Genomic DNA, 234,715 nt, shown 5'->3' on the forward strand with positions numbered 1-234,715 from the left:
ACTTGTCTTTAACAGTACATATTATTTCTTTGCTTCAACTTTGCATGTCAGCAAGGCAAAGGTATTTCAAAAGAAGAATGCCGCGTTCCCCCTCCATTCTATTGTCAACATTGTTTTCGGTGAGCTATGTATTTGCTTTTCTCAGATAACTACAGTTTTTCTCAGTCGCTTTGGTGTATTTCTCAAATCATTATTAACATTTGCACAACAGTTAGTGTATTTCTCAAAACAATTAGAGCTAACTGCACCACATATAGTGATATACCTGCAAAAGTGCATAATCTTGCTCAGAATGCTTTGTGTATGCCTCAAAAGCATCTTCTGAGAAATTATCTGGGAAATGTGCCAAAGCAACTGAAAAAAACTGTAACATGTATCCTATGTATAACATGTTTCATATTGTCTATTTTCCATGGGCTACCACACAATTCTCAAATGAGAGTTGGTCTGGACTCTTGCACATGAAGGTTCTAAGGTTTTAACCAGAACAGCCATTGCTAGTGTACAAAAGTGCCAACTGTCCTCCTCTGTCTATCAGAAGGGGGGGGGGGTCGGGTGTGCGTACCATAGCATTAATTCCTGCAGGCGCCCCTGCTAACGGAGAAATCCGCGGTGATTTTTCACATCTCTGTTTCTCGAGGTCACAGAGTACCGTCAGTACACTCCCCCACCCACCAAAAAAACAAACAAACAATCGGCCTCAACTCACATAGGAACCCTCAATGATAATGGCATACACTACTTACAGCGGGGAAAATAAGTACTTCCATTTTTTTCAGTAAGTATACTTCCAATGAAGCTATTTGCATGAAATTTTCACCAGACATTAGTATTAACTCAGATAATCCACCCATATAAAAAAATCCAAACATTAAAGTCCATAGGTAGAGTTATGTGTAATAAATTGTGGAATGACACAGGAAAAAAGTATTGAACACGCCTGCTGAAATTTCTTACTTTTTGTAATACTTTGTGGAAAAGCCTTTATTCGTAATGACAGCTTCAAGGCATTTCCTGTATGACAAAACTAATCAGTCACAGTATTCTGGTGTGAGTTTGGCCCATTCTTTTAAACAGATAGTCCTTTAATATTGAAGATTCCAGGGGTCCCTCTTGTGAATCCTGATCTCCTGATCGACATGATTTTCTTCAGCAATAGAGTCATGCAGGATGAGCGTGCATATGCCATGGTGGTGGAGTGCATTAGCTATGATTTTCTCTGTAACAATTGTACCTGCTGCCTCCCAGTCTTTCTGGAGCTTTCTCCGAGTGGTCCTTGGCTGTTGGGCTACTCTTCTGACTATTCTTCTGACTTCCTGGTCAGAAAATCTTGCAAGGAGATCCTGTGCATGGCCAGTTGATGATGCAGTGAGTTTCCTTCCACTTGCAGATAATGGATCCAATACTGCTTACTGGATGATTCTGAAGTTTTGAAGTGCATCTGTAACCAGTTCCATTGATATGTTTTGCAACAATAAGGTTGCAAAGATCTTGGGAGAGCTCTTTGCTTTTACCCATCATGAAATGTTTCTTGTGTGACACCATGGTAACAAAAAAACTTTATAGCCCACCAGTATGTACTAACCCAGCTTATATCAATTTGCACAGATAGGAGGGATAATTTCTCTAACTACTTATAGATTCCAGTTTGTTCCTTGCCATTCCTTGCCCTTGTGTACTGCTTTTTCTTAGCGTGTTCAATACTTTTTCCCTGTGCCATTCCACTTTTTTACTCATAGCTCTACTTTTAGACTTAAATGTTTGGATTTTTATATATGTGTGGATTACCTAAATTAATACTAACTTCCGGTGAAAATTTCATGTGAATAGCTTCACTGGAAGTATACTTACTGAAAAAAATGTTGACGTGTTCAATACTTATTTTCCCCGCTGTACATACATAGCCTACTCAATGACTTGTGGTCAGAGTTGAAGGTATAGTTCGCTCCAGGGCATACAAGGTTAAAGTGGGCAGAGGCTTTAACATGAATATATAATACAATATTTCATTACTACCTGACATGCCATCCATTTTGGTGAATGTTCTAAATGCTGTCAGTAGCCTATAAGGCAACAATTAGGATTACAGTTAAATAAACTTTATTTATCCATAATTCAAAATCCATAATTGAATTAAGCAGTTACAGAATGCTTTCAGTCTATTACTTTCAGGAATAATGAATCTGAGTCTCATATCTGTATTCCAGGCAATGTATGGATCTATCCTCCCAACTACAACGACACTGACTACAACAATGCTGACTATGATCAGACAGTCAAGGGGGAACCCTACTGTAACAGGTCCCTGTATTTCTATGCCTTCATGAACACTACAATGGTTAATATTGTCATTTTCCTCTATCTCTGTTTCCTCTGTGTAGGTATGTGTGTAGCTATGAGTTACGTGTACTGCTTCCTGTAATAGTGTGTAATAGTGTGTAAGTTCCTGAGATTGTGAGATTGTGTTTTTTTTTTTGTGCCTGGAATGTTCATTTCACATCTAGATCAATAAATTTGTTCTGACAACATCAACATCATTTTGAGGAAACAAAGAAAAAGGAAACACTGTACACGCTTACAGTAATCTATTTGTTTAGATCTAGGCGACGTTAATGCTTACAGTAATCTATTTGTTTAGATCTAGGCGACTTTTCTGCTTACAGTAATCTATTTGTTTAGATCTAGGTGACTTTACTGCTTTAAATGTGTGTCATCCCAGACTCATGCTTTCACAAAGAGAGATGGGCAGGGATCGGGAAATGTCCCAGGACAGACTCCAACCCGAGTCCCTCTGGGCATGTGGACCCGGATATTGTACCAGTGCTGTAACCAGTTGCACCACAGCGCCCCCGTGTGACAATAAATGTATGCAACACACACATGCAACACACACACACACACACACACACACAGTCACCCATATAGGTGGGATCTACCTTCATAAGTGTCCCCAGCAGAAAGCAGGAAGCAGAGCAACATCCATGTTGACTACTATACAACATTCTATCATGGGAACTCTATTACTGCATAGCTACAAGAGAGGATACAGAGAGGAGGGACAGGCAGACACAATGGAGATCACAGAAGAAGGATACAGGAAATGCAGTGACTTCAACGTAGACTCATGCATCACCACTCACCTGGCCGAATGGTTAAGTGACTGGGATTACTATTAACTGATTGAATGATTTTGTTACGTGATATTTTATTTAATCACAGTGGATTATTGTTTTTTTTAAACCTGTTTATGTAGGCTAGTGGTTTTTACATGCTGTCACAGATGCACTCACGATTTTATATTCAAAATGGAATGAAACGGTGAGGCCAAAAAATTAATGAAACAAATTTAAAAATGCAGAAAATGTTTTAAAACAAATGATGACATATTGTTCATTAAGTATCCTGTCATCCAATCACATACATTCTGTTACTAAAGACTGAAAGAAAGTCAGATCAAACTATGATCTCTTTGCTTTTCAATCTCCTGTTAGTGAAATGCCTGTGTGGCTCTAAGCTAGACCTTTTCCATCAGGGAGTGAATATTAAATGTAACTGAATTGCTAAATCAGAAGAGAACTGACCTTTTGGCCTGAGGTGAGGAGTAACAGTCCGTCTAACCAGAAGACGGGGAATGCATGGACCTCAGAGACAGTCCTGATCAACTTGCACTGACCCCTGAGGACCATGGCTTTCAAATGATCATTTGAAAATGTTTATTGTGAAAATTATTATTGTTAAAATGTTGATAATGCAACATACCACTTCTACCAACAACCAAGTCTGTCAGAAAAGCCACTTCACTGTAGCCGAATCAGGATTCTTCAGATTTTTGTCTTACCATGAGAGAAAATGTGTGAGACTGATGGAGTGATTAAATCTGTCTTCAAGGTCAAGATTTACATTTACATGTATTACACAGGGTTCTCTAGTCTCACGCAATTCAACAAGTTCACACGCTCACACACCACACCAGAGAGGGTTAAAGCGGATCTTTGACCACACCTTGCATTTCTCACACAGAAATATTACTAGGGATGTCAAGGTATCTGCATAATTATTAGAGGCGCAAGGATAGAAGCTACCAGAGGATTTCTCGCAGGGTTCAGAACTAGCGCACCACTCACCAGCCAAATAAAATAAAAATAAAAAATAGCTACCGACATCCAATCCAAAAATAGTGTTCGCATACTTACAACCGGACCCGCGTCACACAGAGCAGGTTGTTTGCGCCATGCCCCTTTTGAGGGGAAAACATTCCCTCAGAACAAGCCAGAGTGAACCGGTAGACATGTACCAACCACACAGCTAAGAACCCCTCCCTGAGTTTCTTTTGCCTACCATGTCCTCAAAAAAAATCCTGACAGAAGAAAATTATGGCTACAAGCCATAAGAAGAGAAGACCGTATGACACTTCTGGTCACTGAGTGGGGTTGTTGCACCACTTCGTAGGCTACTTGGGATACTGAAGAGACGTGTTTTTATATTAATTGAATTAACCTTTTGTAGGTATCTTTCACGGTCAACGACCGGCAAAGTGGTTATGTATTGAGTGGTCATATTGATTTGTGGTATTTTTTGTTATTATTTATTCCTGCGATTTCTGTACGAATTACGTTTATTGACCCTAATTTGCGTTGGAGTTAATGAGAGGGGTTGTTTGTTTTCCCCCCGAAAGGGGCGGGAACGTTTGTCACGAGTCAAGTTCCCGGATGTGCCGGTCTAACGTATAGGTGCCAACTCTCACGCATTGGCCGTGAGACACACGCATTTGATTGGTTTCACACACTCACACGCCACACCCCCGATTTCTCACGCTGAAGTGTCAACCCGGTCGGTCAGATGCCTGAAAAATGAGTTTAGCCTATCTATAGATCTACCTGTTGAGCCACGGTTATGCTTTCAGAGACGGTGAGAGCGTTCAAGAGCACCCCCTGTCTGTGGAATTTTATACATTTTCTCTCATTTGCGATGCTACTTCAGAAACCGTCCCAGGCGCATTCCCCCCGCATTTCCCCGGCTTTCAGGTATGCTTTGAGTATTATTGAGTATTTTTCACGCTGAAGTGTCAACCTGGTAGGTCAAATACCTGGCAGATGAGGTTCAACTAAACTAAACCTATACATATTGTAACCCACTCAAAGAAATAGCATTCATACAGGATTAGGTTATTTTTAGTACTACATCCAACTTCTTGATTTCTTTTGGTTAAGTTTTCCCTGCACATCATATTTGTCCAGTAGGTGGCAGTGGTGGCGCTGCATAGAGGGGAAACTGCTATACTTTGTTAGAGAAGAAGACCCAAACAACGTGAACAGCAGAACGCTAGTAAGCTGAAGCTGAATTAGAGATTCCACACTGGTTAATAATCGCATTTAAGAGATAGTTACGAGTTTTCCCATCAAGCTTACGTCTAAGTAAGAGACAACAGAGGAAAATATTCTAAGTTACTGAAAGGAATTTACTTTCTTTCATTCCTTTTCTCCGGTGAGTTTTACATGTGTTTCTCATGTGTTATTAGCAGACAGCGTGTTTAATGAGTTAAGCATGTAAAGTTATCCCTTGTATGTATTTTTGCTGATAACTCAGTTGTTCGATATATTGAGTGAAAATGTATTGATGAGATGTGTGTAAGCTAAAAACCAATCGGAGATTTAACATTAGTTTGAATGATTTGAAGTACCATGCTATGTGAAAGTGTAACGTGTAACTGCGTGGTATGCTAGTTTCCTGTATGTAGTGAATGCAAATGTTCAAAAAATGAGAATAGCTACTACAGTTCATGAATGAGTTTTATTTCCAGATCTGGTAGAGAGTATAAAGAGAGTAATTGAATGTTGCCCTGCTATGCAGGTTGGTTTTTCTTGGATGCATGATTTAAGAAAAAGATTTCCTTTGGAAAATTCGCCATTTGGACACGAGGCAGCAGAGCGGAGGGCGGGGAAGGATCATCTTGCCAGCATTACGAACTGCTACTACTCACCAATTCATTCCATCAGTCAGATAAGCTTGAGATTTCGACCTACTTTAAGAAAAAAACATACTACCCGGGTAGATGGACTTGGATTTATTATTTTGGGGTTAAACAGAGCTCTGTGGTCATTTTATTTTCTATTTCTGTTTGATAACTGATGTAAATAAATGCCGGCAATATGTTCTGAGTTTTTATATTTCTCTCCTCTTTTGAAAAGTTCCTTAGAAAGGCAGCACTTCACTTTTATTACAATAAGTGCCCCTTACATAATTTGGCGAGCCAGTGGCCAAGAGGAGAAATTAGTTTGAATTAGTATTTGGTTACATTGCCGGTTAAACCTGATTATTGACACACTGTAATATTGTTTCTTGTTAGCGTTTTCAGTTGCTTTTGTGAATTGTGTCATCTTATATACTCATGGATACTGAACAAGAGTATGGTGTAAATTTGAAAATGGCTGTGTACGTTGAGGGTATTACCTCAACTGATACTGATGAACAGATAACCGAATTCTGTTCAGCTTTTGGGCCTGTGAACAAAGTTCTTAGGGTTAGACAGACAGGACAAGAGAATGGAGTTAAAGCTCTAGTTGAGTTTGAATCTGAGGAATCAGTCATAGACCTAGCTCCTAACCTCCCACAATATCTCCCTAGTGTTGGAGATCCAAACATTATGTGGCGTGTAGATAGGGCTTATAAAGTAGCTTCAACCCCTGAGAATTCCCTACCCCCAGTGAGATCGAGGCTCTTGGACTCAAGTAACAGCTCAAACTCTGATAGTGAGCCAGATTCTGATGACAGTAGAACCCCTTTAGTCCCTAAAGCACACACTAAATATCAACCAACCCACCATGCTTCCCCTACATTCACCACTAAAACAAGAAAACTGACAACACAGTCAGCTCAAATCAACCAAAAAACCTCAGATAATGACATATTCAATCCACCTGAAGTTCAGAGGATCATTGTAGAGCACGTTATTAAAAATGACAACTCCAATGCCTTAAACCAGGGATCTAAGCGACTTCGTCCTTTTTCAGGCAAACTTCCTAAACCTACAAATGAAGCTGACTTTCAGACATGGTCTCTTCATGTGGAGCTTATGATTCAGGACAAAACCCCTGTTGACATACAGCGACGTAAAATCCTAGAAAGCCTGCTTCCACCAGCCTCTGATTTAATCAGGCAGCTAGGCCCAGATGCAGCCCCTCGTAATTATGTGAAGCTCCTTGACTCAGCATATGGGTTAGTCGAGGATGGGGAAGAAATCTTTGCAAGGTTCCTTAGCACTCATCAAAACGCAGGAGAGAAAGCCTCAGAATATCTGCAGCGATTGCAGGTGCTAATCACTACAGCTATAAAGAGGGGTGGCATTGTGAAAGCAGATGCCAATAGACAGCTGTTGCGACAGTTTCGCCGTGGGTGTTGGGATCAGTCCCTTATTCTGGCACTGCAATTAGGCCTTAAAACAGAAAACCCACCCAATTTCTCTGATTTCCTACTTCAAGTTAGAACAGAGGAAGACAGGATAACTGCAAAGCAAGATCGCATGCAACGTCATTTAGGGAATACAAAGCCCAAATCCTCTTTGAATATGCAACTCGTGCATGAACCGCCTTTTTCTGATGATGCAAGCGCAGATGTCCTCCAGGCATACATTACAGAAACTGAAGCTTTACGGAAACAAGTCGCTGAACTAAAAATGCAACTTACCAAAAAGAAAGATCAAAGGAGGCAAAAGTATGCTAACAAAATCCAGAATTCAGCTCAAGAAACCCCCTCAGCTAGAGTAGCCGAAATTCAAGCTCAACAAACATCGCCAAAACCCAGGCCAAGGGCTTGGTTCTGTTTCAAATGTGGCAATGATGGTCATCTAGCAAGACAGTGTGAAAATCCCCCAAATAAGCCGTTGGTGGATCAGAAATATAAGGAACTCAAAACAAGACAAACCGAATGGGATACCAGACATGGCCATTTAAACTGGACAGGGTCGCAGTAGAGGGACTGACTGCACCCAGAAGTAAAATGAAACGTCCCACACAAAACAAAGACACAGTCATCTGTGAAACACATTCTCCAGCTCAGTCATTGGATGTTGCTCTCCCAAGAGGGTTGATAGGACCAAAATGTACATCAACTGTTGTAGTTGAAGGAGTTCAGTGTGATTGCCTTCTAGATTCAGGTTCCCAGGTTAGCACTATTTCAAAGTCTTTCCATGAGAGTCATCTTTCACATCAGCCCATTTTCCCCATTCAAGACCTATTAGACATAGAAGGTGCTGGTGGTCAGGAAGTACCTTATCTAGGCTATATCCAAGCCATCATAAACTTTCCAGAGAACATCATGGGAAAGTCTGTGAAGATTCAAACCCTAGCACTTGTCGTGCCTGACCACAGAACAAACATGGACGTTCCTTTGTTGATAGGCACTAACACATTGGACCCCCTGTATGAAAAGTGTGCACTTATTCAGGATGACCGGACCAACAGTCACTGCTCCCCACTTGTGAAACATTTATATCACAGATTCAAAATAAATCAACAAAATGGCAGAGTTGGGACTGTGAAGCTGCAAAGCAAAAAGAGTGTCATCATTCCTGCAGGTGAAAGAGTGGCTTTACCTGGATACGCAAGACATGTCCCAGTAGCAACCGATACACCCCTTGTAGTAGAGCCCCCTCAATCCAACTTACCTGCTGGACTCTTGTTCTGTAGCTACGTCATGACAAGCCCCCCATTTCCATCCTTCAAGATGCCTGTTTTGGTGAAAAATGAGACCGCACATGACATCAAAGTATCCGCAGGTCATAGCATTGCTGAGCTCTCTTTTCCTAAAGCTGTGTCATCCTTACCAGCTCATGACAACAAAGACACATTGAGTGAACCATCCCACCTTACTCCATCTTCCGCAACGTACAACTCCATGCATGTGTCTGATTCCGGTAAACTCACCTTTGACTTTGCAGACTCTCCTCTGTCTGAAGAGTGGAAGGAGAGAATCACCAGGAAGTTAAATTCAATGTCAGATGTCTTTGTATTCAACGACCTTGATTTTGGTCATACCACTGAAATCAAACACAGGATACGCTTGTCAGATCCATCTCCATTTAAACAGAGACCTAGACCGATCCATCCATCTGACTATGAGGCCGTCAGACGTCATTTAAAAGAGCTTCAAGATGCTAACATCATACGTGAATCAGAAAGCCCCTTCGCTTCTCCAATTGTTGTGGTGAAGAAAAAGAACGGTGATATTAGGTTATGCGTCGATTATCGAAAACTGAATAGACAAACCATCAAGGACGCATATGCTTTACCCAACATAGAAGAAGCCTTTTCAGCCTTGAACGGGTCCAAGTGGTTCTCTATTATGGATCTCAAGTCTGGCTACTATCAAGTAGAAATGGAGGAGGAGGACAAGTGCAAAACCGCTTTCGTGACACCTATGGGGTTCTGGGAGTTTAACAGGATGCCACAGGGAGTTACGAATGCCCCCAGTACTTTTCAGAGAGTAATGGAGAAGTGCATGGGTGGAATGAATTTGAGAGAAGTCTTAGTCTTTCTTGACGATGTTATTGTTTTCTCGGCTACACTTGAAGAACATGAGGATCGATTACTCCGTGTTCTCCAGAGATTGAAGGAATTTGGCTTAAAGCTTTCACCTGAGAAATGTCAATTCTTCAGAACATCTGTGAAATACCTCGGTCATGTTGTGTCTGCTAATGGGGTGGAGACCGACCCAGCCAAGATAGCTGCTCTGACGACATGGCCTAGGCCTAATAACATCAAAGAGCTTAAGTCTTTCCTTGGATTTTCCGGATATTATAGGAGGTTTATAAAGGACTACTCCAAAATTGCAAGGCCTCTGAACGACTTAACAGCTGGCTATTTGCCACCAAAAAGGAAATCGGCCTCCTCACACAGCAGTTCAACACGTCTTTCAAGTGTAGATTTCAGAAGACCGTTTAATGAGAAATGGACATCAGCCTGCGAAGACGCATTCAAGACGCTCATTCAAAAGCTCACAACAGCTCCGATTCTTGGGTTTGCCGACCCGAAAAAGCCTTACGTTGTACATACAGACGCAAGCACTCATGGCCTTGGTGCGGCCTTATATCAAGAGCAGGAAGGCAAATTGAGAGTAATAGCCTATGCGAGCAGGGGACTCAACCGCTGTGAACGAAGATACCCTGCACACAAGCTCGAATATCTCTCTTTAAAGTGGGCTGTCACAGAGAAATTTTTTGATTATCTCTACGGCGCGAAATTCACTGTGGTGACAGACAACAACCCACTGACATATGTACTGACGTCTGCCAAGCTTGATGCTGCAGGCCACCGCTGGCTAGCTGCCCTTTCCAGCTTTGATTTTAACATCCAGTATAGAGCTGGGAGGAAAAACCAAGACGCAGACGGTCTCTCAAGGCGTCCACATCATCAGGAGGAATACCAACCTGACTTCACTTCTCAGGATGAAGATAATCGCATCCAACGATTTCTTGCCCAGTTCCTACAAGATGGCAGAGGAACAGATTTCCCATCTGAGGCAGTGAAGGCAGTGTGTCAGAGGCACCAGTGCCTCTCAGCAGCCAGTACAGAGCCAGACTTCCAGACACCTGTACCAGTGGAATGTTTGGCAATTGAGGCCTCTGCCATACCTGTAGGATTCTGTCAAGCTGATGTACTTGGGTCATGTACGTTGCCGCAAATGTCACTTCAAGATTGGGCACGTGAGCAAAGACAAGATCCAGTCATCAGTAGAGTAATAGAGCTTGTCAAAGCAGGAAAGCGACTCTCATACAGATTGAGGCGTCAGGAAGACAGAGAGGTCCAGTTGATGTTGAGAATAATGGAACAGCTGGTCTTCTCTGATGAAGTCCTGTACCGAAAACGCATAAGCCAAGGTGAGCCTTTCCAACAGCTTGTCCTTCCAGCGAAATACAGACAGACAGCTCTAGAGAACCTTCATGATGCTGTCGGACACCTGGGTACTGACAGGACTTTGGACTTGGTTCGTGGCCGATTCTATTGGCCTCGTATGGCCATGGATGTGACTGAGAAAATCAGGACCTGTGAGAGATGTATACGGAGAAAGGCACGGGCTGAGAGAAGCGCTCCCTTGGTGAATATAAAAACAAGCCGTCCTTTAGAATTGGTCTGTATGGACTATCTTTCACTGGAGCCTGATGGAAAAGGAACAACGAACATCCTGGTCATTACAGACCATTTCACTAAATATGCAGTAGCAGTTCCAACAGCAGATCAAAAGTCAAGAACAGTGGCGAAAGCTCTATGGAATAACTTTTTCATTCATTATGGATTCCCCGAGCGGTTGCACAGCGACCAAGGTCGCGACTTTGAATCAGCCCTGATCAAAGACCTGTGTGCGCTACTTGGCATAAAGAAAACAAGGACAACACCTTACCACCCGCGTGGAAATCCCGTGGAGCGTTTTAACAGAACACTTCTTGAGATGCTGGGTACTCTGGAAGAAGGAGACAAAGTGAGGTGGAGGGATTTTGTGCAGCCCCTTGTCCATGCATATAATTGCACTAAAAATGATACTACTGGCTATTCCCCTTATCAACTGATGTTTGGTCGCCAGCCAAGACTCCCAGTAGACATAGCTTTTGGTCTGAGCCCTGAGGGAAGCAGTAAACTATCCCACTCTGAATACGTCAAGAAGCTGACTGAGAGTCTAACTGAAAGCTATCGACTGGCCGCCGAACACAGTTTGAAGAATGCTTTGCAGAACAAACAGAGGTTTGACAGCAAAGTGAGAGAGTCCACACTGGCAGCAGGAGACAGAGTCCTTGTGCGGAACGTCGGCATCAGAGGGAAGCATAAAATCGCTGATCGATGGAGTGAAACCATATACACTGTTGTTAAACAGATCCAAGACTCCCCTGTCTATGTCGTTGTCCCGGAACACACAAGAGGACCTGAAAGGGTTTTACATAGAGACCTGCTTTTGCCATGTGGATTTCTCCCATCCGCTGTCAAGGAAGTACATCGCAATGAGCCAAAGTCTAGACAGAACCGTAATCACTCACCTCTTCCTGATGTTGATGGAGCTGAAGACGACGAAGAGCTGTCGGAAGAAGAGGATGAGGTTGAGTATTACTCCCTTTATGACCAACCTTCGACTTTGACTATTGCTGAACAGGACAGAGGGATTCTACAAGAAGAAACCAAACTCGCTGTAGAATCAGCTGAAAAGGACGCCCAGGTGGAAAATGAGTCTGTCCCTGCAAGTCCGGAAGCTAACCTGAGTTTGGATGTGTCAGCACTGAACCCTGCAGCTCCAGCATTTGAACCTGAGGCAAGTCAATTTCAATACTTACCTGCACCTGAGATTGCACAAGCTGAAGGAAATCCTCCTAATGTTCCTGCAACGGACCTGAGTGAGCATTGTAGTCCCAGACCTGAGCCAGAAAATGGATTGGAGATGACTGAGGACAGTGGAAATGTGGAAGAACACACAGAAATAGAAAAGGCTGAGGTTATCTCTGAAGATGAGGTGGCGTTGAGAAGATCCTCTAGGGACAAAATAGCTCCCAAAAAGCTGACCTACCCAACTTTAGGGAACCCGTTAGTCACTGTTATGCACTCCATTTTAACTGGGTTAGACCAAGCTTTCTCCCAAACCCTTTCCCTTGACACTGTACCTTACATATGTCATCTAACACCCTTAGCATCTGAAATAGTGTAGTTTGTAACATGCAAGGATGCATGCAGATTAAGGAGGGGAGGATGTAACCCACTCAAAGAAATAGCATTCATACAGGATTAGGTTATTTTTAGTACTACATCCAACTTCTTGATTTCTTTTGGTTAAGTTTTCCCTGCACATCATATTTGTCCAGTAGGTGGCAGTGGTGGCGCTGCATAGAGGGGAAACTGCTATACTTTGTTAGAGAAGAAGACCCAAACAACGTGAACAGCAGAACGCTAGTAAGCTGAAGCTGAATTAGAGATTCCACACTGGTTAATAATCGCATTTAAGAGATAGTTACGAGTTTTCCCATCAAGCTTACGTCTAAGTAAGAGACAACAGAGGAAAATATTCTAAGTTACTGAAAGGAATTTACTTTCTTTCATTCCTTTTCTCCGGTGAGTTTTACATGTGTTTCTCATGTGTTATTAGCAGACAGCGTGTTTAATGAGTTAAGCATGTAAAGTTATCCCTTGTATGTATTTTTGCTGATAACTCAGTTGTTCGATATATTGAGTGAAAATGTATTGATGAGATGTGTGTAAGCTAAAAACCAATCGGAGATTTAACATTAGTTTGAATGATTTGAAGTACCATGCTATGTGAAAGTGTAACGTGTAACTGCGTGGTATGCTAGTTTCCTGTATGTAGTGAATGCAAATGTTCAAAAAATGAGAATAGCTACTACAGTTCATGAATGAGTTTTATTTCCAGATCTGGTAGAGAGTATAAAGAGAGTAATTGAATGTTGCCCTGCTATGCAGGTTGGTTTTTCTTGGATGCATGATTTAAGAAAAAGATTTCCTTTGGAAAATTCGCCATTTGGACACGAGGCAGCAGAGCGGAGGGCGGGGAAGGATCATCTTGCCAGCATTACGAACTGCTACTACTCACCAATTCATTCCATCAGTCAGATAAGCTTGAGATTTCGACCTACTTTAAGAAAAAAACATACTACCCGGGTAGATGGACTTGGATTTATTATTTTGGGGTTAAACAGAGCTCTGTGGTCATTTTATTTTCTATTTCTGTTTGATAACTGATGTAAATAAATGCCGGCAATATGTTCTGAGTTTTTATATTTCTCTCCTCTTTTGAAAAGTTCCTTAGAAAGGCAGCACTTCACTTTTATTACAATAAGTGCCCCTTACACATATGATATCACACATCAGGTGAACGTGCGGAATCTAAGCTATTATTAACGCCAAGTTGCTGTGATATATGGTTCGCGAGAAAATTAACATTGAACCTACGTGCAATTTAGGCTAATCATATTTGCATTTTGCACACAGTGCACACCCATTACTCTCGGTTTAATATTTCACTAACCCTTCACACAACACGTGGCAAACCCAATATCACAATAAACAGCAAACCGTACCGAATACGAGGATATAAAGCATGCCTTTGTGCAATAAGTGGTTCCTGAGTAATCCGGTTTGCAATTGCAACACATTTCTACATAGCCTCATTGGGGCGAAATTCTAATGTATTCTAATGTAAACTATTTGTCAGTAGGCCTACATACATTTTTGTAAATTGCTCAGCCATAGATTATCCCACTATCATGGTTCTTATATTGTCAGGTTCCAGCCAATCCCATTACAGATAAATGAATATATTTATATTGCCATGCTTCCTAGTGACATTAATGCAAAAATATGAAGAAAATCAAATAACGAGACACAAATATTGATATAAAGCCTGACATAAGCCATATGCAAACATTCACATCATGCAGATATGGGTACATCCTGAAAAACGAATAGCATGTAGGCTATAGGCTATGGCCATTACAATGACCAATATATTATCTTAAATAAACTAGCTGAATAACACAGGTGACCACTTCTGCATAATTTCATGGGTGCTGAAATGTCAACACATTTTTTTACATTTCTGAACTGTGAAATGTAGCATATGTTTTTGTGGTTGTGAACATATTGCAATATCACCTAACTATTCCACCTGTGTGTGCATGGTTATAATTCTGAAGTGCAAAATAGCTTAGGCTACAGCACAAATATTTCCATAAAAATAATCAAGTCTGACCTCTGAATTTATTTTGAAAGTGCACCTGATTGATGCATTTAAAAGTTAAAATATACAAACATTTCTTAAATTCTTACAAAACACCCACCCAGTTTTTAAAATTGTTAGTTTGGACCCCCTCACTTTTGCCGTGCGAAATACCAGTGCTGTTTTCAGCATCTGTTTAGCGCTTCATTGTCATTTTCATTGGATTCACGGTTTAGTTTGATATTTAATTTACTTTTGGACTGTTTGATTATATTGTTAAATGTTGGGACTGATGGGCACTGAAATCTGGGGAGGTATTTGATAATCACTATTACGTTCCATGTAGTTGAAAGAGTGTCGGGATTTCAAACAAACCATCTGCTTTCATGCATTCATTGAACGTCTGCGGTGCTGTATTGGAAACCTTATTGCGTAGCCAAGTAGCCTATTGAGTTATTTTTAAATTATGCATGATTTACTTTTTATTAATTTCGTAGGCTGGCTTTATTTTGTTATATAGAAGTATCTAAATAACCTGTTAAAATGTACCAGAATTCAGGAAATTGCATCTAGTCCAAAAAAAAATTTCTGGGGGAGGACCCCCATACCCACTCTCTGAAATGTCCCACCCACTTTCACAATGCCTCCGACGCCCATGGTCCTAGTAGTAGGCTAGATCCCTTTGATACCAATGTTCATTTAACTCTGAGACCCTGGTCCCAGGGATGGATTACTGCACAGGCCTTCCGGGCTCAGACCCAGGGGCCCAAGGTGTCAGGGGGCCTTGAAGCCCAAGCCTTTGCATAGAATCATTGCCTCAATATCAACACATCAGGATGTAGGCTATGAATCTGATTGAATTTAGTATTGGCCATCCCCAAAATGCTAGCCTGACGAGCCAGACCCACATTAAAACGTTCGCAGTGCTCAGTCCGAGGGGCGGGATAATCGGTTGTCTTTTAAATTCCCTCGGCACGCAATAGGACAGCACTGAGTCCCATGCGTTTTCCCACCAGCGGAGCTAGTTGGCTAGTTCAAACTTTTGCCATCTCAAAACAAGCTTAACTCGTGTCACACTGTTGGCCAACAGCAATATCCATCTTCTTTGTTTTCAAGTAGCAGGGAATTCAAGCCAAACCGTTGGAACTCTGCCATCAATCATTATGTTATGCCCCCCTAACGACTCTATAGACGATTTGATTGGCCTGATAGAAGTTTAATTTTTCGAGCTCACAAGCCAACGGAGAGTTGCTAGACTAGCCCTGGAAGCAAATGTAATTTGCTGCCGCTAGGGTGTGTCTAGTAGATTTCTAAGCTACCAAAATGCACCAGAAATCACATCAAACAAATGAAAACAATTCTGGGGGAGGACCCCCAAACCTTCCACATATGCGACAATTAGTGGGGAGCCCTTCATACATGTGGGCCCAGGGCCCCGAAAGTTCATAATCCATCCATGCCTGGTCCCTACACCTGAGAACCACTGATGTACGTTTTTTTTACTGTACGGTATAATGCTGAATGAGCCAAACAAAAATTTCCGCCGCAAAATGTTGGTTGGCCCCACCAAATCTCACTCCAAGGTTTTTTGAAAAGTTGGCAGCCCTGTGTTCGTTGTATCCGTGTACAATTCCAAAATAGGACATCCCCTCCCTGCTACCAACCACGTAAAAAAAAATTCCATTTGTACCGCTGTTTGTATCCAGTTCTCGGCTACTTCCTTTTCAACACTAACGTTCGACTGAGAGCAGTGCGTGCAGACGGCCTAGTGGACTAGGCCGACGATACTTTATCTTCTTGAATGTAAGTGGATTCCTTTGTGCAAGCTGGGTTTTCATTTAGCCTAACATAAACACGTGGAGGCAGTGAAATCCAACTAGCATTCAACTTGAAACGGCATCGACAGCTTAGCCAGCCTTCTTCAAGCTCTACTCTAGTAGAAACTAGCTCTGCAGCTAGTTTCTTCCATTGACTGTTCTAATCAGACTAAGAGTCATTCACACATAGAACGATAACTATAACTATAACGATAAAAGCGTTTACACTGAACAACGATAAACAAAGCATGTGCTTGTGTTAATGAATGTGACGGCTAAAATGTGATGGGTTCTGATTACCGCCGCCGAAATAATCTTTGGGCACCGCTATTTACCGATTTCCTGCTCCCATTGACTTCAATTCAACACATGTAAACAAAACGCCCAACGCCGCTGACTTATGCCAGAGATTTTCTAATGTGGAGACACAGCACTTAAAAGATACTCATTAAACGACCACACATTTAGGTAATGAGCACAGTCTTAGGGGCTGTGCCCATAAACTTTCTCCTCACTGCTTAAGCCAAATTCTGTTATTCCTGCTCTATATACAGTTAAGAACAAAATTATTCATACCCCTGGCAAATATTGATTTAATGTTGATTTTCTCTTTATCAATATGTTTGTTCTGACTGAAAATGACACTACCACATGTCAAAACGTTGCAAGACAATGTGGTAGAAACATGGAATAAAAAAAAGAAGCATTTTATTTTTATTAACATTTTTATGAAAAATGACGTGTCCAAAATTATTCATACCCTTTTTAAATAATCAATGGAAACATCTTTATTTGCATTCACAGCTCTCTATGGTTCTTATAATACCTACCAAGCCTCTCCATGTCGCCACAATGATTCTAGACTGCACCTTTTTAACAGCAATCTGGGTTTTGAGGCCAAGAGCGATTATTTGCCATCCCAGCCTTGTGCTCACTTTTTGATGGATTGATGGAAATGTTGGTATTGTTCTCGGTTAACTATTTCTTGCCTTGTTTAGCTGTATGTTTTGGATCATTGTGTAGTTTAATGGTCCAATGCTGCCTATTGGTAGCCTAGAAATCTAGACGCACCCTAGCGGCGGCAAATTAATTTGCTCAGCCTGTACATTTCAATGATATAGGATGGCCCGCCAGGCTAGCCTATTGGGGCAGGTCTCTCGGTAGACAGAGACGGATTGACAGCCTGATCTTCTCCTCCAAAATTCTCAATTTGCCCCTTGTTTTAGTGTTACCGTTTACTTTGAGAAGTTCACCAGGTCCCATTGTCTGAAAAACACCCAAACTAATACATTTCTATAGCTATTCTCCACATTGTGAATGGTGTTTTGGTGGTTGAAATGTTCACTCCATCTCAAAATGGATCACTTGGTCATCTTGGATGCTGATCATGGATCACTCTTCAACATGCACAACTCAACTAAACCTTTATAAGGGCACACCTGGACAAAGAATTTAGCTTTCGCTGAATTTAATTTGACCCAGGGACATGGCTTGAGATTGGCATAAAAAAAGAAGCATTACATTCCAATGACACCATGTCCATTTCAATTGTGGCCAGGGGGCCTGGTGACCTTCTCAAAGTAAACGGTAACACTAAAGCAAGAGGCTACACTGAGATTCTGGAGGAAACCATCAGGCAGTGTGCAAAGAGACCTGATAGGCATCATTGGACCATTAAACCATACAATGATCCAAAACATACAGCCAACAAGTCAAAAAATGGTTAACAGAGAACAATGTCATATTTTAGAGTGGCCCAGCCAGAGTCCAGACCTCAATCCGTCAAAAAAGTGAGTACAAGGCCAGAGTGATGGCAAATAATCGTTCCTGCCTCAAAACCCGGATTGCAGCTAAAAAGGTGCGGTCTAAAATTATTGTGGAGACATGGAGCGGCTTGGTACATATTATAAGACCATTTTGAGAGCTTTGATTGCAAATAAAGATGTTTCCAGTGATTATTTTAAAAGGGTATGAATAATTGTGGATACGCCATGTTTCAAAAATAATTTTAAAAAGATAAAAAGGCTTATTTTTTTGATTCTATGTTTCTACCACATTATCTTACAACCTATTGGCATGTGTCAGTGTTATTTTCAGTCAGAACAAACATATTGGTCAAGAGAAAATCAACATTAAATCAATATTTGCCAGGGGTATGAATAATTTTGTTCTTAACTGTATATAGAGTAGGAATAACAGAATTTGGCTTAAGCAGTGAGGAGAAAGTTTATGGGCACAGCCTTTATGTCATCTTTAATCATCTTTATGTTCTTCCATTTCTTCTGCTTCTACTTTACTCAGCCTAGGCTATATGAAAACGTGATCTGTGCACCAAAGCCTTCTCACAATGATTGGTCCAGGTATGTTCATGTTTAATTAAGAAGTAGCCATAAGGGTGAAGTTTTCACTGCTTTACACAGTGTCTGTTCCTCCTCAGAGAGATTTCAGATCATAGTTGCCCTTGTCCCCTTTCTTCTCTTAACTCTGGGTAAGTAGCCTATATGGGTTTTTGTCTTTGTCTTGACTGTTTGACTGTTTGTTCATAAAATCAAACCCTCCCGTTGTTGCATTGCAGCACCAACAGCAACCACTTGGTTTACAAAGTTTAACCATTCACAAAGAAATCATTCATTCAATCATTAATAAGTTTGCTCATTTAGATAAGATCTTTTTACATTGTTTTTCCTGACCTTCTCTGAAAAGGGGCTTTACACCTGCACAACTGTCCCAAGGAGCCCATGGTCCCCATCTCTGTCATTGTGGGATCAGTATTCCTCATGGTCATACAGCTTGTTGCAGTGTGTGGTTGTCTTGAACTGTGTTTCATCCCAGTTTTTCTGATCCTCATCTTTCTGTTCTGCTGGTTGATTGCAGGTAAGGTGGAGAGAGAGAGAGAGAGATGATTTGATAAAAAATTATCCGCACATGAAAAAGACAAGCAAAAGCAGAAGAGAAAGAAAATGAATAGAAGTAATTGATAGAACAGAATACCAACACAGTCTATGGTAGCTGACTACTTCCTTTGAGGAGCTACTGTATTACTTGTTTGTCACAAGATTCTAAATCACGCCATCATACCTCTTAAAGGTACAGTGTGTGGTTAAGGCAAATTTGTTGTGATATTTGAGCTCAAGAGCCAATCAAATCACACTTCCCTTATAAAGCACACACACACACTATATCTAATTAATAGAAAAAATGGATAAAAAAGAAAGTGTGATAAACTGATTATTACAGTTATTAAATGTAGTGCACCTAAGGACTGTATGTTATTAAGTTATTATATTAGTAACAAAATCACACCTGTTGTTGTTGTTGTTGTTATAGTTGTCCTGTTATTGTAAATAATTCATATGTATAACAAGGCCAGACCCCTAATATCTCTTATTTATTTATGTATTTATGCTACATGCCCATGTCTGACATGTGGCAGGTAGTGTGTTCATCTACAGAGCATTTCAACCCAACTTTGAGTCCAGACACTCCTTGGAATATTGTGAGAAGATTCTCTACCAGTCCGCATTCTGGTGCACCAACCTAGCGTGGGTATTCATAGTGGTTTTGGGGATTTCTGGGCTGTGCAGACTCGTATGGAGATGGAGAGGTGCCTTTCAAAGAGCAGGTGACATTGAATGTGAAGGTGACACTGAAAAGGGAGGAGACGATGAAAAAGAAGGTGCCTTTCAAAGGGGAGGAGATGATGAAAAAGAAGGTGCCTTTCAAAGGGGAGGAGAAAAAGGAGGTGACTTTGAAGAGAGAGGTGACACTGAAAAGGGAGGTGACGCCGAAAAAGGAGGTGAAATTGAAATTACTCAATCACTCAATTTTAATCCAAACCAACACCTAACCTGAAAACACAAACACTCACATCTTAAAAACAGCATTAGAGCAACATCATCATATCATGTTTGCTCGTGTTTGTTTTTTTCTCTCATAATATGTTTTATTTGTGTTCAAAATCACTATGTTGCCTTTATAACTGGAATAGGTTCAAAAGCAAAGGGCACTGCCTTGAAGTATGCTCATTGTCAGCACTGTGCTTATATTATTCCACTGGTCTCACAGACCTACTGCCTCCAAAGACAGTTTTTACCTCTTAATATTCCTCTTGCACTACAAACTGTAGCCTAACATGTGCTTCCATGCACATGGGCTATGGGACATGCTGCATCTCTATAAGAGCATAAAGGTTCCCTATTAGTACACTCAAAACATAGTATTTTAGAATTTCAGAACAAAATCACAATGGAAAAGCGTTGTGTTACAATTACAGACTTACAGCCACTGCACTGCACAGGGGTGTGTTTCCCAAAACCATAGTTGCTAACCTGTTAGGGGTGCTGAGCGAGCAGCCCATCCTGCTTGTGTTATTTCAACGGCATTATCAGATCAGGGGCGCAGGAAATGTAGTGCATCACCCATTTGGACACACAGTGGGTCAGCTCCCCTGCCCTGTCCCATTAATGTCACCCCTTGCCTTCTGTCCAAAACAGAAAGAGCCTTTCACGTCAGGCCAGTGCGAAATTCGCTGGCTGGTATATTGGCCTTGCGCAAATTGTCAACTGTTGAGGGAGGCCTTGAAGTCCTGCCTATTCCTCCTACATGGTCCAAGTAATGCTGTCAGTGTGACACACCTCCCACTCCCACATCCCTTTATGAAACCCGTTTCCTGGCATGACTGCGCACAGTAATAGGCTAAAACATTTCCTACTCTCAGTAGCAACATGTAAAAGACACCGGGCTTATTGTACAGTAAAAATACAGTAAACCAATGTACAATTTAACCACAGGATTGTGCCTCAGTTTTACTGCTGATATTATCTTTGCTTCTCATATGCATGTACTTTTGGACATATACGTTTGGGGTTTTTTTGTTTTGTTTTTTACAGTCAGTGACCTTTATAATGCAATGATACTGTGCAATCTAATATCACATTTCTTGTCCTTATGAAGTTCCTGCTTCATTGTTCTCGTTACTGCAATTTGTACTGCCTGTTGTCAGTAATAACCAAATACACTCATGTGTGCCAATGAAACCACTGGTGTACTGGTGTACAAATAAATCTGACTTGGAACCACATCCCTTACTGGAAGTAGTTTCCCATCTGTTCTTGTCTCTCTATAACTGACTTTCATAGTAAGATTAAAACGTTTGTAATCAGTGACACCCAGCTTAAATGATTTGTAGTGAACATCTGAAATGTACAAGTACAAGTGTACATCTGAAATGTACCTAGAAATTCAAAACTGGTATACCATATTGCCATGTCCAGTTTCTGGTGATATTGAAAAAGAATAAATCAACCTAGATAGCCATTAAATGGATTCCATGGATGCCTCTACCTGACCATATATGGCAAATTAGTTTCACTTTGTTGCCCTCTATACTGTAGGTCATGGGTAAGTTAAATATAGGTTATATCATCTACAACATCCTCACTCACTGTTGGTAGGCTACAAGACATTATATCATATTCAAATGTTAAGATGCTGTAATATTTTGTTGTGGAAAGCCCTTTTAGGCATGTGACTAGCTCATTAAATGACCCCTATTACTGCCTCGGACAAAATGCAGTTATGAGTAGGGGAGACCGGGGCTGGTTGGAACACTTTTCACTCTCGGCTATATTTCTCCGTCTTACAGTGCGTTGAAATGGTCAAATTGTGATTAACTGAAAGCTTGGGATCTCAGCTACAAAATGTATACATTAAATGTCAACAAATGATCCCTTGTTTTGAGTTATATATGATTAAAGTGGTGTTGTGCACGTGTGCCAACTTGCCCCATGCACAGGGGTTGGTTGGCACATGTAGTTGGAACACCTATGTTATAGTCCTTTCCAGTACTACTTTTGCTTTTGTTTGAAGTGCTCATCTATATCACTGCCTGTAGGGCTTTGCTGATGTCTTTCCTGTGTGTTTTTCTTCAGTAGGGCCCACCGTCAAGACCAATTTGGTCCCTATACCGATATTTTTTTACTTCAAATGTTTAAAAATGTCTGAAATGCTTCCAAATGTAAAACTATGTTCAGTAATTACAATAACAATGTTAAAATAAAGATTGATTATGTTTTTTTTTTATGTGCAAAATACAAAGTTTATAGATTTGTCACAAAATAAGCCATAGGGAATGTACAGTATGTGCCAACCAACCCCAAAATCAGTGTGCCAACCTGCCCCGCCCACATTAGGTCAAACTTTTTTGCACAAATGCTGTTAGCCTGCTAATATCAGTCACCTAAGGTTTTCAAACTTCATTCATTTTATATCCCTAACTATTACCCTTCTAGGATGTATTTAGTGGGAGGTGCATATTCTAAGTTTTGACACTACAAAATTAAAAAGTTGTTCTCACCTAAAGGGTTAATGACCTGGAGACCAGTTACATACGTGAGTTTACTCTACTCAATTAGGCCGTCAGTTTAGTGTTGGAATTTTGTTGCAGCTCCCTCTAGTACAGTGTTTCTCAAAGTGTGGTCCGCAAGCTATCTCAAGTGGTCCGCGAGCAGACGTGGTAAAATATGATATAGATGAGTTGTCTGCAATATTGAACCAACTTGTATGTAAATCCAAACAGTTCTGCAACACTGTCTATGTAAGATATGCCAGTTTAAATCATATGAATCCTCTGACACAATAAGCAAAGTGAAAATACAATAAGCAAGGTGGTTCAGTGAGTAGGCCTATTGTGCTGATATACTGTTGAAGTAGGTCTAATCTATTTTTTTTAGCTAGGTGGTCCATGCATTTTTTATTGGTTAAGTGGTCCTCCATCTGAAAAAGTTTGAGAAACACTGCTCTAGTAGCCTAGCCTGCATGTTCCCATGCTGCCTTGCGCGCGATTTGATTCACGCTGGTAAGGCAGCCTGGAAACTACCGCCCTAATTTTTGCCTCAGATAGGGAACCAATCACAGAACGGGGGAAAGCAAGACGATGATGAGCTATGCACAGACGCATTTGATAGACATCCGTGGCACCCAATAAACGGATCTGGGTATTTCTTTCAAATACGAGAAAATGAACGTTTGGTTCCTAGACCACGTCTCATTGAGAAGTGGTGGCGCTAGCCAGGCTACTAGTAGCCTGGATATTAACAGTGTTTCAACCTGCCCCTGTTCCAACCAGCCCCGGTCTCCAGCTATACTTAATGATCAGGATCCCATTTCAATTTCAATTTATAGGGACAGTGTGCAATTAAAACATAAATGTAAACATTTGATGCATTGCACCAGAGTTAGCCTTGGGCTAATTTACATCTGTAGTCCCACAGGAATCACAAACACAATACAAGCACAAATACAACTCCTTGATTTCTCCATCCTCTTCCCTGGAGAAAGGGGAGAGGGAAGATGGACAAATAGAGAAATGAGACGCATCTCTTATGATTGTCCCTGGTGTTTCCTAGTTGGTGGAATGAGCCTATTCTGCGTGTGGATCTTTCAAGTTTACACCTAATTAATTAATTTGATATTACATTTATATTATTGTTATTATTACTAATTCACTTAATGCAGGCTTAACAACTTAAAAAAAAAACTTTAACGTTCATATTCTGTAAGTAAAGTCGCTTTGGACAAAAGCGTCAGCTAAATTTCATAATAGAGAAATTCTCTGCCATGAGGATTTTGTTTCGTCGAGTGATAATGACGTAGTAGTTGTGTTCAGAAGAGCAAAGATGGCCACGGCGGGTTGGCTGCATGGCTCCGCCAGTATGCGGCTGACCGAGGGGTTGGTGTCAGTTTTGAAAGAAGAACGACCCGAATATTTGCCCTCACTTTTGGCAAATTATCGGGAGCATGGCGTGATCCCGACGCAGGTAAAATAGCTTCACGAGTGTGCTCTCAGTGACCCCGCTGTTAACATAACGTCAGCTAACGTTAGCTATGATAGCAAACTGTATTTAACAAAACGTTAGCTATCCTTGCTTGCGGAAAGGTAGACCCCACTCTTGGGTTCCTGGATCTTTTGTTAAGTTACTATGAGCCTGGAGTAGCCATGTAAAGATGTTTTGAATAATTGATTGTATCAATGTGTTCTTGGTCCTCCGCAGTTTGATCTGTCATCATACTCACAAGGATGGACGCAGTTAACGTTAGCCGTATATTGTCGTGGCTAGTTAACAAGCCCGCACAACACATTACATTTTATCAGACACTTCTTAACCAAAGTGACTTGCATATGTCAGCTATATTACAGTGGGGGATCACATTGTCCCCGGAGCAACTTGGGGTTAAGTGCCTTGCTCAAGGGCACAACGGTGGAAGCTGGGAATTGAACCGACAACTTTCAAGCTACTGCACGCTAGCCCAGCTCCTTAACCACTACACTACCACCGCCCCTACTGATGTTGAAATTGTATAATTAGGTTAAATAGAGTACCATTATGTTCCATTGTTCGATGCAATTGGTCGTCAGTGCTGTCTCTTTTCTGATGAATGTTATTGGGGTAAACGGTCCATGTATGCTTACAGAATAGTGCAGCGGTTGGTGGTCTCGTGGGACTCAGCAACGCACGTCTAGGCTCAAGCAAAACCAGGTGAGCTCCTCCGAAAGGTGAACTCTGCATTATATGATGTGGAAGTAAGACGATCACTGCACTGTCCAGATGGTCTGATATAATATAGCATGCAGTTTGTAAATATCCAACTGTTTATTTTACTTGATAATGGCACATTAAATACACCCCTTTGTGTTTGTGTGTACGATAGATTTGAGGGTCTCTGCCTCCTATCGGTGCTGGTGAAGGATGGCTCCAGCGAGCTGTTCCAGCAGCATTGCCTGTCATGGTTACGTTCTGTGCAGCAGGTTATTCAGGTGAGCAGACGCACTGAGATGATCAGGTGTTATGCAAACCTAGGAGTGCCTATAGAGTTTAATGAACACATGTTTGATTGGTATTCAAATTAATTGGAATTTGTGTAGTCAGATTATCTTCTGTCTCTTCACTCTAGTCACAGGCCCCACAACCCTCAGTTCAACTGGCAGTTATGGTACTAAAGGACCTACTGCAGTACTCCTCTCAGATCCCAGAACTGTCCAGGGAGATCGGACTGAACTGCATACTGGGCATCCTGACCTCCTTGCTTAGTCTGAAGGCAGAGGTATGTCTGGAAACGTTCTGACATTTTTGTAAATAAGTGTGCTCAAGTAGATTTCTTTTTTTTTTTTTTGTCTAGATTTTGAGTTTAGTGACCTTTTTCTAGCCTGGCGAGCCAGACCCACATTAAAATGTAGGGTCTGGGCACTCACCGTTCACAGTGCTCAGTCCGAGGGGCGGGATAATCGGTTGTCTTTCAAATTCCCTCTGCACGCAATAGGACAGCGGCAGTGCTATGAGTCCCATGCGTTTCCCACCAGCGGAGTTAGTTGGCTAGTTCAAACGTTTGCCAACATAATAAAAGCTTAACTCGTGTCACACTGTTCGCCAGCAGCAACATCCATCTTATTTGTTTTCAAGTAGCAGGGAATTCAAGCCAAACCGTTGCAACTCTGCCATCAATCATTATGTTAAGCCCACCTAACGACTCTATACACGATTTCAATGGCCTGATTTAGTTTCGATTTCTGGAGCTCACAAGCCAACGGAGAGTTGCTAGACTAGCCCTGCCACTAGGGGCGCGTCTAGATTTCTAGGCTAACCTTTTTCAGTATTGAGGAGACATTTGGAGATGGCAATAGGGTCATTCCAGGTCAAATCAGATAAAGTAGTTGCTGCACCGTCTCATATTTTGTTCAAACCTTGTCAACATCAAAAATATTCAAATACTCTCTTCATATTATTTTCAGCCCTTTAAGTTACCTCCGTTTTACAGCCTGAAAATCAAATTGTCTGATAAGCAATGTTTGGGCATTAATATAATGAAAAGTATTTTTCGTAGGCAGCCCAAACTTTGTAGGGTGGAAGACAAACATGTTCTCAGTATGAATGAATATGACTGGCACTTTATACACAAAATGACTATAAACGGAGCAATTCCCACGTTGATCTTTGGTCATTTTGTGTCAAATCAGACAAAATCCATGAAAATGTTTGCTGCACCGTCTTAGATTTTGCACAAAGTTTGTCTACCTAATACCTATCCTGGTGATATTGAGGGTCTTGTAAACTAATTTTTTTATCCACATGGCACCAATCATTTATTTGTCCGGTAATATACTTTATTAACACTGAGACAAAATTTCAGGTCAACAAATGCACATGAAGATATTAGGGTCATTCCGTGTCAAATTAGATAAGGTTGTTGCTGCACCGTCTCAGATTTTGTTCAAACCTTGACTATTTCAAGAATGCTGGGTGTTTAGCAGAGGACCTGTAGAAACCACAATGTTTGAAGGCCTAGGACTAATATTGTATATGCAGCCTCCCATATAGAAGATGTAATGTATTATGTATTATTACCATGTTGCTATTAAGGCTCAAAATGGGGTTGGAAGGGAAATCATTTTTTCCAGGTATGACAGTGACACCCTATATCAAATCCAACTTGAGAAAGTTTCTCTTAATATTATATCCAACATTTGTGAAAATGTCAATTTCCGAAATATTACACTGTGAAACAAGTTAAGAAATGTTGTGGATTACCTGTATGGCTCAACTGCCACTTTGAAATTTGAAGTGTTTTTTTTCTGTCATCCATTTTTACTTACTTTATCTACCTGTGTCTGATAGTCCCACCTGGTGGCGATGGAGGGTATGATGGCATGTATGACTTACTACCCTCGTGCCTGTGGGTCTTTGAGGGTGAGTGATTAGAAACTTTGTGTCACTTCAGATAATCTTTTCTGATTAAAAAAAATATCCATGTGGTGTTATGTATGGTCTGGATTTTATTTGTAACTGCATGTGTTTTACTGTAACAGGAAAAATTGGGAGCCTATTTCTTGTCTAAAATGGATTCTGACAATCCCAAAGTGCAAGAGGTTTGTTGGTCACCATAATTTCATTCAGCTGCATGAAACGTCTGAATATTTACTCAGCTAATTATTTTTTCTTAAACTGTAAACTCTGTCTTAATCCAAAGGTGGCGTGTGAATGTTATGGTCGCTTGCCTTGCCTGGGTGGTGTTCTGGAGAGAGGTGGGGGCGGGCGCAGGGCAGAGAGCTGGACCAATCAGACTCACTGCCTCCTAGCTACCGCTAACAGCATTCTTGCACAGCTCTACCAAGGAGCAGAGACTGGTAAGCATGCTTTATGCACTTTCTAAGGTGTATCTATGAATATATGGACACAAAGACAGGATTTCTCTTTAGATTCATTATAACAGATTGAAGAAATGTAGAAAGATTGTACTGTAACTGTCCTTTTCTGGCATATATTTGAGCTTTAAGCCCTAAGAGGCCGTAATATTGATAATAGTGCAGTGATTTTTAGAGCAGCCCAGGTGCATTCCAACCCCCCCTTTAGCTGTTCTAAAATGAAATTTACAGTCTCTGGAATTATTGCTTTTTCTAAAAAGTTTACTATACCTGGAAAGGTTTCATAAAATATAGACACCACAACAAGAAACATAATAATTTGTTTATCAGATTCAGATTTTATTTGTCACATACATTCAATGCTGTGAAATGTTAGTCGGCTCCAAAACACACAAACTACACACAAAAATACAATGGATTCCTGGACCTGAATTAAGTCTAATCCTTTACTGAACTGTTATCTGACGGTAAGTGTGTCTCTGACAGAAGCTCATGTAATGTTTCCTCATAGAGGGAGTAGTGCAGTATGAGGGCCCAGGCCTGGAGTTGCCTTTTCCTTCTCTTGATGACATCGACCCCCTCCTGATGCTCCAGCTCAGCCACCGATACAGGGCTCTGTGCCTGGCTCTTAAACACACACTCAGGTACTGATTCAGGGCTCTGTGCCTGGCTCTTAAACACACACTCAGGTACTGATTCAGGGCTCTGTGCCTGGCTCTTAAACACACACTCAGGTACTGATTCAGGGCTCTGTGCCTGGCTCTTAAACACACACTCAGGTACTGATTCAGGGCTCTGTGCCTGGCTCTTAAACACACACTCAGGTACTGATTCAGGGCTCTGTGCCTGGCTCTTAAACACACACTCAGGTACTGATTCAGGGCTGTGTGCCTGGCTCTTAAACACACACACTCAGGTACCTACAGTATAGTACAGATAAACTCAGCTGGTCATACTGAAGAAGAATGAGAAGATTACTGTAAAATGTGGTGTTTACTTTGTTTGTTTGTTGTCTGCTAGTGTGGACTCTGGCTCTCCCGTCCGACTACCTGTTCAGCACATCCTTAACTTTGTGTGTCGAGCGCTGGGCGTGAGCAACAAGAGCATTGTGAGTGTCTCTCATTCAGTATACATTCTCTACTCACAGCGGTGGCCATTTAGCTTACAGGTTTCCGCTTATTATGGATGAAGGATTTCTCATGTTTGTTTTCCTTGTCAGAACCTCACAGGTGATGGCTGCCTGAAACTGCTGGTCTTGCCTTCTGTACATAGTGACACTGTGGACGTCCTGTCTACGCTTATCAATGTGTGAGTAACATAATTACTTTAAATATAGTTTTTAAATTAAAGTAGTCAACTCTTATAATAGACAAGCTAGTAGTAGTCAGGGGTGTGGACTCGACTCGCATGACTTGGACTCGAGTCGGACTTAATTTTGATGACTTCGGACTCGACTTGACAAAATTAGAAATGACTTGCAATTCGACTTGGACTTCCATGGTATTGAGACTTGACTCAGACTTTGCCCCTTTGACTTGTGATGACTTGTAATGACTTGCGGCATTGGGTAAAATGATTTCTTTCTTATAAAAACATTTGTTTTCTGCCCATATAAAGTTCATCGTTAACGTAACACCTGCAACTCAGTAGCCTGGGTGTTCCCATGCTGCCTTCCGCGCGATTTGATTCACGCTGCTAAGGCCTGGAGACCATGGAGCAAATTTTCACCTGAGATAGGGAACCAATCAGAGAACAGGGGGGAAAGCAAGACGATGATGAGCTATGCACAGACGCATTTGATAGACATCCGTGGCACCCAATAAACGGATCTGGGCATTTTTTTCAAATACGAGAAAATGAACGTTTGGTTCCCAGACCACGTCTCATTGAGAAGTGGTGGCGCTAGCCAGGCTAGCAACTCAGCGTTATTTTGCATGGAATGCAGGGTTTCCTATCTAGTATGAGAAAGGAAAAGGGATGAACATCACTCACTGATCATCCTCCCATTGTCGTCTGACTAAGTGGATCCTCTGATATTGTGATGGATCCTCTGATCTTGTGATGTGGTTCGATAGCCTAAACAATTTAATTCGTTCCACGGAGCTAATCGAAACTATCACAGAATCATCATCAATGACTGATGGCGTTTAAAATTTACACCCATATCAGCGTTTTGCAAAATAAATAGTAAGGAAGGTGAAGGTAAATAAATGTTTATTCATCTGGTATTGACTAGACTATGGCCTTGATGACAGTATGAGCTCGCAGAGGGTAAACGGAGTATTTGTTAGCTTTCGTTTACTCCAGCCGGTTTTCCATCGCTCATTTGTACGTCAAGTCAATCACATGTTACTGTGTGGGGAGTGGGGGCCCAATATTATACAGTGTGCTTGCTGCAGAGAAGGTCTCACTCACAGAGGTTAGAAGGAGGGGGGGCAGGGGATAGCTGCACGTCGCCCTGCTGGAGCGGGTGAGTGTGGGGAATAGCGCACAACTAACGCAATTAATGGGCTAAAGTCAATCACACCACGGATTGCCTCCAAAATGCATATTTCATTCATAATATTCGTAAGAGGCCATACGTTTCACATAGATGTTATTTATGCACTCACACAGCCACACATGCACTATTCTGTTTTATTGTCTGTTAGACAAGTGTCTTATGTAGGCCTGTAAGTTTAGAGCAGGAAGGATGACTGTTAATTTGATCTTAATGATGGGAAATTTAACATGACAGTTCCCCTGTTACTCCTCTCCCTGCTCATTTGTGTTGTGTGGCCTACTGTTTTCCATTGCCAAATTTGCCAACATTAAACATGTTTTTTATTATTATTATTTTTTAAATATTAGTTCTTAATATGATTAACGGAAACATTATGACACACTGTAAAAGCTATTCACTCACCAAAATAGTCATCCACACACACACACCTCACAGCCTACCTCACCCCTCACTCAATTAAAGTTGTAGCGTGACTGTTTGAACATTGGACATGGAATTGCCAGTTAGCAAACTCGTTAAATTCAAAACCAGTATTCACTTTTCTTTTTCCTCAGTAAGAGAACAAAGAATACTTTGTTTGTCTTTGGGCTTGTGATTTTTTTTAAGTGCTTTAAAAACTTTTTCAATTTGTAAAGATGATATATTCATAAGAATGATATTGAAAGTATACAGACTTGTTTAGGACTCGGAAAAAAATAAGGACTTGGACTCGACTTGGCTTTGGTGAGACTCCACTTGGACTTACTTGAGACATCTCTCTTGACTTGGGACTTGACTTGGACTTCAGCGTTAAGACTTGAGACTTACTTGTGACTTGCCAAACAGTGACTTTGTCCCACCTCTGGTAGTATATGTTGGGGATTCAGATTTGATCCGGGTGCCTGTGAGCACTTGGACCCGAATGTGGTATGGACGCTGTAGCCAGCTGCACCACAGCTCACCCAAGAAGGGGAGATCTTTAATGATTGAAATAACTGCCAGCAGGCATTGCCAAAATGTCTTCTGAGCGCATTAGCTGCTTAAAAGGCATTTAGTAATTTAAATCGCTAAATAATTGCCATTGAATTTAGCATTGACGTTGTCCTTCTGTGTGTGTGGTAATGGCAGTGTTGGAGGGGGCCTGGCACAGTACAGCAGTGTGCTGACCAGACTGTTTTCTCAGTCGTTGTCATCATGGACTCCACCACCAGAGGCCAGTATTGGCCAACAGAGAGCATACAGGTAACAGACCATAAAATGAACATGTTTAATAACCATTTGGCCAGTTCACAGAAAGCACACTCTTGTCTTTTCATTTTTCACTGAATGTATTAAATCAGTGTTCCATCCATCAAGGAACTCGTGTCTGATAGGAAATGGAAATAAAAGTGTATTTATTAGGAAATGTGTGTTTGCTATGCTAGTTAATGAGATGGTACAGGGCTATGATTCTATACCCAGTCTGAAATAAATCCAGAGAAAAACTGGACTCAAGTCATTTAAATGAACTTGTTTTGCAAGGCTACGTTCAGACTAGGCTTCCTTTTTGAAGCTACCAGTGTCCGTTTTACATTATCATCATATGGAGTAAAAAGTCCTCTTTTTTTTATTTTATTTTTTAAAATGCTGTCGCTGGCGTTTCTTTCTGAAGCTCAGAGTGTCTTTTTGAAGTTGACAGTGGTTCAGCTTCTCAGAAAAAGGCATCCCACATCAAACGTTTTTATTTTGACAGCTGACCAATTACAAGCTGAGTAATGAGACATTCGTAACCAGAAAAGGAGACCGTAACGGTGGAGAAACTTATTACGATCGGCTTTAAGCACAATGAGCTATACGAGATTTAAAATGTATCACCATATTAATTTATGGAGTTAAACTGGACGTGTCCCAAATTTTCTAGTCAGCGCATGTTTTTATTGCAGTCGCTTGAAAAAACGAGCATCTTAGCTACCATTTACTCTTGTTTGGTACACATTGTTATGGCAGCAAAAGACCCCTTTAACTTTGTTGCCAGTGTTTTTTCAGAATCAAAAAAGTGCCTTGGCCAACAGAAGCCTAGTCTGAACATAACCTTATGGGATATTGTGTGGTTGCACTCCAACACTACTGTTTTTGTTCTTGCGCATAGTGCTGTGCGTGTGTGCCTCTACCGCACATTAGAGCTGTGGGTACGAGTGGGAGGGGCATCAGCATGTGTTCTACAAGGAAGTCCCACCCACTCAGAGCTCATTTTCACCCATCTGATGGGTGACCTCACACCAGGGGCAGAGGCCATCAAGGTGAGCCTAATTAATTTATGTTTGTTACTTGACAGTCCAAAACGATTTACAACAGTATCAATAATCATTTCATTAACATTAAAAAAATAAGTCTAAAACAAAGTCAAAACTAAAAGACTACATTGAACATGATGATGATAATAATGTCAAGACTTTGTAATAACAATAACCAAACATGTACACAACATTACTCTGTACAGACTATGTGCAAGGTAAACAGAAGAGTCTTTAAATGTTTATAATGTCATGTATGTGTTGAAATGCTGTTTACTGTTTTTTTTTTTTTTTTTGTTTTTTTTATTTATTTATTTATTTTTTTTAAAGTGCATCTTCAGTGATGTGTGTTTGTGTTTGTCCTTATGCCACAACCAGCTTAAGGTCGGGCCTTCAGTAGGATCTGACATGGTCGCCCCTGCTAAAGCAGGGCCTCGACGGACGAAGGGTTTAGGTCTGGGAGACACAGGGACGATGACCACACAGCGGAAGGGAGATTCGTTGGCCAATCAAGACACCTGCCTATCTGCACTGAGAGGTTTGGCCCTTGCTATGTCAGAGGACAAATTGAGTGTTACATATATTGCTTCAGAAGAATTGTAACCAATTAAATTAATATTTATAAATTACTTCCTTGCAGTTCTGAGACATATTATTCTCAACAGTGGGACTCTTCTGAAAGATGAGCTACATAAGGTTTGTTATGTGAATATTTGTCCATGGGTGTGGGGCTAAAATAAATTTTCTGAAGTTTGCTAACCCTCTGCCTGCTGGAGATACTGAGCTTTTGAAATGCTGCAGAGCAGAGAACAGCCAACTCCTGAGCCATCATGCATTTTTCTGAACGATAGTGTACCATTTTTTAAAGTGGAGGTGAAGTGGTTGCACAGTGCTTGCATTGCATCCAGGCAGTTAACTGATAAAGATCTCTGCTAGACCCAACCAGTACTTCTTAGGCTATGGACAAGCATTTTTTCTTTAATAGGTGTTTTCAGATTAGTATGCCATCAAGGAGCTACAAAAATGGTTTCTGCAGTAGCAGTGAAGAACTTGAACCTGTGAAAATGGGCCTTTTCATTTAGCACTTAGGAGTGTGGTTCAACTGTCCTTATATTTTTGTGCAAAGAAATGGTGCAGATATTAATATTTCCCCAATTAAGTTTTATCTAGCACTTGGTTCTGTGCAGTAGTTTTCCTACAGTCACTCTGGAGACAGACAATGGAAGTTGGTTAATTAGTTAACTATTAATTAACCAGTTAATCAGTTAACATTTTAAGCTTCCTCTTCATGTCACTGTGTCTCCGGTGGAAGGATTGGGTAATGGTTATGTGCTATGTGTTCATCTTTTTTCCCCTTCTTTGTCATACTCAGAGATTGCAGGACATAGTAGTCCCCCTGTGTGTTCGGCTACAGCAGCAGCAACAGTTGTGTGACGTGGAGTTGAATGGTCAGTATGGAAGTCCTGCCCCACGCCGTGAGCTCTACCGCCTCCTGCTGGCCCTGCTGCTGGTGCCCTGTCCGCGCTGGCCACCCCCACTCGCCTGTGCTGTGTCCTTATTCAGCCATGGACGCCGAGACCGCAGTTTGAAGGTCAGGCTCGCCTCGTGTCACTTCATTGGCCCTTGTATTCTCGTAACCTGGGTCTTATGTGTGGGTGTTTTCATCGTCAGTTTTGCCTCTGTATGATGGAAACTTCTGAGTTTTGAAGTTATGTTTGACTGGTGTAAGAGCTGGGTTTGACAGCCTACATAATTCACTGGTAAACTAAAGGTAAACAATCATTAAGAATCTCACAATTTAATTTAATTAGGATTTCCTAGGTCATGATGTACTATTATCATAAATCTTACAATGATTATTCTGGCACCTTTTATATAATTTTGAGGATCAGCCCCACCCATCATCTTACAGTTGTATCTTACATCTTACCATGTAGCCTACTTTATTACTCAAAATTTGAGCTATAAAGATCAACCCACTGCATCTGGAGGTTAGGTTGATAATGATCAGATTGGTTATTTTTAGACATCCGTAGTTTTCATGCGACCACACTAATGTAGCTTAAAGACTTGCTTGGTTGTTTGGAGTGAATATCTGTTCAGTGAGACACATTCGTTTTTCAGCCAGTGCACTCAATGCTAGACAGAGACTGACACATCTACATTGGCAGACACACCTATGCATATAGTACGGCTATCCTACAAACAGAAAAGGCAACTTGTGGGTAAAGATATTTCATAAATAGAGCTGACTTGCTGTAACTTGTGGGTTGTTGCCTCATGTGCAGTAGGTTTTTCTGGTTTCGCTGGTTTTGCAGGTGTCCTCGTTCTGTGCGGAGGCTTTGACCATATGCAACTGCTTGCTCCACCCTCGCACCCCCTCCATCTCTCTCCCGCTGCCGCCCCTCGCCCTCAAGCCTACCTCAGCCGCGCCGGTCCTTCCGCCCTCCCAGAATCCCGTCTTGGCCCTTCCGAACCTCCTGGCCGGCTCCGCTCCAGGCCCTCCATTCCCCCCACGCCACCCCCTCTCCCTGGGTCCAGCTACCTTGCTGGGGTCCTTGGAGAACCACCTGTCCCTCGCTGCTCCGGTGCTGCCTCCGACCATCCCCAGTATGCCGGGCGATCTGCTGTTGTCACCCTCGCAGCCGGCTGACCTGGCGGGTCTGGGAGCTCCTGAGGCCCAGCGTCACATCTTCATTCGCTACGACAAAGAGGAGCCCGAGGACGTGGAGATCTCTCTGGAGAGCGACTCGGACGACAGTGTCGTTATTGTGCCCCCAGGCATGCTTGAGCAGATGAGGCAAGATGGCGCCGTGTCTAACGCTCCAACCATGACCACCAACTCTGGCCCACCTGCCCAGGCTCCCACAGCGGGACCGTGCCCCCCCACAGTTCCAACAGTGACCGGGACCGAGGCTGTCAGTTCTGGAGATACTCCGCTAGCCAGTGAGCTCCCCACACCTACATCTCTCCCCCACCAGGTCTTGCCTGCCACCCCCAGCACAAGCAGTTCCTTCCCTGGTGGCCAGGCCAACCCGCTGGTGCCTTTGGTGCCTCCTCTGAGCTCGTCCACCCCCCTCGTACCAGCGCCCCCTGTGAGCCTGGGGGAGTCACTGCCCGGAGCTCAGCTGCAGCAGATGCTGATGCAGCCCTCGCCGTCACCATCCCAGCTGGGAGTGTCTCTGGGCGTTCACATGCACAACCACATGAACCCGTTGGCCGTCAGGCAGCAGCAGCAAAACCTAGCCAGCGAAGAAGAGCAGACGGTCATCAATATTAACAGCACCGATGAGGAAGACGAGGAGGATGAGGAGATAGAGGATGAAGATGAGCTGGGAGAGGAGGAAGAGGAGGAGGGACTAGATGAGGAAGAGGAGGAAGGCAGTGATTTCCCTGAGGAAGAGGAGGAGGAGTACTTCGACGGCGAAGACTATGGAGATTATGATGAGGAGGAGGAGGATGGAGAAGATATTGAGGAAGAGGAGGAAGAGGGAGTGGAAGACATCCCACCACTGGAGGGCGAGGGTGAGCAGGGTATGATGGAGAGGGAGGAAGGAGAGGTGATCAGACCCGAGGAAGAGCGGAGGATGGAGTTATTTAGCTTGGACAGAGACGGACTCCAAGGTGAAGGAGGAGACCGCGTGGAGGAGAAGACTGGCGTCTGCGAAGAGGAGGATGGAGGCAACGTTAAGGAAGGAGGGAGCTTGGAGGAGAAGGACCAGAGAGGAGCGACAGAGAGGGTGGAAGGCGTCTCGTCCTCCTCTGCGCCACAGAGCGAGCGGGATGGAGGCCAGACCATGGGGCCTGAGATGGAAGGGCCGGCCCAGGGTGAGGGGACCATCGGATTGGAGATGGACACTCAGGAGATCAGGTCATGGGATCAGAAAGAAGCCCTACAGGAGGCTGTGTCATCCCAGGAAGCAGGTGCCGTAGAGCAGATCCAGGGGGTCGTGTCCGAGGTCAGGGATCGAGAAGGGCTTCAGCAGCAGCAGCAGCAGTCCGGACCAGAACAGGAAGAGCTGGCCAGTTGTAGTGATGTCGGAGCCCCTGGACCGGAAATGAGATTGCAAGACCTGGAAGAAGCACCCAAAAAAGAGGATGCAGAGGAGGGCGAGGAAAAGGAGGGAGAGGAGTCGAGAGGAACCAAGCGGAAGTTGGATGACCTGGAGGAAGAGGTCGTGGAACAAAGCGGCGAGAAGAAAAAGGTAGAGTGCCACTGCCAAGTCACTTTTACTTTCATAGCACATTTATAATCCACAAGCTAAAAGGAAGCTATAGGCTAACTGGTCATGAGTTCCATCTCGTCATTGCATATATCCAGTGTATGTACTTTTCACATATTTAAGTGTCATGTAAATAGAGTTTGGTGTTCATAGCCTGAACACATTTCTCTCTTTAGGGTCGTTACAATATTTCGTCTCTGTGATCTCTCCGCAGCTGGATGATGAGGCCATGGCGTCGATGCTGGCAGATTTTGTGGACTGCCCTCCCGACGATGAGGAACACCACCGTTCCTCTCCACCCAACTCTTAGGCTCGGATGAACCAGGATCTCCGTAGGACGCCAGAAATGTGTAATACTTTCATCAGGATCGAAAGGTGTCTGTCTACTCTCATTCTGTTCCAGTGTCAGTGGAATAAAACGTCCTTTCTCTTCACCCCATCCAAAGTGAAAGTGCTGGATGAATCAGTGATATTTATGAGAAGCGCTTGTTACATCTACTGTCTGTTATGGAAATGATGACACTATCATGTACATTGATGATAGGGGGGGGGGGGGGGGGGGTCTGTTGCAGTGATGACATGTAATGCTTTCCCAAAATCAGGCTGAATCAGAAAAAGCACAATGTGAAAAGTTAGACCTAACGAACGCTGACCATCTAAAGAAATACTGAGACACTGGTAGACGACAAAAATAACAAAGGGATATTGCAGCCATCAATGGGCAGTGGGACAAGAAGGCGTATGGAGAGGGTCTCACATGTATCTTACATGGATAGTTGAAAGGCCAAACAGATGTTTGCTTTAACGGCCGATGTCATGCATGCTCTGATGGAGCCTATGTGTAATGTTTTCCTCCAGCTTTATCAATATTCTGTATTGTCTGTTTTTTATTCTTATTTTGTTACGCAAAATAAACATTGTAGGCTCATGATTCAGTAGTTGTTGTTTTGTTTTTTTTCTTGGCACAGTTCAGTTTCTTTAAAAAAAAAAAAAACTTTTCAGTCTGTTCATCCACGGTTTTCTTTTCATACTTAACTCCGTAACACTGAAACAACATGTGCAAGTGTGTGTCTGTCTTTTCCTGGTCACATCGGGGGCAAGGGCCTTTTTGCTTTCAATTGCTTTTTGCTGTATTGCAGTCATGTAAGGCATTACCAATACAATTTCAGTACCGGTAATATTTTACTCGGTACAATTCTCAGTAACTGAAGTTACTTTGCTTTTTAATCCAAAATGGAGAAATGCTCAATTGGCACCAGAGAAGATTATCCAAGAATTAAAAAAAGTCATCTATGCTGGTCCTGGAATTTGATTGCCTTGTTTAGATGACTGTAGAAAGGGAATTTGAGTTATCTCTGCCATTCATGCAACAGATCTAACATGGTTAGACTATACTTCTCATTTCAAGCAGTGAGAATAACTAAAATGTTGCTTTTACAGACAAAGATCGTAGCCATTATTCTCAAACTATTTGCATTAAGTTTATACCACTGTAAGTGGAATCATATAACCTGACCCTAGCCAGATGAGTGTCGTTCCGCTTAGCTCCGCCTAGCTTCACTCACATCCATCTGGGACCTCTTCCATTGAGAGTGATTTCTCCAACCAACTTTATGATTTAGCCAATCAGGACGCAGGGCGGGAGTTTCATAGATGTGACATAGCGTAGAAGCGACTGTGAGTCTGTTATTAGCGTCACAGGTTGGCTTCGATGTGAGTGGTTGAAGTAGCACGTCAATAGATGACGGACAAGTGGCTTATTCAATCATATGCAAGCATTTTTTGATTAGGCCCAGCCTTCTGAAGCAACACTTCAATGGATCGGTTCCAGATGGATGAGTGGAGCTAGGCGGAGCGAAATTCATCTGGGTATTGCCAGGTTAGGAATGTTACGCAACCAGCAATGATGAGAACCATTTAAAGTCAACATACAATTTCACTATGGCTATATTTTACAATATTAAATTGTGAGTGACCTTTGGCCTTTGGGGCCTACATTGTCCCATGAGCCATAACTGCAACGATTATATTGTTCTTTTGTTAGCCTTAAGCCTAGCTCAGTCATAATGTCATACCACATCACCTCCTGCCGTGTAATGAGCTGCATTGAACACATGAAGATCTATTGAGAACACCAAATCCATATTTCCTGTTATTTTGGTGAAAGTAATGTAAACATAGTGTAATGCCTTACAATCCAAAGACAGTAATATTGTAATGTAACAAATTACTTTGAGATGACAGTAACAAGTAATAAATAATGCATTACGCTTTTGAAGTAACTTGCCCAACACTGCATTTAAGGAACATTTCAAAGATAAGGAAGTCTTTATCGTTACCAGACGCTGAGAAATTAATCCATGCTTTTGTCACCTCAAGGATTGATTATTGCAATGCTCTATGCGCTGGCTGCAATAACACCTGTCTAAAGAGCTTACAGCTTATACAAAATGCAGAACTAAAAAATATGAACATATTTCCCCTATCCTGACATCCCTACACTGGCTGCCTGTTAAAAGTCGCATTGACTTCAAAATATTACTTCTAACATACAAAGCCATTAATGGCTAGGCACCAGAATATATTAAAGATCTCCTATAGTCCATATAACCCACCCAGACCGCTACGATCACCGAATACTGGCCTTCTTGTAATTCCAAGAATCTCAAAGACTACAGTAGAAGGCAGAGTCCCCCTACCTGGATTCCTGGCCCGTACAGCCTAGCGACCCATCACCCGCCTATGACAACTCTGCCCGGATTCCTGGCCCGTACTGCAGACCCACCACATGCCCTGACAACTCCTTTCCCCTGGACAATCCAACGCTGGACTATTTGAACTTTCTGACACTAAATCAGGATTATATGTAATCATCCTACCTCTTGTAACTTTCACCTCAGGTGGCTTTAAACACCATGTCCTATTCTCTACACCTGACTATCATATATGCATTTGTCATGTATACAGACCTTACTGTCCTGTATTTAACCCTAGGCAGATGGGTCAGGCCCTTGAGTCGTGGATCTGCTCGAGGTTTCTTCCTATATGTATCTCCAATTCTAGGGAGTTTTTCCTCGCCCCTGTTACCCATGGGCCTTCTTTTCTTTTTTCTCTCTGATTGTCTACACTCTGTAAAGCGCCATGATACATGTTTTGGCGCTCTATAAGCACAATTAAATTGAATTGAAATTAGAGGTCGTAAGTCAATTAACCTTTCCCAAACTCACTCTGAATTCCAATTAAGAAGGGTCTGGTGTCAACCAGGCTAGGGGGTTGGTGGTGAGGGAGGAGCAATTTTAGTGATTAACTATGCTAGGTTTAAACAAAAATGGACTTTGGACTGCCACTGTCTAGTGCAGTCATTTGAAAGCTTGGACTCTTGGGAATCAATACATGACAATCGTGTTCATGTAAAATATGTGTAGTAGAATAACATTGTCAGATTAATCTAACTATGTCTCACTTAGATTTAATCAAAAATGCCCTCCTCCCCCTTTTCCCTACCCTCTAGCTGCAGTGTATATCCTCCTTAGCAATATGCTATATAGCATACTGGGTCTTGAAATATTCACAGGAATCCATAGAAATTGAATAATGATGTTATTTTATCCAATATTAGTTTATGTAAATTGTAAAGGCTAGTCCGAGGTGGCTGGAGTACACAATCTCCATATATAAGCACTTGTCAAAGAGGAGGCTCTGCTAGAAGAACCTAAAGTAGGCCTATAGGCTACACTGTAGCAATAAGTCACCAATTAGCACTCTGGAAAAAATTCGATCCAAGAAGACACCTTGAGACTGAAGAGAGCTGCCATTGACCACAAAGTTTAATTCACAAGTACTGACAATGGACAAAGTCTGACAAAGTACCACTAAGCAGTAGAGTGAATCAAGGTATCTGCAGATAACCAGATAACCAATCTTTCAGGGCCTCCTAGTTTCCATACGTCACACGTCCAATCAGAAGTCAAGGTTATTCCCCCTTATTCCATAGTGGAATTTCTTCCTTTTACAGTTTGCTTTAAAACATAATATGTGTGTGAGTTTTTGTACGGCCTTGGGTTCTTGGTACTTCCCTGTCATCAGTTCTGATCAATGGTGTTCTTTGAGTAGGCCTACGTCTCTAACGTTGGTCATGTTTTCCTCTTTTGCATGTTTAGGCTACCTGTTTGTTTTTAACTGTCCAGTGGCCTTACTTTTTGGCGTGCATGCAAATGCATAAGCTTAGGGGAACAGGACAATGCTTCTACAGAGTGGTACACAGGCCTTTTCAATGGAAATTTACCAACTCTCCGTGAGCTCATTTCAAATTGATGTCTCTCAGTGTTTTATGTAAATCTTTCAGTTGCCTTTTGCATGAAGATGACTTAAAATATTGTATTTTCCCTCATCTTTAGTAATAATTTCAATATTATGTTATATGATAGCCAATGACATGGTGGTCCTAGCCAATGTATTTTTTTTTTTTTTTTTTTTTTTTTTAAACGTCATGTTTATATGGACGGTTCAGCTGGAAATGTGACCACGTTAAGGAGCAATGTTAGCAATACAAACAATGTTAAAGTAACATATGCTGTGCCATTTGACTGGTGTGTCAAATTACTCTGTGAGCCCGTTAATTATGTTTGCGCGCTATACAATCTCCTGATCACTGTCCCTCTGCCATGTAATACTATGTTTGCTTAGGCCTACCTCTGAAGTTCAAACTGTTGCTGACAACCTGAATGCATTTTATAAATCCATTTTGGCGTGCGTACTGCTCACTGAGTTTTGGCTCTGAGCCAATGTGGGAGAGGTGGAGCGTGATAACAGTTGTTATTGGGCCAGTCTAGTGTCAGTATATAAATTGAACCAATAGGCCGCTGACTGTATTTGATTTGGGCCGATTGTTGCCAATGCGTGTTTTAAAATAACATTAACAAATAAGAATTTAATTCTATCGGCCCAAAAGGTAAGCCGGCCCACCGAGAAAATGCCCGGTATGCCAGATGGTAAGCAGATCTCTTATCCTATCTCATGATCATTTCGTTTTTGGGTAGGCCTATGTATGGTGCTGTTTTTTTTTTTTTCCAACTTGCTCAATGGCAATGATATAGTAATAATACTATAGTATTATTACTATAGTAATAATAATAATAATAATAATAATAATAATAATAAAGACACACCAACACAACAACTGCAGTGGCCTGGATACGGCATTCCAGAATATATTTTCCCCGGTGCCTTGGACTAGGACATTGCATGTGATGTAGACAAAATTTTGAGAGAGACGACCCGATGTAGACTGATTTGTTTTGTCTCAGTGAAATGCTATTTTGTGTTTTGACTTGGAAAAACACACTTGTGTTTGTTTTGATGTGTGTAAATACTGTAAACACTAGTACTTGAAGTTGGGATCCCTGTATGTTTACAGAACTATGACAAAAGTATGACCTCAAACTGACATAGTCTACCTTGTGCACAGAGAAAGCAAAAGCCAGATGTGTTTTTTATTCATACCATCAGTGTGTTGTTGGCACATTGTGTGCTTACTATTGTGATGGCTTGTGTTTACTGTTAGATACGAAAACACCATTTTTACAAAGTTGTGAAGAGTTAAGCAAGGTGTGTTAGCTTTTGCAAGAGAACTACAATGTTTTGCTGATTGGGTGAGAGGTTTTGCCATTTGTGTGTAGAGTTTTGCAAAAAAAGCCATAGTTACAAAAAATGTGCTTAAGCAATCAGAAAAAACTGTAAATGAGTAATGATGTGTCTAAACACATCTGTGTCAACTCTGCAAGGCTTTCAGTGTCAGAGGCCTATACAAGTGGAACAGGATATCATAGCTCAGGTTGTATTAGCATGTGGAGCAGGAAGTGTTATGGTGAAAGAATGAACTTGTTTTATAAGCACATTTTCATACTGTTTATTAGTCCTGAACACCTGAATAGAGTAGGCCTGTCATAAGCCCAATAGAGCAGTACCGCCTGAGGTAAAGGGATTCCCCTGACAAAGGGGTAAGTAAGAACACAAATGTATGTACCAGCATTCAAAATTTGAGCCTCCTACATGGTTTAGTTCTTGCGCTGTGGGCTTGTGAACTTTGACAAAAAAAAGAGGCCGAACAAAATCGACACCCCCTCCCCCTGTGAAACTGGCTGTATCTTGGAAAGTATGTATCTTACATAAGAGTAATTTTACAGTGTGTCTCCTGGGTAACATAGGTACACCTGGTCATTTTTTCAAAATTTTTTGAGACCTAAGTGCGTGGGCCCTGGTTGAACTGACGTGGAATGACCCCTCTGATTTTAGTTACAGGTCACAAATGTGTGATAGTTAGGCTATATCATATACAAACAAAAACACACACAAACGAGCTTGTGTATCCTTAACAATATATGATTTAAATGGTTACTGGAAATCTGAAGGAATTTGAACAGCTGCCACCAGCTTTTTTTTTTTCTGGTATTGTTTGTAAATGAGCATTCATAAGTTATTTAAATCATTAAAACAAGTGTTTCTGGGCAGAGAGTGAAATGATAAAACTCACTCCGAATGGTGAAGCATTGAGGCTTGTTGTATAAATAAATACAATTGAATTTATAAATAAATTATAAATGTTCCAAGAATGCTAAGGGCTAACTGAGCCATTAGCTTCAAAAGTGTGATGTCAACCATATAAGTGAGAGCTGGGCTGGTGCGTAGCTGCCTCACTTCCTCTCTCACAGGGAGGGGACTTAAGTAAACACGCTTCACCGAGAGAGAGGGAGAACACTCGGAGGAGCCTGTTTTGCGGAGAGCAGATAACCTGAGAGGGAAGTGTGTGAGGCAAAGTTGTAGTTTTGGAAACATACGAGACATCTGAGACAGATTATAGGGCAAAGTATATTTGCAAAAGCAAATACGTGAGAGAAAGTGGAAGCAAGAAAAACAGACCCAGAAGGCAAGTAAGTTATGTGTAACTTTTCAGACAGTTTTGTCTGTATGTTGATGAATTATCCATTTCATAAGGAAATGAAGGGAAGAAAGTCAAACAAGAATAGTTTTAATAGTGAATAGTGCTAGTATACTGTGTTTCAATGTGTTATTGACATGCACAAATATGAACATGTTTTTGTGTAGATGTTGGAAGTCTTATGTATAGCAGATTTGCATGGACAGAACTCTACATCACCCTTGGCAAACACATTTGCATTTTTTTTTCATCTCATCTGTAACTAATGACATCCACAGACACACAAACACACAGACACGCAAAGCAGTGAATAGCCTACATGACATGAACCGGCTTCTCTGAGCACACATATTTGTGTGTGTGCATGTTTACAAAGAGAAAAGAGAGAAAGAATCACGTTTCCATAAAATGCCAGCTTTCCATGGCAAATAGCTTTGAAACTGAAATGATGATCTCTGTAAAAGTTTCAATTTCTTTCTTAGGGTAATTCCATTGCAGTTTGACAATTACAAGGTTACTGTGAGGGAGAGGTCACCTTTTCATCGTGTTTCCCAGAGATATGTCTTTGTCTATGCCTATGTCTAAAACACTTAACTGGAGATCCTTTTTCAAGAATGAGTATATGATGTAATGGAAGTTATTTTGTGTGTATGAATGTATCATGTCATGGAAGTTAGAACTTTCGATACTTCTTCACTTGGTGTGTGTATGTGTGTGTGTGTGTGTGTGTGTGTGTGTGTGTGCGTGTGTGTGCGTGTGTGTGTGTGTGTGTTTGGGGGAGGGTTCAGGTGAGGGACAGGCCCTCCCCTGCAGGTATATAGATACTTTCATCTACCAGCGGATTTGACGGACATTCACTTACTGTCCAAATACTTTCTATGCAGTCAATGTATCAGATAACATTGTTTGTTATTTGTGGACAATTCCTTTTTGTCAATGTTGCGTTGTTGAACAGTGTCACGTTGCTGTAGTTTGGCTTTCACCAGAAACTTGGTGTGTGTGTGTGTGCGTGTGTGTGTGTGTGTGTGCATGTGTGTGTGTGTGAGTGTGTGTGTGTGTGCGTGTGTGTTTGGGGGAGGGTTCAGGTGAGGGACAGGCCCTCCCCTGCAGGTATATAGATACTTTCATCTACCAGCGGATTTGACGGACATTCACTTACTGTCCAAATACTTTCCATGCAGTCAATGTATCAGATAACATTGTTTGTTATTTGTGGACAATTCCTTTTTGTCAATGTTGCGTTGTTGAACAGTGTCATGTTGCTGTAGTTTGGCTTTCACCAGACCAAGCTCAATCTTTTAAGATTGAGCCGCAGGGCGAAAAAGAAGTCGCCGGCAGATCAGGCTGGGTTCACCCAGCCTAATGTTGCTGTGGGAGAGGTTACCTTTTCACTGAGATAGGAATGTCTGATAACTTGTGTGCTTATTTGTGGACAAGTCAGGAGACATTTCTTTCATGTGCAGATGGATTACAAAGTGACTGTGGCAACAGGTACCTCTGAGTACTCTGGGACCAACAACTACATATACATCACTCTGGTGGGAGAAAAAGGAGAGAGTGAGAAGACTGTTCTCGATAACCCCGGGTTGGACTTCTGTCGTGGTGCTGTAAGTGCTTGAGTGAGCTCACCCTATACTCATGTGTGTCAACAAGTCAATGTGCTAAGAGTGCCGCTCAGTTGCAGACATTATTTTTTTCTTCTCGAAGTGAAGGAAACCGCATTCTCTCTCTAACCGCATGTTACTTATAAAAGGATTTATTGCACCATGCCCTTGACTACAGATGCGTTTCGGCGTCAAGCCGTCTTCAGTGTAACAAGACCACTTACCACTTTTTTTCCCCTTCTCCTCACCTCTAACTTAGGTGGATCAGTACACCGTCACGACTTCAGCCTCACTGGGGCAGTTGCTCCTGGTGCGTCTAGAGAAGCAGCGGTATTTCATCGAGGATAATTGGTTCTGTCGTTACGTAACAGTAGAGGCACCGGCGGGGGGAGATGTGCTGATCTTCCCCTGCTACCGCTGGCTAGTGGGGGATGTGAAAGTGGAGCTCCGTGAAGGCACAGGTCAGAGCTGAAGTAGTTTCCCCTTCACAAACATTCTGGTCATAATGCAACCCAGAAAGGGGTTTTCATTTCCTGTGCCTTCTAACCACTCACTGCTTGCCTATCTCTCCTCCCTTTTTCTCACTCATTAGTCTGCACGTACACTTTCTCCAAACTCTCTTAATTCCTCTTACAGCTAAGAGGCTGACAGACGACTCTTTGCCTCAAATGTTGACTCACAGAAAAGCGGAACTTCAGGAGAGACAGAAGGCATACAGGTCATCCCTCATCTTGCCCCACCTTGTTCTACAAATAAATCAAAATACATTTCTGTACAAATGTAATCTGATTGAAAACAAGTTCTGAAAGTTTGGTCACTTTTTACTGTTTACTTTTTTAGACACATTGGATGTGCGTGTTTGTATTTTTATCTGTATCTGTGCATGTCTGACTACATTTCAGATGGCAGATGTGGGCCTCAGGGATTCCGAAATGCATCGATGCAAAATCAGAGGCTGATCTTCCACAGGATGTTCGATTTGACAACGAGAAGCGTAGTGACTTTGAGGGATCACTGCATTATGCGTAAGGGGGAGTCCTTCTGTGGACTCAAATGCTGAAACTGCCTAAACTGTTCTTCCATTGTTGACATGCCGTAAATGAAATGTGAATTCTGCACACTTGCTTTAATTTACGCCTCTAGCTTTACCCTTCATTCTCTTTTGTAGGCTTCTTGAACTGTCACTGAAGAAGCTGGCTATTAAATTTGGAAAGTCTTGGAATGACCTTGATGATTTCAAGCGCATATTTTGGAAGCTGAGGAGTCCCATAGCTGGTATGTCATACAACATCTTGAACCTTTTGTACTGAGTAAGGTATGGAAGCTGTTTAGCCTTTTCCTGCAAGTACATGAGATTGCCTCTTCCATGTTCTATTTGCTTTCCCTTCCCAGAGTACACCATGGATCACTGGAGGGAGGACTGGTTTTTTGGGTATCAGTTCTTGAATGGATGCAATCCAAGAATGATAACGCAGATCCGGGAGTTACCCTCTAACTTCCGTGTCACTGGAGATATGGTGCAGGCCTCTCTGAAACCCAACACCACACTGGAGAAAGAGATGAAGGTGCTGCTTATTATCTGGCTTTGCTTGTGCTGCAGGCCCTAGAGTTTGGCAGCAAAATTCCTCTCAAATATAGGTTATGTATTGGCAGGTATAAGATTAAACGTTCTGCTATGCTTTGAATTTTGGCAGGGGGTACATTTGAATGACAATAACAATCTGTAACGGCTTAAGTCAGATTTACTTATCTGTCAAAAAATACCAAATTCCCTGTATTGGTAGAAGTGCATTATATTTCTGTATTGAGAAGGCCCTTGTACAAAAGTATGTCTCCTTCCATTTCCGCAAGATATTTTTGCCCTGAATGTTTAATTGTTTCTCCTTTTCAATGTGCTGCTGAAGACAACCAAACAGGAAGTTTAGTCTCAGTGTCTGAGAATGGCCAAATTAAGGGATCAGACCTTGAGCGCTGGTGCCAAATAACCAGTGGGCTCATTTTTTAGCAACATTGTACATGGTGCTCAATAGGAAGAAAAGATTTATTACACATTAAACATTATCTGGAGGCCAAGTAAATTAGGAAAGATTTATTACACATTAAACATTATCTGGAGGCCAAGTCAATTAGGAAAGATTTATTACACATTAAACATTATCTGGAGGCCAAGTAAATTAGGAAAGATTTATTACACATTAAACATTATCTGGAGGCCAAGTAAATTAGGAAACCTTGGAGTAAGCACTAAGAACTAATTTGATTCAGTGACTAGGTAGCATGAGTAAAGACGGGCATGACAAGTGGAAGTTATCCATGTTAGGGTGCTTAGAGTTGTTAGAGCTGTGCTCTTGAAGAGATGTATCAAGAGATCCTTGGATCAAGAGATGTAGAGCTGTTCCAGCTTGGGTAGCATTTGGTTGCTCTTTCCATCAACATTTCATCAATAACAGTACAATAATTTACAATAGCTGCCAATAACTTACAGTACAGTTTTCATAGGAGATGTTACATTTAGCCTTTTCAGTAGCTCAGTTGACTCGCAGTGGGAGACTCGTTGGTCTTTACATGAGCAGGTCTGCAGGTCTACACAAGGATTAGCAGCATAAAAAAGTTTGTTTTGGGGGTCTGTCAGCTTGGTCACGTGTCCCCACTAAACACATTAATTATTTCTGAATTGCATTAAGAAGTAGCACTTATCATGCACTCATTCATCCATTTGTGATTTCTCTCAATTGCAGGCAGGTAATGTCTATCTGGTGGACTATGCCATAATGGACGGCATCCCTACAAACGTTATCCGGAACCAACGGCAGCACATAGCTGCCCCTCTGTGTCTGGTGTATGAACATCCGGAGCACCGTCTCATCCCCATCGCCATCCAGGTCAGACCCCACAACAATCTCTAACACGGCGTCATACTCTGATGGCACAGCTGAGCAGTATGAGGCCTGTATGCAAGTAGAGCATGAGCAAACAAAGACTATTTAGGCAAGTCCCCCCACTGGGCAGCCATCTTGCTACGCACTTTGGGCAGGCCTTGGGCAGCTATTTTGTGCACACTGCGTGTGTGCAAGGCTTCGCGACACCAAGCTGCGAGATCACAACACATGATTGGCACGATCTGTTCACATTTCGACTTTTGGCAGTGGAAGCGATGAGATAAGTGTGGACAACTGCCATATTGCTGTTACGAACTAACCCCATACATTTCTATGGAGGATTGTTTGAGTGCTGTGTCTCCTCATTAGATAGTGTCTGGATCAAATATCTGATACACAGGTAGAGGCCTCTTAAAACCCACCAACATCTCCAGACATCACAGCACATATGCATGTCATATACACTTCAAAAACAATAATAACAACAACCACCTCCCAATTACCAACATCCAGAGATAGACCCAAGATATATAAAGATTCAAACTTATCCATAACAGACCATCAGACTCTGATATCCTTCCTTGTATAGTGTTTGACAAAATGTGTGCATTGGGCAGCATCTATTATTTGCTATATGCCACAACATGTGTGACTGAAACCAACTCCAAGTTACTTTCTCTCTTCTTCACCCAAGCTTGAGCAGAAGCCACGCAGACACACTCCTGTCTTCCTGCCCAGCGACCCTCCGCTGGCCTGGCTGTTGGCTAAGATGTGGGTCCGCCATGCAGAGTTCCAGATTTTCCAGGTGTTGTCCCATTTGCTCCGGACTCACCTGGTGGTGGAGGTCTTTTCTATTGCTACACTGAGGCAACTTCCTGCTGTCCACCCCCTGTTCAAGGTAAGTCATCTTCTGCATTAATCTGCAATCTTTAAAGATTGTGGTAATATAAATGTGTATAAACTCCAATATTGTGGTAATATAAACTCCAAAGGCATATTATATTCAGGAGTCTTTTATCTATAGCGGGTGAATGAGGTGGTGAAATATCAGAAAAACAGATTTAAAACAAGAGCAAATTTGTGATACGACTTGCAGGCAAAGACCCAAATGCAAACCAGATATATGCAGTTATTCAGGTTTTATTTTGAAGTTCTCAAGCAATCAAAGAAAATGAATCAAAGCACAAAAGATACCATCCAAACAAGAGGCTCAAACATCGACAGTTTAAAAGGGTCAAAAGCACAAAAGATTTCACAACCAGAAATTCAGGAACAATCTGACAAAGAACGTCAAAAACACTGAACTTAAATACCAGGGGATCTAGACATTGGGCAAGAGCTAACAACATACAGGGGAACTCAGACGACATGTAGATGCAGGTGTGTACAAAAAGTGGTGGAAAAACCAGGGAGTGGCACAAGACAGGTGGAGGCGGGGTTCAGACCACAACAAGCACATGCATCAGAACAACACGACATGACAGACAATAGATCTGAAGTTCGCCCACAAAAAGGACCCACAGCTGCCATCTTTTCAGTGGTTCATCAACTCGTAGGGTGAACGGCAATTCTGCATTCGCATTGCGGCCCTCTATCGACTAAATCCGCACTATATGTAGGCTAAGTTTGCCAGATCGGTGGGGTGTACTACGAATCTCGATTAGTGGGTTAGCAAGGTATGTTGCGCTCAAAGCCAGGCTATGCTGTGACACGAAAGTGGATCTGTTTTAGTGTCGCTATATCACCATGGTATCTTATGCTGTCAACCAAACCTGGTTGGGAGGAGGTTATGCGCTAAGAGCAAGTTATAGCTGAAATCGTGTAATCTACTGCACACTGACCAATCGTCTTAAAAATAGGGGTGTGACTTTCGAAACCGCAAGCATAGTCGGCCCGATTCTGGCTGAGTGCTGGCAATGTCGGCTGAGGTCCGAGTCAGCTGAAGCACAGTAAACACAGTCGGCCCGATCCTGGCTGAGTGCTGCCACTGTCGGCGGAGTTTCAAGTCGGCTGAGGCACTGTCCCCTTGAAGTGGCCGATACTGACAAGCAGTAGTTGGGCTGGTTGTGTTTCTTATTTGGCCCGATTGTGGTTCGACGGGCTACTGCCAGTGTTCGAATCAGTGTCAAGGCTTCGAAGCACAAGTGTTTCGAAACACTTGTGACACTTGTGCTTCGAAACCTGGTTCAAATCCCCATGTCATGTGACCAAAGTTAAGCGAACCTTCGATGCATTTCACCGGTGTCGGCAGGCGTGCCCGCGCGTTCAATTAACAGTGTAGCTTTCACTTAAGCAATAACCATGATGGTGTAGTGGTTCGTGAGGGTGTTTTTTGCACGGTAGCCCAGGCTGCTCAAATGTGGCTCGATCCCCGTTTGATTTGTAAGGTATTGTTTCAGATCGTATCTGTTTAGGTTTTCTTACTTCACCATAACCACACAGTTTCAACTAAACTCTCAGAATGGTAAACAATCTAGAGTTTTTATAAGAAGAAAGTGATTTAGAGAACACATATTGGCAGCAATAAGATTCTCTTTATTGTGACTTCATGTGGTCTCCCATCCAGTAATTGACCAAGGGCATGACTGCTTAGTTTTTGACAAAGACTGAACACAGGTAACACAGCGAGCCACGAACTTTAAAGACTACATCTCCAATACGAAGCATTTGACAGATTTGTTCTAAACAGCTCTGAGGTGTCGGAATTGTTTCAAAGCTTCGGAACAATTCGGCACAATTGCTTCGAACGTTTCAGTGTTTCATAAAGCCTCGCTTTGCCCACCCCTACTTCAAAACGAAGTTCTCTCACGTGTAGGATTCTGTCATATAGGCCTATCTTACAGGTGGAGCTCCTGGTGGAACAGGTGGAACATTTTGGATCTCGAATGTGCTTTAATAGTGCTGTGCGTGCAAATATCCCACTATGGACGTGCATACCATACAACAACTGATGACGATTGATTTATTTGATGTTATAGGTTAGACACAAAAAATGACCGCAGTGTAGATTAAGCTATCGCTCATGAATGCGGAAGTAATTGTTTTTAAATAGAGGCGGTCTTGTGCGTTACACGATTGGCCAAAGTCATCCCAACACCGAGAACGCGCACAGATCTGAACTGAAAGCCTAGTTTGACAAATATATCACATACCTGCAATCGTAGTATCACTTAACGTATACCCCTGAGTCAAGGCTTTGTCAAGCCTCGATATGTCTACATAGCCTAGATATGTCTAACGTGCTTCGTAGTATAGCTACCCCACGGGTAGCGGATCTGTAGTTCGATGGAATGAGACATAAGGAACTACAGAGTCGACTTGCATCTGATGTCGCAATACATCATACTTATTTAAGTCATGCAAAATAGCCTATTCTACCGTCTGTGGACATTGTTATTTGCAAAGCCGGTGCTGGATAAACAAATAGCGTGCGTGCGACAGAGGGAAAGTTCTTTGGTGTTGCTTTAAGGAGATCCAAGTGTTAACCAAACCAAAATGTGGCTACCGGGTACGCTGGCTATATCATTAATACATTTTCGCCACCTACTGGCAAATGCATAGAACAAAACAATCCTATGGTTTGTGTACCCATGTAGTCTCATTTTGTTTTACAATGATCGCCGCATTAATAAGGCAAATAGAGAGAGATGTGCAGTTCTGCCCGAAATAGATGCCCGATAAGTGCCCAAAAAGCGTTGCAATATGGCCGCCGAGTGGAGGGACTTGCCTAAAAGGACTTTGATTAGATTGGTACTCGCCTTTCTGTGGTAGCCATATGTCCCAGGGATGTGTCGTGTGATGAAATTGCAAAAATATGACCTTTATAGTGAACATCGGCCTCCTGAAGCCCAGATGTCAAACTATCTATCCATACTATTTGAAAATTATATAACCAATCATCATTTCTATGAAATCTATTTTCACATTTTAAAGATATTGTGTGGTATGAAGTAACACTTACAGTAATTACACATGCCCTGTTAGCTTGTCCAATTAATAGCGAGGACTTGAAAGCATGAAAAAACAATGAAGTAATCCAGGAAGACAAAATTAATTTGTTAATTAGACACTAAATTAACTAAATTAATAATCTTTTGTTTTATTTGGTTGAATTTATTATCAGAATGTTCTTTCTCTTGGGTGTATATGTTGTTTCCTTTATGCTATTCATGTGTTTATCTTTGATAATTATGGTAATTATGATATTTATGGACTTCCAAAATTACAGTAGAATGTTGTGGTTTTGGCAGCTGCTGACACCTCATTTGAGATATACTTTGGAAATCAACTGCCGAGGCCGCACCCAACTTATCTCAGCAGATGGGATCTTCAAGCGGGTGAGTCAAAATCACACCATGAACACTCACTACCAAGCTAGTGTGTGACAATATATGAAAACGATGATAAAATATGTGAAAAGATTATTACTCTGATTAATATGATAATAAAAATATGTGAAATGTGTGAAATACAAAACAGATTAGACCTAGTATTAGTATTATTTGCAAATGATACAATGTTCCAGTTATCCATGTGTAGGTGGTGTCAACTGGGGGAGATGGCCTACTGGTATTGGCCCAGCGAGAATACAAAGTTCTCACCTACCGCTCCCTACAGCCTCCGTGTGACTTTGAGGACCGAGGTGTGACCAAGCTGAAAGGCTACTTCTACAGAGACAACAGCCTGATGATCTGGGACGCTATTCAAAAGTACGGTCATCATTTCCGTGAAGGAACCAAATTAATGCAATGTAATGTTTCAACCCTGTATCAAAAGTGTGAAATTGTGAAATGTTCTTTATCTCTTTTCATGATCTTGTTATCTTTTGAATATAATAACTTTCTCTATCTCTCTTTCTCTCTCTCTTCTGGTTATCCTATCTTAAGTTATGTCACAGGGATGATTTCTTTATACTACCCAAATGACCATGATGTAGTAGAGGATGCAGAACTGCAGGCCTGGGTAAAGGATGTGGCTGAGGAGGGCTTTGTAAACGTCCCTCAGTTTGGTCAGTCGATGTCACCGTTATACAGTAGCTCATGGCAGTTGTTCAGCAGCATTGATGAGATACAAATCTGGAAGCATCTTAGACTTCTGAGATGTTGTGTTATGTGTTCATCCTTCAGGGTTATCCTCTGAGCTCAAGACTAAAAAAGAGTTAGTCACTCTGGTCTCAGTGGTCATCTTCATCAGCACAGCACAGCATGCAGCCACCAACAATGGCCAGGTAGGCGCTCTTCCCTTACTGCATACATTTCTGACATAAATGGCGCCAGTTTCATTGGTGTCTGTTGAAGCACACAAAGACCAACTACAAGCAGCATACATGAAGTTCATACTTTGGCAATTTGGTTATGCAAACAACAGTATGCCTATAACAGTGAATCCTCTAAAATGTGTAGTATGACTTTGGACACAACTGTCATGTGGAAATAGACAGCAGGAAGCAGGGACTTTAAGTTAATGTTTAGTAGAAAAATTTCCATGATAAGTGGGTGGGGAAGCACTGCAGGAAACTGTGTCTGCAAGATACCATAACCATATGGGAATATTTGAGGGTATTAGTCAACAGACTGCTGCAACACACCACAGTGGAGAGTGCAGTGAGGTGGGAAGAGAAAGACACAATAAAAGAATGAAACTGGATATCCAAGATTGCCTCATAAACACGCATATACACGGAAGTTATAATGGTGGAAAGAATGGCCACACCACCAGTGTTGTGAGCAATGCTCGAACTATAGGGACACGGAAGAGGGAGACAAGTTTTGTTTAACAAATGAAAAATTACATGTGTCATGATCAGTGGCAGCCATCAGATGTTTACAAAAGTGCCCCAATAATGCTAAACTGTCTGTTATCTTTTAATCCTACCCCATATCAGACAAATGATTTTGATTGGCCGGTAAATATACAGACTGGTGGAAATCTGTTTGAATGGAAGAGGGCCCAGGTGGATATGTCAGAGCAAATGAAATGAGTTCACAAAGCCACCTGATATCCCTGTGAAAAGCTGAAGAGCTTTAAGGCTCTTAATTGATTGATTCATTATTAATTCATATCATGTGGTTGTGGGGTCCTCCTATGTGTCATTGTTCATTGTTTAGGTACTGTAGGCCTATGGTTACATGTGAAAAGTCTAGTCATCATGTGAGGTCCCTAACCACTAGCACAAGGAATTTGACATCTAAATCTTACTAAGGCTGCACACTTGCTGACTGTTCCCGCAAGTTACTGGCCTGGCCTACTATTTTAGGGTGACATCAATCAATGTGCTTGTGTGTGTATTTCATCTTATTGTTCATTGACATCTTTCAATTCACTTATCATGACTGTGGTGAATATGGTGAATAAACTCTTTTGAGAAGTGGATAAACTGTAATAAGAGGTGGATAAACTGAATTATGAAATTTCAGAGGTGGATAAACTGTGTTTACTTGCGTTTATCCTCCACTACAGCCCTGATTGATCATAATCAGGGCATCAGATAGCAATCAAGGCCAAATTTCGCATGGCCAAATTTCCACCAATGATTCCCGGGACACTGAAAGACCGGGGTACACGAAACTTGGTGGGCATATAGCCCCGCATGGAACCATCGTTTTTTGTTTTTCATCTGTAGCCCCCCCGCTGGACTGGACCCCCGAAAGGAGGGTAGGGCAGACACAGTTTTCTGTGAATATCTCGGGAACCGTAGGGTTTAGGAGGACCACCTTTTTTTTGTATGTTGATCTTAAGGGGCCATGTCAACCCATTCCATAACCACTCATTTCATGTATAGTGCCACCTAGTTAAAAACAAAAAAGTAAAAATTAGGTGTTGTAATCGCAGGTATCTGTGACCTAACATGGTCAGAACTGCACGAAATTGGAAGTGTAGGATCATTATGACACCCTCCGAATGCATGCCAAGTTTTGTGAACCTTCGTTCATGGGGGGCCATACAATAAAGTAATTTATGTGTACATTTAGTGACCATACACCAACTGTGTATTTTTTTTCTGTGAATATCTTGAGAACCGTAGGGCCTAGGATGACCAATTTTTTGCGTATGTTTGCCTCCAGGGGTCATGTTAACCCATTCCATATGCACACATGTGCATAAACAGATACACACGCACACACATACATTCACAGTAATCATACGTATGACACATACTCACACAGTAGACATATGTACGCATGCATGCACATGCACACACACAGGCACATACGCAGGCACACACACAAGCACATGCACACACACACACACACACATAAACGTAACATAAAAGTACACACACACATGCACACAATTCAAGAATTTCTCAGAATTATGAACAGGCAAGATGGGGGTGGGGTTGTATAAAATGTATTTTACATGTGAAATCTATGAACTAATCATGTTTTGGTACTTGTTGTCTAGCAGATACCAGTGAGAATTGAGTGTGCATAATGCAATTCAGTGAGACAGTTAGAATCATATATGCCTTTCAGCGTGACTTCTTTTTGTGGAAAAAATGTGCTGGACTGGGCGGCGGTCATATTTTGTATCGCTCTGTGGTACATCTAGTTTGTAATATTATAATTTGTTTTTTTGTGTGAGTAGACCTTGCCCTGGGTCTGGAGGATAATGACCGGGTGACTCTGTGTGTTTGTGTATGCTCCGGGTGATACTGACTGGATGACACATTGAGTATTACTTGACTCTCTAATTAATTGGTTTTCTCTTTCTGACTCTTTTCGAGTGTAGTTTGACTGGTGTGCCTGGGTCCCTAACACTCCCTGTACCATGCGAAGCCCCGCCCCAGAGGACAAGGATGCCGTTACCATGGAGTTGATCATGGACACCCTGCCAGACATCAGTCAATCTTGTGTGGAAATGGCTATCACATGGCACCTTGGTCGTGCACAGCCTGATGCAGTGAGTGATGTCACAATGCCATAACTTATTTGTTGTTCCCTTACGTGTTGTGCTCCTCTCATCAAATTAATCTCCTCAGATTCCAATGGGTCAGTATGTGGAAGAGTACTTCACCGAACCCAAAGCCAAGAAACTCATCAAAAACTTTCAGGAAGATCTTAAAATCATTGAGAAGAAGATCATTGAACAAAACGAAGGGGTGGAACTGCCATATCTCTACCTCTGCCCTAGCCGTATTGAGAACAGCATCACAATATAGACATAGGGTGCATTCAGGGCACCTCGGAATGACAAGGACCGCCCCCCATGGCTACTTTGTTTTTCCGACAGCAAGTGTTCATGTGCTTTGCCATCGGAATGTGTGACAAACACGGATGCCACAACAAAGGTTAAAACATACTCACTAATCCTAAACAAACAACTGTATTTGCTTAAAATATAGTGTAAGATGCTTGTGAAAGAAAGATATGCAGCTTTCAAGTGACAAAAACGGCAAATTCCCAAGTTCACATGAAAACTGTTGGACATGAAAGGCCACATGGGCTACAAACGAACTACAACTTGACGACAAAAGTGATGACGAGCCCCTAACTGGGCAACTCTGTTAGCAAAATCTAGCCCCAGTTTCCGACCTCTGACTCACACATTAAGTGACGTGAATGACGCGGAATGATGTTTTCACTCGGAGAAAGATTTTTCCGAAGCCCATGAACGCTAGGATAGGGCACATAGCTGTCAGATGACATGGTGTCTTCCACTCTCATGGAAAAAGACAAATATCTCTTGAGGATGTAGCCTCTAGTGGCGAGAATGCTGAATTGCAGCTAACTGAATACCATGCCATCTCCAAAACCTGTCTGTAATATCGTTGTCCCTCGAGTGGCGCAAAAACATTTCAACTACAATTTATATTTACAGGAAATTGAACACACACATTGAAACCATAGTTTTGAATACCAATACTATATTCCAGTTCCGCGAATAGATTGCCTTTGCTGTCTTAGTAGGTCCTACTCTGTAGCCTTAACATTCAGGAATATTAAACACCAAGTGCATCTTTTTAGTTTTAGAACACAACTACGAAATACTCACTAATAATACCAGAAAATTAAATTGATGTATATTCTTAGTTTTAGGTGATGAGGGGAGGTCGGTGGTTATTAATGACCTCTTCATTCTCTCACAGAGCCTGGTAAATTGACTTTCAACTTTTTTTGTGCTGGATTATTGTAACAAGATCCAATAGGCACGGAGATTGCATTTACATACAGATTGAATTAATATATAAGTCAGCCAGTTTAAGGGCATATTATACAATTCTGTTCAATGGTTCTGTCTAGGCTCTATATATTTTGCTTTCCTTAACTTCTTTGCAGATGTTTTTATTTGTTTTGTAGTCATCATTTTATATTTATTTAATCTCAAACATGTTTGTTATGTTTTTGTCTTAATTGCTTTCTCTGTTTTATGAATTTACCATAATATCTTTTGCTGAATCCATGCCCATGTATTTACTCAGGGTATTGCTGTAAATTTAGCTGAAAGCTCAGTCAATTGAATAAACAATGACAGTGATCTCTTCCTGTAACAACAGTCAAACAACATTATGTTTCTTCTCTGTCTCACACAATGAAGAAGTTACTATAACTGAAGTTAACTGTAGACAACCCTTGAGAGTGCTACCATAGGAAACAGTAATCCATTTATCAATTATATTTGTTGTATATTTGAGAGTGTGTTTTGCTTTGTATTAAAAACGTTGCTAAATATCGGTCACCTGTACCTTTATAACAGTCCTGGTCTGCAAAACAGTGACATTAATAAGTTAAAGAGTGGAAGAATAATAATAAGAGTTTTTACTTTTATTTTATTACATGGCATACATGTAATAAACCAGTTTGTCAAGGCAAGAATAGTTACAAGTGTCTGGTCCAGTGATGAGGCATTTCAGTACAGTAAGGCACTATTAAAAGGCACATTTCCAAATGAGCAGCTCACTCTTTGTGTAAAGCAAACTCTTCCAAAAATGAGAAACCCATCACCAAATGCTGTAAGAGTGTCGGGCAACGTGACAAAAACAAATGAGAATGCAATGATATTTACAGACTAAAGTATTTCTGTGAGGTCAAATCCGTGACGGCCGGTGGGGTGGATTCTGTGGCCGCTAGGAGTGTTAGTGCACCAAGTACTCCCTCCGCTTGTTCATCCGGATCTGGCAAAAAGACAGGAGACCCACGACGACATACATGCCTGCTGCGATGAAGCAGTTGTAGCCCACTTGGTCAAACAAAGCGTAAACAGTTTGCAGGGGATTCTGCCTGTTGAGTGGGAAATTATCAAGTTAATCAATGGCTTCAAATAAGAAACTCAACCTTAGAACGACACTCTTGCTGACAACTCTGTACTTAAAAACCAAATGAAGCTAAGAAAATCTACTTCCACAACGGTTTACCAAACAATACAGGTTTTTTTCCCCCATTTCAATTTCAGTGTCAGACACAGACCACTTTGATTTCCAGTAATTGTTAGCAAATTCAGTTAATTGGTCCTATCAATATTTCAATGGCAGTACAAGGTTCAGCAGCTGCAACACAACAAAATAAAATCAATGAAACAAGAGAACACCCCCCTGTCTATTAGTATGTCAAGCTCAATGTTTCATTTTAAAATATATTAGATAACATATTATAGGCCTATCTTTAACATGCTATATGCTTATAATAGCTTTGTTTTACTGACATTCAATGAAAAGTATGTTCTTTAAAAGCACATAGGCCTACACTTTGAGCACATACACCGTCTACGTGATGAAAAGTGTATGCCTACATGTAATTAAAATTACGTAATTGTGCCTCCTTCAGTTTGACTTGTATTGTATGTTGAGATGTGTTGTGTTACTATTGAGTTTATCATCAATGAACATTTCCATGTGATGCACAATAAAACACTCAGACCTAGCCAGCTCCCTGTGACAGTTACTAATGTCCTATGGTGACCCTTAGTCATAATATGAGTTGTCATATGACACATGTGGTGTAACATTGTTCCTCTTTGGAAACTTACTCGTTGTGCATATCTTCCTCACGGATAGGTACATCCTCTATTAACACTGCCGAGTGAGTTGAGAAGAAAATCCCCAGCATTGACTAATCAGGAGAAAAAACGATCAATAAAAATTCAGTACTTCAAAATTCAGTACAAGACTACCAATACCAATACAAGACTACAGGAGAAAAAACAATCAGTAGCCTACAAATTCAGTAGCCTACTTGACAAGACTACCAATACATTGTGTTGCGTGCCATTTTCTCATCAGATATTCTAATTTTAATCTTTTAGGTGGTTGATGATAATAACTACATAAAACTACCTAAAAGTACACACATGTACCGTAGACTACGACAAAAATGTAGGAATGACAAACCGACATGATTAAAGTTTGAAAGGTAATTTAACGTTAAGCATCCAGGTTCTTACCAGCATTATGACTCCCCAAATACTTAATACAATTCCGCAAGCTGCAAGCTTTGGACCACAACACACACAAGACACCATTATGCTTATATATTTCCTGACCAGTTCCCGGCGTTAAATAATTACATTTGCTGTCTCTAAAAACTCTGTCGACAAACTCTGGAAAGTCTTCTCTGACTACAGTCAGCTGACAATCAGGAACCGGAAATTGATTTCGCCAGACGGAATGACGTGTACATTCTGCGACACAAAGTGTGCCATGCTTATTTTCCAGACCAACACAACTCTTCTGAGATAATATTGGATTGTGTCAACATCTAATATATATATAATGTCTACAAAACCACAGAGGAAAGTTAAACATGTTAGCAACGACCCGGTTGGTAACTTCGAGAAATGGAAGAAAAAATACAACAGGACGAAAAAACGAGTGAAGCAAGTCAGACAACCTACGAAGAAGAAACGGGTGTGGGAGACCGAACAAGACGGCATCAAAAAACTTGTGGCTAAATATGCTCAGGTGGGCATGTTTTATATGGTGAAAATAGGTCAAGTACTGTAAAAAATGTTTAGGATTCTGTAAGCACGCTATCACTAACGTTAGTACGTAGAAAGTAAACAGTCCAACAAACTCCCAGTTTTCTTTTTCAGCTGTAAAGCAGATGTATTTTATATTCCCTAATGTTATCGTTATAGAAGTACACTTTCCCTGTTGTACGACCTGAATGAATCGTGCTATTCTTTAATCCAAATGCAGATTAATCCCAAGGATGCAGTGAACTTTTCAGATTTCCCACTATCAAAGAAAACCCTCAAAGGTAGGGTTAAATTTAAAGGAATAAAAATCAACTCAGCTGTGAATTATTAAGTATAACAAAAAATGGAGTGTTGTTAACATTGCGCCAAACACACAAACTGCATGAACTTTATTTTTTGTGTGTGGAACATGTCAGCTTTGGTAGAGTCGCAGTATCGGCAGCCCACAGAGATTCAGCGGCAGACCATAGGCTTCGCCCTGCAGGGAAAGGATGTACTGGGGGCAGCCAAAACGGGCTCAGGCAAAACATTGGCCTTCCTGATCCCTGTAAGTCTCATATCTGTCAATACAATACAATACAACATCATTCATACTGGGTTTGTGACATGGCCATGCATTGCATGAGGGTGTACTTGGCAAGTTGTGAATTGGACAATTACTGGAGTTTTAGATAGATAGATAGATAGATACTTTATTGATCCCCAGGGGAAATTCAAGGTCTTTTACATGATGATGTGCGATGAATTTATGAAGGAATAGGATGGTACATTCAGAGGGGTTATCTAGAGTTAGTTTGCTGATTAGCTTCATGTTTTGCTTCAACAATCAGACATAAAATATATGTTGTGTGGGATGTATGCAGAATTCTTTTCAGCTACATGACACAGATTTAGCATTCCAGAAATCATGTAGGCTATTGCTGGCAGTATCAAACGATCCTGCCTCACTCTAGAATGAAGGAGACAGGATGGTTTGTGTTTGGATGTGAGTGTAGAGTAACTATGTGACTGATACTGTTTGTATTGTGTCAGGTGCTGGAATGTTTGTATCGAAACCAGTGGACGGCACTAGATGGCCTTGGCGCCCTTATAATTTCCCCAACTAGAGAATTGGCCTACCAGACATTCCAGGTTTTGCGTAAAGTGGGTAAAAACCATGAATTCTCTGCTGGGCTGATCATAGGCGGCAAGGTGAGAGAATTGAACTACTCATCAATCTTCAGAAACATCTCTTATTTTAATTGAATCAATGTGTGGATGTGTTTCTATGACATAGTCACTAATAAAAAAAAAAGTTTATTTCAGATAAATAATAACAAATGTATTTAGTGTCATCCTATCACATACACAGGGCTCTAATTTGTATATGTTGATTGGTTGTATTTATTAGTGTGATGTAGAATTGTTTAATTTTTTTCATTCTGTTTTCCTGCTATGTTCTCTGATACCAATGCATTGCTGTTGTGTTTGTCTTGCTGATGCATCGGTGGAATGCGTGCAGGACTTGAAGGATGAGGCCGAGAAGATCCATCGCACCAATATCATCATCTGTACTCCAGGTCGCCTGCTGCAGCACATGGACCAGACCTCTGCTTTCCATGTCTCTGACCTCCTCATGCTAGGTAGGTTTATGTGATTGGTTGGCTACTTGTGTTTGTTTGTGACTCACACCCGGGCTACACCGGGGCCACAGCTGAAGCGCTTCATCTTGAAGACTGGTCTAATTTTTTCCGAACGTATGTGCCACTATCTCATCCCGTGTAGCCAATTCCAATTCAATTCAATTCAATTCAAATGTATTAGTCACATACAATTATACAGAGTATATGTAGTGAAATGCTTTGTCCACTGTCTCCATGGCTGCAATGTGTAAATAATAAGGAAATTAATAGAAAAAGAGAAAGAAATGTCTAAAGTGCATGAGGTGTTTCCAACATGCTTGTGCTCCTGCTACAGTCCTCATTCAGTATCCGGATGGCTAAATTGCCTAAGCCTAAATTGCTTCAGGCGTCTGAGGCGTGACTTTCTCACCAGTGAATCGACATGTTTGGTCCAAGTCAGATTTTCAGAAATATGAACACCAAGATATTTAAAACTCTCTACCCTTTCCGCCTGAGAGTCGCTGATCTGGAGTGGTTGGTAAATACAATTGTTCAAATTCAACAATGCAAATACAACATATTCAAATTCGGTTTAAGGTGACACAAGTTTTACTCCATACTTTCTGCTGATAACGCCTGAAATCTATAAACATCTCCTTAGTGTTGGTAACATTTAGCAGTAGGATGTTGTCTTGGCACCAGTTTGAAAGTCTATCTACCTCATTCAAGTAAGCCTGCTCATTGTTCTTAGAAATGAGGCCAACTACTGCTGTGTCATCAGCAAACTTGACAATGATGTTGGAGTTATGTCATGCTCCATTGATGATGGGTGAAGTGAATTGTTGCAGTAGACGTGTTCACCAAACGGAACGTAATGCTTCGGTTACGTGCCCGGTGTAGGCTCCCTGTTAGAGATCAAGAAGAAGAAGTCCTGTCTCTACCGCTTCATCTCCTTGTCTTTTGCTTCCCTGCTGCTCCAGTCTTGGACGAGGCTGACCGTATCCTGGACCTGGGTTTCTCGGAGACACTGAACGCCATTGTAGAGCATCTCCCCACCCAGCGGCAGACCCTGCTGTTCTCGGCCACACAGACCAAATCTGTCAAAGACCTCGCTCGCCTCAGTCTAAATGAGCCAGAGTATGTGTGGGTGCATGAGCAGGCCAAATTCAGGTGGGTCCCCCAGCAAGCAGTCTGTCTCATTTGCCAGTGATTTAGTCTGATATTGGTGTCGGTGATTTAGATACAGAATTGTCTGACAAAATTTGTATTGTAAGTAAGGGTGTCACGATTCCGATTTTAAATCGAAATCGATCGAATTCATATCTCAATGTCGAATTTCAAACTCAAAAGGTAGAATCAACGATGTAGCCACACCCCCCAATGTAACATCCAGCATGTATGCCAGACGCAAAAACACACACACATACACTTATTAAACTGTGGCGTCAACACTCCTCCAACTCCTTCAACAGCCAGTTAAAAAAAAACATCAACCGACCGAAATTGAAGCCCCTCTTGCTACTCTGAAATCACGGGTGTGGAAGTATTTTGTCGTTCTTTCACGTCAATTAACTATAAGGCTTAAAATGCATATTGATAAGTGCATATTCCATAAATAGTAACCTTGGGTCTCTTCGGAGTGTGATGAAACAATCAAATATTCATTCTGTGTTGTTTCATTTCACTATGTTCACGTCTATGTTTAATGTTTGTTCTGTTTACAACCTTGCCATTGGAACGGTTTTAAAATAAAAAGCGGTTTCAAAATAAAAGCCTCCGAAACAGAATAGGAAAAGGCCAACAACATAAGGAATGCATTAATAGTAATATTAATCGAAAGTAAAAAAAAGTAAAAAAATCGAAAGTAAAAAAAAGATCGAAAATTGAATCTTGACTTTTTAAAATCGAAAATTAAATTGAATCGAGAATTTGGAGAATCGTGACACCCCTAATTGTAAGTAATTATTCTCTGTTCCTCGGAATCTAAGAGAGTTCCTACTTAACTTTTTCTTTCTTACAATTTTTCCATTAGTACCCCCGCAACACTAGAGCAAAGCTATGTGGTGTGTGAGCTCCATCAGAAGGTGGATATGCTGTTCTCCTTCCTCAGGAGTCATATACACAAGAAAATCATTGTCTTCTTTGCATGCTGCAAAGAGGTATGGACACTCACACCTGCCCACAATACACAAGCATAAACACACACACAAAAATAGTCCATAGTGCTAACTCGGGTAGCTTGTGTTTACAAGTATGTTGGCTAGATAGCTCACCATTTTTAGATAAAGACTCCTTACTGCTGTGTCAAAAGTTTTTGAAAAACTAATTTAAGATATTTTCTCTGCTTCAGGTGCAGTATCTCTTCCGAGTGTTCTGCCGTTTAAGGCCGGGCATCTCAGTTTTAGCGCTTCATGGGAAACAGCAACAGATGAAAAGAGTGGAGGCCTACAATGATTTTGTTGGGAAGAAGTCAGCAGTTCTATTTGCTACCGATATTGCTGCAAGAGGACTGGGTATGTTACTTTTTTGTGTGTGCGCACGCACAAGCACCTGTGTGTGTGTGTGTGTGTGTGAATTTTTCATAGACTTTTCTTTTCTGCCTTTCTTCCGGTTAATCCATTCCACTCTTTTGTCTGTTCCTGTCCATTTTTAGACTTTCCAGCAGTGAACTGGGTTCTGCAGTTTGATTGCCCTGAGGATGCCAATACCTACATCCACCGAGTTGGGAGAACAGCCAGGTAACTTGAATGAGGGGTCTCTTTGGGTCACTTTGTCAACTACTACAAGGGGGTCTCTCTGTCGGCATGTTTTTTTTTTCTGAACAATTTGGATTGGGTGAGATGATCAGACTCCCTCCGTCTCCAGGTACCAACAGGGAGGTGAAGCGTTGCTGGTCCTGCTACCCTCCGAGGAGAATGCCATGGTCGCTGCCCTCCAGGAGCGTCGAGTGCCCATCAACAAGATCCAGTAAGGAGCGCCGCCGCATACTCATGCAGACACACACAATGCCATCACTAACTCTTCTGACAGACTTCAACCAGAGTGATAACAAATATGATTCAAACTTTTTTTTTCTATGTGTGTCTTTTTCCCCCAGAATAAATCCGGAGAAACTAGTCTCAGTACAACAGAAGTTGGAAGCATTTTTGGCCCAAGAGAAAGAGCAAAAAGAACGTGCACAAAGGGTTGGTACAGGCGTGTGTGTGGGTGTGTGTGTGTGTATGTGCACGTGTGTTCACTTGCATTCATGCATGTGTGTATGCATGTGTGAATTTATTAACCACAAATATGCAAGACGTACTACTGGTCATTGTTTCATCCACCCTCTCCTCGTTCTCTAGTGCTTTATCTCTTACCTGCGCTCCATTTTCCTGATGAAGAACAAACAAGTTTTTGATGTTACTCAGATAAAACTGTCTGAATACGCAGCGTGAGTACACCACCCTACCGACAGTTTGGACAAGCCCAAAATGATTCCTACCCATGCCAACCAAGTTTGATTTGTAGTGTATACATATTTCACCAATATAGACTTCCTCTGCCAGGATATTACATAAACCAGAGATGAAGGAGGATACATTGTGCTAGAGAAATACTGATTATAAAACAGAACTATTTTTGGTGAAATTAGAAATAATGTATAAATAACGAAAATAATGCACACCCTCCGAGGTGCTGGCAAGGGAAAATAAACTAAGAAAAACTTGGTCACTGCACACTCTACCTCTTTTTCCTTTTATTTTTATCTCAACGTTTCGGCCTCTCAGCCTTTGTCAAGGTTCCTAAAGCAAAAGAAAAATAATTTTAAAAGAAATTAGAAATAATACAATCAAAATTTAGCAAGGTTATAAATAGTTATGGTCTTAACTGTACCTCTTGGCATGTGACTTCTGTTGCATATGTCACCCTCCTCCCTCATTCCCCCCCCCTAGATCACTGGGATTAGCCGTGGCTCCTCGAGTGCGTTTCCTCAGCAAGGCTCAGAAACCTGGACACAAGGAACAAGAAGATGAGGACCATGGGAAGAGAGGGGAGGAGGAAGAGGATGAGGATGGGGATGAGGGAGAAAGCGATAAAAAGGCAGAGAGGAGCTCAGAGGAAGAAGAGAATAGTGAAACGGAAGGTAATGGAGCAAGTCTGTACTGTTATCTTGCAGTTAAAATTTGATTTGTGTTTTTGTTTTTAATCTACTAATGCAGTGTTTCCCAAACTTTTTTTCTGGGGCGTATTCCAAATACGTGATTTAGTGACAAACCTGGGTAAGTTAACTCAGAGTAAAGGGTAAACCTCCTAATAGAAGAGCTGCATGGCTTCATTCCTCTTACAAACCAATGCCATAGGGCTGTTGTTGTAGGAGGTTTACCATTTACCCTGAGTTAACTTACCCAGGTTTATCACTAAACCACATACTTGGAATACCCCCCAGGGGACCCACTTTTTAAAAATAACAGACCATCGCGACCCAATTCACTTCAGATCTAACATGCAACCACCAATATTGTTTTAGGCCACAGGTTCTCAAACATTTCTTGGGGATATTCTTGCATGCTACACAGGCATCGTCACTTTTCAGCATAGTAAGCTGTTCCTGTATTTCTAAAGAGAGATGTTGTAGGCTACGTTGCGTTGCAGACAAATGGATGGAAACACCGTCAATTCCTATGTAAACATGTAGCAAATAACTCAAGTCTGTAGCCTATTTGTGGAGGTTTCTTTATTTGGAAAGTTGAATCCGCATTTCCCTCTGGAGTTAAACGTTTGTTTGTAGGCCGTATACCAAGGCTGTGTATTGATGTTGTGACAAGCTATGTTGTAAGAATGTGAAATGAATACATATCAGAACAATGGCTTTTGCGCGATAGTCAAAAGATAATGCGCCTTTACTGCCTAGTAGAGTTTGCGAGGTGGGAAACGAGAGGAAATAATAGCATTTCAAATGTTCATTTAAATTGTAGCCTACCTAATATAATGCACTGTTGAGCGTTTTAAATCCGAAATAATAAGGAATGTGATGAGGTTGCTATTAACTTTAAAGAGTGAATCTACAATCGAAACTATGACGCAAATTGAATTGCAATGTCCGGTATACGGATGTCCGCTTTAGTTGACTAGATTTTAATCGGTGAAGTTGTAGAGCTGGTGTCTGTTAATGTTTGTGAAAATAGGCTGATTCATGTCCCTTGCATTTTGCAACTGCGAGGTCCATGGTAGGCGCCCCACAGAAATGTTTAATTTTGCAAGTGAGATGCGTGTTCGCCCCCCCCCCCCCCCCCCCATTTCAGAGCTATTATAAATGCAAAATTGCATTTTGAGGGCTGTGACTGTGGTAAACAAACTATATCCTAATAGAAAACTGATAGCCTAGGCCTATTAGACCACATACATTGTGCTGGTGACCCAAATAAAATCTCCTGCGACCCAGTCTTTGGGAAACTCTGTACTAGTGAGTTCTTTGTTTTCTAATATCATTTCCTGTCTATATTGATTAGCTGGAAAAATGTATTTGTATGTAACTGTAAATCTTTACATGTTTACTCTAAGATGTTAATTCTGAATGGACCTTTGCATTCAGTTTCAATTAAAATGCAATGAGCAATTGCATAGGAACCCAGTTCAGGGTAAGGGAAGGGGTGAGACCCCCACCCATTTTGCAGTAATCTCATGACGCAATTTTATAGAGCATCAGAGAGGTTCTGTGGCTGTAATATAAAACACTACTTCACCCTGTGATTGACCTCAGATCCTGCAGCCAAGCTCAAAGGCCTGCTGTGCAATTCTGATGATGATGACAATGACGAGGATGATCTAAAAGATCTGGACCTTCTCACGGTCAAGAGAAAGGACGTATTTAATGTAAATATGAGCCAAGATGAAGAGGTACGTATATTCATGTTTTATCTCTGTGTGTGCATGAGTCGATTACATATATGCAGATGATTTGTGAATGGCTGTTCATTTTCACTGTCTAACGTATGTATGCTGTATGTGTATTTATATGATCTCTGTAGGATGATGACAGTGAATCAGAAAAGCCTAAAGGTCGTCAAGTCAGAGCATCAAAGGTTAAAGAGGCTAAGCGAGTTCGGAAGAAGAACTTCAAGGTTAACACGAAGATTGTTTTCACCGATGGTGGAGAGGTATGTGCACGGCTGTATTGTCCCACTTTTTTTTTTTTTAAGTATATTTTTGGGGGCTTTTATGCCTTTAATGTGACAGGATGGTGGAGAATGACAGGAAGCGAGTGGGGGGAGAGAGTCTGGGTGGGATCCGGAAAGGACCACGGGGCGGGAATCGAACCCGGGTTGCCGGCGAACGGTGCAGGTGCCCCAGCCAGTTGCGCCACGGCCGGGGCCTTGTCCCACATTTTTACACAAGTCAATTACATTTACAAAAATAATGGGTGTGTGATGTGTCATTTGGGAGACAAAATCAATAAATCTGTTGTAGTACAGGCTGCTGTGGCAACAGAATGACCAGCTCACTTCTTCATCTCACTTAGAAAATGAACTATGCCTATTTTTGAAGAAATAGAAATGGAGTTCATGCTTTCAACCTGTGAGATTAATGTAGAATTAGAGCTAATAATGTATCCCCTAACCCCAACGTTCCACTGTCCTGTAGGTGGTGCAACAGTGGCCTGTCATCCAGAGGCCCGTTGTCAGCGACAACCAGGAGGAACAGGAAGAAGAGTCTGGCATCAATTTCGAGAAAGCCAAAGAGAGGCTGAGACTTGAGGATCAGGAATATGACAAAAATGAATATCGCAGAAGGATCCACGAGAAACATCGGGTTAGTGACCACACACCCCTCCCACACACACACATACAACGTTTTTATCTCTGTCGCCTAGCTTAGTAACAGTCTTGTTGTTTTGTTTTTGTTTTCCACAGGAGAAGAGACTGAAGGACAAGGCCGCTAGGAGAGAGGCCTATAAGCAGCAGAAGGAGGTAAGGGGTTCATCTTTTGCCCTTGACGGTCTGTAGGAATAGGGTGTTTAGGCATGTGTTTGTTTGTTTGTTTGTTTGTTTGTTTGTTTATTTATATGGTTATGTGTTTAATATGCAAATTGTGTTTTGATGTGTGATATTCGTTTGCTGTTTGTATGGTTATGTGTTTAATATGCAAATTGTGTTTTGATGTGTGATATTCGTTTGCTGTTTGTATGGTTATGTGTTAAATGTGCATATGGTGTTTCAGGAGAAGGAGAAGAGGAAAAAGCAAGAGGCTGAGGGTGATGAGGATGATGATGATGATGAGAGTGACGGTGATGAGCCGGTCGCCTATCTGGCTGGTGCAGATGATTTTGACATCAGTGCACTCCCAGACCCAGATAAATACAGAGACTCCGACAGTGAGGGCAGGTGAGTACTGCTGGGTGATATAGGTGTCTTTAGGTTTAGACATCATGTGGGGGCGAGTACATTTACAACGAAACCCCACCATTTTACTACAACTTGGGTCATTCTTGTTCAGTCATTGAGAACCAAACAAAGGCAACCACAGTATGTTGGAACAAAACTGACAGTTGCTGCTAGTACAAAGACTTCAAGTACATTGTATGGTATTTGATTCTGTATTTTGTGTTTGTGTGAAGTGACCATGAAAGAGGATCACGGAAGAGGAGAGCCAGTGACAGTGAAGACGAGGAGCCAGGTGTGTAGAACTATCCTGATGATCTAGCGATTTAGACAAAATTATATAAATAACTATCTAATTACACGCCATAAAATGTAATATCTTTAAGATTCTAACTCTAATTAAACCTACCACAATGTAATGTAACAGTCATAACTTGTATAAAATGGCCCAACTTACCTTCTTTGTTCTGTGCAGTGATGAAGAATAAGGGGAAGAAGAGGTCCAAGCCGGAGGTTGAGCCTGACATAGAATCCAATCCTCTGGACACTGGGCTGTCTCTTGGAGAGGATGAGGAGCTGGTCCTACATTTACTTGGGCAGAGGAGTTAACAGTATATTTGTGAAAATACATCTCAGACAGAGACTTGTAATACTCACTCTCACACATACCACCATCCCCCAGATTGTGTACTGCACATTTTTAAATGCTATATCAAAACAGCAAGCCTGCTTTCAGTGAGTGGTCCTCCAAGGTTTTTCTAAATGTTCAGAGTGTGTTATGGAGAACTAGCTATAAAATACTAGCTACCAATGCTATCTGACCTCAGTGCTTGATTTTCACATTAAATCATTACGAAAGTGTATTTGTAAGTAAAGTCATCGGAAAATATAGTTTACCATGTAAATAGTAGCTAAGTGTTTCAAACAAATTATGCTGATCTAAATTTGAATAGCTACAGTCAGTGTTACAGACGTGAATGTTCAGAGAAAACAGACTATATACACAATGAGAATTAAATGTCATCGATAAATATAAATACGAGTGGAACCACACAAAATCAGAAATGGACAAAAAAATAAAAAATCCTGAAACAAACTACCAAGACACAGTAATGACACTTTTTGAAATCACTCTTGTTTACTCATTATCACTCATAACCACCTTATTGTTTGTTTTGGATGGGAAGAACTACATGGCCCCTTTTTTTTTAATGCAGAAAGGAGACCCTTAGGATAACAATACTAACCTGACCCTCGCCAGATGAATTTCGCTCCGCCTAGATCCACTCATCCATCTGGAACCGATCCATTGGAATGGTGTTTCAGAAGGCTGGGCCTAATCAAAAAATGCTTGCATATGATTGAATAAGCCACTTGTCCGTCATCTATTGACGTGTTACTTCAACCACTCACATCGAAGCCAACCCGTGACGCTGATAACAGTCTCACGGTCGCTTCGCCACTACGTCACATCTATGAAACTCCCGCCCTGCGTCCTGATTGGCTGAACCATAAAGTCGGTTGCAGAAATAACTCTCAATGGAAGAGGTCCCAGATGGATGGGAGTGAAGCTAGGCGGAGCTAAGCGGAACGAAATTCATCTGGCAAGGGTCCGGTTATAACAATACTGCCTTTACAATAAATACAAGATAACTGGACGATGGTAGCACAGTTTCTTCAGTTTGTCAATTCTGGGCTGGATAGGTAAAACTAGACGATAGTGATACAGTTTCTTGAGTTTATCAACTGCTGGCTGGATGAGTAAAACGAAAATTCCTCATGGGAGTCGACACAATACAGAGGATATGAAAAAAGCATACAGTGCAACCGGAAAGTTTTCAGGCCCTTTCAAGTTTTCCACATTTTTTTTATTTTTCAGACTCCTCTTAAAATGGATTCAATTCATTTTTTTCTCATCAATCTACAGACAATATTCCAACACTCAACAAAAAAGCAGGTGCTAGCAGTGTTTCATAGATTTATAAAAAAATAAAAGACTGAAATATTCCATTTACATAAGTATTCAGACCCTTTGTTATGTCGTTTGCAATTGAGCTCTGGTGCCTCCTACTTCGATCAATGGTCTTTGAGATGCTTCTACAACTTGATTGGAGTCCACCTGTGCCTAAATGAATTCACTGGACATTAGGAGAGACACACATCTCCTTATATTAGGTCTCACAGTTGATGGTGTATGTCAGAGTGAAAACCAAGCCCCAAGAAGATTGTCTGTAGACCTGCGGGACAGAGTTGTGTGAAGACAGATCTGGGGAAGGATAAAAGAACAATTTTGCAGCATTGTAAGTGTACGTTCTATATAGATCGTATTATTAATAATACTAGGGAAGAATCGTGGATAGAAATTGAAAATGAACAGTTACAAAGTAACAGTTTATTAGTTGCTCTCTTTTCAAGGGATAGAGTTAAGTCTACAAACTGTTATTAATAGCATGTTAAATGCTTGGAGAAAAATTAAAAAAAACATCTTGGCCAATGTTTAGGGCTCCCAGGGAATATACAGATTTGGAATAACCCTTCAATTAACATTCAGAAATCTCAATTGTATTGGGATACATGGATAAAAGCTGGAATTAGGAAAATATCAGATATTATAAGATGCAACTCAGTCCTGCTATTCCAGGAGTTGAAAGATAAATATAAGTTAAAAAAGACACTGAAGCGTTTAGGTATATACAAATAAAAAATTGGATTAATAAACTTGACTTAATAAACTTGATAATAAACTAGAGAACACAAGTTCCTCAGATATTATGAAAATATTTTCAAAAATGAAAAAAATAGTCTGACCGGATACATGTATAAAATTTTGATTAAAGCTGAAGAATTACTGAAAAATATATATAACCAGTGGACAACAGATTTGGGGTTTGAGGCAAAAGAAAGATGGAAGGAATGCTTGGACCTCCCAGTTAGACTCACCTGTAACGAGAGTTTACATCTAATCCAGTTTAAGGTAATGACGAGAATATAGTACAGTAGAAATAAAATTCATAAATTTGATGTTAGACTATCTGATAGGTGTATAAAATGTAACCAACATGAGGATTCACTTATGCATTCCTTCTGGCATTGCATGAGGGTTAAAAAGATATGGAAGGATATTGAGCAGTGGTTATCATCAAAAATAATAATGGAAATTATTTTCACACCAAGGCTATGCATTTTTCAAGATACAGAGGGAATAAGGTACCCAACTGGTTGGGAAATTCTGTTCTCTTCTTTAATTTTCAAAAAGTTAATTCTTAAATATTGGAAAAATAAAGATGTACCTTCACTTCAAGAGTGGAGGGCATTAATTAAATATTATTTAAATATTGAAAAAACACTGTCAGAGGATCGAAATAAAAATAAACAATTTGATAACTTATGGAAATCCATTTATGATGCCTTATAATATGTAATTTATTAAATAATATATGTATAACTTCCTACATTAGCTATACTCGAGCCCTTTTTTTTGTGCGTGTGTGACTGAAGTTGAAGGGGGCTGGGGAAGTGGGGAATGGGTGCAGGGAGGGGGTGGGTGGGACTGGGAGGTTGTTAGAATGAGGGAGGAGTGGGAGGTTTTGGGGTTGGTGTTATGAGGGAAGCATGAAATGTTGGAGGGAAATCAACTTTTGGAGTTCTCTCTTTTTCTCTCTCTTTTTATTGAACGTGTTTAGAGAGAAATGTAATTTAAAAACTGCTGTTATTTCCCCTCTGCAAGTATTTAGTTTGAATGGTATCTTCATTTGTAAGGTGCTGACCCTAATAACTTCATACAATAAAAAATAATTACAAAAAAAGGGAATACAGTAGCTTCACCACTGTTGTCAGAGAAGCAAGGATTTCAATGTAACATACTTTCTTAATCTCTGATGATGTTTCATTTTATGATTTATTAGAATACATTACTTACATATAGAACCTTAATTAAGCACCACCAGATAAAAGCTGATGGATAGCATTTATCTGTAGATCCTAGTGCAAATCTTGAGATCTACTGTGCATCAAGCATCAAGCTGATCAGGTTGTTTGTGCAATGCCTGTTATATCCTCCTACTCCTAAAATTATTAACAGACACACTTTTTATTGATGACCCCCACCATAATTGTCTATGACATCCCTGTTGATTTACTTGTATGAATGAGGCCATGTGGCAAAACAATAATATTTGTTTGTCAAATGTGATACCTTGACTGGCATGGTATTATGAAACAGTTTTATGATAATTGTGTGTGTGTGTGTCGGAAGAAAGTCCAGGGTCTTTTTTAGTCCCAGTCCATCCCTGTTTGTCCAGGTAGTGTTTTATGAAGAGATGTTGACATTAGCACATTGGTGCATGAAGAAATGAAGCTGAATGGATAAACAAAGATATTTATTTTTTATTGGAAAATTCAGCCATACAGTAGCTTGTATAATTATATCAGTGTGGAAATAACAGTCTGTTTGTATGATTTTTTTTGCAAGGAAATTGCAAAAGGCATTTTTGTAACCAATAAAGAACAAGAGAACCAATAAAAAGTCTTAACATCATCACGCTATACACAATGTAAATGTAAACAAATTCAGCAAATAAACATTTACCCTTGGTGCCCAAAACATGTTTGGGCATTTGCACTGCTGTTCACTTGGCTGTACCTTAGTTTAACAGTTTTAATCCTGCATGTAGGCTATCAGAACAAGTTACGTGGCTTGTTAGGACCCTCTGCTGTGTCATCCACACTTGCAGTTTCATTTCAGTTGCACTGCAAGAAACCTTTACCCGAGGTAACTTTTTCTGAATATTAACGGAAACTCCCAGAATTTCCAGAATCACAACTATAGGGTCTATTGCAGTGGTTCTCAAACTGGTGCACCATGAGGCAGAGTGAGTGTGCCATGGAATTTTGAGAAACACGATGCACTTTTATATGTCTCATAAAATGAACACCCCTGTTACAGCCTATAATAATGTGTGTGATACTTCATAATGAGTAACGGTCGGTGTGCCTTGCCGTTTAGTTTGACCTTTGGAACTTGAGAACCTCTGGTCTATTGTATCCACTACACAGATTGTACTATATTATCATTGCTTTCCCCATATCATCACTTGCGCATACTTTGATTATGTGAATAGAATGCTAAGCCATATCAATTTACATTAGGGCTAAACTAAACTATTTTCATAACCAATTATTCTGTTGATTATTTTCTGAAGTTGTTTAATAACATGTCAGAAAATGGTGAAAAAATTACAATTTCTGATCAGTATTCCATAAAGCCCGCAAATTTGTCCCCAAAGGCCTTGTTTCGTCTACACATCAAATATATTTAGTTTATGGTCATAGAGGAGTGTAGCATAAAAACGTTTTAAGAAGCTTCAGTCAGCAAATTTTTAGGTATTTTCCTTTTTAAAATGACCCTGGGTATTGTTATTCTGGTTTCCAGATGATGTAACAGTTATGCTAGTTTTACACAGCATTCACATTCAACTGCGTCTTGCAATTCATTTAGTTGTAGTATTCTAAAGCACTGCTTACAAAACACTGACAGTGCAAATGCCTTTTAACGTACCACACCAGAGTTAACTTTAAGAAAATCAAAATTAGATACAAGCAAACACAAATCAGAGATTGTGTGACAGAACAGTACAATGTCTAATGTAAGCCCATTAAGTGAATGGTGGCACACAATGTCAAAAGTCTTTAAGAAAAAGTAGCTTTGAAATTAGAAAGTGAACTGCAGTTTCTTATTTTAGCGCACAGTGAATCCTATTGCTAAGTCTTGGATAGACTACATATAATCAGTACCTGTCCAATAACACGGACAGTTCTCCTCACAAATGGCTTCTTATACAGAGAGGATGTTTGAAACTTTATCTGTCTGACTCGGACAGATGCATTGAGCAGACCGTTAGCTGGGTCCAGGATGCAGGATGTGTGTATTCTGCTGCTCTGGCTCTGACACGGCAGTGGCCATTTGGAAGCCCACCTCTTGGCTAAGTACTGGTGGGGTGGAATGGGTGGTGGCAACAACAGCTGAGGGGAAGAAGTGCACCGCCACAGTAGTCACTCCCAAAGAGACACAGTTTGAGAGGAGAAGAGAGGAGGAAGAGGAGGAGGCGTGAGAGATGTTGATGCTGTGGTGAACAGGCGTAGCAGAGGGCTGAGGGGTCTGTAGTGTCAGGGAAGAGTAGTATAGAGACAGTCACAAAAATTGTATTCTGGTAAACAGAAGAGAGAATCCTGGTACTGCCCAATCATGTGACCTTCAATGAAAATGACTTCTGAGTAATATTGTTTTTCATTTTTTACATATAAAATACAGGTCTAACTCCCATTCATTCTGCCCTAAAGGGTTGATGAAACATTTAGAATTGGAGAAAATTTGGTTTACCCCTAAAGAACTTCACCGCTGGTTATGTCCCTTCTAAAGAGAACGGAAAGGGTCCAGACCAATGCACTGTGTGTGTCAACAAACTCGAGCCCATTGTACAATAGGACATTTATTCTTCTTAAATAGCTTGATATTTTTATTCATTCATGTATTATGTGTGAAAATAACTGTTGCTTTGAACTTCGTCTTCACTACAGTATCATTTACAATTATTCCACAATTATTCAAAATTAATATTTAAAAAAAATATATAAATATATATATATATATATATATATATATATATATATATATATATATATATATATATATATATATATAGAGAGAGAGGGGGGTGGGTCTAGGATGCCAGACACTGCTGTCGGCACCACTGTTGTCATGGGCCAAATTCAGCGAAACAGATGAAGGAAGCTGCCTGCTTGATAACCCCAGTGAAATGTTCATGAAGGCTATCAATGGGCACTTTTTTTGCTTACAAAGGTTGCTTTGTTGGTGATTTTTTGAATGTTAAATAGGCTTGCACAAGGAATTTAACACATCTAATGTGTATAACTGAAATTAGAAACATCACTTTTGCTTCCCTATTGCTGTTTTACACTATTCCTATATGGTGTACAAAAAACAACAGAATACGTGTCAGGACAACAGAAATAAAACAAATTAAATGTTTTTAAAAAATGGAATCTGAGGGAAATCATTATCTTCATTTGTTCAGAAGCTACATTGAGATTATGATATATACACAAACAGTCGCCGTTATTAGTGACCACAACACTGAAACAGTATTTATGCCTTTTTTTAGTTATTTAACTTATTTTCATGACCGACCTGCTCCTCTGAGATTGACTCTTGTTGACTCTGATGAGTTTCTACAATGACTGGCAAATCTTTGTGGGCAGAGACCTCATCTAAGATGTTGCATATTGGCTTCATCATCAGGGTGGAGGTACTGTGGGTGGAGTCACGGGGTCTGGTGTTGGAAGTGTTTGGACTTTGCTCAATAACAGCCACAAGGTTATCATCTTCAAAAGCCCTTCAGAATGGTCAACAAAAGATGGATTAGAAGGCAGATTGGATTATGAGGGACTAGGGTGCGCTATAGTTGAATGGAGGGTTGAATAGAGGGGTAAGTGTTAGGCACGTTAAGCATACAGTTAAGCATACAGGTGCAAGAGTTTGCATCCCCCTACATACCATCACTTTGTTTTTATACATTCTGCCTTCTGCCTTTTTTACATTTATAAAAACTTTGCACACAATTATAAAAACCTTGCCTGTTGTCATAGGTCCTTCCTGTAACCAAACGTTCTCCGTGTCTGGGAGGGACTCCAAAATTCCTCTGAGCTGTTGTGTATTGATGAATATAAAACAAAAAATGGAAAACATTAAATTAAACAGGTGTTGAACCCTAAATTGTGTTTCTTTACGCTAAAACTAGTTAGCAGTATGTTACTTGGACTATATAACTTGACTGTGATTAAAAGTCAATCCTGGTTTTAACATTTAAATATTGTTATTGACTTATCGCAAGAATGACATTTATATTTAAAAGAATGTTAATGCCCTCCCTTATTGTAACCACTTCTCTTTAACCCCCCCCCCCCCCCCCCCCCCCCCCCCTCCCCCTCTGCCTCTTGAACACTTTTAGCAAGAGGCAGAGAGTTGTGTTAATGGGATGCAGTCATGGGAACAGGATTGGTCTGAATATAAATTCTACCGTAATGACCTCTGCAAAAATGGACACAGTGAAAGAAGTCTTTCCAACCTCCTCGGCTTGTAGGGGCAGTAGAATCATTCTTCTGCACCAAAGAGTAGAATGCCATAGTAATGAATATAAAAGCAAGGGAGACCCCAACTCCAACTACAATGGGGATGTCATGTTTTTCTAGAAGGGGGTGTGAAGGTGGAGCTGGTGGAAATTCTGTAGATGGATTTGTTATCTGAGAACTGTTAAAGAAAAACGAGAGAGAAACAGGAATATTACTGGTTTCATTTGACAAGATTTGCAGTAAACCTTTTCAGATTTCAATAGTGCTCTATAGATTATCATCAAGTATGCTATACTTACAGAGTCTGGGTTGGCGACTCAACCGGAAGCAAGCACAAGCTTGGTGTCTGGGTGTTTAGGAAAGAAGGCTTAGTATTCAAGTAATTGTTTGAAACTTGGGCTCCAGTGTTGTGTGGGGTGATTGTAGGCAAATGTGTGAGCTGATCACTTGATATGGATACCGTCACATGAAGTGTTGGTGGCTGTGTCTGTGTATGTATTAGGTTGGGCTCTAGGGGCTGAGGAGATGGAGTTATCCTATCTGTGTTTTGAAAAATAGAATCGGATAACTTTGACGTATCACTAAAATCGGATAACTTTGACGTATCACTTTTTGGTTGCCCAATGTAATGCTCAAGTTTCTCATATCCTGAACTTTCTGAATTAGGTAATAATGTGAATGAAGTTACAATATCAGATGTTGAAACCGTTTCAGAATTGATTGGTGAGTCTTTCAGGAGAGCGCCTGAAATAAAATTAAAAAAAATGCATCCATATGTAAATGGTCTATAATCTCAAAAGTCTCAAACAAATATAAAGATATATAACATTTCTATTTCTAGATATAATACAAAATAGGCTATCAGTACGCAAATATTTTATCTTGTGAAAAATTGAAGTACCTGATTTTCTTATGTAATTATCATACTGTTGATCACTTCTTGTGTCTGAATCAGTTGATAAGTTCAGGTTAGTAGTATTCTGTTGACTTATATTTGTGAGCTGTAAGATAGAGGATATTTCAACTTACCAACATTGAAACTTATTAAAGTAGACCCAGTTGTACACTGAAGACTGTAATTAGAGGGAAGGACACATACATCTTGTCCATAAAGCACTATGGGATGAATGAGAGTGGCATTTGAAAGGGATATCCACAGGGCAGTGATTTAGCCGCAGGCCCGAGGCCAGAGCTGTGAGAATATCCTTTATCAATGCCACGGTCAATCAATGTCTGGTGTTCACTGTTGAACTGTTGTTTACAGCATAGCTTTCCATAAAATGTTTCTGTTTGTTTTGTTTTCTTCCATTTAAAATATTTTTTAAAGGACAACTCCGGCCTAAGGTACGGTCTATTTTTGATAGCTTAAAGTAGCAATTTAGCCTACTTTGACTTAACCAGCTTGCTCCCAAGGCTATTACTGTACGCTATTTTATTGTAGATGCATACTCCCCAACAAAAGTTTGCAATTGTTATCATCCAAAAATAGACCCTAGGTTGTTCTTAAACCAGATTTGTCCTTCAAAGGTAGGGAAAGTTCTGACATATTCAAATCACAATCAGACGTAACAGAATACTCACTGAAGTAAATGTCACAATGTCTTCATCTGGAGGATTCTCCTCTACTAAAAATAAAGGGATTAGATCACTCAGATCACTCAACTATTGTTTTCAATTAAAAAAAAAAAACACCAGCATGTCAGAGTCGCTGTAATTGTCAGAGAATGTTTTTCCTCCTACCTGCAGAAATGGAAAGGATGGTGCTCAGCTGATCTCGCCCTGCCAGGTTCTCAGCGATACAATGATACTCTCCTGCTGCATCCCACTGGATGTCTAACAGGTGTAATGTGCCATTATCTGAAAAGAAAAAAGATCAATAACACATACCAATTGGTGATTCCATGTGGATTTACCTGGAGCTTCTCAGTTGACCATCTAGACCACTCACTGTTGTAGCAGCTGCAAGGCTAATATAACAATGTTCTGACTGGTGATGTAGGGTCACGTTTTCACTGATAAGTAATCATATAGACTTGAGGACAAGGAGGAGCACATAATGGAGGAGAGGCTTAGGAGGCAACGATGTAGGACCAAGACAAACAAGGCTGTCTTATAGTTACATGTATTTATGTTACGTGTTAATCTGTGCAACAAAGCATTCAGCAACCTTCTCCAAGATGCTTTCACAAACTGCAATTTTTTTACAAAAAGAAATCACCAACCCCCAAACCCTTTCATTACCCAAATCTTAGTTTGTACCCTGACCCCAGTCTTATCCCATTTTTACCCCTACCCTAACCCAGGTTTTATTTGATTAGCATATATGTCAAAATTATTATGAATTCAGGCATCAGAACTATTTCAATAATAAATCTCAAGTGGATCATCGTTATCATTGTTTGGGTTCAACTTACTGTCTATGTGTCCTGGTAGTGAGGAAGAGAGGGACCCCTGATAACCCCTGGTCCAGGTGTATGTGATGGGAAGATCTCCTATGGCTCGACATGGCAAGGTCACAGTGCTACCCACCACACTGCTCACTGACTTCTGAAATAACATGATGACTGGGCTCACTGCACACAAAAGATGGAGGGAATGAAACACATCTCTACATTACAGTGAATTAGAATAATGCAGCTATGCCTACCCAGAAACACATTACTCCCAACTGCCTCTAGGTTCCCCTGTTTGTACACTCGAATGAATGTGTTGAAAACAACACAACTTCTCTGTGTCCAGATAGGGACAACACAGTTTATGTTGTTTCCTTTTTTATTTGTAACACAATATGTGTTGAAAATAACACAACTTGTGTTAAAAACAACACAACTTGTGTTGTTTTTTTAACGCACACGTTCGTTTTAAGAGTGTAGCAGTATACTCATTCAAAGTGACTTATGGGGTGACTTGTGTGAGGGCTGCAATCCGGACTGTAGCCCGGAGCAGAGACATTATTTTTTTTGGGGGGGGGGTTAAGCAGTTTAAGGTTAATTTAGTAAGGAGCGCCAACAGTTCTCAGTTTAACTCAGGACAACAGAATGCAAGTTTGACTACAGTTTCCTGAGGAGGTTAAGATGGCCTGCCTCAATCTTGGTTATAACTAAACTCACTTCTTCAATGATGATGATGATGAGTATTCCTGAGTATTTTTTGGTGCGCACCAGACTTTATGATAGCCTAGGTTTCCTAAGATTTCATGTACAGTCTCTTAATAAAGGCAGCAGTTCACCCCAGATCATACCACAGACTTACCTGCAACACGTAAAGTAGCCACTCTCTCATCCTGACCCATGGTGTTAAAAGCCTTGCATGTGTATGTGCCCTCATCATACCTTCTCACAGAGGAGATGAAGAGAGTAGCATTTCTCACTCTGTACATGGGGTAAAGTACAACTGGAATCACTTATTATATTAGAACACAGATGTAAACAAGACTGCAGTTGTTTGGTTCAGTAAGTTCAAACAGACAGTAAATGCATTTGTTTGGTTCAGTAAATTCATACAGTAAATCTAGGATCTAAATGTATATACAGTATACTGTAACCTTTTCATTTCATTTTTTTCTTTGGTGTTATTCTGGCTTCACATCCTTTCACTGTTACTCACCCAATAGTGATTTTCCCACCTGTCATCACCGAATGCCCCTGTTTGGACCACACAATGAGTGGGGCAGGATGCCCAGACACGCGGCATCTTATTACCACCTCTGCCCCAATAGGGGCCGTCAACATGGATGGCCAGACAGACACAGATGGAGGAGCTACAAGACAACAGTTAGCAGATTAGGCATATCACTCACCTTGGGATCTGTCTTGATGATTAGTTATGCTTTGGAGTGAATATAGATAGCCTTTAATTACAAAAAATGTTTTAATTTCAGGATTTATCTTCTCGATGTGTCATGATTTGAAAATTGATGTTGATTATTCGCAGACTATAACTTGCAGCATAGGATATGAAATAAAAAAGGTTTTCACTTGATTTCACATGTCTGTGTGTCATTGAAAATGCAAAGGGAAAATTACAGTTTTTAAAAAATGTTCACTGTCGTGAGGACAACCCCATAATCATTATTCAAGTTTTTCTAACTTACCCAGCACTTCGAGATAAACCTTTCTGGATGTGACATCTCTAGGGAGGTAACTATTTGTTGCTCTACAGAAGTACATCCCTCTGTCTGAATCCTTCACGCTACAAAGGAAAAGTTACTGATTGTTACATATTATATTGAGCGTATGCATAGTATATTCGGAAGACGTGAATAGAGACAGGTGACATTACTGTGCACGTTTACATTATACCTGTGGAAGAAGAGATCCCCATTTGGCTCAATACTGAAATGTGATGCAGGACTGAGTAACCAGTTGTTTTTGAACCAGTTCACTGTAGCAGAAGGCCTGCTAGCCGGTGGCCTGCAAACCAGAGTTGCCTCGCCTCCCCTCTTCACTGTAGCATTGGCTGGCTCTCTCTGAAAGGTCCACTCCATCACTACACACATACAAGTGTTTACATACAAAAGTGTTAATCACGATAAAGTCATGCATGTATATTAGAGTTTATGTGACAGATTGGTGGCCTTCATTGATGGGTTAAGTAATATAGAAGTATCATTATAGTTGTATATATTTTGCCCAAACCTGCTGGAAGGAGATAGGCTGGCTTGGATATCACCAGGTCATTTTCATTTTTTACCTCACAATGATAGAATCCCTCATCTTCCTCCAACACATTCCTGAGGAAGATGTGTATAACATTTCAAAACTCATCTTCCCAGTGGGCTGAAATAGCGTATGTGCTCTCTAGGCTTGAAACATTTTAGAGCATAACTAAGAAGTGTTCCTGGAGGAGGAGGACTCAGAAGCCTTCAGGCTTTTTATGCCTTTAATTTGACAGGACAGTGGAGAGAGTGCCCCCCCCCCCCCCCCCCCCCCAGAGCAAAACCCTTTCACTAACCTTATAATAAGGAGCTGTCCATGGTGCTGAAGGCTTTGGCGAGATTCATTACCCAAAGACTTGCCATCTTTAAACCAGTGCACGATGGGATCATGGAATCCTCGTACAGAGCAGTGAAATGCTGCCTCTGTCTCTGTAGCTACAGTTATGTTTTCAGGGCCTCGTACAATCTCCAAATCAATATCAGAGTCTAATGAATTATACAAAATAAGACATATCTAAGTCCCACTATATAGTTTGATATACCACACTGTAAACCAGAACAGTCAAATAACTCAAAATGTAACATAACTTATATACTTGAAACACAATGGTTGGGTTACTCACTACTCTTAGTTTCTCGAAACTCAAAAATATTGTTTAAATAATAACTAAATTTTTGAGTTATAGCTATATATCCTTTTGAAGATTGGAGTCATCAAACTAAAGTATTAAAGGAGAATTCTGGATATTTTTCACATCGACCTCTGTTTCTCGAAGTCAGTACTGTTGGTACGAAAAAAATGATCGGTTATACCGAGCTTGAGTTGTTGCTGCTGCCAACAACTAGAGCTGCCAGGCATCTACAGTCCTACACTCTGGGGGCATGAACATGTCGGTAAAACCGATTGTTTTCAGGGTTTTTGTATCTACAGTACTCAGTGACTTTGAGAATTCTCCTTTAACGTTTTCATAGGTTTTTACATGTGTTTGTTATAACGCTAGACACCTGTAGATGTCACACAGTTTTGACCTCATGGCCGAACTCTCTGTTATTGATCAGCGTCTTACCCTGCTGATGGCAGTTCAATAAGCTGCTATCTGTTACTGTCCATTAATCAGTTAATCAGGGAGAATGTGAGACCGTATAAAACTCACCAGACAAGGTTAAAGTTGCCATGTTGCTCTCTCTGCTGATATTTAAAAGAGGATTATGAGTAACACAGACATAGACCCCCTCGTCTTCCTGTGAGACGTGCTCTATTTTGAGTGTCCCTGAGGTCTTCTTGTCATTCCCACCACCATACTGACCCTGCCAAAACAAGACAAATTAGTCCTTTAACAGCAAACATATTTTTGTTTATTTTCTGAAAGTAAATAAAGATGGGTGTTTGGTACCAATATTATTAATAAATGTGCAGTTTCATGGTAAGAGTGAGCAACATCATGCATCATAACACAAATAATACAAGCTGACAAATTACTTTATAATTTCCATTATTATTTATCTGATATGGTCCCACCAAATAATAGGATGGGGCAGCCACACATATATCCACTTACTGCACAGCTCTGTAATATCTAGCTCTTACGAGTCATACCATACGCCTCCATAAGCACCCGACCTGAATCTGAGTTCCTCTGCTGAGTGGTTTTCCATCCTTCAGCCAGGTGATGTGAGCAGCAGGTGAGCTGTCTCCAGACACACACTGAAGAAACACCAGCTGACCCTCCTGCGCCGTCTGAGAGAGTGGACTGAAGAAAACATCTTCTAAATCTGCATAAAAGCACATCTTAAAAGTTTTTGCAGTATGTTCAAATTTATTTATTTTTTTGACTTTTAAAGATGTATTTTGTACTCTTTTCCCCGTCCCCTAAACAATTAAATAAATAACTTAAAATCGTCACAATACATACCAGCTTTATAGATGCTGACTGTGGTCCTGATGTTGCTGAAGCCTGTGCTAGCACTGCATGTATATGTTCCCAGGTCTTCTTCCTGAAGCTGGATGAAGAGCAGAGACCCATTGGCCATTTGATGCATCTTTGAACCAAGAGCAACTGGAGTTCCACGCAAGTCCTTCTCCCAGGCAACAGGCAGCACTTTCTGCAGGCTTGAATCATATGCCGCACAGTGCAGCATCAGTGGCTGATTTAACACGCCAATGCTGTCCTCTGGCACAGCTGAGAACACTGTAAGAGAGAGGAGACTTCAAAAAACGAAATAGTTCTTGCACATAACCAATGCGAACAAATAGATATTCATACAAATACCTATTCACAAACATCAATGTTCAAGAGTTTGGAACCACTCAGAAATGGTCATGTTCTCCTTATCATGATCACATTAAAATGTTCAAGTTGGAGTGTAGAGCAGCCAGTGTGGCAGATACAATGCCACACTCTGGGAGCATCTTTAACATCATGCCCATCAGAGGGTAGCACTCTAGCCTACCTGGCTGCTATAGCTGTCGGATGCAGCAACTTGAGCTAGATAGCACTGATTTGTTTTGTTTTATTTCATATTGACAGTGCTCGGTGACCTCGAAAAACGGAGAACTATGTGAAAAATCGCTGTTTTTCTGTAAGTGTAGTGTTGGGCTTGGTACGAGCCATTTTGCTTTTCATTTACAGAGCTAGAATGGTGTGTGAACATAAAATGTTAAAATTACTGAAAATATAGCCATCATGTATGGGTCTTGCATATTTTTGGGGCATTGTTTTGAGTCATTGTCAGATGAAATTGGTTTCAATGAATTCACCACACACAGGGTATGTAGAAGTTCAATGTAGTATAGACTTCCTTGTTTAAGATTCTCTTTACTTTCCCAACACTGAAACACCCCCAAACAGTCACATTTTCTCTATTCTATTGTGCTAGACAGGTCGCATCAAGTAGTACTCCTTCATTTGTTGGGTGCCTCTAACATTTTCTTGAGCACTTTACACAGCACAGCCTGTCAAACATGACAGAAGTTAAAGTAAATTATGTCTTCACGTCTTACTCACCCAATTTGCTTAATGTTGAATGCACACCCAAGAAGACACACAGGCCCAGGAGGCCGATAGAGCAGGGTATGTGGGGTGGATCTGAAGGTGAAGGAGACATTCTGCTACCCTGTTCCTGTCTGGTATTTTAAAAAATAAGTAAAAAATCAACAACTAATTGAATAAACAGTCATTCAGACATCATTTTATACCAACTCAGCTTGCTCCATCTTTTTTTTTGACTGTTGATGGCTAACATTACGATTGATGTGATAGCTTTTGCATTTCTATCTGAGCGAATCAAAAAAGCAAAAAAAAAAAAAAACAACAAAAAACCCTTCTGACACATTGCCTTTTTCATGGACATACTGTATCTGATGATGACTGAGTTGGCACTTGTTGGATATGTACAGCAATGAAATGATACTTCATAGGCTTCACAGTTTCATCTTGGATAACACAAGTTACCCTTTTGGAAGTTTTCATTCTGCATGATGTTTGAAATACTGAGGCTTGTTCATGGCTATCCCAAGTGTACGTAGTATCATCCTCAGCAAACATATCTCCCAGCTCAACAAAACTGCCCTGAGCTGCCAGGGCCTTCATTGTGTCCTCTCAATAACAGTCATCAGTATACAGCAGTTACTCATGTGCTTCTTTAAACTAGGCTAATGCTAACAAAAAGCCTCAGTTTAACAGCACAATCTTTGTGACTTCTTGATTTACCTACACCACTCAGTACAATGACATGTATGTATACCCATACTTTTCTAAATTGGTATTGGCCTTTGAATCTGTTGGTCTCTTTTTTACAGTGTTTAGTTTAATTTTTTTTTTTTTTCCGGCTATACCTTCCTTGCCTTGTTTTAAGTTGTGCTGTGGAGTCGTGTTACCTTGTTTCCAGGTTAAACAAACTACATAAAACATGCATGCTGCTGCATCCATTTTAAGATTTTCATGGATAATTGTCTTCTGACAGCAAAATGTGGTTGTCCTTCAGTGGGATCATAATGACAGCTCAGTTTTGTGTGCTGGCCACTGGCCTCTTCAGGCCTTACAATGAGCCGGCCACTTAAGCAGGCGGGCGGCAAATCACCAATCCCATACCCCCTCTCAGTGATTGAAACATGAAAAGAACTGAAGGGAGCTTTGTACTACTAAGATCAGTTATGAGGATTTAAAAGAAAGATGCCCGTTATCGCAAGCACTTTGATGGTGATGGTATCCATCTAGGGTTGTATCTCCTAGCGCTAGTGGCACAACCCTCAGCGGCTCCCATTTATGGAAGCGTGAGCCTGACTGGGGCATTGTGTACTGTGTGTGTGTGCGTGGTGGAGTAGGGTTTGAAATGGCCTCTATCCCCAAAATACATAGACATGTATTCCAAGGACATGCTAGTGTATTCTACCCCCATGAAGCATAAAACCAATTAAGGTCATCACCATTTTTTCATACCCCATATACAGTATAAGGATTAATGAATATACTTTGATGCAGTGTTGTTTTTCACATGGGCTACCCAAAGGCAATGGTGCTGATTCTGCTCATCATGTAATTGATGAATGGGGAAATGCCACAAAATAAAGTTTGCTACAATACCTTTTCTTTTCAAGGTTAAATAGAATGCATCCATTTGTCGGATTTTTGTTTAAACATGATTTTAAAAGCAACTAGTATCACCCTCAATTTAATTTTTATTGCATTGTATTTGGTCATGTAAAGGGCAGATGAGTACACCTGTGGCTCCAACTAGCTTTCATAGTGACAACTGTGCTGTTGTTGCTGTTTGTATGGTTTTACGGAGACCTTTCAGTAGATTGACTGGTTTTGACCAAGACTAAGACTCCCTATGATGAAGGGACTTTTTTTGCAAGGATCCCTTAAAATCACGCAACATTTTGGAATCTTAGCTAATAATGGAATAAGAAATTAAACAGTTACTAAAAGAGACAAAGGAGAATTTGTCTGAAATTGGTGAGTAAACTTCCGCATTTACTGTGTAGGAACATATTACATGTAGAGTACATCAGCTTGCGCCAATGTGCCCACGTGGTCCTGTGTGTGTGTGAGGGGCCTGAACTGAATCATAAATTCTGAGCAGGAAACCATGGGCACAAATACATGAAATCATGCACACAAATCACCATTTCATGCCCACCGATTAAAGGAATTGTGTGGATGAATACCTATTTAATTTACACAGTGCTAATGTTTTTTTTATATGTTGGCCACATCCCCTGGTTCAGAACGAGAAAAAAAAAAGTTTTTTTTTCAATAAACAAACAAGCCAGCACAGCAAACATAGGAATATAAATTGGCATCAGAGAAGAAAACACTAAGAAAACCATTTGAAGAAGCTAGTGGGCAGGAAGAAATCTCTCAAAGCATGATGGTGAGTTATCACCTCACCAATTAAATGCTTTTGGTGTGAAGGAGTACATTTGGCCAATAACATATTTGAAAATAGTATCCTCAAAAAGGGTTATTTGGCAAAGTCTGGAATGCTCCAACATAGAGCTACTGTATCTTCTAATTACAGCAGATGACTTCAAGCACTAAACAAATGTGTCTTTTTATTTGCACACAGAGGGCCAAAGCACTCTATTTCTGGCGTCAGCTGAAACAGAGAGGTTGGCAGCAAATGTGTTAAGAGTGCTTCAGCGTTCTGACTCATCAGGTACAACGGGTGGCTGTGCAAACAGACGCAGCCCCACTAATCAGAGTGCACAAAACGAGGAGTTAATTAGAGAGATAAACATTACACTACCTGATTATGTTGAGGTGTAAAATGCTATATGGTGCTATATGGTGCTATATACATACAAATCAAAGTCTGCTTTATTGTCAATTTCTTCACATGCCAAGACATACAATTTCGAAGAGATCGAAATTACGTTTCTCACTATCCCACGGTGAAGACAAGACATATTTTACCAATTTAGTCCACAGACAAACATAACATATGAGTGATACAAATGTGTCACTCATTTGTATCCGTTTGCATAAGAAAATGTAGTGGCAGCACATTACACACAGAAACAATATCCAAAATCAGCAAAGACAAAAACAAAAACACTCACCTTGTCACCAGAATAATGCTAAAGCTGAATAGAAACAGTCCATCCACCTAGAAAAATTAACCGATTTCCACTCATTTGATTTTTCAAAAAAGTCAGATTTGAAAAGCAGGAAAACAATGCAGAGATAGAACATGTTAGAATAAGGTCTCTAAGAGATAGAACAGTATCATGTTAGAATAAGGTCTCTAAGAGATAGAACAGTACCATGTTAGAATAAGGTCTCTAAGCGCTCTTCAGTTGGACTCCTGCTCAGCCATTGCATCTATGGGTCTGATGGTGGGAGGAGCTCGATACTGACTGATATCACACACACACACACACACACACACACACACACACAACAAACAAACATCAACACCTATATGGTATGCATATACACAAGCAATACTCACATGCTCATGGACTTATTTTAAAACAGTAAAACAGTGTGTGAGTGCACACACACATACACACACACACACACACACACACACATTCAAAAGCATACCCACTTTAATCATGAATATGAAGATACATCATTTCAAATTTCATAAAAGTATCAGAAATTATGTTTTCTATCTATCTATCTATCTATCTAGCTATCTATCTATCTATCTAGGGTTAGGGCATGATATGACACCACCATAGCCTCAATTCAGGCCACACATAGTAATTCTTTCTTCAAATGTAAATTGACTTCTTTGGCCTGATGAATTCACCACAATCAAATGGAAATGAGGCCCCAAATAGCCTGATTTCTAATGTATGCACGAGGGTGCTTTTAATTAACTGAACAAAAGGAGATTCTACAGGCCTGTGAGTGTCTGTGCTGTTGGAACAAAACATGAAACAAAAACCCAACACATTTCAAGTAAAGCGGACCTCATTTTAGGCTGTATTTGCATGGTTGAATCTGCTAAGTGAATGCAGTAAGCACAGGACGAAACCATTTCTATACAACAGTCTGGACGAGTGCACAAATTCTGGACACGCACAGTATTTTGATTGGTAGTGGTGTGATTTTATCCGTTTCATCTACACACACAGGCACAGCTGAGAATCACACAACAGGTGTCCAAACTGGCATTTTACAAGGTGACAGTAAACAGTAGATCTTACAAAGGTGACAGTAAACAGTAGATCTTACAAAGGTGACAGTAAACAGCAGATCTTACAAAGGTGACAGTAAACTCACCATCTCTCATTTTATTTCCATTTCCCTGTTCACTGATGCACCAGATAGTTAGATAACAGCTTTCTGTGATGTCTGTGAATCAGGGAGATAGACATTTGAGTGAGCAAAATGAAAAAGAAAATACTATCAGATGTGATGAAAGGCTTTGGATTTGCATAAGTCCGAAAATAGAAGGAAAATGTCATATTGACTGATATGATGTTTAATTTTGCCCAATAAACATAAAGTCCATGTTGAAGTTGCACATGAATAGAAATACCTGGGCATTGTTGACAAACTGCGTTTGATGACAAACTGCGTTTTTGACTCTAACACAGAGGTGATTCAGGGCTAGACCCCAGAACACAAGATCAACACACTTACGATAAGTGGAAGTATAAACACTGGTGATGACTACCCAGTACTTCTGAGGCTACCCAATTAAATGGATGCAACCAAAAGGCTGTTACAATCAATAAATATTTTATTTCAGTCGGTGCGTCTTGGTTGGTTAGGCTTGTGACAGAGGCAAGGGTACAATACATGGATGAGATAACACAAAGAAAAGAAACAAACATACATGAAGCTATAGCAACACTGCTAGAGTCCCAAATACCCAACTACCCAAATACCCAACCATACGTGATCATATCCTGTACACTCGCACACCAAATACCCAAATACCCAACCATACGTGATCATATCCTGTACACTCGCACACCAAATACCCAAATACCCAACCATACGTGATCATATCCTGTACACTCGCACACCAAATACCCAAATACCCAACCATACGTGATCATATCCTGTACACTCGCACACCAAATACCCAAATACCCAACCATACGTGATCATATACTGTACACTCGCACACCAAATACCCAAATACCCAACCATACGTGATCATATCCTGTACACTCGCACACCAAATACCCAAATACCCAACCATACGTGATCATATCCTGTACACTCGCACACCAAATACCCAAATACCCAACCATACGTGATCATATCCTGTACACTCGCACACCAAATACCCATGGCAAATACCCAACCATACGTGATCATATACTGTACACTCGCACACCAAATACCCAAATACCCAAATACCCAACCATACGTGATCATATCCTGTACACTCGCACACCAAATACCCAAATACCCAACCATACGTGATCATATCATGTACACTCGCACACCAAATACCCAAATACCCAACCATACGTGATCATATCCTGTACACTCGCACACCAAATACCCATGACAAATACCCAACCATACGTGATCATATACTGTACACTCGCACACCAAATACCCAAATACCCAACCATACGTGATCATATACTGTACACTCGCACACAAAATACCCAAATACCCAACCATACGTGATCATATACTGTACACACGCACACCAAATACCCAAATACCCAACCATACGTGATCATATCCTGTACACTCGCACACCAAATACCCATGGCAAATACCCAACCATACGTGATCATATACTGTACACTCGCACACCAAATACCCAAATACCCAACCATACGTGATCATATACTGTACACTCGCACACCAAATACCCAAATACCCAACCATACGTGATCATATACTGTACACTCGCACACCAAATACCCATGGCAAATACCCAACCATACGTGATCATATACTGTACACTCGCACACCAAATACCCAAATACCCAACCATACGTGATCATATACTGTACACTCGCACACCAAATACCCATGGCAAATACCCAACCATACGTGATGATATACTGTACACTCGCACACCAAATACCCATGGCAAATACCCAACCATACGTGATCATATACTGTACACTCGCACACCAAATACCCAAATACCCAACCAAACGTGATCATATACTGTACACTCGCACACCAAATACCCAAATACCCAACCATACGTGATCATATACTGTACACTCGCACACCAAATACCCAAATACCCAACCATACGTGATCATATACTGTACACTCGCACACCAAATACCCAAATACCCAACCATACGTGATCATATACTATACACTCGCACACCAAATACCCAAATACCCAACCATACGTGATGATATACTGTACACTCGCACACCAAATACCCATGGCAAATACCCAACCATACGTGATGATATACTGTACACTCGCACACCAAATACCCATGGCAAATACCCAACCATACGTGATGATATACTGTACACTCGCACACCAAATACCCATGGCAAATACCCAACCATACGTGATCATATACTGTACACTCGCACACCAGTGTAACACTGCAAATGTCTCAAGGACAGGATAAATCACACAGAGAACACAGTTCTCATACAGTTTATGAGTAAATGTGTTCAAGGCTACACTCAGCCACTAGGGCGTGTTCACACTGTAAGCTAGGGGCAGAATACTACCATTAGGCTACTAACACAGCATAGCACAGACTTGAGAAACGGCCCTAGGGTAAGCACTCAAGCCAAAGGAAGAAAATAAAAAATATAACAAACAGGGGAAGAGTAGAAATAAAAAGGAGGATTGATGTGTGTGATTTATTATTTAATGAATGCCATTAATTGATTATAAACTCTAATGCCAATCATAGCTGGAATTATTGGAAAGAGCATAGTCTAAGCTTTATTTTGGTGTGTAACTTCGCTATAGGAATGGAGAGCAGGCAAAAAGGGAATTGGAGGCACTTTTTAAAATGACAATAGAAAGACTTCCGAAAGGGATTTACTGTATCTATCAGCCATATTAAAGGGATATGCCACCATTTGGGGAAAAACGCTCATTTTCCACCTCCCCTAGAGTTAAACTGTTGTAGAGTTTTACCTTTCTCCAGTTCATCCAGCCGTTCTCTGAGTCTGGCGATACCACTTTTAGTTCCGGCCTAGATCATTGAATCGGATTAGACCATTAGCATCTTGCCCGTTAGCATCACGTTTAAAAGTGACTAAGATTTCCGGTAATTTTCCTGTTTAAAACTTGTCTCTTCTCAAGTTAGAAAGTGTAATAAGACCAACAGAAGATGAAACGTGGCGATTTTCTAGGCTGATTTGACATGGAACTATAATTGAGAATGAGGAGAAATGTGACGAGAATGAGGAGACACGTAATGATTTGGGCCGGGTCTGAGCCCGTCGGCCATGTTGTCAGGTTGTAATGCCATGTTGCTATTGGTTACCATGTGCAACACTGTCAGAGCGATACAGAGACGGAGCAGGAAAGACGACTGGAATAACAGCATTCAAACAGAAAAATTACGAGAAAATTGAGTAGAAATGGAGAAGAACAAAGCAAAAGAACAGGGTCTTTACAGGGAGAAACTTACTACCAGCGCCAAGCAGAGGTATTTAACGAAGCTGGCAGACATTGACAACGTCGACCCATACGAAAATGGAAACGGAACCTAAAATGTTTATCACCTTGCACCTATATGGAGATTGTTAATTACTTGGTTTTTGAAATAAATGAAGAGGAAATTGAGTTGGAATGGAAGTGGACTTATCTTTTCTCCCCATAGATATTGAGGAGTTAACTTAGAAAATGTGCTTAGGTGGTTGCTGTTGTAAATATCAGGCTAGTAATCCTCACGGTTTCCTTATGAAAGTAGCTTCTAGAAGCTAGCCAGACACAGATGAACTCAGCTGGACACGGATGAACAATGCTCTTCTTAGTTTATTACAATGTAATGTAGATGCCATAGACTCACACAGGCGTGACAAGTTCAGCATTGTCAGTAAGTAAAATAAATAGAAGGGAGAAACTTACTACCAGCGCCAAGCAGAGGTATTTAGCGAAGCTGGCAGACATTGACAACGTCGACCCATACGAAAATGGAACAGAGACCTAGACTCTTTACCACCTTGCACCTACAGTATATGGAGATTGTTAATTACTTGGTTTCTGAAATAAATTAAGAGGAAATTGACTTGGAATGGAGGAGAGAAACACGTCAGCTTGACATTCCGTGTGCACTCTAGTAGCCACTAGGAGACTGGAGTAGAACACTCGTCCACTGGTCATCAATCAGACTCGGTAGTGCCGAGGTGCTTAGTAGAAAATGGAACAGAGACCTAGACTCTTTACCACCTTGCACCTACAGTATATGGAGATTGTTAATTACTTGGTTTCTGAAATAAATTAAGAGGAAATTGACTTGGAATGGAGGAGAGAAACACGTCAGCTTGACATTCCGTGTGCACTCTAGTAGCCACTAGGAGACTGGAGTAGAACACTCGTCCACTGGTCATCAATCAGACTCGGTAGTGCCGAGGTGCTTAGTAGAAAGGATGGCGCTTAAGACTGGCGTGGGCTGGAGCCATACGCCTCAAGAGCGATTTACTTTTAAAGCAATGCCCAGCGTGAAGTTCTGGCACAACCTCCACACAAAGATGAATTGAACGGCTATAGTACTACTTCCGACCAGCGACGGCAACGTGCATTACAAAAAAATTGTGAGAGCATCCCTTAATTTATCTGGGAGGAAATTACGTAGCCATTACTTCACACCACACCCACAGGTGTATGTAATCAATCATGCACTGAACTGCGCCAGCCTGACTACATGAGCTTTATTTTTGTGTGTACCATGTGTACCATATATAAAACAAGTAACAACTTGACCTGGATGTCACCTCCCACCCCTTCAACCTTAATAATGAACTTCATAAACTTAACTTAAAGCTAAAACAAATATCTGTCTCTGTGATTCATTTTTTTTAGACTTTATAATCAATAAATGATATTCGTTTAAAAAAAAATCACATTTTTGTGGGGGATGTAAACGCATAGGCTGATATTCCACATAAGTGAGTTGTGATTTATTATTTAATGAATGTCATTAATTGATTATAAACTCTAATGCCAATAGCTGGAATGGAAAGAGCATAGTCTAAGCTTTATTTTGGTGTGTAACTTCACTTTGGGGGGTGTCAGTGCATATGTGCTTTTACAGTAATCAATGACCTATTTGCATGTGACTGAGAGAGGTGATAATGGAGCAATTAACTGAGTTTCACTGTTTATGACTATTTGACTCATATCCTGTAAACAAATGTGGGTGGGGCTGTAAGGATGATGGAACAATTAGCTGAGTTTCACTGTAATTATGACTATATTGCTCATATGCTGTAAACACACCCTAGGAAATGTGGGCGGGGCTGTAAAGTACCACTTATAAGTAGGCATAAACTGCTCACTCACCCTTCTATTCTCAGAGACAAAACTCAGCAGAGAAGTCTTCTCTCCAAAGCATCAGAGGTCTTCAGAGCTCCAGAAGGCTGCTATCAACCAGAAAACCACATTTCATTGCTACTAAGAAGCTTTTATTCCTTAGGCTTTTACCCAAAGCTACAAAAGCAATTTTAATTGCTAAGAAGCGTTTATTCATAGAAGACATAAGAAAATCCTCACCAGAATTCTTCAGAAGCCAGCCCTCTTACAACAAGCAAAACAAAGACATTTTCATTGCTACTGAAAAAGGAACAAAGAAAAAAGGACAAGAAAAGACAGACCCTCATCACACAGAAGCCTGCTATCAGGATTTTATTCATAGAAGCCTGACCTAGGAACCCAAACAAGAAGACACAGAAGGAATTTTAAAAAAAGAAGATATGGCAGAAGAAAAGGCAGTCACTAAAGCCCTTGCCAAATCCTTTAAAATATATCTTAAGGTACATCAGCACCTTGATTACTGCTTAAAATTCAACAACAAAATTTTGGAAGATAGAAACTTTGCAGATGCTTACAACCGTCTTAGGCTGGCTGTGCAAACCAAACCAACCGATGGGCAAGTGCACACACAAGTTAACACAGCTTGTAGCAATTGGACTGAGGATACAGTCGCAGTCATCACTAGACATTTTGAAGGTGTATTGGCAGATTTCAACTTCAATACAGATACCACAAACTGGGAGGAGGCATGGGCTATGGCAGTAAACTGGGCCAAGAAAGAACTGGTTGATTTTAATATGGATGTGGCAGTGAGAGCTGAAGTACAGCTGAAGGAAAAATTGGATCAATTGGCAGAGGACAAAGCCTTGTTTACAATACGCCAGCATTTCAAAGACAAATGTACAAATGGGAAGCTAATCCAGAGACCAATCCTGATATTTGGTGATTCAAATACTTCACGGCTACCAAAATGCAATGCCAAGAGAGTACGGGTAGACTCATATCCAGGAGAACGATTTTACGATGCCCTTTTGAAGAAGACAATGAATCATGTCTTCTTGAATCATGAAGTCAATTTTCCATTTCGAATTAAGGACATAAATGCCAGGAATGGAGAGCAGGCAGAAAGGGAATTGGGGGCACTTTTTAAAGTGACCACAGAAAGACTTCCGAAAGGGATTTACTGTATCTATCAGCCATATTAAAGGGATATGCCACCATTTGGGGAAATACGCTCATTTGAAGAGCCCTAGAGTTAACTGTTGTAGAGTTTTACCTTTCTCCAGTTCATCCAGCCGTTCTCTGGGTCTGGCAATGCCACTTTTAGTTCCGGCCTACATCATTGAATCGGATTAGACCATTAGCATCTCGCCCGTTAGCATCACGCTTAAAAGTGACTAAGATTTCCGGTAATTTTCCTGTTTAAAACGTGTCTCTTCTCAAGTTAGAAAGTGTAATAAGACCAACAGAACCTTGCACCTATATGGAGATTGTTAATTACTTGGTTTTTGAAATAAATGAAGAGGAAATTGAGTTGGAATGGAAGTTGACTTGTCTTTTCTCCCCATAGATATTGAGGAGTTAACTTAGAAAATGTGCTTAGGTGGTTGCTGTTGTAAATATCAGGCTAGTAATCCTCACGGTTTCCTTATGAAAGTAGCTTCTAGAAGCTAGCCAGACACAGATGAACTCAGCTGGACACGGATGAACAATGCTCTTCTTAGTTTATTACAAAGTAATGTAGATGCCATAGCTTTCTGCTAACTGTGCCGAGTTACAAATTCTGAATCTGCCTCGATAATTATTCTACTTTGTCTTTTATTACTTTTTTTACTACTTTTGCCTTTGTTTTTGCTTACTAATTATTCTTTATTTTTAAATGATTTTACCTTGTGTTTTATGTTTTCCTTTTATTATGATCTTTACCTTTTAACTATTCTTTGACTATATTGCCCTTCTATGCTTTTATTTGCTATTATCGTTTGGTTTTGTTTATGTAAAGCACATTGAATGACCTCTGTGTATGAAATGTGCTATATAAATAAACTTGACTTGACTTGACTTGACTAGACTCACACAGGCGTGACAAGTTCAGCATTGTCAGTAAGTAAAATAAATAGAAGGGAGAAACTTACTACCAGCGCCAAGCAGAGGTATTTAGCGAAGCTGGCAGACATTGACAACGTCGACCCATACGAAAATGGAACAGAGACCTAGACTCTGAACCACCTTGCACATACAGTATATGGAGATTGTTAATTACTTGGTTTCTGAAATAAATTAAGAGGAAATTGACTTGGAATGGAGGAGAGAAACACGTCAGCTTGACATTCCGTGTGCACTCTAGTAGCCACTAGGAGACTGGAGTAGAACACTCGTCCACTGGTCATCAATCAGACTCGGTAGTGCCAAGGTGCTTAGTAGAAAGGATGGCGCTTAAGACTGGCGTGGGCTGGAGCCATACGCCTCAAGAGCGATTTACTTTTAAAGCAATGCCCAGCGTGAAGTTCTGGCACAACCTCCACACAAAGATGAATTGAACGGCTATAGTACTACTTCCGACCAGCGACGGCAACGTGCATTACAAAAAAATTGTGAGAGCATCCCTTAATTTATCTGGGAGGAAATTACGTAGCCATTACTTCACACCACACCCACAGGTGTATGTAATCAATCATGCACTGAACTGCGCCAGCCTGACTACATGAGCTTTATTTTTGTGTGTACCATGTGTACCATATATAAAACAAGTAACAACTTGACCTGGATGTCACCTCCCACCCCTTCAACCTTAATAATGAACTTCATAAACTTAACTTAAAGCTAAAACAAATATCTGTCTCTGTGATTCATTTTTTTTAGACTTTATAATCAATAAATGATATTCGTTTAAAAAAAAATCACATTTTTGTGGGGGATGTAAACGCATAGGCTGATATTCCACATAAGTGAGTTGTGATTTATTATTTAATGAATGTCATTAATTGATTATAAACTCTAATGCCAATAGCTGGAATGGAAAGAGCATAGTCTAAGCTTTATTTTGGTGTGTAACTTCACTTTGGGGGGTGTCAGTGCATATGTGCTTTTACAGTAATCAATGACCTATTTGCATGTGACTGAGAGAGGTGATAATGGAGCAATTAACTGAGTTTCACTGTTTATGACTATTTGACTCATATCCTGTAAACAAATGTGGGTGGGGCTGTAAGGATGATGGAACAATTAGCTGAGTTTCACTGTAATTATGACTATATTGCTCATATGCTGTAAACACACCCTAGGAAATGTGGGCGGGGCTGTAAAGTACCACTTATAAGTAGGCATAAACTGCTCACTCACCCTTCTATTCTCAGAGACAAAACTCAGCAGAGAAGTCTTCTCTCCAAAGCATCAGAGGTCTTCAGAGCTCCAGAAGGCTGCTATCAACCAGAAAACCACATTTCATTGCTACTAAGAAGCTTTTATTCCTTAGGCTTTTACCCAAAGCTACAAAAGCAATTTTAATTGCTAAGAAGCGTTTATTCATAGAAGACATAAGAAAATCCTCACCAGAATTCTTCAGAAGCCAGCCCTCTTACAACAAGCAAAACAAAGACATTTTCATTGCTACTGAAAAAGGAACAAAGAAAAAAGGACAAGAAAAGACAGACCCTCATCACACAGAAGCCTGCTATCAGGATTTTATTCATAGAAGCCTGACCTAGGAACCCAAACAAGAAGACACAGAAGGAATTTAAAAAAAGAAGATATGGCAGAAGAAAAGGCAGTCACTAAAGCCCTTGCCAAATCCTTTAAAATATATCTTAAGGTACATCAGCACCTTGATTACTGCTTAAAATTCAACAACAACATTTTGGAAGATAGAAACTTTGCAGATGCTTACAACCGTCTTAGGCTGGCTGTGCAAACCAAACCAACCGATGGGCAAGTGCACACACAAGTTAACACAGCTTGTAGCAATTGGACTGAGGATACAGTCGCAGTCATCACTAGACATTTTGAAGGTGTATTGGCAGATTTCAACTTCAATACAGATACCACAAACTGGGAGGAGGCATGGGCTATGGCAGTAAACTGGGCCAAGAAAGAACTGGTTGATTTTAATATGGATGTGGCAGTGAGAGCTGAAGTACAGCTGAAGGAAAAATTGGATCAATTGGCAGAGGACAAAGCCTTGTTTACAATACGCCAGCATTTCAAAGACAAATGTACAAATGGGAAGCTAATCCAGAGACCAATCCTGATATTTGGTGATTCAAATACTTCACGGCTACCAAAATGCAATGCCAAGAGAGTACGGGTAGACTCATATCCAGGAGAACGATTTTACGATGCCCTTTTGAAGAAGACAATGAATCATGTCTTCTTGAATCATGAAGTCAATTTTCCATTTCGAATTAAGGACATAAATGCCAGGAATGGAGAGCAGGCAGAAAGGGAATTGGGGGCACTTTTTAAAGTGACCACAGAAAGACTTCCGAAAGGGATTTACTGTATCTATCAGCCATATTAAAGGGATATGCCACCATTTGGGGAAATACGCTCATTTGAAGAGCCCTAGAGTTAACTGTTGTAGAGTTTTACCTTTCTCCAGTTCATCCAGCCGTTCTCTGGGTCTGGCAATGCCACTTTTAGTTCCGGCCTACATCATTGAATCGGATTAGACCATTAGCATCTCGCCCGTTAGCATCACGCTTAAAAGTGACTAAGATTTCCGGTAATTTTCCTGTTTAAAACGTGTCTCTTCTCAAGTTAGAAAGTGTAATAAGACCAACAGAACCTTGCACCTATATGGAGATTGTTAATTACTTGGTTTTTGAAATAAATGAAGAGGAAATTGAGTTGGAATGGAAGTTGACTTGTCTTTTCTCCCCATAGATATTGAGGAGTTAACTTAGAAAATGTGCTTAGGTGGTTGCTGTTGTAAATATCAGGCTAGTAATCCTCACGGTTTCCTTATGAAAGTAGCTTCTAGAAGCTAGCCAGACACAGATGAACTCAGCTGGACACGGATGAACAATGCTCTTCTTAGTTTATTACAATGTAATGTAGATGCCATAGCTTTCTGCTAACTGTGCCGAGTTACAAATTCTGAATCTGCCTCGATAATTATTCTACTTTGTCTTTTATTACTTTTTTTACTACTTTTGCCTTTGTTTTTGCTTACTAATTATTCTTTATTTTTAAATGATTTTACCTTGTGTTTTATGTTTTCCTTTTATTATGATCTTTACCTTTTAACTATTCTTTGACTATATTGCCCTTCTATGCTTTTATTTGCTATTATCGTTTGGTTTTGTTTATGTAAAGCACATTGAATGACCTCTGTGTATGAAATGTGCTATATAAATAAACTTGACTTGACTTGACTTGACTAGACTCACACAGGCGTGACAAGTTCAGCATTGTCAGTAAGTAAAATAAATAGAAGGGAGAAACTTACTACCAGCGCCAAGCAGAGGTATTTAGCGAAGCTGGCAGACATTGACAACGTCGACCCATACGAAAATGGAACAGAGACCTAGACTCTGAACCACCTTGCACATACAGTATATGGAGATTGTTAATTACTTGGTTTCTGAAATAAATTAAGAGGAAATTGACTTGGAATGGAGGAGAGAAACACGTCAGCTTGACATTCCGTGTGCACTCTAGTAGCCACTAGGAGACTGGAGTAGAACACTCGTCCACTGGTCATCAATCAGACTCGGTAGTGCCAAGGTGCTTAGTAGAAAGGATGGCGCTTAAGACTGGCGTGGGCTGGAGCCATACGCCTCAAGAGCGATTTACTTTTAAAGCAATGCCCAGCGTGAAGTTCTGGCACAACCTCCACACAAAGATGAATTGAACGGCTATAGTACTACTTCCGACCAGCGACGGCAACGTGCATTACAAAAAAATTGTGAGAGCATCCCTTAATTTATCTGGGAGGAAATTACGTAGCCATTACTTCACACCACACCCACAGGTGTATGTAATCAATCATGCACTGAACTGCGCCAGCCTGACTACATGAGCTTTATTTTTGTGTGTACCATGTGTACCATATATAAAACAAGTAACAACTTGACCTGGATGTCACCTCCCACCCCTTCAACCTTAATAATGAACTTCATAAACTTAACTTAAAGCTAAAACAAATATCTGTCTCTGTGATTAATTTTTTTTAGACTTTATAATCAATAAATGATATTCGTTTAAAAAAAAATCACATTTTTGTGGGGGATGTAAACGCATAGGCTGATATTCCACATAAGTGAGTTGTGATTTATTATTTAATGAATGTCATTAATTGATTATAAACTCTAATGCCAATAGCTGGAATGGAAAGAGCATAGTCTAAGCTTTATTTTGGTGTGTAACTTCACTTTGGGGGGTGTCAGTGCATATGTGCTTTTACAGTAATCAATGACCTATTTGCATGTGACTGAGAGAGGTGATAATGGAGCAATTAACTGAGTTTCACTGTTTATGACTATTTGACTCATATCCTGTAAACAAATGTGGGTGGGGCTGTAAGGATGATGGAACAATTAGCTGAGTTTCACTGTAATTATGACTATATTGCTCATATGCTGTAAACACACCCTAGGAAATGTGGGCGGGGCTGTAAAGTACCACTTATAAGTAGGCATAAACTGCTCACTCACCCTTCTATTCTCAGAGACAAAACTCAGCAGAGAAGTCTTCTCTCCAAAGCATCAGAGGTCTTCAGAGCTCCAGAAGGCTGCTATCAACCAGAAAACCACATTTCATTGCTACTAAGAAGCTTTTATTCCTTAGGCTTTTACCCAAAGCTACAAAAGCAATTTTAATTGCTAAGAAGCGTTTATTCATAGAAGACATAAGAAAATCCTCACCAGAATTCTTCAGAAGCCAGCCCTCTTACAACAAGCAAAACAAAGACATTTTCATTGCTACTGAAAAAGGAACAAAGAAAAAAGGACAAGAAAAGACAGACCCTCATCACACAGAAGCCTGCTATCAGGATTTTATTCATAGAAGCCTGACCTAGGAACCCAAACAAGAAGACACAGAAGGAATTTAAAAAAAGAAGATATGGCAGAAGAAAAGGCAGTCACTAAAGCCCTTGCCAAATCCTTTAAAATATATCTTAAGGTACATCAGCACCTTGATTACTGCTTAAAATTCAACAACAACATTTTGGAAGATAGAAACTTTGCAGATGCTTACAACCGTCTTAGGCTGGCTGTGCAAACCAAACCAACCGATGGGCAAGTGCACACACAAGTTAACACAGCTTGTAGCAATTGGACTGAGGATACAGTTGCAGTCATCACTAGACATTTTGAAGGTGTATTGGCAGATTTCAACTTCAATACAGATACCACAAACTGGGAGGAGGCATGGGCTATGGCAGTAAACTGGGCCAAGAAAGAACTGGTTGATTTTAATATGGATGTGGCAGTGAGAGCTGAAGTACAGCTGAAGGAAAAATTGGATCAATTGGCAGAGGACAAAGCCTTGTTTACAATACGCCAGCATTTCAAAGACAAATGTACAAATGGGAAGCTAATCCAGAGACCAATCCTGATATTTGGTGATTCAAATACTTCACGGCTACCAAAATGCAATGCCAAGAGAGTACGGGTAGACTCATATCCAGGAGAAGGATTTTACGATGCCCTTTTGAAGAAGACAATGAATCATGTCTTCTTGAATCATGAAGTCAATTTTCCATTTCGAATTAAGGACATAAATGCCAGGAATGGAGAGCAGGCAGAAAGGGAATTGGGGGCACTTTTTAAAGTGACCACAGAAAGACTTCCGAAAGGGATTTACTGTATCTATCAGCCATATTAAAGGGATATGCCACCATTTGGGGAAATACGCTCATTTGAAGAGCCCTAGAGTTAAACTGTTGTAGAGTTTTACCTTTCTCCAGTTCATCCAGCCGTTCTCTGGGTCTGGCGATGCCACTTTTAGTTCCGGCCTAGATCATTGAATCAGATTAGACCATTAGCATCTCGCCCGTTAGCATCTCGCCTGTTAGCATCACGCTTAAAAGTGACTAAGATTTCCGGTAAGTTTCCTGTTTAAAACTTGTCTCTTCTCAAGTTAGAAAGTGTAATAAGACCAACAGAACCTTGCACCTATATGGAGATTGTTAATTACTTGGTTTTTGAAATAAATGAAGAGGAAATTGAGTTGGAATAGAAGTTGACTTGTCTTTTCTCCCCATAGATATTGAGGAGTTAACTTAGAAAATGTGCTTAGGTGGTTGCTGTTGTAAATATCAGGCTAGTAATCCTCACGGTTTCCTTATGAAAGTAGCTTCTAGAAGCTAGCCAGACACAGATGAACTCAGCTGGACACGGATGAACAATGCTCTTCTTAGTTTATTACAATGTAATGTAGATGCCATAGACTCACACAGGCGTGACAAGTTCAGCATTGTCAGTAAGTAAAATAAATAGAAGGGAGAAACTTACTACCAGCGCCAAGCAGAGGTATTTAGCGAAGCTGGCAGACATTGACAACGTCGACCCATACGAAAATGGAACAGAGACCTAGACTCTTTACCACCTTGCACCTACAGTATATGGAGATTGTTAATTACTTGGTTTCTGAAATAAATTAAGAGGAAATTGACTTGGAATGGAGGAGAGAAACACGTCAGCTTGACATTCCGTGTGCACTCTAGTAGCCACTAGGAGACTGGAGTAGAACACTCGTCCACTGGTCATCAATCAGACTCGGTAGTGCCGAGGTGCTTAGTAGAAAGGATGGCGCTTAAGACTGGCGTGGGCTGGAGCCATACGCCTCAAGAGCGATTTACTTTTAAAGCAATGCCCAGCGTGAAGTTCTGGCACAACCTCCACACAAAGATGAATTGAACGGCTATAGTACTACTTCCGACCAGCGACGGCAACGTGCATTACAAAAAAATTGTGAGAGCATCCCTTAATTTATCTGGGAGGAAATTACGTAGCCATTACTTCACACCACACCCACAGGTGTATGTAATCAATCATGCACTGAACTGCGCCAGCCTGACTACATGAGCTTTATTTTTGTGTGTACCATGTGTACCATATATAAAACAAGTAACAACTTGACCTGGATGTCACCTCCCACCCCTTCAACCTTAATAATGAACTTCATAAACTTAACATAAAGCTAAAACAAATATCTGTCTCTGTGATTCATTTTTTTAGACTTTATAATCAATAAATGATATTCGTTTAAAAAAAATCACATTTTTGTGGGGGATGTAAACGCATAGGCTGATATTCCACATAAGTGAGTTGTGATTTATTATGTAATGAATGTCATTAATTGATTATAAACTCTAATGCCAATAGCTGGAATGGAAAGAGCATAGTCTAAGCTTTATTTTGGTGTGTAACTTCACTTTGGGGGGTGTCAGTGCATATGTGCTTTTACAGTAATCAATGACCTATTTGCATGTGACTGAGAGAGGTGATAATGGAGCAATTAACTGAGTTTCACTGTACTTATGACTATTTGACTCATATCCTGTAAACAAATGTGGGTGGGGCTGTAAGGATGATGGAACAATTAGCTGAGTTTCACTGTAATTATGACTATATTGCTCATATGCTGTAAACACACCCTAGGAAATGTGGGTGGGGTTGTAAAGTACCACTTATAAGTAGGCATAAACTGCTCACTCACCCTTCCATTCTCAGAGACAAAACTCAACAGAGAAGTCTTCTCTCCAAAGCATCAGAGGTCTTCAGAGCTCCAGAAGGCTGCTATCAACCAGAAAACCACATTTCATTGCTACTAAGAAGCTTTTATTCCTTAGGCTTTTACCCAAAGCTACAAAAGCCATTTTAATTGCTAAGAAGCGTTTATTCATAGAAGACATAAGAAAATCCTCACCAGAATTCTTCAGAAGCCAGCCCTCTTACAACAAGCAACACAAAGACATTTTCATTGCTACTGAAAAAAGAACAAAGAAAAAAGGACAAGAAAAGACAGACCCTCATCACACAGAAGCCTGCTATCAGGATTTTATTCATAGAAGCCTGACCTAGGAACCCAAACAAGAAGACACAGAAGGAATTTAAAAAAAGAAGATATGGCAGAAGAAAAGGCAGTCACTAAAGCCCTTGCCAAATCCTTTAAAATATATCTTAAGGTACATCAGCACCTTGATTACTGCTTAAAATTCAACAACAAAATTTTGGAAGATAGAAACTTTGCAGATGCTTACAACCGTCTTAGGCTGGCTGTGCAAACCAAACCAACCGATGGGCAAGTGCACACACAAGTTAACACAGCTTGTAGCAATTGGACTGAGGATACAGTTGCAGTCATCACTAGACATTTTGAAGGTGTATTGGCAGATTTCAACTTCAATACAGATACCACAAACTGGGAGGAGGCATGGGCTATGGCAGTAAACTGGGCCAAGAAAGAACTGGTTGATTTTAATATGGATGTGGCAGTGAGAGCTGAAGTACAGCTGAAGGAAAAATTGGATCAATTGGCAGAGGACAAAGCCTTGTTTACAATACGCCAGCATTTCAAAGACAAATGTACAAATGGGAAGCTAATCCAGAGACCAATCCTGATATTTGGTGATTCAAATACTTCACGGCTACCAAAATGCAATGCCAAGAGAGTACGGGTAGACTCATATCCAGGAGAAGGATTTTACGATGCCCTTTTGAAGAAGACAATGAATCATGTCTTCTTGAATCATGAAGTCAATTTTCCATTTCGAATTAAGGACATAAATGCCAGGAATGGAGAGCAGGCAGAAAGGGAATTGGGGGCACTTTTTAAAGTGACCACAGAAAGACTTCCGAAAGGGATTTACTGTATCTATCAGCCATATTAAAGGGATATGCCACCATTTGGGGAAATACGCTCATTTGAAGAGCCCTAGAGTTAAACTGTTGTAGAGTTTTACCTTTCTCCAGTTCATCCAGCCGTTCTCTGGGTCTGGCGATGCCACTTTTAGTTCCGGCCTAGATCATTGAATCAGATTAGACCATTAGCATCTCGCCCGTTAGCATCTCGCCTGTTAGCATCACGCTTAAAAGTGACTAAGATTTCCGGTAAGTTTCCTGTTTAAAACTTGTCTCTTCTCAAGTTAGAAAGTGTAATAAGACCAACAGAACCTTGCACCTATATGGAGATTGTTAATTACTTGGTTTTTGAAATAAATGAAGAGGAAATTGAGTTGGAATGGAAGTTGACTTGTCTTTTCTCCCCATAGATATTGAGGAGTTAACTTAGAAAATGTGCTTAGGTGGTTGCTGTTGTAAATATCAGGCTAGTAATCCTCACGGTTTCCTTATGAAAGTAGCTTCTAGAAGCTAGCCAGACACAGATGAACTCAGCTGGACACGGATGAACAATGCTCTTCTTAGTTTATTACAATGTAATGTAGATGCCATAGACTCACACAGGCGTGACAAGTTCAGCATTGTCAGTAAGTAAAATAAATACAAGGGAGAAACTTACTACCAGCGCCAAGCAGAGGTATTTAGCGAAGCTGGCAGACATTGACAACGTCGACCCATACGAAAATGGAACAGAGACCTAGACTCTTTACCACCTTGCACCTACAGTATATGGAGATTGTTAATTACTTGGTTTCTGAAATAAATTAAGAGGAAATTGACTTGGAAGAGAGAAACACGTCAGCTTGACATTCCGTGTGCACTCTAGTAGCCACTAGGAGACTGGAGTAGAACACTCGTCCACTGGTCATCAATCAGACTCGGTAGTGCCGAGGTGCTTAGTAGAAAGGATGGCGCTTAAGACTGGCGTGGGCTGGAGCCATACGCCTCAAGAGCGATTTACTTTTAAAGCAATGCCCAGCGTGAAGTTCTGGCACAACCTCCACACAAAGATGAATTGAACGGCTATAGTACTATTTCCGACCAGCGACGGCAACGTGCATTACAAAAAAATTGTGAGAGCATCCCTTAATTTATCTGGGAGGAAATTACGTAGCCATTACTTCACACCACACCCACAGGTGTATGTAATCAATCATGCACTGAACTGCGCCAGCCTGACTACATGAGCTTTATTTTTGTGTGTACCATGTGTACCATATATAAAACAAGTAACAACTTGACCTGGATGTCACCTCCCACCCCTTCAACCTTAATAATGAACTTCATAAACTTAACATAAAGCTAAAACAAATATCTGTCTCTGTGATTCATTTTTTTAGACTTTATAATCAATAAATGATATTCGTTTAAAAAAATCACATTTTTGTGGGGGATGTAAACGCATAGGCTGATATTCCACATAAGTGAGTTGTGATTTATTATGTAATGAATGTCATTAATTGATTATAAACTCTAATGCCAATAGCTGGAATGGAAAGAGCATAGTCTAAGCTTTATTTTGGTGTGTAACTTCACTTTGGGGGGTGTCAGTGCATATGTGCTTTTACAGTAATCAATGACCTATTTGCATGTGACTGAGAGAGGTGATAATGGAGCAATTAACTGAGTTTCACTGTACTTATGACTATTTGACTCATATCCTGTAAACAAATGTGGGTGGGGCTGTAAGGATGATGGAACAATTAGCTGAGTTTCACTGTAATTATGACTATATTGCTCATATGCTGTAAACACACCCTAGGAAATGTGGGTGGGGTTGTAAAGTACCACTTATAAGTAGGCATAAACTGCTCACTCACCCTTCCATTCTCAGAGACAAAACTCAGCAGAGAAGTCTTCTCTCCAAAGCATCAGAGGTCTTCAGAGCTCCAGAAGGCTGCTATCAACCAGAAAACCACATTTCATATCTACTAAGAAGCTTTTATTCCTTAGGCTTTTACCCAAAGCTACAAAAGCAATTTTAATTGCTAAGAAGCGTTTATTCATAGAAGACATAAGAAAATCCTCACCAGAATTCTTCAGAAGCCAGCCCTCTTACAACAAGCAACACAAAGACATTTTCATTGCTACTGAAAAAAGAACAAAGAAAAAAGGACAAGAAAAGACAGACCCTCATCACACAGAAGCCTGCTATCAGGATTTTATTCATAGAAGCCTGACCTAGGAACCCAAACAAGAAGACACAGAAGGAATTTAAAAAAAGAAGATATGGCAGAAGAAAAGGCAGTCACTAAAGCCCTTGCCAAATCCTTTAAAATATATCTTAAGGTACATCAGCACCTTGATTACTGCTTAAAATTCAACAACAACATTTTGGAAGATAGAAACTTTGCAGATGCTTACAACCGTCTTAGGCTGGCTGTGCAAACCAAACCAACCGATGGGCAAGTGCACACACAAGTTAACACAGCTTGTAGCAATTGGACTGAGGATACAGTTGCAGTCATCACTAGACATTTTGAAGGTGTATTGGCAGATTTCAACTTCAATACAGATACCACAAACTGGGAGGAGGCATGGGCTATGGCAGTAAACTGGGCCAAGAAAGAACTGGTTGATTTTAATATGGATGTGGCAGTGAGAGCTGAAGTACAGCTGAAGGAAAAATTGGATCAATTGGCAGAGGACAAAGCCTTGTTTACAATACGCCAGCATTTCAAAGACAAATGTACAAATGGGAAGCTAATCCAGAGACCAATCCTGATATTTGGTGATTAAAATACTTCACGGCTACCAAAATGCAATGCCAAGAGAGTACGGGTAGACTCATATCCAGGAGAAGGATTTTACGATGCCCTTTTGAAGAAGACAATGAATCATGTCTTCTTGAATCATGAAGTCAATTTTCCATTTCGAATTAAGGACATAAATGCCAGGAATGGAGAGCAGGCAGAAAGGGAATTGGGGGCACTTTTTAAAGTGACCACAGAAAGACTTCCGAAAGGGATTTACTGTATCTATCAGCCATATTAAAGGGATATGCCACCATTTGGGGAAATACGCTCATTTGAAGAGCCCTAGAGTTAAACTGTTGTAGAGTTTTACCTTTCTCCAGTTCATCCAGCCGTTCTCTGGGTCTGGCGATGCCACTTTTAGTTCCGGCCTAGATCATTGAATCAGATTAGACCATTAGCATCTCGCCCGTTAGCATCTCGCCTGTTAGCATCACGCTTAAAAGTGACTAAGATTTCCGGTAAGTTTCCTGTTTAAAACTTGTCTCTTCTCAAGTTAGAAAGTGTAATAAGACCAACAGAACCTTGCACCTATATGGAGATTGTTAATTACTTGGTTTTTGAAATAAATGAAGAGGAAATTGAGTTGGAATGGAAGTTGACTTGTCTTTTCTCCCCATAGATATTGAGGAGTTAACTTAGAAAATGTGCTTAGGTGGTTGCTGTTGTAAATATCAGGCTAGTAATCCTCACGGTTTCCTTATGAAAGTAGCTTCTAGAAGCTAGCCAGACACAGATGAACTCAGCTGGACACGGATGAACAATGCTCTTCTTAGTTTATTACAATGTAATGTAGATGCCATAGACTCACACAGGCGTGACAAGTTCAGCATTGTCAGTAAGTAAAATAAATAGAAGGGAGAAACTTACTACCAGCGCCAAGCAGAGGTATTTAGCGAAGCTGGCAGACATTGACAACGTCGACCCATACGAAAATGGAACAGAGACCTAGACTCTTTACCACCTTGCACCTACAGTATATGGAGATTGTTAATTACTTGGTTTCTGAAATAAATTAAGAGGAAATTGACTTGGAATGGAGGAGAGAAACACGTCAGCTTGACATTCCGTGTGCACTCTAGTAGCCACTAGGAGACTGGAGTAGAACACTCGTCCACTGGTCATCAATCAGACTCGGTAGTGCCGAGGTGCTTAGTAGAAAGGATGGCGCTTAAGACTGGCGTGGGTTGGAGCCATACGCCTCAAGAGCGATTTACTTTTAAAGCAATGCCCAGCGTGAAGTTCTGGCACAACCTCCACACAAAGATGAATTGAACGGCTATAGTACTACTTCCGACCAGCGACGGCAACGTGCATTACAAAAAAATTGTGAGAGCATCCCTTAATTTATCTGGGAGGAAATTACGTAGCCATTACTTCACACCACACCCACAGGTGTATGTAATCAATCATGCACTGAACTGCGCCAGCCTGACTACATGAGCTTTATTTTTGTGTGTACCATGTGTACCATATATAAAACAAGTAACAACTTGACCTGGATGTCACCTCCCACCCCTTCAACCTTAATAATGAACTTCATAAACTTAACTTAAAGCTAAAACAAATATCTGTCTCTGTGATTCATTTTTTTTAGACTTTATAATCAATAAATGATATTCGTTTAAAAAAATCACATTTTTGTGGGGGATGTAAACGCATAGGCTGATATTCCACATAAGTGAGTTGTGATTTATTATTTAATGAATGTCATTAATTGATTATAAACTCTAATGCCAATAGCTGGAATGGAAAGAGCATAGTCTAAGCTTTATTTTGGTGTGTAACTTCACTTTGGGGGGTGTCAGTGCATATGTGCTTTTACAGTAATCAATGACCTATTTGCATGTGACTGAGAGAGGTGATAATGGAGCAATTAACTGAGTTTCACTGTACTTATGACTATTTGACTCATATCCTGTAAACAAATGTGGGTGGGGCTGTAAGGATGATGGAACAATTAGCTGAGTTTCACTGTAATTATGACTATATTGCTCATATGCTGTAAACACACCCTAGGAAATGTGGGTGGGGCTGTAAAGTACCACTTATAAGTAGGCATAAACTGCTCACTCACCCTTCCATTCTCAGAGACAAAACTCAACAGAGAAGTCTTCTCTCCAAAGCATCAGAGGTCTTCAGAGCTCAAGAAGGCTGCTATCAACCAGAAAACCACATTTCATTGCTACTAAGAAGCTTTTATTCCTTAGGCTTTTACCCAAAGCTACAAAAGCAATTTTAATTGCTAAGAAGCGTTTATTCATAGAAGACATAAGAAAATCCTCACCAGAATTCTTCAGAAGCCAGCCCTCTTACAACAAGCAAAACAAAGACATTTTCATTGCTACTGAAAAAAGAACAAAGAAAAAAGGACAAGAAAAGACAGACCCTCATCACACAGAAGCCTGCTATCAGGATTTTATTCATAGAAGCCTGACCTAGGAACCCAAACAAGAAGACACAGAAGGAATTTAAAAAAAGAAGATATGGCAGAAGAAAAGGCAGTCACTAAAGCCCTTGCCAAATCCTTTAAAATATATCTTAAGGTACATCAGCACCTTGATTACTGCTTAAAATTCAACAACAAAATTTTGGAAGATAGAAACTTTGCAGATGCTTACAACCGTCTTAGGCTGGCTGTGCAAACCAAACCAACCGATGGGCAAGTGCACACACAAGTTAACACAGCTTGTAGCAATTGGACTGAGGATACAGTTGCAGTCATCACTAGACATTTTGAAGGTGTATTGGCAGATTTCAACTTCAATACAGATACCACAAACTGGGAGGAGGCATGGGCTATGGCAGTAAACTGGGCCAAGAAAGAACTGGTTGATTTTAATATGGATGTGGCAGTGAGAGCTGAAGTACAGCTGAAGGAAAAATTGGATCAATTGGCAGAGGACAAAGCCTTGTTTACAATACGCCAGCATTTCAAAGACAAATGTACAAATGGGAAGCTAATCCAGAGACCAATCCTGATATTTGGTGATTCAAATACTTCACGGCTACCAAAATGCAATGCCAAGAGAGTACGGGTAGACTCATATCCAGGAGAAGGATTTTACGATGCCCTTTTGAAGAAGACAATGAATCATGTCTTCTTGAATCATGAAGTCAATTTTCCATTTCGAATTAAGGACATAAATGCCAGGAATGGAGAGCAGGCAGAAAGGGAATTGGGGGCACTTTTTAAAGTGACCACAGAAAGACTTCCGAAAGGGATTTACTGTATCTATCAGCCATATTAAAGGGATATGCCACCATTTGGGGAAATACGCTCATTTGAAGAGCCCTAGAGTTAAACTGTTGTAGAGTTTTACCTTTCTCCAGTTCATCCAGCCGTTCTCTGGGTCTGGCGATGCCACTTTTAGTTCCGGCCTAGATCATTGAATCAGATTAGACCATTAGCATCTCGCCCGTTAGCATCTCGCCTGTTAGCATCACGCTTAAAAGTGACTAAGATTTCCGGTAAGTTTCCTGTTTAAAACTTGTCTCTTCTCAAGTTAGAAAGTGTAATAAGACCAACAGAACCTTGCACCTATATGGAGATTGTTAATTACTTGGTTTTTGAAATAAATGAAGAGGAAATTGAGTTGGAATGGAAGTTGACTTGTCTTTTCTCCCCATAGATATTGAGGAGTTAACTTAGAAAATGTGCTTAGGTGGTTGCTGTTGTAAATATCAGGCTAGTAATCCTCACGGTTTCCTTATGAAAGTAGCTTCTAGAAGCTAGCCAGACACAGATGAACTCAGCTGGACACGGATGAACAATGCTCTTCTTAGTTTATTACAATGTAATGTAGATGCCATAGACTCACACAGGCGTGACAAGTTCAGCATTGTCAGTAAGTAAAATAAATAGAAGGGAGAAACTTACTACCAGCGCCAAGCAGAGGTATTTAGCGAAGCTGGCAGACATTGACAACGTCGACCCATACGAAAATGGAACAGAGACCTAGACTCTTTACCACCTTGCACCTACAGTATATGGAGATTGTTAATTACTTGGTTTCTGAAATAAATTAAGAGGAAATTGACTTGGAATGGAGGAGAGAAACACGTCAGCTTGACATTCCGTGTGCACTCTAGTAGCCACTAGGAGACTGGAGTAGAACACTCGTCCACTGGTCATCAATCAGACTCGGTAGTGCCGAGGTGCTTAGTAGAAAGGATGGCGCTTAAGACTGGCGTGGGTTGGAGCCATACGCCTCAAGAGCGATTTACTTTTAAAGCAATGCCCAGCGTGAAGTTCTGGCACAACCTCCACACAAAGATGAATTGAACGGCTATAGTACTACTTCCGACCAGCGACGGCAACGTGCATTACAAAAAAATTGTGAGAGCATCCCTTAATTTATCTGGGAGGAAATTACGTAGCCATTACTTCACACCACACCCACAGGTGTATGTAATCAATCATGCACTGAACTGCGCCAGCCTGACTACATGAGCTTTATTTTTGTGTGTACCATGTGTACCATATATAAAACAAGTAACAACTTGACCTGGATGTCACCTCCCACCCCTTCAACCTTAATAATGAACTTCATAAACTTAACTTAAAGCTAAAACAAATATCTGTCTCTGTGATTCATTTTTTTTAGACTTTATAATCAATAAATGATATTCGTTTAAAAAAAATCACATTTTTGTGGGGGATGTAAACGCATAGGCTGATATTCCACATAAGTGAGTTGTGATTTATTATTTAATGAATGTCATTAATTGATTATAAACTCTAATGCCAATAGCTGGAATGGAAAGAGCATAGTCTAAGCTTTATTTTGGTGTGTAACTTCACTTTGGGGGGTGTCAGTGCATATGTGCTTTCACAGTAATCAATGACCTATTTGCATGTGACTGAGAGAGGTGATAATGGAGCAATTAACTGAGTTGCACTGTACTTATGACTATTTGACTCATATCCTGTAAACAAATGTGGGTGGGGCTGTAAGGATGATGGAACAATTAGCTGAGTTTCACTGTAATTATGACTATATTGCTCATATGCTGTAAACACACCCTAGGAAATGTGGGTGGGGCTGTAAAGTACCACTTATAAGTAGGCATAACCTGCTCACTCACCCTTCCATTCTCAGAGACAAAACTCAGCAGAGAAGTCTTCTCTCCAAAGCATCAGAGGTCTTCAGAGCTCCAGAAGGCTGCTATCAACCAGAAAACCACATTTCATTGCTACTAAGAAGCTTTTATTCCTTAGGCTTTTACCCAAAGCTACAAAAGCCATTTTAATTGCTAAGAAGCGTTTATTCATAGAAGACATAAGAAAATCCTCACCAGAATTCTTCAGAAGCCAGCCCTCTTACAACAAGCAAAACAAAGACATTTTCATTGCTACTGAAAAAAGAACAAAGAAAAAAGGACAAGAAAAGACAGACCCTCATCACACAGAAGCCTGCTATCAGGATTTTATTCATAGAAGCCTGACCTAGGAACCCAAACAAGAAGACACAGAAGGAATTTAAAAAAAGAAGATATGGCAGAAGAAAAGGCAGTCACTAAAGCCCTTGCCAAATCCTTTAAAATATATCTTAAGGTACATCAGCACCTTGATTACTGCTTAAAATTCAACAACAAAATTTTGGAAGATAGAAACTTTGCAGATGCTTACAACCGTCTTAGGCTGGCTGTGCAAACCAAACCAACCGATGGGCAAGTGCACACACAAGTTAACACAGCTTGTAGCAATTGGACTGAGGATACAGTTGCAGTCATCACTAGACATTTTGAAGGTGTATTGGCAGATTTCAACTTCAATACAGATACCACAAACTGGGAGGAGGCATGGGCTATGGCAGTAAACTGGGCCAAGAAAGAACTGGTTGATTTTAATATGGATGTGGCAGTGAGAGCTGAAGTACAGCTGAAGGAAAAATTGGATCAATTGGCAGAGGACAAAGCCTTGTTTACAATACGCCAGCATTTCAAAGACAAATGTACAAATGGGAAGCTAATCCAGAGACCAATCCTGATATTTGGTGATTCAAATACTTCACGGCTACCAAAATGCAATGCCAAGAGAGTACGGGTAGACTCATATCCAGGAGAACGATTTTACGATGCCCTTTTGAAGAAGACAATGAATCATGTCTTCTTGAATCATGAAGTCAATTTTCCATTTCGAATTAAGGACATAAATGCCAGGAATGGAGAGCAGGCAGAAAGGGAATTGGGGGCACTTTTTAAAGTGACCACAGAAAGACTTCCGAAAGGGATTTACTGTATCTATCAGCCATATTAAAGGGATATGCCACCATTTGGGGAAATACGCTCATTTGAAGAGCCCTAGAGTTAAACTGTTGTAGAGTTTTACCTTTCTCCAGTTCATCCAGCCGTTCTCTGGGTCTGGCGATGCCACTTTTAGTTCCGGCCTAGATCATTGAATCGGATTAGACCATTAGCATCTCGCCCGTTAGCATCTCGCCTGTTAGCATCACGCTTAAAAGTGACTAAGATTTCCGGTAATTTTCCTGTTTAAAACTTGTCTCTTCTCAAGTTAGAAAGTGTAATAAGACCAACAGAACCTTGCACCTATATGGAGATTGTTAATTACTTGGTTTTTGAAATAAATGAAGAGGAAATTGAGTTGGAATGGAAGTTGACTTGTCTTTTCTCCCCATAGATATTGAGGAGTTAACTTAGAAAATGTGCTTAGGTGGTTGCTGTTGTAAATATCAGGCTAGTAATCCTCACGGTTTCCTTATGAAAGTAGCTTCTAGAAGCTAGCCAGACACAGATGAACTCAGCTGGACACGGATGAACAATGCTCTTCTTAGTTTATTACAATGTAATGTAGATGCCATAGACTCACACAGGCGTGACAAGTTCAGCATTGTCAGTAAGTAAAATAAATAGAAGGGAGAAACTTACTACCAGCGCCAAGCAGAGGTATTTAGCGAAGCTGGCAGACATTGACAACGTCGACCCATACGAAAATGGAACAGAGACCTAGACTCTTTACCACCTTGCACCTACAGTATATGGAGATTGTTAATTACTTGGTTTCTGAAATAAATTAAGAGGAAATTGACTTGGAATGGAGGAGAGAAACACGTCAGCTTGACATTCCGTGTGCACTCTAGTAGCCACTAGGAGACTGGAGTAGAACACTCGTCCACTGGTCATCAATCAGACTCGGTAGTGCCGAGGTGCTTAGTAGAAAGGATGGCGCTTAAGACTGGCGTGGGTTGGAGCCATACGCCTCAAGAGCGATTTACTTTTAAAGCAATGCCCAGCGTGAAGTTCTGGCACAACCTCCACACAAAGATGAATTGAACGGCTATAGTACTACTTCCGACCAGCGACGGCAACGTGCATTACAAAAAAATTGTGAGAGCATCCCTTAATTTATCTGGGAGGAAATTACGTAGCCATTACTTCACACCACACCCACAGGTGTATGTAATCAATCATGCACTGAACTGCGCCAGCCTGACTACATGAGCTTTATTTTTGTGTGTACCATGTGTACCATATATAAAACAAGTAACAACTTGACCTGGATGTCACCTCCCACCCCTTCAACCTTAATAATGAACTTCATAAACTTAACTTAAAGCTAAAACAAATATCTGTCTCTGTGATTCATTTTTTTTAGACTTTATAATCAATAAATGATATTCGTTTAAAAAAAATCACATTTTTGTGGGGGATGTAAACGCATAGGCTGATATTCCACATAAGTGAGTTGTGATTTATTATTTAATGAATGTCATTAATTGATTATAAACTCTAATGCCAATAGCTGGAATGGAAAGAGCATAGTCTAAGCTTTATTTTGGTGTGTAACTTCACTTTGGGTGGTGTCAGTGCATATGTGCTTTCACAGTAATCAATGACCTATTTGCATGTGACTGAGAGAGGTGATAATGGAGCAATTAACTGAGTTGCACTGTACTTATGACTATTTGACTCATATCCTGTAAACAAATGTGGGTGGGGCTGTAAGGATGATGGAACAATTAGCTGAGTTTCACTGTAATTATGACTATATTGCTCATATGCTGTAAACACACCCTAGGAAATGTGGGTGGGGCTGTAAAGTACCACTTATAAGTAGGCATAACCTGCTCACTCACCCTTCCATTCTCAGAGACAAAACTCAGCAGAGAAGTCTTCTCTCCAAAGCATCAGAGGTCTTCAGAGCTCCAGAAGGCTGCTATCAACCAGAAAACCACATTTCATTGCTACTAAGAAGCTTTTATTCCTTAGGCTTTTACCCAAAGCTACAAAAGCCATTTTAATTGCTAAGAAGCGTTTATTCATAGAAGACATAAGAAAATCCTCACCAGAATTCTTCAGAAGCCAGCCCTCTTACAACAAGCAAAACAAAGACATTTTCATTGCTACTGAAAAAAGAACAAAGAAAAAAGGACAAGAAAAGACAGACCCTCATCACACAGAAGCCTGCTATCAGGATTTTATTCATAGAAGCCTGACCTAGGAACCCAAACAAGAAGACACAGAAGGAATTTAAAAAAAGAAGATATGGCAGAAGAAAAGGCAGTCACTAAAGCCCTTGCCAAATCCTTTAAAATATATCTTAAGGTACATCAGCACCTTGATTACTGCTTAAAATTCAACAACAAAATTTTGGAAGATAGAAACTTTGCAGATGCTTACAACCGTCTTAGGCTGGCTGTGCAAACCAAACCAACCGATGGGCAAGTGCACACACAAGTTAACACAGCTTGTAGCAATTGGACTGAGGATACAGTTGCAGTCATCACTAGACATTTTGAAGGTGTATTGGCAGATTTCAACTTCAATACAGATACCACAAACTGGGAGGAGGCATGGGCTATGGCAGTAAACTGGGCCAAGAAAGAACTGGTTGATTTTAATATGGATGTGGCAGTGAGAGCTGAAGTACAGCTGAAGGAAAAATTGGATCAATTGGCAGAGGACAAAGCCTTGTTTACAATACGCCAGCATTTCAAAGACAAATGTACAAATGGGAAGCTAATCCAGAGACCAATCCTGATATTTGGTGATTCAAATACTTCACGGCTACCAAAATGCAATGCCAAGAGAGTACGGGTAGACTCATATCCAGGAGAACGATTTTACGATGCCCTTTTGAAGAAGACAATGAATCATGTCTTCTTGAATCATGAAGTCAATTTTCCATTTCGAATTAAGGACATAAATGCCAGGAATGGAGAGCAGGCAGAAAGGGAATTGGGGGCACTTTTTAAAGTGACCACAGAAAGACTTCCGAAAGGGATTTACTGTATCTATCAGCCATATTAAAGGGATATGCCACCATTTGGGGAAATACGCTCATTTGAAGAGCCCTAGAGTTAAACTGTTGTAGAGTTTTACCTTTCTCCAGTTCATCCAGCCGTTCTCTGGGTCTGGCGATGCCACTTTTAGTTCCGGCCTACATCATTGAATCGGATTAGACCATTAGCATCTCGCCCGTTAGCATCTCGCCCGTTAGCATCACGCTTAAAAGTGACTAAGATTTCCGGTAATTTTCCTGTTTAAAACTTGTCTCTTCTCAAGTTAGAAAGTGTAATAAGACCAACAGAACCTTGCACCTATATGGAGATTGTTAATTACTTGGTTTTTGAAATAAATGAAGAGGAAATTGAGTTGGAATGGAAGTTGACTTGTCTTTTCTCCCCATAGATATTGAGGAGTTAACTTAGAAAATGTGCTTAGGTGGTTGCTGTTGTAAATATCAGGCTAGTAATCCTCACGGTTTCCTTATGAAAGTAGCTTCTAGAAGCTAGCCAGACACAGATGAACTCAGCTGGACACGGATGAACAATGCTCTTCTTAGTTTATTACAATGTAATGTAGATGCCATAGACTCACACAGGCGTGACAAGTTCAGCATTGTCAGTAAGTAAAATAAATAGAAGGGAGAAACTTACTACCAGCGCCAAGCAGAGGTATTTAGCGAAGCTGGCAGACATTGACAACGTCGACCCATACGAAAATGGAACAGAGACCTAGACTCTTTACCACCTTGCACCTACAGTATATGGAGATTGTTAATTACTTGGTTTCTGAAATAAATTAAGAGGAAATTGACTTGGAATGGAGGAGAGAAACACGTCAGCTTGACATTCCGTGTGCACTCTAGTAGCCACTAGGAGACTGGAGTAGAACACTCGTCCACTGGTCATCAATCAGACTCGGTAGTGCCGAGGTGCTTAGTAGAAAATGGAACAGAGACCTAGACTCTTTACCACCTTGCACCTACAGTATATGGAGATTGTTAATTACTTGGTTTCTGAAATAAATTAAGAGGAAATTGACTTGGAATGGAGGAGAGAAACACGTCAGCTTGACATTCCGTGTGCACTCTAGTAGCCACTAGGAGACTGGAGTAGAACACTCGTCCACTGGTCATCAATCAGACTCGGTAGTGCCGAGGTGCTTAGTAGAAAGGATGGCGCTTAAGACTGGCGTGGGCTGGAGCCATACGCCTCAAGAGCGATTTACTTTTAAAGCAATGCCCAGCGTGAAGTTCTGGCACAACCTCCACACAAAGATGAATTGAACGGCTATAGTACTACTTCCGACCAGCGACGGCAACGTGCATTACAAAAAAATTGTGAGAGCATCCCTTAATTTATCTGGGAGGAAATTACGTAGCCATTACTTCACACCACACCCACAGGTGTATGTAATCAATCATGCACTGAACTGCGCCAGCCTGACTACATGAGCTTTATTTTTGTGTGTACCATGTGTACCATATATAAAACAAGTAACAACTTGACCTGGATGTCACCTCCCACCCCTTCAACCTTAATAATGAACTTCATAAACTTAACTTAAAGCTAAAACAAATATCTGTCTCTGTGATTCATTTTTTTTAGACTTCATAATCAATAAATGATATTCGTTTAAAAAAAATCACATTTTTGTGGGGGATGTAAACGCATAGGCTGATATTCCACACATAAGTGAGTTGTGATGTATTATTTAATGAATGTCATTAATTGATTATAAACTCTAATGCCAATAGCTGGAATGGAAAGAGCATAGTCTAAGCTTTATTTTGGTGTGTAACTTCACTTTGGGGGGTGTCAGTGCATATGTGCTTTCACAGTAATCAATGACCTATTTGCATGTGACTGAGAGAGGTGATAATGGAGCAATTAACTGAGTTGCACTGTACTTATGACTATTTGACTCATATCCTGTAAACAAATGTGGGTGGGGCTGTAAGGATGATGGAACAATTAGCTGAGTTTCACTGTAATTATGACTATATTGCTCATATGCTGTAAACACACCCTAGGAAATGTGGGTGGGGCTGTAAAGTACCACTTATAAGTAGGCATAACCTGCTCACTCACCCTTCCATTCTCAGAGACAAAACTCAGCAGAGAAGTCTTCTCTCCAAAGCATCAGAGGTCTTCAGAGCTCCAGAAGGCTGCTATCAACCAGAAAACCACATTTCATTGCTACTAAGAAGCTTTTATTCCTTAGGCTTTTACCCAAAGCTACAAAAGCCATTTTAATTGCTAAGAAGCGTTTATTCATAGAAGACATAAGAAAATCCTCACCAGAATTCTTCAGAAGCCAGCCCTCTTACAACAAGCAAAACAAAGACATTTTCATTGCTACTGAAAAAAGAACAAAGAAAAAAGGACAAGAAAAGACAGACCCTCATCACACAGAAGCCTGCTATCAGGATTTTATTCATAGAAGCCTGACCTAGGAACCCAAACAAGAAGACACAGAAGGAATTTAAAAAAAGAAGATATGGCAGAAGAAAAGGCAGTCACTAAAGCCCTTGCCAAATCCTTTAAAATATATCTTAAGGTACATCAGCACCTTGATTACTGCTTAAAATTCAACAACAAAATTTTGGAAGATAGAAACTTTGCAGATGCTTACAACCGTCTTAGGCTGGCTGTGCAAACCAAACCAACCGATGGGCAAGTGCACACACAAGTTAACACAGCTTGTAGCAATTGGACTGAGGATACAGTTGCAGTCATCACTAGACATTTTGAAGGTGTATTGGCAGATTTCAACTTCAATACAGATACCACAAACTGGGAGGAGGCATGGGCTATGGCAGTAAACTGGGCCAAGAAAGAACTGGTTGATTTTAATATGGATGTGGCAGTGAGAGCTGAAGTACAGCTGAAGGAAAAATTGGATCAATTGGCAGAGGACAAAGCCTTGTTTACAATACGCCAGCATTTCAAAGACAAATGTACAAATGGGAAGCTAATCCAGAGACCAATCCTGATATTTGGTGATTCAAATACTTCACGGCTACCAAAATGCAATGCCAAGAGAGTACGGGTAGACTCATATCCAGGAGAACGATTTTACGATGCCCTTTTGAAGAAGACAATGAATCATGTCTTCTTGAATCATGAAGTCAATTTTCCATTTCGAATTAAGGACATAAATGCCAGGAATGGAGAGCAGGCAGAAAGGGAATTGGGGGCACTTTTTAAAGTGACCACAGAAAGACTTCCGAAAGGGATTTACTGTATCTATCAGCCATATTAAAGGGATATGCCACCATTTGGGGAAATACGCTCATTTGAAGAGCCCTAGAGTTAAACTGTTGTAGAGTTTTACCTTTCTCCAGTTCATCCAGCCGTTCTCTGGGTCTGGCGATGCCACTTTTAGTTCCGGCCTAGATCATTGAATCAGATTAGACCATTAGCATCTCGCCCGTTAGCATCTCGCCTGTTAGCATCACGCTTAAAAGTGACTAAGATTTCCGGTAATTTTCCTGTTTAAAACTTGTCTCTTCTCAAGTTAGAAAGTGTAATAAGACCAACAGAACCTTGCACCTATATGGAGATTGTTAATTACTTGGTTTTTGAAATAAATGAAGAGGAAATTGAGTTGGAATGGAAGTTGACTTGTCTTTTCTCCCCATAGATATTGAGGAGTTAACTTAGAAAATGTGCTTAGGTGGTTGCTGTTGTAAATATCAGGCTAGTAATCCTCACGGTTTCCTTATGAAAGTAGCTTCTAGAAGCTAGCCAGACACAGATGAACTCAGCTGGACACGGATGAACAATGCTCTTCTTAGTTTATTACAATGTAATGTAGATGCCATAGACTCACACAGGCGTGACAAGTTCAGCATTGTCAGTAAGTAAAATAAATAGAAGGGAGAAACTTACTACCAGCGCCAAGCAGAGGTATTTAGCGAAGCTGGCAGACATTGACAACGTCGACCCATACGAAAATGGAACAGAGACCTAGACTCTTTACCACCTTGCACCTACAGTATATGGAGATTGTTAATTACTTGGTTTCTGAAATAAATTAAGAGGAAATTGACTTGGAATGGAGGAGAGAAACACGTCAGCTTGACATTCCGTGTGCACTCTAGTAGCCACTAGGAGACTGGAGTAGAACACTCGTCCACTGGTCATCAATCAGACTCGGTAGTGCCGAGGTGCTTAGTAGAAAGGATGGCGCTTAAGACTGGCGTGGGTTGGAGCCATACGCCTCAAGAGCGATTTACTTTTAAAGCAATGCCCAGCGTGAAGTTCTGGCACAACCTCCACACAAAGATGAATTGAACGGCTATAGTACTACTTCCGACCAGCGACGGCAACGTGCATTACAAAAAAATTGTGAGAGCATCCCTTAATTTATCTGGGAGGAAATTACGTAGCCATTACTTCACACCACACCCACAGGTGTATGTAATCAATCATGCACTGAACTGCGCCAGCCTGACTACATGAGCTTTATTTTTGTGTGTACCATGTGTACCATATATAAAACAAGTAACAACTTGACCTGGATGTCACCTCCCACCCCTTCAACCTTAATAATGAACTTCATAAACTTAACTTAAAGCTAAAACAAATATCTGTCTCTGTGATTCATTTTTTTTAGACTTTATAATCAATAAATGATATTCGTTTAAAAAAAATCACATTTTTGTGGGGGATGTAAACGCATAGGCTGATATTCCACATAAGTGAGTTGTGATTTATTATTTAATGAATGTCATTAATTGATTATAAACTCTAATGCCAATAGCTGGAATGGAAAGAGCATAGTCTAAGCTTTATTTTGGTGTGTAACTTCACTTTGGGGGGTGTCAGTGCATATGTGCTTTCACAGTAATCAATGACCTATTTGCATGTGACTGAGAGAGGTGATAATGGAGCAATTAACTGAGTTGCACTGTACTTATGACTATTTGACTCATATCCTGTAAACAAATGTGGGTGGGGCTGTAAGGATGATGGAACAATTAGCTGAGTTTCACTGTAATTATGACTATATTGCTCATATGCTGTAAACACACCCTAGGAAATGTGGGTGGGGCTGTAAAGTACCACTTATAAGTAGGCATAACCTGCTCACTCACCCTTCCATTCTCAGAGACAAAACTCAGCAGAGAAGTCTTCTCTCCAAAGCATCAGAGGTCTTCAGAGCTCCATAAGGCTGCTATCAACCAGAAAACCACATTTCATTGCTACTAAGAAGCTTTTATTCCTTAGGCTTTTACCCAAAGCTACAAAAGCCATTTTAATTGCTAAGAAGCGTTTATTCATAGAAGACATAAGAAAATCCTCACCAGAATTCTTCAGAAGCCAGCCCTCTTACAACAAGCAAAACAAAGACATTTTCATTGCTACTGAAAAAAGAACAAAGAAAAAAGGACAAGAAAAGACAGACCCTCATCACACAGAAGCCTGCTATCAGGATTTTATTCATAGAAGCCTGACCTAGGAACCCAAACAAGAAGACACAGAAGGAATTTAAAAAAAGAAGATATGGCAGAAGAAAAGGCAGTCACTAAAGCCCTTGCCAAATCCTTTAAAATATATCTTAAGGTACATCAGCACCTTGATTACTGCTTAAAATTCAACAACAAAATTTTGGAAGATAGAAACTTTGCAGATGCTTACAACCGTCTTAGGCTGGCTGTGCAAACCAAACCAACCGATGGGCAAGTGCACACACAAGTTAACACAGCTTGTAGCAATTGGACTGAGGATACAGTTGCAGTCATCACTAGACATTTTGAAGGTGTATTGGCAGATTTCAACTTCAATACAGATACCACAAACTGGGAGGAGGCATGGGCTATGGCAGTAAACTGGGCCAAGAAAGAACTGGTTGATTTTAATATGGATGTGGCAGTGAGAGCTGAAGTACAGCTGAAGGAAAAATTGGATCAATTGGCAGAGGACAAAGCCTTGTTTACAATACGCCAGCATTTCAAAGACAAATGTACAAATGGGAAGCTAATCCAGAGACCAATCCTGATATTTGGTGATTCAAATACTTCACGGCTACCAAAATGCAATGCCAAGAGAGTACGGGTAGACTCATATCCAGGAGAACGATTTTACGATGCCCTTTTGAAGAAGACAATGAATCATGTCTTCTTGAATCATGAAGTCAATTTTCCATTTCGAATTAAGGACATAAATGCCAGGAATGGAGAGCAGGCAGAAAGGGAATTGGGGGCACTTTTTAAAGTGACCACAGAAAGACTTCCGAAAGGGATTTACTGTATCTATCAGCCATATTAAAGGGATATGCCACCATTTGGGGAAATACACTCATTTGAAGAGCCCTAGAGTTAAACTGTTGTAGAGTTTTACCTTTCTCCAGTTCATCCAGCCGTTCTCTGGGTCTGGCGATGCCACTTTTAGTTCCGGCCTACATCATTGAATCGGATTAGACCATTAGCATCTCGCCCGTTAGCATCTCGCCCGTTAGCATCACGCTTAAAAGTGACTAAGATTTCCGGTAATTTTCCTGTTTAAAACTTGTCTCTTCTCAAGTTAGAAAGTGTAATAAGACCAACAGAACCTTGCACCTATATGGAGATTGTTAATTACTTGGTTTTTGAAATAAATGAAGAGGAAATTGAGTTGGAATGGAAGTTGACTTGTCTTTTCTCCCCATAGATATTGAGGAGTTAACTTAGAAAATGTGCTTAGGTGGTTGCTGTTGTAAATATCAGGCTAGTAATCCTCACGGTTTCCTTATGAAAGTAGCTTCTAGAAGCTAGCCAGACACAGATGAACTCAGCTGGACACGGATGAACAATGCTCTTCTTAGTTTATTACAATGTAATGTAGATGCCATAGACTCACACAGGCGTGACAAGTTCAGCATTGTCAGTAAGTAAAATAAATAGAAGGGAGAAACTTACTACCAGCGCCAAGCAGAGGTATTTAGCGAAGCTGGCAGACATTGACAACGTCGACCCATACGAAAATGGAACAGAGACCTAGACTCTTTACCACCTTGCACCTACAGTATATGGAGATTGTTAATTACTTGGTTTCTGAAATAAATTAAGAGGAAATTGACTTGGAATGGAGGAGAGAAACACGTCAGCTTGACATTCCGTGTGCACTCTAGTAGCCACTAGGAGACTGGAGTAGAACACTCGTCCACTGGTCATCAATCAGACTCGGTAGTGCCGAGGTGCTTAGTAGAAAATGGAACAGAGACCTAGACTCTTTACCACCTTGCACCTACAGTATATGGAGATTGTTAATTACTTGGTTTCTGAAATAAATTAAGAGGAAATTGACTTGGAATGGAGGAGAGAAACACGTCAGCTTGACATTCCGTGTGCACTCTAGTAGCCACTAGGAGACTGGAGTAGAACACTCGTCCACTGGTCATCAATCAGACTCGGTAGTGCCGAGGTGCTTAGTAGAAAGGATGGCGCTTAAGACTGGCGTGGGCTGGAGCCATACGCCTCAAGAGCGATTTACTTTTAAAGCAATGCCCAGCGTGAAGTTCTGGCACAACCTCCACACAAAGATGAATTGAACGGCTATAGTACTACTTCCGACCAGCGACGGCAACGTGCATTACAAAAAAATTGTGAGAGCATCCCTTAATTTATCTGGGAGGAAATTACGTAGCCATTACTTCACACCACACCCACAGGTGTATGTAATCAATCATGCACTGAACTGCGCCAGCCTGACTACATGAGCTTTATTTTTGTGTGTACCATGTGTACCATATATAAAACAAGTAACAACTTGACCTGGATGTCACCTCCCACCCCTTCAACCTTAATAATGAACTTCATAAACTTAACTTAAAGCTAAAACAAATATCTGTCTCTGTGATTCATTTTTTTTAGACTTCATAATCAATAAATGATATTCGTTTAAAAAAAATCACATTTTTGTGGGGGATGTAAACGCATAGGCTGATATTCCACACATAAGTGAGTTGTGATGTATTATTTAATGAATGTCATTAATTGATTATAAACTCTAATGCCAATAGCTGGAATGGAAAGAGCATAGTCTAAGCTTTATTTTGGTGTGTAACTTCACTTTGGGGGGTGTCAGTGCATATGTGCTTTCACAGTAATCAATGACCTATTTGCATGTGACTGAGAGAGGTGATAATGGAGCAATTAACTGAGTTGCACTGTACTTATGACTATTTGACTCATATCCTGTAAACAAATGTGGGTGGGGCTGTAAGGATGATGGAACAATTAGCTGAGTTTCACTGTAATTATGACTATATTGCTCATATGCTGTAAACACACCCTAGGAAATGTGGGTGGGGCTGTAAAGTACCACTTATAAGTAGGCATAACCTGCTCACTCACCCTTCCATTCTCAGAGACAAAACTCAGCAGAGAAGTCTTCTCTCCAAAGCATCAGAGGTCTTCAGAGCTCCAGAAGGCTGCTATCAACCAGAAAACCACATTTCATTGCTACTAAGAAGCTTTTATTCCTTAGGCTTTTACCCAAAGCTACAAAAGCCATTTTAATTGCTAAGAAGCGTTTATTCATAGAAGACATAAGAAAATCCTCACCAGAATTCTTCAGAAGCCAGCCCTCTTACAACAAGCAAAACAAAGACATTTTCATTGCTACTGAAAAAAGAACAAAGAAAAAAGGACAAGAAAAGACAGACCCTCATCACACAGAAGCCTGCTATCAGGATTTTATTCATAGAAGCCTGACCTAGGAACCCAAACAAGAAGACACAGAAGGAATTTAAAAAAAGAAGATATGGCAGAAGAAAAGGCAGTCACTAAAGCCCTTGCCAAATCCTTTAAAATATATCTTAAGGTACATCAGCACCTTGATTACTGCTTAAAATTCAACAACAACATTTTGGAAGATAGAAACTTTGCAGATGCTTACAACCGTCTTAGGCTGGCTGTGCAAACCAAACCAACCGATGGGCAAGTGCACACACAAGTTAACACAGCTTGTAGCAATTGGACTGAGGATACAGTTGCAGTCATCACTAGACATTTTGAAGGTGTATTGGCAGATTTCAACTTCAATACAGATACCACAAACTGGGAGGAGGCATGGGCTATGGCAGTAAACTGGGCCAAGAAAGAACTGGTTGATTTTAATATGGATGTGGCAGTGAGAGCTGAAGTACAGCTGAAGGAAAAATTGGATCAATTGGCAGAGGACAAAGCCTTGTTTACAATACGCCAGCATTTCAAAGACAAATGTACAAATGGGAAGCTAATCCAGAGACCAATCCTGATATTTGGTGATTCAAATACTTCACGGCTACCAAAATGCAATGCCAAGAGAGTACGGGTAGACTCATATCCAGGAGAACGATTTTACGATGCCCTTTTGAAGAAGACAATGAATCATGTCTTCTTGAATCATGAAGTCAATTTTCCATTTCGAATTAAGGACATAAATGCCAGGAATGGAGAGCAGGCAGAAAGGGAATTGGGGGCACTTTTTAAAGTGACCACAGAAAGACTTCCGAAAGGGATTTACTGTATCTATCAGCCATATTAAAGGGATATGCCACCATTTGGGGAAATACGCTCATTTGAAGAGCCCTAGAGTTAAACTGTTGTAGAGTTTTACCTTTCTCCAGTTCATCCAGCCGTTCTCTGGGTCTGGCGATGCCACTTTTAGTTCCGGCCTACATCATTGAATCGGATTAGACCATTAGCATCTCGCCCGTTAGCATCTCGCCCGTTAGCATCACGCTTAAAAGTGACTAAGATTTCCGGTAATTTTCCTGTTTAAAACTTGTCTCTTCTCAAGTTAGAAAGTGTAATAAGACCAACAGAACCTTGCACCTATATGGAGATTGTTAATTACTTGGTTTTTGAAATAAATGAAGAGGAAATTGAGTTGGAATGGAAGTTGACTTGTCTTTTCTCCCCATAGATATTGAGGAGTTAACTTAGAAAATGTGCTTAGGTGGTTGCTGTTGTAAATATCAGGCTAGTAATCCTCACGGTTTCCTTATGAAAGTAGCTTCTAGAAGCTAGCCAGACACAGATGAACTCAGCTGGACACGGATGAACAATGCTCTTCTTAGTTTATTACAATGTAATGTAGATGCCATAGACTCACACAGGCGTGACAAGTTCAGCATTGTCAGTAAGTAAAATAAATAGAAGGGAGAAACTTACTACCAGCGCCAAGCAGAGGTATTTAGCGAAGCTGGCAGACATTGACAACGTCGACCCATACGAAAATGGAACAGAGACCTAGACTCTTTACCACCTTGCACCTACAGTATATGGAGATTGTTAATTACTTGGTTTCTGAAATAAATTAAGAGGAAATTGACTTGGAATGGAGGAGAGAAACACGTCAGCTTGACATTCCGTGTGCACTCTAGTAGCCACTAGGAGACTGGAGTAGAACACTCGTCCACTGGTCATCAATCAGACTCGGTAGTGCCGAGGTGCTTAGTAGAAAATGGAACAGAGACCTAGACTCTTTACCACCTTGCACCTACAGTATATGGAGATTGTTAATTACTTGGTTTCTGAAATAAATTAAGAGGAAATTGACTTGGAATGGAGGAGAGAAACACGTCAGCTTGACATTCCGTGTGCACTCTAGTAGCCACTAGGAGACTGGAGTAGAACACTCGTCCACTGGTCATCAATCAGACTCGGTAGTGCCGAGGTGCTTAGTAGAAAGGATGGCGCTTAAGACTGGCGTGGGTTGGAGCCATACGCCTCAAGAGCGATTTACTTTTAAAGCAATGCCCAGCGTGAAGTTCTGGCACAACCTCCACACAAAGATGAATTGAACGGCTATAGTACTACTTCCGACCAGCGACGGCAACGTGCATTACAAAAAAATTGTGAGAGCATCCCTTAATTTATCTGGGAGGAAATTACGTAGCCATTACTTCACACCACACCCACAGGTGTATGTAATCAATCATGCACTGAACTGCGCCAGCCTGACTACATGAGCTTTATTTTTGTGTGTACCATATATAAAACAAGTAACAACTTGACCTGGATGTCACCTCCCACCCCTTCAACCTTAATAATGAACTTCATAAACTTAACTTAAAGCTAAAACAAATATCTGTCTCTGTGATTCATTTTTTTTAGACTTTATAATCAATAAATGATATTCGTTTAAAAAAAATCACATTTTTGTGGGGGATGTAAACGCATAGGCTGATATTCCACATAAGTGAGTTGTGATTTATTATTTAATGAATGTCATTAATTGATTATAAACTCTAATGCCAATAGCTGGAATGGAAAGAGCATAGTCTAAGCTTTATTTTGGTGTGTAACTTCACTTTGGGGGGTGTCAGTGCATATGTGCTTTCACAGTAATCAATGACCTATTTGCATGTGACTGAGAGAGGTGATAATGGAGCAATTAACTGAGTTGCACTGTACTTATGACTATTTGACTCATATCCTGTAAACAAATGTGGGTGGGGCTGTAAGGATGATGGAACAATTAGCTGAGTTTCACTGTAATTATGACTATATTGCTCATATGCTGTAAACACACCCTAGGAAATGTGGGTGGGGCTGTAAAGTACCACTTATAAGTAGGCATAACCTGCTCACTCACCCTTCCATTCTCAGAGACAAAACTCAGCAGAGAAGTCTTCTCTCCAAAGCATCAGAGGTCTTCAGAGCTCCAGAAGGCTGCTATCAACCAGAAAACCACATTTCATTGCTACTAAGAAGCTTTTATTCCTTAGGCTTTTACCCAAAGCTACAAAAGCCATTTTAATTGCTAAGAAGCGTTTATTCATAGAAGACATAAGAAAATCCTCACCAGAATTCTTCAGAAGCCAGCCCTCTTACAACAAGCAAAACAAAGACATTTTCATTGCTACTGAAAAAAGAACAAAGAAAAAAGGACAAGAAAAGACAGACCCTCATCACACAGAAGCCTGCTATCAGGATTTTATTCATAGAAGCCTGACCTAGGAACCCAAACAAGAAGACACAGAAGGAATTTAAAAAAAGAAGATATGGCAGAAGAAAAGGCAGTCACTAAAGCCCTTGCCAAATCCTTTAAAATATATCTTAAGGTACATCAGCACCTTGATTACTGCTTAAAATTCAACAACAAAATTTTGGAAGATAGAAACTTTGCAGATGCTTACAACCGTCTTAGGCTGGCTGTGCAAACCAAACCAACCGATGGGCAAGTGCACACACAAGTTAACACAGCTTGTAGCAATTGGACTGAGGATACAGTTGCAGTCATCACTAGACATTTTGAAGGTGTATTGGCAGATTTCAACTTCAATACAGATACCACAAACTGGGAGGAGGCATGGGCTATGGCAGTAAACTGGGCCAAGAAAGAACTGGTTGATTTTAATATGGATGTGGCAGTGAGAGCTGAAGTACAGCTGAAGGAAAAATTGGATCAATTGGCAGAGGACAAAGCCTTGTTTACAATACGCCAGCATTTCAAAGACAAATGTACAAATGGGAAGCTAATCCAGGGACCAATCCTGATATTTGGTGATTCAAATACTTCACGGCTACCAAAATGCAATGCCAAGAGAGTACGGGTAGACTCATATCCAGGAGAAGGATTTTACGATGCCCTTTTGAAGAAGACAATGAATCATGTCTTCTTGAATCATGAAGTCAATTTTCCATTTCGAATTAAGGACATAAATGCCAGGAATGGAGAGCAGGCAGAAAGGGAATTGGGGGCACTTTTTAAAGTGACCACAGAAAGACTTCCGAAAGGGATTTACTGTATCTATCAGCCATATTAAAGGGATATGCCACCATTTGGGGAAATACGCTCATTTGAAGAGCCCTAGAGTTAAACTGTTGTAGAGTTTTACCTTTCTCCAGTTCATCCAGCCGTTCTCTGGGTCTGGCGATGCCACTTTTAGTTCCGGCCTAGATCATTGAATCGGATTAGACCATTAGCATCTCGCCCGTTAGCATCTCGCCCGTTAGCATCACGCTTAAAAGTGACTAAGATTTCCGGTAATTTTCCTGTTTAAAACTTGTCTCTTCTCAAGTTAGAAAGTGTAATAAGACCAACAGAACATTGCACCTATATGGAGATTGTTAATTACTTGGTTTTTGAAATAAATGAAGAGGAAATTGAGTTGGAATAGAAGTTGACTTGTCTTTTCTCCCCATAGATATTAAGGAGTTAACTTAGAAAATGTGCTTAGGTGGTTGCTGTTGTAAATATCAGGCTAGTAATCCTCACGGTTTCCTTATGAAAGTAGCTTCTAGAAGCTAGCCAGACACAGATGAACTCAGCTGGACACGGATGAACAATGCTCTTCTTAGTTTATTACAATGTAATGTAGATGCCATAGACTCACACAGGCGTGACAAGTTCAGCATTGTCAGTAAGTAAAATAAATAGAAGGGAGAAACTTACTACCAGCGCCAAGCAGAGGTATTTAGCGAAGCTGGCAGACATTGACAACGTCGACCCATACGAAAATGGAACAGAGACCTAGACTCTTTACCACCTTGCACCTACAGTATATGGAGATTGTTAATTACTTGGTTTCTGAAATAAATTAAGAGGAAATTGACTTGGAATGGAGGAGAGAAACACGTCAGCTTGACATTCCGTGTGCACTCTAGTAGCCACTAGGAGACTGGAGTAGAACACTCGTCCACTGGTCATCAATCAGACTCGGTAGTGCCGAGGTGCTTAGTAGAAAATGGAACAGAGACCTAGACTCTTTACCACCTTGCACCTACAGTATATGGAGATTGTTAATTACTTGGTTTCTGAAATAAATTAAGAGGAAATTGACTTGGAATGGAGGAGAGAAACACGTCAGCTTGACATTCCGTGTGCACTCTAGTAGCCACTAGGAGACTGGAGTAGAACACTCGTCCACTGGTCATCAATCAGACTCGGTAGTGCCGAGGTGCTTAGTAGAAAGGATGGCGCTTAAGACTGGCGTGGGTTGGAGCCATACGCCTCAAGAGCGATTTACTTTTAAAGCAATGCCCAGCGTGAAGTTCTGGCACAACCTCCACACAAAGATGAATTGAACGGCTATAGTACTACTTCCGACCAGCGACGGCAACGTGCATTACAAAAAAATTGTGAGAGCATCCCTTAATTTATCTGGGAGGAAATTACGTAGCCATTACTTCACACCACACCCACAGGTGTATGTAATCAATCATGCACTGAACTGCGCCAGCCTGACTACATGAGCTTTATTTTTGTGTGTACCATATATAAAACAAGTAACAACTTGACCTGGATGTCACCTCCCACCCCTTCAACCTTAATAATGAACTTCATAAACTTAACTTAAAGCTAAAACAAATATCTGTCTCTGTGATTCATTTTTTTTAGACTTTATAATCAATAAATGATATTCGTTTAAAAAAAATCACATTTTTGTGGGGGATGTAAACGCATAGGCTGATATTCCACATAAGTGAGTTGTGATTTATTATTTAATGAATGTCATTAATTGATTATAAACTCTAATGCCAATAGCTGGAATGGAAAGAGCATAGTCTAAGCTTTATTTTGGTGTGTAACTTCACTTTGGGGGGTGTCAGTGCATATGTGCTTTCACAGTAATCAATGACCTATTTGCATGTGACTGAGAGAGGTGATAATGGAGCAATTAACTGAGTTGCACTGTACTTATGACTATTTGACTCATATCCTGTAAACAAATGTGGGTGGGGCTGTAAGGATGATGGAACAATTAGCTGAGTTTCACTGTAATTATGACTATATTGCTCATATGCTGTAAACACACCCTAGGAAATGTGGGTGGGGCTGTAAAGTACCACTTATAAGTAGGCATAACCTGCTCACTCACCCTTCCATTCTCAGAGACAAAACTCAGCAGAGAAGTCTTCTCTCCAAAGCATCAGAGGTCTTCAGAGCTCCAGAAGGCTGCTATCAACCAGAAAACCACATTTCATTGCTACTAAGAAGCTTTTATTCCTTAGGCTTTTACCCAAAGCTACAAAAGCCATTTTAATTGCTAAGAAGCGTTTATTCATAGAAGACATAAGAAAATCCTCACCAGAATTCTTCAGAAGCCAGCCCTCTTACAACAAGCAAAACAAAGACATTTTCATTGCTACTGAAAAAAGAACAAAGAAAAAAGGACAAGAAAAGACAGACCCTCATCACACAGAAGCCTGCTATCAGGATTTTATTCATAGAAGCCTGACCTAGGAACCCAAACAAGAAGACACAGAAGGAATTTAAAAAAAGAAGATATGGCAGAAGAAAAGGCAGTCACTAAAGCCCTTGCCAAATCCTTTAAAATATATCTTAAGGTACATCAGCACCTTGATTACTGCTTAAAATTCAACAACAAAATTTTGGAAGATAGAAACTTTGCAGATGCTTACAACCGTCTTAGGCTGGCTGTGCAAACCAAACCAACCGATGGGCAAGTGCACACACAAGTTAACACAGCTTGTAGCAATTGGACTGAGGATACAGTTGCAGTCATCACTAGACATTTTGAAGGTGTATTGGCAGATTTCAACTTCAATACAGATACCACAAACTGGGAGGAGGCATGGGCTATGGCAGTAAACTGGGCCAAGAAAGAACTGGTTGATTTTAATATGGATGTGGCAGTGAGAGCTGAAGTACAGCTGAAGGAAAAATTGGATCAATTGGCAGAGGACAAAGCCTTGTTTACAATACGCCAGCATTTCAAAGACAAATGTACAAATGGGAAGCTAATCCAGGGACCAATCCTGATATTTGGTGATTCAAATACTTCACGGCTACCAAAATGCAATGCCAAGAGAGTACGGGTAGACTCATATCCAGGAGAAGGATTTTACGATGCCCTTTTGAAGAAGACAATGAATCATGTCTTCTTGAATCATGAAGTCAATTTTCCATTTCGAATTAAGGACATAAATGCCAGGAATGGAGAGCAGGCAGAAAGGGAATTGGGGGCACTTTTTAAAGTGACCACAGAAAGACTTCCGAAAGGGATTTACTGTATCTATCAGCCATATTAAAGGGATATGCCACCATTTGGGGAAATACGCTCATTTGAAGAGCCCTAGAGTTAAACTGTTGTAGAGTTTTACCTTTCTCCAGTTCATCCAGCCGTTCTCTGGGTCTGGCGATGCCACTTTTAGTTCCGGCCTAGATCATTGAATCGGATTAGACCATTAGCATCTCGCCCGTTAGCATCTCGCCCGTTAGCATCACGCTTAAAAGTGACTAAGATTTCCGGTAATTTTCCTGTTTAAAACTTGTCTCTTCTCAAGTTAGAAAGTGTAATAAGACCAACAGAACATTGCACCTATATGGAGATTGTTAATTACTTGGTTTTTGAAATAAATGAAGAGGAAATTGAGTTGGAATAGAAGTTGACTTGTCTTTTCTCCCCATAGATATTAAGGAGTTAACTTAGAAAATGTGCTTAGGTGGTTGCTGTTGTAAATATCAGGCTAGTAATCCTCACGGTTTCCTTATGAAAGTAGCTTCTAGAAGCTAGCCAGACACAGATGAACTCAGCTGGACACGGATGAACAATGCTCTTCTTAGTTTATTACAATGTAATGTAGATGCCATAGACTCACACAGGCGTGACAAGTTCAGCATTGTCAGTAAGTAAAATAAATAGAAGGGAGAAACTTACTACCAGCGCCAAGCAGAGGTATTTAGCGAAGCTGGCAGACATTGACAACGTCGACCCATACGAAAATGGAACAGAGACCTAGACTCTTTACCACCTTGCACCTACAGTATATGGAGATTGTTAATTACTTGGTTTCTGAAATAAATTAAGAGGAAATTGACTTGGAATGGAGGAGAGAAACACGTCAGCTTGACATTCCGTGTGCACTCTAGTAGCCACTAGGAGACTGGAGTAGAACACTCGTCCACTGGTCATCAATCAGACTCGGTAGTGCCGAGGTGCTTAGTAGAAAGGATGGCGCTTAAGACTGGCGTGGGCTGGAGCCATACGCCTCAAGAGCGATTTACTTTTAAAGCAATGCCCAGCGTGAAATTCTGGCACAACCTCCACACAAAGATGAATTGAACGGCTATAGTACTACTTCCGACCAGCGACGGCAACGTGCATTACAAAAAAATTGTGAGAGCATCCCTTAATTTATCTGGTAGACTGGCCTTTTGCTGTAGAGGTTTTCCATTTACTACATACAGTAGGCACTCTGATTCCATGTATGGGGCACATATATATTATACAGATGACACACAAACACAAGTAGACAAGACCTGTTTAGTTCAAAAGCTCATTTGCCACGGCAAGGCACAGATCAGGAGTGAGATGACGAGACAAGACAAGAGACAATGTTAGTATTTTTTTTCTTTTTGTTGTTTTTGTTGATGTTTTTTTGTTTTTTTTTCTTAGCTGACAAAGACACACACATCACAAGGACATGAACACACAAAAAGGAACACATAGTGTATGTCCTAAATGATCAGGGAAGTAGATAGCAAATCAACAGTGTAAATCATTACTAATAAATGGCTGACATTTTTTTTTTTTATGTAGCAGGCCTTTTGCTGTAGACATAATGCCTCCCTATCCCTATCCATACAGGGCCGGCATTCCCATCATCTTGTGATAGACTATGCATGACCTAATGTGTGTGTGAGGGAGAGAGAGTGTCACCACCTCCACCATGCGAGCAGCAGCCTCGCGCGCGCCGAGTGGAGAGAATTTGCGCAGCTCGGACTAGGCCTACTGTCATTCTCATTGCGACTCCCCACACTGCCACTACGTTCCCCCCTAACTGTCCTATGAGCACTTCGACCTCGTCTAACATACCCAGTGGCATTAGACAAAGGCTCCACCACGTTACCATCGCCGCGATTGTGGAGAGGCACACGTTCAGAAGACAGAAGCTAGCGCTATGGATATTAGGCTACCTCCAGCCTCGTTCGCCACACCACTAACACCCTGCGAACTTCCCGATCCATCGCGATCAATTTATAGAGAATGTGAGGGATGTCATGTTGAAACGGGAGCTAAGACATCAAGTCCGGCTTCAGCCCACCATTTCTTTTTATGATATTCGCAGTGAAGCCCTTCGCTGGGTACAGGAAGGTGAACACACTAGTCAAAGGCCCCGTGCCCATTCTTTTAGCACCCATGCTACCCCTGTGTATGATGTTGATTCTAACGCTGTATCTGCTAAGCCCACCAATGAATTGACAGAACTGAAAGAATCCCTCCGTAAGCAACAGGCCCAGCTAGATACCATCTTGAAACGTCTTGATTCTTCCCAGCTGGCCGCTCCATCCAGCCTACGGCCACAGTCCCGTCCACGTTGGCGTTTTCAAACTGATGGTACACCCATATGCTCCCACTGCAATCAGCCCGGTCACATAGCAAGGTTCTGTCGATCCAGGTCCAGTACCCACCCCAGGGTAGAGGCTGTATCTCAGGCCCAAACTCAGCAGCAGGAAAACTAACACCCCCTGGCGTTATGGCCCAAACGTCGGGTCGGGCTGTTGTCCTGTTAATACATCACTGCTGGTCGGGCTGTTGTCCTGTTAATACATCACTGCTCATTGGAAAATGTCCCGTAGTAGAGGTCCAAATTGGGGATGTGGGTGTGGCTTGTCTGGATACTGGTTCAATGGTGACTACCATTACTCAGAAATTCTTTGAGCAACATCTACAGCCGCGTCTCCAGCTTCAGTTGCAGCCTTGCACCTGGCTCAAGCTAAAGGCAGCAAACGGCCTAGAAATACCCTACTTGGGGTACCTGGAACTGGATGTTCACCTTTTCGGACGAACTTTCCCAAAGATGGGTATCCTCGTGGTTAAAACTCCAACTGACCCTAATGCTCAGCCTCATAAGGAGTCTGTCCCTGGCCTCTTAGGAATGAATATAATCCGCCATTGTTACCAAGAATTGTTCACAGACCATGGCAGTGCACTGTTCCATTCGCCTGATGTCCAGCAGGCAGGAAAAGCATGGCGTCAAGCCCTATCCCAGTGCCAGGAGCTAGAGCGAGTGTTGGAGAGTGGTCGAATAGGACCAGTGCGTGTGCAGTCAGGCCCAGCAATAAGAGTACCTGCAGGATCAATGAAATTAGTCCCTGCGTCTTGTCATCAGGGTCTAGGGCCCACCCTTGTGTCTGCTCTGTTGGAGCCAGTATCGTTCACTGATGGTCACCTTCCTGCTAATTTGCTCATACCAACTGCCTACCTCCCAGTTACCTGTGGCAGTGTCCACGTGCCAGTCGTCAATATTGGGAGCCAGGATCAGTGGCTATGGCCCAAACTCATTCTGGGTGAATTGTATGTGGCCACAGCATCTGCCACTGCACCCTCTGTCCATTTCGAAAGGCAAGCCGAGTGCCATGAGCAAGTAGTCATCATTCAGTCTATTCAGACTGCAAGTGACCCCACTCCTAACTTCTCTCAACTTACCTGGCCTTCTCTATCAGCCCCAGAACAGCAAGAAGCCCGGTCACTTTTAGAAAAACACAGCAGTGCGTTTAGCCTTGGGGACGGGGATTTGGGGTGTGCCACGCTAGTCCAACATACTATCCCTTTGCTTGACCACGCCCCAGTACGGCAGCGGTATCGCCGACTACCGCCCTCCCAATACGACACAATCAAAAGACATGTCCAAGAGTTGATGGACCACAATGTCATCAGGCCCAGTTGTAGCCCCTACGCATCACCCATAGTGGTAGTTAAAAAGAAAGACGACTCTATTCGCCTTTGCGTTGATTACAGTCAACTCAATGCGAAGACACGGAAGGATGCATTTCCTTTACCAAGAATTGAGGAGACTCTCGATGCCTTAAACGGGGCCAAATGGTTCAGCACCTTGGACCTAGCAAGTGGGTACAATCAGGTCTTAGTCCGTGAACAAGATAGAGAGAAGACCGCATTCTGCACGCCCTTTGGCTTGTTTGAGTTTAATAGGATGCCGTTTGGCCTGTGTAATGCGCCAGGGACGTTCCAACGTTTAATGGAACGTATCTTTGGTGACCAGAGTTTTCATGCGTTATTACTGTACCTTGATGACATTGTAATCTTTTCTACCACCGTCCAGCAACACCTTCAGCGCTTGGAAATGGTCCTAACTCGACTACAGCAACACAATCTGAAATTGAAGCTGAAGAAATGCAAATTCTTTCAAACCGAGGTCAACTATCTGGGACATGTAATATCGACGTCAGGTGTGGCCACTGATCCGGAGAAAATCCGGGCCGTTGCAGAGTGGAAGAGGCCCTCTACAGTAAAAGAACTCCGCTCACTCTTACTACAGACGTTTCGTGGCGGGTTTTGCTGCCCTCGCTGCCCCATTACACAAGCTGGTTGGGGCATTGGAGGGGACTCGGAAAAAGCCTGGACATCGAGTGCGGGGTCCCTTCGAAACACACTGGAGTAAGGACTGTGAGGAGGCCTTTGTAGCCTTGAAAGACAGATTGATTCATGCCCCTGTGCTGGGATATGCAGACTTTTCTGGCCCATTTGTGGTGGAAATTGACGCAAGCCACTCAGGATTGGGAGCGGTGTTATCGCAAGAACGGGACGGGCAGAGACACCCGATCGCATATGCTAGTCGAGGCCTACGCCCAAGTGAACGAAATATGTCCAACTACAGCAGCATGAAACTGGAACTTGTAGGTCTGAAATGGGCCGTCACAGAAAAGTTTCGGGAATACCTTTTGGGCAGCAAGTTCACAGTGTACACAGATAACAACCCCCTCAGCTACCTGCAGTCGGCGAAGCTGGCGGCTGTTGAACAACGGTGGGCATCTCAATTGGCATTGTTTGACTATGACATCAAGTACAGGCCTGGCACAGCAAACCGCAATGCAGACGCGCTCTCCAGGTTGCCGACACCCTCCAACTCAGACTCGGCACCCCCACTCAGTTCCATATCTATGGAAACCTCAGGGCTGAGCTCCCAGATCAATTCCCAGGAAGTGGGGGCCAACTCTGTCAGTACCAGTGTCCCCACACAAGGTGAAGTGCCTCCCGGGCTGGGCCCCCGGGGGTGCAAGTGAACGAGCATGGGAGGGTATCAGGCAGGACAATTGCTCCAGGCATCCAAGTCCCACTTGAAGTGCAAGTAAAAGTGCCTCCCGTGCTGGGCCCCCGGGTGGCACAAGTGAGTGAAGTCGGAGCGTCAGTCTCTCGAAGCACCGAGGACCTGCAGGTGCTACAGGCAGCTGACCCTTGCATTGCAAGTTTCATGCACTTTTGGAAGAGGGGCCGACCACCAAGAACTGCTGAACTGAGAGCAGCTCACGATGGGGTGCGAGAGCTGGTCAAATAATGGCAGCGAATCCGGGCTGCTCTACAGAGAGGTGCAGCTGCCCCCAGCCAGGATGACAGTACTCCAACTCCTGCTGCCAGCCATTCTACAGAGAGAGGTATTGACCAACTTGCACAATAACCATGGTCACCAGGGTGTCGATCGAACCACAAGCCTCATCCGTCAGCGGTGCTATTGGCCAAGGATGCACCATGCCATCAAGAAGTGGTGTGAAGAATGCGAACGTTGTGTGGTTGCAAAAGCTGCTTTACCCAAGGTTAGAACATTCCAAGGAAGCCTACTTGCCACCAGGCCCTTGGAGATGGTAGCTCTTGACTTCACCATACTGGAACGTGCAAGTAGTGGCCATGAGAATGTGTTAGTTGTAACCGATGTGTTCTCCAAGTTCACACAAGCCTATCCCACTGTCGATCAGAAAGCCAAGTCTGTGGTGAAAGTGTTAACAGAAAAATGGTTCTACACCTACGGAGTGCCCCAACGACTCCATTCAGACCAAGGTCGGTGTTTTGAAGGAGAACTTTTACATCAGCTATGCACCCTCTATGGCGTCCGGAAAAGGCGAACGACCCCTTACCATCCTGAGGGAAATGGGCAGTGTGAGCGGTTTAACCGCACACTTCATGACCTCTTGAGAACACTGCCGTTGGATCAGAAAAGGAAATGGCCACAACTGCTTCCCCAGCTCCTTTTTGCCTACAACACCACTGTACACCAGTCCACTAAGTATTCACCCTATGAACTCATGTTCGGCCACAAGCCTCAACTGCCTGTGGATCAGTTGCTGGGTATGGCGGAAAACAAGCTCCTCTGACATGGATCTAGGGGAATGGATGGTCCAGCACAAAGAGCGCCTGTCTACTGCATACAGCCATGCACGCCAGCAGTTGGAAGCCGCTGCAGCCCAGCGCAATAAAGACCATGCACAGCCTGCCCCCATCCTTCCTAACGGCACACTCGTACTCTGCCGGAATCACTTTCATGGCCGGCACAAAATCCAGGATGTCTGGAGCTCCACGCTCTATGAAGTGATTGAATGCCTTGACGAGGTGGGTACCCTCTACAAACTCAAGCCTCAAGAGGGCAGTGGCCCATACAAAGTCCTTCATCGCACTGAGATTAAACCAGTCCCTAAGATACCCGAGGCTCTCCTAGGTTGTGGTGTTCCCCGTTCACCCATAGGAACTGAACTTGCTGGTAACCCCTCTCCGGCTGCTCACACAGTCCCAGACCTGGCCCCGCCAATCGTGGAAACACCTAGCCCACCTGAACCTGAGGAAGTGGAACTTTGGAGGATGCCTGTTCAAACCACCAGTCTGCCACTAGCCCCCCAAGGCAACCAGCGAGGCCCATCCCCTTCCAGCAGAACAAGCCCACATTCACCCCCGATACAGCCACCAATCACACCTCCTACTGAGGGGAGGGTACATAGACCCCCTGATGCTGTAGAACTGTCTCCCTTACCGCCACCCATTGGCACATCATGCGACCTTGCAGCCACACCACCAGTTAGACGTTCAAGTCGTAGCACAGCTGGGCGACATGACAATCCCTTTAATCTACCGCAGTCTGCTATTCGCAGTCTTGGTGCACCGGCTGTGTCTGGGGACACTACTCTGACCACATCTAGTTCGGCTAGTACTACAGTTGAGATGGTTCACCGGGACGGTGAACATTAGTGGCCGGGGTGAGTGTGATAGGGTCAGCCCACGTAGACGTTCACTGGCTGACACCTACAGGTGCATGAGATGAGGAGTAATGAGTCCGTAACATCCGTTTTGATAAACTAGGAAATGATCCCAGGAAGTGTTTGAGTTGCACGTTGCCGTCGCTGGTCGGAGTAAGACACAAGCCGGGGAGGGCACGCTATTTGAGACTGCCAAACTTTACATTGGGCATTAGGAGCCCCTGGCTCGTTTCACTGTGGCGGTGCGAGACCCGTAGGCCTACATGTAAAGTCTTTCCTGCTATGGGGATTAACAAGGGAGGACCAGTTGACGTGGGTCCTCTTCCATTCCAATTTCCTTCTGGAAACGGTGGTACTGTACGGCGGTCACAGCCAAGATCTACAAACGATCATCATTCGTAGTCTGACCACTGTTTTCCTCTGTTTATTTCTTTTGTTTGTTTTTGGTATATATACTAAGGTAGCTGAAGCCACGTTTGTTTATGTCTGTTCTCCTTGGTTGGCTCCTTATTGGGCCTACCACCTTGTCCTTGTCTTGTGGGCCTAACCCAGGGATAGTTCTATTGTGAGGGTATATCTGGCATTATTCTGCCCTTAAAAGCTTGCGGTGTCAACACTCTCTCAGTGGTTGAGTTTCGATACAAAGTTCGTTCCTTGCGTGATTTCTCTTGATATCCACGTGTGGTTTAACTTGAGCATTTTGCAGCTTGCAGTGCTACACTAGCGTGTGTATGAGTATACTAGTAGTCACGTATGGCTGAAGATTTGTCAGTTGTACCTTAGCAGTACGACTAATTATTTGGGTTGGTCCTCTGGACCTATGTTATGTGTTTTGTTTTCTTGTCCCTCGTCATGATGTACTGTATGTTGACTGATCTACATCTTGTTACCCCTGCCAAGTACAAGCAAAGAGATTAAATAAAATATTGACTGTTTGTAACTGCCTCTGGTTCTATCCATTTACTTGGCTAATCTGCAATCCCAAAAATACATGGTAGATATAGAAGCTAGCACACTGTCACACCTACTTCATGTCATGTTCAGCCCACGGTTCAGTTCATAACGCCATAAAACTCGCCATCTAGCAAGCTAATCTATATCAGGTATAAAGACAATAATCACATTCATTTGCTCCATTTTTCACCTGAAAAGCGTTAATCACAAACCCATTGATAACCAGCACATCTGAATACCATGAGTTACCATGCTGAATGAAATGTATTTTATCAAGATAAAGTTTGTGTTCCCCCTCATAGCATATATCGTTGACGCTATGTATGTGAATGAGCTAAATAGCTAACGTAAGCTAACGCAGTCAAGTTTGAAATATATAGTTCTAGCATTATAAAAATCTGTTGACAACCAACCTATTATCTAAAGTTGCCCTACTACAATAGGCTAACCAAATGTGTTTTGTCTGAAATTCATTATTGACATAGGAACATTATCTTTAAGTTAGCCTCTCTCCACATCAAGGTTTGCAGGCTAACCTTTAGCTTTGAAATTTTGGTCCACATTTAAGCTATAAATATCAGTTAAACAAGCAGCACATAAACCTTAAAGAACAATACCAGTATCTACTAGTGCAGTTGGTATAGGAAATGCATATGCCAATTAAAAAAACGTCGTACCTTTGTCTACTTACCACTGACAATATCAGGCAGAAAGCAATGGAAGTGAATGGGGCTAAAGCCGTGAATGTCAAAGTTAGGAACTTTTGAGCTCAGCATAACGTGGAAGTAGCCGGGGAAAAGCGCCGCCATTGTTTCCTATGGAAGTCTATGGGAGTGTCGCCACTCTGTTTTTCTACCGCTCTGACCCAGAGGATAGCCTACAGAGTCCACGATTTCCATAAAGAATTACAAATCTTGATTGGTCTAACCCAGTGGTCCCCAAACTACGGCCACCATTTCATCCACCTCATTTTAGGTGGCCCCCCAAAACATGTCGTGGTATATAGGATCCGGCCCGCACGGGAGTACGACATCGTCAAACTATAACCTCCGTAATTTCCCCCATTCATTCTCTATGGCGGGTCTTAACCAAGCGGCAACATTCTAATCTGAACAATGAAGCCTACCCGGAAGTTCGAAAAACTGCAATACATCGCAAATCCGCTAGGGACTGGTCCCAAAAGCGAGCAAATGTCCATAGACTCCCATGTTAAAATGTCCGTTTTCACAGCGTAAATACATGTTTTTAAAGCCTGGTCCCATGGACTTTTATTGTACTTTTCGGTAGTTTCCCAGTGCCTGACAACTGTGAGGGGGGTGAATCTTTTTCTAACTCATTAGTTTAGATCACATTTAGATATAAAATATATGAATAATTAAGGGCGTGGTCGGCTTGATTGACGGCTGACGTCGAGGCATACAGCAGCAGACGTTGCCAGCTGAGTGGAAACCCTGAAACTTTGACGTCTCAGCTATGATTATACACAAAGTTACCACATTCTTTCTGAACATCTTTATTCAAAAAGCTGACATAAAATGGTTTGCTAAGCTATTAATTGAAGCCTACTAACCGACACTTTCAGAAGACTTCGTTCCAGTTTTTTCAGGTAAGTGACATTCATTCCACTACTATTTCACGTAGCACTAGATGTTAGCATTATTTAGCATCGAGTGGGCACTAATGTTAGGCTACGTTAGCGTCATATCGCCTCAAATAAGTTAATGTCGAAAATGATGACCGAATGGCAGAAGCACACACATACATTTAGTTAACTTGAATAAAGTTAACGTTAGTGAAAACCATTGTGCTCCCGTTATGAGTTAGCTTAACGTTGGTCATACTAGCCAGGTGTGAGTCAATGAACAGACAGCTCTAAAGTTAACGTTAGTTCACAAACATACTGGGGCAACAAAGCATGTTCTCGTCAAAAAACCTTTTGTAAATACGCTCTGTGGGAATGCTTAGTCAATCGACAATTTATACTGTCTTTGGGTTGTCACGTTTAAGATAAAAAAAACTTCAGCCGAAGCATTAAAAGGCTTGTTGTCGGCTAGCTGAGGCAAAATTGTGAACCGCTATGAACCATTGACCGTATACTTTGAACATGGAGCTGTGATAACAAGCGATAGTTATAACTGACGTTTGAAACTCTTATTGATGCCATTTATTTGTTAAACACAAATTTGAACGAACACTTCTTGTCTATGCAAAGTTTCCCTGTAGGTAATCCAGACAGGTTGGGTGCTGGAGAGGGCTCTGGACTCCTAACTTCAATTCTCGTCTGTGCAGTCGACACTCAGAAGCATCACTTCAGCACTGATTCCATGGTACTTTGACATTTTTCATACATTTAATTGGAGCAACCTACTCGTTGTATATTCCAGACATCGTTACCATATACTGAACAAACATGAATGCATTTCAGACATTTAGAGTGGCCTTTTATTTTGAGCAGTCCAGGGCACATCTGTGCAATAACTATCAAAATAATTTATCATTAGCATCTTTTCATAAGTCACACACAGAAAGTAGTTGTATTATGCCTTCAAATCAGCAGGTTTTGGTTGGACACAGATTGCATAATTAAACAATATGGCACCAGTGGACCAGTGGACCTTGGCCTAACTGTTAATAACTACCTCAATAGGGTGTAGATATGAGCTTACACTGTTTCACTGAAAATACAAGAAATATTTATTCTACATTACTTTAAATACACCACATTTGTTTTTGCTTATTGCCCGCATAAACAGGGCATGTGCAATAGTTGAATACGCGTGTCCTGTCCCTATTCAGCTAAGTGTTCTGTGAGTTTGTTGTTCATTATAAATATTGGGAGTGAGTCTGCAAATCTTACTTCGTTGTGGTCATATATTTTTAGCTTAATTTGTGAGCACTTGTTCATAGTTTACAGTAAGTTCAAGGATGTGACATATACCAATATTTCTGTTTTCAGATCTGGAACATTTTGAAATCCTACCAGATGGGGCAGAAGTCATTGAGCAGTGGCAGCTTCTGATTTCAAGGACTTTGTTCACCTTTATTTACAGCATTTGCATCTGTGTCTTTAAAGTGATCTAATATGTATTGACTATGTACTAGCTTAGTACATATTAGTTTTTGTTATTTTAGTTTCACAAATTCAGTGGTTACCTGTAATGCTCAAGATATACAAGTAAAAAAATCACCTTTACTTCTGCATCTGGGTCTTCAATTCAACCTACTGACTGAAGCTGACGGATTTGTATAAATGTTTTTGAAAGCACAGGCAAATTGGTTTGGCATGAGTTTTAATGTAATTCACAGTTCAGAAAAGTTCCATAAACATTTCCAAGTGCAAGTTCAGTGCCATCAACAGTAAGTTTGCTTTCTGATATTTAAAGAACAGAAATGGGTTTGGCATAAGTAAAGGGTAGGTGTAACAGTCCATCAATAGACATAAAGTGAAATGTACTGTATAGTCTCAATGGGTTCGAGATCACCACACCCCAGCCAAACCACTTCACCTGGACCTCTAGTCCCAGGTTAGAGCCCATGGACCTCCTTGCCGCCTCCTCCCCATGGCGAACTGCCAAAATAGAAAGGTAAACTTTTCATTAGTACCTATATATCTTACAAGATAATACAATAATGCAAACCAACACTACTTGTTGTAATCAACAAAAGTACAGTTATTGTACAATGCTGTAGTACTATTGTGCGATTTGAAATGGGTCTTCAGTGACAAACTACACTAATATTGGCATTGTTATGCCAAACACCGGACACTGTAACTGGATTTAACGTTTTGATAATAGCCTGACAAGAAGGGGAAATAAGGCAAGCTAACCGAACATGAACGCTGGATCGTGAAATGGCCACCGATGAGAAATTTCAATGTGATCTTAGACCAAGCTACCACTGACAACTTTAGAGCAATATAGCGATTTCAAAACGTGATATTAAGAGTTAATCAAAATGAATTCATGATGTACAAGTTAACTAATACCCTACTACGATTTTGTTATCAATTCACACCACACGTTGACAGAATACAGCGAGCTGGCTGATGTTATCGTAAATTAATTAACGTTACAATGATGGCTGCCACTGAGGATATGAGATGCTAACGTTAATCACAAAACAATAAAGGCAAAAATATTTTTTTGTCAGTATGAGTTGCTGAACCTGTAACGCTAAACTGCTAAATTACTCTACGTTATTTTACCGTAACTTCAGCAAGGGAGGGATAGCTAACGTTAGTTTATTTTACCTAGAAGCTAGAATCTGCAAACTCAACTCTTCATTCTCAACTTTTCAACCGTTCACCCGAATACCTTTCAGCATACAAAATTAAAAAGTGTCTGAACATGGCATTAAGAAACATACATGAACTTCACGTTAGCAGATCAAACTTACCAGCAAATTATGTTACAGCAACGTCTGTGCCAGTCCATCTTGTAGGCCTAACGTTACAGATAGCTTAGCTGAGGCTGCTCGGCTGACGACGAGGCGGGTTCACCGGCTTGCTCAGGAGGTGGGCGGGGTTAGGATTTCCCAAGGTTTTCCAAGATGGCACCGCCCATACCCCCATAGACAGTAAAAGAAATACCAAGATGGCGCCGCCCATACCCCCCATAAACGGCTTCATAACCGTTCTTCAGAAAATCTATGGGTGACGTCACAGACGCTTTGTCCATATTTTTTACAGTCTATGGTCTTAACAGTACACATGTAATACTCTTTTTGTCCACTGGTGGTTGTTTTGGCGCTGTTTCGCGTTTGCCATCGAAAACGGAATGAAATGTATAGTAGGCCTACCTGCAAACAATGTAAGAGGCCTCTGCTGACTGCATCAGTGCTCAAAGTATTCTAAAAATGTATCAATTAATTGTTTATAACTAACTAACTTCTATTCAAGTCATAATTCTGGAACTCTCTGGAACTGGAAATGTGCATACAGAGTTCACAAAGTTCTCATCAGGTGAGTGAAAGTTAGAATGGTGGTCATTTCAGATGTTTCTGCCACCACTACATAAAACTCATAGTTTGAGAACTTATTTGTAGGATATTGCTTGTTCACAACTTGAGCTGTGTAGCCTATGCAAAGTTCAGAGTTCAAAATATACTTTTGGGACTCCCTGCTTATAGTTTTGAGTGCTATTATTATTATTTCATTTAATAATAATAATAATAATAATAATAATAATAATAATAATACATTTTATTTAGAGCGCCTTTCATGTCACCCAAGGTCACTTCACAAATAAACAAAAACAAAAAGGTTGTAAAATTATAGTCATCTCAAAAAAATAAATTAAAAGTAAAAGTAAAAATAAAAAAGTAAAAATCAGTCAGTCAGTCAGTCCATAAGCCATCTTGAAGAGATATGTTTTAAGTGTGCTTTTAAAGTCAGTAATTGAGTCACAATGTCTCATGTAGTCTGACAGTGAATTCCACAGCTTTATGTAGCTGAAAGCCCTCTCTCCCTGGGTGCTGAGGTTCACATTAGGGACATGCAGTAGGCCTGCTGAGGAGGATTTGAGCTACATTTTACACTGATATGGCATGATGGCAATATAAACACAGATAACAATGGTATTAAATTGCAATAGCCTATAGATTAAATGTAATGGAATATTCAACTAAGGTAGACTGCCTTTGTTCACAGCGCTAAGCTATTTATGGTTACTGATATACTCCGAGTCTCTGGCCCTCTTAGAGCCAGGCATAGTGAGCTGGCCCTCGGAAGAAAAAGTTTGGGGACCACTGGTCTAACCACAGGATCGTTTTCTACTTCACCTCAGTCCATTTTAAATTAGGTCAGACCCAGAAAAGACGGGCTTTTCTGTATCATGAACAACAATTTCTTATTTGCATGGTAGAGTTTACTAGCTATGGAGCATCAAACTACGGACATAGACAATGGTTTTCCTGATTGTCTTTAGAAATATGTCAAGTTTTAATGCAGTGCCATGTGAGAGGGAGATCCAAAAAACCATGGCCTCTTTACTTACCTGAGCTTGTGTGGAAGCTATATGCCCTGCTACAGCGACGGCAGAGAGAACTTTCTCCAATCTCCACCTCTAGCCTTTCAAGCGACTTATCTAGCTTGCTTTTTTCTTTCTGAAAAAGAAAGCTGCCTTGAGGTCTCGCAGCAATTAGCTAGTTAACTACCACCAGAAAAGTCTGTGTGTAACGTGAAGAAAAGGAAAACTATGTTGGACTTGGTATTAAATCTTTGTTTGTCTGTGTGATAGGCTACTGATTCAAAATATGATCAAAGAATTCCGCAGCACCTCCTGGACTGGCGTCGGTGCAGGCGCAGCACCCACTTCGGGGAACCATGCTGTCTAGAATTCAAACGATAGAGGCGCTATTTGATTTCCTTCTGCTTCAACACAGGCGTGCAGTCGTCTTGCTTCTCATTTTAAATTTGTTGGTTATGTGGTGTTACCAGGGAAGTTTGTTATGATGCCTCCAAGGTAATGTCTTGTTGGTAATTTTGTCGTTAGACGTTTTAAAACCTTTTCAATGTTGATTAATACAGCAAAATGTAGACAAGCATCTCTCGTATTCATGAACCTTCAGAAGCCTACGGCATGTCAGCTTGGTGTGCACTTTCCTATTGTTAGCCATGCTGCTTAAAAGTCTATTTAGCCAGTTTGATGAATTATGTTATGTGGTGTTACCAGGGAAGTTTGTTATGATGCCTCCAAGGTAATGTCTTGTTGGTAATTTTGTCGTTAGACAACGTTTTAAAACCTTTTCAATGTTGATTAATACAGCAAAATGTAGACAAGCATCTCTCGTATTCATGAACCTTCAGAAGCCTACGGCATGTCAGCTCAGAGCGTAGCGCTCTAGAATCTTTGTTGTGCACTTTCCTATTGTTAGCCATGCTGCTTAAAAGTCTATTTAGCCAGTTCGATGAATTAGCTTGTTAAGTGAGAAAGTCACCAGGTCCCCCTGGTTGAAAAAGAACCCAAAAGAATAATTTTCTCACCCCCACAATTGAAATAGACATGGCGTCATTTGGGTGTGATGCTTCCTTTTTTATGCCAATCTCAGGCCATGTCCCTGGGTCAAAAAAAATCCAGCGAAAGCTAAATTCTTTGTCCAGGTGTGCCTTTATAAAGGTTAAGCTGAGTTGTGAATGTTTGGAGAAGAGTGATCCATGATAAGCATCTATGATGACCAAGTGATCCATTTTGGGATGGGGTGAAAATTTCAACCACCAAAACACCATCCCCAAGGTGGAGAATAGCTATAGAAATGTATTAGTTTTGGGTGTTTTTCAGACAATGGGACCTGGTAAACTTCTCAAAGTAAACGGTAACACTAAAACAAGAGGCTACATTAAGATTCTGGAGGAAAAGATTAGGCAGTGTGCCGAGAGACCTGCCCCAATAGGCGGCATTGGACCATTAAACCACACAATGATCCAAAACATACAGCCAAACAAGGCAAGAAATGGTTAACAAAGAACAATACCAACATTTTAGAGTGGCCCAACCATAGTCCAGACCTCAATCCGTCAAAAAAGTGAGCACGAGGCCAAAGTGATGGCAAATAATCGTTCCTGCCTCAAAACCCAGATTGCTGCTAAAAAGGTGCGGTCTACAATCATTGTGGAGACATGGAGAGGCTTGGTAGCAATAAGAACCATTTTGAGAGCTTTGATGGCAAATGAAGATGTTTCCATTGATTATTTAAAAAGGGTATGAATAATTTTGGACATGCCATTTTTCATAAAAATGTTAAAAAATATAAAAACAATTACTTTTTTGATTCCATGTTTCTACCACATTGTCTTGTGGCAGTGGTGTCATTTTCAGTCAGAACAAACATATCGGTCAAGAGAAAATTTTCAATCAAGAGAAAACTTTAAATAAATATTTGCCAGGGGTATGAATCATTTTGATCTTAACTGTATATATATATATATATATTATGTGTGTGTGTGTGTATATGTATGTATGTGTGTGTGAAAACAAATCCAATAAATATCTATATTTCTTTAAAAAAATAAAGTGAATGGGGAAAAACAAAAAAATGTGGTTAATCATATCCCTCAGTGCCAATAATGCTGACTATGTCATGGTTTAAGTCACAATTTAGCCAAAATTGTACACAGGTAGGCTGATTAGTATTTCAGACTATATTAGTTAATCATGGTGTATTTTACCCCTTGCATTTTCCAGGGAATTGTATGCAGATGGTAGTAGACACATGGAGACCAGGAGCCTTTACAGCATGTGACTGGCTTTCCTTGACATTAGAATGAATGAGAATGGGGGAAATGATTTGCCATTCCAGCTGCAGTCAGACAGCAAGAAGCAGCACATGGCTTCGTCTGGCTGTACTGACCGTAGACCAGAGAAGCCCCCAGAGAGACCCATGCAGATAGACCAAAAACATCTCACCGACTCAGTAGAATCAGCCCAGCATGAGCGAAAGCAAGAAGACATGCTGAATACTTTTGATCCAAAGCCACCTGCGCAGGCCAGGCCATCTTCTGTGACCGTTCCCTTTGAGCGTGTCAGAGGGAGGCGGTTGAAGACGAGTCAGGAGAGCTTGACCGACTCTGCTGCCCCGATAGCTACCTTTAAAGGCTCCCTTAAAGAGGGCCTTACTGATCGTTCCTCCTCGGTTGATGTCCCCACCGTGCTGACCAACGGACCAAGCCATGAAGGCCAGCTGGAGCAAGTGGTCTCTCCATTGTCTCCATTCCGTGACCGCTGCCATAGTTTGCCTGTGAGCCAGAGGAAGCACCGGTCCATGGGCGACCAGCACTTCAGACATTCAAGAATAATTCTGTCCCCTCTGCAGCCCAGTAAAATGCTTCCAAGCCTGGAGTGTAATATGGCGTCTATGTCTTTAAGGACGGCTAATCAGATTGACAGGGATTGCGTGGATTACAAAGGACTGGATAGGCTGCACAGGAACTTTAGTGATAGCCGGCTACTGGAGACCATGGTGTCCGACAACTCGTCCGTCAATTCCATGAAGTCTAACTTCAGTGTGCTGAACCCCATCACACCCAAGGATGTGAGGAACAGGTAGGCTGCGTTTCCTTTTGATGGTAAAGAATTTAGTGCAGACCAGCTGTAGCTGATGAATGGGCTTAGTGTTTGTGTCAGATCGTGTCAACCCGAGCCACTGTTCTCCTGTGTTCTTCAGTGTAAAGAACTCAAGCAAACTTAATCAATACAAATTCTTGTATTAATTAACCAACGACACATTGCTTAAGTCAGCTAATTTATTAGAACTTAATCACCTGGAAACAGGGACTAGGCAGAGTACTATATATATGTGTGTGTGTGTGTGTGTGTCTCCAGGAGCTTTCTGGAGGGCAGTGTTCTGGGGCATGGGGCTCTCCTGGGAGCAGAGGAGCTGGACCGCTACTTTCCCGAGAGGCATGTGGGCATCTACATCGCTACATGGAACATGCAGGGAGAGAAGGTGACTTCTCCAAGCCCCGTACTACCTCCCCCTTCCCCTTCTTTTTCTCAGTTTTATATTCAGTCCAACCCCATAACCTGCATCCATGGTAAAGTAGCCTCGTTGTTTTGTGGCTGCCACCAACAACATTTTTTGTCTTTGGGAAGGTTTAGTATGGATGTGTATTTTGTAATCATATAGTATGCAGTGACAATCTAGTATTTTATTATTGTGTTGCATATTTGTGTTAAGACGGTTTTTGTGTGTTTCATTGTCCCACTAATATATGAAAGGAGTTTAAAGTATTAAAGTTACTTAAGATGCTTGATCATTTTGCATGTCCACTTCAGTGCTAGGAATGATACATTATTTAGGCCCATTTTCTACTATTATATCATCATGTTGAAACCTTGGAGGTCAATTGGATTCTTTTGTTTGGACGTCAGTGTGATTGTTGTGTTTAGACTTCTAAGCAAACTAAATGTGGTGGAAACATTCAAGAATACGAATGAATCCTCCACACTCCAAAATCGTTTTGAAAGCAAGCTAATTTGTCATTATTTCCTTCTGTCCCCCATTTTCATGCTTAGGGACTTCCAAACAACCTGGATGATCTGTTGCTACCGACGGACACAGAATTTGCACAGGATTTCTACATCATTGGTATTCAAGAGGGGTGTCCTGATAGGCAAGTTTGAAACAGAATTGTATACCTTGACTTTCATCATCCTGCGTTTTGTGTCAGGCCCTTAATGAACGCACATGTTTTGTATTGAACAGAAGAGAGTGGGAAATTCGTCTTCAGGAAACCCTCGGACCTTATTATGTTATGCTCTACGCAGCTGCTCACGGTGTTCTCTATCTTACTGTGTTTGTGCGAAGGGATCTTATCTGGTTCTGCTCAGGTCAGTGAATTGAAAATGTACTACATTAAGAGGAAGTAAGAGGAAAGGATTACGCATGTGTAAAGCGGTTCAATTTATTTTAAAATAAAATATCAAATGTTTTTTTTGAACCTCTTTTGTGGCCTTTTTGTGGATTTCCCCATTAAAAGGTGTGTTGATTGTGTTACTGTGATGATTGTGTCTTTACAGAGGTGGAGCATGCCACAGTAACAACGCGCATCATATCTCAGATTAAGACCAAAGGAGCTGTGGGTATTGGCTTCACTTTCTTTGGAACCTCATTTCTCTTCATTACGTCCCACTTTACTTGTGAGTAGAATGAACATTTTATTATCGTTACATTAACATCTAAGTGCATCTATGTTAATGTGTCCCTTGAGAGGCTTAATATTGATGTACACGTGTAACATTCACATTTTAAAGGAGCTGTATGCAACAATTTTAGAAAAGTTTTCATAGGAAATATTGTTACAAGGCAGCTATTTTGGGCAGACCAGATCAGGCTCCATTCTATCTAAATGAATGGAGAGAGATTCGCAACTCTGCCTTAAAAGTGTATAGCTGGAAATAATCAGTATGTAAATCTGATATAGACAGCAAATGGTTCCTACAATGAGGCTTTTGTACACTGTGCACACACTTAATTTCCCTGAGCGCCGGTCACTGTGGCAATGGTGCAAATAAACATTCAGGTGAGGTGAAACATGAGTTATGCCTTTTCAGACCATGTGAATGCCTATTTATAACACAGGGAAGGACTTAATGTTACAGATCTAATGTCCAGTATCCTTAAAGATAGAAAAGAATTTGTGGAGTGGAGACTGCTAGTATGCATTATATAAAGTCAAGCTGCATGTCGTTTGTTAGTGTTGTGGAATTTAATTTCTAGGGATATTGTTATACTTTTGTTGCAGCGGGAGATTCCAAAGTTTATGAGCGGATACTTGACTACAACAAGATTATTGAAGCCTTGGCTCTTCCAAAAGTCTTGCCAGACACTAATCCATATCGCTCTGTTTCCTGTAAGTTGCTGTATACACTTAGTTGGTGATCGATACATAAAAGTGCTCCAAAAGCCATTCTACACTTACTGTTTCTCTGGGGCTTCTTAGAGGCTTCTCTCTGTGGCTAGGTGGACTTCTATGGGGCAATTGGAAAAATGAAACATCTTACAGGAGTATAGTACCGATGTAGGGCTCTGGGTTTACATCTAATACCCTCAAAAAGATCATATAACCAAAGATCCTTGACTACAGCTTCAGCCCTCTCTGGTATAACCACTATTATCAGGCCTCAATTAAATGTCCCAGTTTGTAACCACAATTAAATGCTACATATTCGTTATACCACCAACACGACACAAGACAACACACCCGCACTTGCAACCATGGCTTTGAACCATAATTTTTTGCCAATTGGTTCGTTCTGAACAGAAACAGTATTTTAGCGTTTCCGGTTTTGGTTCCCACCCTAAAATTGATGTTCCCGAACCGGTTAGAACAAAAAATATTGCTCCTGAACCGGTTAATAACCTTCCATGTCAGCTGTCGGACAAAAATATATGTATGCTTTCAAACTGGCTATTCATAGTCACAATATTGTCTTTTAGACTCTATCCTACAGCAAACATAATAAAACCACTAGGCCTCTGCTTTATACAAGCTGCACCAGTGTCTTCCTATAGCCTTTAGCCTGAATAATTTCCTGGTCAAACAAAAAATTTATATTTTTGGTGGGTACTGTAATATTGGATTCTTGGATGCCTTCCCAATGTCTAAATGCCAAAATGAGGACTATTATGTTTTTCCAAATAAATTAAAGCTGTTGCCTTAACGTTAATGCTAGTTTTTCCCAACAATGTTTGTCACCTAGTAAAAAGAGAAAACAGGTGAAAGGAAATCATTGAGATTTGGAGACTTCATAGGCCTTTTGATTGCCTGCTAGTGGCAAGCTCTGTCTGTCTGCACTCTCCATGCATTCATTGAATGACAGGAGGTGACCCTCACCATTTTATTGGAAACACAAACCTTCCCAGGAACAAAAAAAGAACCGGTATTAACTGGTTACCACTATTTTAAAAAATCATTTCTGTTCCGGAACATAAAAAAATCTAAGTTTCTGGTTCAAAAGTTTCTGGTTTTCGTTCTATGAACCGGTTCAAAGCCTTGCTTGCAACACATCCCATGGTGTAGCAGCATTTAATCAATGGCAGCTCAGTCATACCAGCTGTGAACAAATAGATGATGTAATAATCATAAATATGTTGTCAAAAGTGAAATACTCAATATAATAATCATATTCGGTTATTAACTGATGATGCAATAATAGGCTAATAAATCTTTTTCCGGGTCCAACGGCTTTCAGAGCTGCTCTGTTTTCTCCATAGACAGTAAAATAAAATAAAAATTCCCGCTATTTAATAGCCTTTAAGAAAATTGTCATCCTACTACTCACTTGTTGTCTCAAACTAATAAAATCCTATTTTTCGCGGAAGCCTGCATGTAACCCTTGATTGTATAATCTGGCTGCACAGCTACAGTAATTGCTCAGTTAAAGTTAACCGATTTTGTTTTACCCTCAATAAAACGGAGGTGATGGTGACAAGGTTTACAAGTCGCAAAAAACGTCTGGCTGCGCTAGTTAACCTTTTTTTGACCAAAAAGCTGTTGGGCCAGTGACGTCGGACTTAACAACCGAATAAAATAAATCCTATAAATCTGATTTGAGTACACTACAATTATTTGAGGCTTTGAAGACATTAAGGATTTTTCAAGAATGAATGACATGTAGAATGACAATAACAAAATGGTGAATAAATAACTAATACATGTTTAATGTATACCTAATAAGGATGCATACATATTGGTTGTATGATAATAGTTATTTAAAATTTAACATTTTTAATTTTAAGAAATGTGGGAAATTTGGGGTCAGAGGGTCTCAAGACTGTAGTCAAGCTCTCCAGTTGACCCATTGAAGTCCATGTGAATTGTCCGAGAAGTCTCTACCCATATTAGTGATTTTAAACTGCTAATTTGTCATGATAGTTGATGACATCAGGCATGTGTTATTAGTTCCTTTTCTATGTAATTTTGTTACACCTGGACTGATTATTAATTACTCTCTTTCTCTGTCTCTATTTCTCTGTCTCTCTCTCTCTGAATTTCTCTCAGCGGATGTGACAACACGGTTCGATGAGGTGTTTTGGTTTGGGGATTTTAACTTCCGTCTAAATAAAGACCGGTACGGAGTGGAAGCCGTCTTGAAACAGAACGCTGGTCAAACCATGGAGTTTCTTCTACAGCACGACCAGCTTCTCAAAGAGATGAACGATGGTAGGTACAGATGATCTGGGAGATCTGATTCATACACATCTATAGATGATTTAAAGAGAGGACTGATATAGAGCAAGTCTGTTTACACAGGGACCATCTTTAAAGGCTTCCAAGAGGCGCCTATCCATTTTCTGCCCACGTACAAGTTTGACATCGGTTGTGACATTTATGACAGCACCTCAAAACAACGGACACCCTCCTACACGGTGAGAAAGCCATAGGAAAATGTTTTCCAGATCTTCATATAAGACTATGTATGTGGCTATAATTAATCTCTCTCTCTCTCTCTCAAAGGACCGGATAATATTCCGTAGTAGGCAAAATGATGACATTAAAGTAGTCAGGTATACTGCCTGTGCATCTATCAAGACCTCGGACCACCGACCAGTGATCGGGATGTTCCAGGTCAAGGTTCGTCCTGGCAGAGACAAGTGAGTAAAGCATGTTTCCTCTCTTTTCCCCATGTACTCTAGAAACAAACCCTTTCTCAAAGCTCAACTTATCACACTGCCATTTTAGGGTGGTGATAACTTGCAGACTGCTCAGTTTAGGTGTATTATAGGAAAAAATATAAGGCAACACTTTACTTGACAGTATCGACATAAGAGTGACATGACACTGTCATGATACATGAACCCTAACCCTAATCCTAACTCTAGCCCTAGTCCTAAATAGCCTGGGTGTTCCCATGCTGCCTTGCGCGCGATTTGATTCACGCTGCTAAGGCAGCCTGGAGACCATGGAGCACATTTTTGCCTGAGATAGGGAACCAATCACAGAACAGGGGGGAAAGCAAGACGATGATGAGCTATGCACAGACGCATTTGATAGACATCCGTGGCACCCAATAAACGGATCTGGGCATTTTTTTCAAATACGAGAAAATGAACGTTTGGTTCCCAGACCACGTCTCATTGAGAAGTGGTGGCGCTAGCCAGGCTAAGTCCTAAACCTAATCCTAATCCTAACCCTAATTTATTATGACAAAAACCGAATGACACTTAATAACAGAAGGGTTATTTCATAAATGTTTATGACTTATTTATGGCACGGTCATGACAGTGTCATCTTACTCTTATGTCGATACTGTCAAGTAAAGTGTAACCAAACAGAACAGATTTATGTATTTTCTCTAACCCAAGCAACACTCAACAGCCAAGTTAAGTGAGAGAGGCTATAATAAATGTGCACAATCATTTGTATGCTTGCTTGTCTATACATTACATGTTCAAGTGAAAATTCACCTTCTCCATTTTCTCTCTCTGAATTAATGGAATATAACCTTGGACAATGCTGTGCTAAATACGGAGTGATAACTAGCGGTGAGGAATCAGAGTGGGGATATTCCAGGATATCACCACTCATGGAATGCCTCTTGTCCAATCAGATATGAATAAATAGTTAGACCAGAACAAACTATTGTTTAACATTCCATTATGTTCTATGTGCAGCATCCCACTGGGGGCAGGGCAGTTTGACAGAAACTTGTACCTGGAGGGCATCCGAAGAAGGATATCCCGGGAACTGCAGAGGCAGGAGGCCATGAAAAACCAACACAACAGCACTGTCTGTAGTATTTCCTGAAAAAGCTCCAGGTGCTCCTATATGGACCTTAGACCAAGCAATTTATACACAGGGGGAAGGACTCTTCTGCTGGTCAGTCTTATGGAGTGGGACGTCTGAGCGTCTGGCCTCCAGGGTACCTGAAAGAGGCTGAAGGAGAGGCAGAAGGACGGCTTCAGAGTCTAGCGCAGATGCACTGCTGTGAAAATGACGTGCTCTGTGGTTACTTCAAAGTTAACAAAGAGTTTTGATCATTTTCAAAACTTACTTGTGGTACTCATTAAGAAGGAACATTGTCTTACATATCTATTTACATATCTATGTGCACACACAGAGTCTCTTATATATATACTTGCCTGTTTTATACAGTTGACTTTGATGTCACACAGACACATAACATTTTTCTTTAAATTTTAAAGCAGCTTTGTATGGCCTTAACATCTTTTAAAAACAACTTTGAGTTTAAACATATGTTGTGGCAAGATCTATGCCATGTCATCACTCACAGGATAATTATGGTGAGTTCAACCCATATCTTTTAAAAGAAAACATATTTGTATTCAAAAAATGTACTTAATAATTAATAATCCAATAATTCAAACATGAAAATAGTGCTGTGCTGTACATGGACTTAATCAGAGCAAATAGCAAACATGTTAATGATGGGTAAGTGCACTTTTCAAAGCCAAAAACTTTGATGGTTATAAATGCAATGAAATCTTCTAATAGAATGTCAGATTTACTCTACTGTTCTACTTCTCTACATAGGCCTACTACTACAGCCATTATTTACAGGCAACGTCCAAGAAAATGTCACAAGATGTTTCAGATATTTTCTAAGGGAACTCACAATAAAACCCAGAGAGGCCTGAGGTATACATACACATATAAAAACATATGTTTACATAATTTATCATGCTTCCAGGAGATTGCATTAAAGACTTGATGCAGCTACATGTTTGTTGGTGTTCTAGCCACATGTAAGATGATTAGTCCTCTGCTAAATTCAAAAGAAATGTCAGGAGTTTGCAACATTGAATAATAGTCAGACATAAAGTGCAATATATTTGTCTTTTTGTATTTTTTTTGTAGTTTTTGAAGGTATAGACAAGTTCCCCCATTAAAGTTAATATAAAACCTTACAAGAGGCCAGCAAGAAAAAGAAAGTTTGCATTCCACTCTTACCGAGTTTTAGTCATCAATGTCTATCGGTATCTATTGGTGTAAGAGGTTTCAGTATTTAAAAGCAATCTTTGATTCTAAGGTTTTAAAAGGCCATCTACTTAAATAAATGGGTAATCTCAATAAACATCCATTTATTAGAGCCCATGTAATGATGAAGTCTTTGAGAAACAATGCTTAGATACTGAATACATATGAGCTTCAACATGTTACAGTACTGTATCAATGATGAAGAAATGTGTTTGGGCGAAGGCACAATTGTGAACCTTCAAGGGAGAAATGAATCGCCTTAAATCATTCTGTAGCTCTCAGTAATTCATGTTTTAACGTTGATCGTCCCTCTTTTCTTCTCTCTTAAGAGCCAACCATAGATCATCATTGATGATGCTCCAAGTTATTCTATGGTTTTCGTACTAAGTTTGTTTATACACTGTAACATGATGATCCTTATTTAAATAAATGTTTTACATGGAAATATTTCAATGTTTCTACGTTTTTTTGTACATTGCATTCTTGTAGCTGGTCCCTTTCTAGACTGTCTCGACAGAAGATTAAGCAGTTTCAAAACGATTTATGACGTCTCAACATGTCCTGCTCTCTCCCAACCATAATGTTATTTTGATACCTTTAGTTGAATTTCATTCAAGTTTGCAAGGAGTGAGACTTTGTTTCTCAGGAGGGAGGGGGCGTGTCATTGGCACAGTGCCACGCCCCCTCCCCCCTGATCGAAGTACATGAAAATCCTACGTCTGCTTTAACTACTCGTGGCACCACGCCCCCTCCCCCCCGATCAACAGACCCACCCTCCCCATAACCCATCGACCCAGCTTCATGAGAGAGCACAAATTCCATTATTTCAAACACACTGTTTTATTTATTCTGGAACCCTATAGTAAATAATAATAACATAAATTATAATAATAATTTCACCCAAATGGGCCCTTTGAACAGCAGTGGCTCATTCTGCTCTAAACAAACAGAAAACAACCAAATGAGAAAAAGCACATTTAGCCCCAAAATGGTCTTTTGAACAGTGGTGGTTCTGTCCGTGTGTGTGTTTATGAGTGATGTTGTGTGTTGTAAGTGTTTGTGGCAGATTTTGATGCCTTGATGACTGATACTGGGGGCTCCCATTTAAAGCACTGTGGTTCAATGTCAGCCATTTTCACAGTCATGAGGCCATCCTTAAAAATATTCTTGTTTGCAGTAACAGCCAAAAAAAAAAAAATGGGTCGGTAGTTAGGTCAATATTTTTTTTTTTTTTCAAGACTCAAAGTAAAAAAAAAGTACAATTTTGGTCATGGTGATTACGTAGGTATGAATTTAAACAAATGTGCATATTGTGACGTAACTGACTGGGTCCTCAACCTGTGCCTTCAGGCGCATCACTGCAAACCTCAATCTGATGCAGGTTATGTAGACCAGCCTTTCTCAAACTTCTTTGACCAGAGGCCCAGTCATGGCAGACTTTGGGGTCATAGGGCTCATCTACACGTACCCAACCCCACTCCCTCCAAATCAAATTGTCATTATCATTATCACAATCATTATTATGCCTATATTGTTATACATGCACTTTCACTTAAATGTTTTGTGACATGCACATCAGAGGACTGCTTTACTAATGTAAGATATAATTAGTTTCATTGCTTTTGCATGGTTGCATGATGCTTGCATAAGAAAAGAAATACTTCTCAAAACAGCAACAATTATATGGGTGCTATTGTTTTGGGATGTTTCCCTCATGCAAGCATCATACATGGGTAGGAAATGGAGAAAAAAAATACATGTTTTTTAATGAAGTTTGATTTGAATGCCTGAATGTAAGGATTCAGGAAACACAATACCAGCTTTTTTGGCGAGCAGATAGGCGTACATCACTGATCTGTTGATCTTTAACAGATAGAAAGATAGCTACAATAGCTTTTGGCCACGTTATATTCAAATTTGACTATACAATACTCAGTGCTACAGTGTATTATACAGTCTCTGCTCTGTTTCTATGGAAGTTCCAAAAATTAGCGTTGTTGTCAAGTGTCGTTAAACAATTAAATAGCATTCAGCATTCAATAACAGGTTGAAGCGGAGCTTTGATACCAAACGTTATCGATTAGTTTCGGTTTCTCTCGCGCAGGCGCCTGCATTGAATGAACGCGCATACCACCACTTTATTGTATGGCTCCAATGACATAGCAGGACCGCGGTATCTTGATCAACTGCGCAGAAAATTATCAGACGAAGCACCGGGCCTAATTTCACTCCAAGACTCCGCGGACCAGCAGTCTCCACGTTGCGGACCCACATCAAAACAAAACTATTTCCTGATTGGTTGAGAAATCCTATTTTCTGATTGGCCGATAGGTTAGTAACTGAACAGCAGCTCTCTGAGCTGAATGAGCGCACAGACAGCAACGTTGTGTGACACGCTTGTAAAATATAGCCCTTAGAAATTTCTGTGCGGTAAAGTTAATAATTTCTCGGAGTGAGAAATGCCACGTGTGGCGTGTGAGCGTGTGAAGTCATTGAAATGCGTGAGACTTGAGAGGTCTGCTAAATCCAGTTGTTGGCATTGCAGTGCACCAATGAACCTCAGTATCATCAAAGCCTAGCCATAGATATTTCTTGATTCGTGCTCTATCAGCCATTCTTGCTTCACCGCAGACTGATTGTGACCTGTACGCTTTTAAATCTTTGCATCTAGGTGTACAGAAATGAGTCACATTTATTTTGACAAGCAACAAATAACAATTAACCCAACTTCAAATGTGCTGCACGCACACCAACGACTATGAGGAACAAGGGAGTAGAGTAATTTTGCAGTCCAATCTATTTTTCTCAAACGCAGATTTCAGGCCTTACTTTGACGTGCCAATAAAAATGACGCTCAGCTACTTCCTACACAAGAAGCACGGTTGATGAAAAGGTAACTGAACACAAGTAAGTGCATGTGCGGTCTACATCTGTCATAGCAGTTTTCACCAAGTTCAAGACAACAGCAACATAATCAACTGACCGGAAAGTTGCTGCATTTATCAAGAGCTCAATGAGAGGCTGACACAGCCACGTTAACAATTTCTGATGTGCAGTATTCAGACCGTATCCAATTGTGCAATATAAATACATATTTAAAGACTAAACACACATTTTACATTTATCTCTTATACAACATCTTACAATAGTGTTTAAATTGAATATTGACCACCAGGGATTATTTCGTCAGGGATGCAATCACATGATGCTGTGTATTACAAACAACTAACTGACTATTCTGATGTGTAATATTTAAGAACATGTTACTTTATACAGCCAGTATTAGATTGCATTAAAAACTGTAATGCAGAATTGATATGAAATGCTGAAAAATTACCTCAAACAGGCAAACCTCTGCATAAATCTGATCCAAGGGTTTTGGGACAATGTGGTACAAATGTGGTTCAAATACAAATTCTCTTCCCAAATGTTAAAGACTGCTACATAAATAAGTTGCCATACATTATTTTTATGAACACGCATCAGGGCCAATAAAATGCTGCCCTGATTTAGTTAACTTAATTTTTGTACCTTTGAGGTCAAGATTTGTAGCAACAGGGTAATCCAAAGATTACAGAACTGAACTGGTGCAGGCATGGTCAATGCATAGTTGTATACTGTCAAACTTGTGTAATTTGCCATATCAGAACAGAACAATATGTTTATAATACTCATGTTCTCAACAGCAAAAAGAAAACATTTTAAATGGAGAGTGGAGAATATTTCAAATTCTGAAACAGGTGTATGCATGTACAGTAAGGTGTTTTGTAATCTGGGAAGTCATACTGATGACTGTACAAAATGTTAGTGTGGCAAAATTACATACAGTACTACTACTGCTGTAATGTCTAGCTGAAAAGTGCAGCACTCAGGTAGAACTATTATTAAACAAACTCAAATCCATAATAGATATTTCGTTTTCTGTTGTGTGGGGAGAATTGATCTTCAGCTAATTTTTGATCATGCCAGTCTCGATCGATCTGACAAGTCTACAAACACGGATACACCAGGTGGTTTTCTGAAACCATGAATATAAGGTTTATCACATCAAATGCAATATGTAATAAGAAAACAACAGAAATAAGTCTGCTTGTAAGTCCAGTTTGCAAGTGCCCAGTCTGTATAGCAAAGCATATTCAGTCTATCGGAAGAGTCGATACATTCGGGGCAGGCGTCCATCTTTGCTGGAGAGAGCTGCTTGTATGTGCTCGTATGAGGGCATTTCTGTCAGGTCACCTAGAGCAGCCACAGCTGGTTTAGCCCGCAGCATCTTCGCGGTCACTCTCTTGATATCGTTTGCTGTAACATTACCTGAAAAAATAACACGTACAATTAATGTACACAGTTATCTTTAAAAAAATAAAATAAACAAGCTGCTTGATTGCTTCAAAGTAGACAATCACATATAGTCATCGATACTCACTAATTAACTGACACAGTTCATGAGGCAGCTTTCTCTTGCCAGTGGCTAGAACTTGCCGTCCAACATCTTCAAAAATGACCGGACGTGACTCCAAATTCATCATCAGCATTGATTTAAGCTGCGTCTTTGCTCTTTCCAGCTCCATCTTAATATTGATTGAATACAAATGGTTAGTACCATATCACTGAACACTGTAAGTTTGAGATTATTTATGGATGTGTGCTCACCTCTCCTGCTGTCCCAGCCATCTGAATGAACTCTCGGGTTATAATCTCAACCATCTCCCGCACCTTCAAAAACGATGAATTGCGTTAATATAGCTGTGCTTTTAAGCAGTCAAACCACCTAAACGTCCAACAGTTTACATGATAAATAACAAAGCAACTGATTTTACCCTTGAGTCATAAAACCAAACTTTAACGTATTGTTTAAACAAGTCTGTAGGAGTTTTAGTCACTTCATCTGAAACCAAATTGAGGTCATTATTCTACCTGTCTGGGGTCTGCACTGGCATGGATGCATAAGAGTCCACTGTCCTCATAGCTGTGATGGTATGAAGTAGCATTGTACATCCAGTGATGTCTGTAAGGTATTGTAAAACAGAACAGGTTTGGATCTATACTTCAAACAATACACACTCTTCACTTCTAAGTTCTAATGAGGTCTTTATTGAAAATATTCCGCAACATATATGGCATTTGTATATTTGTGTGAGCTGTGATGTTTTACCTGTTGAGCACATTCAGGTACAGACGAGTAAACATGCCTTTTCCAGGCCCACCAGCAGAGAAGGAGCCTCCACCTCCCATCATCATGTTGAGGACCGCAAAGGGAATGAAGTCATCCTCCTGCCACCCATAACGATAACATACAGGTGGGGTCATTGAATCAAATTGGTCCAGATAATAAGTCTCCATTTACACATGCATCTTTGGCTCTTCTACTTCCCTTTGTATGTGAAGATTTCTGAAAGACTTATGTTAGTTGTGTGGTGATCTATTCCAGATGTACACACGCAATGCTGCATCTAGGCTACACATAGTTGAATCTTTTTCCTCCCAATTACACTATTACACTATATGAAATACATTTCATGGGCTGTCGGTACAAAAAAAATGAAAACAATTGGTTGTAACTAGCTTGAGTTGCTGCAGCCAACAGCTAGAGTATCCAGGGAGCAACAGTGCTACACTCTGGGCGGATGAACATGAACTAGGGCTGGGCGTTATGGCTGAAAACTATATCACAATATAAGTATTTCATATCAGTCGATATCGATAATTATTGATTTTTAAAAAAAAATCTATTTCAGATAAGGACCAAAAGGGAAAAAAAGACAAAGCAAACAGGGAAAAGAAATAGCAACAAAAACACTAAAATAAATAAATGTGCACATAAGTCTGAATGAAAAGCAGCACTGGTTGAAGCCTGGAAATATTGTAAACAAAGTAGCTTTATTTGCTAGTTTATCATAGTCTACTGGTTAGACTGTTTAGTTTCCCCACGTGTGTTTAAGTTTCAAATGAATACCTTTTCTTCTTGGGACAGGCCGTTTGAGTCTTGGAAAGTACTTTTCCATTTGCATCGGGATTGAGATGATTAGAACTTCAAGCAGACAATTTGAATGGAACAGTTTTGAACAAATTTGTGCAGCTTTGCTAATGATGCTAACCGGATTTAAAGGAATTATCTGGAGTAAAATGCACTTTAGATCAATTTACAGATGATTGGGAGTACATACGTTGAGTTGACATCAAAATCATGTCATTCGGATGTGTTTTGAGAAAGTTCGATTTTACCGTTTTTAGTAAAAACTTGTTAGCCTGGAAGTGACCAGGGCATGTCATTTCGCCGCTACAAAACGCTATTTTTATACCTCTTCTACAGTTCCAAACAACATTACACTTACGTGGTAGAGTAGAGGGTCCCTAAAACCAAATTGATCTAAAGTGCATTTTAGTCCGGATAATTCCTTTAATAGCAATTTAGCCAGTCGTCTTGCACGATTGTGAATGTTTGGATTACGTGCATGCTGAGGAGGGATGCGCCCGTTGGGGGGGGGGGGGGGGGAGAGAGAGAGAGAGAGAGAGAGAGAGAGAGAGTGTGCACGGAGCAAGGACTCATTGAGAGTCTGTGTTGAGGTAGGCCTACTTCTATCGCCTACTCTGCTGGAGTTGCACATAGCTACAATGCAAGATATATTTAGCCTATTTATTTATGGACAACGTAAGGTGGACAATGTGTGCAGTGTTTCCCATACATTGACTAATCTGTGGCGGGGCGCCACAAAATAAAAATCGGCCGCCACACATAAATATTCTATGTTTAATTTAATTTAAATTAAATATAAGATCAAATCCTTGCATTGCCATTGAGCTGCGCTTTTTATGCACGCAGCCTTTCCTTGCCCCGCCCCGCTCTCTCTCTCGTAGCCCGCTGCCCCTCCTCTGCATTTGCATTTAACAAAATATTCACGATTGTTGAAGGACTGTTGTTGCCACATAGAAGCATTGCATAGAAGACGTCTGGCTATTAAATTAACTGCTATTAAATCCGCTTAGCATCGTGACCATGCTGCGCAAATTTGTTCAAAACTGCTGCATTGAAGTTAACTCTGCTAAGATCTTAGCCTACGTACAGCTGCTTGTCAATTTCGTTGAAGGTCTCATTTTATTGACTCTGACACTGAATGTTTGCAAAATCCCGATGTAAATGGAAAAGTGTTTTCCAAAATTCAAAAGTGCTTGTCCCAAGGAGAAGTACGAACCTTTATTTTAACTATGTAGAAAACGTTATGAATTGCATCCACACATCAGCAGCCTTTAAACTGTGTTACAATTGCAATTTGCAAGGGTTCCCTCAAGTGACAGGCACTCAATTAGACCTATACACTACCAAGACCCCCCCCCCTTGTCCAAGTCAGCTACCGCCACAAATTTAACTGACTTGCTTTTAATTATCGAATGTTCTATCGAACGTATTTTTTATTGATATCGATTACATTGCGATCTATTGCGATACATATCGCTATCGTTTTATCGCCCAGCCCTAACATGAACATCTCCTTTAATACTCACAAAACCACATCAAATGCAAAACCAATCAAAATGCACAGTGAAGTGGTCTACACTGGCATTTAACATAAGGATGGATAATGTTTTATAACATACTGCCTTAGCAACATATTTTGCTTGTTGCAGGGATACTGGAATAATTATTTCCTGACTCATGCATGTACAGTACTGTATGTCTGAGATCACAAAGACAACCACTAGGTCTTCTTTCCTCAACACTTTATCAATAAATTTGTTCCCATTGCTGGATCGCCACAACCATTTATTTCCCTCAATACAACATAAGACAATTCCAACCAAGTTGGACATTCCAACTGTGTTCCAACATTTCCTGAACACTGATTTCCTTGAACAGATTTCTAGAATTAATCCCTCCCCCCCTCCAAAAAAAACAAAAAAACAATCGGTTTTACCTAGCTAGAGTTGCTACAGCCAGCAGATAATCCAACCAGGCAGCTACAGCGATACTTAGCAACTGGTTGTAGCTACTCGAGCTACACTGTAGGTAAAACTGATTGATTTTATTTGAAGAGAAGTCTCAGAAGTCAAACTCACCAGAAATGAGCAACTCTCCAATCCAATCATGATGTGTGTTAGCTCAGGGATAGGAGTGGGACCAAGGCTCACATCCGACATGTCTTTTTCCATCTGTCAAAACGATCATGGAGTTACAGATTATTAGCTTTTTATGTCATAATTGTCAATAATTTGCTCTTTTCAACAATTCCTTAATGTCACACTGAAATCTACATTGTGATTTGGTTCAGTAGATACCCAACCCTATCTGAGAGTCACTCAGGGCCCTAATTTACTGCAAAGTCAGTCTATGAGCAAAGTTCTCGTGCATGACCTAACGACTTCATGTTCTTCATCACATCTACATCTGTATGGTTTATTCATAGGTAAATGTCTGCTATTCAGGTCAAAACTGATCTGAGACTGAAAGGGAACACCTGGCTACATATCTGTGAATATTGCAAAACGGACCAGCACCAGTGGCATTCCCATACGGAAAGGCATTGGGCGTCCTCTTTGAAAAACCTAGAAACTTGAGGTGCTGTGAACAAAAGTGCCATCTTTGTACATGTTAAGGAATAATAACTAAAATCCAAATGGTGTGTTTAAGGTCTCACATATTTGTGTAAAAACAATCCCAGCACTCTTACACTCCCTGTTTTACAGTAAATACTTTTTGTTTTCCTGGAGAACATGTCCCTTTCTGGATTATTCTAAACTTCTGACTGGTAGCAGACATATGCACCAGCAGCATCTGGTGCAACACACAACCGCACTGAAAACCTTATTAAGCATATAAACTCAGCAGCATACCTTGATTATTCCACCCGTATACTGAGCTACTGACAGGTCCACGTTGCCTGATGTGCTGGCTCCCCACACAGGCTTCATATCCAGCAGGTACTTCCTGGCGCATTCAACCAGCTGCTCATGCTCGATTCCCACCCCGGCCAGGACCATACGCTCGGGGCAGTAATAGCTCCGGAGGTAGGAGTGGAGTAGAGCACGGTCGATCTTGTCCACATTCTCCACGGGGCAGAAGCGAGGCAAGCCAACGGTGTTTCCACGATACGCAGCCTATATCCACAAACAATTACATCAGCAGTGGCAAATAACTCAGTGTTTTACTCATACTCATAAGCATGATGAATAGCATGAATGGTGAATAGAACAGAACAGGATGGACAGAAAAGAATGATAAAGAAATTCTGATCTTCTTTGAAAAGGTGACCTACCGCATGGATCATTTCTGTCAGCAAAGGTTCAGGGTCTGGCCTCATGTTCAAGTCCTCAAGTTCAAAACGTACTGCCATCCTTGTCATCTCAATTTCCTCATCTGAGGAAACACAGAGGTCTGAACTACCTAAACAAAATCCTTGTGTATTCACTCTTATATTGAATAACTTAAATCTGTGTGATTCATGTTTGAAATTACCAATTTAAGTAAGGTTACACAAAAGTAGAAATTATACTTATGAAGAAGTATACGACCTGCACCTGCACACATCAGAACATAGCAGTTTCCAAACTTTTGCACTCACCTAGCAAGCGTGGCTGCAGAACAGCATCTGCAAGAAGGCTGACAACAGTATCCAAACCCTTCACCTCCGCAGACACTGCATACATAGTGGTGTCTCTGCAGGCAAATAAAAAAAACATGAAGAAACGCCTTCAACAGGCAGGTACTACTTACACAAAATAACTGTTCTACTCTACTCAATACCTGGACGTTTGACAGTCACATATCCCACCATGCTTCTCAAGGGTCAATAGAATTTCGTCCTTACTTCCATACTGTGCTGTGGACTGAAGTAAACATACATTTGGAAATGTCCCAAAATATTTTAACACCCCCTAGCCACTCAACACCCTATCAACTTATTTGATTTTATCATAAACAGAGGAGACACTTACAGAAAAGGCAAGCTTCTCCAAAAAATGTGAGATCCCACTGGGGTATCTAACTTCATGTCTTGATCCAGAGTTGACTAAAACTAATAAAAGAGTGAGAAACAATATAATATTAAAGATGACTTAAAAACTCTCTCTCTCACTCACTCACTCACACACACACACACACACACACACACAAACACACACACAATATAAAGAACACACTTACTTCCAACTGTACAGAATTGCCCGAATTTATTTTGTGATGCTACTTTAAGACCATTTTCAAGGGTGGTGATCTTTGTTTCGTACTGTTCTTGCCCGTCCACAGCAGCAAATACTGGCTTTGGGATTCCAGGTAAAGGGGCAGAAAGCGACACATTTGGATAACCATTGCTGCTGCCACTGCTATATTGCCTACATGCGGCAAAGCCAAACCTGTAGAGTTGCAACCACACACATAATTATTTTAGAAAATGTATTTACAAAATGTCCTCCTATCTCCATGAATACTCATGCTTCATGTGACATTAACAATAAGCCAATACACTTACTTAACGAGTAATTAAAGCTATGTTTATTAACGTTGCAGTATAGCATTAGTTGTTAGCTATTGCTACAGCTGGCTATAAAACCAGCAAATGAAAAGCGGAACAGAAACGACAAGTCCTATATCAATGATTTATTAAGACACCGTCCAACAGACACTCAATTAACGTATGCAGTATCATTATCTATCAACGAAATGGTCATAACTAGCTTGTTACCTCTGTACTCGTCCCCAGGCTCTAAATCTTGACATGTGGGACGCCATATTGGAAGTACTAGCCTCTACAAAGTTACGGCAAATGTCTATGGTTCGTCCAGGTCTTCAACCCGGAACATAATGCGGTTTCGGATTTCGCCTATGTCTGGTCGCCCCCTTGTGATAGACGTCCAGAGAAAAGGTCAAGATTAAATTACAATAACATATTTTCCGTTGGAAACTAATTAGATTCACTTGAGAAAAAAAAACTGTTTTCCCTAATTGACTTTATTATCTCAATACATATACATTAATACAAATAAAAACAGGACTGAATAATAGGATGGTCATTGCGTAATGGACAGGCCTTGTCTTGGACTTGCTGTTCTGCACAATGCTGTTCCTTTTTTACAGTGCAATGTAATTTCACCACAATTGTCTTCACTAGCAATGTTAATGTGATATTCTATGCAAGTGAATGATTTAATTAATAAAAAAAAAAAAGCAGTGATAACATTATAGGACGAGACTTAGAAAATACATCAAGTATTCAACCCAAACTTTAGTTTTTTTTTTTTAAAAAAGGTAACAATAAATGAATTACTTGATATGGACATAAAGCACATAACATGTGAAATTTCAATACTGTAATTTGCTATTAAAGTGCAGATGGGTAATCCTCAATAAAGACAGTCTAGTTGTTTCATGAGTTGGTGTCTCCGAAAAATACTGCAGCATTTTGTATTTGCAGGTCCTCTCTGCTGTTGATTAGGTTGCATCGATTTCTACATTACAATTTTTAACGGAAAACAATATGTTACTCTCAAAATTGTGCTGTTTTCTTACAACATTTTGTGAAAGTATAGACTGTATCTGGGTTATTCTATGAAACGGGTGCCTTTTCCACTATGCAATTTTCAAAATATAAAATTTGCATGGTAATATTTTAGATGTAAATGTCATGTCGGTTTTTTTTAGAGTCATGTCATGTCGGTCATGTCATGTTCTTGTACATCATGTTAATAAGAATTCTTGAATTTACCTGTAGGCTTTAGAAACACACTTTGGCTCTAGTTTGGCACCCATTTCATAGAATGACCCGTCTAGTCTTTTACCTCTGAGGATCAAAGGTAAAACACCATTTTGAATACTTTTGTGCACATGAAGTTCCTCTTTACAAGTCACAATCAAAACAGAATACCAGACATAATATACCACAAAACGAAACCAATACTATAACCTGACTCTCACCAGATGAATTTCGTTCCGCCTAGCTCCACTCATCCATCTGGGATCGATCCATTGGAGAGGTGTTTCAGAAGGCTGGGCCTTATCAAAAATCCATGCATATGATTTGGATACGTCACATCTATGAAATTCCCGCCCTGCGTCCTGATTGGCTCTACCATAAAATCTGGAGCCGAAATCACTCTCAATGATCATAAGAAGGACAAATAAATACACCTGTTATTCCAAATAGCTGCCCATCTGCCCTCTGCAGTTCCGTGGCCACATTGTACCATCCCGCGGAAATGTAAGGAAATCATTTGCATGCATTCAAGATGGAAAATGAACTTGTTTGACAAACTGCTTATTGCTGCTTTAAATTAGGGTGTACTATGCGTAGCAAAATGAAGAGAACATTAATGTAAAAGTATGACATGACATTAATGTAAAAGCATTATATGGCATTAATGTAAAAGCATGACATGCCATTAATGTAAAAGCATGACATGCCATTAAAGCTGCAGTTGGCAAGATTTTTTTGATCATATTCCCTGAAACCGACACTATGCTCCGACAGAACAACAAAAATCAGCCGGTTTTAGAAAAAAAACCCCACACTTCTACCTCCACCTAGAGCCTTTTATTTGTTTTGTAAAAATCCACAGCTCCCGGTTCTTCTGGTCCAATCAAAGCAGGGCTGTGTGAAATCTGACTGTCAATCACAGTCTGGTCCAATCTGGTGCGCACTGACGAGCACAAACTCGATGAGAGGGTGCTCAGTGGTAGTGGGGGAGGGGCATGAGAGTTGTAAACATTCAAAATTGTCCCCTCAATCTGTCAGACTTGCCAACTGCAGCTTTAATGTACTGTAATACACTAAGCAATAACTGTAGAAACACAACCAGCAGGAGAGTAGAAGAATTTATCTGATTGATGGTTGCAAAACAAATCACAGATTACCTAAAAAGACAATAAACAATGGTGTTGAAAGTTCAGTTAATGATGGTACCATTGTTTGACTGATTTTAAAAAAAAAAACATAAATAAACAGACTTGGCAGCCCTTAATATGGCTGAGGGTTCTGCATTTGTAAAACCTATGGTTTGGGTGGGAAACTCCAAACTCCAAGACACTGCTCCAAAGGACCACAGTTTTGTCTTTTAGAATGATTTTCAGTCCACCGTCTCCTCTGTGCCTACTATATACTGAGATGTATTGTGGGAACTTCTCTCACAGTGGTCCATGAAGTTGTGAAGCACAGGTGAAGGATAATTCCGTAGGGAGTCGACCTCTACTCAGCCATCACTTTCAATCCAGCGTATACATGTATCTAATTCGGATTGCCTCATCACCCTGCTCTTAACACTCCAAAAGGATTACAGCGATCTCACAGATGAGCGAACCTCAGGACTTGTCATTTCCTTGCGCTCATGGAGTTCTCACAGGTAGACGTTCACTTTGGCAGGCACCTGTTTGCAGCCTGTGCTGGAAAACCGGTGTTGTTCATTGGATGTAGGACATATGGCTCTGCTCACTTCCTCAGCCACGTCCACGCGGTGGCATTCCCCTCGCTGGCACAACTCCCGCTGGGCACAGCGCTTCACATGGTGCTGGCACAATGGCAGGAAGGGCACGTAACTGCTGATCAACTTCTGAGAAATGATCCTGGATTTGTAGAAACCAGCTGGGAGGGGAAAACAAAAATAATTTCAATCAATATTTATAAACTAATAAAAGGCTGGAGTGTCGCTAAAAAATGCAATATGCAGAGGAAATGCTATACCATTACATCACATATCACTGGCATTGTGATTGAGGCCATTTATAAGTATAATAAATTGACTCAACTACTACTACTACTTGACAGTTGGTTTGTGGTGCGCTTTGAGTAAATCTTAGATGCTGTTCTTATGGCCATATCACAATTTCGATCACATACTTGCACACGTCCTTTACGTCATTTCCTGTTACGCTCAGTTGAGTTACAAGTATTCTCCCCTACGCACTCCAATCACACCCACACTATTTAACCTTAGAATTAAGGCAGCCTTATGGAGGTGTGGCATGTTTAAAATAGAAGCAGACTGAGTCACAACCGCAGTCATTTTGGCAGTCGCAAAAAGGTGGAACATGGACTCACTCATTGAATAATTAAAATCCCCATAAATTTGACTTTGATTTCATAAAAACTTGTTACCTACAAAAGCATCATTTTTACAATGGTAAAACATGCACAATATATGCAGCCCACAATCTCGAGAACCCCTAGACTGGAGCCTTGTCATCATGGTTCATGTTGTTCAAATTGTGAGTTTTGTTGCCCTTACTGTTGTTAGCGTTGAAGACTGCCTCATCGAGGGGCTCCACCAGGTCTTGCAGTTGTATCTCCTCTCGGTCACGGCCCGCCTTGCGCATCTCCATAGCCACACTGTTAATAACCTCCTGCCCTGTAGAGCTGCAGGAAGTAAACACAGCCAGTTAGCTGGCTAAAATGTGGAAGCCCCTGCCGGGCTGATTTTGCATGTGTCTGCCCAAAATTGAGGTACATTTGTACCATTAAAATACTGAGCTATTCCTTTACCAAATGTGATTTAATACTTCAATGTACTTCGTAAAAAGGACATATGACTGACCTGATAAAAACATAGATGGCTTTGCGATAATTGGTTTGGTAGACGACATGTAATGGGCCAAGATAAGGCTCAAGAACATCAATCAACCCAGAGGGCATCCTCTCCATCTCATCAAAAATAAAGATAGAGCGAGCGCAGGTAGTGAGGTTCCCCTCTATCCAGTGTTTTAGGTTTAACTGAGTATAAAGGGTAAACAACAATTGTAAACATTAATTACAATATTCATTATGAAACGTTTATGCTCATTTGACCAGTAAGATTATGTGTATTGTAATAATATCATAATTGTCACAATTATGTGGCTCACTGTACAGCATAAATTAAGCACTCTTTTCAACAGAGGAGGGAAAATCATTACCCTGTACTGATACAGCCTCTCAGGTAACGGGAAGTGGAGAGTTGGCACAAACTGGTGAATATAGGGGCTACCCATGGCTGTGCCATACAAATATCTAGCCAGCATTGAACTGACAAGGCTCTTGCCTGTTCCTGATGCACCATGGAAGGAGAGCACCAGAGGACGGTCAGGACTTTCCTTTGATAAAAAGTTTGATATTCCTTCTGAAACAATGTCCTGAGCCAGATGCTGTCCATACAAGTTCTTGTAGAGATCCCATTCTAGCCCTGGAATTACATCAACACAAATGTGTAGTTGTTACAGCAATGCATAATTTCACGACATAATACTACAAAATAAACTACAGTATGTGGTATTGACAATGCTGTTGACTGTTACGATGTTGACACACTTTGCACGGTTGCAGTTGCTACACAAAAGCATCAGACATACACTTCACTGTACCAACCCTACACCCAGCTAACCTTCAATCTGTCTCCCCCTAGATGGCACATCCTGAATAATTATGCGGAATTTATGAATCAGAGTAGCATAGGTAGGAGAAATCTTTTAAAACTCAGCATAGTAGGTCCCTGACACTTTCTGTGAGATGCAGATAAGATTTAACAGGAAGTTGTCCGTTTCTCTGGTAGAACTGTGTAGTTGTGGTAGATTACATACGGAACCATTGAATGGTCACAAACTTTAGCACTTGATAAACCCACAACCACTCCCCATATCTGTTGTCAGTTGTATACTAGGATAACTTACCTTGTATATTTGGTTTGAAGTCACATTCGCAACTGTCTGAGATTTTGCAATAAATTGTTTTCATCTCAAAACCACAAACCAAGGCATTAATATTGCACCATAACACCAAGACTATAAAGTTAAGGACACTTGGTATCCTCTGGACTGCTACTTCCATGTTATGATTTTCGCTTGAAGTCCGAACAGCTTAACGTTAAGTTAACCTCAACGTTTTTGTATTTCTAAAATCTTGTATGGAATTTCAAACAGTGGTATAACCAAAGTCCATATAGTCATTACAAAGTCTCTGGATTCATTATAAAGTCCGTGGCTTCGTCAAGGATCATGGACGTTAACGTCAGCACAATTATTTCCATGATATCCACTGAACAGTAACGTTATCTAGCTTCTACAACAAGAGAGAAGAAGAAGAATGGACAGGGTCGGCATCATTGCAACGTTGCTTGCATGAAGACAAAGTCCTTTCCAATGTGCAATCTCTGATTTGATCTGAGCAATCCCTGATCTGATGTTCAGTCTCCAATGAAGAGCAATGTGGCAAAGTACATTTCTGACGGTAGCCAGCTAGCAATTAGCCGTCTTAACTTCCGGTCACATTTAGCCGAAAAGATATCAAAATAGAAGTCATTAGTTAGATTTAGGCCTAGTGTTTTAAAAAATAAATTAGACTTATGCCGAGGCTACTTAAAATACGTAGCCATGTTAACAAACTACAGCCTAGTAATACAATATTATACAAAATAGCAACCCTGTTATATTAAAACATTACAGGTAAACATCGGGTAAAACCACTTTTTTACCATTACATTTTTAAATGTGCATGCTGGCACCTGCAGCTGGAACATCTTTGATTCATAATGTGTCCAAGTGACCACGAGAACTTGGGTTTAAGTCTCAAATTCCAACTCTTGATCCCATTCCCACCCCATAAAGAAGAAACGTAATGCTGATTCAGAGTTCAGAGAAATGTATTCACACATTATATCAGTATATACCAAGCAGTGAAATGTAAGCCTGGTTAGCTTCATGACTACTTTAAAAAGTAGAATGAATCTAAGTAAAACAGATAAGATTAAAAGCAGTTAATAATAGTTAATTCAATAATTATAATACAGAATTCAATAAAATAATAAAGTGACATGAATAATAATAATAATAATAATAATAATAATAATAATAATAATAATACATCATGTTATTAAAATGGGGTAGAGTATTCATTACAGTAGGCATGTCCATGTTGAGGAGTCTAATGAGAGAAATAGCTTTTTCTTAATCTCTCAGTTTTGGCCATCAAACTGCAGAAGCACTTGCCTGACTTCAACAAACTGAACAGATGCGTGGAGTACTTTATGATTTTAGTGGCTCTGTTCTTGCATCGGCTGATGTATATATCATGCAGCTCATCACCATTTAGTAACTTTAGGGCTTCTACATACTCGACGCACCCGACCGGTAGCGCGACACCGTGACGTCAAAATGACGTAGATCTTGCTGGCGCGCCAGGATTTTAGCATGGTAGCGCGAGGTAGCGCACCACTCATTTTTTCAGTAGGGGTTAAGTCATTGATAGACCTCAGACCCATTAGACCAGCTTCAGACGAAGATGACCGCGTCGCAGGAAGTGCATCATAACAATGGGACACAGAGAATGTCTAATAAGGGGAGAACCTTCACTCTCGGAACGCTTCCGGTGTGGTACTGAATCTAGGGGCGCTCGCGGGCGAGTCCAGAATGAATGGAGGTCTATGGAGCTGTACCCCTCATATTCCACTTTTCTCGGGATATAATTTTTTTTCAAATAATTTGAATATTGTATTCGAAAGGGGAGGCAAAGACAATACACTTGGTTGAGTATTATATTTTTTAAAGTCACTTAATTGTTCTAAAAAGCCTGTCAAACATGTCAATGACGTCATTCATTAGCATGATCATAGCATAGCATAGCATAGCATCAATGCTAGCGTGTTATGGGCAACAACGACCAAATCTGTAAGAAAACGAAAGGACATGACTCCCAGATTATTTCACTTTGGATTGATAATCCATATCCATTTTGAAAATAAAAAATAAAATCTGAGGGTTTCAGTTGTTAAATAAACAATAAAAAACAATAAATGTAGCCATGTAGCTCCATAGGACCCCATGTATTTTGGACCCGCGATCGCCATCTAGGTGAACTCTGGTGAACTGCAGCCAAATTCGGTTTGTATGGGATTAATAGAGAGTGGGGAGGCTCTCCGTAGACGGGCTCTGCTACTAGTGTTCAGAGAATGTCTAAGGGGAGAACCGCCACTCTCGGGAAACTTCCAGTTTCTGAACTGGTTGCAGTTCCTTTTCTGGTTCCACATGAGGGCGCTCACGAATAAGTGCAGAATTAATGGAGGTCTATGGAGCTGTACCCCTCAAATCCATTTTTCTCGGGATATAATTTTTTGCCCAGAAATTTTAATGTTGCATGCGAAAGAGGGGACAGAGAAAATACACACCGCTGAGTATTATATTTTTTGAGTCACTTATTTGTTCTAAAAAGCCTTTCAAATGCGTCAATGACGTCATTCATTAGCAGAAAGCTAGTGTGTTGTGGGCAACAACGACCCAACCTGTAAGAAATCGAAAGGACGTAAGAACTCGTTCATTCAACTTTTTACCTATAATCCATAGTGAGCTTGCAGAAACCACAATCAAATCTTCGATTTTTCAACAACAACCAGGTGAAAGAGACAAATTTAGCCGTCTAGCTCCATAGACCCCCATTGTTTTTGCACTTATTCGTGATTGCCCCTAGCGGAACTGCAACAGATTGCAGGTACAATGAAGTTAATAGGGAGTGATCCGGCTCTCCGTAAACGGGCTCTAGTGTTTCTTAATGCGGATTCTTCTGCTGTGTAACGTAGTTAGCGTTAATCTTTTCACAACAGCGACACCTCTGTTCAGGAGAATATTGCAACTAGTGTCGTGACCACGACACGCGAGTATAAATGGTTACGGCGCTTCTGTGACGTCACATTGTCGCGCTACCGGTCGGGTGCATCGAGTATGTGGAACGTTTAGTCTTCTTGTGCTCTTTAAGAAGATTTTTTAGGCCTACTGTCAGTGAGGGATGAATAATTTTATTTTATTATTTTTTTTTTTAACTCAAAGCCTGTGCTTGTGCTAAGTATAAGTATATATACTTATTTGATACCGTGAGGGAAATTTAGTCTCTGCATTTATCCCAATCCATGAAACACACTCAGCACACAGTGAAAACACAGTGAGGTGAAGCACACACCAATCCCGGCGTAGTGAGCTGCCTGCAACAACAGCGGCGCTTGGGGAGCAGTGAGGGGTTAGGTGCCTTGCTCAAGGGCACTTCAGCCGTGCCTACTGGTCGGGGTTCGAACCGGCAACCCCCCAGTTACAAGTCCGAAGCGCTAACCAGTAGGCCACGGCTCCCTAAGATGTCATAATTTGGACATTTTGACAAAGTACATGCTGGTATATTCAGTCATCCAGTTCTTGAATATGCCAACCCAGTTTAGGGTTTAGGGATAGCCTTACAGATGGACAGTTTTTCCCCTCTGCATGTCATGAGTTCCTGCTGCTGCCTACTCACACAGCTATTGCCCATGAGACATGAATTCTTCCTTCATCATTTTTTAAATGAGCTATTTATTATTACACTGCATGAAAATGCACTGTTCTGTTATCCGAAGTTTTCTTCTTCTTCTTCTTCTTCTTCTTCTTCTTATTCTTCCCACCAAATTTCTGCGTCTAATTCAGCTTTAACTGTTTAACGTAGAAACTTTGTTCAAACTTTGTAACGTAGGTCTTGAAAAGGAATGTATTTTTCACTTTTGTAAACTTTATACTTTTTGAGATATTAATAAAAAACAAGCTTATTTTTCCCCATAGACTTTGTATGGGGACTATGACATCATAATGGGCTAATTAACTTGATTTGCACCTGTATCAACTTCCAGCTGCTCAACTAGGTCCCATCAAAAAGCTAGTTAAACTGATTGCACCTGTATCAACTGCTTTCTGCTCAATTAGGCCAACTCTCTCTGTGTATCTCCATTCTACAAGGATATAAGGCACATTCCATCCAACTTTCTATCCATTCACCCTCTTCAAACCATTCACTCATCTACCCATTAAACTATCCCATCAACATCCATTATACAATCTGCCGATCAACATCCATTCAACTTTCTGTCTATCAACATCCATTACACTATCTACATTTAACTTTTAAACTATATACTCTGTCTCAGGCTTTAAACATACAATCCGGCTCTACAGATCCTGTTCAACTATTTCCTCTGCTCACAACTGTTTCAAAATAAATGTCCTCACTACAATAATTCACTATTAAATAATTTAACTATTTAAACTACTCAACTATTTAACTGTTCAGCCATTTCAACTGTCAGTTGTTATCAACTATGACTTCTGCCAACTGTTATCAAATAAAAGTTTGTTTTGCATTTTATGTTAATATACAGTATGTTTATATTTTCATGCACTGGTAATTTCCTTGTTATTATTATTATTATTATTCTTATTATTCTGTTGTTGGGCTATTAGGCAGTTTCAATATGTGGTTTTATGCTGTTGACAGGCCTAGGCATATGCCATGTGGATCTTTGATAATTTCATCTTGAAAGTTTCTCAATAAAGTTTTAAGAAAGTTTCTTGTTATTCGACAAGTAGTTTCAGATAGCCTGATTTCAAATGAGCTTTCCTTTTTTCTTCTTTTCTTTCCCACGGCTACGTCATGACTTGTAACCCTTAGCAACGTTGTCATGTGTACTCAGCGAGAACTTCAGCGAGAAGTTGCTTGCTAGATTCGTAGGATGGCTCCAAATAAGAAGAACGGCAAGAAGAACGGAGATAAACCAACAAAGAAAGAAACCATGGGATTTTTTGACAAGTCTTTGGATGAAGCTTCAACAGAAGGAGGCAGAGAGTTCTATCGCGCTCAAATTAGAGACCTAGAAGAACGACTTGAAAAGTATGCTGTGATTTTTTTTATATATCTGTAGGCCTAAGTATTGTGATAGGCTAACGTTACAGTTAGGCCCTACTACGTCTAAAAAATGGCGTGTGAAAATCGATAACGTTACTCAATTGCCTAATTTTCATGGGTTCAGCTGAAAAATTCAAGACATGTCATTCTATGCTACAGTTAACGTTAGCCTATTTCACTCAAATTTTCTTCACAAATTTGGTCAAATCCGCAGAAAGCACTAAACCATTTCCAGTTCACTTTCAACCATAAGTTACTAGTGGCACCTGTTGGCATGCTGACTGCAGGAATGTCCCCGAGCTGGACTGCGGTCAGCATGCCAACAGGTGCCACTAGTGCTCCTGTGAAACTGCTCTTCTGTTTGAAGAGTAGCCAAGTCCTCTGCTGACGTCATCGATTTATCTGCAGCCAATTTGATACTGTTAATTTATATTCTCCGTACACTATCTGAACTATAAAGGTATATCTGTTCAATATGCACTTAGTTTATTAAGCATTTCGTATGCGTTATGGTTTGTATATTATAGTTTTATTTATTTTCATTAGATTGATTGAATTGACATTGTTGTTTATTATTGCTATTTTCCTTAATGTAGTTGTTGTTATTTGTATGTCGCTTTGGACAAAAGCATCTGCCAAATCCCATAACCATAACCAGTGGCATCAGTGAAGAATGAAGATTATTGCTGTTCTGATTGCACGTGATTAGCAGACATTTGTTTCTCCTATTCATACATCTTTGTTTATTTTCATTAGGCTATTGATCATTGATATTGCATTGACAATGTTTATTATTGCTATTTTCCTTAATGTAGTCCTACCAACATTTTAAAACTGTTCTGTTATTTTGTAACAATTGTATTGTTGTATTGTCACTTTAGAAAAAAGTGTCTGCTAAATCATATAACCATAACCATCTTACAACAATAATTAGTTGATGAAAAAGTATGAATTATACCATGGAACTTAAAACATTTTTTAAAAAAAAATCAATAATCACAGTTGTGAGATAAACATTCTGACCAGCCTACTTTATATTTTTTCACTGGTTCCAAGCACCACAACACATCCAACACATCTATTGACTATTGGTGATGGTAAGACTTCACCAATAGTTACACACGCACACACACACACACACACACACACACACTTAAGCAATTATTCTACCCAAAAATATATGTTTTGTCAAGTCCTAGTTGTCTATTATGTTTTAGTGCAAAAAAGCCCTCTGGTGTACTAAGAGTTCATACACAGTCCTGGCTCTGTAAATAGGAAACAAGCTGACTCAGACTAAGTCATAAATTGCCATTTTAGGAGCTGTGTAGGCTAATTTGATTGACATCTGCTCAGATATCAACAACCTTTCACCAGAAATGTAGATTACTATAGTAATCACATTGGATGTTACTGGTAGACAATATTCTGATTTAATTTATGAGCTCTACATATTTTGTTTCTTTCCTTAGGTATCAGCATAAATGTGATGATTTGGAGGTTCGAGAGAAAGATTTCTCCTCAAAATATAGTCATGCAGAGAAAGAAAAGAGAGACATGGTCCTTTACTTGAAACGAGCTGTGGCACAGAAGGAGGATGAACTGTCTGATCTCTCTGAACGACTGATTTCCCTCAACCAAGCCAAGGATGCAGAGAAGGAGACCTTTGAGCTGCAACTGAGTCAACTTCGTCAAGAGTTCCAGGAGGTCAAAGATAAACTTACTTCAGAGAACATGGCCCTTGGTAAAGCTCTATCAATTCAGAGATGGTAGACTCTCTATTGTCTTTGCTGCCTCAGGATTGTTAGCTGACACTTGTATCCAAAGTAACTCAAAGTAACACAAATGAATATACAATATCATTAACAATATCAATGACAACAACACTAATAATTATAAGTAGATGTACCGCAGAGCGGTACAAAATATGACCGCCGCCCAGTCCAGCACATTTTTTCCACAAAAATAAATCACGCTGAAAGGCCTATATGATTCTAACTGTCTAAATTGCATTATCCACACTCAATTCTCACTGGTATCTGCTAGACAACAAGTACCAAAACATGATTAGTTCATAGATTTCACATGTAAAATTCATTTTATACAACTCCACCCCCATCTTGCCTGTTCATAATTCTGAGAAATTCTTGAATTGTGTGCATGTGTGCGTGCACACGTTTATGTTTGTGTGTGTGTGTGTGTGTGTGTGTGTGTGTGTGCATGTGTGCATGCTTGTGTGTTTGTCTGCGTATGTGGTTTGTGCATGTGCATGCATGCGTACATATGTCTACTGTGTGAGTATGTGTCATACGTATGATTACTGTGAATGTATGTGTGTGCGTGTGTATCTGTTTATGCACATGTGTGCACATGGAATGGGTTAACATGACCCCTGGAGGCAAACATACAGAAAAAATTGGTCATCCTAGGCCCTACGGTTCTCAAGATATTCACAGAAAACTGTGTCTGCCCTACCCTCCTTTCGGGGGGTCCAGTCCAGCGGGGGGGCTACAGATCAAAACGAAAAACGATGGTTCCATGCTATCCATGTGGGGTTACATGCCCACCAAGTTTCGTGTACCCCGGTCTTTCCATGTCCCGGGAATCCTTGACGGAAATTTGGACATGGGAAAAAAAAAAAAATCTGACTAAACCTATATGACCGCCGCTTCGCTTAATAATGTTATATATATATTTGAATGGCCTTCTGTTCTGAGTTCTGAGTGCAGGTATCGATGTCAAAATGGTCAAAATGGTCAAAATGGTATTTATCGGCTGGCAGATTAATCTGTCAGACACAAGTTTCTAATGTTACAAGTGTAACATCTCACAGACTCCACACAGAGCATGCATTCAACCATGTTTCCATAATGTGTTATTTCTATCTTAGCTGGAAAGCTGGCAGCCCTCGAGGAGTTCCGGGCCCAGAAAGAGGACCTGATGGCACAGGTAACCTCCCTGGAGGAGCAGCTAGAAGGACAAAAACAGGAGCACCAGGCAATCATCTACAACTTGGAAAGAAAGGCTGTACTGGACAATGACAGGTTGAGACTGCAGCTCATACTATTTTCGTCTTTATGGAAATGGCATTCAAAATATGCTCTTTCATTAGCAGTATATAATGTTTGTTTTGAGTGTTTACCTTGAATGTTTATACCAGTGAATGTTCTTGTAATTCACATAAATGGAGCAGTTGAATGGAGAAATAAAGTAATTGTAAAACTGAATGTGGTTTTAGGCTTAAGAAGGAGATGCAACAGCATGTAGCAGCCGTGGCAGCGGAGTTTAGACGTGTCTCCGACAAAAAGATGCCAGAGACCACTATGAGAGCCATTTATGAGAATGTGTCAGTGACGGCACAGATCAAGCAGCTCTCAGACAAGAGCAAGGACCTGTTGGACAAGAACGAGGAGCTAAGTGAAAAAGAGAAAAAACTCCAACGGGAAGTGAAGGTGCTTGAGCCACTTCTTGAGGAGATGACAAGGAAGAGTCTGACCAACGCAAAAGTATGATATTCTTACCGAGGGAGCTGTTTAACGTCTTAGCTGCTAATTTAGTATATGGTAGTGAGAACAGCCTATAGTGCCCAGGTGAGTTGTGTTAGATAAACTTGAGGATAAAGAGAATTCTGCTCTGGAGATTAAAATAAAAAAAAGTTTATCTCACAACTGTGATAGTACAAATATATATACTCTTTTGATCCCGTGAGGGAAATGGTCTCTACATTTATCCCAATCCGTGAATTAGTGAAACACACTCAGCACACAGTGATCACACAGTGAGGTGAAGCACACACTAATCCCGGCGCAGTGAGCTGCCTGCAACAACAGCGGCACTCGGGGAGCAGTGAGGGGTTAGGTGCCTTGCTCAAGGGCACTTCCTACTGGTCGGGGTTCGAACCGGCAACCCTCTGGTTACAAGTCCGAAGTGCTAACCAGTAGGCCACGGCTGCCCTGAGTGATGGTTTTATTATTTAACAGTTAGTGTTTCATATTGTCAGTTTAGTTAATGTCATTCTTGTGTATTTATTAAGGCTGTAGACAACAATAAGAACAATATATTGGTGAAACCAAACAAAGCTGAAGCTTTTGCACATTGATTAATTAAATGCTAACCAATCTCAACCCACTTGGTGATATGGGTCATTTTCTCCATCTTTATTTGGCCCCAGAATATAAGTTATTAGGTCATAATTATAAGGAACATAAATGCCTCATCTTTTATTCTGATAGACTACTGTACTATTTTTTATTGTTATGAACAGTAAATGATTCCATTTAGTTTGTTTCAGAAAACATCTTCTTTGTTATTTGACAATGCAATTTTCTGTGGTTATTTAGGTGGTCCATCAGCTCACAGAAAAGTGCAAACAGATGAATGCTGAGGTGGCAGCAGCTGAGAGAATCTGCCAGGGGTATCAACAGTTGCAAAATGATCATTCTACCTTACAAACTGAGATGAAACTCTTAAGGTATGATCTGAAGTCATATCCGTACATAACGTAGGGTCCTATTTTTATTGGTGTTCCTGGGTGTTCTATAAGGGTGTGAGTCTTCACTGGTCTCTGGGTTTGATTTGAATACAATTCAAAGGGTAATGATTAAATCATAGAAGAACATAGATTCTCGATTCATCACACAATTTTCCCTTCAGACTATTTATGAAACAGCTATTCTTAAAAATGAATGACATTGCATAAAAGTTATCTCCTTTTTCAAATAATATTATAGTCTCCCCAATTGGCACTCCTGGTAGATGAGTAAGCAATTCAATATAAATATTCACTTTTTAGTGAATTAACTTTGTCTCACATTAAAGAAAAATGAACACATGCACACATCACTCATATCTACATTTTGGCGATATGATTTAAAACCCCGTTCTGTATTTGTGTGCATGCGTGTGTATGTGTAGACAGAATCTAATTACAGGACAGGAGACGTATAAGAAGTGCCAAGCTGAAGCAGACAAACTGTCTAAGGAGCTTGCACAGGAACGGACACTCAGGGAACAACTGGAGAATATTTTACAAGATGCTGCTACAGCATTGAAAGACATCTTGAAGGTATTACCAGACTTATTGTGCCTGTACATTTTGATGAAAAAGAAGCTGTGCCACCTAATATAAAGGATACCTATAATGTATAATATATACAGCTCTTTCCCCTAAGTGTATGCGAATAGTAATTTACAGTAGAATGATTGACCAGAGCTCACAAACAAACTACTTCCTCAGACTACCCATCATGAATGGATGAATGACCATAATCAGAGGATCAGAGAGCTATATGACTATAGCTTAATACATAGTTATTTATAAACATGTTTTATAAACGTTAACTTTATGGTTGAATTTGATTTAGAAACATGTAAACATATCTTCATACTGTGCTTCCCACGTCATCAAGTTAGTCATGAATACTTAAATGCAATTTTAAAAAGACAATGCAACTTAATCAATGGTGCACTTTGTCATTACATCGCTGTTACCTCTAAAACCTGACAGCAAGTACCGCGGATGGATGACTCCGAGGTGAAGGCTCTGGCTCGCCGCAGTCAGATGCTGCAGAAACTACTGGCTGTGCTGGACAGTGCAGCAGTGCTGGGGAAAGGCCCTGCCCTCTCAGAATTTCTTAGAGACGGAAAAGATATCCATCAGCTTGAGCCAGGCATTGCAAGGTACAGTCTGGCCATCTATTAATGAAGCAATATACTGTAGCACGAGTGAAAGTAGCGCTGGTAACAGATATTACCATGGCTGTGATTCAGCTGTAGGCACGAGGCCGGAGGCCGAGTTGTATAACAATGAATGATTAAGATGAATTAATCAATGATTACCCAGATAAACCACAACATCAAAGAGCCAGGTTCATCAGTATGGCAGGTAGAGAGTGCATACTCTACTAATTTTACTGTTCCAACATATGCCTCTGAGAGTGCAGTTCTTTGGCAGGGGGACCATGGACAACTTCAGCCCATGTCCAGGGTTCTGCCCAGTGGACTGTTATCACTCTATGAGGGAAAATAAATGCCTGGCCATTAAATGGGTGTGAGCTGATTTAAATATAATTTGGTGGGGCTTAAATGTGTTAGAGGCTGGCCACAGGGCGTTGCCTTGGCTGGAGTGTATGAACTTATATGGAATTACCCTGTATTAAACTGCAACTCTGTGCCAGTGATTAATAGGACCACTGCATGTCATCCATCGTAAGAAACCTTAACATACTTTGATACACGGCCTTATCAAAGGTCAGATTGCATGATGATTACCCACATTTACTCTGCTCTGTGATGTCTGCAGGCAGGGCTTATTCTCTCCTCAGTTAAAGGCTACTCCTCGTATCTCTCACTTCAAGACTGGTGACCTTGGTATTGTTCCAGCACTCAAAAGTAATAACTGCTCCTCAAAAAAGATGGATTCTCTCTCCAAGACCGTGCCCTCGTCCCTGCCCAAGTGAGTTGTGTGAATATAAGAAATATGTCCAAAACTAAACTGCATTTGCATGAGAAAATGTGCTGAGCAGTTAGTAGAGGGTCATCGACAGTAACTGGATCAGACATGGGAATAAAAAACATTGCACTAAGTAATGTTTAAAGGGACACCAGGCAAAATTTTCGTGTTAAATTACTCATCTTCGTAAGTCGGTATATGGTTAAATGACTCATTACAGGGCGAATTAAGACTCTCTCGTCCGCCCCTACTGCCTGTAGGAAGAATATCCCGCTTGCAAGTTCAGTGTATCGTACCCGCTGACCGAAGCAGGATCAGTTTACATCCTGCATCCACAGCACAGAGGCAGGATAACGAAACGCTAGCGATTGTTGCAAACGTGTGTATAATGGCAGAGCCGGCGAAGAAGCAGCGAAAACCCTTGACGGAAGATGCAAAGAAAAGGAAAAGAGCTTCAGAGGGGGAGTTTCGTGGAAAAAAGCATCAGGCTTGCCTGGTGTCCCTTTAAGTTAGACATGGGAATAAAACACATTGCACTAAGTAATGTTTAAGTTAGACATGGGAATAAAACACATTGCACTAAGTAATGTTTAAGTTAGACATGGGAATAAAACACATTGCACTAAGTAATGTTTAAAGGAGCTATGTGGCTGGTTTGCATTCTACCGTCAGTGGATATCTGGACAACACAGAGCATAGACATGACATTACATAAAAACAGTTGTTTCTCCAAAAATCACTCCACATACAGTAGCACCTTTAACAAAGTATGGCTGATTTTTTTTCCCAAGCCTACCCACACCTAAGATGTACTGTATTTGCCAGGGGTCAGGCCCAGATAATTAATTGACCTTCATATATTGTCTACATGTAAACTTTGACTTGCATGCCAGCATGTGGCTCCTCCATCTGCTGTAGGTCCCAAAGAGGAAAAGTAGCCCCAGATCTTCACACTGAAATTGAAATGCTATTTCTGTTAATTGTACAGTTTTATCTATAGGATTCACAAAGGATCAATTGGCACTGTATGGCTATAGCTGCAATAGCTGATATTATAACCCCCCCACAAAAAAAAAAAAAAACAGGAGGTATCAGTTGGCTTGATTCTGTCTGAGTTCTGTAATATCACTTTGTATCTCAGGAAAAACCAGGAGTGTAAGAAAAAGGGACTTCCAGAACAGCTGTGCAAAGGCTCCTCTAAAGTCTAACTTTAGAGGGGTTTCCCAGGCACCACAAAGCACTACTGGTAACAAGATCTTCGTCAGGTCCAGCACAGTGATGCTTTTCACAGAGGACCTCCAATGTCCTCTGGTACAAATCTCCACACACATGAAATCAACACACTGAAATACAATATTATTAACAGCATGTTACTTGTTTATTGTCTTGTTTAACGCTTTATTGATAACAGCCTGAATTCATGAATAAATTATACAGTAAGACCTACTTTTTTCTTTCCTTTGTCCAGTGTTTTTACAGGCAGTCACATACCTGTTTCCCTTGGTCACTTCTTGTCAAAACACCGGATTTATACTGTTTCTGCACAATTATTTAAACACGCATAGTGGTGTCTCGCAAGGACCCTGTTCATGTTGCACAGCACTTGTAATGATATTTTGAGCCTGTTATGAGGCATAATAGCTTTGTAACCACCTGGCTGCACTAACCACTAGCAGGATAACTCAAGCTATGTAATAGTTTTTTACTGTCAGTACTTGGTGACCTAGAACAGCAGGTCCCCTTTAAGCCAGACATCTGAGTCCAGCATTGCTCTAACTGTTGTGAAATAGTCCTTGTCTCAGCCTAAGTCCAATTGCAGTTCAACTTGAGATCTCAAAATACCGTTCTTCTTCTCAATCTATTATTAGCCTCTCACCTTATTTATCCTATTTATCCTAAAATGCATTCAAATATGTTGACAGATGACACATGATTAAAATAAATGTTGACACATGGAATACTTATTGCATTGTGCAGCTCATAATCTTGCTTAAGTTTACATGAACATTTTACAAAATGCTCACATTTTGCACAGCCTCATATTCACTGCATGGATCGAAGCATTTCATGTAATACAGTTACTTTGCATGGAAAAATTTGCATGTGATACCAGGTACTTCTTCATACCCCAGTGCAGCTATCACATCCACAAACCATGGTTCACTTAATAAACCATGGTTCTCGTTCATATACAGTACAAACAGCACTTACAGTCTGCTGTCTATACACAATGCAAATGCTATAAATCTTTATCATCCACAGTCATCTTACACCACCAGAATTATTGCCATACAAACGTGCATACAGCCTCAATAAAAAAGTAGAGAGCATCAAAAGTAGTTTTAGTGATTACCAAATGCACGACGACATCTGTGTGTGTGAGTCCTGTGTGTGAGAGAAGGAATAAATGTACATAAACTGCCAATCTTACAAACAATACAACATTAGAAATGTATCATTGACACCCAACGTAACATAAGAAATGTGTTCCATGTAGTCCAATAAGTTTTAATTTTATTTCATTTTGGAGAAATGGGTTGTAATGTAGGATTCTTAGATCAAGGCAAAATATGTTTGTAACCAGACATTTGTAACCGGACATGGTTATACACCATCCTAAGTTCAGTCTCAGATAGCAATCATCAGGGTCCAAGCGAAAAAAGGAAATGTGTAAGTTGCAATGTCCTCCCTAAGGAAACGTTCATGAAATTTGACATGCAACCAGCGCTGTATGTTCCTGACACTGAAGACCTTATTTTCCAAACTAGCCAAGCACGCTAAGTTTAATGTGACAGAAAATTCTTGAACCCCGGAGGGTGCAACACAGTGGTGGTTGAGGTGAGCCATGCGGCAGGGGTTGGGGTAATACAATGAGTGAATGTGAATTTAAAAAAAAATACCAGATGCCAGCCGTTTTTAGACATTGACAATAGGAAGCTAGGCCTGATGAAAATACATAGTATTAGAGAACATAGTGATAAGATAAAATAAATGTCATGTTAGCCTAAAAAACACCAAAATACCTAAAACACATTGTGGATGTTGTGTTCAACTAAACTACTGTAGTGGTGGACAGTTAAAACCAGAGCGGCCATGGATTCAGGTATCCTGATTGCATGGGTCACAGAATCAGCTGGATCTACACAGGAAGACAGAGGAAGGCTTCCTGTTCCCCATCTTAAACAACTAGGTGAATAAAAACTTTCAGAAAGACAACATTAGGGTAGCACTGTTTGATCCTTTATTATATGTCAAGAAACTCCACAATGAAACAAAGGATATACATTAAATTATAAAGATTACATCCAGGGATGTATGGAGTGGATAATCTTGGTGAACACAAGAGGACAGAAAGCTCATATCTTAACAGAATGGACAAAAGGACCCCTGTTGTTTCTGAGGCATGTTTTTTTTACCCTAATGTTATTTATTTATTTTTAAAAAGAAAATCTTTTTTTTGTGCCAGGGCTCAGGGAAAACTCCTCACACATAAATACACACACCAAAGTAAAATAAAATAAAATGAAGGATACTTTGCACTGCAGTTTTTCACATTTCAATGAAATCTACAAGTGAATGTATTTTTTTTTTATTATTATTATTATTTTCTCAGGAGAAAACCTATTCCTAAAACTATTACATACCATGTGAGACAAAATAAAAGTTAAAAGGGTTGATTTTGATTTATGGAAATTCAATCATGATTAAATTATGTACCTTAATAATGTTCTGTAATACTACTGTATGGAGAAAAACTATTTTCATCAACAAACTGAAAAGTTTTTTTTTGTTGTTGTTGTATTTTTTGTATCTTTTATATTTTTGGACGTGTGGCAATCATAGGGTTTTTTTTGTTTCCTGAGAATCCATATGATGCAACTGATTACTACATATTTATGTATGTAGGTCTATATTCTACCATAGAGTCTTTCATGAACTGTGCAAGCAAAACACTTCCTAGGTAAAAGGTACAATGACAACGGGGCATTGACACACACAAATAATTATGGAAATTATGTTGCATGTTTCATGTAATTAAGTTGCATGCAATGTCTGCGTAAAATAATTACAAATGGTTCGAGGAGAAATGCACAAGCCAAATTACACTCTGTACAGTATTGAACGCAAATAAATTTGGCAGATTTAATGTTTTACAGGGTTCAAAAACAGGGAATAAGAGAGTGAGACAGAGCTACACGCAATGATACCGACAATGCAACCCAACCAAACATGGACTCAGAAGCCCTTTGCTTGCACAGCTGATGAAGGCCTTTTGTATAAATATTCTGTTTTTCAAACAACTCTCCACTACATTGGAACTTTACATACTTTAATGTCGACGCACTCGCACACACACACACACACACACACACGCACACACACACACACGAAAGGTGTTGCATGTTTCATGGTATCAGATAGCACCACAACATGCCCTGCACACCAATCTACTGAAAACTGAAAGGTATCTGCAGAAGTGCTAAAGAAAAAGTATGCTGTATTTGTGAAGCAGATATGTTGGGTGGTGGGTAGATGAATGAGAAGGGCAGGGAAGAAAAGTATCCAGCTTAAACTACATGCAGTAACATTACCAACACCCCCAACATGTAATCATTTGGGATTAAACCAAAGTATCCAGCTTAAACTACATGCAGTAACATTACCAACACCCCAAACATGTAATCATTTTAAGGCCCAAGTTCATCACCCAACAACTTTGCATATGTGCTACATTTGATGTTTTGCATATGTCAAGAGACTACACGCAACCTATAATATTCAACACGACTGTGTATTCTCAATTATAATCAGACTCGGAACACACAGAGGTTAAACAAAAAAAATAAATGTGTTAATTTGTCTACTTTATCCTTTTATTTATTTTCCAATTGTATCAATCCTGGTGTGTGAATGTGTTTTTCTCACGTTTTCTTTTTTTTTGTTTGGGGGGGGGAGGCTTTTTGAGTATTTTAATTATTCCTCAAAATCAGGAATCAACTTACAAATAAGCTCTGCAACACCAAATCTATCTAGTATATGATCTTAAAAATATTTTGTTTTATTTAGACCATTTTTTTTCTTTGTAGAAAATAATTCACAAGTACCCATTGTTAAAGGAAATACTTTTTTTCATGTTTTCTGTAACTTATTGTTAGTCATTTGTTTCCCATAAATTTTAGACCTATTTTTTTTTTTTATTAATTTAAGAGGAAAAAAGAGCATCACAAAAATAATAATTTACACATTTGTTAAAAAAAAGCTTGCACATGTAAAGGAAGTTGCACACACTCTATGCCACCAGAGGAAAAAGGGCATTGAATCAACAGCAATTTGCCAGCCGCATGAAACGTCCATGCCTTCAAATCTTCAAAAAGAGCAAAAGATGATAAATTGTTAAACTGTAGTGGCAAATTCAGGATTTTGGAAGGGAGGGCAAATGTCTGAGGAACATGCACGAAACCTTAAATGATTAACAGCTTTCTAGTTTTCAAAACCATAAGAGACTTTTGAGGAAAAAATGTATGATGTTGTAAAGTCTCATCAGACTGCCCGTAATGCTTTTACGTTCTGGTCAAAGTGGACTATTTCACCGAAACGAACTATGAACAAACACTAAATAAATGCCCCATATAACTCCATCAAAAGATATATCTTACAAATTCCTTTTTCTACTAAGTTTCTTTTTTATGTTGTCAAACACACAAAGGTCAGTGAGGTCGTGTGAACAGAGTTAAAGGACAAATATGATGTGGAGACATGAGAGGATTCAGTCTTGTCTTCACTCCAGTACTTTTTCCACACTGAAGTTGGTTCGTCACATGCTGCTGCTACCTGCTTAAGACAGATACACATAAAAATATTGGTCAACACAATGACCATGTAACACCCAACACTAATAAAAAGCAGTATTACACCGTTGTTGGCTAGAGGGGAGTAAGCGATGACATCTACCAGTACTAACATAATAAGGGCTTATGAAGGGCTTATAAAAGTCCTAAGGACATACATCCAAGCACACTGGTGGTCACTGGGTAAACACTCAGCAATTTTTTTCAATGTTAGCCTGGATGCCAGCCTAACTTAGCCCCGCCCACAACATTTGAGTTCGGGAAGTTTGGTCTGGACTTTTTCTGTTGTGGAGCAACTATGCCCGAACCAGAGCTGTTCGGACCAATCAAATTGGGCTTTGTACGATGATGGACAGATGAGCAACAGTGCCTCGTCGATCACGTCATCTGAGCACACTAATGTTGATTTTGTTTGCAACAAAATGCTGTGGCTTGAAGTTAGACAGATTAACAGACCCCATTAACACATAGGAAAAATGCATATTATTTCCATTTTTCACACGAAAACTGAGGTTATCACTGAAAACAATTATTTATGAAAAGTGGATATCTGGGAAAACTCCGGTTTCACTTTCATCAAGGGAAAAAAGCATTTTTGCATTGCCACCTGTTTGCTCGAGGGGTTTGTGACACCCTTCCCAAGCTGTTTTTAGCATCAGTGTGAACGGAATTATTTTTAAAAACGAAGGAGGGGAAATATCTGTGTTCCCGAATAGCCTACCCGGCTACGTATTTTGTTGTCTTAGATTTCGCTATCGGGTGTTGTACAAAATGTAGCGCAATAACTAAAAAAACGATCAGAAAAAAATGTTAAGGCATTTGTGGAGAGGAAGGATGGTTCGGGACCTCGGGTGTTCTTCCTACAGCTCACAGTAAGCTGGTTAGGTCTATCCAATTGAGTGCAGAGGCATTTTCCCCACTGTATCGGTTGAAACATGCCCCATAATCACATTCCAATGGAGCAGTATCAGACTAAAATTCTGACTAGAATTGAGTATGACTATGCCAGGTTTTTCTTGGTCAGTCACAGAATCACTTTCAGCTCCCTGAAAACAGCAATGCACGAACACCGCATCTGACCACATCTCGTTTTTACACCATGGATTCTCATATGGGCTCAAGTTGATTTATAACTTGTGTGCCGAATGAGTTAATGATAACTGCGCTGGTCACAAACTAGCAAAGCATCACGTCTGCATCACGTCTGGCCAGGTGTAAGTTAGGATCCTGAGACTGCTGACTAACATGAGTACTACTGGTATTTTTTTCAGATTTTTTTTTGTTAGGCATTGGTTTATTTGATGTGGAATAGCTCTACATAACAATATTAGCAACTTTTATAAGGTCCTTCCACTGTTCGACCTTCCTCTGGCATTTTCTTGAGTGTGCAAAATCACTCCAATCTTAGTGACCAGACAGGTGGACAGGAGGATGACTATGGTGGGACAGTGAAGCTAACCTCTCTAATGTGCATTGATTTGACTTACCTGTGCACTGTGACCCAGAGAATAGAGGGGATATGAGAGAACTCTGCCACAAGCAATCATCCTGCTGAGAATCATTCCTCTCATCATCCGTGTCATTCAAATTATATGACTGTTAGGGGAGAGCAGAGAGGGAGTACTTAAATAACATGTAAAGTTGTCAAAACCTAGCCTATCAACTTATGTGATGTAGACAAAGTCTGTAAAGTTTACAGTGAAGTATACTGATATTTGCAACCCTCCAGTGGCAAATTAATTTATTCTTTTCTAATTTATTTTACTCACCAATGCAGAATTTTACTCGCATTTGGCGAGTGGCGGGTGCTAATTTTAAAACCTGCCAAGAAATATTTAAATTAAGGCCTAATGATTTGGGGAGCATAAGTAATTGTGATTTTTCTGACAGAGATTGTGATTGGTGATATCATTTTTGAAAGTCAAGCTTCAGTCAATAATACTATATGCTGATTGTGCAAAGGTGTTTCACAGAGATATTAGATATTTGGCCCTATTTTAATGATCTAAATGCATAATCAGAAGTGTGATGCACATGAATATTTAGGACGTATCTGAATCCACATCTCCTGTTTTAAGAGCAGGGGAAATGGTGTCAGTGCCAGGTGTATGGTTCAAAAGACTTGTTCTTATGTTTCTTAATTTATCATGGGTGTGTTTTGAGCCTAACTATGATTCTCTTTAAGAGCAAAGAGCGCAAAACCAAACAGCATGTTGATATATTGGCAAATGAATGCATCTCTGCAGAAGGGCTTGCACGCGAGACTGTGTATGCAACAGCAGGAATACACTAAATCGTGCTTTTCTAAAATGTGCATGTGCGACAAGCAGAGTATGCACGCGTTTGCACTTTCCTTGTATTTCAACTCGTAGGCAACGACAAAACGTCTTACACTTAGTTATTTACTTTTACTACTGACTGCCAAGTGGTTACAATCGTGTTACAAAAAATACTACTTACCTCAAAAATTGAAATGACTGAATACAAAGTCTAAGGACATTAATCCAAGCACACCAGCACAGTTGTGTTGCCTGGGATTTGTTGCTAAGGTCTTACCAATTGTTACATTTGTTACACCTGGTGCAACTATGCGCTAGTGTTGTCACGATACCAGAATTATGACTTCGATAAGATACCTGCCATAAATATCACGATGCTTGATACTAAAACGATACTGCGGCGAAATCCTAAGATATCTGGAGAAGAAAGGACTCATACCTCCTCCAAGTGTATGGAGTCATTTGTGTTGAATTCGGTGCACTTTTGTAGTGTGCAGGTCAATTCTGGGTTCTAAACTTCTAAACTTCCTACATAATTATTATTTCAACATCATTATTACATAATTATTAGATCAAGGTCAGTGTTAAAATTACTGTAGGCAAATCACTGAATGCTATGCACAGAGGCCTAATCTTCAGGCCATCTGATGTACAGTATAGGCTACCCTAGGCCTTCCCGTGTTCATGGGATTTCTTTGACAGTTGCAAAGGGGAAAATGTGAGGATAGTCTTTGCGCACAGTGTACAAGTACGGCGTTCCAACATCTCAGGTCTTCGTCAGATAGGCCTACACCATTACCTGTTGCACTATATCTGTGTGCATTCCTACATTACGTCTATTTCTTTGATAACATGATTTGCTACCACGTACTGTAACAATAAGCCGCTATTATTATTAGGACTCAACACGCTTTGGTGGTATGCTGTGGGCTTTCATTAGCGGTCTACATGCCATGACAAATATTACGAGTAGTACTGACCGAACATGAAATAGATTGTTTACAAGTTATGGTAATGTTATTCTGGCGTGAACATTGCGCTTTCATCATGTTAGCACCCTATGATTACAGCTCGTTATGTCTCGTCAAAATTCATTGATGAAGGAAGGTTCGCTTTATCCCAGAGAACCATACTCGTTTCACTTAGGCTAGACTAAAACATAAGAGAAGAACTTGGCACTAACCATGTAGTCGTGTTTTCTATAGCATATTCATTAACCTGTCGTTCTTTGAACTCTTTAAAAATGTTGGGATATGTCTGCGAGGTGTTTAGCCAAGTTCCATGCGTAGCCTACTGCTTTTAAATGACTTTGAAACATATTTTACAAACGGGCCTCTGTGTACCTGATGGCTTGCCTTCACTATTCGCGATGTATCCGAAATAGTTGCAGATTTCACTGCACCTTTTGTTTTATCCACAAGGCCTAGAAGAACTGTCGGCAAAGAACTGTGTTGACGTTGGCTGCGCACTCACTCACTCAGAGCTGCCTGCTTGACACGCCCATTTGCTTAGATGCGTGCAATGAGCAGTGAGAGCAGCAGTTCACACAGACACAGAACGTTATTATTTTAATAAAGTATCGATTCTAAAAACGTCTGAAATCGTATCGTTTTTTGCGTAAAGGCATCGTGATACCTTTATAGTATCGATACACCGTGCAACACTACTATGCGCCAGATGAAAGATAAGGCCCATTAGAGATCAGGGTCATTTCTACATAATGGCAACTTTGTGAGTAATTCAGATGAGAGTAATGAGATGGATCCAAAGATGGAAGCAGTGTGACAACTGATATTAAAGATGATGTTAGTGATGAAGGACAACTTTGTTCAAAGCTACACCGAAGTTGCCAGTTTCCTGTTGGATATTAAATTTATCCTACTGCCAAAACTCAATACAGTTATGTTTTAAACCTATTAGGGGTGTGCATTATAGCCTAGCTGGGCTACCTAGCTGGGCTACAGGAGAAATAAATGTTAGGCTAACGCTATACTACCTCTAAATATCCAAGGTAACTTTCTGAAGTTTACAAGCAGAAAGAACTAGTCCTAGCCAGCAAACTTGACCTACTAGCTGACTAACCAACAGTCAGCCAAATTACAGTACATTTGGTTTTGTGACTTGGTAAGCATAGGATTTTTAACTGATGTTGTAAAGATACATGTCCCTCCAACCGAGTTAATAGGTAGTTTTATGTCTCTACTCTAGCAAATAACGTTGCCAATGTACTGTCTATGGATTAAAGGTAAACTATGCAGTATTGGCAATTTCCTTACTGTTTTCTCGGTTTTTGCTTCTTTTTCGCTGGCTCTGTCATGACGAATGTCTTACCTAACCTAACTCCATCGCTACCTTTTTCTAGCCGGTGCCTGGCGTGTATGTGTATTTGAATGCAGTAAAATAATTTGTTACACTCGTTATACTTCCTGACACTGAGGCCGTAGGCCCGCCGGCCCACAGTTGCAAGGGTGGTTTTTCCGCTCACAGGCGCTAGGGGGAAGCGACACGGCCACCATTCAACCCGAAAAAAGTCATATAACCATTCCAATGACTCTGAAGCTGTTAAATGAAGGTAAATTAAGCTAAAAAACTTGCATATTAAGCTAAAAAACCTGCATAGTGTGCCTTGAACCACTGCGTCAGTCACAAATTTATTTGCAGCCTTTGTAGTTTCCTAATCGCATTATTTCAAATAGAGATTTTGATTCGTAATAGGTGAATGATTTAGCCCTAGTTTAACTGTTTGGAATTTTCTTTTGTTTGATAAAAAAAAAAAAAAAAAAAAAAAAAAAAAAAATCCTGGCTTGCGAATAAAAGAATTTCTAGGATTCATTTTACTGGCTTCACAATCTTAAAGATGACTCCCAACTGGGATTCTTTCTATAAAGCTGTTGTGTTTTATGTGTCTCTACTCTATCAAAAACGTTGCCAATGTACTGTCTATGGATTAACCACTGTGTCAAGTGCTGTTGCAAAATTGCAAAGTTATTCGCAACCTTTGTAGTTTCCTAATCGCATTATTTCAAATAGAGATTTTGATTAGTAATAGGTGAATTATTCAGGCCTAGTTTAAATGTTTTTTTTTGTGAACTGAATTTTTGTTTGTTTGATTAAAAAAAAAAAAAAAAAAAATCCTGCCTTGCGAAAGAATTTCCAGGAATCATTTTACTGGCTTCACAACGTACAGATGACACCCAACAGGCATTCTTTCTATAAAACTGATTAAGGGTATACTGTGATGAGACATGAACAGTCACTGGAAAGAAGAGCAGCTTGGTTATGGCTATAATCATAATTACGATTCATTTTAATTATTTAACACAATTAGGCTACTCATACAGTATTTTCCCAAGAATTATCTTTTAGCAGTGGTGTGGTTGCACGGATGTGCCCTCAATGTTTAGCGTAAAAAAATATTTTTTTTTTTACTTCACTGTTAGTAGTATTGGTAAAATTGTATTGTTTACATTTTATAATATTTCAACCTAATAAACTATGTACAGACAAGTATTATTTAAGATACCATATAGACTATTTGTGTGCAGAGTACTAGCAACATTTTCAAAAAGCCAAGAAAAACAACTCTTACCTCATGCAACTTTTCAAGGTCAAATGTTGTCCCGCCTTGGTGGGGAAGCACAGGGGCAACGGCTGAATATCCAAATGCCTCTCCACTTTTGCAGGGCTCCTCCTTGTGACCTTGATCACTGGAGGACAGTTGTGCTGGTGTCTCCACCGTCATGGGTGCTATAGTTGCTGCAGACACCAGTTGACTGTCAGCATAATCTTGCTCAGGTACTGACAAAAGTGCACCAGACCCCTCCTGCGAATCTAATGAAGTCTGTGCACTCTTTTCCATACCAGATTTTTTTAACCTGGGCAAAAATTTCCCAGATTCTAGTTCTGACTTTCCATAATAAGGTCCTTCACACTCAGCATCCTCCTCTAGGGGTTTGAGGTCTGCCTGTGGGTCATCAAACACATTGGCCTGAACCAGAGTAGGAAGACTATGCTCATCTTTTTCAGACTCTATATCGGACTCACTGCCTCCACCAGGAGACAATTCTGAAGTTGAAATTGGTCGAAAGTGAGTCCTTGGGGATATGCGTATGGCGCGGTACTGAGTCTGATTAATGCCATACAGCCGGGAAGAGAAGATGTCATTCTCTGAGTCTGAGCAAAGAATTGACTTCGGTTTGAAGCCTGGGCTTAATGACGTCATTTCATTGGGCTCAAAACAGCACTCCACATGGAGTACTTGAGATAAGGGATTGTTCAGGTCAAATGATGAGAATGAGTAATCCTGGTCTGGTTCATCCCTATAGAGACCTGAACAGGTTCCAATTAAATCTTCATGGAAGATAAACGAAAACCCCTTGGTCAATCTGTCTCTTTTTACCGCATGGTCATTCTGACCAAAGGAGACCAGCGGTCTCCAGAGCGGCTTGTGACCAGGCGCAAAGCAGTTTCCTGCATTCATGAACACATCAGTGCCTGCAATAGTCACAACGTCTGAGGCTGCAGCAGCAGCAGCAGCACACTGCAGCAGGCCTTGGGCATTGCCTGATGGAACAGCAGCCCAGTCATGGTCATCTCCAAAAGACCTGAGTTCACCATACACTCCCCCAAGGATAAATGATGTGCTGTCTTTGTCTGAACTCGTGTCCCAGGGCTTCAAAGGGGTCATATAGTCACCACTATCTGTTTTGGACAGCTTATTTTTAGCCAACTCTTGACCTTCTCCTTCCTCCTCCCACAGGTGATACACCGAACATTGCACTGCTTTCTTCTGTGCAGTCTGTGCAGCACCAGTCAGCTTCATGTCCTGACAACCACAGTGGTAGTTCTGTACATCCTCCAAGAACAGCCCCTGATAATGAGGCTTCTCCTCTTCCTTGTGTGAAGGATCTCCAACAGCTGTCCAAATGTCCTTATCTATCCCTGAGGTGTAGTCTTTGTTCTGTTGATTTGCATCATCATATATGCCAGTGTCATACTGCTCACTCTCCCCTGTCTCTAATGGTATACCACAAATTGATTCCAGTTTGGATATTGTTTTTGAAACGGTATGTGTTGCCTTTTCTTGTGGTACTTCAGCATCCTTCAAAAAATCAAGGAGATCTTCCTCTAGATAAGTTGCTGGAATATAAGGTATTACAGATGTTATCTCCTCACCAGCAATCTGAGCCAACTCCTCTGACGGAACATTTACTTGCTCATTGTCTGAGCGAGTCTCCTCTGAGTGAGACCAAGGGCTGCAAGTTCGTGTTGAAAGATTAGAACAATATTCAGTTCCATCAAAGGCACTATTTTTGGTCCAAATGAGCAAACGAGACTGTTTGTTGTCACCATGTGGATCGAGACTGCTACTTGTCTTAGGAGTTGTGGTGTTTTCATGACAACTAGTCGCAGAATCACATGGAAAACAAGTGGGGCTATCACACTGCAGCTCGAAAAGCGAGAAACAGCTGGTATTCAGATGTGGACCATCACAGCTGGTTTCTGGAGCATTGCATTCCTCAGACAACTCACTCAAATTAAACATTGTACTATCAAATACTGGGGAGAGCTGAACAGGGGAGTCCCCAACAAAACTTTCTCGTTCCACATCATCTGAACTGGACGATGAGTAACATTCACAGACTTGAGCAATACTTTCAAAATCTTTCCAGAGGAACCCATCAGTTCCAGATGCTCCCAGTGACTCCGTATTTATTGCACTTTTCCCATGCAGCTGAAGGCCATCTAACACTAAACATTCTGCCTCAAATTCTCTCTGCTCTCTGCTTTTTTGGCGAATCATGTTTAGGATTCGACTCTCTTGGACTGAGTCTGAGGCACAAGGATCCAATATGGATGGATAAATATCAACTTCATAGAAGTCAGTGAATTCAGACAGATGTTCATCATCTAAATCTCGGCTATCCTCGTGTGGTGGGCTGAATGAGGTCCTACTGAATTCAACAGGTTGCTCACTGCTCTCACCTGGCAATTCAACAAAGTGCCCATCAACAAAAGTCCCTGCTGCAAGATAGGTCCTCTGGAAGTTAGCACTGGCCAAACAAATCCCTTGCATTCGCTCTGTCAACCTGTCCATATCTCCAGACAAATTGGATCCACTAGGAGATTCAGAGTTGTTCCTATAAGTTGTCTCGAGTTTGCTTTTTCTACAGCTGACAGGGACTAAATATTCTGTCAGGGGTTCTGTGTACCATAGTGGTTCTTCTACATACTCTTTTTTGTTTCTCCTATCATATAGTGTCTCCTTCAACTCTATTCCAAAAGTCTCCTTTTTTATCTCTTTAAGAGACCTCTTTCCCTTTTTTGGACAGATTGGTAGCTGCTGCTTAGAAGGACCTGCCACAGCACTTTTCCGCTCTTCCTTGTCAAAGGCCTTAAAGGACAGTTTCACTTGCCCTTGGCTTCGAATTTTCTTGCTTCTGGTTGTACCTCTTTCACGGGATTTATGCCTAATCTGGAGGGTTTTGCTGGTAGGTCTTTTCGGGTCACCCTGATTACTGCTGGAGCTGGAACCTGCTTCGCTGGAGCCAGAGGAGCAGGATCGGGGTCGATATTTGCCCTCCGACCAACTCCGAGCTTGCTTCTTACTGTGAGAGGCTCGCTCTTCTCCATGTTGTCTGTTCTCTTTCTCTTTCTTGTTACGCCTGTGTGGAATCCTTTCTCCAATTACTGATGTGATGGCTGTACTGGTGTCAGAGGTCTTTGAGGTTTCACCCTTGGAGGCCTCACCATCACTCCAACAATCTTTAGGTGCAGAGGTCTCAGTGCTGGTGTTTGGGGCAGCCGAAGAAGATGTGCAGGATTTATCCTTGTTCCACACAGTCATGATCTCCTGAAGACAAACGGATTTCTCGGAAAGTGGTGGAAAGGCTTCATTGTACCTAACACAAAAGGAAAACAAATACCAATTAAATAAATGAAGCTCATATTGTGAACACACATACACACCAGGGATATAAATTAAATATTTTGTCCACCTGCCACTGTGGCTGGTGGATTCCAAAATCAACTTTTTTCAGTCAACTTTTTCACCAGCCACTAGAGATAGGGTATGAAAATGTGATATCATGATTATAGTAACCTAAATAATCATGGTTTCCGGCATTATTGCGATACGATTAAATTGTGCTGAATTTCTCTCTAAACTTACTACCAATGTTGGACAGAACTAAAAATTGGCCTGTCCTTCATGCACAGTAGCAACAACACTAAAGGTCAACAGAACAGCATTAAAGGGACACCATTGTTGCAAACGTGTGTATAATGGCAGAGCCGGCGAAGAAGCAGCGAAAACCCTTGACGGAAGATGCAAAGAAAAGGAAAAGAGCTTCAGACCGAGCGAGGGGGAGTTTCGTAGAGAAAAAGTATCAGGTTTGCCTGGTGTCCCTTTAATATGGAATTTGCTTTATTCACCCGGCGGCCAGAACAAGGCTAAAGGGTACACTTGCATTACACCTCAGTCCAGCAGATGGTGGTGGTAATGCACTCCGTTTGCAAACTGCCAAAAAAAAAAGCTCACTGAAAAAGAAGAAGGGTTCACTGGCCAGTTCTTCTTCTTCAGTGAGTTTTTCTTGGCAGTTTGCAAACAGAGTGCATTACCGCCACCATCTGCTGGACTTATGTGTAATGGCAAGTGTACCCTTTAGCCTCGTTCTGGCCACCGGGTGAATAAGGCGAATAGTGTCATAAAAATGGTGTGGTAAGACAATACTTTGGCTTAAGTTATGGAGCTATCCAACTTGATCTAACTGTGCTGTGTAGCCTACATCATCTGAATTTAATATTTACAGATATCTAGGCTATATTTAACATTTATTTGCTATTTGGCCTGTTATGAAATCATGCATTGACTAATTTAAGCACAGTTCAGTTTGAAATACATGCATGTTTAGCATTTTGTGAAAATAAATCATTGTCATGTGTTGCATGAAGAGTTCGTGAGATATTCCACCGAATGGATGTGGAGATGGCCACAGAGAATAATGATTACATTTCTTGAAAAGTTATTTTTCTCGCGAACTGTTTATCACAGCAAATAGCGGCTAACTAGCACCGTTTAAAAGCCGAGAAAAGACTCTTTCATGTGATGTCTGTGTGATGAATACTTCTCGAGTAGTTCAAGCGAATTTGGATGCACTTTGTGTGCCTATTGTAGTGTCAAAAAGTGAAACGCTGCGCCATGCTACGGGGAGACGGCTCACTGGTAGTTATTATAGGTAATTTCAAATCAGCGCAATTTACCCTTATAGGCTACTGATAACATTACATGATCCCTACGAAACACTTTTATTTTTAACCGTCGGGCCTATGATAAGTTGACCAAATTCACCCGCCAGTGCACAAATTCACCCACATTTGGCTGGTAGCCAGTGCTCATTTCCATCCCTGATACACACACATTCTACACATTGAGAACACACACACACAGCAGAGGTTGTGTTAATCGAATATTTTCCGTCATCGATGGACATTTTAAAACAATGACAGAAAAATGTTTTAAAAAAAAATGTAAAAAGTAGACTACTGAAAATCACTCGTCATTCTTAACAATTAAGAATGATACATGTTTTTCTGTAACTTCTTAATGGGGACTTACATTTCCAGTTGGTCTTTCAAGGATGGTGATACGGCCAGTTCTGGTGATAGAACTCCTTCAGATTTTTTGCTCGTTTGCCTCCCTCGCTCTTCAAAAAAGAGCAAATCAGATAGATTTGTAAAAATAACTATTTACTTTCGTCACATTTAAATCAAAGTTTTGGCAGACACAGGCACATACCTTTTTGCTTGTTTTGCAATTCCTTTAGTCTGGAGCAGAGCTCCTCAACAAGACTCTCAATTCCAGAGTTCTACAAAAAAAAAAAGTAAGATTAAATAAATAAATAATTTAATTCATTAATGAGGAACACAAGATCTAGATCGGAGTCCCCCTTGTGATTGACACTTTTCACCCTAGCATTTGTAGGCTACAGAGAGAGTTGCCTTAGAGTTCAGTAGGTAGTCGTCACAAAAGTATGACGAAAAGTTAAACAGCTGATTTGCTCATTGATCTCTGTCTGACAGATACCTTCAGAATCTATCTGTCTCTATCATATTGAAGACATGTGTAACATGAACGTGGTGTTCTCTCTTTCTCCCCCAATTGTCATTATTTCCTATAAAAGCATTTACAGAAACATGTGCTTTGTCAACAGATACCTTCTGAATAGATTCTGAAATTAGTTTAGGCTTCAACATTTGTTTTGGCACAGCATATCATAGACGACTGATGTCAGCAGCCTACAGTATCAGCACAGTTGGCCTATGATAGAGCAACAGTGCTATGGGAGAAGGAGAAGTGATTCTACAGACGGTGAGACATATTTTTTTCACACGCAACTCAATAGGAACAGGAAAATGACCACACTGCATGCAATGCCATTGTTGCAATTTTGTTTTCAACTGAAACAAGGCCAGCAACATTTTCTAAACACTCAGACGTAAACATTGCAAAAGTGATGCAATTTCTACCTAGCTCGAGTTGCCGCAGCCAACAGCATTTTTAAAATCACAAGTTTTTTTGTTTTTTTTTTAACAGTCATAATCGACACCAATACCTGAACAGCCTGATCAATCAAATAAGATCCCAGGTGGTCATCACATAAATGTGATTGAAAGTACTTTGTCTCACCTCATCAGATGCAGAACGCAGGCACTGTACAGCTGCCTGTTTCTTCATCTCCTCCAGACTCACATCTGCCCCCCCCTTCCTCCGACTCCTGGTCCATTTCTTCCCTGCTCCCTTTTCCCAGCCCAAAAAGATGTCATTCTCCTGAAAGGAATTCAAAAAGAAAAATTAGAATGAATAAGAAAATGCCATAGTGAGAGCGAGAAGACAGTCACCTCCACAGCTCAAGCCAAAATCCTCCTAAATATGGACACCTTCTGCCATTTATTTGCTTTAAAGGGGAACTTGGCAACTATTTCAACGTAATAAACCCGTTTGGAAATCATTTGGATGGTTAAATGACCTGTTCCGGTGAAAATGGTGACTTTCCCCGCTGCCCCTAGCGTCCCCAGGAGGAAAACCAACATTGCAACATTGAGACTACCGTCCCAAGAGAAGTGAGAAACAAGAAACTCGTTTTAAATCGTGTTCTTACCTTGTAACATCCACATTGTTCTGCCGAACTTATGCTAACCGTTTCGCTAGCTTGTAAACGAATCCATGTGCTTTATTGTTACCGTTTTTTCACAGTTTGAAAATGCACAATTTCTCCAGCAGCAGGGGAAATATACCTAGTCCTGCCAAGTTTCCCTTTAAAACTGCAGAACGGACACCCAGATACTGTACATTTATTGTACTCAACACTACTGTAGGCTGTACAGACTTAAGTTACAACCAGCTCCTCAGACTTAAGGATGACATGACTGTTCAAAGATGTGCTTTGTGATATATTAACCCTATCCCCTCATTTAACAAGCTGTTTTAAACTTCCATTACACGTAAACAACATGTTTTATGCATAAAAAGCATAACGCAAATAAATTATATCCATAATAATGCTGAAGTGTAAATTATATTGGGCTTTTAAATGTATGTATTCTTAAGAATAGGTTAGTTTAACAGCAGACCACTTGAGCACAACTCGTACAAACTTGTACCTAAGAGAAAATTCAAAGGATGTCCTCATCACTTGTTGTACAAGCCAGTTAGGAATGAATCTGTATGAGTGGTTCTTACATAGCATCCATTGTTATTTTGCTGTTGTAAGATAACCCAAAGTTGAAGTCACCCTACATTAAATCATAAACTTCAGTTTAAAATGCTGTATGCTAACGAAGAGCTTCCTGAAAAGATTTTCATGGTATAGACAATGCCACACATATGGACATTTCCTGTTATCATCAGCTCTTACAAGAAACGGTTCAGTGCAGACACAACAGGGTTTAGCAACAGTAGCTCAAAGTTAGAAAATTCTTTGAGTATGTGTATGTCGGCCTATTATGGATGTCAGGTTTGTACTAAGGGTCCCACGTTTTCATCATAGGTTTTTGTGCCCAGTGGCTACAAGGTTTTTGCTTATTCATCTCTCACACACACACACACACACACAAATGAGCACATGTATTTACCTGGTCTTGCAGGTCGTAGTCATAACTGTCATGCAAGAGAAGACTGAGCACATAGCGGGTATAGATCACAGCATCAATCCCACATTTCTCTAGCTCCTGACCCAGCCAGTTCTGCACTGGCCCCAGCGACTGCAGCAAAGACATCTCTGAGCAAGGTCTGAGGAGAGCAGGAGGCAGAGTGGGACTCAACAAACTTCTGGGAGGGGGTGGGTGCTTGCCACTTAAGGGACGCATGGGGGCCTAGGTGGCAGCCATCCTAAGCAGGAGTGGCATGATGACGAATGCAGGACTAGACAGTTGCAGGAGTGCAAAAATGTCAGATGGGAGATGGTGGCTTCTCTCGAGGAGGGGGCAGAGGGCTACATAAAGATCAGTGTTTTCCCCCGCCTTGTCTTGGGTTATTCAGTACCCATTGCTAAGTGCGTGTGATTTGTATCTGTGAGTTGTAGTGATGACAGGGGGTGACCAAATTGAGCTCAATATCAGTCGCAGTGGTACATGGTGAAATGGGTTTCACCACTTGTTCAACCTGGGTGAAAGACAACACAAAAACAAAGCACAAACAAATGTCGGCATCAGTACAAATAGTGTAATATCAATATCAGAAAAAACATGTCTACTCTGAACAAACAAACAAACAAACAGTTCCCTGTACACACTATCCTATAAAACATCTTTGTCAGTTAGCCTAACAGATGGGTAATGTGACAGAACATGCCACTTTCAGTATGCTTAAAACACTGGCCACAAGAGGTAATGTTTTTGAAAGGTACATGGCATAAAGACAGTGTAGGGCAAAGATACTATATAGGGTTAATCCTCTCAGGCACCAGCCTCAGAATGCTGTTCAAGGCTAAACCTCAGATGCAACACAACACAAGGACTTCCTTCCTTTATGGGATTATCAGTTTCTAATGTATGGCAGCATACATTGAGGAACAATTCATGCCCACTTGTATGATTTACATGCATGCACTCAATGTGTGAAATATGCATTTAGCCTTGTCAGCATGCTTTCATGGATGAGAATTTGTCTTGAATTTTATGATCTTTAATCATATAATTTTGAACCGTCTGTAATGGTGTCACTGCACACGCAGGTAGGCCAGCTAACAGCAGTTGTATTAATTAAATATTGGATTAATGAAAAAGGTGTAGCCTACAACTGTCGTTGGTTTGCCTTCCCGTCACTCAGAGGAATGGCAAGGGTTGGCCTTACAAGGTAGCATACAGGGGGGGCTTAACTGTATTCTGCCCCAGTCCGTAAACCAATTGCACTTATCCGAACATAAATATGGATGTACTGACAGCCCAACCTACTAATCTAACGTTACAATGTATTAATTAAATCTGACTAAATAAACTTTTTGGGATATCGTTAGTCTAGCCGAAAATCTGCTCAACTATCCAACCAGCGTTAGGTATTGGCTACCGCTAGCTCTTTAGCTAGGTGTTCACTTCCAGTTTCCATTAGATAACGTCAACCAGACAACATTAACTTAGCCGACATAATATCATCAGCGGCATATATCATTTGCACATCAGAATCATTACCATGCTTGTGAAAGTTATACTGAACTGATAAACATTGGTTTTATTGCTAGAACTCATAAAGTCATCATTCTAAAGGACACCAAGCGACATAACGTTAACGTTAAGTACTACTGAGCTAACAAGGAGCTATGACATGCTAATACCTTAGCGTTAGCTAACGTTGGCGTTACTAGCATGTCAAATTATCAATTCAGTCAGTACATCTTGATGGGAAAAAACGTTAATTAATCGTCAATTAACCGAGTAACACATATATGGCAACTATGAAACAGATCTAACGTTAATGTTAATTCCGAAGTATCGCCAGCTGTTAACGTAGATTCTACTTGACATTCCATGGCTCGGTTAAAGTTACTTTGCGTTAGGAGTGACCGGTAAGGTTAGCGATAGCTTAACGTTCATTTTAATCGTTACAACCAACGTCACAGCATAATACGATCACAATATTAGCAACTATGCAGAAAAAAACGTTACAGCCTACTACTGGACGAAACACTTCACATTTAAGTCATAGTTGTTATGGCCGGCGAGTTGACGTTAATGTTAACCACAATTTAGCTGGACTGCCATTGTTGCTGAAGATGACAAGCAAATATATCAGTCAGAATATAACGTAACGTTTAACTTCGGTGTGACTTTACACAGCCAAAGGCCACTTCATATAACTAGAAGGCTAAAATTAACGTTAATTGTAGTTTCATGACGATAGTTCAACGTGACAGTACGCTACTAGTTCGTAAACACTGCGGTAGTTAAGGCTAGTTCTAGAAAGCTAAAGCTAGCATCAACGTAACGTTGCAAAACGCTGTAACGTCGACGTTAACGCTGACACAGTATACTCGGATATCTGTCAACGGGTTACATTTAACTAGGCTAACGTAAAATGCATCGTGATAAATGTCAATTTATCCAAATACTTCAGGTGTACCATTTAGACCAGGATACCACTTTCTTACCTACGATTTAACGTAACATTGAGTAACTCCGTCAATTCTGAACGGCCAGAAGCAACGTTAGCGTTACGTTAACGCTAAATTGCATAGATCTAGTCTAGTTCTAACTTAACGTTGAACCTCTTTTGCAAGGTATTCTGACGCAGTTCAGATTGTGGCCAGATGACCGTTCACCAGCGTGATAGATTTAATCAATTAACGGCAACGTTACCGTTAATGGCCCATTGCTAGCGGACGATATCCTTTAATCTAGTACGTTAGCGTGACGTTATTTGCGATCACCGCTGAAGCTAACATTGGCCTATGAGCTGCTGGTAAAATTCCAGAGTTTTCCGGAAGACATGATAGTTAATGTTGCAGCAAGGGACAATTAAATCATATCGTATATGTTTACAATTAATAGCAGAATATCCACAGCCAACATGAACACTGTCTGTCAGCTAGGGTTAAATTTTGTTACGCTGATACTGTCATGAGCTAACGCAAGGAGGAGTGGCCGCCCGGCTGCCCAAAACCGGGACCTAGCGAACAGCTAGCTGTTGACGTAGCTAAGTCAGCAAACCAGCTAATACTTGAACTGGCTAGTTCGCTGCAGTGACACTTGACATTAGGCCACAAACATTTTGGCAGCAATAATAACAGAACAAGCAACAACAGCATCGCGCACATTACCATAATTAACAAAAACAAAATATGTGATGTTAATATCAATGATTCGTCAACCTACAGTAACTGAAAATATTAACGTAAACTTACAGAAGGGGAAAAGGGAGTAGTTCACGTCGCTTCTTTCCCGCTGCCGTGCCCTTCCGAGCTCGAGCTACGGAATCCGTCTGCTTCACATACCGTGAGCGCAGAGCGGCGACCGCTGATTGAACCATAGATTGAGAATTAGAATGTCCACTGTCTGTTGATAGGGCTGATATGATAGAGCGCTCGAACGCTGATTTACTATGTCATGGTTTCTGTAGTTTTCCAATTCCTGACAGTATCGCGGTTATGTTGTTGTTCCCGAGTCTAATGCATAGGTTGGAAATATTACTAGGCCAGCTCCAGAGGCAACCAGGCGAAATGCTACTGTCCCAGCATTAGGTTTATTCCTCCGCAAACTATTGCATCAGAAGGTTAAGTAGTGCGTTTACCAACATTAAATATGAATGACCTACTTTTGAGAGATCATGTTTTGTTATTGTGCCTGTCTACTAATTAATGCAAAGACTCGACAACAATAAAATTTGATGTAAAAACATGGATAACATGGTAGAAAGATAACATCGCTATTCAATTATAGGGGAAACTAATTATAGGCTACAGAATTTGGTTTGATACAAGGATACAAGGACGTTTATTGTCACATGCATATAGTTACTGGATGTAAGAAATGCAGTGAAATTATGTCTGGTGTTAGCCTATTTGTGCATTTATGGGGGGGGGCACCAACAAGGAGCACCCAAGAGCAACAGGGGCAAGGAAAAACTCCCTTACTAAGGAAGAAACCTTGGGCAGATCCATGGCTCAAGGGGCTAACCCAACTGCCAGGGGTCTTGGTGTGTGTGTTGGGGGGATGACAAGGGAGATGGGATAGTGTGCTGTTTATGTGGGGAGAGGGCAGTGTGCAATATGTGTGTTGGAGAAGCTTCCTCATGAGACAATGTGCTGTGTATGGGGGGGCAGTGTGCTGTAAGTATGTTGGGGATGTGTGTTAGAGAAGCTTCCTGATGAAATAATGTGCTGTGTATAGGGGGGGGGGGCAGTGTACTGCAAGTATGGTGAAGGGACTTACTATTGCAAGCAGAGTACTGTATGTATGATGTATGTGAGTGATGACAGTGAAGATGTGTGTGTGGGCGGGACTTGGAAAAGAAATGTTCTACACAGTCCTGCTGAAGATTGATACCAGAAACTTTATATAGTCCTTGGTGATGCCCATCCTGCCTTCGTTTGTATAACAGTTATTCAACCTTGCAGATCATCAAATGTCCCAGTAATATGCTTTAGATTACTGCAGTGTACTAACTAATGCCCAGTAAAGGAATGAAATGACTCTAGAGGCCGAATTTATTCATAGGCTTGACAAATTTATATTTAAAGTTTACATAGAATAGAACATTTACTGTTTTATGTAAATAGATATGAAAAAGGGGGCAGCCGTGGCCTACTGGTTAGCACTTTGGCCCTGTAACCGGAGGGTTGCCGGTTTGAACCCTGACCAGTAAGCACGGCTGAAGTGTCCTTGAGCAAGGCAGACCTAACCCCTCACTGCTCCCCGAGCGTCGCTGTTGATGCAGGCAGCTCACTGCGCCGGGATTAGTGTGTGCTTCACCTCACTGTGTGTACACTGTGTGCTGTGTGTGTTTCACTAATTCACGGATTGGGATAAATGCAGAGGCCAAATTTCCCTCACGGGATCAAAAGAGTATACTTATACTTATACTTAAAATGGCGTGCCCAAAATTATTCATACAGGTCATTCCACGTCAATTCAACCAGGGCCCACGCACTTAGGTCTCAAAAAATTCTGAAAAAATGACCAGGTGTACCGTTACCCAGGAGTGGTTATTTAGCCTACTCTTTATACATCAATGCTATACAAAACAACACAAAATGCACCATTGAGATCAATATTTTTTGTATAGCATTGATGTAAAGAGTAGATAACCAAAGGCAAATTTTGCTCTGACGTGATCACCTGAGAGTACCTGAGCAAGGGTGGGGATATCCTTTTCAATTTCAGTGATTCAGTGATTTCAGTGCCACCTTTGGTTACTCTATACAAAACATATTGATCTCAATGGTGCATTTTGCCCATGTTCAGGGTGGAAATAAAATTCTCTCTTCAAAATAAAAGAGAAAAATTTGCATAAGACAAGTCAAATTGGTATTTTTAAAAAGAAGGGATCATGGAGAATAAAGAAAAAAATATTTAAAAAATCTTCGTACATTCCCACAAAGTGTTAGGGTGCTCTGAAAATGACATCCAAAATGATTTTTGAATTTATTTTCTGTTCATTGCTTTTTGTGAGAGTGTTTCTACTATCTCAATAAGAAAAATAAATTAAGAGCCTATGTTGAGCACAAATATGTCTTCTGAAGGCCTAAACAAACTCCAATACAATTTTGATCAACTTCTTCTTCTGTGTCCACTGTCCTTGCAAAGGTAAGGCGTATTGTTCTGTTCAGTATTTAATAAACAAATGTATAAACGAAGCGGTCTATTCTGTGGTCAACAAAGAATATATGCAGTGTGTCCTCTTATCTAACCCTGGGGTAAACAAGGGGGCATTGCAGGCTGCAATCAGTGATATGCAGGCAGTCAGATCCTTTGAGGTCAAAGGTCAATGAAGTTTTCAGACCAACACTATCATTTGTACCAACAGTCCTAATCAGGTTGAGGTGACACAATTTGCATGAAATGCTGTTATGTTTTATTTTATTTCCCCGATATGCAGATAGCATTGTGTTGCTGCTGCCAACACTGCTTAAGGAAGACAATGAGTTACTGCATCAATGATGTGAGTACATTGAGAGTGACTTGTGGAACAGCTTGTACTTGTAGTGCAAAGGTTTATTCCTGTTTATTCCCATATTTTTCTGTAAATTCCAATGGAAAGTTTCTAACTTTGAAAATATTTGGAATTTTGCAGCCCTAGTTGTGTAGTGTAATGTGCTAATGTATGCCTTTTTGCTTGTTTGCAGAACCATGCAAACACACACAGTCACGCACACACACACACTCACACACACACACATTGTTTAGTTGGAAGAATAAATCAGAATTGAGACCGAAAGACTCCTGGCCTGGCCAGCATTCTTACCAATGCACACTCAGTAATTGATGATAAAGTCAGCAACATGGCCCACCTCTTTTTCTAATACGCTGATACTGTTGTTGGTGGTTGACAAGATTGTTGGTTTACAGCTAGTGATAAGTGGTTTGTTATGTGATGCCAGTAGGTGGCAGAAAAGGATTTACTATAGACATGTTAAAAGAGGAGAGAAAGGTAAAAAATGAAAGTTGTGAAACGCAGTCCTGCTGAAGATTGATACCAGAAACTTGGTGATGCCCATCCTGCCTTCATTTGTATAGACCCTTTCAACAATAAAAACAAAAACAATGCTTGAACGTTCTATTTGGGCCCCAATCTACTTCCTCTGCATTAAGATAACATATGGAATGTTAAAAAGGAAGTCTTGTGGGGCCAACTATGATGCTGATAATGGAACTCTTGAAAGGGTCCATAGCAGTTATGCAACCTCGCAGATCATCAAATGTCTCACTGTTGCCTCCTGTAATATGCTTTAGATTACTGCAGTGTACGATTAACTAATGCTTAGTAATAAAGGAATAAAATTATAATGCAGTAGCTGTGGCCGTCCCCACCCCTGAATGCTTCTTAATGGTCATCTTTATTTGTATTCTTTTCCCCTGTATCCCTCAGTCATTCCCCCTCCAGTCTGAGCAACTACGAGAAGATCCCTGACATCATCTCATCACGCTACAGTGCCACCACCACTCAGTCATCAGCAGCATCCCCATACCGCCCCTGCAGTCTGCAGGCTATACTCTCCCCCGTAAGTGCAGTACCTCAGTGTCTCTTTGTGTGACCAGTTACTGTATATAAAGAGATCCATATTAAGGGACTGTGATCTGCTGCACAGTATCAAGCTAAATGTAATTCATTTAAAAACTTTTGCCGTGTCCCAGTGAACAAGCAGGCTGTGTGAAGTGCCCAGTAGATCAGTTAGTCTAGTTGCACCCCCCATAGGCCCAATAGTAAACCCAGAAATGTTGAGTACCCTAACGTTGTATTGCAGAAATGTCATTGAACAATGAACTTGGTTGCTAAAAGTTGCACTTTGGGCAATTTGCATAATTAGTATAATAAGATAATTAAGGCGAGACACTACAGGTGAATAGGTTAAAAAAATTAAATTATAGCTATTACCATGAAACTTTCTCAGTTGATCACTTACGTATTGCATGTTTTTTTTCTATTTTAATGTTTAAATATGCAAATCATGCCCTATCTCATTAAATATGCACTCATTTGCATATATTTTTCAGATCATGTCACTTTAAAACATTAGTCTAAAAGTGACATGGTATTATAGGCCTGGGCGATATGGCTGAGAGGTAGATCATGATATTACTTGATAATATTAATCAATATCGATACCTATTGATAATTTGATGACCTAAAAAGACTGAGAAAAGCATGCTGAATTTAAACATTTCTGTTAATCACTTAATATAACATTCCACTATTATATTCTTAATGATCAATACAGGAGAAAACTTCAATATCGACACAACAATGAAAAATACACAAATACGGAGCCACATTTGTCTTACAAATCCAGTTGCTAGATTCGGTGGTTTAGTCTCTTATCGATATATGTTTTATTTATACAGTATAAGTTATTGTTTTATTGACCAGGCTATGGAATTAGATATTTAGCTTTTACTTTTCATTAATCAAGGGGTACTTAATTCCTTAATGATCCATCCGTGGTTACAGCTCCAGTCTCAACATACCCCCTGAAGCCTATAATACCCAGGATTCCCACTCCTCAGGGCCAGTTTGTGACATTACAATACAAGGTATGGCAGGCTGCCCGCCTGCATACACCTAATGCTTAAATAAAGAGCTTGTTGGGCTTTTCACTGCAACACCTGCCTTACCACTTCAATAAAATCAATTATGTTCTTCATATGGGCACAATGAAGGCCAGAATGGTAAGTAAGTGAGCACATATTTAGAGGGCCTCATTTGCACATTTAAGTATAAGCATATATACTGTTTTGATCCCGTGAGGGAAATTTGGTCTCTGCATTTATCCCAATCCGTGAATTAGTGAAACACACTCAGCACACAGTGAGGTGAAGTGAGCTGCCTGCAACAACAGCAGCGCTCGGGCAGCAGCGAGGGGTTAGGTGCCTTGCTCAAGGGCACTTCAGCCGTGCCTACTGATCGGGGTTCGAACCGGCAACCCTCCGTTTTCAAGTCCGAAGCACTAACCAGTAGGCCACGGCTGCCCCCAATTTAAACATTAATATAGGAAAAAATACATGCAATACATTTTTTCTCATCTTAACATGAGTAATCAACTGAGAAAGTTTCATGGTGGTATCTATTATTTAACATTTTTATATATTCAACTGTGTTTCACCTTAATTATGCTAATTATGCAAATAATAATGTTGCTGTTTTTACTGAAACATAATCCAACTCTGGAAATTCACAATTTCGTCGCCGTTTAAAAAAAAAAAAAAAAACATAGTCCAGTATTTCTTTTGAAATTGAAATGAAGTTGTATGGACTGGACTATGTTTTTTTTTTTTTTAAACGGCGACAAAATTGTGAATTTCCAGAGCACACTTGGCAATCGACTCCTACGGACTTTCCCCTAAAGATGGCAGCAAAGATGGCAACATTTCCGGAAAGGTACTGGCTTGATGAAATTCATTCTGGACTCTCTATCCGACCACATAAAGACCTCGGGATACTTCGGTTTGGCTTTAGGGACCCTCTACTCACTACCACGTAAGTGTAATGTTGTTTGGAACTGTAGAAGAGTTATAAAAATAGCGTTTTGTAGCGGCGAAATAATATGCCCTTCTCACTTCCAGCTAATGAGATTTGACTAAAAACGGTAAAATCGAACTTTCTCAAAACACCGAATGACATGATTTTGATGTCAACTCAACGTATGTACTCCCAATCATCCGTAAATTGATCTAAAGTGCATTTTACTCCGGATAATTCCTTTAATCGAAATCCTAAAGACATAGAAAGCATTGCAGAGCCCAGTTGATGTTATCGGTGGTTTAAACAAATGTAAGTTTAAAGTTGTTAAACAGAAGCACTGCAACACAAACCATGACGCAAATCGGCCTGTTTCCATTTCCTGTTACTGACCTTCAAATGTTTTCCACGAAACCCACAGATCTGCATGGTGACTTCACGTTAGGTAGACCTACGACAGCTACAGAAACACCAAGACACAAGACTGGTGGGGTTTTTCAGCACTGTTGTGTTGTGTAAACAAAAGATGGCTATAACAATGATTTCACATAAAACCAAAAGACAAATAGACTTATTAAAGGTATTAAAGGTACAATCAGTCAGGAAGTCACATTTCTTTGTTATTTTTTTTTTACATTACTCATTTTGTACTCATGGAATGCTGTCATGGGGAGATGGTTGCTGAATGTGACAAAGAAATGTTAAGGGCTTGAAATGGCATACAATCGCTGACCGTACCTTAAAGCACCCTCTTTAGGAACAGGGTTAACACTTGGTCTTTACACGCCAAAGTAAACATTCAAGTTTGTTCACTGAATGTACTGTCATTAAGTAGCCTACTAGGCAGAAAGCTTAATCATTTTTGGAGAATCAAAATCAAGCAGCATCTTAGTTTTTTGTCAGCTTTTATTTATGACACAAAACATGACCACCAGTTAGCAACAGCTGATTAAAACATATTTTTGATTATAGAAGTCATGGAGGATTAATAATGAAAAACATAGAGCTGTATGGAGCTGTTATATCACAAAGAAATTGAATAACAAAAAAATATATAAAAGCAAAAGGGGTACTGCAAAGGACTATAACATAGGTGTTCCAACCAACCCCGACTGTGCCAACCAACCCCGTGCATGGGGCAGGTTGGCACACGTGCACAACACCACTTTAATCATATATAACTCAAAACAAGGGATAATTTGTTGACATTGAATGTATACATTTTGTAGCTGAGATCCCAAGCTTTCAGTTAATCACAACTTGACAATTTCAACGCACTGTAAGACGGAGAAATATAGCCGAGAGTGAAAAGTGTTCCAACCAGCCCCGGTCTCCACTATGCCCTTTCTGTACACTGTAGGACTCCCTCTCTTACTCAGCATGGTTCTGCTCAAGGTTTCTTCATTTTAAAGGGGGGGAACGTTTTTCTTTGCCTCAATCATCTTAATGTGTGCTCTAGCGAGTTTCAGTTCAAACCGTGCACTGTGAAGTGCCTGGAAACATATTGGCGCTGTATAAATGAATTGAATCAGTTATTTTTACAGCATGTTGTGTCCCTTGCCTCAAGAATGACTGCCAGATTATGTAATAATACTGTAGGATGATAATTTAACCATATAAAAAATTTCAACAGCAAATAATGTATGGAATATTTCTTCTGTGATGTTGAATCCTTTTCAGCCATCCTCCCCATCTCTCCGATGGTCAAAGTAAGCTTCATACACAGGAACCTGACACTATCAAAAAAAGAGATTAAAAAAAGAAGATATTGGTTGGGTTAATTCAGAGACTTTCTAATGAGGAGACACAGCGCTCAAAAAATACTCCATAGAAATGCATAGTTTGTCACACCAATATGGCCGTTGTCTACACATATCCCACCCCTTCCTCGGCAAAACGTCGACATGTGAATACATTGAGCCAATCATATGGTGTGTTGTGAAGACATCGTGCCAATCATGTGTTGTGATCTCGCCGCTGGAGCAAGATTGATGTCGTGAAGCCTTGCGCACGCGCAGTTCGACCCAAAGACTGTGCCCGATGAGTGCCCATAAAACGTTGGTATTTGGCCGCCGAGTGGAGGGACTTGCCTAAAAGGACTTTGGTTAATTTTGCTCTCGGCTAGTGCATTTTTAAAGTAACTGACCAAATCATCTGTAAAGATAGTCGAGTTCAGAAGATTACATATACACCTTGGCTAAATTTAAAGTCAGCTTGTTACACTTTTCATTCAAAGGTATATGCCCTAACTACTATATTTTGATGTCATTTCAAATGTTATTTATTTTATCATACTCTCAGAGGGTAATATATTTTAATGTGTAAATGTATGGTGCGTTCATAAATTCAATCTGACTCTCAAAAATAGAATAACGCTCTGAAGGTCGAAAAAGATGATCATTCTAACTCCCTGTTATATGGGGTTATGGACAGTATAGGCTACAGTTTACAATATGGATCCACTACAGCACTTGTGAAACAGGGTTTATGTGTCATTCAAAGTTTCAGAGTGTGGCAATTTATAAACACACCCTTAACTCATTGAATGCCAAGCTGTTTTCGGAAGCTTTGTCCTAGAGTGCCAGCAATCTAGACCATTGTTGATGATTTTTGTACAGCCACAGCATATTCTGTGTTAGCTATGAACACATACAATGGCTCGTTTGAAAGGTGAGACTTTAAGCTCTCAGTGGGTGCAAACCGTGTATTTCTACACGCCTCTGTTACTGAGAAATCCTAAGCTAAACAGTGGCTAGTTTTGATCAAAATCGTTTTTTTTTCTAGAATATGAAGTGTTGCCTGTAAAGTTTCCGGGAAGTGACCTGGCGAGACTGCCACCTAGTGATAGACCCACGAAAATGGCCTGGTTTTGAGCTGACGTGCATGCGTCACTGATTCGACCCAAAGCGGCAACCGAGTTATGATAAAATGTCCAGATAAAATATCCAGATTGTGCGTTTTCATGAGTTTTCGATCGTCATATATTTCATTTCAATTCATCACAGAGTTCCCAATATCACATATAAGGTGTGTTAGAGTTTCGTAATTAAAAACAAAAAAAAAGCTAAAAACGTAATATTACGTTTTTGGCACTTAACGCATGGGAAGGAAAAACGTAATTTGGCACTCAATGAGTTAACCAAATGGGGTATGCCTCCATAAAGTTCATACCCTGTGAATCCAGAGTTCTCGTGGAAGCATTTGCTCAGTGAGAGACTCTGGCAACGAGTAATGATGCGCATGGCCGTAGCTACCATAGAGGACACCGAGGTCACGTCCTCGGTATTTTTTTCTTCAAGTTTCGTTTAATTTATTAAGTAGGCTACAAATAGGCCTAGCCGACGAGACAATTATCTTTGCATCAACGGACCGTCACGTGATATCCTACCTCTGACATTTTGACTTTCTGTCAAAACGAAAGTAGAGTCGAGTCGGCTATCGCGGAGTGTGTCCTAAACTAATTAACGAACGCAACGCAACTTGACCTGAACAAAGGCTGTCACAAAGTTAACATTTGGAAAGCCAGCAGAAGAGCAGACAGAGAAGGAGTGAAGGTGAGAAATGTAGAAACACAATGGGGTTCATATAACTAGATGCAATAGGGCTACCAATTAGATGCTAAATAATAAAAATGTTGAAATTCAGTGGAGATGCAGTTAGCTAACCTGAATTGAAAACGAAGCTATATCAATGTTATATAGGATGGATAATGATATTCTCATGGCACAAATATTACCTATTGTCAAATTATATCAATTATATTATTGTTCAGTAATTTAGAGACTTGTTGTTTTAAGAAATCCAACACAGGGGATAGAAATCAGGCAGTTGAGAAGAAAGAGGAGAAGAGGGAAATGATATACAGGTGCATCTAAAAAAATAATATTGTGGAAAAGTGTTTTGGTTCAAGTTATAAACAAAACATGTTATAATCTGAACAAATATATGGTTGTTGGCAAAATGGGGGAAGAACCTCCTAGCATTTCTAGCGACGCCCCTGAAAAATCCTGGCTACGGCCTTGATGATGCGCCAATCATATCTGTGTATCTGATATAGGTGGGCCAGAGGCGAGCTAAACCAAAGTCCTTTTAGGCAAGTCCCTCCACTTGGCGGCCATATGACAACGCTTTTTGGGCACTCGTCAGGCATCCTATTCAGCAGAAATGCTTCACGACACCAATCTTGCTCCAGCGGCGAGATCACAACACATGATTGGCACGATGTCTTCACAACACACCATATGATTGGCTCAATGCATTCACATCACACCACATGATTGGCTCAATGTACTCACATGTCGACGTTTTGCCGAGGAAAGGGTGGGATATGTGTAGACAACGGCCATATTGGCGTGACAAACTAGCCCCATGCATTTCTATGGAGTATTTTTTGAGTGCTGTGTCTCCACATTAGAAAGTCTCTGGCTAAACAGATGACGGACGTAGTGTTATCCAATTGCGTCGAAGTCCGGAATTAGTCAGTTAACATTGAGCGTATAGTGTTATCCAATTGCGTGCAGTGAGATTTTCAAATGTGTGCTTGGTGCCGCCCCTCGAGTTGGGCCATTACATTATTCGTGGCCAGACCCTTAATATTTCAGATTGGGTCTGGTCCTCCAGGCTATAAACTTCACACAACACAACAGGAATTTTAGCCCATTCCTCCTGCAGAAGTCGTGCAACTGAATTAAGTAGGATATGTGGACCCCTTTGCAAGAACCTTTTTAGTTCCACATATTATCAGTTGGATCAAGGACAGGGCTTTTTGATTGTCACTCCAAAGTTTTTACTTTGCCTAAAATATTTTGATATTTTGGAGTCATCATCTCTGTCCTTCTGGTGTTTTGAGGATACAGTTTCAAAATATCAACATGACACCACCACTGGTTTGTCTTTTTTGTTTTCCCAGGGGATGACACACTTCTGGCAATAGTTTCTGAATACGAATGTAATTTATTTCATTGATTCAAATCGACTGTCTCATTCTCCTACATCCCTATCATACATATCAGAGCATATCAGATATGTTCATTTGGCAAATCCGTCATTATAATAGCAATGTGCCAAGGCGCATGTACTGTATGTCTGGATTTTAAAGGGAATGAGAGATGGGACTCTCATTGATTGGTTGCATGCTACACCAAAAACATACATGAGTTAAGGAAATTAAACCCATTTGAACCACATGTGCCTGTTCCTGACCATTATTAAACAGACAAACTGATCAGTCTTTGGGGGCATGATTTTAAAGATGCCCTCAAAATGTAGCACTGTAGCTGCCTAGCTGTTGGCTGCAGCAACTCAACCTAGGTAGCAACATTCTTAGTTTTTTTTTTCTTTTCGTACTGACACTAGGCTACTCGGTGACCTCGAGAAACAGAGTTTCAAGTGTAGGCATTTCACTTCAACTGTATGCAGATGCACAGTGTGAGTATTGACCTGACAGTTTACTACCAAATAACTTCCAGCCTCGACTTACCCACTGGGTTGAACCCCTGGAGGAGTTAGAGCTGGACTCAACTTCTTCTCTGTGCTCCTCACTTTCGATGGGTGCCTCCCTGATCACATTATTTCCTTGATGTATACAAGACAAATATGGTATTAATATTGAACACTGTACAATTCACTCTTTATGCAAATCACTTAAATGTAAGTTTACAATTTGTGAATGTATATTTTATCCAGCTGCTGACCTGCTCTTTTTAATCTGCAGATAATAAAAGGAGCACTGAACACCAGTAGACCGACAACAACAGCCAAAGACACTGTGAGTTGAAGTGGAAGTCCATTTTTATCGTTTTCAGGGTTTTCAACACCCTCTTGGTTCTCAGTGGAGGCTGCATGGGGGGAAAAGTCAGATCAATTGAACGCAGCTCCTTTTTAAACTGTCAGTGAGAGGATGTGCTTAGGTGAGGGGTGGGGAGAAGTGAACGAATTTAACGTTTTACCATTTTATTTGAGTTTACATCTTTGTAACAGTGAGCTGCATGGTGACTATATTACATTTGTAAGATTAAATTGGTTTAACAATACAAGTGCTTCAGATAAAACAAAGCAAGTTAAATGCAGTGAGTCATGCTTCTGTTTTGTAGGATACCTAACAGTGCCTGAAATGTAACAGGTGGGAAAATAGAAGAGGAATCATGTAGAAAATTGCTTTAAGGTCTATGTTTGTTCATGCTTGTTGATTGTTTAACTAACATTATCTAATAATAAAAAGCAGATACATGAATATTAATTTTAAAAGGACTCACTTTTAGTTTGTGAATTCACTGTTAATTGTGTTCCCTTTCCAAAGTTTGTAATGAGTTTCGGTATATCTTGGATAACTTTACAAACATATAAACCTGAATCATTACTAGATACATTGTGAATGACCAGGGTTGATGAGTTGTTTTGAGATAAGATAATTGTCCTCTTGGAGATTGAGGAAATCTTCTCAATCGTTTTATCTTTATACCAGCTTCCCTTTCGGCTGATGTTTTTTGGCCCATTCCAAGAGCATTTCATTTCTGCAGTCTCTCCCTTGGAAAGAGTTAAATTGGGTGGTGATTGTAAAACTCTGAAGTCCACATTTGTGCCTGCAAGAAAATGCACTGCAAATACAAAATACATATAGTTTAGTTTAAATTTTGATATGGCATTAGTTAAGTAGCCAACTTGCCATTCATATAAAATGCATTTTACTACATTTATTTGTATATTTATTACAATGTACACATTTAGAATTGCTGTGTACTTGAAGAATTACATTTGCAATCCCTCATATTATGGGCAGGTAACAGAGGTCATGGTTGACCTTCTCAACATAGCAATAGCCTACAGTAGTGGTTCCCAAAACGAGTACCACTGGTGGTATGCAGACTCTATGGAAGAATATTAGACTCAAAAGTTTTGTACGTGTGTATCACATTTTGAAACTGTACAAATTATTTGTAACTGTAAAAATGATCTGTACAAGTAATTGTCAAAATTAAAAATATGCCCTACACTTACAAATCTATTCTACAGGTATGGATTTACAGCTACAAATCATCCTACAGTTAAAAATATTTCACCGTTACAAACATATTCTACAATTACAAATCAATATTCTATGCACAAAAAGTTGTCCTACAGTTACAAATCTTTTCTGCAAGTGCACAGACTTTTGCACCACCTTAGGGATGAGAAGTGTCTCATATGTATTGTGTGTGTGTGCATTATGCATTTTGTGCATTTTGTGTGTGCTTTTTATTGGCCAGACCAGTCAAATCTGTCTAGTAAGCTAGCATCCTGAAGTCACCTCTTCTGTTGATGTTGACACACTGGTGTTTTGCAGGTAATATTCAACAAAAATCACAGTTTAGGACCTGTGAGGCACTTGTCTCTCAAACTAGACACTTGTTTGTACAATTTGTCCTCTTGCCCAGTTGTGCACATGGGCCTCCCTCTCCTCTTTTTAACACTCCTCTGTGAAGTAACTAGCACAGTGTTGTATGACATCTTCAGTTCCTTGCTCATTTTTTCATACAAAATAACTGATTTGTCAGAATAAGAGTAGATTTTCAGGTTTCAGAAGAAAGGCCATTTTGTTTGATGCTCCAGATCTTCAACTGGTTTTGAAAAAGGCCAGCTGTGTTGCTTTTTTTCATCAGGGCAGCAATTTTCAGACCCGCTAACATAATCACAAAAGGGTTTTCTAATTATCAGTTGGCCTTTTAAAATGATAAACTTGGATTAGCTAACACAATTGAACACAGGACAGGACGGATAGTTGCTGATAATGCATGGGCTCCACTAGATAGATACTGTATCAGAAATCAGCCACGTCCTGCTACAAAAGTCATTACACCATTTTCAATGTCTCCACTGTATTTTTGTATTCTGTTTTAATGCTCACAAAATTAATTTTCCCCTCAAAAACCAACACATTTCAAGTGACTCCAAACATTCGAACTGTAGCGTACATCACTTCAAAGTAATCCACTGTCTTGTTTCAATTTCTAGTGAGCTCAAACATTTGAATAGTAGTGTACATCACTTCACAAAGTAATCCACTGTCTTGTACATTTTTGTACATCTGTATACAGATGCATCGGGTAGACTCACCTTGTACAAACAGAAAGAACAGGAGCAGGCAGCACTGGTGGTCATGCAGGGGGTTCATCATTGAGAACTGAGACCTGTGGTGTTTATGCTGTACACAATACAACATTTCCTCCTGAACTTCCTGTAACCAGATGACATCTCTGTTTCCGAGAAATACAAGTTAACAGAGTGACATTCACACATACTCTCACATAGCTCTTGCTTCATAAACAAGCTGTGAAAAGAATTTTCCCCATGTGTGATATTGCACCATGACACCATAGTGTGAGAAAAAATGAATATTAGAAAGGATTTTGTTTTCTAGTGTTTTCTAATTCATTTGTGAATTGCTGCTATCTTCCGGTTTTTGAATACTCAATTCATAATGAAACAACAAACATAAACACAGGTCAGCATCAAGCTGAGTATTAAAAGATTAAATGGCCTTTTTAAGTGACTTCACATTTGTATGATATTTATTTTCTTAGGAAATGTTCAGGCGTCGATACTAGTCAGTAGTGCACTTGTGCATACCAGCCGTGGTCTCTGTCCCGCATGGCTGATATGTCCAATCATATGCCCACTTTGTGCTGGCTGGTCTCCCTGGATTTTGTCTTGTGTTGCTGAGGAACCTGAGACAGAATTGACTGTGGTGTCTAGACAGCCCCCAAACCAGTGAGTGTGATGTTGGGTCAGCCCAAAGCAGTTAAAGTTTCAACATCATGCTTGGCCATTAGGACAGTGCAGAGCGGCACCACTTAGCTATGCTATTAGTCAATGCAAAAATGTTTCAAAGGCAAATATCACACACACACACACACACACACACACACACACACACACACAACCTATAGTATGGTGGTACATTACGTACTCTAAATCAATTTCATTCTGATGTTTCACAAAGCACAGTACAGATAGTATACTGTAACAACAACTTGATGTAGCACTATAGGTCCCCTGTGTGTGTAGGTGTGTGTGTGAGTGTGTGTGTGTGTGTGTGTGGTCTGAAAACAGTCTTATTACACTGCCCTGGCTTTGTAAATGGAAAACAAACCTGTGACCAAACCCATGCCCCGGACCAAGCAGCCCACTTTTCAGCCAATTGGCTGCATTGCTTCATAAACACTGAAGGAGTGTGCAGCTGGCCTAGAAGAGACATCAAAGGCCTTGGTTTGGGGGCTGTCTAGATACCACAGTCAATTCTGTCTCAGGTTCCTTAGCAACACAAGGCAAAAATAATGTAGGCCTATAGCAAATATACATGGCAATCCAGAGATAAATTAGGAACATTTCATGTCAACATTTCATTCATTCATTCATGACAGAGATGTGGTGGTCTGTGGGGTTTTGAGGCTCTGATAAAGATTTGACTGGTCGGACAGCATGGCAGCATGCAGAACTCGAGACCACTAAGAGTGAAACACAAAAAGCCAACATGCAGACAGAACAGGCTTCTTTCTCTGAAACAAATTTACTCTAAGAAAAATACTTACAGTAAAGTTGTCAGACACCAAACAGGACGAAGACCACAAAAGCGTCACGTTCAAAAGTTTATTTAAGGGTTGGGGGTTTCAGGGGTTCCGGGGGGGGGTACAGGAGTTCCAAGAGTCTGCGTGTGTGTGTTCCCCCAGTAGCCGAACAGCGATGGCAGGAGCTGGATGATCCGGGAAGTCCTGGGGGAAACACACACACAACAACAATTGAAACGAAGCAGCAGTACAGTCAAGGACTAGGCGGTATTCGTAGAAGAGGGACGGAAGGCAGGTCAAGATTACCGGGGCTGGAGAACACAGAAGTAGTCGAGCGGGTCCGGGATCACAGGCAAAGAGTCAGAGGCGTTTTCAAAAACAGGCAGGTAACTGGTGCTGGTTGCAGACGATCTGACAAGTGTGGACTGAAAAGCAAGGCTTTATATAGAGGGCATGATGAGTGGTGAATGCAGTGCAGCTGGTAGGTAACGAGGGTGAGGCAGAGCAGAGCAGGAACAGGTGGAGGTCATCAGACTTCAATCAGCACGTGTTACCAGGCAGAGAGAGAGCTCATGACAGAACCCCCCCCCTAAGGGACGGCCCCAGAAGTCCCCAAGAGTGACACCACGTCGGGAGGGCGGAGGGGAGCCGGTGGAGGGCTAGAATTCAGCTCCAGCGGCGAGATCACAACACATGATTGGCACGATGTCTTCACAACACACCATATGATTGGCTCAATGCATTCACATCACACCACATGATTGGCTCAATGTATTCACATGTCGACGTTTTGCCGAGGAAAGGGTGGGATATGTGTAGACAACGGCCATATTGGCGTGACAAACTAGCCCCATGCATTTCTATGGAGTATTTTTTGAGTGCTGTGTCTCCACATTAGAAAGTCTCTGGCTAAACAGATGACGGACGTAGTGTTATCCAATTGCGTCGAAGTCCGGAATTAGTCAGTTAACATTGAGCGTATAGTGTTATCCAATTGCGTGCAGTGAGATTTTCAAATGTGTGCTTGGTGCCGCCCCTCGAGTTGGGCCATTACATTATTCGTGGCCAGACCCTTAATATTTCAGATTGGGTCTGGTCCTCCAGGCTATAAACTTCACACAACACAACAGGAATTTTAGCCCATTCCTCCTGCAGAAGTCGTGCAACTGAATTAAGTAGGATATGTGGACCCCTTTGCAAGAACCTTTTTAGTTCCACATATTATCAGTTGGATCAAGGACAGGGCTTTTTGATTGTCACTCCAAAGTTTTTACTTTGCCTAAAATATTTTGATATTTTGGAGTCATCATCTCTGTCCTTCTGGTGTTTTGAGGATACAGTTTCAAAATATCAACATGACACCACCACTGGTTTGTCTTTTTTGTTTTCCCAGGGGATGACACACTTCTGGCAATAGTTTCTGAATACGAATGTAATTTATTTCATTGATTCAAATCGACTGTCTCATTCTCCTACATCCCTATCATACATATCAGAGCATATCAGATATGTTCATTTGGCAAATCCGTCATTATAATAGCAATGTGCCAAGGCGCATGTACTGTATGTCTGGATTTTAAAGGGAATGAGAGATGGGACTCTCATTGATTGGTTGCATGCTACACCAAAAACATACATGAGTTAAGGAAATTAAACCCATTTGAACCACATGTGCCTGTTCCTGACCATTATTAAACAGACAAACTGATCAGTCTTTGGGGGCATGATTTTAAAGATGCCCTCAAAATGTAGCACTGTAGCTGCCTAGCTGTTGGCTGCAGCAACTCAACCTAGGTAGCAACATTCTTAGTTTTTTTTTTCTTTTCGTACTGACACTAGGCTACTCGGTGACCTCGAGAAACAGAGTTTCAAGTGTAGGCATTTCACTTCAACTGTATGCAGATGCACAGTGTGAGTATTGACCTGACAGTTTACTACCAAATAACTTCCAGCCTCGACTTACCCACTGGGTTGAACCCCTGGAGGAGTTAGAGCTGGACTCAACTTCTTCTCTGTGCTCCTCACTTTCGATGGGTGCCTCCCTGATCACATTATTTCCTTGATGTATACAAGACAAATATGGTATTAATATTGAACACTGTACAATTCACTCTTTATGCAAATCACTTAAATGTAAGTTTACAATTTGTGAATGTATATTTTATCCAGCTGCTGACCTGCTCTTTTTAATCTGCAGATAATAAAAGGAGCACTGAACACCAGTAGACCGACAACAACAGCCAAAGACACTGTGAGTTGAAGTGGAAGTCCATTTTTATCGTTTTCAGGGTTTTCAACACCCTCTTGGTTCTCAGTGGAGGCTGCATGGGGGGAAAAGTCAGATCAATTGAACGCAGCTCCTTTTTAAACTGTCAGTGAGAGGATGTGCTTAGGTGAGGGGTGGGGAGAAGTGAACGAATTTAACGTTTTACCATTTTATTTGAGTTTACATCTTTGTAACAGTGAGCTGCATGGTGACTATATTACATTTGTAAGATTAAATTGGTTTAACAATACAAGTGCTTCAGATAAAACAAAGCAAGTTAAATGCAGTGAGTCATGCTTCTGTTTTGTAGGATACCTAACAGTGCCTGAAATGTAACAGGTGGGAAAATAGAAGAGGAATCATGTAGAAAATTGCTTTAAGGTCTATGTTTGTTCATGCTTGTTGATTGTTTAACTAACATTATCTAATAATAAAAAGCAGATACATGAATATTAATTTTAAAAGGACTCACTTTTAGTTTGTGAATTCACTGTTAATTGTGTTCCCTTTCCAAAGTTTGTAATGAGTTTCGGTATATCTTGGATAACTTTACAAACATATAAACCTGAATCATTACTAGATACATTGTGAATGACCAGGGTTGATGAGTTGTTTTGAGATAAGATAATTGTCCTCTTGGAGATTGAGGAAATCTTCTCAATCGTTTTATCTTTATACCAGCTTCCCTTTCGGCTGATGTTTTTTGGCCCATTCCAAGAGCATTTCATTTCTGCAGTCTCTCCCTTGGAAAGAGTTAAATTGGGTGGTGATTGTAAAACTCTGAAGTCCACATTTGTGCCTGCAAGAAAATGCACTGCAAATACAAAATACATATAGTTTAGTTTAAATTTTGATATGGCATTAGTTAAGTAGCCAACTTGCCATTCATATAAAATGCATTTTACTACATTTATTTGTATATTTATTACAATGTACACATTTAGAATTGCTGTGTACTTGAAGAATTACATTTGCAATCCCTCATATTATGGGCAGGTAACAGAGGTCATGGTTGACCTTCTCAACATAGCAATAGCCTACAGTAGTGGTTCCCAAAACGAGTACCACTGGTGGTATGCAGACTCTATGGAAGAATATTAGACTCAAAAGTTTTGTACGTGTGTATCACATTTTGAAACTGTACAAATTATTTGTAACTGTAAAAATGATCTGTACAAGTAATTGTCAAAATTAAAAATATGCCCTACACTTACAAATCTATTCTACAGGTATGGATTTACAGCTACAAATCATCCTACAGTTAAAAATATTTCACCGTTACAAACATATTCTACAATTACAAATCAATATTCTATGCACAAAAAGTTGTCCTACAGTTACAAATCTTTTCTGCAAGTGCACAGACTTTTGCACCACCTTAGGGATGAGAAGTGTCTCATATGTATTGTGTGTGTGTGCATTATGCATTTTGTGCATTTTGTGTGTGCTTTTTATTGGCCAGACCAGTCAAATCTGTCTAGTAAGCTAGCATCCTGAAGTCACCTCTTCTGTTGATGTTGACACACTGGTGTTTTGCAGGTAATATTCAACAAAAATCACAGTTTAGGACCTGTGAGGCACTTGTCTCTCAAACTAGACACTTGTTTGTACAATTTGTCCTCTTGCCCAGTTGTGCACATGGGCCTCCCTCTCCTCTTTTTAACACTCCTCTGTGAAGTAACTAGCACAGTGTTGTATGACATCTTCAGTTCCTTGCTCATTTTTTCATACAAAATAACTGATTTGTCAGAATAAGAGTAGATTTTCAGGTTTCAGAAGAAAGGCCATTTTGTTTGATGCTCCAGATCTTCAACTGGTTTTGAAAAAGGCCAGCTGTGTTGCTTTTTTTCATCAGGGCAGCAATTTTCAGACCCGCTAACATAATCACAAAAGGGTTTTCTAATTATCAGTTGGCCTTTTAAAATGATAAACTTGGATTAGCTAACACAATTGAACACAGGACAGGACGGATAGTTGCTGATAATGCATGGGCTCCACTAGATAGATACTGTATCAGAAATCAGCCACGTCCTGCTACAAAAGTCATTACACCATTTTCAATGTCTCCACTGTATTTTTGTATTCTGTTTTAATGCTCACAAAATTAATTTTCCCCTCAAAAACCAACACATTTCAAGTGACTCCAAACATTCGAACTGTAGCGTACATCACTTCAAAGTAATCCACTGTCTTGTTTCAATTTCTAGTGAGCTCAAACATTTGAATAGTAGTGTACATCACTTCACAAAGTAATCCACTGTCTTGTACATTTTTGTACATCTGTATACAGATGCATCGGGTAGACTCACCTTGTACAAACAGAAAGAACAGGAGCAGGCAGCACTGGTGGTCATGCAGGGGGTTCATCATTGAGAACTGAGACCTGTGGTGTTTATGCTGTACACAATACAACATTTCCTCCTGAACTTCCTGTAACCAGATGACATCTCTGTTTCCGAGAAATACAAGTTAACAGAGTGACATTCACACATACTCTCACATAGCTCTTGCTTCATAAACAAGCTGTGAAAAGAATTTTCCCCATGTGTGATATTGCACCATGACACCATAGTGTGAGAAAAAATGAATATTAGAAAGGATTTTGTTTTCTAGTGTTTTCTAATTCATTTGTGAATTGCTGCTATCTTCCGGTTTTTGAATACTCAATTCATAATGAAACAACAAACATAAACACAGGTCAGCATCAAGCTGAGTATTAAAAGATTAAATGGCCTTTTTAAGTGACTTCACATTTGTATGATATTTATTTTCTTAGGAAATGTTCAGGCGTCGATACTAGTCAGTAGTGCACTTGTGCATACCAGCCGTGGTCTCTGTCCCGCATGGCTGATATGTCCAATCATATGCCCACTTTGTGCTGGCTGGTCTCCCTGGATTTTGTCTTGTGTTGCTGAGGAACCTGAGACAGAATTGACTGTGGTGTCTAGACAGCCCCCAAACCAGTGAGTGTGATGTTGGGTCAGCCCAAAGCAGTTAAAGTTTCAACATCATGCTTGGCCATTAGGACAGTGCAGAGCGGCACCACTTAGCTATGCTATTAGTCAATGCAAAAATGTTTCAAAGGCAAATATCACACACACACACACACACACACACACACACACACACACACAACCTATAGTATGGTGGTACATTACGTACTCTAAATCAATTTCATTCTGATGTTTCACAAAGCACAGTACAGATAGTATACTGTAACAACAACTTGATGTAGCACTATAGGTCCCCTGTGTGTGTAGGTGTGTGTGTGAGTGTGTGTGTGTGTGTGTGTGGTCTGAAAACAGTCTTATTACACTGCCCTGGCTTTGTAAATGGAAAACAAACCTGTGACCAAACCCATGCCCCGGACCAAGCAGCCCACTTTTCAGCCAATTGGCTGCATTGCTTCATAAACACTGAAGGAGTGTGCAGCTGGCCTAGAAGAGACATCAAAGGCCTTGGTTTGGGGGCTGTCTAGATACCACAGTCAATTCTGTCTCAGGTTCCTTAGCAACACAAGGCAAAAATAATGTAGGCCTATAGCAAATATACATGGCAATCCAGAGATAAATTAGGAACATTTCATGTCAACATTTCATTCATTCATTCATGACAGAGATGTGGTGGTCTGTGGGGTTTTGAGGCTCTGATAAAGATTTGACTGGTCGGACAGCATGGCAGCATGCAGAACTCGAGACCACTAAGAGTGAAACACAAAAAGCCAACATGCAGACAGAACAGGCTTCTTTCTCTGAAACAAATTTACTCTAAGAAAAATACTTACAGTAAAGTTGTCAGACACCAAACAGGACGAAGACCACAAAAGCGTCACGTTCAAAAGTTTATTTAAGGGTTGGGGGTTTCAGGGGTTCCGGGGGGGGGTACAGGAGTTCCAAGAGTCTGCGTGTGTGTGTTCCCCCAGTAGCCGAACAGCGATGGCAGGAGCTGGATGATCCGGGAAGTCCTGGGGGAAACACACACACAACAACAATTGAAACGAAGCAGCAGTACAGTCAAGGACTAGGCGGTATTCGTAGAAGAGGGACGGAAGGCAGGTCAAGATTACCGGGGCTGGAGAACACAGAAGTAGTCGAGCGGGTCCGGGATCACAGGCAAAGAGTCAGAGGCGTTTTCAAAAACAGGCAGGTAACTGGTGCTGGTTGCAGACGATCTGACAAGTGTGGACTGAAAAGCAAGGCTTTATATAGAGGGCATGATGAGTGGTGAATGCAGTGCAGCTGGTAGGTAACGAGGGTGAGGCAGAGCAGAGCAGGAACAGGTGGAGGTCATCAGACTTCAATCAGCACGTGTTACCAGGCAGAGAGAGAGCTCATGACAGAACCCCCCCCCTAAGGGACGGCCCCAGAAGTCCCCAAGAGTGACACCACGTCGGGAGGGCGGAGGGGAGCCGGTGGAGGGCTAGAATTCAGCTCCAGCGGCGAGATCACAACACATGATTGGCACGATGTCTTCACAACACACCATATGATTGGCTCAATGCATTCACATCACACCACATGATTGGCTCAATGTATTCACATGTCGACGTTTTGCCGAGGAAAGGGTGGGATATGTGTAGACAACGGCCATATTGGCGTGACAAACTAGCCCCATGCATTTCTATGGAGTATTTTTTGAGTGCTGTGTCTCCACATTAGAAAGTCTCTGGCTAAACAGATGACGGACGTAGTGTTATCCAATTGCGTCGAAGTCCGGAATTAGTCAGTTAACATTGAGCGTATAGTGTTATCCAATTGCGTGCAGTGAGATTTTCAAATGTGTGCTTGGTGCCGCCCCTCGAGTTGGGCCATTACATTATTCGTGGCCAGACCCTTAATATTTCAGATTGGGTCTGGTCCTCCAGGCTATAAACTTCACACAACACAACAGGAATTTTAGCCCATTCCTCCTGCAGAAGTCGTGCAACTGAATTAAGTAGGATATGTGGACCCCTTTGCAAGAACCTTTTTAGTTCCACATATTATCAGTTGGATCAAGGACAGGGCTTTTTGATTGTCACTCCAAAGTTTTTACTTTGCCTAAAATATTTTGATATTTTGGAGTTATCATCTCTGTCCTTCTGGTGTTTTGAGGATACAGTTTCAAAATATCAACATGACACCACCACTGGTTTGTCTTTTTTGTTTTCCCAGGGGATGACACACTTCTGGCAATAGTTTCTGAATACGAATGTAATTTATTTCATTGATTCAAATCGACTGTCTCATTCTCCTACATCCCTATCATACATATCAGAGCATATCAGATATGTTCATTTGGCAAATCCGTCATTATAATAGCAATGTGCCAAGGCGCATGTACTGTATGTCTGGATTTTAAAGGGAATGAGAGATGGGACTCTCATTGATTGGTTGCATGCTACACCAAAAACATACATGAGTTAAGGAAATTAAACCCATTTGAACCACATGTGCCTGTTCCTGACCATTATTAAACAGACAAACTGATCAGTCTTTGGGGGCATGATTTTAAAGATGCCCTCAAAATGTAGCACTGTAGCTGCCTAGCTGTTGGCTGCAGCAACTCAACCTAGGTAGCAACATTCTTAGTTTTTTTTTTCTTTTCGTACTGACACTAGGCTACTCGGTGACCTCGAGAAACAGAGTTTCAAGTGTAGGCATTTCACTTCAACTGTATGCAGATGCACAGTGTGAGTATTGACCTGACAGTTTACTACCAAATAACTTCCAGCCTCGACTTACCCACTGGGTTGAACCCCTGGAGGAGTTAGAGCTGGACTCAACTTCTTCTCTGTGCTCCTCACTTTCGATGGGTGCCTCCCTGATCACATTATTTCCTTGATGTATACAAGACAAATATGGTATTAATATTGAACACTGTACAATTCACTCTTTATGCAAATCACTTAAATGTAAGTTTACAATTTGTGAATGTATATTTTATCCAGCTGCTGACCTGCTCTTTTTAATCTGCAGATAATAAAAGGAGCACTGAACACCAGTAGACCGACAACAACAGCCAAAGACACTGTGAGTTGAAGTGGAAGTCCATTTTTATCGTTTTCAGGGTTTTCAACACCCTCTTGGTTCTCAGTGGAGGCTGCATGGGGGGAAAAGTCAGATCAATTGAACGCAGCTCCTTTTTAAACTGTCAGTGAGAGGATGTGCTTAGGTGAGGGGTGGGGAGAAGTGAACGAATTTAACGTTTTACCATTTTATTTGAGTTTACATCTTTGTAACAGTGAGCTGCATGGTGACTATATTACATTTGTAAGATTAAATTGGTTTAACAATACAAGTGCTTCAGATAAAACAAAGCAAGTTAAATGCAGTGAGTCATGCTTCTGTTTTGTAGGATACCTAACAGTGCCTGAAATGTAACAGGTGGGAAAATAGAAGAGGAATCATGTAGAAAATTGCTTTAAGGTCTATGTTTGTTCATGCTTGTTGATTGTTTAACTAACATTATCTAATAATAAAAAGCAGATACATGAATATTAATTTTAAAAGGACTCACTTTTAGTTTGTGAATTCACTGTTAATTGTGTTCCCTTTCCAAAGTTTGTAATGAGTTTCGGTATATCTTGGATAACTTTACAAACATATAAACCTGAATCATTACTAGATACATTGTGAATGACCAGGGTTGATGAGTTGTTTTGAGATAAGATAATTGTCCTCTTGGAGATTGAGGAAATCTTCTCAATCGTTTTATCTTTATACCAGCTTCCCTTTCGGCTGATGTTTTTTGGCCCATTCCAAGAGCATTTCATTTCTGCAGTCTCTCCCTTGGAAAGAGTTAAATTGGGTGGTGATTGTAAAACTCTGAAGTCCACATTTGTGCCTGCAAGAAAATGCACTGCAAATACAAAATACATATAGTTTAGTTTAAATTTTGATATGGCATTAGTTAAGTAGCCAACTTGCCATTCATATAAAATGCATTTTACTACATTTATTTGTATATTTATTACAATGTACACATTTAGAATTGCTGTGTACTTGAAGAATTACATTTGCAATCCCTCATATTATGGGCAGGTAACAGAGGTCATGGTTGACCTTCTCAACATAGCAATAGCCTACAGTAGTGGTTCCCAAAACGAGTACCACTGGTGGTATGCAGACTCTATGGAAGAATATTAGACTCAAAAGTTTTGTACGTGTGTATCACATTTTGAAACTGTACAAATTATTTGTAACTGTAAAAATGATCTGTACAAGTAATTGTCAAAATTAAAAATATGCCCTACACTTACAAATCTATTCTACAGGTATGGATTTACAGCTACAAATCATCCTACAGTTAAAAATATTTCACCGTTACAAACATATTCTACAATTACAAATCAATATTCTATGCACAAAAAGTTGTCCTACAGTTACAAATCTTTTCTGCAAGTGCACAGACTTTTGCACCACCTTAGGGATGAGAAGTGTCTCATATGTATTGTGTGTGTGTGCATTATGCATTTTGTGCATTTTGTGTGTGCTTTTTATTGGCCAGACCAGTCAAATCTGTCTAGTAAGCTAGCATCCTGAAGTCACCTCTTCTGTTGATGTTGACACACTGGTGTTTTGCAGGTAATATTCAACAAAAATCACAGTTTAGGACCTGTGAGGCACTTGTCTCTCAAACTAGACACTTGTTTGTACAATTTGTCCTCTTGCCCAGTTGTGCACATGGGCCTCCCTCTCCTCTTTTTAACACTCCTCTGTGAAGTAACTAGCACACAGTGTTGTATGACATCTTCAGTTCCTTGCTCATTTTTTCATACAAAATAACTGATTTGTCAGAATAAGAGTAGATTTTCAGGTTTCAGAAGAAAGGCCATTTTGTTTGATGCTCCAGATCTTCAACTGGTTTTGAAAAAGGCCAGCTGTGTTGCTTTTTTTCATCAGGGCAGCAATTTTCAGACCCGCTAACATAATCACAAAAGGGTTTTCTAATTATCAGTTGGCCTTTTAAAATGATAAACTTGGATTAGCTAACACAATTGAACACAGGACAGGACGGATAGTTGCTGATAATGCATGGGCTCCACTAGATAGATACTGTATCAGAAATCAGCCACGTCCTGCTACAAAAGTCATTACACCATTTTCAATGTCTCCACTGTATTTTTGTATTCTGTTTTAATGCTCACAAAATTAATTTTCCCCTCAAAAACCAACAAATTTCAAGTGACTCCAAACATTCGAACTGTAGCGTACATCACTTCACAAAGTAATCCACTGTCTTGTTTCAATTTCTAGTGAGCTCAAACATTTGAATAGTAGTGTACATCACTTCACAAAGTAATCCACTGTCTTGTACATTTTTGTACATCTGTATACAGATGCATCGGGTAGACTCACCTTGTACAAACAGAAAGAACAGGAGCAGGCAGCACTGGTGGTCATGCAGGGGGTTCATCATTGAGAACTGTGGCCTGTGGTGTTTATGCTGTACACAATACAACATTTCCTCCTGAACTTCCTGTAACCAGATGACATCTCTGTTTCCGAGAAATACAAGTTAACAGAGTGACATTCACACATACTCTCACATAGCTCTTGCTTCATAAACAAGCTGTGAAAAGAATTTTCCCCATGTGTGATATTGCACCATGACACCATAGTGTGAGAAAAAATGAATATTAGAAAGGATTTTGTTTTCTAGTGTTTTCTAATTCATTTGTGAATTGCTGCTATCTTCCGGTTTTTGAATACTCAATTCATAATGAAACAACAAACATAAACACAGGTCAGCATCAAGCTGAGTATTAAAAGATTAAATGGCCTTTTTAAGTGACTTCACATTTGTATGATATTTATTTTCTTAGGAAATGTTCAGGCGTCGATACTAGTCAGTAGTGCACTTGTGCATACCAGCCGTGGTCTCTGTCCCGCATGGCTGATATGTCCAATCATATGCCCACTTTGTGCTGGCTGGTCTCCCTGGATTTTGTCTTGTGTTGCTGAGGAACCTGAGACAGAATTGACTGTGGTGTCTAGACAGCCCCCAAACCAGTGAGTGTGATGTTGGGTCAGCCCAAAGCAGTTAAAGTTTCAACATCATGCTTGGCCATTAGGACAGTGCAGAGCGGCACCACTTAGCTATGCTATTAGTCAATGCAAAAATGTTTCAAAGGCAAATATCACACACACACACACACACACACACGCACACACACACTCACGCACACACACACACACACACACACACACACACACACACACACACAAACAGAGGACCTATAGTATGGTGGTACATTACGTACTCTAAATCAATTTCATTCTGATGTTTCACAAAGCACAGTACAGATAGTATACTGTAACAACAACTTGATGTAGCACTATAGGTCCCCTGTGTGTGTAGGTGTGTGTGTGTGTGTGTGTGTGTGCGCACGCGCGCGTGTGTGTGTGTGTGTGTGTGTGTGTGTGTGCACGTGTGCGTGTGTGTGGTCTGAAAACAGTCTTATTACACTGCCCTGGCTTTGTAAATGGAAAACAAACCTGTGACCAAACCCATGCCCCGGACCAAGCAGCCCACTTTTCAGCCAATTGGCTGCATTGCTTCATAAACACTGAAGGAGTGTGCAGCTGGCCTAGAAGAGACATCAAAGGCCTTGGTTTGGGGGCTGTCTAGATACCACAGTCAATTCTGTCTCAGGTTCCTTAGCATCACAAGGCAAAAATAATGTAGGCCTATAGCAAATATACATGGCAATCCAGAGATAAATTAGGAACATTTCATGTCAACATTTCATTCAGCTGCATTACATAATTCTATGCTGTTTTATATTGTCAGATCAAATTAAGGATACCTTTGAAAAATTAAATAGATATTAAACTCAGTCTGCAACATCTGAATGAATGGATTATCCTTCACATATGCTTCAATGTGTGATGGCAGTCATCGACTACAGAGCTTTGCAATGGACAGCCCATTTAATCTTCTTACTGATCCAGCCTGTCCTGCCATTTTATTCACAAGAGTCCCCTTCAGATTTTCAGCAAACAAGATACTATCAATCAATGGACTAAAATACTAATTAGATAAGACCCTCCTCCTTTTACTGTCACCACTCTTCCTCATGAAATTGCCAACATGAACAAAACCATACCATAACAGATTTGTAAGTAAGAGTTTTTGGAAATAACTGTTGTGTCCGCATGAAATCCTTATAGAAGTCATATGCCGCTTT

General features: G+C 40.6%; 14 protein-coding genes and 2 long non-coding RNA genes across 34 annotated transcripts; 7 read left to right on the forward strand and 9 right to left on the reverse strand.

The window, feature by feature from the left end:
* Nucleotides 1-16,331: 16,331 nt before the first annotated feature.
* Nucleotides 16,332-20,381, forward strand: LOC121690161. Of its 3 annotated transcripts, none has more exons than XM_042070588.1 (6): nt 16,332-16,506; nt 18,822-18,880; nt 18,958-19,008; nt 19,224-19,394; nt 19,954-20,160; nt 20,263-20,381. In XM_042070588.1, the coding sequence occupies exons 2-6, from the start codon at nt 18,868-18,870 to the stop codon at nt 20,370-20,372; spliced, it is 552 nt and encodes a 183-aa protein (XP_041926522.1). In that variant the 5' UTR covers nt 16,332-16,506; nt 18,822-18,867; the 3' UTR covers nt 20,373-20,381. The 3 variants fall into 3 exon arrangements, with proteins under 3 accessions (XP_041926522.1, XP_041926520.1, XP_041926519.1); XM_042070586.1 differs by having other exon boundaries at nt 16,333-16,506; nt 19,954-20,138; nt 20,175-20,381; XM_042070585.1 differs by having other exon boundaries at nt 16,337-16,506; nt 19,954-20,381.
* Nucleotides 20,382-24,175: 3,794 nt separating this feature from the next.
* On the forward strand, nt 24,176-37,626 carry pelp1 (proline, glutamate and leucine rich protein 1). 3 transcript variants are annotated; one of them, XM_042070490.1, is made up of 17 exons: nt 24,176-24,337; nt 24,993-25,057; nt 25,230-25,335; nt 25,473-25,622; nt 27,191-27,262; nt 27,382-27,441; nt 27,543-27,699; nt 28,229-28,361; nt 28,738-28,825; nt 28,937-29,025; nt 31,328-31,441; nt 32,328-32,478; nt 32,851-33,010; nt 33,113-33,168; nt 33,845-34,063; nt 34,764-36,677; nt 36,910-37,626. In XM_042070490.1, exons 1-17 carry the CDS (start codon nt 24,197-24,199, stop codon nt 37,003-37,005), a joined length of 3,771 nt encoding a protein of 1,256 aa, XP_041926424.1. In that variant the 5' UTR covers nt 24,176-24,196; the 3' UTR covers nt 37,006-37,626. The 3 variants fall into 3 exon arrangements, with proteins under 3 accessions (XP_041926424.1, XP_041926425.1, XP_041926426.1); XM_042070491.1 differs by having other exon boundaries at nt 34,791-36,677; XM_042070492.1 differs by having other exon boundaries at nt 36,872-37,006.
* A 5,022-nt stretch (nt 37,627-42,648) lies between these two features.
* Nucleotides 42,649-57,598, forward strand: alox12 (arachidonate 12-lipoxygenase). 4 transcript variants are annotated; one of them, XM_042070524.1, is made up of 16 exons: nt 42,649-42,694; nt 45,096-45,239; nt 45,496-45,697; nt 45,873-45,954; nt 46,139-46,261; nt 46,405-46,511; nt 46,629-46,801; nt 47,975-48,118; nt 48,810-49,013; nt 52,366-52,452; nt 52,655-52,824; nt 53,002-53,123; nt 53,242-53,342; nt 55,847-56,017; nt 56,097-56,283; nt 56,742-57,598. In XM_042070524.1, the coding sequence occupies exons 2-15, from the start codon at nt 45,096-45,098 to the stop codon at nt 56,274-56,276; spliced, it is 2,010 nt and encodes a 669-aa protein (XP_041926458.1). In that variant the 5' UTR covers nt 42,649-42,694; the 3' UTR covers nt 56,277-56,283; nt 56,742-57,598. The 4 variants fall into 4 exon arrangements, with proteins under 4 accessions (XP_041926458.1, XP_041926456.1, XP_041926457.1 ...); XM_042070522.1 differs by lacking the exon at nt 42,649-42,694 and adding an exon at nt 43,432-43,624; XM_042070523.1 differs by lacking the exon at nt 42,649-42,694 and adding an exon at nt 43,432-43,620.
* Nucleotides 57,599-57,867: 269 nt separating this feature from the next.
* On the reverse strand, nt 57,868-59,702 carry rnaseka (ribonuclease, RNase K a). Its single transcript, XM_042070599.1, has 3 exons — nt 59,495-59,702; nt 59,081-59,163; nt 57,868-58,335 (listed from the first exon to the last, which is right to left on the reverse strand). The coding sequence occupies exons 1-3, from the start codon at nt 59,570-59,572 to the stop codon at nt 58,191-58,193; spliced, it is 306 nt and encodes a 101-aa protein (XP_041926533.1). The 5' UTR covers nt 59,573-59,702; the 3' UTR covers nt 57,868-58,190.
* Nucleotides 59,699-70,094, forward strand: ddx10 (DEAD (Asp-Glu-Ala-Asp) box polypeptide 10). Its single transcript, XM_042070510.1, has 20 exons — nt 59,699-60,011; nt 60,249-60,309; nt 60,445-60,575; nt 61,061-61,219; nt 61,530-61,650; nt 62,610-62,799; nt 63,662-63,788; nt 63,980-64,142; nt 64,283-64,367; nt 64,495-64,596; nt 64,727-64,814; nt 64,971-65,059; nt 65,562-65,752; nt 67,370-67,506; nt 67,638-67,766; nt 68,251-68,418; nt 68,520-68,576; nt 68,827-68,990; nt 69,224-69,282; nt 69,463-70,094. The coding sequence occupies exons 1-20, from the start codon at nt 59,823-59,825 to the stop codon at nt 69,594-69,596; spliced, it is 2,544 nt and encodes an 847-aa protein (XP_041926444.1). The 5' UTR covers nt 59,699-59,822; the 3' UTR covers nt 69,597-70,094.
* Nucleotides 70,095-72,651: 2,557 nt separating this feature from the next.
* On the reverse strand, nt 72,652-141,756 carry LOC121690120 (hemicentin-1). Of its 5 annotated transcripts, XM_042070501.1 has the most exons (24): nt 97,537-97,606; nt 94,225-94,301; nt 89,031-89,102; nt 88,061-88,153; nt 87,857-87,903; nt 84,798-84,916; nt 83,706-83,981; nt 83,414-83,565; nt 82,947-83,100; nt 82,089-82,278; nt 81,773-81,867; nt 81,437-81,623; nt 81,229-81,326; nt 80,742-80,895; nt 80,388-80,506; nt 79,550-79,708; nt 78,876-78,992; nt 78,717-78,760; nt 78,037-78,136; nt 77,435-77,879; nt 77,132-77,313; nt 76,641-76,710; nt 76,195-76,399; nt 72,652-75,144 (listed from the first exon to the last, which is right to left on the reverse strand). In XM_042070501.1, exons 4-24 carry the CDS (start codon nt 88,061-88,063, stop codon nt 74,884-74,886), a joined length of 3,177 nt encoding a protein of 1,058 aa, XP_041926435.1. In that variant the 5' UTR covers nt 88,064-88,153; nt 89,031-89,102; nt 94,225-94,301; nt 97,537-97,606; the 3' UTR covers nt 72,652-74,883. The 5 variants fall into 5 exon arrangements, with proteins under 5 accessions (XP_041926435.1, XP_041926433.1, XP_041926430.1 ...); XM_042070499.1 differs by lacking the exons at nt 94,225-94,301; nt 97,537-97,606 and adding an exon at nt 141,600-141,756 and having other exon boundaries at nt 77,093-77,313; nt 88,061-88,149; XM_042070496.1 differs by lacking the exons at nt 94,225-94,301; nt 97,537-97,606 and adding an exon at nt 141,600-141,756 and having other exon boundaries at nt 77,093-77,313.
* A 498-nt stretch (nt 141,757-142,254) lies between these two features.
* LOC121690173 lies at nt 142,255-143,938 on the forward strand. The gene is made up of 3 exons (XR_006025006.1): nt 142,255-142,528; nt 143,135-143,249; nt 143,879-143,938. It is a non-coding gene; the product is annotated as an uncharacterized LOC121690173 (long non-coding RNA).
* Nucleotides 143,939-144,195: 257 nt separating this feature from the next.
* On the reverse strand, nt 144,196-145,544 carry LOC121690174. The gene is made up of 2 exons (XR_006025007.1): nt 145,321-145,544; nt 144,196-144,490 (listed from the first exon to the last, which is right to left on the reverse strand). It is a non-coding gene; the product is annotated as an uncharacterized LOC121690174 (long non-coding RNA).
* A 1,708-nt stretch (nt 145,545-147,252) lies between these two features.
* inpp5e (inositol polyphosphate-5-phosphatase E) lies at nt 147,253-157,809 on the forward strand. 3 transcript variants are annotated; one of them, XR_006024995.1, is made up of 12 exons: nt 147,253-147,386; nt 149,106-149,963; nt 150,243-150,366; nt 150,936-151,033; nt 151,126-151,250; nt 151,440-151,559; nt 152,165-152,272; nt 154,424-154,585; nt 154,676-154,791; nt 154,880-155,016; nt 156,037-156,666; nt 156,917-157,809. XR_006024995.1 is itself a non-coding variant. In XM_042070530.1 (11 exons), the coding sequence occupies exons 2-11, from the start codon at nt 149,185-149,187 to the stop codon at nt 156,167-156,169; spliced, it is 1,902 nt and encodes a 633-aa protein (XP_041926464.1). In that variant the 5' UTR covers nt 147,253-147,386; nt 149,106-149,184; the 3' UTR covers nt 156,170-157,809. The 3 variants fall into 3 exon arrangements, 2 of the variants coding, with proteins under 2 accessions (XP_041926464.1, XP_041926465.1); XM_042070530.1 differs by having other exon boundaries at nt 156,037-157,809; XM_042070531.1 differs by lacking the exon at nt 147,253-147,386 and adding an exon at nt 147,458-147,621 and having other exon boundaries at nt 156,037-157,809.
* Nucleotides 157,810-160,339: 2,530 nt separating this feature from the next.
* pmpca (peptidase, mitochondrial processing subunit alpha) lies at nt 160,340-168,165 on the reverse strand. Its single transcript, XM_042070540.1, has 13 exons — nt 168,034-168,165; nt 167,496-167,704; nt 167,288-167,367; nt 167,097-167,179; nt 166,915-167,009; nt 166,609-166,709; nt 166,187-166,450; nt 165,413-165,505; nt 162,513-162,631; nt 162,275-162,365; nt 162,011-162,073; nt 161,784-161,928; nt 160,340-161,671 (listed from the first exon to the last, which is right to left on the reverse strand). Exons 1-13 carry the CDS (start codon nt 168,078-168,080, stop codon nt 161,502-161,504), a joined length of 1,560 nt encoding a protein of 519 aa, XP_041926474.1. The 5' UTR covers nt 168,081-168,165; the 3' UTR covers nt 160,340-161,501.
* A 1,978-nt stretch (nt 168,166-170,143) lies between these two features.
* Nucleotides 170,144-173,558, reverse strand: tor2a (torsin family 2, member A). Its single transcript, XM_042070567.1, has 5 exons — nt 172,980-173,558; nt 172,230-172,495; nt 171,872-172,047; nt 171,566-171,693; nt 170,144-170,922 (listed from the first exon to the last, which is right to left on the reverse strand). The coding sequence occupies exons 1-5, from the start codon at nt 173,134-173,136 to the stop codon at nt 170,678-170,680; spliced, it is 972 nt and encodes a 323-aa protein (XP_041926501.1). The 5' UTR covers nt 173,137-173,558; the 3' UTR covers nt 170,144-170,677.
* A 4,194-nt stretch (nt 173,559-177,752) lies between these two features.
* On the forward strand, nt 177,753-185,887 carry cfap157 (cilia and flagella associated protein 157). Its single transcript, XM_042070542.1, has 9 exons — nt 177,753-177,978; nt 179,463-179,734; nt 180,881-181,034; nt 181,229-181,496; nt 182,331-182,461; nt 182,905-183,055; nt 183,497-183,669; nt 184,292-184,444; nt 185,583-185,887. The coding sequence occupies exons 1-9, from the start codon at nt 177,821-177,823 to the stop codon at nt 185,647-185,649; spliced, it is 1,527 nt and encodes a 508-aa protein (XP_041926476.1). The 5' UTR covers nt 177,753-177,820; the 3' UTR covers nt 185,650-185,887.
* Nucleotides 185,888-187,659: 1,772 nt separating this feature from the next.
* On the reverse strand, nt 187,660-207,313 carry kiaa0232 (KIAA0232 ortholog). 5 transcript variants are annotated; one of them, XM_042070483.1, is made up of 8 exons: nt 206,966-207,313; nt 203,703-204,231; nt 202,258-202,398; nt 201,367-201,436; nt 201,187-201,274; nt 196,159-199,471; nt 191,778-191,886; nt 187,660-190,276 (listed from the first exon to the last, which is right to left on the reverse strand). In XM_042070483.1, exons 2-8 carry the CDS (start codon nt 203,934-203,936, stop codon nt 190,257-190,259), a joined length of 3,975 nt encoding a protein of 1,324 aa, XP_041926417.1. In that variant the 5' UTR covers nt 203,937-204,231; nt 206,966-207,313; the 3' UTR covers nt 187,660-190,256. The 5 variants fall into 5 exon arrangements, with proteins under 5 accessions (XP_041926417.1, XP_041926421.1, XP_041926420.1 ...); XM_042070487.1 differs by having other exon boundaries at nt 187,660-190,273; nt 206,966-207,312; XM_042070486.1 differs by lacking the exon at nt 206,966-207,313 and adding an exon at nt 206,421-206,439.
* Nucleotides 207,314-213,624: 6,311 nt separating this feature from the next.
* LOC121690156 lies at nt 213,625-221,699 on the reverse strand. The gene is made up of 6 exons (XM_042070577.1): nt 221,341-221,699; nt 220,828-220,948; nt 218,991-219,332; nt 218,430-218,573; nt 218,216-218,310; nt 213,625-214,472 (listed from the first exon to the last, which is right to left on the reverse strand). The coding sequence occupies exons 1-6, from the start codon at nt 221,380-221,382 to the stop codon at nt 214,413-214,415; spliced, it is 804 nt and encodes a 267-aa protein (XP_041926511.1). The 5' UTR covers nt 221,383-221,699; the 3' UTR covers nt 213,625-214,412.
* A 1,438-nt stretch (nt 221,700-223,137) lies between these two features.
* Nucleotides 223,138-227,739, reverse strand: LOC121690155. Its single transcript, XM_042070576.1, has 5 exons — nt 227,367-227,739; nt 226,854-226,974; nt 225,017-225,358; nt 224,456-224,599; nt 223,138-224,336 (listed from the first exon to the last, which is right to left on the reverse strand). The coding sequence occupies exons 1-5, from the start codon at nt 227,406-227,408 to the stop codon at nt 224,167-224,169; spliced, it is 819 nt and encodes a 272-aa protein (XP_041926510.1). The 5' UTR covers nt 227,409-227,739; the 3' UTR covers nt 223,138-224,166.
* Nucleotides 227,740-230,125: 2,386 nt separating this feature from the next.
* Nucleotides 230,126-233,050, reverse strand: LOC121690159. 2 transcript variants are annotated; one of them, XM_042070583.1, is made up of 4 exons: nt 232,884-233,050; nt 231,043-231,384; nt 230,482-230,625; nt 230,126-230,362 (listed from the first exon to the last, which is right to left on the reverse strand). In XM_042070583.1, exons 1-4 carry the CDS (start codon nt 232,987-232,989, stop codon nt 230,193-230,195), a joined length of 762 nt encoding a protein of 253 aa, XP_041926517.1. In that variant the 5' UTR covers nt 232,990-233,050; the 3' UTR covers nt 230,126-230,192. The 2 variants fall into 2 exon arrangements, with proteins under 2 accessions (XP_041926517.1, XP_041926516.1); XM_042070582.1 differs by having other exon boundaries at nt 230,470-230,625; nt 232,884-232,970.
* Nucleotides 233,051-234,715: the final 1,665 nt, after the last annotated feature.

This window comes from Alosa sapidissima, chromosome 18 (assembly GCF_018492685.1).
Source record: "Alosa sapidissima isolate fAloSap1 chromosome 18, fAloSap1.pri, whole genome shotgun sequence".
Lineage (NCBI taxonomy): Eukaryota > Metazoa > Chordata > Actinopteri > Clupeiformes > Clupeidae > Alosa > Alosa sapidissima.

Coding starts and splice junctions, on each gene's coding strand:
- tor2a (XM_042070567.1), bottom strand. CDS start 173,136: ATGGAAGTAGCAGTCCAGAGGATACCAAGTGTCCTTAACTTTATAGTC. Junction 172,048..172,229: donor AGAGGCTGTATCAGTACAGG/GTAATGATTTTC, acceptor CTTTATACTCAG/TTAAACCTAAAACACTGGAT. Junction 170,923..171,565: donor AGTCTTCAACGCTAACAACA/GTAAGGGCAACA, acceptor TTCCCCTCCCAG/CTGGTTTCTACAAATCCAGG.
- LOC121690155 (XM_042070576.1), bottom strand. CDS start 227,408: ATGATTGGACATATCAGCCATGCGGGACAGAGACCACGGCTG. Junction 225,359..226,853: donor GTTCTTTCTGTTTGTACAAG/GTGAGTCTACCC, acceptor TTGTATTTGCAG/TGCATTTTCTTGCAGGCACA. Junction 224,600..225,016: donor AGTGAATTCACAAACTAAAA/GTGAGTCCTTTT, acceptor CCCCCCATGCAG/CCTCCACTGAGAACCAAGAG.
- alox12 (XM_042070524.1), top strand. CDS start 45,096: ATGGATTACAAAGTGACTGTGGCAACAGGTACCTCTGAGTACTCTGGG. Junction 48,119..48,809: donor TCATCCCCATCGCCATCCAG/GTCAGACCCCAC, acceptor TCTTCACCCAAG/CTTGAGCAGAAGCCACGCAG. Junction 52,453..52,654: donor CAGATGGGATCTTCAAGCGG/GTGAGTCAAAAT, acceptor ATCCATGTGTAG/GTGGTGTCAACTGGGGGAGA.
- LOC121690156 (XM_042070577.1), bottom strand. CDS start 221,382: ATGATTGGACATATCAGCCATGCGGGACAGAGACCACGGCTG. Junction 219,333..220,827: donor GTTCTTTCTGTTTGTACAAG/GTGAGTCTACCC, acceptor TTGTATTTGCAG/TGCATTTTCTTGCAGGCACA. Junction 218,574..218,990: donor AGTGAATTCACAAACTAAAA/GTGAGTCCTTTT, acceptor CCCCCCATGCAG/CCTCCACTGAGAACCAAGAG.
- pmpca (XM_042070540.1), bottom strand. CDS start 168,080: ATGGCGTCCCACATGTCAAGATTTAGAGCCTGGGGACGAGTACAGAG. Junction 166,451..166,608: donor TGACAGAAATGATCCATGCG/GTAGGTCACCTT, acceptor TTGTGGATATAG/GCTGCGTATCGTGGAAACAC. Junction 162,074..162,274: donor CCAGTGCAGACCCCAGACAG/GTAGAATAATGA, acceptor TCGTTTTTGAAG/GTGCGGGAGATGGTTGAGAT.
- LOC121690159 (XM_042070583.1), bottom strand. CDS start 232,989: ATGTTGTATTGTGTACAGCATAAACACCACAGGCCACAGTTCTCAATG. Junction 230,626..231,042: donor AGTGAATTCACAAACTAAAA/GTGAGTCCTTTT, acceptor CCCCCCATGCAG/CCTCCACTGAGAACCAAGAG. Junction 230,363..230,481: donor CTGCAGATTAAAAAGAGCAG/GTCAGCAGCTGG, acceptor GTATACATCAAG/GAAATAATGTGATCAGGGAG.
- cfap157 (XM_042070542.1), top strand. CDS start 177,821: ATGGCTCCAAATAAGAAGAACGGCAAGAAGAACGGAGATAAACCAACA. Junction 179,735..180,880: donor TTCAGAGAACATGGCCCTTG/GTAAAGCTCTAT, acceptor TTTCTATCTTAG/CTGGAAAGCTGGCAGCCCTC. Junction 183,056..183,496: donor CATTGAAAGACATCTTGAAG/GTATTACCAGAC, acceptor AAAACCTGACAG/CAAGTACCGCGGATGGATGA.
- pelp1 (XM_042070490.1), top strand. CDS start 24,197: ATGGCCACGGCGGGTTGGCTGCATGGCTCCGCCAGTATGCGGCTGACC. Junction 25,058..25,229: donor CTAGGCTCAAGCAAAACCAG/GTGAGCTCCTCC, acceptor TGTGTACGATAG/ATTTGAGGGTCTCTGCCTCC. Junction 34,064..34,763: donor GCCGAGACCGCAGTTTGAAG/GTCAGGCTCGCC, acceptor CATGTGCAGTAG/GTTTTTCTGGTTTCGCTGGT.
- kiaa0232 (XM_042070483.1), bottom strand. CDS start 203,936: ATGCGTCCCTTAAGTGGCAAGCACCCACCCCCTCCCAGAAGTTTGTTG. Junction 202,399..203,702: donor ACTACGACCTGCAAGACCAG/GTAAATACATGT, acceptor AATTCCTTTCAG/GAGAATGACATCTTTTTGGG. Junction 191,887..196,158: donor ACCTTGAAAAGTTGCATGAG/GTAAGAGTTGTT, acceptor CTCCCCTAACAG/TCATATAATTTGAATGACAC.
- rnaseka (XM_042070599.1), bottom strand. CDS start 59,572: ATGGTGTCTTGTGTGTGTTGTGGTCCAAAGCTTGCAGCTTGCGGAATT. Junction 59,164..59,494: donor TTTGGGGAGTCATAATGCTG/GTAAGAACCTGG, acceptor TCTCCTGATTAG/TCAATGCTGGGGATTTTCTT. Junction 58,336..59,080: donor GAGGAAGATATGCACAACGA/GTAAGTTTCCAA, acceptor CCCACTCAACAG/GCAGAATCCCCTGCAAACTG.
- inpp5e (XM_042070530.1), top strand. CDS start 149,185: ATGAATGAGAATGGGGGAAATGATTTGCCATTCCAGCTGCAGTCAGAC. Junction 151,560..152,164: donor CATTACGTCCCACTTTACTT/GTGAGTAGAATG, acceptor CTTTTGTTGCAG/CGGGAGATTCCAAAGTTTAT. Junction 152,273..154,423: donor TCCATATCGCTCTGTTTCCT/GTAAGTTGCTGT, acceptor AATTTCTCTCAG/CGGATGTGACAACACGGTTC.
- LOC121690161 (XM_042070585.1), top strand. Junction 19,009..19,223: donor CTTTCTTCTCTTAACTCTGG/GTAAGTAGCCTA, acceptor TTCTCTGAAAAG/GGGCTTTACACCTGCACAAC. Junction 19,395..19,953: donor GTTCTGCTGGTTGATTGCAG/GTAAGGTGGAGA, acceptor GACATGTGGCAG/GTAGTGTGTTCATCTACAGA.
- ddx10 (XM_042070510.1), top strand. CDS start 59,823: ATGTCTACAAAACCACAGAGGAAAGTTAAACATGTTAGCAACGACCCG. Junction 60,310..60,444: donor ATCAAAGAAAACCCTCAAAG/GTAGGGTTAAAT, acceptor GGAACATGTCAG/CTTTGGTAGAGTCGCAGTAT. Junction 60,576..61,060: donor CATTGGCCTTCCTGATCCCT/GTAAGTCTCATA, acceptor GTATTGTGTCAG/GTGCTGGAATGTTTGTATCG.
- LOC121690120 (XM_042070499.1), bottom strand. Junction 81,624..81,772: donor AGCCTATCTCCTTCCAGCAG/GTTTGGGCAAAA, acceptor GTATGTGTGTAG/TGATGGAGTGGACCTTTCAG. Junction 79,709..80,387: donor GGCTACTTTACGTGTTGCAG/GTAAGTCTGTGG, acceptor TTTTGTGTGCAG/TGAGCCCAGTCATCATGTTA.